At 47.9% G+C, this 257945-nt stretch overlaps 2 protein-coding genes and 1 long non-coding RNA gene across 9 annotated transcripts; 2 read left to right on the top strand and 1 right to left on the bottom strand.

The window, feature by feature from the left end:
- Positions 1–10133: 10133 nt before the first annotated feature.
- Positions 10134–21518, top strand: pym1 (PYM homolog 1, exon junction complex associated factor). Of its 5 annotated transcripts, none has more exons than XM_087985595.1 (4): positions 10220–10238; positions 12013–12106; positions 16230–16269; positions 20361–21518. In XM_087985595.1, the coding sequence occupies exons 2-4, from the start codon at positions 12082–12084 to the stop codon at positions 20830–20832; spliced, it is 537 nt and encodes a 178-aa protein (XP_087841721.1). In that variant the 5' UTR covers positions 10220–10238; positions 12013–12081; the 3' UTR covers positions 20833–21518. The 5 variants fall into 5 exon arrangements, with proteins under 5 accessions (XP_043537745.1, XP_087841721.1, XP_043537746.1 ...); XM_043681811.2 differs by lacking the exon at positions 10220–10238 and adding an exon at positions 10269–10460; XM_043681812.2 differs by lacking the exon at positions 10220–10238 and adding an exon at positions 10269–10466.
- A 36195-nt stretch (positions 21519–57713) lies between these two features.
- LOC122543304 (uncharacterized) lies at positions 57714–147060 on the top strand. Of its 2 annotated transcripts, XR_006309992.2 has the most exons (6): positions 57714–58294; positions 135927–136416; positions 139655–141434; positions 142987–143680; positions 144501–144638; positions 145625–147060. It is a non-coding gene; the product is annotated as an uncharacterized LOC122543304 (long non-coding RNA). The 2 variants fall into 2 exon arrangements; XR_006309991.2 differs by lacking the exon at positions 145625–147060 and having other exon boundaries at positions 144501–145280.
- Positions 147061–148694: 1634 nt separating this feature from the next.
- LOC122543259 (transmembrane protein 198-like) lies at positions 148695–230669 on the bottom strand. 2 transcript variants are annotated; one of them, XM_087985608.1, is made up of 5 exons: positions 230564–230669; positions 161266–161498; positions 153254–153829; positions 152287–152435; positions 148695–150161 (listed from the first exon to the last, which is right to left on the bottom strand). In XM_087985608.1, exons 2-5 carry the CDS (start codon positions 161420–161422, stop codon positions 150018–150020), a joined length of 1026 nt encoding a protein of 341 aa, XP_087841734.1. In that variant the 5' UTR covers positions 161423–161498; positions 230564–230669; the 3' UTR covers positions 148695–150017. The 2 variants fall into 2 exon arrangements, with proteins under 2 accessions (XP_087841734.1, XP_043537666.2); XM_043681731.2 differs by lacking the exon at positions 230564–230669 and adding an exon at positions 226215–226309.
- Positions 230670–257945: the final 27276 nt, after the last annotated feature.

Below are 257945 nucleotides of genomic sequence, written 5' to 3'. Positions count from 1 at the left end.
GTGCTGCCATAATCCCTATGACCAGAAAGCTTTTGTTATCTGTAGCACATTATAGCCTCTATTTTTGGCCACACCTGAATACTTTTTGGTAACAGGCAACCTGTTGAACTTCACAAACTTGAATTATTTATAGAAATTAACAATTGTGAAAAGGATGAAGAATCTGGGAATTTAGTGCCAAATCTCTTCAAGCTATTGGCATGATGGTGGTGTAAAATACATGTAAGAGCTTGGGGTGTGGAGACCAAAATGTGAAAGTTCTGAGAGTTCAAAGGGCTTGTAACGTATCTTGTCTCGATCAATAGAGCCAGTTTGTTTTGGTTTATGTAGCGTCTTCTGCAAATGGAATGCCCCATGCTGCTTTGAATAAATCATTAAGTAACACTTTTTTTTTTGTGGTGGCACCATTTCTACAAATATTTTGGTACCTGCTCCTCGACTGGTTTTGATACGATAATTAAACCAAAGTCTCTCCCCCTAACTATATCAGTACTGTTTCAGGTTGAGATATACTTGTATGTCATGTATTACAAGGTTAAACAGTCAAAGCAGCTCGATGAGATTCTTAAAACCTGGGCTTACCCAAAGAGAACGTAGTCTGATTACTTAGCAACCTATCAAATCCTTACAATCTTAAGTGCCTCAATCCATCCCTCCATCTGAGCCAGAGCAACAACACTGCCAACATGTGGAAAGTGCTGGGTGTGTACATTAGTTTTGTATGTTGATCCAGATGACCTATGTAATCCTTGAGGCTGCCCACCAACTAATCATAAAAGCCTGACTATGGCAGTTAATGTTTTAATGAGAATTGTATACACCCTGTTTCAACCATTAATTCATTCCAGTAGAACTGGCAACCTAATACCATGATTGGATTGCTGTGAGTACACATAAATGTGATCACCATATCTGGGGAACTGGTCTTCTGGTACCAAGCAAGTGGCTTTCCTGATTCTGATTGATGTCCTCTGGTGCAGGCACGCTCACTGATGCCACATGAAAAAGTTAGCATATTTTAAAATACATCGTTTTTTACTATAACACTCCAGTTGAGCCAACAAACTTGTTGAATGAATAATCCTTTTTTGTGTGGAATTTCTTTTTAAAAAAATCTATTCGATACTGGAGAAAACAGTTACTGTTAGGCTACTAGATTGTTGTAAAAACCCATATGATTTATTAATGGCCTTTAGGAAAGGGAATCTGCTGTCCTCACTTGGTCTGGCCTACTTGTGACGCTAAACCCACTGCAATGTAGCTAACTTGTAACTACGCACCAATCAGTTATATAAAACTGATATAGAAAAGTATGACAAGAATAAACATGCAGCCATCACCTGGCATTACAAAGGCACTGTATTTGAACTAAATAAAGGCACATTCAGCCCTACAGATTTCTTCTCATTAACATCATTACTAAAAAATGTGTATACTATAGTAAACTGTTGTGGTTCTGTTCGCCGAGCTGGAAGTTTTTGTTGCAAACATTTTGTCCCCTGGCTAGGTGACATCATCAGTGCTTGGGAGCCTCCTGCGAAGTGCTTCTTTGATGTTTCCTCCGGTGTTTATAGTGGTCTGTCCCTGCCGCTTCCGGTTGTCAGTTTCAGCTGTCCGCTGTAGTGGTTGGTATATTGGGTCCAGGTCGATGTGTTTGTTGATGGAGTTTGTGGATGAATGCCATGCCTCTAGGAATTCCCTGGCTGTTCTGTCTGGCTTGCCCTATGATAGTAGTGTTGTCCCAGTCGAATTCATGTTGCTTGTTGTCTGCGTGTGTGGCTACTAAGGATAGCTGGTCGTGTCGTTTCGTGACTAGTTGATGTTCATGTATGCGGATTGTTAGCTGTCTTCCTGTTTGTCCTATATAGTGTTTTGTGCAGTCCTTGCATGGTATTTTGTACACTACATTCGTCTTGCTCATGTTGGGTATCGGGTCCTTCGTTCTGGTGAGTTGTTGTCTGAGCGTGGCTGTTGGTTTGTGTGCCGTCAGGACACTATTCAAAAGGGCCACAACACACTGCAGTACACCAGAACTGCAAAAAGAAGAGGAGGAACACATATACAAGGTATTCGCCAAAAACGGATACCCGCGCAACTTCTTCAACAGATGCCTAAGAGAAAGACCACGGAACGAGGACATACCACAACCAAAAAGACTAGCCACACTTACCATACATCAGGAGCATCTCAGAACTGACAGCCAGACTACTGCGACCCCTAGGACTCATAACGGCAAAACTAATGTAGTGTACAAAATACCATGCAAGGACTGCACAAAACACTATATAGGACAAACAGGAAGACAGCTAACAATCCGCATACATGAACATCAACTAGTCACGAAACGACACGACCAGCTATCCTTAGTATCCACACACGCAGACAACAAGCAACATGAATTCGACTGGGACAACACTACTATCATAGGGCAAGCCAGACAGAGAACAGCCAGGGAATTCCTAGAGGCATGGCATTCATCCACAAACTCCATCAACAAACACATCGACCTGGACCCAATATACCAACCACTACAGCGGACAGCTGAAACTGACAACCGGAAGCGGCAGGGACAGATCACTATAAACACCGGAGGAAACATCAAAGAAGGGCTTCGCAGGAGGCTTCCCAAGCACTAATGATGTCACCTAGCCAGGGGACGAAACGTTTGCAACAAAAACTTCTAGCTCGGCGAACAGAACCACAACAACGAGCACCCGAGCTACAAATCTTCGCACAAACTTTGAACTATAGTAAACTTCCTATTAACCTATAGGACTAGGAATATGCTGGTTGATCAAATATTCTGGATAATCAAGAAGTCCACATAATTAATGAAAAAATACACACTAATAGAAATATAATGTAGGTAGTATACATAATGTTCTACCATATTTACATCACAACTCTTGCCTTTCCAAATATATGTAAATCCTGTCTCTCAGAATCCCCTCCAACAACTTACCCACCAAAGACGTCCGGCTTACTGGTCGATAGTTCCCTGGCATTTCCTTATCATTTTTCTTAAATAATGGCACCACTTTGGTCAACTCTCTAGTCTATTGGTACCTCACCTGTGGCAATTGATGATACACATATTTCAATAAGGGGCCCAGCAATCTTTTCCCTTGCTTCCCACAAAGTTCTGAGATACACCCTGATCAGGTCATTGGGATTTATCTACCTTGATCTGTTTTATGATATCCAGCACCTCCTCTATAATATGGACACTTGTCAAGATATCTATTTATTTTCCCAAGTTCTCTGGCTTCCATATCGTTGTCCACAGTAATTAGATGCAAAATATTTGTTTAGCATCTTAACCACCATCTATGGGTGAGTTCCCTGATTGAACCAGATTAACAGTCCCAACCAGGAACCCCTGCTGACAGATAAAAAGGGAGATTGTCAGAGATAGCTGACATTGACGAAGTCAGTACTAAAGTCATGGACAGTTCACGTATAAATCAAGGGTGACTTGGTGACAGGATACCAGCCTCTTTACTGTCATCACCACCGAGTTAATTCTAAAGCATGCTCCTGTAGAAACCTGCTCATAACAGCCCTCTTTGAGTTGGGATCAGCATTTCTACCATCATGCAGTTATTTGTGAAGTTTGACTTGTTCAATCCTGCTGTAGAAGAGTGGGCCCAGTATGTGGAAAATATGCGGGTTTTTTTAGCAAATGACATTGGACCAAATGAAAAGCAATGAGTAACTCTCCTGACAGCCTGCGGACCTGCAGCTTGTTCGGTTATTGGGAGCTTAACTTTCTCTGAGACGCATACTAAAATCTTTCAAGAATTGATGGATAAAGTTAAAGAATATTATGATCCAAGCTCCCTCTAATTCTGGAACGCTATTGTTTTTACTCAGCAATTTGAGAATCGGGAATCAGCAGTGGGATTTTTGATTAGGTTAAGATGACTGGCAGAAGCCTGTGACTTTGATTTCAACATTAATGAGATGCTGAGAGACCGTTTGGTATGTGGGATTAATTATGTAACCATGCAAAAGTGCCTACTAGATGAAACTAGACTTCAAACAGGCACTACAACTGTCTTTGTCATTAGAAAATGCAGCAAGTGGAGTATATGAGTTATAGGCTATTCCGATGGAAGTGGGCACCCTCGCCACACTGACTGAACTTGGGGAACACCACTTGAGTGAAGGCAATTGTGCAGCCTCACTCAGGATATATCCTGAACAGAGGGACTCTAGGCCAGCCCACAGCAAAGCCCCAAAATAAAGCCAAGCCTCGGCCAAACGGTGAAAATTTTATTCAGGATCCAGGCCGACAAGCCATTGTAGTTACTGTCAGAATGCTGACTCAAAACAGCAAGAGAGTCCCACTGAATTGAGTAAGAGACCTCATAGGCCAGTATCCAGGAGAGTGCACACCCTGGAAAGCCCACCTACATCTGGTCTGGAACAGTTAAATTGCTTAGCAACATCCAAACCAGAACCAATCAAAATAAACATCTGGTTAAATGGTCACCCAGTTCTAGTGATACCGGCACGGCTGTATCAGTGATCATAGAACCAGGCTTTAACAAAATTCGCTCTGAACCCCAACCCTTAGCTAGACTGAGAATGTATACTGGGGATCCTTTACAGATTACGGGGACAACTTTGGTTCCAGTCTTGAATGAAAAGCAGCAGATTTAGCGACAAGTAATTGTCTAAAAGGTTCAGGCTCAAGCCTGATGGGGCATAACTGGTTAAGAGAGATTCACCTTGATTGGCTCAACATTTTTCGATCAATCCCTCGCATAGAGGATTTATACACAAAACTGGCGGGGATGGAGTGGGGGGCTGTCCTTCACGAAGCTGGACATGAGCGATGCGTATTTGCAATTGCATTTAGATGAGAATTCTCAGAAGTGCTCTCCAAGAGAAAGGATTGGCCTATGTCCTCGGACTCAGAGGGAGAAGAAAGTATTGATTGTAACAAGGTTAGCCAGGTGGACCTCATAGAAAGAGTTCCCTGATTGGGGCTGTTAATCTGATGAAATCAGGGAGCCCTGGCTGACAGATAAAGAGGAGTGTCAGAAATTCTGACACTCTGAGAGCTGCCTCTGACAAGGCTGTGCCAGAGTCAAGGACTTATCAAATGTAGATAAAGGGTGACGGGATACCGGCCTCTCTCAAGTTCTTTGAGACATGACGGATGTAGACGCCTCAACGCCTTTGCCGCCAGAAGAAATTCTACCAAGGTGTTCTTGGCACAAAAGGCAAGCTCCCGTGTGTTACACACCACCCATATCAGACACCTAATCAGATTAATCTGACCTGGTGCTAAAACGTCCCAGGAGGCTCTCCTCGAAAAAGGATCGGCATATGTGTGCGGACTCTGAGGGAAAGTGTTGTAGTGATTGTAAAAAAGGTCAGCTGGCTGGACCTCATAGAATATTATTTTCCTGAATGGGGTGGGTAAACAGGAAGCCCTGGCTGATAGATAAAAAGGGGAATATCAGCGATATTGCCACTCTGATAGTTGGCTCCGAATGGAGCAGTACTGAGTCAAGGACTGTTCATATGTAAATAAAGGGTGATTTGCTGACCGGATACTGGTGTCTGTGGAGTTACTTCATTTTGCACTTCCTGTAAAGTTCTAAATTGAATTGGTTTCACCCTCAGGCCGTATAAATGACGATAGTTTGAATATAGTTTGTAAATATTAATGTTATTATAAGCATATTGAGTGGACTATGCTGTATGAAGACATATTGAATAATTTTGCAAATGCTATAAAATTCAAGTCAAACTGTTTTTGTAATCTTTTTATGAATAAAACATATTTTTGTAGCAAAAACTGTCAGTTTTGTCAAGTGGTGGACAAGAGGACCCTGTGTGAAGGGTGACATAGCAGAAAGGCTGTAAGGTGATTGGCTTGTAAATAACTGCTCTTAGGGAAGATACGTAAATTGGGACATCATATGTTTTTTAAAATTTTAAGTGGAAACGTCTATTCTATTACTAGTACTCTAAGTGGTGGTAAGGTGAATGCCTAAATAAAATGTCAAAAAAGATAATCATTACTTTGAGAGAGGAGGAGGCAGAGGTAGACCAAGGGAAAATATACAGATTGGGAAGGAGTTCAGTTATGCTGGGCATTAAAACAAAATCAAATAATGATTTCACAGGGAAGTTATGAGTTGATTGCTTGGTGAGTAACTGCTGTTAGGGAGTGTGTGAAGTACTCAAATGGAGAAAAACTATTTTTTTGAACAACCTGTAATTACCTAGCTTATAATTACTTAAGCAACTCCAACAGAAGAAAAGTAAGAAACTAGTGATTTGATAATATTCTTATTCTTGAATGGTGAAGTTATTGCATTCTAAAGTGTAAGTTAATACACAAACTGGTAGTGAGAAGAAGTGTTCATTTATATAATAATTAATTAATTACTTAATTAATATACAATACAAATGGCAGGGCAGGTGATGCGTTGCAGTTGCAGAATGTGGGTGCACCTGGATCCAGCCTGATCAGCTTCAGACTGCAAAAAACCAGAAGAACTGCAGATGCTGGAAATCTGAAACAAAAACAGAAATTGCTGGAATTGAAGAAGGGTCACTGGACCCGAAATGTTAACTCTGATTTCTCTCCACAGATGCTGCCAGACTTGTTGAGACTTCCCAGCAATTTCTGTTTTTGTTACAGCTTCAGACAGTGATAGGAAGGCGTGTGAGTATTAATCTAAGAGTAAATCAACAAATAAAGCTAGAAGTTACAAAATTAATAAAAGGCTAAAACGAAAGGCTCTTTATCTGAATGCATGTGGCATTCAAAACAAAACAGATGACTGACAGGGCAAATAGTAATATATAAGCAAGAACTAACAACTGTAGGATGACAGGTCATGACCTGAATATTGGGGGGTACCCATGGCATTTAGAAGGACAGGAAGCTAGGAAAAGCTAGGATTGCTCTGTTAATTAATTGAACAACAAAGGAGGATGACCTAAATTCAGGAAACCAGAATGTAGAAGCATTCTGGTTAGAGATGAGAAATTATGAAGGCAAGATGTCACTTAATGGAGTGGTGTACTAGCTCCTAACAGTAATTACAGGGTGGGATGGAGTTTAAGGGAACGGATGATGGGAGTTTATCAGAAAAGTACAGCGATAATCTTGGGCGATTTTAATCTACAAACAGATGAGAAAAATCAGATAGGCAAAAGTAGCTTAGATGAGGAGTTCACAGTCAATTTTTGGAGTCGTTTAAGAGAACAACACATTCTGAAGCCAACCAGACAGCAGGCTATACTGGACTTGCTATTACGCAATGAGATTGGATTAACGAGTTTTGAGAAGATTTGTAGCTCAGGTTGAGGTTCTGGATGTCGGTTTGCTCGCTGAGCTGGAAATGAACCTTCCAGCTAATTAGCAAAGAATGACAAAATCAAAATGAAGAAAAAAAATTAATGTACAAAGAAAGCTAGCTAGAAATATTTCTATAGATATAAGGAGTTAACAAAGTGCTAGTCATCTAGAAAGTATTGTCTTGCCAATTAATAATAGAAAATAAACAGATGGCAAAAGAATTGAATAGGTATTTTCCATCAGTTTCATTATAGAGGATACAAGTAACATCCCCGAAATAGATGTAGATCTGGAAAAAGGAGGAAGGAACTCAAGCAAAATTACAATGACCGGGCAAGTGGTATTGAGGTTCTTTTAGCTACATCCTTGATTAGATTAGAAGATAGCAAATGTAACTCCTTTCTTCAAAACGTGAGGGACACAGACAGCAGAAAACTACAGGCCAGTTAGCTTAATGTCTATCATCCAGAAAATGCTAGAAGTGATTATTAAAGGTAAAGCAAGTCACTTAGCAAGGTTCAAGGTAATCAGGCAGAGTCAACATGACTTATGAATGTGAAATTCTGTTTAACCAACTAATTGGAGTTCTTTGACGAAATAACATGCTGTGATAAAGGGGAACCAGTAAGTGTACGAAACAGGTACTTAGATCTCTAGAAGGCATTTGATAAGATGCCATATCAAAGTTTACTACAGAAAATAAGATCTCATGGGATGGAGGGTAACACTTTAGCATGGGTAAAACACTGACCAGCTAACTGAAAACATAGCATAGGCATAAATAGAAATTTTCTCATTGGCAATAGGTAACAAGTGGTATGCCACAGGGATCAGTGCTGGGGCCTCAGCTGTTTACAATGTGTGTAAATAACTTGGATGAAGGGACAAAAGTTATGATTGCTAAATTTGCTGATAACACAAAGAGATGTAGGAAAAACATGTTGTGAAGAGCCCATAAAGAGGCTACAAAGGGATATAAATGGGTTATGTGAGTGGGTAAAGTTCTGGAAAATAGAGGATAATCTGGGGAAGGTGAAATTATCTATTTTGGCAAGAAGAATAAAAAATAAGCATATTATCTAAATGGTGAAAGATTGCAGAACTTTGGGAAGCAAACAGGTAGGTCCCCTACTGCATAATTCACACAAGGTTAGTATGCAAGTACAGAAAGAATTAGTAATGCTAATAGAATGTTATTGTTTATTACGTACAGAATGTAATGTAAAAGTATGGAGGTTATGCTTCAGCTATACAGGACAAAGATGACATCACATCTGAGTTCTGTATACAGCATTGGTCACCTTATTGAAGGAACAATGTAAATACATTGGAAGCAGTTCAGAGAAGGTTTACTAGACTGATACCTAGAAATAGTGGATTATCTTATGAGGAAAAATTGGACAGGCCAGACTTGTATTGATTGGAGTTTCAAAGAGTAAGAGACAACTTGCTTAAAATACAAAGGTCCCAAGGGTGAATGTAGGAAAGTTATTTCCTCTTGTGGGAAAATTTAGAACTAAGGGTCACTGTTTAAAAGTAAGGGGTGGTCCATTTAAGACAGAAATAATGAAATTTCTTTTTCCCACAAATGGTCATGAATGTTTCAAATTTTCTTCCTCAAACAGTGGTGGAAGCACAGTCTTTACATAGTTTTAAGGCAAAGTAGATGGATTCTTAATTAGCAAGGAGTTAAATGTTATTGGGGAGGCAATCGGATCAGCATGATCTCATTGAATGGCAGAGCAAACTTGAATTTGCCGACTCCTGCTCTAATTCATATGTTTGGTTGTAATATTGCTTGTCTCTGCCTGTTTCAACTTACCGGCGACTAAAACCCTTAAAGTTATCTCCTGAAACCTTCTACCTTGTTCTTGTTACCTTCAGATACAACTATTCCTATGCTCTCCTGGCTGACCTTCAATTATCTTGCATAAACACATGTAAAACTTTGCTGTCATATCCTAACATGCATCAAGTCCATGTGATGGCTGACATACATAGCTTAACTTTATTATTTTTATCCTGATGTTCAAACTCCTCTCGGGCATCAGTCCTCCTTTATTTCTGAGAACTCCTCAGTCTTTGAACCTCCAAGAAAACTATATTTCTCTTATTCAGATCTCTTGTGCATCCCCACTCCCTTTACTCCACTATTGGTGGCCAAGACTTAAGCCCTGAAATTTCTTCAGAAATCTCTCCACATTCTTTAAGATACCCATGAAACGAGGCAAAGGTCATCAGAAGTCTTTTCTCCAGGGGAGTTAGCAATGCTCACTGCTGATTGAAGAGGACAATTATTTATAGGCTCTTGGGGCTCAGAAACCCTCCAGACAAAATTTAATAGGCATCTGGATGAGCATATGAATAGGAAGCGTTTAGATGGATATGGGCCAAATGCTGGCAAACGGGACTAGATTAATTTAGGATATCTGGTCTGCATGGATGAGTTGGACCAAAGGGTCTGTTTCCAGGCCTGTACATCTCTATATCTCTAAACCCCTGGTTTCCACAAGTTCAGAAGGAGACTTCCTTCGTTATCTGTGGAGAGAACTTGCTGAGTTTCTTCAGCAATTTTTGTTTTTGTTTCAGATTTCTAGTACGCGCAGTTCTTTGTTTTAGTCCTTCATTATCTGGGCCTTGTTGTTGGATCCTGCAGGAGTAGAATGTCTTCATTACGATGAACGTTTTAAAAAAAACAATTTCCTGATTTAAGGATGTGTGTTAACAGTTCATGCAGGTTTCAGTTTGCTGACAGATTAGTGTTTTATGAAGGGGACCCGCCTCTGAAGAAGGATATTCAGTTGGCTCTTGTTCTGATGACACTGAGCCACACCCAGTCTCACCCTAGTGGCGTGATTCAAATCGTCTTTTTCCAGGGCTGCTATGGAGGCTGTTCCTGCTGCCGAATCTGGTAGGAAATCCCCTCCCCCAGTTTTTTTTTAAATGTGAAAGGTGGTATAAGCGACAAAGGCAATTTGAACGTAGGGGGTGGGAGAATTTATGATCGAAGAGTAAGATGGAGTGAAGTAGGTCACTTATTGAGCTTCAAAATTGAGCGAGACTGCGCGGGCTGAAGCCTGTGGCCTGCGGAAACAGCGACACAATCAGGGCAAACGTTGAAGGAGAGAGCGAGGTGGGGGTGAGAATATATGGACAAAATAGAGTATTCGCGTTTTCTTCTTCCGCCTCTAATCTTTCAGAACTCGATATTTTTAAGAAAACAAAGCTAGATTTTCCTCATGATTTTCTCGGCGCAGTGATTCACTGCCCGCCATGGTAGGGGAGACGGGCGCAATTTCCGGCTGGTCTATCATGGCGGCCTATGTGACGGACGAGACGGGTGAGTGCGCTTTTTTCCCCCTGTTCCTAGGCGCCAAAGGCAGCGAAATCTTTACCCCGATCCCGGTCGGCGGCACTCCCGAAGGCAGTCACCGTTTCAAATATTCACCGTTGATTCCTTTGTTTTTTGCTTAAATCGCTAAAGTCCTGCGGCCGCATTCGTTATGAGCTTTACCAGAGCGCCTGCCGCCCTAAATAGTCGGGAAAATCCGAGGCAGCATTTGTGGCCTAGAGCAAAAACAATACCAAATCACACTCGTAAACTCGAGTTGATGAATCTTGTTCTCTTGAAATGATGAATTGAAATGTTCTGATGCTCACAAGGTTTCTTGGCGCGTTCAACAAATTCGCTTCATAAAATTCCAAAACTGATTTTTAAAGTTTTTTTTTGTTAAACGAATTTTAAGCCTTAAATTCACTGATTTCATCTTGTACTTGATAAGTGATGGCCTCAAAAGTACATTATTTCTGGAGTCTTTATGAAGTGTCAGAAGACTTGAATGATACTGTAAGTTCACTTTCCAATAGCCAATAAACTTTTTATTTTGAAATAAAAACAACTGTGGAGACTGGAAATCTGAAACAAAAATTGTTGGAGAAGCAATATACTGATTGTGGATGAGCTGAAGTACTGTCCCTGTTTAACCATTTTAAATTTATTTTTCTCAAATTAAACACTTTGATTTAAGTAAAATGGAATGTGTAACCACTCGTTTGAGATGAGCTTTTGCTGCTATTTCCCCCACTTGGTAGCTCAAGATGGTGGACATTGTAAAAAGGTTTTTTTAAAAAAAAACTAGGAGCTGCCTCGAAAGGAAAAATTGGTGACTGGACATCAAGCTGTGCTTATGGACACTGAGAGGTGCTGGTCAGTGCAGGTTTGCAGTTCTTTTGGAATTTTTAACCTGTTGTTACATTTGAGAAATGTTGAGGTATTATCATCAATTTGTGCATGAAAGATAGCTGATTAGATATTGGATAGCTACTGTATTCCTGCACTAGTTCTTCATTTGCCAAAGTTTGGCTGGTGTCTAACCTAGAGTTTTGCATTTTTCTAATTGCTGAAACCTGACTTTTCCAATATTTTTTTCCCCTACTTCTCACGTAGGGAAGGGTGAGAACTGAGGATATGAAGAACTGTTTAAGATCTCTTAATGTTCTGTGGTTACCAAACATTTAGTTTTACAATAAGATTAACAGTGCTATATTTTTTTCCCACCGGTCATTTGGAGCATAAAACTTAAGATTTAGCTTTGATAGGACTGATTTCAGTAACTGTTTCTATGCTTCTTACTACATAGAATTCCCTATTCAGTATTTAAAATGTTCTTTCTCAATATTTGCAGGCAAATATATTCCTGCCTCTCAGCGCCCTGATGGGACCTGGCGGAAACCAAGACGAGTAAGGGAAGGATATGTACCTCAGGAAGAGGTGCCAGTGTAAGTAACTTTTTTTTTAAGAAACTAAGTCTTTGAAAGGCAAAATTATTTCCAACTTTCTGTTCTAAGAAGTGATGAGCAGTCTATTTACATTATCTGGTCTACTAACTGCCATTCATAATGCCCCATAGTAGCTGTTGCTTCCTTGAATGGTATGTCACTTGCTGACTACTAAATGTACAAGGGTTACCTGGGGGTGGGTTTAATTTTTTTTTGAGGACAAAAGCCTTCTTTTCCACAAATCTGTGCATGTGATTTAAATTTTTAAATTGTAGCCAGCAATCAAATATCAGCTTTAGCCTGCGAAGTGACAGTTGAGTGAACTTGCCAGGTGGCTACTGTTACAGATCTGAAAGTGTTTTGTTGCTGTTTTGATTTCCCCTTTCCAGCCAAATGTTTTGGAGAAGACAGCTGTCTTATGCTTCAAAAGTGATAGTGATATGTAGTAGAAATGAGCCTGAGCTGTGCCTTAAATTGTGTAGTGGCGTATTCATAGAATGTAAAAGGATGATAAGAGTTTTTAAAGAAAGGAAAGTCTTTACATTGAAGTAATTTCCTAATTGTATTATTGACTAAGGTAACAAACTTTACATTTGAAAGAAGAGTAAGTGATGTGGAGTCCAAGAAAATTTCAGTTTTCTAAAACTGAAGCAAGTATGACTTTTTTCCCTTTATCCTCACAAGACTTTCCTTAAGATGAGGTAAAGAAATCTGTCTTCAATTTTGGATGAAGGAATTTAGGGTGTTTCCACCATTTATAGTTAGGGTAGAGAGTTATAACTAACAAAGATCTTTGCAGTGAGTTTCGGACAGCATGACAAGGTTTTGCTTTTCTTTCCTGATTAGTCAGGTTTCGATTTGATGGCATGAAAAGCACTTGGTTAATCTACCTTTTTAACTCCTTAATCCTGTTCATAAAATCATTGTAACAGCCCCAACACAATAGCTGAAGTACTGTCACATAATCCGATACAAGTCTGGCCATTAATACTGGCATATAGAACCATTACCTTGTATTACTGCTTCTTTAAAGTAAATGTCAACATGTAGATGCCGACTAATGCAGTGTTCACAATGCAACATTTGGGAATATTTTGAGCAGCTACTTATGGGGTTATGGCTTCCAGAGACTGGGTGAGCACAGTCATGTTACTGAGAATTAGACAACAGGTGATTCCAAAGAGGAAAATAAAATTACATTGAGCTGTTCCTCTTGACAAGCTGTGGGATACCGTTAAAGGCTTTTACAGCCTGATTACTCGCGTGGTATTTTAGCCACCGTTAAGATATAGAGAATGAAGGAAATTACCTTTTATTATTACTTGTGCAATTCCCCCGCCATCCACTCTTGAAAGTACTAGCTCTTGCTGAAGTTCTCCATTGCAAGTACCCATTCTTGATGTGAAAGTTAAGATAATTTGTCAGTAGACTGTTTGGCTGGGAGAATGCATCAAGAACTCAATGTCTGCAAATGAACTTGTTGATAGATGAAACCAGATAGTGATCGTGCCTTTTGTTTTTCCTTTCCCCATTCCAGTCAGTCAGATCCAGGGTTTGTCTATGTACCTTTTACCATGGATAAGCAGGGAACTTTGATTTTTTTGGTGATATACCAAATATGTCTCCAAATGGAAAACTTTTTTTCTAAGCAATGTGGATTTGGTTTTCATGTACACAGGATTTTTTGCCCTAAAAGTAATTAACACTCAAATTTGGACCAGAAGTAGGCCATTTAGTCCCTCCCGTCTACCCTGCCATTCAAGTACAGCTTATCTGTTTTGAATTCCATGTTTCCATCTACCCTGGAAATCCTTAAATTCTTGGGCAGGGGAACCAATCTACCTTCACCTTTAGAAATATTCAGTGCGCTGCCTTCTGAGGCAGTGTTCCAAGTTCACAACCCTCTTGGAGGGAAAAGAAAATCTCCTCATCTCTGCCCTAAACGTTGTTTAAAAATTAGGGGTCAATGTGCCCTAGTTCTGGGCTCCCTGATGAAAGGACGCATATTTACTTTCTGGGTCCACTTTGCTTTGTCTATTCAAAGCCTTTATGGATCTTTTTAAACAACCAGTTCAGGCATTTTATGGCACATCTCTGGAGCAGGTGGATCTTGAACCTAGCCCTTCTGGCTCAAAGGTAGAAACACCACCACTGTGCCACAAGAGCATTAAGATCTTCATATGCTTAATCAAGTCACCTCTCACACTTCTAAACTCCGTTGGAAGTAAGCCCAGTCTGTCCAGCCTTTCCTGAGCAGACACCCTGCTTTTCCACGGACCTATCTAGTGAACCTCCGATGCATTGACATCCTTCCTTAAGTAAGGAAAGTAAAACTGCACACGGTATTCAAAATGTGGTCTTACCAATCCCTATGTAACTAAAGCCAATGCTTCTTTCTTTTACGTTCAACCCCCCTCATAATAAAGGATAGCATTCCATTAGTCTTAATCACTTACTATACCTGTGTACTTTTTTGTGATGTGTATTGAACTAGATATCTCTACACCTTGGAATTCCAAGTCTTTGTCTACACATGTACTCTGTCTACTTTTCCTGCCCAAGTGAACAGCTTCACATTTTCTTACATTGTACGTCAATGCCAGATTTTTGCCTACTCACTCGACCTACCTGTGTGTACCCTATTTGTTTGCATCACAACACATCTTCCAATCTTTATTTATCTGCAAATTTTGTTACCATGCCTTCACTCCCCTAATCAATGTTATTGATACATGTTGTATAAAGCTGAAACCATGTTAGGCTATGCTTGTTGCAACCTACCAGTTGGAGAAAGTGTCATTTGTGCAGACTGTTTTCTGCCAACCACACTCTTAGCTATGCTATTATATTGTCTCTACACAATGAACTCCTCCATTGCACGACAACCACCTTTGTGGCACCTTGTCAAATACCTTCTGGAAATCCAATAATTTACATCTGCGGCCTCTCCCTTATCCATAGTATATCTTGACTTCAAAGAATTCCAGTAAATTAGTGATCTCCCTTTCACAAAAAAACTTCAAAAGTAATCAGGAAGAGTCAGTATAGTTTTAAATGCCCAGCTCTAATGACCTTAATTGCTTCTGATACTGTTCCCAAGGCTGCCATCAAGCTAACTGGCCTAAAGTTTCCTGGTCTTTTTTGCCTTCCTCCCTCTTTTTGAATGGTGGAGTTACATTGATACTTTTCCAGAATAAAACAAAGTTTTTAGAAAATTAACACTAATGCATCTACTCCTCATTAGCCTCCTCTTTAAGACCCAAACCTTCAATACATTAGCACTTGAAGATTTATCAGCCGCAGCTTGATCGGTTTGCTTGGTGTTGCTTTCTTGTTGATTTGTAATTTCATCAAGTTTCTCTTCCCCCTTCGTCCCAACCATTTCATTGTTTACTAATTCTGCATTCTTGCTTCTAGAGGGCCAATGCTAATTTTACACTCTCTCCCTTTTTAAAGACCTGCAGAAAATCTTGGCATTTGTTTTACATTTCTAGTTAGCATCCCCTCTCTTAATACAGTATTTCTTTCTCCGAATTAATCTTTTCATCATTCCCTGCCCTTGTTAATATTCTGCTGAATTACTGAACCTGCTACTCATGTTTTGTGCAAGTACATGCATTCTTAAGTTTGGTTTCCTTAATTTTTTTTAGTTAACTACAGATGGGTCCTCTCCTTAGAAATGCCCTTCATAGTAGGGGTGTACTTATTCCAAGTGTTCTGAAATATTTCCTTAACTGCCCATCAGTGACCTATTTCTTAGCCTAGAATCCCAGTTCATTTCAGCTTTCATGCCCACGTAGTTGTTCTCATTTAAGATTTTGAAATACTGGTCTTAGAACAACTTTCTCACCCTTTCAACTTGATGTAAAACCCAATCATATCATGGTTGCAGCTATGTAGGGGTACCTTAACTATTACAGGCACCAATTTTGAAAGTTCCACTCAGAAATGAATGGTTGGTTGTTAACCCCCCAAAATAAAAAGAAATTTGTCAGGATGAACTTTGAATAAACCTCTTAATGTTTCTTGGCCCTTTGGGCGACCTTTTGCTCAGTTCATGGCATGTGCAATTTTGTGCAAAATGGCAACTCAAAAATTGAAAGAATGTTATTTTACTCAACAGGCATTACATTTGCAGGGGCATATCTTCTACATCATGAAAGGTATCTGAACAGTCTTTATCGCTCTCTTGTGATGTGTATTGCACACCTTCTGATTCCCATGTTCGCTCACTGCGCAAAGCAGCTTTAATTATGGCTTATTCCAAAATGTCAATGTTAAGGTTTGCCTTTAAATAGGAAAAACATAATTTGGCATCAAGGAAAGTAAAGTTTTGAGTTTTGCTAGAAACTACTGCATTTTGTAGCAGATTGATGAAATACATTTGGCTTTTCAAAGTGGTGTGCAAAGGGCTATTTGTTTAAAACTATTTCAGCAGGTGGCTTTGAGTTAACACCCTCTATTGTCAAAACTTAAGCTAATTTGAATGTTAATAAACCAGTTAGCATGTTGGAAATTCTGAAGGTTGTCAAGAAAGACGGGAGTTTATCACAAGTTATTGCTTCGTCCCTAATAGTCTTCCAAAGTTTACATTCATAATTGGTCATGGTGCATCCAGTTTTCTCCTTGCCTTTCTCTGAATTTATCTGGTGTCTCTGGCATTGCAGCTGGTCAAGGCATAGTTACAATATTTTCAGATTGAGCTGTAATAGAGATGGGGTATACAGGAACTCTTTGGGGTGGGGTGGTACAGGTAAAAGGAGGTTGGGGAAATGGAGTTTGAGTCAGAGGGTGGTGAAGAAATGGTAGAGTGGAGGAGCATTTTAGAATGGATGATGACCACGAGAGTGGATCTATGCCTTTTGAAGTCTCAAATCAAAGCCTTAGGGTGACAATGATAATGGTTGGACACATCAGCCACTGGTTGGGCTGTGACGCTGAACAAGAGGAATTTTAGATCAGTTTTGAAATTGAGCCATCATTCATTAGTCACCCATCCAGATAAGGGGTTGGTGTAACTAGGAAACATTTTAAGGCATTTAATGTAAATAGGAAGATTGTGGGCTGAAAGAAACTTTTAAAAATTACTAGTGTTGGAGGTGGATTGGTAGCCAGTTTGGAACAGACTATGCAGTAAATGGGGAAGAGAAGGGAGGATTTGTCAGAGGGGAGTAGCATTTTGAGTACAAGTTGAGTTGCCATTTATAATTTAGGGAGGGGTATAGAGAAGAGGTTGGATATAAGTTAGGAGAGACCTTTGTATGAAGGGGCAGTGGTCCCAGCAGATTAGATCTAGTTTTGCATGCAGTACAGGCAGTGGGGGTGCAACTTTTGGCTGAAATCGTCCCAATTGTAACTGTTCACATCCTCCTGACCTTTATTAGGGAAAGCCAGCAGACTTCTGATGTTTCTGACCTACTTTCTGCGAGTTTAATTCACTTGAGGTATTGTTTGGTTGTGGTGTTGTTAAATGTAGATGGTTTCTTACTTGCCAGGTAACATGATATTGACAGTACCATCTACAAGTGCATCACTGCTTAGAATTCTGAGACTGTTTGTCACTTTTAATGTGAGCTTGTTATTTTAAATTTTCCATCTTTCTTTTTAGTTTCATAATATTTGCTCCCGTCACTCTATCTTCCATCCTTTTTATCAACCCTAATAAACAGCCTGAAATTTAGTGCTGTGAAACCTCGTGCTAGGCTCAAGAGTTCAGTTCACTTTTTGGAGCTTGACGAATCCACTTCATTCGTTTTCAACCGTGATCCACGGTTTCACCTCAGTTCTCCTAAGTGACAAGAGCAATAGGCTTTAATGTCCTTTTTTTCTCTCTTCAATACTGCCACCCCAACCCGTTTGTTCTGCTCGCAATATTGCACGCGCAAACGTAAGCGTAATTTGAAGATGTTTAATTTCATATTCTGTCAATGCCATACTAACCTCTCACCCCACCCATCTGCATTTAGTCATTTCTGTGACTGTTCAGCTGGTGCGCACATTGCCTGATTTAGTGTGAAATGCCCCCCCCCTTTTTTTTTTTGATGCTACATAGGTTCATCAATAATAAGCAAAAGTCTGCTTTGTTACACTAAAGTGCAAGATTGCTCAGGGCAGTGCTAAGCTCAGACAAGTAATCTATTTGTACTGGTTGATAGGCCAATTTACGTTATCTATTTTTTCATATGCCAAAGAGAACACTTAGCTAACTACAAAAGATTATTCAGTGGTGCAAAATGTGCTCAAAGAAATGAATTTTAAATTCTCCATAATCAGTCATTTGCAGTAGCTATTTGTTGTGTAGACATTTTGCTATGTGTGAACAAGTCATCTGACCTAGCCCCATTTTCCAACATTTGGCCCAATATCCCTCAACCTACCCATCCAAATACATTTTAAATGTTGTAATTGTATCCACCTCCACCACTTCCTCTAGTTTCTCGTTCCATGCACGCACTACCCTTTGTTGTGGACACTGTTGCCCCTCTGTCTTTTTTCAATCTTCCCCTTTCACCATACACCTATGCCCTCTAGTTTTGGACTGCCACACTGCAGGAAAAAGACTTTGGTTATTCACCTTATCCATGGCTCTCATTTTATAAGCCTTTATTAGGTCACTCCCTCAGCTTCTGACACGAAGGGGGGAGAAAGGGCCAGTGTTTTTGGTCTCTCCCTGTAACTCAAACCCTCTGGTCCTGGCAACATCCTTGTAAATCTTTTCTGCACCCTCTCAAGTTTAACAATATTCTTCCTATAGTAAGGAGATCACAATTGTATGCAGTATTTTAAAAGTGGCCTCACCAATGTCCTGTATAGCCCCAACATGGCATCCCAACTCCTATACTAAATATTCTGACCAATGAAGTTAAGATAGTAAAATCTTATGTTGTGCTATTTTGCTTTTTTTAACCTAAATACAAGTGTGTTTTAAGATACTGTCTCATGGTATTCTAGATTTTGGGATTTTCTGCAAACTGCCAAATAGCTGTTGCAAGAGAACATGTCAGATTGACTGATTTCAACTAATTTTCACTGCTTTAGGTGATGTGGTTCAAACAAGCAGCAGCAAAGTGGCTCATTTACACTTTACCATCTCCAGGCTGGGGCATAATCAGCTGCATTTTCTTTTGTAACTAACCTGCAATTTCTGAGGGATGTTAATGGATAATTCACACTCCTTTCACAAATGGCGGCTCAAAAAGGAGTTTATTTCCATATTCCTTGACAGTCATGGCCACACTTAAAACTGCCCAGTAAAAGGCCATTTTTTATACATAGATAGGAGAAATTATATTGGCTGTTAACATTAAATAGTACTGTGTTCCCAATAACCAGAGTCAAATTTGAGGGGTATCTCTGTCAGTTACTTTAGTTGCACCGTTATCCCAGATGATGTGCAGGAATTGAGATCTTTTTCCATGTGTAAGTGTGTTGTACACTGGCTGTTATATCTACTGAAGGCTGGCTGTGCCTGCTGCAGGTAAAACCCCTCTCCTCTGCTGCCCGTGTAAATTAGTTCTCCTTTTTCTTCTCTTTCCCCCAGATACCCTCTTTGCAGCCTCTAATTTGAATGGGATCTAGCTCATCAGGTGATTCTCAGCCTCCCATCCCAAGTGGCTATTCTTTGTCGTTTCTCAGTGTCAATAGCTGTTTAGCTGCCAGGGCATTACACCCGGGCCTGATTCTACATATTCATCAGTGTCACCACACTGCTGAAGGATAAAAGTATTCTCCGTCAAGGCAGGAGGACATGTTATCCAGAACATGCAGTATGTTTTATTATGGATCTTGAATGTAGACTTTGGCCCTGACAGTGCACTCTTTCTCGAGCATTTAGGGATGGGGAATAAATGTTAAACTTGCAAGCGACCCACATATTATGAAAGCATTAGAAGCATTATACCAATGGGTCAGTCACTTTCAAGCATGACTGCTTCAACAAATTTGAATGAGAAAAATGGTGTTGGGGGAGGAGGAGGTCTTGAAATTGATATGGCAGTAATATACTTGAACGTCAGATGAGGATGACAGGCTCGGGTTTGTCTCTTAATTCCCTGTATGGTTGGCACACTTAGTTCAGGCACAGAGCAGTCACTTGAGTGAGAGATACCAGAAGGTGACTAATGTACATGAAGTAGTATCTCAGCAAGAATCAGGAAAAGAGAAAATCAAAAAAATAAACTTGTTTGTGATAACGTGGTCTGATTGTGTATCCCACTTCGCATGGCCTGTTATTATCTGTATTTGTTGTGTGCAGGTACGAAAACAAGTATGTGAAGTTTTTCAAAAGCAAACCCGACCTGCCACCTGGCCTTAACCCAGACGAAACCGCCAAAAGCAAGCAGCAACAGTCAAAGCACGACGGAGAGCTGGCTGGGTTATCCAAGTCAGCTAAACGCAACCTCAAGCGCAAAGAGAAGCGCAAACAGCAGCAGGAAAGTGACGGCACCGCCGAGGCCGATGAGCTGAGTCAAACATTGCAGAAAACCACCATTGGCGGCGGTGGTAGCAGTCCGAACTCTCAGGCTGTTGCGTTGCAAGGTGATCACGATGGAGTAGAGAAGGCAAAGAAGGTAAAAAATCTTAAAAAGAAACTGCGCCAAATTGATGAACTGCAGCAAAAACTAGACTCTGGTGAGATTAAACAGGCGACCAAAGAGCAGCTGGACAAGCTGAGCCGCCGAAAACTGCTGGAGGAGGAGCTGGAGGGTTTGGAATTGGGTTTATAGGAATAACTGTTGTATGCTACCAAGAATACTGGGAGAGTCATTGTTCCATACCGACACAAGATATCCACACCAAATAACTACCAGATAATACAGGCTCGCATCTTAAAGAGACTAAGGGTCATACAATAAGACAACATCGCCCATGCTGGTGCTCATGCTGCCTTTCACACTGTTAGTTTTATTAGAAATGGAGGGAATATTTTCCAAAAATATCATTCCTAAATCTTGATACTGAGGTATGGAATAAATGTACTGTTCAGTGGACTGTATTGGGTATTCACTGTCAGACTACGTGACTTCAGAATATTGTCTAAGCACTGCATCTGTCGTTGCGTGCTTAGTCTGGACTAGGGGATTCGCTGTGTCAAAAGGCCTGATCGTCTCGTTCTTTCATTAGGGGGAGAACATCCAGTGTTCACTGCAGCAAACGTGTTCAAAGCAACTCCCACCCCTCTTTGTTTTGTATTCAGACTGTGAAACACTTGATGAGGGGAGTAAGATGCATTTTTGATTGGGAACATTATAGTAGAAGTAATCCTTTCTGGGATACTGCTGCACTTTTGATTTTTGTTCTTAAATTGTGCTTGCTCCCATTGATGAGATGGGAATAATTGCTACTTGTATGTCTCCCATGTGGTGAGCACTTGTCCAAAGGCTTTAATAAAATCATTTTTGTCATTCAAAAAGTGCTGAAAGAAAATGATCAAAAAGCATTTTCCTCATGAAGTGCTGACTTTGCTTTCACTGATATAAAGTTAATGATGCAATACTGGTTTGAACTCAGACTTGAATGGTGCCGTTAACGTCTGTTCATCTTTGATTTGTTCACTATCTTGTTGCCATAAGTATAATTTCAGAGTTGTGCAGCATTTGCTGTACGTGGACAGCAAGCATCGCTATGAATTATCGAGAATTTACCTACAAACCAGCCATTGTGCTTCAACGTAATTCAGTCTACACTGCATTCTTTGGGACGTTTCAGAAATGAGGCGCAGTATGAGTGCAATTCTTAAGCTGCCTATCTATATTGAATGCAAATGTATACAGTATAGGACTGCACACTTGCCTGGTGGCACTCAAATGGGCATGTGTATTGGAGGAAGAGATACCTTGACCACTGAAATCTTTGGGCATGTAAGAAACATGGCAATGTCTATTGTAAAGTTTCTCTATTCAGGTAATGGAGATAAATTCAAGGGTGAATTTGCAGTATTTCACATTCACAACCTAATATAAAATTTCCAGTCAATATCAAGCATTAGCTATAGCTGGGTTTGAAATGGGCTCTGGCATTGATGGTCTTGCTGCCAAATGGCAATATTTTGATGTTGGCAGGAGAAACCTTTTAAAAGCTGTACAGATTCTCTGCACCGGCAATATATGCAGGTAATGTTTCTGCCCTTCTACTGACAGCCATCTCAAACTTCCTCGTGTCAGAGAGGTAAATGTCTACAGTCAACTAAATTCAGTGCTTGTAGTGAGGTTGCCAGTTAATGTATTGGCTAAGGGTTAAAGCCATATTTTATATACTTTTAAATAATTGCCCATTGTAGAAGAACAACAAAATCAACTTGCCCAGTTTTTTAATTACTAGACAATTTATTTTTATGACCCAATTAAGGATTGAAAATTATTAAAAGCTGCCAATACTATATTGTTTAGGACTTTCCACGCTTTTAGTCCTTGTGTCATTGCCATTTTAAATTTTTTTACTATACTGTATATATTTTAGATGTACATTTTAGGAAAGCAATCTGGAATGATATACACAGAATGTAGAGTTAACAAACTTCTTAGATGTGGGTTTAAAATGGCAGCTGGCAATCAGTGTAAATTTCAGTTTTGTTTTTTGACTGGCGTTCTGTTTGAATCTATTTCACACAATATATATCACCCTTTTAAACATTTTTAAGTGGTCTCTGGCTAAATGTCGGAAGGTGGTACACATAGGTGTGTTGCATATAGGTCTGATGTGAGCGATGAATTCAGTTTGTTTTGAATCACTTAGTGGTTGTAAATCAGCAGTAAGGAGCTCCTTTGTAGAGTGCTCAAGAATGGCGGTTGGGCTGTCTTGTCATTCCGGCCTGCCAGATTTAGTTTTGCATGGTTGTTACCTGGTTTCTGAAGCACTGTCATTGCTACAGGTTCTGAGAGTTCAGGGTGTGTGTACTTTCCCATCTGCATGCATAACAATGGAGTACTTGCCTCAACCTGATACTTAAACTCTCTTTATTAGCTAATTTGTACTGAAGCTTGTTTCATCACTGCTTTCAATAAGAAAACTTGCTGTAAACTTGGGACCAATCCAGTCTTAAAATGGGTGAAACTTATTGCTGCAAGCATGTGGCATTAGATTAAAGACTGCTGACTGACCCAGAGGGCCAATGGAAGATGGGTTTAGTTCTCCAAGGAAAGATAGGAATTCTGGAGGATCAGGTTCCCTGACCTGACCTGGGAAAAGTTACACTGGCAGAAGCCTGTTGTACAAGCTTCAGTTAAGACCAAGTTAGATTTTGATGTAGGGGAACAATACTTTTATAAATCCAGTTGGTTTGTAGTATTTAAAGGTGCTGGCGTATGATTACCAAAGTGTTGGCAGCCTCTGGTACTGGAGATGAGCCAAGATGATTTTGCTAGGAATCTTGTGCTCCTATTACATCCACATGTGGCCTCCTTTCAAGAGTCACTCATTCCCTAGCCTAGCAGCACTGGTTAATTGTAGTTCGCCTCCTGCTGTCCCATCCTAGATGGGTTAACACAGATTGCAAGGGAATGAACATTGGGTCTAGGACTTAAGAACTCTGTACCACATTTGGATATTTGCCTATTAAGGCACTGGAGAGTTTTGGAGAAAATCGCCAGAAATAATTGTCAAGATAATTAACCAGCGTTAACAGATGTGCAGTTTTCTTTCAAATATTTGTCCATTTATCTAGATACTTGGAAAAAAGAGGGGTAGAAAACGAAAGTGTTGAATGTGTAGTAACAGTTTACCACAATATAACTAAGACCATATTCTGTAGATTATACTTTTGTAGTTGTTTAGCTTCAGAACCTTTTCCATTACCGATCTTCCTATGCCACTTCCTGTTGCCCCAGCCTAGCCTGCTAGCATTTTGGTAATTCCACAAACCAGGAATATACCCCGTGCTTGCTGTGCAGAAATAGGTAAAATGTGAAAAAACACTGACTTTGGAAGTTGTATTGTAAATATGACTTTGAAATTTTGAGCAGTATTGATCATCTTGGTGTGAGTTAAGCAAACCTAAGACACTAATCAGTGTTAGTTTTCTTTGTATGCTTTCTCCAAATCTTTCTGAAAAATTAATCCGTTATTGGAAGTGGGGGTCAAGGTTGACTTTCCTGTCTTAACTTTGGGAGGGTGACCCATTTGTAATATCCCTGCAGAGACTGGCTAATAACTCCAAGTGTTAAACTTAACACTTCCTGGTTTATATTATACCTTGAAGTGCTGCATTTAGCAACCAAGTAATTTAGGAAACTTTCTTTCGGAAGCATTCAATAGAAATTTGCATCTAGCAGGTGGTTACCACAGTTTGCAGTGCTACATAGACCTGTTGGGTTTTCGTCCTGCAAAGAATTCAAGTTCTATTTATTGATATCAGGCCACTATGAAATTTCGATACATGGGATTTGGAGAGATCCAGTATTCACCCCCCCCCCCCCCCCCCCCCCCCCCCCCCCCAATCTCCCAGTTCTTGGTATTGGAACATTTGAAACAGGACTGAAACTTTAGAAAAGTGGAAATTTTAAAATGTTTTATTCTAAGTAACTATAACAAATGTGTTGCTTGCTGTGTTGTGGATTCAGTGATGTGGTACAAAGCTTTTCCAGATCTAGTGAATAAAGTTGAAATATGTTATCAACAATGCCTGTTCTTGTTTGCTTTTCGCTAACTGTTCACCCAACATTTGGATGAATAATGGTAAATTGTGGTATCTCATTTGATTTGCTCTTAGCCCAAGTTCCAATTTGTAGCTTGTTAAACCAGTTGCAATGGAACTAATCTCTTACACCAAACATTAGACATCCGAAGTGTTGTATAACTGTGTATAATAAAAGGGCTTTTAAAAATAAAATCTCTGCAGTATGATCAATATCAGTGAGCCTCAGCATTTGGTGTTGAACTCGATTTCTACGCTACAGTAACATATACAAAATGATAGTGCACCTGCCTTTTAAACCTGTAGACTGTGGGACAAAGTTCACCTCAAGTCTTGGATCAAAGCTGTACGTGCTCTCATGCAGTTCTGGTGGAATGCTGAACTGTCAATGGTTTGTTCTTTCAGCCAAGCAAGTAATCCAATGCTCCATCTGCCTTTTGGATGAGTGCAAAATATTCATTGGTACTATTTGGAAGGAGAGATCCTGTTGGTGTCCTGACTACATTTTATCAATATCACATACCAATCTAATTATTATACACTTGGTGTAGAATGTTACTCTATGCACTCTGCTGCATTTCCAATGGATGCAACTGAACACACCACTTGGATAAAATATGCTTTGGACTATATTGAGGCTCTGCAAACCTTTGAAGGCGCAATTACCTTCCAGCTTCAGATTGCCATCTATTTGATAAATGAAGGGGTTGAGTTGGTCACAAGTCAAAATCGTTGTTTTAAGAAACTTTCTGATCATTGAATATGCAGCCCAGATAGGCTTAGCTGCCATATCTGCTTGGACTGAGTTAATCTCAACCAGGAAGGCAATGTGAGACGCTGCAATTGTCTCCCATATGCTTGGCTAATGGCAATAACCTGATTTCCCCATGCTCATCGCAATCTATTTCCCATCTGGCTGCTTTCGCTGGTTGAAAACTAGGCCAGCATTGTTAATGATGGCACCTATTAAGATACTCTTCAAATCCGGATGACAGAAGTAATGAAAGAGCTGTACCTCCACAAACAATTGTGACTAGAAAGAAAAATTAGAAACAATTAACTAGGTAATCCTTAGTTGATGCAGTTTAAAATGTTAACTTTGTTATACAACTCTTGGCTGCAGCAATTTTTGTCTTTTTAAACAGACTTTCTGCAGGTTGGTTTTGCAATGTCTTGGAAAATCTGTCTGACTCCTTTCTTCTGACTGCAGGTCTTGGTGTCCTGCAGGCTGTGCTTAGTCTTTTAGTTGATTTTGTGACACAAAGTTCACATTTAAAACAGTGTAGTGTGTGGGGAACCAGAAGAAAAAGCTGGTAAATCAAGCTTGAATGTGGTTTAGTTGTAGTGCTCACCTGAGTCAGAAGGTTGTGGGCCTGGATCCGATTCTAACGTACAATCTATGCTGACAACTGCAGTCTGAGGGAGTACGACAGTGTTTAATCTCCTGGGCCAATGTTTAGCCATAAAGCAATGTAAAATTAGATTATCTGATGATCATGCTGCTGTTTGTGGGAGCTGGCTGCCTTGTTTCTTGTGTTGCATTGAAGTAAATGCACTTCAAATATATTTAATTGGCTGTAAAGCACTGTGTGGCCCTGAAATTGAGAAGTGCAAAATAAATGTTTTGAGGGTGTTATAAGAATTATTTTCCTTGCCATGCAATCTTCTTTCAGTTGAGAATATGAAGTTGGTGACTGAAGGCTGGGGGGAAGGGGATGGTGGTTGAGGGATGGTATTGGAGATGCCAGAAGTTGTGGGGTTGAGGCAACTTTTTCACACAGAGGGTGGTATGGGTATGGAATGAGCTGCCAGAGGAAGTGGTGGAGGCTGGTGCAATTGCAAAATTGAAAAGGCATTTGGATGGGTACATAAATAGGAAGGGTTTAGAGGTTATGGGCCAGGTGCTGACAGGTGGGACTAGATTGGGTTGGGATATCTGGTCGGCATGGACAGGTTGGACTGAAGGGTCTGTTTCCATGATGTGCATCTCTGATTCTAAATCATGGATTGCGTTGAGGTGAAAATGTAGTTTTGGGTTCATTTTAAGGTGAATTCAAGGTGATTACTTTGTTTATGCTCACAAACATTGCTTGAACCTTGGACCCAACGTGAGGCTTCTAGAAGCAAGAAAGCCCTGAGATTGTTATGCCCTGAGCAGAAACTGTTCTGGTTTTTAACAAGTCAGCAAGCAGAGGAAGGGTAGACCTGGTGGTTGCTGAAAAGTTTGCTCTGGCTAACCAAAAAAACTCAGCTCAACTCAGTAAGAATGTGAGAGAATTGGGCCAAGTAGTTCAGGAAAGAAAATTTCAATGAGGCAGTCAATGCCAAGGGTGTGTCTGGTGGGTTATAGCATGTGACTATCTGTAAGCAACTATACTTGGACCTGGAGCATGAATATTCATCCTAGACCTGAGGAGCCTTGACCCAGAATGAAAAGAAACTCCTTCAGATGATGCATGTGATTAACAAATCTATTGGAATGGAAGCCATACTGTATTTTTTTTTTAAAAAGTACTAACATGGGTTATTTGAGTTTATGGTGGAAGTTTACAGTAAATTGTTTAGAATGCTGCCTAAGTCAAGATGTGGTTCATTCATGTCAAAAGGTTTCACCTAAAGTAATTTAATATGTATAACAGAGATTTAATTTGATTTCTAATTTTGTCCAACTAAAAAATGAAGTCGCCACAGTTTTATCAGACCATAGGGATGCTCTTATTAGATTTGACCGGAGGGTTACCACACCTCTCAGGTGAGAGGTTGAGAAGGGAGGTCCTTCATGGTAGGAATTGAAGCCAACTATTGGCATCACTTTGCTTCACAAACTGATTGTCTGGCCAACTGAGCTAACTGACTCAGTTGGAAAAACTCTTGTCAATATAAAAGTAATTATTATGGCAGATGGTAACTGTCTCCCAAATGTTAACTATTCTTACAACAATTCCCCCGAAGGACATCTGGTTTCTAAGTTTCACACTTGTTGGTCAACAGCATTGATAGTTCAAATTCACTCTCCCTCCATATTCCATCCTTTTCTAATGGTCTTGCTTGATATTTCAGGTCAACACTTGGAAAAGCTGTTTAGATTTCAGTCGCGCAAATTTGTATCATGCTGTTGCTTTATCCCATCTTGAATGACAAGCTCATTGTGCCTCTAACTGCCTGGTTATGCCAAGATTCTGGAAGCACTCTTTGATACATTTTCTTTGTTCACTTTTTTTTTCCCCCAGGCAAAAAAAAACCCTTGTCTTTATTCTTAAATTAGTGCAAGTCCCAAGGCACAATTGGATGCAAAAAACCCAATCTTCAGTAACTTGCCTGGGAGACCATACGTTGGGCGTACTAGTGCAATGAACACATTTTGCAACTTGCCATCCACAAATGTTATGCAGAACACAGATGCCACTACAAAATCCAGGGGTTGCTGCTTTTGTTATAGTGCCCCTACTAACAGACATCAGCTCATAGCCTGAGGAATGAACCTGGGATATTGTCCGTATGACTATTCTGGGAGGTAAGCTAGTGGTAAGAAAATGTACTTGTGGGTTCTTTATATGCGAATAAATGCCTGGATGCTCAAGGCCAGCAATTTGAGATTCATTTTGAGAATTTTCTTATTCTTCAGCTAACCTGTTTCAGTTACAGCCTACATCATACACCCTCGTGTTAGCTGCTGCTTAATCAGCAAATTCAAGCTGGTTTTAATCTGGATTCTGGTTTTTGAGATTTGTCGTCATTTTCCTATTTGCATACTTCTATCCACTAACATGGACGTGTTGTTTTTTGTGCACATTATCAGGCTATGTGCCAGCAAACACTTGTGTTACCAGACTGAATCTAGTTAATCATTCTATTCAAAGTTTGTGAGAAGATTTGTAGCTCGGGTGCTCGTTGTTGTGGTTCTGTTCGCCGAGCTAGGAATTTGTGTTGCAGATGTTTCATCCCCTGTCTAGGTGACATCCTCAGTGGTTGGGAGCCTCCTGTGAAGCGCTTCTGTGGTGTTTCCTCCGGCATTTATAGTAGTTTGTCTCTGCCGCTTCCGGTTGTCAGTTCCAGCTGTCTGCTGCAGTGGTTGGTATATTGGGTCCAGGTCAAAAAGAGTAAGAACACCTCTACAATGTAGTCGCCAAAAACGGATACCCCTGCAATTTCATCAACAGATGCCTAAGGGAAAGACAACGGAATGAGGACGTGCAACAACCCAAAGGACTAGCCATGTTACCATACATCGACAACATTTCTGAACTGACAGCCAGACTACTGTGACCACTAGGACTCAACAGCACACAAACCAACAGCCACTCTCAGACAACAACTCACCAGGACAAAGGACCCAATATCCAGCATGAGCAAAACCAATGTAGTGTACAAAGTCCCATGCAAGGACTGCACAAAACACTACATAGGACAAACAGGAAGACGGCTAACTATCCATGAACACCAACTAGCCACGAAACGACATGACCAGCTATCCTTGGTAGCCACACACACAGATGACAAGCAATAGGAGTTCAACTGGGGCAACACTACTATTATAGGACAAGTCAAATGGAGAACAGCCAGGGAATTCCTAGAGGCATGGCACTCATCCACCGATTCAATCAATAAGCACATCGACCTGGACCCAATATACCGACCACTGCGGCGGACAGCTGGAACTGACAACCGGAAGCGGCAGAGACAAACCCCTATATAAATGCTGGAGGAAACAACACAGAAGCGCTTCACAGGAGGTTCCCAAGCACTGAGGATGTCACCCAGACAGGGGATGAAACATCTGCAACACAAATTCCCAGCCTAATCATTCTATGTATAACTTACAATTGCTGTTAGCTGCTGACATGCAGTTGGAATGGACAAGCTTAGTACACCAACTAAACTTTGGTTTCAGAGTTTATTAAACTTTTCCTCCTAGGTTACATGCGTGTTGGTCCTGCTTCTTCTATCCCTTCAGTGTCATGGATGGTAACAATACTTCAACCAACATCACGAAAAACACAAGCTGGTTGTGGTTATTATAGATGTTGTATGATCTGCCTGTCACAAAATATCTGTCCTTTTTTAATATATCCAAAACAGTACTTGGTATCCCAAAGCAATTTACTGTCCTTTAGTCTAGCAGTACATCAATCTCTCTTTAAGATTGTGTTTCAACTAAGCAGGAGTCAAGCATTGCAGATATAGCTTTCCCTGGCCCAAGATTGAACTGCTTTTAATGTAATATTGATTGTGTATCTGCCTCACTATCAATTACCTTAAACGTCAAGCTGTTTCACAACTTCATGATGGAAATGTGGAATTTGCTTCTTCCTTTTGTGGCTTGGTGAGTAGCCCAATTGTGTCTGATTTGGAAAGTTGAGGTCACTGGTCACACAAATCTAGACCGGCAATCTGATGTGGCATTGAGGGCGTGCTATCTTGCCAGAGGTACCATCTTTCTGCTCCTAATGTATATGCTTGTATGAATGTGTCCCTTGAGCCTGTTTTGCTATTCAATGAGATGATTGTTGACTTGATTACGACCCTGATAACGTTTCACCCACTTGGTTAACAAAAATCTATCTAGACTCCACTGGATGTTATCTTTCAGTCAAGCGGACTCTTTGAAACTCAAGTGGATACAAGTCCAGTCTGTTCAACCTTTCCTCAAAGGACAACCCACTCTTCTAGGTGTTAGTCTAGTAAATCCCCTCAATGGATTTTAACACATTTCCATGCTATTTTAAATGAGATCAGTACACTACACACTGCTCCAGATTTGGTTTCACTAATGCCCTGTATAGCTGAAGGAGAACCTTCTAATTTTGGATTCCGTTTCCCTCATGTTATCACTTGTTAACTTGCCTAATTACTTGCTGTACCTACATGCTAGCTTCCTGCAATTCATACAGTAAGTTGCTCAGATTCCTCTGCGTGTTTAGGCTTTGCATCAGTGCCAACTTATTTGTCAATGAGGCTGACCCCTGGTACCTATCCAGTGACCTGCTGACAAGACTATATGTGAACTTAAGGTGTGGGCAGATCCAGGTTTGACTATAACAAGCTCTGGTGTTTACGCTGACATGTGACAAATGGCCACTTGAATGACACATAATTTTCTTGGCATCTTGACTATTGCAGCAATATTCTACAGTAGAATAAATAGAATCTTGAGTTTGAATGTAGTATTTAATACACGTGATAGCACTGTATTCCCCAATTTTAAAAAAAGTCTAATGTACTTGCTGCATTTGACTGTGCGGTGCTTATTGTATCGTTTGGGAGTGTTTGGCCCAGACTGTTGTAATTCTGAATCCTGATTTCAAACCTGTCTTAAATTTGTTTTTGTATGTATCTTTACAGTCTCAGGAAGAATAGTTACTGTGACTGTACGGAATCATAAGTCACACTGTTCTGGATGAATCATCGTTTTTGGCAATGACCATGTGTTGCTAAGTTTCTTCAATGCCAAAATTGAAGCGTTTCTTGGCCCATCCAATCCTTGAAACAAGTCTGGCACTTCCAAATAGTCTAAAGAGGTTGTATTAGGGTGCTTTTGAAGTCTTTTTTAAAAAAAAGACAACAAGCACACCAACATGAGTAGGGGACAACATTGAATGTATGGAGCACTGTAGTGAAGTTTATGATAGCCATCATGTAAGCAGCTCTCTGGTTAAAATATGATGTATGTATTTACAGGACAGTAGTGCAATATGAATGTAATCTAGAAGCTTAGTGTGGTATAATGGGCATTGCAATATAATGTAGATTGTGTTGGAATATAGTTTAGGGTCAGTGCCAGGATAGTGTATGTGTTGCACTATAGGGTCAGTAACAAATTCACAATGCTGGAGGAACTCAGCAGGTCTGGCAGCATCTGTGGCGAAGAAGAGAATTAATGCTTCCAGTTTGGTATGATTCCAGTTCAGAACTGAAGAAGCTACAGGAAACGTGTTGTGAATCTTGAAAGGGTTCAGAAAAGACTTACAAGAATGTTGCCAGGGTTGGAGGGTTTGAGCTATAGGGAGAGGCTGAATAGGCTTGTGCTATTTTCCCTGGTGCATTGGAGGTGGAGAGGTGACCTTAGAGATTTACAAGCACGGTGGCTCAGGGGTTAGCATGGGTTTCCTCCGGGTGCTCCGGTTTCCACCCACAGCCACAAAGATGTGCAGGTCAGGTGAATTGGCCATGCTAAATCCCCCTGTTAGGTGCATTAGTCAGAGGGAAATTTGGTCTGGGTGGGTTACTCTTTGGAGGATTGGTGTGGACTGGTTGAGCCAAAGGGCCTGATTCCACATTGTAGGGAATCATCATGATGGGCAAGGATAGAGTAAATAGCCAAGGTTTTTTCCCCCAGGGTAGGGGAGTCAAAGACTAGTAGGCACAGGTTTAAAGTGAGGGGAAAGATATAAAAGGGGCCTAAGAACGAACTTGTTTTTTTTTTATGTCGAGGGTGGTGTGTGTATGGAACGAGCTGTCAGAGGGACTGGTGGAGACTGGTACAATTACAGCATTTGAAAGACATGTGGATGTGTACATGAATAGGAATAGTTTAGAAGGGTGTTGGCCAAATGCTGACAAATGGGACTAGATCTGTTTCGGATATCTGGTTGGTATGGATGAGTTGGACCAAAAGGTTGGTTTCCATGCTCTATGACTCTAAATCTATAACTACTGCCAAATCTAAGGAGTATGACCACCTTCTGGAGCAAAGTGTCCAGGGCATTTTCCCGTTCCCTGATGTGGCGCAATGTCTGCAGCTCTGACCCCAGCACCTCGACTCGAATCTGAATTTGTTCAAGCTGCAAGCATTTAGAGTCCAAGAGGTGTACAGTGCAGAAACAGACCCTTCAGTCCAGCTCATCCAGGCCAACCACATATCCCAACCCAATAAAGTCCAACCTGCCCCATATCCCTCCAAACCCTTCCTATTCATATACCCATCCAGATGCCTTTTAAATGTTGCAATTGTACCAGCCTCCACCACTTCCTCTGGCATCTCATTCCATACAAGTACCACCCTTTGCGTGCAAAGATTGCCCTTGGGTCCCTTTTTATATCTATCCCCTCTCCCCTAAACCTATGCCCGCTAGTTCTGGACTCTCCCACCCCAGGGAAATGACTTTGTCTGTTTATTTTATCCATGCCCCTCATTATTTTATAAACCTCTATAAGGTCACCCCTCCAGCTGTGACGCTGCAGAGAAAACCACCCCAGCCTGTTCAGCCTCTCCCTATAACTCAAATCCTCCAACCCTGGCAACATCCTTGGAGACCTTTTCTGAACGTTTCCAAGTTTCATAAGGAGACCAGAATTGCACGCAATATTCTAAAAGTGGCCTAACCAATGTCCTGTGCAGCCGCAACATGACCTCCCAACTCCTGTACTCAGTACTCTGACCAATAAAGGAAAGCATACTAAACACCACCTTCACTATCCTATCTACCTGCGACTCCACTTTCAAGGAGCTATGAACCTGCACTTCAAGGTCTCTTTGTTTGGCAACACTCTCTAGGACCTTACCATTAAGTGTATAAGTCCTGCTAAGATTTGCTTTCCCAAAATGCAGTATCTCGCATTTATCTAAATTAAGCTCCATCTGCTACTCCTCAACCCATTGGCCCATTTGATCAAGATCCCGTTGTAATCTGCGGTAACCGCCTTCACTGTCCACTACACCTCCAATTTTTGTGTCATTTGCAAACTTACTAACTGTATCTCTTATGCTCACATTCCAAATCATTTGTATAAATGACGAAAAGTAGTGGACCCAGCGCCGACCCTTGTGGCACTCCACTGGTCACAGGCCTCCAGTCTGAAAAACAACCCTTCACCACCACCCTCTGTCTTCTACCTTTGAGCCAGTTCTGTATCCAAATGGCTAGTTCTCCCTGTATTCCATGAAATCTAACCTTGCTAATCAGTCTCCCATGGGGAACCTTGTTAAATGCCTGACTGAAGTCCATATAGATCACATCTACTGCTCTGCCCTTATCAATTCTCTTTCTTCTTTCTTCAAAAAACTCAATCAAGTTTGTGAGACATGATTTCTCATGCATAAAGCCATCCTGACTATTCCTAATTGGTCCTTGCCTTTCCGAATACATGTACATCCTGTCCCTCAGGATTCCCTCCAACAACTTGCCCACCACCGACATCAGGCTCACTGGTCTATAGTTCCTTGGCTTGTCTTACCACCTTTCTTAAACAGTGGCACCATGTTAGCCAACTTCCAGTCTTCGGCACCTCACCTGTGACAACCAATGATACAAATATCTCAGCAAGAGGCCCAGCAATCACTTCCCTAGCTTCCCACAGAGTTCTCGGGTACACCTGATCAGGTCCTGGGGATTTATCCACTTTTATGTATTTCAAGACATCCAGCACTTCCTCCTCTAATGTGGACATTTTCAAGATGTCACTATTGCCCGACATTCTATATCTTCCATGTCCTTTTCCACAGTAAATACTGATGCAAAATACTCATTTAGTATCTCCCCCATCTCCTGCGGCTCCACACAAAGGCCTCCTTGCTGATCTTTGAGGGGCCCTATTCTCTCCCTCGTTACCCTTTTGTCCCTTTGGACAAAACCCTTTGGATTCTCCTTAACTCTATCTGCCAAAGCTATCTCATGTCCCCTTTTTGCCCTCCTGATTTCTCTCTCAAGTGTACTCCTACTGTCTTTATACTAAACTCTTCTAAGGATTCACTCGATCTATCCTGTCTATACCTGACATATGCTTCCTTCTTTTTCTTAACCAAACCCTCAATTTCTTTAGTCATCCAGCATTCTCTATACCTACCAGTGTTTCCTTTCACCCGAACAGGAATATACTGTCTCTGGACTCTCTATCTCATTTCTGAAGGCTTCCCATTTTCCAATCATCCTTTTACCTGTGAACGTCTGCCCCCAATCAGCTTTTGAAAGTTCTTGCCTAATACTGTCAAAATTGGCTTTCCTCCAATTTAGAACTTCAACTTTTAGATTTGGTCTATCCTTTTCCAGCACTATTTTAAATCTAATAGAATTATGGTCGCTGGCCCCAAATTGCTCCTGCACTGACACCTCAGTCACCTGTCCTACCTTATTTCCCAAGAGTAGGTCAGGTTTTGCACCTTCTCTAGTAGGTACATCCACAACCTGAAAAATGTTCTTGTACACACTTAACAAATTCCTCTCCATCTGAACTCTTAACACTATGGCAGTCCCAGTCTATGTTTGGAAAGTTAAAATCCCCTCCCATAACCACCCTATTATTCTTACAGATAACTGAGATCTCCTTCTCAATTTCCCTCTGACTATTAGGGGGTCTATAATACAATCCCAATAAGGTGATCATCCCTTTCTTATTTCTCAGTTCCACCCAAATAACTTTCCTGGATGTATTTCAGGGAATATCCTCCCTCAGTACAGCTGTAATGCTATCCCTTATCAAAAACGCCACTCCCCCTTCTCTCTTGTCTCCTTTTCTATCTTTCCTGTAGCATTTGTATCCTGGAACATTAAGCTGCCAGCCCTGTCCATCCCTGAGCCATGATTTTGTCACTGATATCCCAGTCCCATGTTCCTAACCATGCCCTGAGTTCATCTGTTTTCCCTATTAGGCCCCTTCCATTGAAATAAATGCAGTCTAATTTATCAGTCCTACTTTGTTCTCTATTCTCTGCTTTGTCCCTGCCTGCCCTGGCTGTTTGACTTGCTTCTGTTCTCAACTGTACTGGTCTCAGCTTGATCTCTTTCCTCACTATCTCTCTGGGTCCTGCTCCCACCATGTAGTTTAATCCCTCCCAAGTAGCTCTAGCAAATCTCCCTGCCAGTATATTAGCCCCCTTCCAATTCAGGTGCAATCTGTCCTTCTTGTACAGGTCACTTCTAGCCCAGAAGAGACTCCAATGATCCAAAAATGTGAACCTTCTCCCATACTCCAGCTCCTCAGCCACATCTTCATCTGCTCTATCCTCCTATTCCTACCCTCTCAAGCTCTCAGCACCGAGGGCAACCCAGACATTACTACTCTCGAGGACCTCCTTTTATAAATTCCTGTCTGACACTCTCTATATTCTCCCTTCAGAATCTCATCCTTTTCCCTTCCTATGTTGTTGGTTCCCATGTGTACAATGACCTCTTGCTGGTCCCTCTCCCCTTTGAGAACATTCTGCACCCTCTCTGAGACATCCTTGACCCTAGCACCAGGGAAGCAACACACCATTCTGATTTTTCGCTGCTGGCCACAGAAACATCAGTTTGTGTCTCTGACTAGAGTGTCCCCTAACACAATCAATCTCTTGGAACCCGACGTAGCCCTCATTGCATTAGAGCCTGTCTCGATACCTGTAGATCATGCTTGTGTTCAACTACAACACAGCAACTGACCTGTCGTTTCGATCATATTTTACTTGTTAATTAAGTCATTTTAGTTCCCCTCCTCCTTTTACACTTTTGTATTTTTCATCTTTTTTTCAAATCAACAGTATCAATCTTATACCGAGCAAGCAATTTGTAGAGAAAAGAGATTAGGCACAAACTGAAAACCTTCCCTTTTCTTTGAATATTCCTGGACTTCAATTCGCTGCATTGTTTAGACAAAAGTAACCAAAACACTACCTATCTGCCCTGAACACTTTGAGACACTTACTCTGTCAAATTCAAGTGCTAAGTCACACGAAGTTGGCTACGTGTATGTGCATCCCAACACTGGGATTAGGAGAGTCAGTTAATAAGGATCCAGTTTCAGTCGATTCTTAATTCGGCTGTGATTTCAATGGAAATAGTATAGAGAATACATTATAGAGTCAGTGCCAGGATCGGCTAGATGTTGGAATACACCACAGCATCAGTGCCATGAACTATTGTAAAAATAGGTGGAAATCCTGGTACCACTCTGACGTGTTTAGTTACTGGACCGTCAGCAGCCCAACAACAGTTTGCATTTATAAAACGTTATTTTATGTTGTAAACTGTTTCAAGGCACTTCATAGCAATGTTGTTAGATAATTTGATTGTCAAATGCTGTTTCTTTGAGCTGTTGTTCTCTGGCTCTGGCTGTACATCTGACTGTGGAGATTTGAATCGGAAGAAGGGAAGGATCCTTTGTTTGAGGAAGGAATACACAATGGTAGGATCCTGAGAGGTGTAGAGGAAGTGAGAGGCTTGAAGTTAGCAGGACAGGTTGATGAGGTGGTCAAGAAAACATATGCATTCTTGTCTTTATTAGCCAAGGAATAGCCTATAAAAGCTGGGAGATTATTTTAGGAGTCAGTGTGGCACTGGAAAAGCACAGCAGGTCAGGCAGCATCCGAGGAGCTGGAGAATCGACGTTTTGGGCATAAACCATTCAGGCATTCCTGATGAAGGGCTTATGCCCAAAACGTCGATTTTCCTGCTCCTCAGATGCTGCCTGATGTGCTGTGCTTTTCCAGCATCTCACGCTTTGACTCTGATCTCCAGTGTCTACAGTCCTCACTGTCTCCTTTGTAGATTATGCTAGCACCACAGTTGGATTATAGCATGGCATTCTGTCGTCACATTTGTAGAAAGGGTATGGTTGCACGAGAGAATGCAGAGTAGATTGACAAAGATGTTGTGTGAACTGGGAAATTGTTTTTGTGAGGAAGAATTCAATAAGTTAGACTGATGAAGCTGAGGGTAGACTTAATTGAAATGAATAAAATTATGATGGGTCTACTTAGTGTAGTAGAAGGACCTATTCTCCTTGTCTGTGCCCATAGCTGGGGTGATTTAAGGTGAGAGGTAAGTTTAACGGAGATTCAAGGGGACATTTTTTCACAGAGGGTGGTAGGGGGAATGTTTCCGATTTCCTGCATCTGCAGTTCTTTGTTTTGGATTTATTTTATTCCGTCGTCTTCACGTTTGTTTAGCTCAGGTGGTGCTGACTCTGTGCAGTGAGGATCAATGAGTGAGTCTCTGAAAGCTGTTGGTAGAAGTGGCTCTGATCAGTGTGTCAGTTCATGAGAATGATAGTCAAGTCCAAAGTTCTACCGACAGCCTGCACTTAGTTGGGGAAGCTCCACAACTGTCCTTTTGAACAAGAAAGGTCAGCCAGCCAGGATTCTTACCTCCTACTTAAGAATGGGTTGGGCTTGCATAAAATGCCTCTTGTAGTTGAATAGTTTACCATCATTTACTGGGTTCCAGATGTTCTCCAATACCTTTAATCTGCTCACTTTAACCATTTTTTCCTTCACACTACTACCTTCAAATCGAAATGAGGCGTGTAGTATTTCATCCTCCGACTTCTGTAATGTACCGTATTTCTGCAGGATCGAGATCGGTATGAATACCGACAATCGGTTTAACGCCAGGCCGCACCCAAGTTAAGATGGTGTCATTCAAGGTATATGATTTTTGTACAGTTTAAAGTAATTTGGATTTTCTAAATTTGGAACAAGTGGCATATGGATTTTCTGTGTGCCCGATAAGGAGTTCAATTATTAATTTGTAAGTATTTCTGCAGCCATGGTGATTTGTTTTTAAAACACTCGACTAGAGAGAGATTTGCTGGGGATTCATGGGGCTTTGTTCATTTTGGAGGGTTTATGAGCAAACAAAGTAAACAGTGCAGTGCGTCAGGTTTTCTGTAATTTTGGGGGGTACTTAGGGGAAACCCCCACAGCTTGAAAAACGTTTTTTTTTCCATTTCCGTTTGGGGAGTTTGCAGAAGTCTTGGCTGAAGGTGGATGTGTGAAACAGTTGCTCCCAAGAAAGAGAGGTAGTTTAGGACTGTTGTGTTTTTTTTTTAAAAAAAGGTTACCTCCATGTATAGAGTTTAGATTCAAGTTTCCAGACCCGAAGTGTTTGTTTAAAAATCTGAAGAAGTTATGTGAAGCTGAGAAAGTCTAAGCTTAGCTATTTTATGAAAGGCCATCAGAATCTCAACTGGGAAATGAAACCATAACCAAGTCAAAATTTATGTGGGGCGAGAGAATGTATTTGTTTGGGTTTTTAAATTCACATGTTGAACATGTCCATCACTGGCTACACTAGTAATTATTGCTCATCTCTAGTTGTCCTTCAGAAGGTGGTGGTGACCTGCCTTCTTGAACCACTGCAATCCATTTGGTGTAGTTGACCCACAATGCCTTTGGGGCGGAAATTCCAGGATTTTGACCCAGTGACATGGAAGGAATGCGATCTACTTCCAAGTAAGGGTGGTAAGTGGCTTCAAGGGGAACTTGCAGAGGGTAGTGTTCCCACGTATCTGTCGCCTATGTCCTTCCAGATGGAAGTGGTCGTGGGTTTGGAAGGTGCTGCCTGAGGAGCCTTGCTGAATTTCTTCAATGCATCTTGTAGGCTTGCACTGCTACTATGAGTGTTTGTGAATGTGGTGCCAATCAAGTAGGCTGTTTTATCCTGTTTGGTGTTGACCACCTTCAGAGTTGTTGGAGCTGCACTCCATTTGGCAAGTGGGGAGTATTCTATCACATCCTGACTTGTGCCTTGAAAATGGTAGACCAGGCTTTGAGGAGTCAAGAGGTGAGTCACTAACTGCAGTATTCCTAGTCTTTGACCTGCTCTTACAGTTAGAGATATACAGCATGGAAACAGACCCTTTGGTCCAACTCGTCCATGCTGACCAGATATCCTAAGTTGATCTAGTCCCATTTGCCAGCACTTGGCCCATATCCCTCTGAGCCCTTCCTATTCATGTACCAAACTTCACCACTTCCTCTGGCAGCTCATTCCATACATTCACCACTCTGCGTGAAAAGTTGCCCTTCAGGTCCCTTTTATATCTTTCCCCTCTCATCTTAACCCAATGCCTTCTAATTTTGGATTCCCCGCCCCAGAGAAAAGACCTTGCCTATTTATTCTATCCATGCCCCTCATGATTTTATAAACCTCTGTAAGGTCACCCCTCAGCCTCTGACACTCCAAGGAAAACAGTTCCAGCCTGCTCAGCCTCTCCCGAGAGCTCAAATCCTCCAACCCTGGCAACATCCTTGTAAATCGTTTCTGAACCCTTTCAAGTTTCACAACATCCTTCCTATAGCAGGGAGACCAGAATTGAATGTAGTATTCCATTACTACTTGACCAGAAGAAGTTTCTGTCTGCAGGTTACTGGTCTGACCCTGCTGAAGGTATTTCTGGGATCTCTGAGCACACACAAAAAATACAATCTCCTCTAAATATTTATATAATTGTCTTTGGTTTTGCTTTGTATCATTTAACCCACACGTGGTTGGTTTGGTTTCAGGTTTGCAGTTGGTTTTGCAGCTAAGTAATTTTCACAGGCAACAGCCAGCAGCGATAACAAGAAGCTGGAAAAGCAAGCACCATTAACCAGCCCATTCCCTGAATGCTTTCATGAACTCCTATCATTTGGGCCACTGGTTTGCAGCCTAGTGTTAATTGCAGCCATCTGTAATTCCTTGGGAAACACCACCAGGGTCTGATTTCAGAATCAATCTGCTTTGACCTCATTTTCTTTCCATCCCATGCCCCCCCTCCTCTTTCACCTCCTCTGTTGACAGGAAAGCAGCTGCATAACTGTACCCCAGAAAAAGTCAGCAGAGAAAAGAGATACATACTCTTGCGGGGGTGGGGGAGCTGTACATTAAAATACACTATTTTGTGTTCTCTTCCCCAACCCTGGGTTACAGTGTGGCCAGCCTGCTCTAGTCTCATCAATAATCTCTGAGCTGTGAGGAAGTGTGAAAAAGTTGTGCAGGAATGACTCACCCTCTGATTTTTTTCCTCTTTGATATCCATCTAGAATAATATCCCAAAGAGAGGGAACTCAGCAATGCTGGTCAGTGTCACTAGCCTGTAATTTAAAGCAAAGGAAGTTCCATAACAACCATGCTGACACACAATTGCCAAAGACATATTTAGTATTTATGGAAACATGTTGTAGAGTCATACAGCACAGAAACAGACTCTTCAGTCCAACCAGTCCATGCCGACCATAATCCCAAACTAACCTCGTCCCACCTGCCTGCTCCTGGCCCATATCCTCCAAACCTTTCCTGTTCATGTACTTATCCAAATATCTTTTAAATGTTGTAATTGTACCTGCATCCGCCACTTTCTCTGGCAGTTCATTCCACACGAACCACTCAAAATTGCCCCTCATGTCTTTTTTAAGTCTTTCAGCTCTCACCTTAAAAATATGCCCCCTGTCTTGAAATATCCCCACCCCAAGGAAAAGATACCAGCCATTCACCTTATCTATACCCTCCATGATTTTGTAAACTTCTGTAAGGTCACTTCTCAACCTCCTTTTGTTCAGTGAAAAAAAGTCCCAGCCTGTCCCCCTATCTCTGTGGGCGGCACAGTAGTTAGCACTCCTGCCTCACAGCGCCAGAGACCCGGGTTCAATTCCCGCCTCAGGTGACTCTGTGCGGAGTTTGCACATGCTCCCCATGTCTACGTGGGTTTCCTCCGGGTGCTCCGGTTTCCTCCCACAATCCAAAAATGTGCAGGTTAGGTTAATTGGCCATGCTAAATTGCCCGTAGTGTTAAGTGAAGGGGTAAATGTAGGAGAATGGGTCTGGGTGGGTTACGCTTCGGCGGGTCGGTGTGGACTTGTTGGGCCGAAGGGCCTGTTTCCACACTAAGTAATCTAATCTAACCTCACACCGTTATTCCAGGCAGCATTCTGGTAAATCTATTGAACCCTCTCCAGGTTAATACTATCCTTCCTATAACCGGGTGACCAGAACTGGACACAGTACTGCAGAAGAGGCCTCACCAACATCCTGTACAACCCCAACATGACGTCCCAACTCCTCCACTCAAAGGACTGAGCAACAAAGGAGTGTGCTAAATGCCGCCTTTAACCACCGTGTGATGCAAATTTCAAAGAATTATGTACCTGAACCCCTATGTCTCTGTCTGACAACACTACCCAAGGCTATGCTTTTAATTGTAGAAGTCCTGTCCTTGTTTGTTTTACCAAAGTGTAATACTTCATTTATACAAATTAAACTGTCACTCCTCAGGCCATTGACCCGGTTGGTCAAGATCTTTTTGTAATCTTAGATTACCTTTCTCACTGTCCATTATACCACCAACCTTGGTGTCATCCACAAACTTACTAACTTACTATTTTCTCATCTAAATGACAAACAGAAGTGGACCCAGCACTGATTTTTGTGGAGCATCACCGGTCGTAGGTGTCCACTCTGAAAAGCAAATGTTTGAGAACAGTTGAAGTTTGTGGTTTTCACCATTCACTGTAAGGGAATAATTCAGTCTGTCTTTATGATGCTAGCTGATATTATTATCAGACATGTCGGATTCTAGACTGAAATCTGCCTTGATAGATTTTTTTTTAATGCTGCAGATTTGGTTTTAACAAAATCAAGTTTTTGTACACAAATGAAACAAAGGTAACATAGAATAAACTATGGAAAAGGATAGACCAGATCTAAAAGTTGAAGTTCTAAATTGGAGAAAGGCCAATTTTGACGGTATTAGGCAAGAACTTTCGAAAGCTGATTGGAGGCAGATGTTCGCAGGTAAAGGGACGGCTGGAAAATGGGAAGCCTTCAGAAATGAAATAACGAGAATCCAGAAAAAGTATATTCCTGTCAGGGTGAAAGGGAAGGGTGGTAGGTGTGGGGAATGCTGGATGACTAAAGAAATTGAGGGTTTGGTTAAGAAAAAGAAGGAAGCATATGTAAGGTATAGACAGGTTAGATTAAGTGAATCCTTAGAAGAGTTTAAAGGAAGTAGGAGCATACTTGAGGGAAATCAGGAGGGCAAAAAGGGAACATAACTTTGGATTCTCTTTAATTCTATTTGCCAAAGGGTTTTTACAAATACATTAAGGATAAAAGGGTAACTAGGGAGAAAATAGGGCCCCTCAAGGATCAGCAAAGCGGCCTTTGTGTGGAGCTGCAGAAAATGGGAGATACTAAAGGAGTATTTTGCATCAGTATTTACTGTGGAAAAGGATATGGAAGATATAGACTGTAGGGAAATAGATGGTGACGTCTTGCAAAATGTCCAGATTACAGAGGAGGAAGTGCTGGATGCCTTGAAATGGGTAAAGATGGATAAATCCTCAGGACCTGATCAGGTGTACCCGAGAACTCTGTGGACAACTAGGGCAGTGATTGCTGGGCCTCTTGCTGAGATATTTGTATCATCGATAGTCACAGGTGAGGTGCTGGAAGACTGGAGGTTGGCAAACGTGGTGCCACTATTTAAGGGTGGTAAGGACAAACCAGGGAACTATAGACCAGTGAGCCTGACGTCGGTGGTGGGCAAGTTGTTGGAGGGAATCCTGAGGGACAGGATGTACATGTATTTGGAAAGGCAAGGACTGATTCGGGATAGTCAACATGGCTTTGTGCGTGGGAAATCATGTCTCACAAACTTGATTGAGTTTTTTTTTGAAGAAGTAACAAAAAAGATTGAGGGCAGAGCAGTAGATGTGATCTATATGGACTTCAGTAAGGCATTCGACAAAGTTCCCCATGGGAGACTGATTAGCAAGGTTAGATCTCATGGAATACAGGGCGAACTAGCCATTTGGATACAGAACTGGCTCAAAGGTAGAAGACAGAGGGTGGTGGTGATGGAGGGTTGTTTTTCAGACTGGAGGCCTGTGGCCAGTGAAGTGCCACAAGGATCGGTGCTGGGTCCTCTACTTTTTGTCATTTACATAAATGATTTGGATGTGAGCATAAGAGGTACAGTTAGTAAGTTTGCAGATGACACCAAAATTGGAGGTGTAGTGGACAGCGAAGAGGGTTACCTCAGATTACAACAGGATCTTGACCAGATGGGCCAATGGGCTGAGAAGTGGCAGGTGGAGTTTAATTCTAATAAATGCGAGGTGCTGCATTTTGGGAAAGCAAATCTTAGCAGGACTTACACACTTAATGGTCAAGTCCTAGGGAGTATTGCTGACCGAAGAGACCTTGGAGTGCGGGTTCATAGCTCCTTGAAAGTGGAGTCACAGGTAGATAGGATAGTGAAGAAGGCTTTCCTTTATTGGTCAGAGTATTGAGTACAGGAGTTGGGAGGTCATGTTGCAGCTGTACGCAACATTGGTTAGGCCACTATTGTGTGCAATTCTGGTCTCCTTTCTATCGGAAAGATGTTGTAAATCTTTTCTGAACCCTTTCAAGTTTCACAAGGATGTTGCCAGGGTTGGAGGATTTGAGCTATAGGGAGAGGCTGAGCAGGCTGGGGTTGTTTTCTCTGGAGCGTCGGAGGCTGAGGGGTGACCTTAGAGGTTTACAAAATTATGAGGGGCATAGATAGGGTAAATAGGCAAAGTCTTTTCCCTGGGGTCGGGGAGTCCAGAACTAGAGGGCATAGGTTTAGGGTGAGAGGGGAAAGATATAAAAGAGACCCAAGGGGCAACTTTTTCACACAGACACTGGTACGTGTATGGAATGAGCTGCCAGAGGAAGTGGTGGAGGCTGGTACAATTGCAATATTTAAAAGGCATCTGGATGGGTACATGAATAGGAAGGGTTTGGAGAGATATGGGCCGGGTGCTGGCAGGTGGGACTAGATTGGGTTGGGATATCTGGTCAGCATGGACGGGTTGGACTGAAGGGTCTGTTTCCATGCTGTGCATCTCTATGACTATGACTCTAAATTATTTACACAAGAGGCCTTTCAAAAATTGTAAAACACACAAAAATGCAATTCCAACAGCATCCCATCACAGGCCCTAACCATCTTCCAGAGGTCCCCAGCATCACAGCTACCAGTCTTCAACCAATTCAATTCACTGTGTTATCAAGAAATCGTCAGAGGTACTAGAAACTGCAAAGGCTATGTCCCCTGCCAATGTTCCAGCAAGTGTACCATAGGCTTGTGCTCCAGAATGTGTCGCTCCCCCAGCCAAGCTGTTCCCATACAGTTACAACATTGGCATCTACCTGACAATGTGGAAAGTTGCCCAGGTATGATCTGTACATAAAAAACAGCACAAATCCAACCCAGCCAATTACTGTCCCATCAGTCTACACTCAATCATCAGTAAAGTGATGGAAGGTGTCATCGACAGTGCTATCGAGCAGCACCTGCTCAGTGATGCCCAGTTTGGGTACTGCCTGGGCCACTCAGTTCCTCATTACAGCCTTGGTTCAAACCTGGACAAAGGGGCTGAATTCCAGAGGGGAGGTGAGAGTGACAGCCCTTGACATGAAGGCTGCATTCGACCAAGTGTGGCATCAAGGAGCCCTAGCAAACCTGGAGTCAGCGGCAATAGAGGCAAACTCTCTGCTGGTTGGAGTCATACCTGACACATAGGAAGATGGTTGTGGTTGTTGGAGGTCATCTCAACTCCAGAACATCTCTGTAGGAGTTCCACAGGGTAGTGTCCTAGGTGCAACCGTCTTCAGTGCTTTCTCTCCATCTTGGGTCAGAAGTGGGGATGACTGCACAACCTTCAGCACTATTTGAGACTCCTCAAATACTGAAGCAGTTCATGTCTAAGACCTGGACAATAATCAGGCTTGGGCTGAAAAGTGACAAGTAACATTTGTCAGGAAATGAGCAGTTCCAATAAGGAACAATCTAACCATCATTCATTGACATTCAATGGCTTTACCATCACTGAATCCCCCACTGTCAACATCCTGGGAGTTACCATTGACCAGAAACTCAACTGGACTGGCCATGTAAATACAGTGGCTACAAATAGGTGCTAGTAAGCCTGTGCTATTTTCTGGATCTGTAGATGGTGCAAAGGTGGCCTTTAGTAGAGTGATGTGCTCTTCCTGTCAGATGTGGGAGTTTAGGGAGAGTTTCCATATTACTGATGATATGGCTGTAGGAAGTGTCTTTGGCTGTGCATCCTATCAGATCGCATGGATTGGTTGGAGCAGCAGTTAGATGCAATGAGGAATTTACAAGAGCTAGGGGGTGTGCTGGATGGCAGTTATAGGAAGAAAAAAACGCCACAGATAGTCAGGTAGGTGGGTTACCTCCAGGAAAGGTAGGGGGGTAGGCAGGTAGCGTAGGAGTCTTCTGTGGCTATCCCCATCTCAAACAAGCATGCTGTTTTGGAAAATGTAGGGAGTGATGGTACCAAGACTGGCTCTAGGGTGACGAGGGGTACGTCAGGTTCCAAGCGATCGATTGTGTTAGGGGACTCTCTAGTCAGAGGAGAAAATGAGGTCTGCAGATGCTGGAGATCAGAGCTAAAGATGTGTTGCTGGAAAAGCGCAGCAGGTCAGGCAGCATCCAGGGAACAGGAGAATTGAAGTTTCGGGCATAAGCCCTTCTTCAGGAATGAGGAAAGTTTGTCCAGCAGGCTAAGATAAAAGGTAGGGAGGAGGGACTTGGGGGAGGGGCGTTGGAAATGCGATAGGTGGAAAGAGGTCAAGGTGAGGGTGATAGGTCAGACTGGGGTGGGGGCGGAGAGGTCAGGAAGAAGATTGCAGGTTAGGAAGGCGGTTTCCTCATTTCCCCTCCCCCCACCTTGTCTCAGTCAAATCCATCGAACTCAGCACCGCCTTCCTAACCTGCAATCTTCTTCCTGACCTCTCCGCCCCCACCCCAGTCTGACCTATCACCCTCACCTTGACCTCTTTCCACCTATCGCATTTCTGACGTCCCTCCTCCCTACCTTTTATCTTAGCCTGCTGGACAAACTTTCCTCATTCCTGAAGAAGGGCTTATGCCCGAAACGTCGATTCTCTAGTCAGAGGCACAGACTGATGTTTCTATGGCCAGCAGTGAAAAATCAGCATGGTGTGTTGCCTCCCTGGTGCCAGGATCAAGAATATTTCTGAGAAAGTACAGAATATTCTCAAGGGGAACAGGGACCAGAAGGAGCTCATTGTGCACTTGAAACCAACGACATTGAAAGGGAAAAGGATAAGATTCTGAAGGGAGAATATAGAAAGTTAGGCAGGAATTTAAAAAGGAGGTCCTTATGAGTAGTAATATCTGGATTACTCCCAGTGCTACGAGTTAGTGAGGGTAGGAATAGGAGAATAGAGCAGATGAATGTGTGGCTGAGGAGCTGGTGTATGGGAGAAGGATTCACATTTTTGAATCATTGGAATCTCTCCTGGGGTAGAAGTGACCTGTACAAAAGGGATGGATTGCACCTAAACTGGAAGGGGACTAATGTACTGGCAGGGAGATTTGCTAGAGCTGCTCGGGAGGATTTAAACTAGTAAGGTGGGAGGAAAGAGATCAGTCTGACACTGACTTGCTCCTTTTCCCAACTGTACCAAACAAATAGTTAGGGCAGGCAGGAACAAAGCAGTGAACGATATAAATTAGACTGCATTTATTTCAATGTAAGAGGCCTAACAGGGAAGGCAGATGAACTCAGGGCATGGTTACAAACATGAGACTGGGATATCATAGCAATTACAGAAACATGGCTCAGGGATGGACAGGACTGGCAGTTTAATGTTCCAGGATAGAAAGGGAGGCAAGTGAGGAGGGGGAGTGGTGTTTTTGATAAAGGATTGCATTACAGCTGTGCTGAGGGAGGATATTCCCAGAAAGACATCCAGGGAGGTTATTTGGGTGGAACTGAGAAATAAGAAAGGGATGATCACCTTATTGGGATGGTATTGCAGACCCCCTAATAGTCAGAGGGAAATTGAGAAACAAATTTGTAAGGAGAGGTGTCTTCTTGAAAAATGTCTGTATTACAGAGGAGGAAGTGCTGGATATCTTGAAACACATAAAGGTGGATAAATCCCCAGGACCTGATCAGGTGTACCCAGAACTCTTTGGGAAGCTAGGGAAGTGATTTCTGGGCCTCTTGCAGAGATATTTGTATCATTGATAGTTACAGGTGAGGTGCCGGAAGACTGTAGGTTGGCTAATGTGGTGCCACCAATTAAGAAAGGTAGTAAGGAAAAGCCAGGGAACTACAAATCAGTGAGCCTGACGTCGGTGGTGGGCAAGTTGTTGGAGGGAATCCTGAGGGACAGGATGTACATGTATTTGGAAAGGCAAGGACTGATTAGGAATAGTCAACATGGCTTTGTGCGTGGGAAATCATGTCTCACAAACTTGATTGTTACTTCTTCAAAAAACTCAGAGGATTGATGAGGGCAGAGTGGTTGATGTGATCTATATGAACTTCAGTAAGGCATTCAACAAAGTTCCCCATGGGAGATTGGTTAGCAAGGTTAGATCACATGGAATACAGGGCGAACTAGCCATTTGGATAAAGAACTGGCTCAAATGTAGAAGACAGAGGGTGATGGTGGAGGGTTGTTTTTCAGACAGGAGGCCCGTGACCAGTGGAGTGCCACAAGGATCGATGCTGGGTCCTCTACTTTTTGTCATTTATATAAATGATTTGGATGTGAGCATAAGAGGTACAGTTAGTAAGTTTGCAGATGACACCAAAATTGGAGGTGTAGTGGACAACGAAGAAGGTTATCTCAGATTACAACGGGATCTTGATCAGATGGCCAGTTTTTCTATTGTTGTGCCTGTGTTTGACAAATGATCTCTATGAATATCCAACCACTTTGAGTGGTGTCTACAATGACTAAGAAGTTGGAATCCATAAAAGAGTAATCGACATGTAACCGAGTTCGGGGTTTACCCAGCCACTCCCATGAATGTGGGGGAACGTAAGGCACTAATCTTTGTCCTCATTGGCAATTTGGGATCTGCCCCACCAATATGGGTATGTCTGCATCCAATCCTGGTCATGTAACTTCTCACCAACATCTTCATTTTGGAAACCCCTGGATGACCCTGGTAGAGTGGCGAACTTTACTCTGGACAGTCACTCTTGCTCTCCATAATAAGATGCCTTTCTCTATGGTGCTCTGGTCTCGCCGTGTCCAGAAAGGTTTCAGGCCTGGCTGTGATGGCCTTCTGTTTTTTCTCAATCACCACCCAGCTGTTTTAGTTTTGCCAAGACCACATACTTTTATGTCCACATTCGGATATTGTCAGCAGTGACTAGAAGGGTGTCCTGAAAGTTTAAAATCAGAATGGACTCTTACAGTGGCAGTGACACCAGTGAAGTATCTGACAATGGGAGGCCACTCAATGCATGCCCATTTACTCCTTGTCCTCCTGGATGGAGTTCCAATGTGTAATTGTATGTGCACAGAATGAGAGCCCACTGCTGAATTCAACCTGAAGCTATGGGCAGCATGACCTTGTCCTCTTTGAGTCACCCTAGCGCGTTTTTGGATTGTTACTGTTACAAATTTATATCTGTAAGGGTATTGGTGGAACTTTCTCACATCAAAGATGAACATCAAACCTTCCCTTTCTATCAGGGAATGTTTGTGTTCTGCATCAGCTAAAGTCTGGGAGCCAGAAGCTATTGGGCGTTTCTCTCCATTGGGCCATCAGTGAGCCAATACCACCCTGATACCGTATGAGGATTCATTGCATGTCAGCATCAGATCCTGGGATCATAGTGTGCTCACACCTTTGATGACAATAGCTGCTGCTTCACCTCCCTAAAGGCTACGTCTTGGCTATGAAACCATTTCTAAGGTTGACCCTTTTTTTCAAGGGTGCAGGACTGAAGTCAGAGGTGATGTATGAGTTTTCTATAATAATTCACCAATCCAAGGAAAGACCTAAGGTCTGGTATGGACATGAAGCATCTTTGAACATCCTCACTTTATCTTCCAACAGGTGTAAGCCAGTCGTGTCAACCAGGCCCCCCCCAAGTGACTTATGTGGGCTATAGGGAACACACATTTTTCCCTTCTAAGGCATATGCCTGCCTTGGATAAACATCTAAGCACTGTGTTTCAAGTTCTCTAAGTGCTCTTTATTGGTCTTCCCTGTTATTAACATGTCATCTGGATAAATGGCAACCTGAGGTAGACCTTGTAAAATGTTCTCCATTGTCCACTGAAAGATTGCACAGGCTGATGATACCCCAAATGGCAGTCTCATATATTGATACAAACCCTTATGAGTATTAATTGTAGTATAGTTCTGGGAATCCTCATCTTACTGCAATTGCAGGGTACGCATGGCTCATGTCCAGCTTTGTGAAGGACACCCTCCCCCTGACCAGCTTTGCGTATAAACCCTCTATGTGAGGGATTGGGTATTTATCCAGGTGTGAGAAGTGGTTTACTGTTTGTTTAAAATCCCCACAAAGGTGAACGAACCTATCGGGCTTCACAATCAGTACGACCGGTGCTGCCCATTCCACAAACTGGACTGGTTTGGCGATTCCTTTACTTTCCAGCCTCCTGATTTCTGCTTCTATTTTGGCCAATAAGACAAATAGTACTACGTGGGCCTTACTGAATCATGGAACTGTGTCCTGGTCAACATGCAAAATGGCCTTGGGTCCTTTAACAGTCCCTCGAAGTGTTTAATCAGGCAGCCATTTTCTAATTCAAAAATGTTGAGTCAATCAAGATTAATCTTTTTCAACCAATTCCACCCCATCAAGCTTGGGTCCAAGCCTCTTACTACAATCACTGAACCAGCTGCTTCTCACAGGAGACTAAAACCAAAGTTGTACCATTAATCTATAATGGTTCTCCGGTCCAGGTTCACAGTCTAGCCGAGGTCTTGCGCAAATTTAAGGATTGGAGTCCAGAGCAGATTTTGTTAAAGACTGGTTCTGCAATTCCTGAAACAGCCGCACCAGTATCGACGTTTATTAGAACAGGGTGACTGTTTCACCAGACATTTATTTTGATTGGTTCTGATTTGGATGTTGCTAAGCAATTTAACTGTTCCAAACCAGGTGTAGGAGAACTTTCCAGGGTGTGGAATTCTCCTGGATTCCAGCCTCGTGCGTTCTCTCAGGGGAAAATGAGGACTGCAGATGCCGGAGATCAGAGTTGAAGAGTGTGGTACTGGAAAAGCACAGCTGGTCAGGCAGCTTCCGAGGAACAGGAGAATCGATGTTTGAGCATAAGCCCTTTGTCAGGAATGCCTGATGAAGGGCTTACACCCAAAATGTTGATTCTCCTGCTCGTCGGATGCTGCCTGACCTGCTGTGCTTTTCCAGCACTACACTCTTCGACTCTGAGTTCTTTTACTCCATTTTGGATCTAGTGGGACTCTCTTGCTGTCTTGAGTTCACATACCGGCAGTAACTACAATGACTTGCTAGCCAAGATCCTGAAGAAAATTTTAACCATTTTGTCGAGGCTTGTTTTTGTTTTGGGGTTTTGCTGTGAGCTGGCCTAGAGTCCCTCTGTTCAGGATATGCCCTGAGTGAGGCTATGCAATTGCCTTCACTCGAATGGTCTTTCCCAAACTCAGTCGGCCTGGTATCGATGTTCACTTCCATCGGAATACCATGTAACTCATATACTCCACTTGCTACATTTTCTAATGACAAAGCCAGTTGAAGTGCCTGTTTGAATTCCAGTTGGGCTTCAGCTAGTAGGCTTTTGCATGGTTACATCATTAATCCCACTCTCATCGCCACTGAAGTACATAGTCCTTGACACTGGTCCAGCTTCCTCAGAGCCAGTTCTGAGTGAACAGAACCTCAACACTGGTTTTCTATCTGTCAGGGGCCGTTAATCTGATCTAATCAGGCAACTCATATTCTATGAGGTCCACCTGGTTGATCTTGTTACAATCACTATACAGTTAAAATGTTACTTTTATGGTTCATCGGTTTTGAAAGATAGACCGCCCCTGGGCAGGAGGTAGACAGTGTGATAATCCTTATCAGATTGGCAAGGTTACATCATAGTCTGTCCAGCAAGTCTAGGTCAATGATCCTTCACCAACCGTTATAACCACCAGACAATCAATTGCTCATCAACTTGGCTGCTTGCATGACATTGCTGAGGCTGATTGGATACTGCATAACAATAATCACTTAAGGGCTCACATGACATACTTGAGATGAAAAAAGATAATGGAATGTGTTCCCGTTGGTACTCCCAAAAAGCACAAAACTATTTGCAGGGCAGAAGAAGAAAATGTACCCTTTTATAATTACAATTGCTATTGCAGTATTGCAGATATTAGAAGATATTCGAACTATTTTTAAGACTTAATGAGACTGCCATCTATAGGTCACTCCTGACTATCCAGAATTGTCTTCTTAAACAGTCATGTTTTTGAACAAATTCGAAAGCACAATCTATTTCCTGTTTTCAATAGAAATATATCTTGCTTTGGAAGATCCCTTTTATCGATATGCGTTGCTTCTTAATCTGAGACCTCTGATGATCTACTAACTCTGAACTTTTAAGAAATAAATTCTCACATAAGGCTGCAGAATGAGGTGGCTATCTCTTTAACCTGTGACTTAATTGGCAAGCCCCAGCTGTAACATGTGCAAGCAATCAATGGACTTCAGACTTTTTATTATTTCTACTTCCCCAGTGCTGAGTAACTGTGGTATACTCCAGCTGGCAGCTCTTGCAAAATATTGCTGACATTCCCGAGTGAGTTAATGCATTCTTAAGGAGCATAATCATGAAAGATGTTAACCAGGCTTTCAACTAGTTTGCTCAGCTTTAAGAGATGAAGGATTGGTTACACTCACTGTTTTCATTTCTGTGCAGAAGTGCAGATTTACAGGGTTAAAATGTATGCTTGCCCAGCAGCCTGGTGGCACACAATAGCAAATCTGCAGCCTGTTTTACACTATGCATGGAAAATCATGTCTCTCAAACTTGATTGATTGAGTTTTTTGAAGAAATAACAAAGAGGATTGATGAGGGCAGAGTCATAGACGTGATCTATATAGACTTCTGGACGGTGTTTGACAAGGTTCCCCAAAAGAGACTGGTTAGATTACTTACAGTGTGGAAACAGGCCCTTCGGCCCAACGAGTCCACACCGCCCCGCCGAAGCGCAACCCACCCATTCCCCTACATTTACCCCTTTACCTAACACTACGGGCAATTTAGCATGGCCAATTCACCTGACCTGCACATCTTTGGACTGTGGGAGGAAACCGGAGCACCCGGAGGAAACCCACGCAGACACGGGGAGAACGTGCAAACTCCACACAGTCAGTCGCCTGAGTCGGGAATTGAACCCGGGTCTCTGGCGCTGTGAGGCAGCAGTGCTAGCCACTGTGTCACCGTGCCGCCGTTAGCAAGGTTAGATCTCACAGAATACAGAGAGAACTAGCCATTTGGATGCAGAACTGGCTCAAAGGTACAAGACAGAGGGTGATGGTGGAGGGTTGTTTTTCAGACTGGAGGCCCGTGACCACAAGGATCAGTGCTGGGTCCACTACTTTTCGTCATTTATATAAATGATTTGGATGTGAGCATAACAGGTATAGTTAGTAAGTTTACAGATGACACCAAAATTGGAGGTATGGTGGACAGCAAAGAAGGTTACCTCAGAACACAATGGGATCTTGATCAGATGGGCCAATGGGCTAAGGGTGGCAGATGGAATTTAATTCAGATAAATGCGAGGTGCTGCATTTTGGGAAAGCAAATCTTAGCAGGACTTATACATTTAATGGTAAGGTCCTAGGGAGTGTTGCTGAACGAAGAGACCTTGGAGTGCAGGTTCATAGTTCCTTGAAAGTAGAGTCGCAGGTAGATAGGATAGTGAAGAAGGCGTTTGGTATGCTTTCCTTTATCGGTCATAGTATTGAGTACAGGAGTTGGGATGTCATGTTGCGGCTGTACAGGATATTGGTTAGGCCACTGTTGGAATATTGCATGCAATTCTGGTCTCCTTCCTATCGGAAAGATGTTGTGAAACTTGAAAGGGTTCAGAAAAGATTTACAAAGACGTTGCCAGGATTGGAGGGTTTGAGCTATAGGGAAAGGTTGAATAGGCTGGGGCTGTTTTCCCTGGAGCATTGGAGGCTGAGGGGTGACCTTATAGAGGCTTATATAATCATGAGGGGCATGGATAGGATGAATAGACAAAGTCTTTTCCCTGGGGTGGGGGAGTCCAGAACTAGAGGGCATAGGTTTAGGGTGAGACGGGAAAGATATAAAAGAGACCTAAGGGGCAACTTTTTCACACAGAGGGTGGTACGTGTATGGAATAAGCTGCCAGAGGAAGTGGTGCAGGCTGGTACAATTGCAACATTTAAGGGGCATCCTATATCAATAGGAAGGGTTTGGAGGGATATGGGCCGGGTGCTGGCAGGTGGGACTAGATTGGGGTGGGATATCTGGTCGGCATGGACAGGTTGGACCGAAGGGTCTGCTTCTGTGCTGTACAGCTCTAGGACTCGATTCCCGGATTTCCATCCTCATGATTTTCATGCGCAGCTAAATTGGATCGTGACTTCAAGATGGCTCATTTTTGCACTACTGGCAGACACCAATTTCACTCCCAATGTCTTCACCATATGTAATTATTTATGGATGTACGTAGGTAAGCAACCATCCGTCTGAGGGAGCATAAAAAGCCTTTCTTAAAGAGTGTCAGTGTATCAGGCGGGACCAGACTGGATTTGAAATATGATGCCTTCTGCTGTTGAATAGCACACTGGTAATCGCTGTTTCGACTCTCACATGAAGTCTACCAGAGGGGAGAGAAATATCTGTAGGACTCTGACCCAACAGGGATCGTACTCTTGTGGAGAGGAGAGTGGGGGGAATACAAAGAAATCAATTACTTAGCAAACTAAAATGAGCTTCACCCAAAGTTCCATTGCAGCTAATTTGAGAACAGTCAAAAAGTTGTTGCATTGGAGGTTTATTTCCTCTTCTTGCTGTCATTTCTCTCTATGCCTGGTATCCTCCTGTGTCACCTTCATTCTTATATTGCCTTTCGATGTCTCCAGGTCCTTGCCTCCCCGTCTCTGGACGTTTCAGCAGAAACACTCTGATAATAAGAAAAATTCAGCCCTAACTACCTATGGGTATATTATCCTGGTGCTGTTGAGAATAAGGAGTTTGATATGTGCAGGAACACTATCAATTGTTTGTAAAATGCAAGTTCAAATAAAGCGAGATCACTTAACTGCTTTTGCTTTAATATAAGCCAGTTACTGCGGATGCTAGAAATGTGAAACAAGCCCAGAAAGCTGGAAAACGTCAGCAGCTGTGGCAGAGAAACCAAGTTAATTTGTTGAGTCTGACATATCTCTTCTTCAGAAGCTTTCACTGTATATTTCAAAAATAATTTTAATAGTTGATTAGATAAATTATGAGCAACATTTTATTTCAAGTTTTCTCCTGTAGTCATAGGCATCTTGTTGGGGTGAGCACCATATATACCAAACAGCCATAACTGTTTACAAACTGCACAGGGCAATTTATGTCGGCAAGCAACTCAGATGAAGGTAATGAAAATTGTGACAAATGTATGCTGTTTCACAGACACAGTCCCGACAGGTGAAGCCTGGTAGCCACCTGGAACTGGAAGCTTGAGTGATTTAACCCCTCCCTGCAACATCCAGTCAGGATTATTCCAACTAATATTCAGGGCAAGTGTTGCACCACTAGCACTGCTCCTAGCTGAGATCCGCTGACTTAGCACAGAGTGTTAATCTGGGATCTTTTCAATTGGCACAATCCATCTAATGGATTCATTCACTGAATTTATAATAGGTCTCTGTAACTGAAGTTATGGTAATTGTCAGCCTTCAATTTGCATGAAAAATTAGGAACAAAAGTAGTGGTTCTATGAAAGTTGCACTTCGTTCAAATTGTTCCACTTCTGATATAAAATGAGAAAATGCGGAATTGCCAAATCTTTGTTCTGCCTCCTACCCAGACGCTGCCTTCCAATGGAAGAGCAACAGAAAGATTGTCAATTTTAAGCTTTGATCTTTCCAATGCTCCAGCACAACAGTGCAGTACAAGGCGCAAAATGCAATGGCAGTGAAATTAAATATTTCTTGATTTACTTTTGGGGTGTGAACCTCACTGGCCAAGCTGTTATTTATTGCTCATCCCCACTTCCCCAGAGTATGGGTACTTAAATCGCTGCAGCCTCTGTGATAATGGGTCCAAGCACACTAACATAAGACAGTCAAACACATGGTCATAGTTAGATACCTTACATCGATTCCAAACAGAATAATACAAGCGACTGCTTCAGAATTGCACCCAGCAAATTGGAGGTTGTGTTCTCAGAGTTTCTCCAATAGTAGAATCGGAGAGTGTTTATGGCACAGAAAGTGCTTCTGTACTAGCCAAAAAATGATCCTCTCAGCCTGATCCCACTTTCCACCATTTGGTTTGTAGCCCTGCAGGTTACAGTACCTGTATTACAACCTCTAGATACTCTTTTAAATGATTTGAGCATTTCTGTCTGTACTATTCTTTCAGGCAGTGAGTTTCAGACCCCTACTACCTTCTGGGTGAAAAAATACTTGCAATTCCCATAACTGTCTTACGTAGCTGATCTGCTGACTCCAGGGGGTCCCATACTTGTGTGGCACCTATCCATTTGACTCCTTGATCAATCTGATCCACCTATCTGCAACTCCAGGGAACTGTCCACCCCCACACCTTAGAATCAAATCACCAGAAATATCAGGACAGGCAATACAATAATTGAGGAAATAAAGCTTGCTCTCAGTTAAGTTGACAAAAGTGAGGACTGCAGATGCTGAAAACCAGAATTTAGATTAGAGTGGTGCTGCCTGACCTGCTGTGCTCTTCCAGCACCATTCTGATCTAAAATCCGGTGAGTCAGGATCTATTTGTATCCATTTGTATACAAATGAGGAGAGGTGATATAAAGTAATTGTATAGTTTTAAAGGGGACGAAGTAAGAAAAAGACCAGAAGGTTCATGCACTTAAATTTTTGAAGGTGAAGGACAATTGATGAGGACGTTTAAAAAAAAATGTATATAGGATCTTGGCTCATAAACAGTGGTGGTTCTGATCCCAGCTGATGTTACCACTGGACAAGTCAGATCCCAGACTGAAATCTGGCTTGGTAGAGCATATTTTGTATACTTTCAATTTAACATGGCAGGCTTTCACTGAAACATAAAACCAAATCCACAGCCTTGTGTGCTTAATAATCAAACAGAAGTTATTATACAAAATAAATCAGAATAAAAGAAAAGAAACAAAGCTATCTAAATATAACCGTTGGAAAGATTTCAAGACACACAGCAAACAAAATTGCATCTATTCCCCAACACCATTACTTTACAGTTAATGAAAATCCTGAGAAATGTTCTTACTCTGTAACATCTTGATCTAACTGCCTCTTCTTAGTTTTTGTCCTGTGAGTTATGAAGCCTATTCCTTGATTACTCACACAACTGATGTATTTATCAACTCTGAATAACCGATGCAGATTTCTAACCAGACTCTCCTGGACTGGAAGTTTCACAACTACACGCTTTCACAAAGGTAATTTATTTCCTTAACTGCTCTGAACAATCTCCATTTTGAGGAGACAGTGTAGCTCCATTTGACTTGTCAGGCGTCCTTTGAACTGATCACAAACGTTTTTGAACTAAATTGAAAAAAAAAACCCTGTTCATTCTAGATGCTGGTACAGCTAATGGCTGAATGTTTTCTCTCTCCTGTCATAAACCTCCACAGTAGAAACAAATTTCCATTCACACTGTGAGACACCTTGCAGCCAGTTACTTTCTGACACATATGGATTTTAAGTCATGGTTCCAGAAACATCGACCTTGTTAATTTTTACCCCCTTTCACAAATTTTACCCATCTCCCATATACCACCAGTTTGAAATCCAAACAAATAAAACATTAATAAAAATAATGCACACATCTTTCATCAGAAGGTAAAGAGTAGAATATGTTATGCTAATGAAGGATGTCAAATTGCAGAGATTCATCAAAACAGTACCAGGGATGTGGGACTTCAGTTAATGTATGAAGGTTGGAGAAACTGGGAATATTCTCCTTAGAATAGAGAAGCTTAATGGGAAATTTATTAGAGGCATTCAAAATCATGAGGGGTTTAGGTAGAGTAAACAAGGAGGAACTATTTCTAATAACAAGAGAGTCAGTAACCAGAGCAACACGGGTTGGAGACTATCAGCAGAACCAGAGGGAATGTTGAGGAAATTTCTTTGGCTTTGATGTCATCTGGAATGCACTGCCTGAAAAGGTGTTGGAAGCAGTTTCAATAGGAACTTGCAAAAGGGAATCAGATACAATAATTAAATAGGTCATTTGTTTTCTGTAGGGTGATGGTTACTGGCAATGGGATGGAAACCACTGCAACAGCCTCTGTTTTCCAAAGACCCTCTTCACTAGATCTCCACCAAAACTTCAATGCTGCAATCACTTGGAAAAACTACAAGATTTATTTGTTCACGGGAGATAAATACTGGTGTGTCGACAATCAATTAATTTCTGAAACAAGGATATCCAAAGAGCAAGTGCAAGATTTGGATGTGGTTTTGTAACAGGGCGACCTGTGCCTGTTGATTGGTTCAATGTTGAATATGTATCAGTCATCTGGGGGGATACACAAAGGGGTTTCTGATGGATGTGATTTCTGGGATGGTACCTTTGCTGGATACAGACATTGTAAAGTTGTATTCTTGTGGAGAAGACCACAACACAGCTGAGAATCTCCCAACATGTTCAATCTCCAAATTGTAACAAGCATCAGCAGGAGACACCTTTCATCATGTAGACCTCGGGTGGATACAGTGCTGGTATCATAGAGCAAGGAGGTTCAATCAACACACTTCAAGATCACAAAGGATTCTGTTTCTCCTTGATATGTAAAGGCATCATTTTGCTGATCATTTTAAAGAAATGCTGGTAAGTGGTATGAAGACTGATCTTGTGACTACCTCCTAACTGGCAGTCACTGATATGTATTTGTGACAGGCCTCGCCATGAGCCTCAAAACCAATCCAGTTGTGTGATTCTACTGCTCACCCTCTGCTAACATCAGTCTTGCTTCACCCTTTCTTGTTTGACACCCTGTAATGTAAACACATCCTTAATGGACATAATCGCTGTCTGAGCAACAGAGGTTTTCGCTTCTCTTATGCTATAATTTGCCAAACCCCATCATTTCCAGTTCATATAAGTGTCAACCTGCCATTAGTTGGCATCACTCGAACTTCAGAATCAGGGATTGTGGATTTAAGCCCAATACCACAATTTCTAGGCTGAAATTTCAATCTAGTACAAAGTTATTATGACACTCTCAAAGTTGCTGCCATTTGAGACGTAAAACCATCCCTGACCTTTGTTATGGACTTGGCCAGACCACTCCAAACGTCCTTAAGCAGGCAGCCCAGACCATAACTTTGCAATTTGTATCAGTAAGTGTACAGTGAAAATTACCCGGAGTAAGTTAGTGAGTTTGACTACCAGGTTTAAAACAGACAAACAACTTTATTCACAAAATTACACAATGAAACACAAAGAACAGAATAAAGAACCCCGACAGAACTCAGTCTATCCAAACTAGACTTAAGTGTGCAGTTCCAAATACATACAACAGTCCCAATGAGCAAACTCCCTTTAAAAACCAGTATAAATGGGACACATGTTTACAGGTTGAAGTTAGAAGGAGAGAGAGAGCTTCCACACAGCTCACTTTTGAACTCCCAACTAGTTCTGGACTGAACTGAACTGCTCAGCTAGAGAGCTGACCGCTCCCCTTTCATTCTACAGGTCACTTCTAAGCCATGACCACTTTGGCCTGAAGTCTCATCTTCGTCCCTTAACCTCTCCCATAAAAGCCAGCTGTCTGACCACTTTTCACACTATTGTTTGTGCAGATTTGCTGTGACAGTTGCCAAAATAACAATCTTCCAAAAGGTACTAACTGGCTATAAAGAGGTCGACAATGTCCTGACAATCTGATGACACACTTCCCAAAGTAAGCTTTTCATTCAAGTGAGGGGAAGGTTTTCCATGAGATCAGGAGCATTGTTTCAGGGTTTATTCCAGAGATACAACTATGTACTCTTGAGCTGCAATCAGTCTATGCCACGTTCTTCAAAAGAAAGTTGCAATGCCATAATTCTCACGTTTTTAAAAATTGCCTTTAAATTCTGCTCTCTGCTTCTTACATTTCATTCGGTAAATTGCTTTACCTCAGAAATTGGCCACAATTTAGTGACAAGTGTTAAATTTGAAAATGGACAGAGAAAAATAAAATTGTAAGGCATCCAGAGAAAGAAAGCATTCCCACTCATCTTGAGAGAAGAGATGCGAATTCACCCAGGCAGAGAAAGGAAAACAGTCCTTATTTCTTAACACAGAGCAAGAGAGATACAAAGAGATTCCCTTACACATCACATGGAGGAAAGAGAGGGAAACATGAGAGGAAGCAGATGCCTGTTCACTCACCGAGACATTACCACAAATCAGCCACAGAGGGCCAAGAAAGGAGGGGAAAACAGTTCCATCTTCACCCAGAGACAGACAGACAAAAACAGAAACACTTCCCCATTCACACAGTGAGATACAGACAGAAACACTTCCCCATTCACCCACTGAGATATAGACAGAAACACTTCCCCATTCACCAAGAGAGAGTTAGACAGAAACACTTCCCCATTCACCCAAGAGAGAGTGAGACAGAAACACTTCCCCATTCACCCAGTGAGATATAGACAGAAACACTTCCCCATTCACCCAGAGGGGGAGAGAGAGACAGAAATACTTCCCCATTCACCCTGAGAGAGAGAGACAGAGTCAGAAATACTTCCCCATTCACCCAGAGATACAGAGAGAGACACAAACACTTCCCCATTCACCCAGAGAGAGAGAGAGAGACACTTCCCCATTGACCCAGAGAGAGAAAGACAGAAACACTTCCCCATTGACCCAGAGGGAGAGAGAAACACTTCCCCATTCACGCAGAGAGAGAGACAGAAACATTTCCCCATTCACGCAGAGAAAGAGAGAGAGAGAGACACAAACAATCACTTCCCCATTCATCCAGAGACAGACACAGAAACACTTCCGCATTCACCCAGACAGACAGACAGAGAGAGAGAGAGAGAGAGAGAAACACTTACCCATTCACCCAGAGATAGAGAGAGAAAGAAACACTTCCCCATTCACCCAGAGAGAGAGACAGAAACACTTCCCCATTCACCCAGAGAGAGACACACACAACCACTTCCCCATTCACTCAGAGAGAGACAAACACTTCCCCATTCATCCAGAGAGAGAGACAGAAACACTTCCCCATTCACACCGAGAGAGAAAGACAAAAATACTTCCGCAATCATCCAGACAGAGAGAGAGAAACACTTCCCCATTCACCCAGAGAGAGAGAGAGAGAGAGAGACACAAACACTTCCCCATTCACCCAGAGAAAAACAGAAACACTTCGCCATTCACCCAGAGATAGAGAAAGAGAGACAGAAACACTTACCCATTCACCGAGAGAGAGAGAGACACACAACCACTTCCCCATTCACCCAGAGAGAGAGAGAGAGAAAAACAGAAACAATTCCCCATTCACCCAGAGAGAGAGAGAGAGACAAAAACACTTCCCCATTCACCCAGAGAGAGAGAGAGAGAGAGACAGAAACACTTCCCCATTCACCCAGAGATAGAGCGAGACAGAAACACTTCCCCATTCACCCAGTGAGATATAGACAGAAACACTTCCCCATTCACTCAGAGAGAGAGAGAGAGACAGAAACACTTCCCCATTCACCCAGAGAGTGAGACAGAAACACTTCCCATTCACCCAGAGAGAGAGAGACAGAAACATTTCCCCATTCACCCAGTGAGATATAGACAGAAACACTTCCCCATTCACTCAGACAGAGACAGAAATACTTCCCCATTCACCCAGAGGTACAGAGAGAGACACAAACGCTTTCGCCTTTAACCCAGAGAGGGAGAGACACACGCAACCACTTTCCCATTCACCCAGAGAGAGAGAGAGACACTTCCCCATTGACCCAGAGAGAGTGAGACAGAAACACGTTCCCATTCACCCAGAGAGAGACAGAAACACTTCCCCATTCACCCAGAGACAGAGAGAGATAGACAGAAACACTTCCCCATTCACTCAGAGAGAGAGAGACAGAAACATTTCTCCCTTCACACAGAGAGAAAAAAAAACATTTCCCCATTCACCCAGAGACAGTGAAAGAAAGACAGAAACACTTCCCCATTCACCCAGAGAGAGACAGAAACACTTCCCCATTCACCCAGAGGTAGAGAGAAAAACAGAAACACTTCACCTTTTACCCAGAGATAGAGAGAGACAGAAATACTTCCCCATTCACCCAGAGAGAGACAGAAACACTTCCGCATTCACCCAGAGAGAGAGAGACAGAAACACTTCCCCATTCACCCAGAGAGAGAGAGAGACAGAAACACTTCCCCATTCACCCAGAGACAGAGAGAGACAGAAACACTTCCCATTCACCCAGAGAGAGACAGAAACACTTCCCCATTCACCCAGAGAGAGTGAGACAGAAACACTTCCCCATTCACCCAGAGAGAGACAGAAACACTTCCCCATTCACCCTGAGAGAGAGAGAGACAGAAACACTTCCCCATTCAACCAGAGAGAGAGAGAGAGACAGAAACACTTCCACATTCACCCAGAGAGAGTGAGACAGAAACATTTCCCCATTCACACAGAGAGAGAGAGACACAACCACTTCCCCATTGACCCAGAGAGAGAAAGACAGAAACACTTCCCCATTCACCCAGAGAGAGAGAGACAGAAACACTTCCCCATTCACCCAGAGAGAGAGAGAAAAACAGAAACACTTCCCCATTCACCCAGAGAGAGAGAGAGAAAAACAGAAACACTTCCCCATTCACCGAGACAGAGAGAGAGAGAGAGAGAGACAGAAACACTTCCCCATTCACCCAGAGAGAGAGAGAGAGAAAAACAGAAACACTTCGCCATTCACCCAGAGAGAGAGAGAGACAGAAACATTACCCCATTCACCCAGAGAGAGAAAGAGACAGAAACACTTCCCATTCACCCAGAGAGAGAAAGAGACAGAAACACTTGCCCATTCACCCAGAGAGAGAGAGAAAAACAGAAACCCTTCGCCATTCACCCAGAGATAGAGACAGAAATACTTCCCCATTCACCCAAAAAGAGACAGAAACTCTTCCCCATTCATCCAGAGAGACAAAGAGACACAAACACTTCCCCATTCACCCAGAGAAAAACAGAAACACTTCGCCATTCACCCAGAGATAGAGAAAGAGAGACAGAAACACTTACCCATTCACCGAGAGAGAGAGAGAGACACACAACCACTTCCCCATTCACCCAGAGAGAGAGAGAGAGAAAAACAGAAACAATTCCCCATTCACCCAGAGAGAGAGACAAAAACACTTCCCCATTCACCCAGAGAGAGAGAGAGAGAGAGACAGAAACACTTCCCCATTCACCCAGAGATAGAGAGAGACAGAAACACTTCCCCATTCACCCAGAGAGTGAGACAGAAACACTTCCCATTCACCCAGAGAGAGAGAGACAGAAACATTTCCCCATTCACCCAGTGAGATATAGACAGAAACACTTCCCCATTCACTCAGACAGAGACAGAAATACTTCCCCATTCACCCAGAGGTACAGAGATAGACACAAACGCTTTCGCCTTTAACCCAGAGAGGGAGAGACACACGCAACCACTTTCCCATTCACCCAGAGAGAGAGAGAGAGAGAGAGAGACACTTCCCCATTGACCCAGAGAGAGTGAGACAGAAACACGTTCCCATTCACCCAGAGAGAGACAGAAACACTTCCCCATTCACCCAGAGGTAGAGAGAAAAACAGAAACACTTCACCTTTTACCCAGAGATAGAGAGAGACAGAAATACTTCCCCATTCACCCAGAGAGAGACAGAAACACTTCCGCATTCACCCAGAGAGAGAGACAGAAACACTTCCCCATTCACCCAGAGAGAGAGAGAGACAGAAACACTTCCCCATTCACCCAGAGACAGAGACAGAGAGAGACAGAAACACTTCCCATTCACCCAGAGAGAGAGAGACAGAAACACTTCCCCATTCACCCAGAGAGAGTGAGACAGAAACACTTCCCCATTCACCCAGAGAGAGACAGAAACACTTCCCCATTCACCCAGAGACAGAGAGAGATAGACAGAAACACTTCCCATTCACCCAGAGAGAGGGAGAGAAAAACAGAAACACTTCGCCATTCACCCAGAGAGAGAGACAGAAATACTTCCCCATTCACCCAGAGAGAGAGAGAGAAAAACAGAAACACTTCCCCATTCACCCAGAGAGAGAGAGAGAGAAAAACAGAAACACTTCGCCATTCACCCAGAGAGGGGGAGAGAAACACTTCCCCATTCACCCAGAGAGAGAGAGAAAAACAGAAACACTTCCCCATTCACCCAGAGAGAGAGAGAGAAAAACAGAAACACTTCCCCATTCACCCAGAGAGAGAGAGAGAGAAACAGAAACACTTCGCCATTCACCCAGAGAGGGGGAGAGAAAAACAGAAACACTTCCTCATTCACCCAGAGAGAGAGAGAGAAAAACAGAAACACTTCGCCATTCACCGAGAGAGAGAGAGAGACAGAAACACTTCCCCATTCACCCAGAGAGAGAGAGAGAGAGACAGAAACACTACCCCATTCACCCAGAGGGAGAGAAAAAGACAGAAACACTTCCCATTCACCCAGAGAGAGAGAGAAAAACAGAAACACTTCGCCATTCACCCAGAGATAGAGACAGAAATACTTCCCCATTCACCCAGAGAGAGACAGAAACACTTCCCCATTCACCCAGAGACAGAAAAACTTCCCCATTCACCCAGAGAGAGAGAAAGAGACACAAACACTTCCCCATTCACCCAGAGAGAGAGACAGAAACACTTCCCCATTCACCCAGAGAGGGAGAGAGAGACAGACAGACAGACAGAAATACTTCCCCATTCACCCAGAGAGAGAGAGAAAGACAGAAACACTTCCGCATTCACCCAGAGAGAGAGAGACAGAAACACTTCCCCATTCACCCAGAGAGAGAGAGACAGTAACACTTCCCCATTCACCCAGTGAGATATAGACAGAAACACTTCGCCATTCACCCAGAGAGAGAGACAGAAACACTTCCCCATTCCCCAGAGAGAGAGAGAGAGGGAGAGACAGAATCATTTCCCCATTCACACAGAGAAAAAAAAACATTTCCCCATTCACCCAGAGACAGAGAGAGAAAGACAGAAACACTTCCCCATTCACCCAGAGACAGAGAGAGACAGAAACACTTCCCCATTCACCCAGAGAGAGACAGAAACACTTCCCCATTCACCCAGAGAGAGAAAGACCGAAACACTTCCCCATTCACCCAGAGAGAGAGTGAGAAACACTTCCCCATTCACCCAGAGAGAGAGAGAGAAAAACAGAAACACTTCACCATTCACCCAGAGAGAGAGAGAGAGAGACAGAAACATTTCCCCATTCACCCAGAGAGAGACAGAAACACTTCCCCATTCACCCAGAGAGAGACAGAAACACTTCCCCATTCACCCAGAGAGAGAGAGGCAGAAACACTTCCCCATTCACCCAGAGAGAGACAGAAACACTTCCCCATTCACCCAGAGACAGAGAGAGATAGACAGAAACACTTCACCATTCACCGAGAGAGAGAGAGAGAGAGAGACAGAAACACTACCCCATTCACCCAGAGGGAGAGAACGAGACAGAAACACTTCCCATTCACCCAGAGAGAGAGAGAGAGACAGAAACACTTCCCCATTCACCCAGAGAGAAAGAGAGAGACAGAAACACTTCCCCATTCACCCAGAGAGACAGAAACAGAAACACTTCCCCATTCACCCAGAGAGAGAGAAAGAGACAGAAACACTTCCCCATTCACCCAGAGACAGAAACACTTCCCCATTCACCCAGAGAGAGAGAAAGAGACACAAACACTTCCCCATTCACCCAGAGAGAGAGGGAGAAAAACAGAAACACTTCCCCATTCACCCAGAGAGGGAGAGAGAGAGAGACAGACAGACAGAAATACTTCCCCATTCACCCAGAGATAGAGACAGAAATACTTCCCCATTCACCCAGAGACAGACAGAAACACTTCCCCATTCACCCAGAGACAGAAAAACTTCCCCATTCACCCAGAGAGAGAGAAAGAGACACAAACACTTCCCCATTCACCCAGAGAGAGAGACAGAAACACTTCCCCATTCATCCAGAGAGGGAGAGAGAGAGAGACAGACAGACAGAAATACTTCCCCATTCACCGAGAGAGAGAGACAGAAACACTTCCCCATTGACCCAGAGACAGAGAGAGAGAGAGACAGAAACACTTCCCCATTCACCCAGAGGGAGAGAAAGAGACAGAAACACTTCCCATTCACCCAGAGAGAGAGAAAGGGACAGAAACACTTCCCCATTCACCCAGAGAGAGAGAGAAAAACAGAAACACTTCGCCATTCACCCAGAGATAGAAACAGAAATACTTCCCCATTCACCCAGAGAGAGACAGAAACACTTCCCCATTCACCCAGAGACACAAACACTTCCCCATTCACCCAGAGAGAGAGAAAGAGACACAAACACTTCCCCATTCACCCAGAGAGAGAGAAAGAGACACAAACACTTTGCCATTCACCCAGAGAGAGAGAGAGAGACAGAAACACTTCCCCATTCACCCAGAGAGAGAGAGACAGGAACATCTCCCCATTCACCCAGAGAGAGAGAGAGACAGAAACACTTCCCCATTCACCCAGTGAGATATAGACAGAAACACTTCGCCATTCACCCCGAGAGAGAGACAGAAACACTTCCCCATTCCCCAGAGAGAGAGAGAGGGAGAGACAGAATCATTTCCCCATTCACACAGAGAAAGAAACACATTTCCCCATTCACCCAGAGACAGAGAGAGAAAGACAGAAACACTTCCCGATTCACCCAGAGAGAGAGAGACAGAAACACTTCCCCATTCACCCAGAGAGAGACAGAAACACTTCCCCATTCACCCAGAGAGAGAGAGACAGTAACACTTCCCCATTCACCCAGTGAGATATAGACAGAAACACTTCGCCATTCACCCAGAGAGAGAGAAAGAAACACTTCCCCATTCACCCGGAGAGAGACAGAAACACTTCCCCATTCACCCAGAGAGAGAAAGACCGAAACACTTCCCCATTCACCCAGAGAGAGAGTGAGAAACACTTCCCCATTCACCCAGAGAGAGAGAGAGAGAAAAACAGAAACACTTCGCCATTCACCCAGAGAGAGAGAGAGAGAGACAGAAACACTTCCCCATTCACCCAGAGAGAGAGAGAGAGAGAAAGACAGAAACACTTCCCCATTCACCCAGAGAGAGAGAGACAGAAACACTTCCCCATTCACCCAGAGAGAGACAGAAACACTTCCCCATTCACCCAGAGAGAGAGAGACAGTAACACTTCCCCATTCACCCAGTGAGATATAGACAGAAACACTTCGCCATTCACCCAGAGAGAGAGACAGAAACACTTCCCCATTCCCCAGAGAGAGAGAGAGGGAGAGACAGAATCATTTCCCCATTCACACAGAGAAAAAAAAACATTTCCCCATTCACCCAGAGACAGAGAGAGAAAGACAGAAACACTTCCCCATTCACCTAGAGAGAGAGAGAGACAGAAACACTTCCCCATTCACCCGGAGAGAGACAGAAACACTTCCCCATTCACCCAGAGAGAGAAAGACCGAAACACTTCCCCATTCACCCAGAGAGAGGGTGAGAAACACTTCCCCATTCACCCAGAGAGAGAGAGAGAAAAACAGAAACACTTCGCCATTCACCCAGAGAGAGAGAGAGAGAGACAGAAACACTTCCCCATTCACCCAGAGAGAGAGAGACAGAAACACTTCCCCATTCACCCAGAGAGAGTGAGACAGAAACATTTCCCCATTCACCCAGAGAGAGACAGAAACACTTCCCCATTCACCCAGAGACAGAGAGAGATCGACAGAAACACTTCCCATTCACCCAGAGAGAGGGAGAGAAAAACAGAAACACTTCGCCATTCACCCAGAGAGACAGAAATACTTCCCCATTCACCCAGAGAGAGAGAGAGAAAAACAGAAACACTTCCCCATTCACCCAGAGAGGGAGAGAGAAACACTTCCCCATTCACCCAGAGAGAGAGAGAGAAAAACAGAAACACATCGCCATTCACCCAGAGAGAGAGAGAGAGACAGAAACACTACCCCATTCACCCAGAGGGAGAGAAAGAGACAGAAACACTTCCCATTCACCCAGAGAGAGAGAAAGGGACAGAAACACTTCCCCATTCACCCAGAGAGAGAGAGAAAAACAGAAACACTTCGCCATTCACCCAGAGAGAGAGAGAGAAAATCAGAAATACTTCCCCATTCACCCAGAGAGAGACAGAAACACTTCCCCATTCACCCAGAGACAGAAACACTTCCCCATTCACCCAGAGAGAGAGAGAAAGAGACACAAACACTTCCCCATTCACCCAGAGAGAGAGAGAGAAAAACAGAAACACTTTGCCATTCACCCAGAGAGGGAGAGAGAGAGAGACAGACAGACAGAAACATTTCCCCATTCACCCAGAGAGAGAGAGAGAGAGAAACACTTCCCCATTCACCCAGAGAGAGAGAGACAGGAACATCTCCCCATTCACCCAGAGAGAGTGAGACAGAAACATTTCCTCATTCACCCAGAGCGGGAGAGAGAAACACTTCCCCATTCACCCAGAGAGGGAGAGACAGAAACACTTCACCATTCACCCAGTGAGATATAGACAGAAACACTTCGCCATTCACCCCGAGAGAGAGACAGAAACACTTCCCCATTCCCCAGAGAGAGAGAGAGGGAGAGACAGAATCATTTCCCCATTCACACAGAGAAAAAAAAATTCCCCATTCACCCAGACACAGAGAGAGAAAGACAGAAACACTTCCCCATTCACCCAGAGAGAGAGAGACAGAAACACTTCCCCATTCACCCAGAGAGCGAAAGACCGAAACACTTCCCCATTCACCCAGAGAGGGAGTGAGAAACACTTCCCCATTCACCCAGAGAGAGAGAGAGAAAAACAGAAACACTTCGCCATTCACCCAGACAGAGAGAGAGAGAGAGAGACAGAAACACTTCCCCATTCACCCAGAGAGAGACAGAAACGCTTCCCATTCACCCAGAGAGAGAGAAAGAGACAGAAACACTTCCCCATTCACCCAGAGAGAGTGAGACAGAAACACTTCCCCATTCACCCAGAGAGAGACAGAAACACTTCCCCATTCACCCACAGGTAGAGAGAAAAACAGAAACACTTCACCATTCACCCAGAGATAGAGAGAGACAGAAATACTTCCCCATTAACCCAGAGATAGACAGAAACACTTCCACATTCACAGAGAGAGAGAGAGAAACAATTCCCCATACACCCAGAGAGAGAGAGAGAGAGAGACAGAAACACTTCCCATTCACCCAGAGACAGAGAGAGATAGACAGAAACACTTCCCATTCACCCAGAGAGAGGGAGAGAAAAACAGAAACACTTCGCCATTCACCCAGAGAGAGAGACTGAAATACTTCCCCATTCACCCAGAGAGAGACAGAAACACTTCCCCATTCACCCAGAGAGAGACAGAAACACTTCCCCATTCACCCAGAGAGACAGTGACAGGAACATTTCCCCATTCACCCAGAGAGAGAGAGACCGAAACACTTCCCCATTCACCCAGAGAGGGAGAGAGAAACACTTCGCCATTCACCCAGAGAGAGCGAAAAACAGAAACACTTCGCCATTCACCGAGAGAGAGAGAGAGACAGAAACACTTCCCCATTCACCCAGAGAGAGAGAGATAAACAGAAACACTTCGCCATTCACCCAGAGAGAGAGAGAGAGACAGAAACACTACCCCATTCACCCAGAGAGAGAGAGAGAGACATAAACACTTCCCCATTCACCCAGAGAGGGAGAGAGAGAGACAGACAGAAAGAAATAATTCCCCATTCACCCAGAGAGTGAGAGAGAGAAACACTTCCCCATTCACCCAGAGAGAGAGAGACAGGGACATCTCCCCATTCACCCAGAGAGAGAGAGACACAACCACTTCCTCATTCACCCAGAGAGAGAGATAGAGACAGAAACACTTCCCCATTGACCCAGAGAGAGAAAGACAGAAACACTTCCTCATTCACCCAGAGAGAGAGAGACAGAAACTCTTCCCTATTCTCCCAGAGAGAGAGAGAAACACCCAACCACTTCCCCATTCACCCAGAGAGAGAGAGAGAGACAGAAACACTTCCCCATTCATCCAGAGAGAGCGAGACAGAAACACTTGCCCATTCATCCAGAGAGAGCGAGACAGAAACATTTCGCCATTCACCCAGAGAGAGTGAGACAGAAACATTTCGCCAATCACCCAGAGAGAGAGAGAGAGACAGAAACACTTCCCCAATCTCCCAGAGAGAGTGAAACAGAAACACTTCCCCATTCACCCAGAGAGAGAGAGACACAACCATTTTCTCATTCACCCAGACAGAGAGAGAATCAGAAACACTTCCCCATTGACCCAGAGAGAGAAAGACAGAACACTTCCCTACTCACCCAGAGAGAAAGAGAGAGACAGAAACACTTCCCCATTCAACCAGAGAGAGAGAGAGAGAGACAGAAACACTTCCACATTCACCCAGAGAGAGTGAGACAGAAACATTTCCCCATTCACACAGAGAGAGAGAGCCAGGAACATTTCCCCATTCACCCAGAGAGAGAGAGACAGAAACACTTCCCCATTCACCCAGAGAGAGACAGTAACACTTCCCCATTTACCCAGAGAGAAAGAGACAGAAACACTTCCCCTTTCACCCAGAGAGACAGAAACACTTCCCCATTCACCCAGAGAGAGAGACACAACCACTTTCCCATTCACCCAGAGAGAGAGAGAGAGGGAGAGACAGAAACACTTCCCCATTGACCCAGAGAGAGAGAGAGAGACAGAAACACTTCCCCATTCACCCAGAGAGTGTGAGACAGAAACACATCCCCATTCACCCAGAGAGGGAGTGAGAATCAATTGGCCATTCACCCAGAGAGAGACAGAAACATTTCCCCATTCACCCAGAGAGAGAGGGAGATAGAAACACTTCCCCATTCACACAGAGAGAGTGAGACAAAAACACGTCCCCATTCCCCAGAGAGAGAGACACACAACCACTTTCTCATTCACCCAGAGAGAGAGAGAGACAGAAACACTTCCCCATTGACCCAGAGAGAGAAAGAAAGAAACACTTCCTCATTCACCCAGAGAGAGAGAGAGAGACAGAAACACTTCCCCATTCACCCAGAGAGAGTGAGACAGAAACACTTCGCCATTCACCCAGAGAGAGAGAGAGACAGAAACACTTCCCCATTTATCCAGAGAGAGACAGAAACACTTCCCCATTCACCCAGAGAGAGACACAACCACTTCCCCATTCACTGAGAGAGAGACACACACAAACACGTCCCCATTCACCCAGAGAGAGAGAGACACAACCACTTCCCCAGTCACCCAGAGAGAGAGAGAGACAGAAACACTTCCCCATTCACCCAGAGAGAGACAGAAACACTTCCCCATTCACCCAGAGAGAGAGAAAGAGACAGAAACACTTCCCATTCACCCAGAGAGAGAGAGAGAGAGAGAGACAGAAACACTTCCCCATTCACCCAGAGAGAGTGAGACAGAAACATTTCCCCATTCACACAGAGAGAGAAAGGCAGAAATACTTCCGCATTCACCCAGAGATAGAGAGTCACAGAAACACTTCCCCATTCACCCAGAGAAAGACAGAAACACTTCGCCATTCACCAAGAGAGAGAGACAGAAACACTTCCCCATTGACCCAGAGACAGAGAGAGAGAGAGACAGAAACACTTCCCCATTCACCCAGAGGGAGAGAAAGAGACAGAAACACTTCCCATTCACCCAGAGAGAGAGAAAGGGACAGAAACACTTCCCCATTCACCCAGAGAGAGAGAGAAAAACAGAAACACTTCGCCATTCACCCAGAGATAGAAACAGAAATACTTCCCCATTCACCCAGAGAGAGACAGAAACACTTCCCCATTCACCCAGAGACAGAAACACTTCCCCATTCACCCAGAGAGAGAGAAAGAGACACAAACACTTCCCCATTCACCCAGAGAGAGCGAAAGAGACACAAACACTTTGCCATTCACCCAGAGAGAGAGAGAGAGACAGAAACACTTCCCCATTCACCCAGAGAGAGAGAGACAGGAACATCTCCCCATTCACCCAGAGAGAGTGAGACAGAAACATTTCCTCATTCACCCAGAGAGGGAGAGAGAAACACTTCCCCATTCACCCAGAGAGAGAGAGAGACAGAAACACTTCCCCATTCACCCAGTGAGATATAGACAGAAACACTTCGCCATTCACCCCGAGAGAGAGACAGAAACACTTCCCCATTCCCCTGAGAGAGAGAGAGGGAGAGACAGAATCATTTCCCCATTCACACAGAGAAAAAAACACATTTCCCCATTCACCCAGAGACAGAGAGAGAAAGACAGAAACACTTCCCCATTCACCCAGAGAGAGAGACAGAAACACTTCCCCATTCACCCAGAGAGAGACAGAAACACTTCCCCATTCACCCAGAGAGAGAGAGACAGTAACACTTCCCCATTCACCCAGTGAGATATAGACAGAAACACTTCGCCATTCACCCAGAGAGAGAGACAGAAACACTTCCCCATTCCCCAGAGAGAGAGAGAGGGAGAGACAGAATCATTTCCCCATTCACACAGAGAAAAAAAAACATTTCCCCATTCACCCAGAGACAGAGAGAGAAAGACAGAAACACTTCCCCATTCACCTAGAGAGAGAGAGAGACAGAAACACTTCCCCATTCACCCGGAGAGAGACAGAAACACTTCCCCATTCACCCAGAGAGAGAAAGACCGAAACACTTCCCCATTCACCCAGAGAGAGAGTGAGAAACACTTCCCCATTCACCCAGAGAGAGAGAGAGAAAAACAGAAACACTTCGCCATTCACCCAGAGAGAGAGAGAGAGAGAGACAGAAACACTTCCCCATTCACCCAGAGAGAGAGAGACAGAAACACTTCCCCATTCACCCAGAGAGAGTGAGACAGAAACATTTCCCCATTCACCCAGAGAGAGACAGAAACACTTCCCCATTCACCCAGAGACAGAGAGAGATCGACAGAAACACTTCCCATTCACCCAGAGAGAGGGAGAGAAAAACAGAAACACTTCGCCATTCACCCAGAGAGACAGAAATACTTCCCCATTCACCCAGAGAGAGAGAGAGAAAAACAGAAACACTTCCCCATTCACCCAGAGAGAGAGAGAGAGAAAAACAGAAACACTTCCCCATTCACCCAGAGAGGGAGAGAGAAACACTTCCCCATTCACCCAGAGAGAGAGAGAGAAAAACAGAAACACATCGCCATTCACCCAGAGAGAGAGAGAGAGACAGAAACACTACCCCATTCACCCAGAGGGAGAGAAAGAGACAGAAACACTTCCCATTCACCCAGAGAGAGAGAAAGGGACAGAAACACTTCCCCATTCACCCAGAGAGAGAGAAAAACAGAAACACTTCGCCATTCACCCAGAGAGAGAGAGAAAATCAGAAATACTTCCCCATTCACCCAGAGAGAGACAGAAACACTTCCCCATTCACCCAGAGAGAGAGACACAACCACTTTCCCATTCACCCAGAGAGAGAGAGAGAGGGAGAGACAGAAACACTTCCCCATTGACCCAGAGAGAGAGAGAGAGACAGAAACACTTCCCCATTCACCCAGAGAGTGTGAGACAGAAACACATCCCCATTCACCCAGAGAGGGAGTGAGAATCAATTGGCCATTCACCCAGAGAGAGACAGAAACATTTCCCCATTCACCCAGAGAGAGAGGGAGATAGAAACACTTCCCCATTCACACAGAGAGAGTGAGACAAAAACATGTCCCCATTCCCCAGAGAGAGAGACACACAACCACTTTCTCATTCACCCAGAGAGAGAGAGAGACAGAAACACTTCCCCATTGACCCAGAGAGAGAAAGAAAGAAACACTTCCTCATTCACCCAGAGAGAGAGAGAGAGACAGAAACACTTCCCCATTCACCCAGAGAGAGTGAGACAGAAACACTTCGCCATTCACCCAGAGAGAGAGAGAGACAGAAACACTTCCCCATTTATCCAGAGAGAGACAGAAACACTTCCCCATTCACCCAGAGAGAGACACAACCACTTCCCCATTCACTGAGAGAGAGACACACACAAACACGTCCCCATTCACCCAGAGAGAGAGAGACACAACCACTTCCCCAGTCACCCAGAGAGAGAGAGAGACAGAAACACTTCCCCATTCACCCAGAGAGAGACAGAAACACTTCCCCATTCACCCAGAGAGAGAGAAAGAGACAGAAACACTTCCCATTCACCCAGAGAGAGAGAGAGAGAGAGAGACAGAAACACTTCCCCATTCACCCAGAGAGAGTGAGACAGAAACATTTCCCCATTCACACAGAGAGAGAAAGGCAGAAATACTTCCGCATTCACCCAGAGATAGAGAGTCACAGAAACACTTCCCCATTCACCCAGAGAAAGACAGAAACACTTCGCCATTCACCAAGAGAGAGAGACAGAAACACTTCCCCATTGACCCAGAGACAGAGAGAGAGAGAGACAGAAACACTTCCCCATTCACCCAGAGGGAGAGAAAGAGACAGAAACACTTCCCATTCACCCAGAGAGAGAGAAAGGGACAGAAACACTTCCCCATTCACCCAGAGAGAGAGAGAAAAACAGAAACACTTCGCCATTCACCCAGAGATAGAAACAGAAATACTTCCCCATTCACCCAGAGAGAGACAGAAACACTTCCCCATTCACCCAGAGACAGAAACACTTCCCCATTCACCCAGAGAGAGAGAAAGAGACACAAACACTTCCCCATTCACCCAGAGAGAGCGAAAGAGACACAAACACTTTGCCATTCACCCAGAGAGAGAGAGAGAGACAGAAACACTTCCCCATTCACCCAGAGAGAGAGAGACAGGAACATCTCCCCATTCACCCAGAGAGAGTGAGACAGAAACATTTCCTCATTCACCCAGAGAGGGAGAGAGAAACACTTCCCCATTCACCCAGAGAGACAGAAACACTTCCCCATTCACCCAGAGAGAGAGAGACAGTAACACTTCCCCATTCACCCAGTGAGATATAGACAGAAACACTTCGCCATTCACCCAGAGAGAGAGACAGAAACACTTCCCCATTCCCCAGAGAGAGAGAGAGGGAGAGACAGAATCATTTCCCCATTCACACAGAGAAAAAAAAACATTTCCCCATTCACCCAGAGACAGAGAGAGAAAGACAGAAACACTTCCCCATTCACCTAGAGAGAGAGAGAGACAGAAACACTTCCCCATTCACCCGGAGAGAGACAGAAACACTTCCCCATTCACCCAGAGAGAGAAAGACCGAAACACTTCCCCATTCACCCAGAGAGAGAGTGAGAAACACTTCCCCATTCACCCAGAGAGAGAGAGAGAAAAACAGAAACACTTCGCCATTCACCCAGAGAGAGAGAGAGAGAGAGACAGAAACACTTCCCCATTCACCCAGAGAGAGAGAGACAGAAACACTTCCCCATTCACCCAGAGAGAGTGAGACAGAAACATTTCCCCATTCACCCAGAGAGAGACAGAAACACTTCCCCATTCACCCAGAGACAGAGAGAGATCGACAGAAACACTTCCCATTCACCCAGAGAGAGGGAGAGAAAAACAGAAACACTTCGCCATTCACCCAGAGAGACAGAAATACTTCCCCATTCACCCAGAGAGAGAGAGAGAAAAACAGAAACACTTCCCCATTCACCCAGAGAGAGAGAGAGAGAAAAACAGAAACACTTCCCCATTCACCCAGAGAGGGAGAGAGAAACACTTCCCCATTCACCCAGAGAGAGAGAGAGAAAAACAGAAACACATCGCCATTCACCCAGAGAGAGAGAGAGAGACAGAAACACTACCCCATTCACCCAGAGGGAGAGAAAGAGACAGAAACACTTCCCATTCACCCAGAGAGAGAGAAAGGGACAGAAACACTTCCCCATTCACCCAGAGAGAGAGAAAAACAGAAACACTTCGCCATTCACCCAGAGAGAGAGAGAAAATCAGAAATACTTCCCCATTCACCCAGAGAGAGACAGAAACACTTCCCCATTCACCCAGAGACAGAAACACTTCCCCATTCACCCAGAGAGAGAAAGACAGAAACACTTCCTCATTCACCCAGAGAGAGAGACAGAAACTCTTCCCTATTCTCCCAGAGAGAGAGAGAAACACCCAACCACTTCCCCATTCACCCAGAGAGAGAGAGAGAGAGAGACAGAAACACTTCCCCATTCATCCAGAGAGAGAGAGAGAGAAAAACAGAAACACTTCCCCATTCACCCAGAGAGGGAGAGAGAAACACTTCCCCATTCACCCAGAGAGAGAGAGAGAAAAACAGAAACACATCGCCATTCACCCAGAGAGAGAGAGAGAGACAGAAACACTACCCCATTCACCCAGAGGGAGAGAAAGAGACAGAAACACTTCCCATTCACCCAGAGAGAGAGAAAGGGACAGAAACACTTCCCCATTCACCCAGAGAGAGAGAAAAACAGAAACACTTCGCCATTCACCCAGAGAGAGAGAGAAAATCAGAAATACTTCCCCATTCACCCAGAGAGAGACAGAAACACTTCCCCATTCACCCAGAGACAGAAACACTTCCCCATTCACCCAGAGAGAGAGAGAAAGAGACACAAACACTTCCCCATTCACCCAGAGAGAGAGAGAGAAAAACAGAAATACTTCCCCATTCACCCAGAGAGAGAGAGAGAGAGAAACACTTCCCCATTCACCCAGAGAGAGAGAGAGACAGGAACATCTTCCCATTCACCCAGAGAGAGTGAGACAGAAACATTTCCTCATTCACCCAGAGCGGGAGAGAGAAACACTTCCCCATTCACCCAGAGAGATATAGACAGAAACACTTCGCCATTCACCCAGAGAGAGAGACAGAAACACTTCCCCATTCCCCAGAGAGAGAGAGAGGGAGAGACAGAATCATTTCCCCATTCACACAGAGAAAAAAAAAATTCCCCATTCACCCAGACACAGAGAGAGAAAGACAGAAACACTTCCCCATTCACCCAGAGAGAGAGAGAGACAGAAACACTTCCCCATTCACCCAGAGAGCGAAAGACCGAAACACTTCCCCATTCACCCAGAGAGGGAGTGAGAAACACTTCCCCATTCACCCAGAGAGAGAGAGAGAAAAACAGAAACACTTCGCCATTCACCCAGACAGAGAGAGAGAGAGAGAGAGACAGAAACACTTCCCCATTCACCCAGAGAGAGACAGAAACGCTTCCCATTCACCCAGAGAGAGAGAAAGAGACAGAAACACTTCCCCATTCACCCAGAGAGAGTGAGACAGAAACACTTCCCCATTCACCCAGAGAGAGACAGAAACACTTCCCCATTCACCCACAGGTAGAGAGAAAAACAGAAACACTTCCCCATTCACCCAGAGATAGAGAGAGACAGAAATACTTCCCCATTAACCCAGAGATAGACAGAAACACTTCCACATTCACACAGAGAGAGAGAGAGAAACAATTCCCCATACACCCAGAGAGAGACAGAGAGAGATAGACAGAAACACTTCGCCATTCACCCAGAGAGAGAGACTGAAATACTTCCCCATTCACCCAGAGAGAGACAGAAACACTTCCCCATTCACCCAGAGAGAGACAGAAACACTTCCCCATTCACCCAGAGAGACAGTGACAGGAACATTTCCCCATTCACCCAGAGAGGGAGAGACACAACCACTTTCTCATTCACCCAGAGAGAGAGAGAGACAGAAACACTTCCCCATTGACCCAGAGAGAGAAAGACAGAAACACTTCCTCATTCACCCAGTGAGAGAGAGAGAGACAGAAACACTTCCCCATTCACCCAGAGAGAGTGAGACAGAAACACTTCGCCATTCACCCAGAGAGAGAGAGACAGAAACACTTCCCCATTTATCCAGAGAGAGACAGAAACACTTCCCCATTCACCCAGAGAGAGACACAACCACTTCCCCATTCACTGAGAGAGACACACACACAAACACGTCCCCATTCACCCAGAGAGAGAGAGACACAACCACTTCCCCAGTCACCCAGAGAGAGAGAGAGACAGAAACACTTCCCCATTCACCCAGAGAGAGACAGAAACACTTCCCCATTCACCCAGAGAGAGAGAAAGAGACAGAAACACTTCCCATTCACCCAGAGAGAGAGAGAGAGAGAGAGAGAGACAGAAACACTTCCCCATTCACCCAGAGAGAGTGAGACAGAAACATTTCCCCATTCACACAGAGAGAGAAAGGCAGAAATACTTCCGCATTCACCCAGAGATAGAGAGTCACAGAAACACTTCCCCATTCACCCAGAGAAAGACAGAAACACTTCACCATTCACCCAGAGAGAGAGAGACACAACCACTTCCTCATTCACCCAGAGAGAGAGATAGCGACAGAAACACTTCCCCATTGACCCAGAGAGAGAAAGACAGAAACACTTCCTCATTCACCCAGAGAGAGAGAGAGAGACAGAAACACTTCCCCATTCACCCAGAGAGAGTGAGACAGAAACACTTCGCCATTCACCCAGAGAGAGAGAGAGACAGAAACACTTCCCCATTTATCCAGAGAGAGACAGAAACACTTCCCCATTCACCCAGAGAGAGACACAACCACTTCCCCATTCACTGAGAGAGAGACACACACAAACACGTCCCCATTCACCCAGAGAGAGAGAGACACAACCACTTCCCCAGTCACCCAGAGAGAGACAGAGACAGAAACACTTCCCCATTCACCCAGAGAGAGACAGAAACGCTTCAACATTCACCCAGAGAGAGAGAAAGAGACAGAAACACTTCCCATTCACCCAGAGAGAGAGAGGGAGAGACAGAAACACTTCCCCATTCACCCAGAGAGAATGAGACAGAAACATTTCCCCATTCACACAGAGAGAGAAAGGCAGAAATACTTCCGCATTCACCCAGAGATAGAGAGTCACAGAAACACTTCCCCATTCACCCAGAGAAAGACAGAAACACTTCACCATTCACCCAGAGAGAGAAAGACAGAAACACTTCCTCATTCACCCAGAGAGAGAGACAGAAACTCTTCCCTATTCTCCCAGAGAGAGAGAGAAACACCCAACCACTTCCCCATTCACCCAGAGAGAGAGAGAGAGAGAGACAGAAACACTTCCCCATTCATCCAGAGAGAGCGAGACAGAAACACTTGCCCATTCATCCAGAGAGAGCGAGACAGAAACACTTCGCCATTCACCCAGAGAGAGTGAGACAGAAACACTTCGCCAATCACCCAGAGAGAGAGAGAGAGACAGAAACACTTCCCCATTCACCCAGAGAGAGTGAGACAGAAACACTTCCCCATTCACCCAGAGAGACAGAGACACAACCATTTTCTCATTCACCCCGACAGAGAGAGAGACAGAAACACTTCCCCATTGACCCAGAGAGAGAAAGACAGAACACTTCCCTACTCACCCAGAGAGAAAGAGAGAGACAGAAACACTACCCCATTCACCCAGAGAGGGAGAGATAGAGAGAGAGACAGGCAGACAGAAATACTTCCCCATTCACCCAGAGTGCGAGAGACAGAAACACTTCCCCATTCACCCAGAGAGAGACAGAACCACTTCCCCATTCACCCAGAGAGAGTGAGACAGAAACACTTCCCCATTCACCCAGTGAGATATAGACAGAAACACTTCGCCATTCACCCAGAGAGAGAGATAGAGACAGAAACACTTCCCCATTGACCCAGAGAGAGAAAGACAGAAACACTTCCTCATTCACCCAGAGAGAGAGACAGAAACTCTTCCCTATTCTCCCAGAGAGAGAGAGAAACACCCAACCACTTCCCCATTCACCCAGAGAGAGAGAGAGAGAGACAGAAACACTACCCCATTCACCCAGAGGGAGAGAAAGAGACAGAAACACTTCCCATTCACCCAGAGAGAGAGAAAGGGACAGAAACACTTCCCCATTCACCCAGAGAGGGAGAGAGAAACACTTCCCCATTCACCCAGAGAGAGAGAGAGAAAAACAGAAACACATCGCCATTCACCCAGAGAGTGAGAGAGAGACAGAAACACTACCCCATTCACCCAGAGGGAGAGAAAGAGACAGAAACACTTCCCCATTCACCCAGAGAGAGACAGAAACACTTCCCCATTCACCCAGAGACAGAAACACTTCCCCATTCACCCAGAGAGAGAAAGACAGAAACACTTCCTCATTCACCCAGAGAGAGAGACAGAAACTCTTCCCTATTCTCCCAGAGAGAGAGAGAAACACCCAACCACTTCCCCATTCACCCAGAGAGAGAGAGAGAGAGAGACAGAAACACTTCCCCATTCATCCAGAGAGAGAGAGAGAGAAAAACAGAAACACTTCCCCATTCACCCAGAGAGGGAGAGAGAAACACTTCCCCATTCACCCAGAGAGAGAGAGAGAAAAACAGAAACACATCGCCATTCACCCAGAGAGAGAGAGAGAGACAGAAACACTACCCCATTCACCCAGAGGGAGAGAAAGAGACAGAAACACTTCCCATTCACCCAGAGAGAGAGAAAGGGACAGAAACACTTCCCCATTCACCCAGAGAGAGAGAAAAACAGAAACACTTCGCCATTCACCCAGAGAGAGAGAGAAAATCAGAAATACTTCCCCATTCACCCAGAGAGAGACAGAAACACTTCCCCATTCACCCAGAGACAGAAACACTTCCCCATTCACCCAGAGAGAGAGAGAAAGAGACACAAACACTTCCCCATTCACCCAGAGAGAGAGAGAGAAAAACAGAAATACTTCCCCATTCACCCAGAGAGAGAGAGAGAGAGAAACACTTCCCCATTCACCCAGAGAGAGAGAGAGACAGGAACATCTTCCCATTCACCCAGAGAGAGTGAGACAGAAACATTTCCTCATTCACCCAGAGCGGGAGAGAGAAACACTTCCCCATTCACCCAGAGAGATATAGACAGAAACACTTCGCCATTCACCCAGAGAGAGAGACAGAAACACTTCCCCATTCCCCAGAGAGAGAGAGAGGGAGAGACAGAATCATTTCCCCATTCACACAGAGAAAAAAAAAATTCCCCATTCACCCAGACACAGAGAGAGAAAGACAGAAACACTTCCCCATTCACCCAGAGAGAGAGAGAGACAGAAACACTTCCCCATTCACCCAGAGAGCGAAAGACCGAAACACTTCCCCATTCACCCAGAGAGGGAGTGAGAAACACTTCCCCATTCACCCAGAGAGAGAGAGAGAAAAACAGAAACACTTCGCCATTCACCCAGACAGAGAGAGAGAGAGAGAGAGACAGAAACACTTCCCCATTCACCCAGAGAGAGACAGAAACGCTTCCCATTCACCCAGAGAGAGAGAAAGAGACAGAAACACTTCCCCATTCACCCAGAGAGAGTGAGACAGAAACACTTCCCCATTCACCCAGAGAGAGACAGAAACACTTCCCCATTCACCCACAGGTAGAGAGAAAAACAGAAACACTTCCCCATTCACCCAGAGATAGAGAGAGACAGAAATACTTCCCCATTAACCCAGAGATAGACAGAAACACTTCCACATTCACACAGAGAGAGAGAGAGAAACAATTCCCCATACACCCAGAGAGAGACAGAGAGAGATAGACAGAAACACTTCGCCATTCACCCAGAGAGAGAGACTGAAATACTTCCCCATTCACCCAGAGAGAGACAGAAACACTTCCCCATTCACCCAGAGAGAGACAGAAACACTTCCCCATTCACCCAGAGAGACAGTGACAGGAACATTTCCCCATTCACCCAGAGAGGGAGAGACACAACCACTTTCTCATTCACCCAGAGAGAGAGAGAGACAGAAACACTTCCCCATTGACCCAGAGAGAGAAAGACAGAAACACTTCCTCATTCACCCAGTGAGAGAGAGAGAGACAGAAACACTTCCCCATTCACCCAGAGAGAGTGAGACAGAAACACTTCGCCATTCACCCAGAGAGAGAGAGACAGAAACACTTCCCCATTTATCCAGAGAGAGACAGAAACACTTCCCCATTCACCCAGAGAGAGACACAACCACTTCCCCATTCACTGAGAGAGACACACACACAAACACGTCCCCATTCACCCAGAGAGAGAGAGACACAACCACTTCCCCAGTCACCCAGAGAGAGAGAGAGACAGAAACACTTCCCCATTCACCCAGAGAGAGACAGAAACACTTCCCCATTCACCCAGAGAGAGAGAAAGAGACAGAAACACTTCCCATTCACCCAGAGAGAGAGAGAGAGAGAGAGAGAGACAGAAACACTTCCCCATTCACCCAGAGAGAGTGAGACAGAAACATTTCCCCATTCACACAGAGAGAGAAAGGCAGAAATACTTCCGCATTCACCCAGAGATAGAGAGTCACAGAAACACTTCCCCATTCACCCAGAGAAAGACAGAAACACTTCACCATTCACCCAGAGAGAGAGAGACACAACCACTTCCTCATTCACCCAGAGAGAGAGATAGCGACAGAAACACTTCCCCATTGACCCAGAGAGAGAAAGACAGAAACACTTCCTCATTCACCCAGAGAGAGAGAGAGAGACAGAAACACTTCCCCATTCACCCAGAGAGAGTGAGACAGAAACACTTCGCCATTCACCCAGAGAGAGAGAGAGACAGAAACACTTCCCCATTTATCCAGAGAGAGACAGAAACACTTCCCCATTCACCCAGAGAGAGACACAACCACTTCCCCATTCACTGAGAGAGAGACACACACAAACACGTCCCCATTCACCCAGAGAGAGAGAGACACAACCACTTCCCCAGTCACCCAGAGAGAGACAGAGACAGAAACACTTCCCCATTCACCCAGAGAGAGACAGAAACGCTTCAACATTCACCCAGAGAGAGAGAAAGAGACAGAAACACTTCCCATTCACCCAGAGAGAGAGAGGGAGAGACAGAAACACTTCCCCATTCACCCAGAGAGAATGAGACAGAAACATTTCCCCATTCACACAGAGAGAGAAAGGCAGAAATACTTCCGCATTCACCCAGAGATAGAGAGTCACAGAAACACTTCCCCATTCACCCAGAGAAAGACAGAAACACTTCACCATTCACCCAGAGAGAGAAAGACAGAAACACTTCCTCATTCACCCAGAGAGAGAGACAGAAACTCTTCCCTATTCTCCCAGAGAGAGAGAGAAACACCCAACCACTTCCCCATTCACCCAGAGAGAGAGAGAGAGAGAGACAGAAACACTTCCCCATTCATCCAGAGAGAGCGAGACAGAAACACTTGCCCATTCATCCAGAGAGAGCGAGACAGAAACACTTCGCCATTCACCCAGAGAGAGTGAGACAGAAACACTTCGCCAATCACCCAGAGAGAGAGAGAGAGACAGAAACACTTCCCCATTCACCCAGAGAGAGTGAGACAGAAACACTTCCCCATTCACCCAGAGAGACAGAGACACAACCATTTTCTCATTCACCCCGACAGAGAGAGAGACAGAAACACTTCCCCATTGACCCAGAGAGAGAAAGACAGAACACTTCCCTACTCACCCAGAGAGAAAGAGAGAGACAGAAACACTACCCCATTCACCCAGAGAGGGAGAGATAGAGAGAGAGACAGGCAGACAGAAATACTTCCCCATTCACCCAGAGTGCGAGAGACAGAAACACTTCCCCATTCACCCAGAGAGAGACAGAACCACTTCCCCATTCACCCAGAGAGAGTGAGACAGAAACACTTCCCCATTCACCCAGTGAGATATAGACAGAAACACTTCGCCATTCACCCAGAGAGAGAGATAGAGACAGAAACACTTCCCCATTGACCCAGAGAGAGAAAGACAGAAACACTTCCTCATTCACCCAGAGAGAGAGACAGAAACTCTTCCCTATTCTCCCAGAGAGAGAGAGAAACACCCAACCACTTCCCCATTCACCCAGAGAGAGAGAGAGAGAGACAGAAACACTACCCCATTCACCCAGAGGGAGAGAAAGAGACAGAAACACTTCCCATTCACCCAGAGAGAGAGAAAGGGACAGAAACACTTCCCCATTCACCCAGAGAGGGAGAGAGAAACACTTCCCCATTCACCCAGAGAGAGAGAGAGAAAAACAGAAACACATCGCCATTCACCCAGAGAGTGAGAGAGAGACAGAAACACTACCCCATTCACCCAGAGGGAGAGAAAGAGACAGAAACACTTCCCATTCACCCAGAGAGAGAGAAAGGGACAGAAACACTTCCCCATTCACCCAGAGAGAGAGAAAAACAGAAACACTTCGCCATTCACCCAGAGAGAGAGAGAAAATCAGAAATACTTCCCCATTCACCCAGAGAGAGACAGAAACACTTCCCCATTCACCCAGAGACAGAAACACTTCCCCATTCACCCAGAGAGAGAAAGACAGAAACACTTCCTCATTCACCCAGAGAGAGAGACAGAAACTCTTCCCTATTCTCCCAGAGAGAGAGAGAAACACCCAACCACTTCCCCATTCACCCAGAGAGAGAGAGAGAGAGAGACAGAAACACTTCCCCATTCATCCAGAGAGAGAGAGAGAGAAAAACAGAAACACTTCCCCATTCACCCAGAGAGGGAGAGAGAAACACTTCCCCATTCACCCAGAGAGAGAGAGAGAAAAACAGAAACACATCGCCATTCACCCAGAGAGAGAGAGAGAGACAGAAACACTACCCCATTCACCCAGAGGGAGAGAAAGAGACAGAAACACTTCCCATTCACCCAGAGAGAGAGAAAGGGACAGAAACACTTCCCCATTCACCCAGAGAGAGAGAAAAACAGAAACACTTCGCCATTCACCCAGAGAGAGAGAGAAAATCAGAAATACTTCCCCATTCACCCAGAGAGAGACAGAAACACTTCCCCATTCACCCAGAGACAGAAACACTTCCCCATTCACCCAGAGAGAGAGAGAAAGAGACACAAACACTTCCCCATTCACCCAGAGAGAGAGAGAGAAAAACAGAAATACTTCCCCATTCACCCAGAGAGAGAGAGAGAGAGAAACACTTCCCCATTCACCCAGAGAGAGAGAGAGACAGGAACATCTCCCCATTCACCCAGAGAGAGTGAGACAGAAACATTTCCTCATTCACCCAGAGCGGGAGAGAGAAACACTTCCCCATTCACCCAGAGAGATATAGACAGAAACACTTCGCCATTCACCCAGAGAGAGAGACAGAAACACTTCCCCATTCCCCAGAGAGAGAGAGAGGGAGAGACAGAATCATTTCCCCATTCACACAGAGAAAAAAAAAATTCCCCATTCACCCAGACACAGAGAGAGAAAGACAGAAACACTTCCCCATTCACCCAGAGAGAGAGAGAGACAGAAACACTTCCCCATTCACCCAGAGAGCGAAAGACCGAAACACTTCCCCATTCACCCAGAGAGGGAGTGAGAAACACTTCCCCATTCACCCAGAGAGAGAGAGAGAAAAACAGAAACACTTCGCCATTCACCCAGACAGAGAGAGAGAGAGAGAGAGACAGAAACACTTCCCCATTCACCCAGAGAGAGACAGAAACGCTTCCCATTCACCCAGAGAGAGAGAAAGAGACAGAAACACTTCCCCATTCACCCAGAGAGAGTGAGACAGAAACACTTCCCCATTCACCCAGAGAGAGACAGAAACACTTCCCCATTCACCCACAGGTAGAGAGAAAAACAGAAACACTTCCCCATTCACCCAGAGATAGAGAGAGACAGAAATACTTCCCCATTAACCCAGAGATAGACAGAAACACTTCCACATTCACACAGAGAGAGAGAGAGAAACAATTCCCCATACACCCAGAGAGAGACAGAGAGAGATAGACAGAAACACTTCGCCATTCACCCAGAGAGAGAGACTGAAATACTTCCCCATTCACCCAGAGAGAGACAGAAACACTTCCCCATTCACCCAGAGAGAGACAGAAACACTTCCCCATTCACCCAGAGAGACAGTGACAGGAACATTTCCCCATTCACCCAGAGAGGGAGAGACACAACCACTTTCTCATTCACCCAGAGAGAGAGAGAGACAGAAACACTTCCCCATTGACCCAGAGAGAGAAAGACAGAAACACTTCCTCATTCACCCAGTGAGAGAGAGAGAGACAGAAACACTTCCCCATTCACCCAGAGAGAGTGAGACAGAAACACTTCGCCATTCACCCAGAGAGAGAGAGACAGAAACACTTCCCCATTTATCCAGAGAGAGACAGAAACACTTCCCCATTCACACAGAGAGAGACACAACCACTTCCCCATTCACTGAGAGAGACACACACACAAACACGTCCCCATTCACCCAGAGAGAGAGAGACACAACCACTTCCCCAGTCACCCAGAGAGAGAGAGAGACAGAAACACTTCCCCATTCACCCAGAGAGAGACAGAAACACTTCCCCATTCACCCAGAGAGAGAGAAAGAGACAGAAACACTTCCCATTCACCCAGAGAGAGAGAGACAGAAACACTTCCCCATTCACCCAGAGAGAGTGAGACAGAAACATTTCCCCATTCACACAGAGAGAGAAAGGCAGAAATACTTCCGCATTCACCCAGAGATAGAGAGTCACAGAAACACTTCCCCATTCACCCAGAGAAAGACAGAAACACTTCACCATTCACCCAGAGAGAGAGAGACACAACCACTTCCTCATTCACCCAGAGAGAGAGATAGCGACAGAAACACTTCCCCATTGACCCAGAGAGAGAAAGACAGAAACACTTCCTCATTCACCCAGAGAGAGAGAGAGAGACAGAAACACTTCCCCATTCACCCAGAGAGAGTGAGACAGAAACACTTCGCCATTCACCCAGAGAGAGAGAGAGACAGAAACACTTCCCCATTTATCCAGAGAGAGACAGAAACACTTCCCCATTCACCCAGAGAGAGACACAACCACTTCCCCATTCACTGAGAGAGAGACACACACAAACACGTCCCCATTCACCCAGAGAGAGAGAGACACAACCACTTCCCCAGTCACCCAGAGAGAGACAGAGACAGAAACACTTCCCCATTCACCCAGAGAGAGACAGAAACGCTTCAACATTCACCCAGAGAGAGAGAAAGAGACAGAAACACTTCCCATTCACCCAGAGAGAGAGAGGGAGAGACAGAAACACTTCCCCATTCACCCAGAGAGAATGAGACAGAAACATTTCCCCATTCACACAGAGAGAGAAAGGCAGAAATACTTCCGCATTCACCCAGAGATAGAGAGTCACAGAAACACTTCCCCATTCACCCAGAGAAAGACAGAAACACTTCACCATTCACCCAGAGAGAGAAAGACAGAAACACTTCCTCATTCACCCAGAGAGAGAGACAGAAACTCTTCCCTATTCTCCCAGAGAGAGAGAGAAACACCCAACCACTTCCCCATTCACCCAGAGAGAGAGAGAGAGAGAGACAGAAACACTTCCCCATTCATCCAGAGAGAGCGAGACAGAAACACTTGCCCATTCATCCAGAGAGAGCGAGACAGAAACACTTCGCCATTCACCCAGAGAGAGTGAGACAGAAACACTTCGCCAATCACCCAGAGAGAGAGAGAGAGACAGAAACACTTCCCCATTCACCCAGAGAGAGTGAGACAGAAACACTTCCCCATTCACCCAGAGAGAGAGAGACACAACCATTTTCTCATTCACCCCGACAGAGAGAGAGACAGAAACACTTCCCCATTGACCCAGAGAGAGAAAGACAGAACACTTCCCTACTCACCCAGAGAGAAAGAGAGAGACAGAAACACTACCCCATTCACCCAGAGAGGGAGAGATAGAGAGAGAGACAGGCAGACAGAAATACTTCCCCATTCACCCAGAGTGCGAGAGACAGAAACACTTCCCCATTCACCCAGAGAGAGACAGAACCACTTCCCCATTCACCCAGAGAGAGTGAGACAGAAACACTTCCCCATTCACCCAGTGAGATATAGACAGAAACACTTCGCCATTCACCCAGAGAGAGAGATAGAGACAGAAACACTTCCCCATTGACCCAGAGAGAGAAAGACAGAAACACTTCCTCATTCACCCAGAGAGAGAGACAGAAACTCTTCCCTATTCTCCCAGAGAGAGAGAGAAACACCCAACCACTTCCCCATTCACCCAGAGAGAGAGAGAGAGAGACAGAAACACTTCCCCATTCATCCAGAGAGAGCGAGACAGAAACACTTGCCCATTCATCCAGAGAGAGCGAGACAGAAACACTTCGCCATTCACCCAGAGAGAGTGAGACAGAAACACTTCGCCAATCACTCAGAGAGAGAGAGAGAGACAGAAACACTTCCCCATTCACCCAGAGAGAGTGAGACAGAAACACTTCCCCATTCACCCAGAGAGAGAGAGACACAAACATTTTCTCATTCACCCAGACAGAGAGAGAGACAGAAACACTTCCCCATTGACCCAGAGAGAGAAAGACAGAACACTTCCCTACTCACCCAGAGAGAAAGAGAGAGACAGAAACACTACCCCATTCACCCAGAGAGGGAGAGAGAGAGAGAGAGACAGGCAGACAGAAATACTTCCCCATTCACCCAGAGTGCGAGAGACAGAAACACTTCCCCATTCACCCAGAGAGAGACACAACCACTTCCCCATTCACCCAGAGAGAGTGAGACAGAAACACTGCCCCATTCACCCAGAGAGAGAGGGAGAAAAACAGAAACACTTCACCATTCACCCAGAGATAGAGAGGGACAGAAATACTTCCCCATTCACCCAGAGAGAGACAGAAACACTTCCCCATTCACCCTGAGAGAGAGAGAGACAGAAACACTTCCCCATTCAACCAGAGAGAGAGAGAGAGAGAGAGACAGAAACACTTCCACATTCACCCAGAGTGAGACAGAAACATTTCCCCATTCACACAGAGAGAGAGAGACACAACCACATCCCCATTGACCCAGAGAGAGAAAGACAGAAACACTTCCCCATTCACCCAGAGAGAGTGAGACAGAAACACTTCAGCATTCACCCAGAGAGAGAGAGCCAGGAACATTTCCCCATTCAGAGAGAGAGAGAGACGGAAACACTTCCCCATTCACCCAGAGAGAGACAGTAACACTTCCCTATTTACCCAGAGAGAAAAAGACAGAAACACTTCCCCTTTCACCCAGAGATAGAGAGAAAGACAGTAACACTTCCCCATTTACCCAGAGAGAAAGAGACAGAAACACTTCCCCTTTCACCCAGAGAGAGACAGAAACACTTCCCCATTCACCCAGAGAGAGAGAGAGACACAACCACTTTCCCATTCACCCAGAGAGAGAGAGAGAGAGAGGGAGAGACAGAAACACTTCCCCATTGACCCAGAGAGAAAGAGAGAGACAGAAACACTTCCCCATTCACCCAGAGAGAGAGAGACAGAAACACTTCCCCTTTCACCCAGAGAGAGACAGAAACACTTCCCCATTCACCCAGAGAGAGAGAGAGACACAACCACTTTCCCATTCACCCAGAGAGAGAGAGAGAGAGGGAGAGACAGAAACACTTCCCCATTGACCCAGAGAGAGAGAGAGAGACAGAAACACTTCCCCATTCACCCAGAGAGAGTGAGACAGAAACACTTCCCCATTCACCCAGAGAGGGAGAGAGACAGAAACACTTCCCCATTGACCCAGAGAGAGAGAGACAGAAACACTTTCCCATTCATCCAGAGAGAGCGAGACAGAAACACTTCCCCATTCACCCAGAGAGAGTGAGACAGAAACACTTCCCCATTCACCCAGAGAGAGTGAGACAGAAACACTTCGCCAATCACCCAGAGAGAGTGAGACAGAAACACTTCGCCAATCACCCAGAGAGAGAGAGAGACAGAAACACTTCCCCATTCACCCAGAGAGAGTGAGACAGAAACACTTCCCCATTCACCCAGAGAGAGAGACAGAACACTTCCCTACTCACCCAGAGAGAGAGAGAGAGACAGAAACACTTCCCCATTCACCCAGAGAGAAAGAGAGAGACAGAAACACTTCCTCATTCATCCAGAGAGACAGAAACAGAAACACTTCCCCATTCACCCAGAGAGAGAGAGAGAGACAGAAACACTTCCTCATTCATCCAGAGAGACAGAAACAGAAACACTTCCCCATTCACCCAGAGAGAGAGAGAAAGAGACAGAAACACTTCCCCATTCACCCAGAGAGAGACAGAAACACTTCCCCATTCACCCAGAGAGAGAGAGAGAGAGAGAGACAGAAACACTTTCCCATTCACGCATAGAGAGAGAGAGACAGAAACACTTCCCCATTCACCCAGAGAGAGTGAGACAGAAACACTTCCCCATTCACCCTGAGAGAGAGAGAGAGAGACAGAAACACTTCCACATTCACCCAGAGATAGAGAACGACAGAAACATTTCCACATTCACCCAGAGATACAGAGAGACAGAAACATTTCCCCATTCACACAGAGAGAGAAAGGCAGAAATACTTCCGCATTCATCCAGACAGAGAGGGAGAGAGAAACACTTCCCCATTCACCCAGAGAAAGACAGAAACACTTCCCCATTCACTGAGAGAGAGAGACACAACCACTTCCGCATTCACCCAGAGAGAGATAGAGACAGAAACACTTCCCCATTGACCCAGAGAGAGAGTGAGACAGAAACACTTCCCCATTCACCCAGAGAGAGACACAACCACTTCCCCATTCACCCAGAGAGAGTGAGACAGAAACACTGCCCCATTCACCCAGAGAGAGAGGGAGAAAAACAGAAACACTTCACCATTCACCCAGAGATAGAGAGGGACAGAAATACTTCCCCATTCACCCAGAGAGAGACAGAAACACTTCCCCATTCACCCTGAGAGAGAGAGAGAGACAGAAACACTTCCCCATTCACCCAGAGAGAGAGAGAGAGAGAGACAGAAACACTTCCACATTCACCCAGAGAGAGTGAGACAGAAACATTTCCCCATTCACACAGAGAGAGAGAGACACAACCACATCCCCATTGACACAGAGAGAGAAAGACAGAAACACTTCCCCATTCACCCAGAGAGAGTGAGACAGAAACACTTCAGCATTCACCCAGAGAGAGAGAGCCAGGAACATTTCCCCATTCAGAGAGAGAGAGAGAGACGGAAACACTTCCCCATTCACCCAGAGAGAGACAGTAACACTTCCCTATTTACCCAGAGAGAAAAAGACAGAAACACTTCCCCTTTCACCCAGAGATAGAGAGAAAGACAGTAACACTTCCCCATTTACCCAGAGAGAAAGAGACAGAAACACTTCCCCTTTCACCCAGAGAGAGACAGAAACACTTCCCCATTCACCCAGAGAGAGAGAGAGACACAACCACTTTCCCATTCACCCAGAGAGAGAGAGAGAGAGAGGGAGAGACAGAAACACTTCCCCATTGACCCAGAGAGAAAGAGAGAGACAGAAACACTTCCCCATTCACCCAGAGAGAGACAGAAACACTTCCCCTTTCACCCAGAGAGAGACAGAAACACTTCCCCATTCACCCAGAGAGAGAGAGAGACACAACCACTTTCCCATTCACGCAGAGAGAGAGAGAGAGAGGGAGAGACAGAAACACTTCCCCATTGACCCAGAGAGAGAGAGAGAGACAGAAACACTTCCCCATTCACCCAGAGAGAGTGAGACAGAAACACTTCCCCATTCACCCAGAGAGGGAGAGAGACAGAAACACTTCCCCATTGACCCAGAGAGAGAGAGACAGAAACACTTTCCCATTCATCCAGAGAGAGCGAGACAGAAACACTTCCCCATTCACCCAGAGAGAGTGAGACAGAAACACTTCCCCATTCACCCAGAGAGAGTGAGACAGAAACACTTCGCCAATCACCCAGAGAGAGTGAGACAGAAACACTTCGCCAATCACCCAGAGAGAGAGAGAGACAGAAACACTTCCCCATTCACCCAGAGAGAGTGAGACAGAAACACTTCCCCATTCACCCAGAGAGAGAGAGACAGAACACTTCCCTACTCACCCAGAGAGAGAGAGAGAGACAGAAACACTTCCCCATTCACCCAGAGAGAAAGAGAGAGACAGAAACACTTCCTCATTCATCCAGAGAGACAGAAACAGAAACACTTCCCCATTCACCCAGAGAGAGAGAGAGAGACAGAAACACTTCCTCATTCATCCAGAGAGACAGAAACAGAAACACTTCCCCATTCACCCAGAGAGAGAGAGAAAGAGACAGAAACACTTCCCCATTCACCCAGAGAGAGTGAGACAGAAACACTTCGCCAATCACCCAGAGAGAGTGAGACAGAAACACTTCGCCAATCACCCAGAGAGAGAGAGAGACAGAAACACTTCCCCATTCACCCAGAGAGAGTGAGACAGAAACACTTCCCCATTCACCCAGAGAGAGAGAGACAGAACACTTCCCTACTCACCCAGAGAGAGAGAGAGAGACAGAAACACTTCCCCATTCACCCAGAGAGAAAGAGAGAGACAGAAACACTTCCTCATTCATCCAGAGAGACAGAAACAGAAACACTTCCCCATTCACCCAGAGAGAGAGAGAGAGACAGAAACACTTCCTCATTCATCCAGAGAGACAGAAACAGAAACACTTCCCCATTCACCCAGAGAGAGAGAAAGAGACAGAAACACTTCCCCATTCACCCAGAGAGAGACAGAAACACTTCCCCATTCACCCAGAGAGAGAGAGAGAGACAGAAACACTTTCCCATTCACGCATAGAGAGAGAGAGACAGAAACACTTCCCCATTCACCCAGAGAGAGTGAGACAGAAACACTTCCCCATTCACCCTGAGAGAGAGAGAGAGAGAGAGAGAGAGAGACAGAAACACTTCCACATTCACCCAGAGATAGAGAACGACAGAAACATTTCCACATTCACCCAGAGATACAGAGAGACAGAAACATTTCCCCATTCACACAGAGAGAGAAAGGCAGAAATACTTCCGCATTCATCCAGACAGAGAGGGAGAGAGAAACACTTCCCCATTCACCCAGAGAAAGACAGAAACACTTCCCCATTCACTGAGAGAGAGAGACACAACCACTTCCGCATTCACCCAGAGAGAGATAGAGACAGAAACACTTCCCCATTGACCCAGAGAGAGAGTGAGACAGAAACACTTCCCCATTCACCCAGAGAGAGACAGAAACACTTCCCCATTCACCCAGAGAGAGACAGAAATACTTCCCATTCACCCAGAGAGAGAGAGAGAGACAGAAACACTTCCCCATTCACCCAGAGAGAGAAAGACAGAAACACTTCGCCATTCACCCAGAGAGAGAGACAGAAACACTTCCCCATTCACCCAGAGAGACACACAACCACTTCCCCATTCACCCAAAGAGAGAGAGAGAGAGAAAAACACTTCCCCATTGACCCAGAGAGAGAGAGACAGAAACACCTCGTCATTCACCCAGAGAGAGAGAGACAGAAACACTTCCCCATTCACCTAGAGAGAGACAGAAACACTTCCCCATTCACCCAGAGAGAGACACAACCACTTCCCCATTCACTGAGAGAGAGAGAGAGACACAAACACTTCCCCTTTCACCCAGAGAGAGATACACACACAACCACTTCCCCATTCACCCAAAGAGAGAGAGAGACAGAAACACTTCCCCATTGACCCAGCGAGAGAGACACAGAAACACTTTCCCATTCATCCAGAGAGAGAGAGAGAGAAACACTTCCCCATTCACCCAGAGAGAGAGAGAGAGAGACAGAAACACTTCCCCATTGACCCAGAGAGAGAGACAGAAACACTTCCCCATTCATCCAGAGAGAGAGAGAGACAGGAACATTTCCCCATTCATCCAGAGAGAGTGAGACAGAAACACTTCCCCATTCACCCAGAGAGAGAGAGACAGAAACACTTCCCCATTCACCCAGAGAGAGTGAGACAGAAACACTTCGCCAATCACCCAGAGAGAGTGAGACAGAAACACTTCGCCAATCACCCAGAGAGAGAGAGAGACACAACCACTTTCCCATTCACCCAGAGAGAGAGAGAGAGAGGGACAGACAGAAACACTTCCCCATTGACCCAGAGAGAGTGAGACAGAAACACTTCCCCATTCACCCAGAGAGGGAGAGAGAATCACTTGCCCATTCACCCAGAGAGAGACAGAAACACTTCCCCATTCACCCAGAGAGAGAGAGGGAGATAGAAACACTTCCCCATTCACAGAGAGAGTGAGACAGAAACACGTCCCCATTCCCCAGAGAGAGAGACACACAACCACTTTCTCATTCACCCAGAGAGAGAGAGAGACAGAAACACTTCCCCATTGACCCAGAGAGAGAAAGAAAGAAACACTTCCTCATTCACCCAGAGAGAGAGAGAGAGAGACAGAAACACTTCCCCATTCACCCAGAGAGAGTGAGACAGAAACACTTCGCCATTCACCCAGAGAGAGAGAGAGACAGAAACACTTCCCCATTTATCCAGAGAGAGACAGAAACACTTCCCCATTCACCCAGAGAGAGACACAACCACTTCCCCATTCACTGAGAGAGAGACACACACAAACACGTCCCCATTCACCCAGAGAGAGAGAGACACAACCACTTCCCCAGTCACCCAGAGAGAGAGAGAGACAGAAACACTTCCCCATTCACCCAGAGAGAGACAGAAACACTTCCCCATTCACCCAGAGAGAGAGAAAGAGACAGAAACACTTCCCATTCACCCAGAGAGAGAGAGAGAGAGAGACAGAAACACTTCCCCATTCACCCAGAGAGAGTGAGACAGAAACATTTCCCCATTCACACAGAGAGAGAAAGGCAGAAATACTTCCGCATTCACCCAGAGATAGAGAGTCACAGAAACACTTCCCCATTCACCCAGAGAAAGACAGAAACACTTCGCCATTCACCAAGAGAGAGAGACAGAAACACTTCCCCATTGACCCAGAGACAGAGAGAGAGAGAGACAGAAACACTTCCCCATTCACCCAGAGGGAGAGAAAGAGACAGAAACACTTCCCATTCACCCAGAGAGAGAGAAAGGGACAGAAACACTTCCCCATTCACCCAGAGAGAGAGAGAAAAACAGAAACACTTCGCCATTCACCCAGAGATAGAAACAGAAATACTTCCCCATTCACCCAGAGAGAGACAGAAACACTTCCCCATTCACCCAGAGAGAGAGAAAGAGACAGAAACACTTCCCATTCACCCAGAGAGAGAGAGAGAGAGAGAGAGACAGAAACACTTCCCCATTCACCCAGAGAGAGTGAGACAGAAACATTTCCCCATTCACACAGAGAGAGAAAGGCAGAAATACTTCCGCATTCACCCAGAGATAGAGAGTCACAGAAACACTTCCCCATTCACCCAGAGAAAGACAGAAACACTTCACCATTCACCCAGAGAGAGAGAGACACAACCACTTCCTCATTCACCCAGAGAGAGAGATAGCGACAGAAACACTTCCCCATTGACCCAGAGAGAGAAAGACAGAAACACTTCCTCATTCACCCAGAGAGAGAGAGAGAGACAGAAACACTTCCCCATTCACCCAGAGAGAGTGAGACAGAAACACTTCGCCATTCACCCAGAGAGAGAGAGAGACAGAAACACTTCCCCATTTATCCAGAGAGAGACAGAAACACTTCCCCATTCACCCAGAGAGAGACACAACCACTTCCCCATTCACTGAGAGAGAGACACACACAAACACGTCCCCATTCACCCAGAGAGAGAGAGACACAACCACTTCCCCAGTCACCCAGAGAGAGACAGAGACAGAAACACTTCCCCATTCACCCAGAGAGAGACAGAAACGCTTCAACATTCACCCAGAGAGAGAGAAAGAGACAGAAACACTTCCCATTCACCCAGAGAGAGAGAGGGAGAGACAGAAACACTTCCCCATTCACCCAGAGAGAATGAGACAGAAACATTTCCCCATTCACACAGAGAGAGAAAGGCAGAAATACTTCCGCATTCACCCAGAGATAGAGAGTCACAGAAACACTTCCCCATTCACCCAGAGAAAGACAGAAACACTTCACCATTCACCCAGAGAGAGAGAGACACAACCACTTCCTCATTCACCCAGAGAGAGAGACAGAAACTCTTCCCTATTCTCCCAGAGAGAGAGAGAAACACCCAACCACTTCCCCATTCACCCAGAGAGAGAGAGAGAGAGAGACAGAAACACTTCCCCATTCATCCAGAGAGAGCGAGACAGAAACACTTGCCCATTCATCCAGAGAGAGCGAGACAGAAACACTTCGCCATTCACCCAGAGAGAGTGAGACAGAAACACTTCGCCAATCACCCAGAGAGAGAGAGAGAGACAGAAACACTTCCCCATTCACCCAGAGAGAGTGAGACAGAAACACTTCCCCATTCACCCAGAGAGAGAGAGACACAACCATTTTCTCATTCACCCCGACAGAGAGAGAGACAGAAACACTTCCCCATTGACCCAGAGAGAGAAAGACAGAACACTTCCCTACTCACCCAGAGAGAAAGAGAGAGACAGAAACACTACCCCATTCACCCAGAGAGGGAGAGATAGAGAGAGAGACAGGCAGACAGAAATACTTCCCCATTCACCCAGAGTGCGAGAGACAGAAACACTTCCCCATTCACCCAGAGAGAGACAGAACCACTTCCCCATTCACCCAGAGAGAGTGAGACAGAAACACTTCCCCATTCACCCAGTGAGATATAGACAGAAACACTTCGCCATTCACCCAGAGAGAGAGATAGAGACAGAAACACTTCCCCATTGACCCAGAGAGAGAAAGACAGAAACACTTCCTCATTCACCCAGAGAGAGAGAGACAGAAACTCTTCCCTATTCTCCCAGAGAGAGAGAGAAACACCCAACCACTTCCCCATTCACCCAGAGAGAGAGAGAGAGAGACAGAAACACTTCCCCATTCATCCAGAGAGAGCGAGACAGAAACACTTGCCCATTCATCCAGAGAGAGCGAGACAGAAACACTTCGCCATTCACCCAGAGAGAGTGAGACAGAAACACTTCGCCAATCACTCAGAGAGAGAGAGAGAGACAGAAACACTTCCCCATTCACCCAGAGAGAGTGAGACAGAAACACTTCCCCATTCACCCAGAGAGAGAGAGACACAAACATTTTCTCATTCACCCAGACAGAGAGAGAGACAGAAACACTTCCCCATTGACCCAGAGAGAGAAAGACAGAACACTTCCCTACTCACCCAGAGAGAAAGAGAGAGACAGAAACACTACCCCATTCACCCAGAGAGGGAGAGAGAGAGAGAGAGACAGGCAGACAGAAATACTTCCCCATTCACCCAGAGTGCGAGAGACAGAAACACTTCCCCATTCACCCAGAGAGAGACACAACCACTTCCCCATTCACCCAGAGAGAGTGAGACAGAAACACTGCCCCATTCACCCAGAGAGAGAGGGAGAAAAACAGAAACACTTCACCATTCACCCAGAGATAGAGAGGGACAGAAATACTTCCCCATTCACCCAGAGAGAGACAGAAACACTTCCCCATTCACCCTGAGAGAGAGAGAGACAGAAACACTTCCCCATTCAACCAGAGAGAGAGAGAGAGAGAGAGACAGAAACACTTCCACATTCACCCAGAGTGAGACAGAAACATTTCCCCATTCACACAGAGAGAGAGAGACACAACCACATCCCCATTGACCCAGAGAGAGAAAGACAGAAACACTTCCCCATTCACCCAGAGAGAGTGAGACAGAAACACTTCAGCATTCACCCAGAGAGAGAGAGCCAGGAACATTTCCCCATTCAGAGAGAGAGAGAGAGACGGAAACACTTCCCCATTCACCCAGAGAGAGACAGTAACACTTCCCTATTTACCCAGAGAGAAAAAGACAGAAACACTTCCCCTTTCACCCAGAGATAGAGAGAAAGACAGTAACACTTCCCCATTTACCCAGAGAGAAAGAGACAGAAACACTTCCCCTTTCACCCAGAGAGAGACAGAAACACTTCCCCATTCACCCAGAGAGAGAGAGAGACACAACCACTTTCCCATTCACCCAGAGAGAGAGAGAGAGAGAGGGAGAGACAGAAACACTTCCCCATTGACCCAGAGAGAAAGAGAGAGACAGAAACACTTCCCCATTCACCCAGAGAGAGAGAGACAGAAACACTTCCCCTTTCACCCAGAGAGAGACAGAAACACTTCCCCATTCACCCAGAGAGAGAGAGAGACACAACCACTTTCCCATTCACCCAGAGAGAGAGAGAGAGAGGGAGAGACAGAAACACTTCCCCATTGACCCAGAGAGAGAGAGAGAGACAGAAACACTTCCCCATTCACCCAGAGAGAGTGAGACAGAAACACTTCCCCATTCACCCAGAGAGGGAGAGAGACAGAAACACTTCCCCATTGACCCAGAGAGAGAGAGACAGAAACACTTTCCCATTCATCCAGAGAGAGCGAGACAGAAACACTTCCCCATTCACCCAGAGAGAGTGAGACAGAAACACTTCCCCATTCACCCAGAGAGAGTGAGACAGAAACACTTCGCCAATCACCCAGAGAGAGTGAGACAGAAACACTTCGCCAATCACCCAGAGAGAGAGAGAGACAGAAACACTTCCCCATTCACCCAGAGAGAGTGAGACAGAAACACTTCCCCATTCACCCAGAGAGAGAGAGACAGAACACTTCCCTACTCACCCAGAGAGAGAGAGAGAGACAGAAACACTTCCCCATTCACCCAGAGAGAAAGAGAGAGACAGAAACACTTCCTCATTCATCCAGAGAGACAGAAACAGAAACACTTCCCCATTCACCCAGAGAGAGAGAGAGAGACAGAAACACTTCCTCATTCATCCAGAGAGACAGAAACAGAAACACTTCCCCATTCACCCAGAGAGAGAGAGAAAGAGACAGAAACACTTCCCCATTCACCCAGAGAGAGACAGAAACACTTCCCCATTCACCCAGAGAGAGAGAGAGAGAGAGAGACAGAAACACTTTCCCATTCACGCATAGAGAGAGAGAGACAGAAACACTTCCCCATTCACCCAGAGAGAGTGAGACAGAAACACTTCCCCATTCACCCTGAGAGAGAGAGAGAGAGACAGAAACACTTCCACATTCACCCAGAGATAGAGAACGACAGAAACATTTCCACATTCACCCAGAGATACAGAGAGACAGAAACATTTCCCCATTCACACAGAGAGAGAAAGGCAGAAATACTTCCGCATTCATCCAGACAGAGAGGGAGAGAGAAACACTTCCCCATTCACCCAGAGAAAGACAGAAACACTTCCCCATTCACTGAGAGAGAGAGACACAACCACTTCCGCATTCACCCAGAGAGAGATAGAGACAGAAACACTTCCCCATTGACCCAGAGAGAGAGTGAGACAGAAACACTTCCCCATTCACCCAGAGAGAGACACAACCACTTCCCCATTCACCCAGAGAGAGTGAGACAGAAACACTGCCCCATTCACCCAGAGAGAGAGGGAGAAAAACAGAAACACTTCACCATTCACCCAGAGATAGAGAGGGACAGAAATACTTCCCCATTCACCCAGAGAGAGACAGAAACACTTCCCCATTCACCCTGAGAGAGAGAGAGACAGAAACACTTCCCCATTCAACCAGAGAGAGAGAGAGAGAGAGACAGAAACACTTCCACATTCACCCAGAGAGAGTGAGACAGAAACATTTCCCCATTCACACAGAGAGAGAGAGACACAACCACATCCCCATTGACCCAGAGAGAGAAAGACAGAAACACTTCCCCATTCACCCAGAGAGAGTGAGACAGAAACACTTCAGCATTCACCCAGAGAGAGAGAGCCAGGAACATTTCCCCATTCAGAGAGAGAGAGAGAGACGGAAACACTTCCCCATTCACCCAGAGAGAGACAGTAACACTTCCCTATTTACCCAGAGAGAAAAAGACAGAAACACTTCCCCTTTCACCCAGAGATAGAGAGAAAGACAGTAACACTTCCCCATTTACCCAGAGAGAAAGAGACAGAAACACTTCCCCTTTCACCCAGAGAGAGACAGAAACACTTCCCCATTCACCCAGAGAGAGAGAGAGACACAACCACTTTCCCATTCACCCAGAGAGAGAGAGAGAGAGAGGGAGAGACAGAAACACTTCCCCATTGACCCAGAGAGAAAGAGAGAGACAGAAACACTTCCCCATTCACCCAGAGAGAGAGAGAGACAGAAACACTTCCCCTTTCACCCAGAGAGAGACAGAAACACTTCCCCATTCACCCAGAGAGAGAGAGAGACACAACCACTTTCCCATTCACGCAGAGAGAGAGAGAGAGAGGGAGAGACAGAAACACTTCCCCATTGACCCAGAGAGAGAGAGAGAGACAGAAACACTTCCCCATTCACCCAGAGAGAGTGAGACAGAAACACTTCCCCATTCACCCAGAGAGGGAGAGAGACAGAAACACTTCCCCATTGACCCAGAGAGAGAGAGACAGAAACACTTTCCCATTCATCCAGAGAGAGCGAGACAGAAACACTTCCCCATTCACCCAGAGAGAGTGAGACAGAAACACTTCCCCATTCACCCAGAGAGAGTGAGACAGAAACACTTCGCCAATCACCCAGAGAGAGTGAGACAGAAACACTTCGCCAATCACCCAGAGAGAGAGAGAGACAGAAACACTTCCCCATTCACCCAGAGAGAGTGAGACAGAAACACTTCCCCATTCACCCAGAGAGAGAGAGACAGAACACTTCCCTACTCACCCAGAGAGAGAGAGAGACAGAAACACTTCCCCATTCACCCAGAGAGAAAGAGAGAGACAGAAACACTTCCTCATTCATCCAGAGAGACAGAAACAGAAACACTTCCCCATTCACCCAGAGAGAGAGAGAGAGACAGAAACACTTCCTCATTCATCCAGAGAGAGAGAGAAAGAGACAGAAACACTTCCCCATTCACCCAGAGAGAGACAGAAACACTTCCCCATTCACCCAGAGAGAGAGAGAGAGAGAGAGACAGAAACACTTTCCCATTCACGCATAGAGAGAGAGAGACAGAAACACTTCCCCATTCACCCAGAGAGAGTGAGACAGAAACACTTCCCCATTCACCCTGAGAGAGAGAGAGAGAGAGAGAGAGAGACAGAAACACTTCCACATTCACCCAGAGATAGAGAACGACAGAAACATTTCCACATTCACCCAGAGATACAGAGAGACAGAAACATTTCCCCATTCACACAGAGAGAGAAAGGCAGAAATACTTCCGCATTCATCCAGACAGAGAGGGAGAGAGAAACACTTCCCCATTCACCCAGAGAAAGACAGAAACACTTCCCCATTCACTGAGAGAGAGAGACACAACCACTTCCGCATTCACCCAGAGAGAGATAGAGACAGAAACACTTCCCCATTGACCCAGAGAGAGAGTGAGACAGAAACACTTCCCCATTCACCCAGAGAGAGACAGAAACACTTCCCCATTCACCCAGAGAGAGACAGAAATACTTCCCATTCACCCAGAGAGAGAGAGAGAGACAGAAACACTTCCCCATTCACCCAGAGAGAGAAAGACAGAAACACTTCGCCATTCACCCAGAGAGAGAGACAGAAACACTTCCCCATTCACCCAGAGAGACACACAACCACTTCCCCATTCACCCAAAGAGAGAGAGAGAGAGAAAAACACTTCCCCATTGACCCAGAGAGAGAGAGACAGAAACACCTCGTCATTCACCCAGAGAGAGAGACAGAAACACTTCCCCATTCACCTAGAGAGAGACAGAAACACTTCCCCATTCACCCAGAGAGAGACACAACCACTTCCCCATTCACTGAGAGAGAGAGAGAGACACAAACACTTCCCCTTTCACCCAGAGAGAGAGACACACACAACCACTTCCCCATTCACCCAAAGAGAGAGAGAGAGACAGAAACACTTCCCCATTGACCCAGCGAGAGAGACACAGAAACACTTTCCCATTCATCCAGAGAGAGAGAGAGAGAGAAACACTTCCCCATTCACCCAGAGAGAGAGAGAGAGAGACAGAAACACTTCCCCATTGACCCAGAGAGAGAGACAGAAACACTTCCCCATTCATCCAGAGAGAGAGAGAGACAGGAACATTTCCCCATTCATCCAGAGAGAGTGAGACAGAAACACTTCCCCATTCACCCAGAGAGAGAGAGACAGAAACACTTCCCCATTCACCCAGAGAGAGTGAGACAGAAACACTTCGCCAATCACCCAGAGAGAGTGAGACAGAAACACTTCGCCAATCACCCAGAGAGAGAGAGAGACACAACCACTTTCCCATTCACCCAGAGAGAGAGAGAGAGAGGGACAGACAGAAACACTTCCCCATTGACCCAGAGAGAGTGAGACAGAAACACTTCCCCATTCACCCAGAGAGGGAGAGAGAATCACTTGCCCATTCACCCAGAGAGAGACAGAAACACTTCCCCATTCACCCAGAGAGAGAGAGGGAGATAGAAACACTTCCCCATTCACACAGAGAGAGTGAGACAGAAACACGTCCCCATTCCCCAGAGAGAGAGACACACAACCACTTTCTCATTCACCCAGAGAGAGAGAGAGACAGAAACACTTCCCCATTGACCCAGAGAGAGAAAGAAAGAAACACTTCCTCATTCACCCAGAGAGAGAGAGAGAGAGACAGAAACACTTCCCCATTCACCCAGAGAGAGTGAGACAGAAACACTTCGCCATTCACCCAGAGAGAGAGAGAGACAGAAACACTTCCCCATTTATCCAGAGAGAGACAGAAACACTTCCCCATTCACCCAGAGAGAGACACAACCACTTCCCCATTCACTGAGAGAGAGACACACACAAACACGTCCCCATTCACCCAGAGAGAGAGAGACACAACCACTTCCCCAGTCACCCAGAGAGAGAGAGAGACAGAAACACTTCCCCATTCACCCAGAGAGAGACAGAAACACTTCCCCATTCACCCAGAGAGAGAGAAAGAGACAGAAACACTTCCCATTCACCCAGAGAGAGAGAGAGAGAGAGACAGAAACACTTCCCCATTCACCCAGAGAGAGTGAGACAGAAACATTTCCCCATTCACACAGAGAGAGAAAGGCAGAAATACTTCCGCATTCACCCAGAGATAGAGAGTCACAGAAACACTTCCCCATTCACCCAGAGAAAGACAGAAACACTTCGCCATTCACCAAGAGAGAGAGACAGAAACACTTCCCCATTGACCCAGAGACAGAGAGAGAGAGAGAGACAGAAACACTTCCCCATTCACCCAGAGGGAGAGAAAGAGACAGAAACACTTCCCATTCACCCAGAGAGAGAGAAAGGGACAGAAACACTTCCCCATTCACCCAGAGAGAGAGAGAAAAACAGAAACACTTCGCCATTCACCGAGAGATAGAAACAGAAATACTTCCCCATTCACCCAGAGAGAGACAGAAACACTTCCCCATTCACCCAGAGACAGAAACACTTCCCCATTCACCCAGAGAGAGAGAAAGAGACACAAACACTTCCCCATTCACCCAGAGAGAGCGAAAGAGACACAAACACTTTGCCATTCACCCAGAGAGAGAGAGAGAGAGACAGAAACACTTCCCCATTCACCCAGAGAGAGAGAGACAGGAACATCTCCCCATTCACCCAGAGAGAGTGAGACAGAAACATTTCCTCATTCACCCAGAGAGGGAGAGAGAAACACTTCCCCATTCACCCAGAGAGAGAGAGAGACAGAAACACTTCCCCATTCACCCAGTGAGATATAGACAGAAACACTTCGCCATTCACCCCGAGAGAGAGACAGAAACACTTCCCCATTCCCCTGAGAGAGAGAGAGGGAGAGACAGAATCATTTCCCCATTCACACAGAGAAAAAAACACATTTCCCCATTCACCCAGAGACAGAGAGAGAAAGACAGAAACACTTCCCCATTCACCCAGAGAGAGAGACAGAAACACTTCCCCATTCACCCAGAGAGAGACAGAAACACTTCCCCATTCACCCAGAGAGAGAGAGACAGTAACACTTCCCCATTCACCCAGTGAGATATAGACAGAAACACTTCGCCATTCACCCAGAGAGAGAGACAGAAACACTTCCCCATTCCCCAGAGAGAGAGAGAGGGAGAGACAGAATCATTTCCCCATTCACACAGAGAAAAAAAAACATTTCCCCATTCACCCAGAGACAGAGAGAGAAAGACAGAAACACTTCCCCATTCACCTAGAGAGAGAGAGAGACAGAAACACTTCCCCATTCACCCGGAGAGAGACAGAAACACTTCCCCATTCACCCAGAGCGAGAAAGACCGAAACACTTCCCCATTCACCCAGAGAGAGAGTGAGAAACACTTCCCCATTCACCCAGAGAGAGAGAGAGAAAAACAGAAACACTTCGCCATTCACCCAGAGAGAGAGAGAGAGAGAGACAGAAACACTTCCCCATTCACCCAGAGAGAGAGAGACAGAAACACTTCCCCATTCACCCAGAGAGAGTGAGACAGAAACATTTCCCCATTCACCCAGAGAGAGACAGAAACACTTCCCCATTCACCCAGAGACAGAGAGAGATCGACAGAAACACTTCCCATTCACCCAGAGAGAGGGAGAGAAAAACAGAAACACTTCGCCATTCACCCAGAGAGACAGAAATACTTCCCCATTCACCCAGAGAGAGAGAGAGAAAAACAGAAACACTTCCCCATTCACCCAGAGAGAGAGAGAGAGAAAAACAGAAACACTTCCCCATTCACCCAGAGAGGGAGAGAGAAACACTTCCCCATTCACCCAGAGAGAGAGAGAGAAAAACAGAAACACATCGCCATTCACCCAGAGAGTGAGAGAGAGACAGAAACACTACCCCATTCACCCAGAGGGAGAGAAAGAGACAGAAACACTTCCCATTCACCCAGAGAGAGAGAAAGGGACAGAAACACTTCCCCATTCACCCAGAGAGAGAGAAAAACAGAAACACTTCGCCATTCACCCAGAGAGAGAGAGAAAATCAGAAATACTTCCCCATTCACCCAGAGAGAGACAGAAACACTTCCCCATTCACCCAGAGACAGAAACACTTCCCCATTCACCCAGAGAGAGAGAGAAAGAGACACAAACACTTCCCCATTCACCCAGAGAGAGAGAGAGAAAAACAGAAATACTTCCCCATTCACCCAGAGAGAGAGAGAGAGAGAAACACTTCCCCATTCACCCAGAGAGAGAGAGAGACAGGAACATCTCCCCATTCACCCAGAGAGAGTGAGACAGAAACATTTCCTCATTCACCCAGAGCGGGAGAGAGAAACACTTCCCCATTCACCCAGAGAGAGAGAGACAGAAACACTTCCCCATTCACCCAGAGAGAGAGAGACAGAAACACTTCCCCATTCACCCAGTGAGATATAGACAGAAACACTTCGCCATTCACCCAGAGAGAGAGACAGAAACACTTCCCCATTCCCCAGAGAGAGAGAGAGGGAGAGACAGAATCATTTCCCCATTCACACAGAGAAAAAAAAAATTCCCCATTCACCCAGACACAGAGAGAGAAAGACAGAAACACTTCCCCATTCACCCAGAGAGAGAGAGACAGAAACACTTCCCCATTCACCCAGAGAGCGAAAGACCGAAACACTTCCCCATTCACCCAGAGAGGGAGTGAGAAACACTTCCCCATTCACCCAGAGAGAGAGAGAGAAAAACAGAAACACTTCGCCATTCACCCAGACAGAGAGAGAGAGAGAGAGACAGAAACACTTCCCCATTCACCCAGAGAGAGACAGAAACGCTTCCCATTCACCCAGAGAGAGAGAAAGAGACAGAAACACTTCCCCATTCACCCAGAGAGAGTGAGACAGAAACACTTCCCCATTCACCCAGAGAGAGACAGAAACACTTCCCCATTCACCCACAGGTAGAGAGAAAAACAGAAACACTTCCCCATTCACCCAGAGATAGAGAGAGACAGAAATACTTCCCCATTAACCCAGAGATAGACAGAAACACTTCCACATTCACACAGAGAGAGAGAGAGAAACAATTCCCCATACACCCAGAGAGAGACAGAGAGAGATAGACAGAAACATTTCGCCATTCACCCAGAGAGAGAGACTGAAATACTTCCCCATTCACCCAGAGAGAGACAGAAACAGTTCCCCATTCACCCAGAGAGAGACAGAAACACTTCCCCATTTACCCAGAGAGACAGTGACAGGAACATTTCCCCATTCACCCAGAGAGGGAGAGACACAACCACTTTCTCATTCACCCAGAGAGAGAGAGAGACAGAAACACTTCCCCATTGACCCAGAGAGAGAAAGACAGAAACACTTCCTCATTCACCCAGTGAGAGAGAGAGAGACAGAAACACTTCCCCATTCACCCAGAGAGAGTGAGACAGAAACACTTCGCCATTCACCCAGAGAGAGAGAGACAGAAACACTTCCCCATTTATCCAGAGAGAGACAGAAACACTTCCCCATTCACCCAGAGAGAGACACAACCACTTCCCCATTCACTGAGAGAGACACACACACAAACACGTCCCCATTCACCCAGAGAGAGAGAGACAAAACCACTTCCCCAGTCACTCAGAGAGAGAGAGAGACAGAAACACTTCCCCATTCACCCAGAGAGAGACAGAAACACTTCCCCATTCACCCAGAGAGAGAGAAAGAGACAGAAACACTTCCCATTCACCCAGAGAGAGAGAGAGAGAGAGAGACAGAAACACTTCCCCATTCACCCAGAGAGAGTGAGACAGAAACATTTCCCCATTCACACAGAGAGAGAAAGGCAGAAATACTTCCGCATTCACCCAGAGATAGAGAGTCACAGAAACACTTCCCCATTCACCCAGAGAAAGACAGAAACACTTCACCATTCACCCAGAGAGAGAGAGACACAACCACTTCCTCATTCACCCAGAGAGAGAGATAGCGACAGAAACACTTCCCCATTGACCCAGAGAGAGAAAGACAGAAACACTTCCTCATTCACCCAGAGAGAGAGAGAGAGACAGAAACACTTCCCCATTCACCCAGAGAGAGTGAGACAGAAACACTTCGCCATTCACCCAGAGAGAGAGAGAGACAGAAACACTTCCCCATTTATCCAGAGAGAGACAGAAACACTTCCCCATTCACCCAGAGAGAGACACAACCACTTCCCCATTCACTGAGAGAGAGACACACACAAACACGTCCCCATTCACCCAGAGAGAGAGAGACACAACCACTTCCCCAGTCACCCAGAGAGAGACAGAGACAGAAACACTTCCCCATTCACCCAGAGAGAGACAGAAACGCTTCAACATTCACCCAGAGAGAGAGAAAGAGACAGAAACACTTCCCATTCACCCAGAGACAGAGAGAGAAAGACAGAAACACTTCCCCATTCACCTAGAGAGAGAGAGAGACAGAAACACTTCCCCATTCACCCGGAGAGAGACAGAAACACTTCCCCATTCACCCAGAGCGAGAAAGACCGAAACACTTCCCCATTCACCCAGAGAGAGAGTGAGAAACACTTCCCCATTCACCCAGAGAGAGAGAGAGAAAAACAGAAACACTTCGCCATTCACCCAGAGAGAGAGAGAGAGAGAGACAGAAACACTTCCCCATTCACCCAGAGAGAGAGAGACAGAAACACTTCCCCATTCACCCAGAGAGAGTGAGACAGAAACATTTCCCCATTCACCCAGAGAGAGACAGAAACACTTCCCCATTCACCCAGAGACAGAGAGAGATCGACAGAAACACTTCCCATTCACCCAGAGAGAGGGAGAGAAAAACAGAAACACTTCGCCATTCACCCAGAGAGACAGAAATACTTCCCCATTCACCCAGAGAGAGAGAGAGAAAAACAGAAACACTTCCCCATTCACCCAGAGAGAGAGAGAGAGAAAAACAGAAACACTTCCCCATTCACCCAGAGAGGGAGAGAGAAACACTTCCCCATTCACCCAGAGAGAGAGAGAGAAAAACAGAAACACATCGCCATTCACCCAGAGAGTGAGAGAGAGACAGAAACACTACCCCATTCACCCAGAGGGAGAGAAAGAGACAGAAACACTTCCCATTCACCCAGAGAGAGAGAAAGGGACAGAAACACTTCCCCATTCACCCAGAGAGAGAGAAAAACAGAAACACTTCGCCATTCACCCAGAGAGAGAGAGAAAATCAGAAATACTTCCCCATTCACCCAGAGAGAGACAGAAACACTTCCCCATTCACCCAGAGACAGAAACACTTCCCCATTCACCCAGAGAGAGAGAGAAAGAGACACAAACACTTCCCCATTCACCCAGAGAGAGAGAGAGAAAAACAGAAATACTTCCCCATTCACCCAGAGAGAGAGAGAGAGAGAAACACTTCCCCATTCACCCAGAGAGAGAGAGAGACAGGAACATCTCCCCATTCACCCAGAGAGAGTGAGACAGAAACATTTCCTCATTCACCCAGAGCGGGAGAGAGAAACACTTCCCCATTCACCCAGAGAGAGAGAGACAGAAACACTTCCCCATTCACCCAGAGAGAGAGAGACAGAAACACTTCCCCATTCACCCAGTGAGATATAGACAGAAACACTTCGCCATTCACCCAGAGAGAGAGACAGAAACACTTCCCCATTCCCCAGAGAGAGAGAGAGGGAGAGACAGAATCATTTCCCCATTCACACAGAGAAAAAAAAAATTCCCCATTCACCCAGACACAGAGAGAGAAAGACAGAAACACTTCCCCATTCACCCAGAGAGAGAGAGACAGAAACACTTCCCCATTCACCCAGAGAGCGAAAGACCGAAACACTTCCCCATTCACCCAGAGAGGGAGTGAGAAACACTTCCCCATTCACCCAGAGAGAGAGAGAGAAAAACAGAAACACTTCGCCATTCACCCAGACAGAGAGAGAGAGAGAGAGACAGAAACACTTCCCCATTCACCCAGAGAGAGACAGAAACGCTTCCCATTCACCCAGAGAGAGAGAAAGAGACAGAAACACTTCCCCATTCACCCAGAGAGAGTGAGACAGAAACACTTCCCCATTCACCCAGAGAGAGACAGAAACACTTCCCCATTCACCCACAGGTAGAGAGAAAAACAGAAACACTTCCCCATTCACCCAGAGATAGAGAGAGACAGAAATACTTCCCCATTAACCCAGAGATAGACAGAAACACTTCCACATTCACACAGAGAGAGAGAGAGAAACAATTCCCCATACACCCAGAGAGAGACAGAGAGAGATAGACAGAAACATTTCGCCATTCACCCAGAGAGAGAGACTGAAATACTTCCCCATTCACCCAGAGAGAGACAGAAACAGTTCCCCATTCACCCAGAGAGAGACAGAAACACTTCCCCATTTACCCAGAGAGACAGTGACAGGAACATTTCCCCATTCACCCAGAGAGGGAGAGACACAACCACTTTCTCATTCACCCAGAGAGAGAGAGAGACAGAAACACTTCCCCATTGACCCAGAGAGAGAAAGACAGAAACACTTCCTCATTCACCCAGTGAGAGAGAGAGAGACAGAAACACTTCCCCATTCACCCAGAGAGAGTGAGACAGAAACACTTCGCCATTCACCCAGAGAGAGAGAGACAGAAACACTTCCCCATTTATCCAGAGAGAGACAGAAACACTTCCCCATTCACCCAGAGAGAGACACAACCACTTCCCCATTCACTGAGAGAGACACACACACAAACACGTCCCCATTCACCCAGAGAGAGAGAGACAGAAACACTTCCCCAGTCACCCAGAGAGAGACAGAAACACTTCCCCATTCACCCAGAGAGAGAGAAAGAGACAGAAACACTTCCCATTCACCCAGAGAGAGAGAGAGAGAGAGAGACAGAAACACTTCCCCATTCACCCAGAGAGAGTGAGACAGAAACATTTCCCCATTCACACAGAGAGAGAAAGGCAGAAATACTTCCGCATTCACCCAGAGATAGAGAGTCACAGAAACACTTCCCCATTCACCCAGAGAAAGACAGAAACACTTCACCATTCACCCAGAGAGAGAGAGACACAACCACTTCCTCATTCACCCAGAGAGAGAGATAGCGACAGAAACACTTCCCCATTGACCCAGAGAGAGAAAGACAGAAACACTTCCTCATTCACCCAGAGAGAGAGAGAGAGACAGAAACACTTCCCCATTCACCCAGAGAGAGTGAGACAGAAACACTTCGCCATTCACCCAGAGAGAGAGAGAGACAGAAACACTTCCCCATTTATCCAGAGAGAGACAGAAACACTTCCCCATTCACCCAGAGAGAGACACAACCACTTCCCCATTCACTGAGAGAGAGACACACACAAACACGTCCCCATTCACCCAGAGAGAGAGAGACACAACCACTTCCCCAGTCACCCAGAGAGAGACAGAGACAGAAACACTTCCCCATTCACCCAGAGAGAGACAGAAACGCTTCAACATTCACCCAGAGAGAGAGAAAGAGACAGAAACACTTCCCATTCACCCAGAGAGAGAGAGGGAGAGACAGAAACACTTCCCCATTCACCCAGAGAGAATGAGACAGAAACATTTCCCCATTCACACAGAGAGAGAAAGGCAGAAATACTTCCGCATTCACCCAGAGATAGAGAGTCACAGAAACACTTCCCCATTCACCCAGAGAAAGACAGAAACACTTCCTCATTCACCCAGAGAGAGAGACAGAAACTCTTCCCTATTCTCCCAGAGAGAGAGAGAAACACCCAACCACTTCCCCATTCACCCAGAGAGAGAGAGAGAGAGAGACAGAAACACTTCCCCATTCATCCAGAGAGAGCGAGACAGAAACACTTGCCCATTCATCCAGAGAGAGCGAGACAGAAACACTTCGCCATTCACCCAGAGAGAGATCGACAGAAACACTTCGCCAATCACCCAGAGAGAGAGAGAGAGACAGAAACACTTCCCCATTCACCCAGAGAGAGTGAGACAGAAACACTTCCCCATTCACCCAGAGAGAGAGAGACACAACCATTTTCTCATTCACCCCGACAGAGAAAGAGACAGAAACACTTCCCCATTGACCCAGAGAGAGAAAGACAGAACACTTCCCTACTCACCCAGAGAGAAAGAGAGAGACAGAAACACTACCCCATTCACCCAGAGAGGGAGAGATAGAGAGAGAGACAGGCAGACAGAAATACTTCCCCATTCACCCAGAGTGCGAGAGACAGAAACACTTCCCCATTCACCCAGAGAGAGACAGAACCACTTCCCCATTCACCCAGAGAGAGTGAGACAGAAACACTTCCCCATTCACCCAGTGAGATATAGACAGAAACACTTCGCCATTCACCCAGAGAGAGAGATAGAGACAGAAACACTTCCCCATTGACCCAGAGAGAGAAAGACAGAAACACTTCCTCATTCACCCAGAGAGAGAGAGACAGAAACTCTTCCCTATTCTCCCAGAGAGAGAGAGAAACACCCAACCACTTCCCCATTCACCCAGAGAGAGAGAGAGAGACAGAAACACTTCCCCATTCATCCAGAGAGAGCGAGACAGAAACACTTGCCCATTCATCCAGAGAGAGCGAGACAGAAACACTTCGCCATTCACCCAGAGAGAGTGAGACAGAAACACTTCGCCAATCACTCAGAGAGAGAGAGAGAGACAGAAACACTTCCCCATTCACCCAGAGAGAGTGAGACAGAAACACTTCCCCATTAACCCAGAGAGAGAGAGACACAAACATTTTCTCATTCACCCAGACAGAGAGAGAGACAGAAACACTTCCCCATTGACCCAGAGAGAGAAAGACAGAACACTTCCCTACTCACCCAGAGAGAAAGAGAGAGACAGAAACACTACCCCATTCACCCAGAGAGGGAGAGAGAGAGAGAGAGACAGGCAGACAGAAATACTTCCCCATTCACCCAGAGTGCGAGAGACAGAAACACTTCCCCATTCACCCAGAGAGAGACACAACCACTTCCCCATTCACCCAGAGAGAGTGAGACAGAAACACTGCCCCATTCACCCAGAGAGAGAGGGAGAAAAACAGAAACACTTCACCATTCACCCAGAGATAGAGAGGGACAGAAATACTTCCCCATTCACCCAGAGAGAGACAGAAACACTTCCCCATTCACCCTGAGAGAGAGAGACAGAAACACTTCCCCATTCAACCAGAGAGAGAGAGAGAGAGAGACAGAAACACTTCCACATTCACCCAGAGAGAGTGAGACAGAAACATTTCCCCATTCACACAGAGAGAGAGAGACACAACCACATCCCCATTGACCCAGAGAGAGAAAGACAGAAACACTTCCCCATTCACCCAGAGAGAGTGAGACAGAAACACTTCAGCATTCACCCAGAGAGAGAGAGCCAGGAACATTTCCCCATTCAGAGAGAGAGAGAGAGACGGAAACACTTCCCCATTCACCCAGAGAGAGACAGTAACACTTCCCTATTTACCCAGAGAGAAAAAGACAGAAACACTTCCCCTTTCACCCAGAGATAGAGAGAAAGACAGTAACACTTCCCCATTTACCCAGAGAGAAAGAGACAGAAACACTTCCCCTTTCACCCAGAGAGAGACAGAAACACTTCCCCATTCACCCAGAGAGAGAGAGAGACACAACCACTTTCCCATTCACCCAGAGAGAGAGAGAGAGAGAGGGAGAGACAGAAACACTTCCCCATTGACCCAGAGAGAAAGAGAGAGACAGAAACACTTCCCCATTCACCCAGAGAGAGAGAGACAGAAACACTTCCCCTTTCACCCAGAGAGAGACAGAAACACTTCCCCATTCACCCAGAGAGAGAGAGAGACACAACCACTTTCCCATTCACCCAGAGAGAGAGAGAGAGAGGGAGAGACAGAAACACTTCCCCATTGACCCAGAGAGAGAGAGAGAGACAGAAACACTTCCCCATTCACCCAGAGAGAGTGAGACAGAAACACTTCCCCATTCACCCAGAGAGGGAGAGAGACAGAAACACTTCCCCATTCACCCAGAGAGAGAGAGACAGAAACACTTCCCCTTTCACCCAGAGAGAGACAGAAACACTTCCCCATTCACCCAGAGAGAGAGAGAGACACAACCACTTTCCCATTCACCCAGAGAGAGAGAGAGGGAGAGACAGAAACACTTCCCCATTGACCCAGAGAGAGAGAGAGAGACAGAAACACTTCCCCATTCACCCAGAGAGAGTGAGACAGAAACACTTCCCCATTCACCCAGAGAGAGAGAGACAGAAACACTTTCCCATTCACCCAGAGAGAGAGAGACAGAAACACTTCCCCATTCACCCAGAGAGAGTGAGACAGAAACACTTCGCCAATCACCCAGAGAGAGTGAGACAGAAACACTTCGCCAATCACCCAGAGAGAGAGAGAGACAGAAACACTTCCCCATTCACCCAGAGAGAGTGAGACAGAAACACTTCCCCATTCACCCAGAGAGAGAGAGACAGAACACTTCCCTACTCACCCAGAGAGAGAGAGAGAGACAGAAACACTTCCCCATTCACCCAGAGAGAAAGAGAGAGACAGAAACACTTCCTCATTCATCCAGAGAGACAGAAACAGAAACACTTCCCCATTCACCCAGAGAGAGAGAGAAAGAGACAGAAACACTTCCCCATTCACCCAGAGAGAGACAGAAACACTTCCCCATTCACCCAGAGAGAGAGAGAGAGAGAGACAGAAACACTTTCCCATTCACGCATAGAGAGAGAGAGACAGAAACACTTCCCCATTCACCCAGAGAGAGTGAGACAGAAACACTTCCCCATTCACCCTGAGAGAGAGAGAGAGACAGAAACACTTCCACATTCACCCAGAGATACAGAGAGACAGAAACATTTCCCCATTCACACAGAGAGAGAAAGGCAGAAATACTTCCGCATTCATCCAGACAGAGAGGGAGAGAGAAACACTTCCCCATTCACCCAGAGAAAGACAGAAACACTTCCCCATTCACTGAGAGAGAGAGACACAACCACTTCCGCATTCACCCAGAGAGAGATAGAGACAGAAACACTTCCCCATTGACCCAGAGAGAGAGTGAGACAGAAACACTTCCCCATTCACCCAGAGAGAGACAGAAACACTTCCCCATTCACCCAGAGAGAGACAGAAATACTTCCCATTCACCCAGAGAGAGAGAGACACAAACATTTTCTCATTCACCCAGACAGAGAGAGAGACAGAAACACTTCCCCATTGACCCAGAGAGAGAAAGACAGAACACTTCCCTACTCACCCAGAGAGAAAGAGAGAGACAGAAACACTACCCCATTCACCCAGAGAGGGAGAGAGAGAGAGAGAGACAGGCAGACAGAAATACTTCCCCATTCACCCAGAGTGCGAGAGACAGAAACACTTCCCCATTCACCCAGAGAGAGACACAACCACTTCCCCATTCACCCAGAGAGAGTGAGACAGAAACACTGCCCCATTCACCCAGAGAGAGAGGGAGAAAAACAGAAACACTTCACCATTCACCCAGAGATAGAGAGGGACAGAAATACTTCCCCATTCACCCAGAGAGAGACAGAAACACTTCCCCATTCACCCTGAGAGAGAGAGACAGAAACACTTCCCCATTCAACCAGAGAGAGAGAGAGAGAGAGACAGAAACACTTCCACATTCACCCAGAGAGAGTGAGACAGAAACATTTCCCCATTCACACAGAGAGAGAGAGACACAACCACATCCCCATTGACCCAGAGAGAGAAAGACAGAAACACTTCCCCATTCACCCAGAGAGAGTGAGACAGAAACACTTCAGCATTCACCCAGAGAGAGAGAGCCAGGAACATTTCCCCATTCAGAGAGAGAGAGAGAGACGGAAACACTTCCCCATTCACCCAGAGAGAGACAGTAACACTTCCCTATTTACCCAGAGAGAAAAAGACAGAAACACTTCCCCTTTCACCCAGAGATAGAGAGAAAGACAGTAACACTTCCCCATTTACCCAGAGAGAAAGAGACAGAAACACTTCCCCTTTCACCCAGAGAGAGACAGAAACACTTCCCCATTCACCCAGAGAGAGAGAGAGACACAACCACTTTCCCATTCACCCAGAGAGAGAGAGAGAGAGAGGGAGAGACAGAAACACTTCCCCATTGACCCAGAGAGAAAGAGAGAGACAGAAACACTTCCCCATTCACCCAGAGAGAGAGAGACAGAAACACTTCCCCTTTCACCCAGAGAGAGACAGAAACACTTCCCCATTCACCCAGAGAGAGAGAGAGACACAACCACTTTCCCATTCACCCAGAGAGAGAGAGAGAGAGGGAGAGACAGAAACACTTCCCCATTGACCCAGAGAGAGAGAGAGAGACAGAAACACTTCCCCATTCACCCAGAGAGAGTGAGACAGAAACACTTCCCCATTCACCCAGAGAGGGAGAGAGACAGAAACACTTCCCCATTCACCCAGAGAGAGAGAGACAGAAACACTTCCCCTTTCACCCAGAGAGAGACAGAAACACTTCCCCATTCACCCAGAGAGAGAGAGAGACACAACCACTTTCCCATTCACCCAGAGAGAGAGAGAGGGAGAGACAGAAACACTTCCCCATTGACCCAGAGAGAGAGAGAGAGACAGAAACACTTCCCCATTCACCCAGAGAGAGTGAGACAGAAACACTTCCCCATTCACCCAGAGAGAGAGAGACAGAAACACTTTCCCATTCACCCAGAGAGAGAGAGACAGAAACACTTCCCCATTCACCCAGAGAGAGTGAGACAGAAACACTTCGCCAATCACCCAGAGAGAGTGAGACAGAAACACTTCGCCAATCACCCAGAGAGAGAGAGAGACAGAAACACTTCCCCATTCACCCAGAGAGAGTGAGACAGAAACACTTCCCCATTCACCCAGAGAGAGAGAGACAGAACACTTCCCTACTCACCCAGAGAGAGAGAGAGAGACAGAAACACTTCCCCATTCACCCAGAGAGAAAGAGAGAGACAGAAACACTTCCTCATTCATCCAGAGAGACAGAAACAGAAACACTTCCCCATTCACCCAGAGAGAGAGAGAAAGAGACAGAAACACTTCCCCATTCACCCAGAGAGAGACAGAAACACTTCCCCATTCACCCAGAGAGAGAGAGAGAGAGAGACAGAAACACTTTCCCATTCACGCATAGAGAGAGAGAGACAGAAACACTTCCCCATTCACCCAGAGAGAGTGAGACAGAAACACTTCCCCATTCACCCTGAGAGAGAGAGAGAGACAGAAACACTTCCACATTCACCCAGAGATACAGAGAGACAGAAACATTTCCCCATTCACACAGAGAGAGAAAGGCAGAAATACTTCCGCATTCATCCAGACAGAGAGGGAGAGAGAAACACTTCCCCATTCACCCAGAGAAAGACAGAAACACTTCCCCATTCACTGAGAGAGAGAGACACAACCACTTCCGCATTCACCCAGAGAGAGATAGAGACAGAAACACTTCCCCATTGACCCAGAGAGAGAGTGAGACAGAAACACTTCCCCATTCACCCAGAGAGAGACAGAAACACTTCCCCATTCACCCAGAGAGAGACAGAAATACTTCCCATTCACCCAGAGAGAGAGAGAGAGACAGAAACACTTCCCCATTCACCCAGAGAGAGAAAGACAGAAACACTTCCCCATTCACCCAGAGAGAGAGACACACACAACCACTTCCCCATTCACCCAAAGAGAGAGAGAGACAGAAACACTTCCCCATTGACCCAGCGAGAGAGACACAGAAACACTTTCCCATTCATCCAGAGAGAGAGAGACAGAAACACTTCCCCATTCACCCAGAGAGAGAGAGAGAGAGACAGAAACACTTCCCCATTGACCCAGAGAGAGAGACAGAAACACTTCCCCATTCATCCAGAGAGAGAGAGAGACAGGAACATTTCCCCATTCATCCAGAGAGAGTGAGACAGAAACACTTCCCCATTCACCCAGAGAGAGAGAGACAGAAACACTTCCCCATTCACCCAGAGAGAGTGAGACAGAAACACTTCGCCAATCACCCAGAGAGAGAGAGAGACACAACCACTTTCCCATTCACCCAGAGAGAGAGAGAGAGAGGGACAGACAGAAACACTTCCCCATTGACCCAGAGAGAGTGAGACAGAAACACTTCCCCATTCACCCAGAGAGGGAGAGAGAATCACTTGCCCATTCACCCAGAGAGAGACAGAAACACTTCCCCATTCACCCAGAGAGAGAGAGGGAGATAGAAACACTTCCCCATTCACACAGAGAGAGTGAGACAGAAACACGTCCCCATTCACCCAGAGAGAGAGAGAGACAACCACTTTCTCATTCACCCAGAGAGAGAGGGAGACAGAAACACTTCCCCATTGACCCAGAGTGAGAAAGACAGAAACACTTCCTCATTCACCGAGAGAGAGAGAGAGACAGAAACACTTCCCCATTCACCCAGAGAGAGTGAGACAGAAACACTTCCCCATTCACCCAGAGAGAGAGAGAGACAGAAACACTTCCACATTCACCCAGAGAGAGTGAGACAGAAACATTTCCCCATTCACACAGAGAGAGAGAGACACAACCACTTCCCCATTGACCCAGAGAGAGAAAGACAGAAACACTTCCCCATTCACCCAGAGAGAGTGAGACAGAAACACTTCGGCATTCACCCAGAGAGAGAGAGCCAGGAACATTTCCCCATTCACCCAGAGAGAGAGAGAGACAGAAACACTTCCCCATTCACCCAGAGAGAGACAGTAACACTTCCCTATTTACCCAGAGAGAAAAAGACAGAAACACTTCCCCTTTCACCCAGAGATAGAGAGAAAGACAGTAACACTTCCCCATTTACCCAGAGAGAAAGAGACAGAAACACTTCCTCATTCACCCAGAGAGAGAGAGAGAGACAGAAACACTTCCCCATTTATCCAGAGAGAGTCAGAAACACTTCCCCATTCACCCAGAGAGAGACAGTAACACTTCCCTATTTACCCAGAGAGAAAAAGACAGAAACACTTCCCCTTTCACCCAGAGATAGAGAGAAAGACAGTAACACTTCCCCATTTACCCAGAGAGAAAGAGACAGAAACACTTCCTCATTCACCCAGAGAGAGAGAGAGACAGAAACACTTCCCCATTTATCCAGAGAGAGTCAGAAACACTTCCCCATTCACCCAGAGAGAGACACAACCACTTCCCCATTCACTGAGAGAGAGACACACACAAACACGTCCCCATTCACCCAGAGAGAGAGAGACACAACCACTTCCCCAGTCACCCAGAGAGAGACAGAAACGCTTCAACATTCACCCAGAGAGAGAGAAAGAGACAGAAACACTTCCCCATTCACCCAGAGAGAGAGAGAGACAGAAACACTTCCACATTCACCCAGAGAGAGTGAGACAGAAACATTTCCCCATTCACACAGAGAGAGAGAGACACAACCACTTCCCCATTGACCCAGAGAGAGAAAGACAGAAACACTTCCCCATTCACCCAGAGAGAGTGAGACAGAAACACTTCGGCATTCACCCAGAGAGAGAGAGCCAGGAACATTTCCCCATTCACCCAAAGAGAGAGAGAGACAGAAACACTTCCCCATTGACCCAGCGAGAGAGACACAGAAACACTTTCCCATTCATCCAGAGAGAGAGAGACGGAAACACTTCCCCATTCATCCAGAGAGAGAGAGAGACAGGAACATTTCCCCATTCATCCAGAGAGAGTGAGACAGAAACACTTCCCCATTCACCCAGAGAGAGAGAGACAGAAACACTTCCCCATTCACCCAGAGAGAGTGAGACAGAAACACTTCGCCAATCACCCAGAGAGAGTGAGACAGAAACACTTCGCCAATCACCCAGAGAGAGAGAGAGACACAACCACTTTCCCATTCACCCAGAGAGAGAGAGAGAGAGGGACAGACAGAAACACTTCCCCATTGACCCAGAGAGAGTGAGACAGAAACACTTCCCCATTCACCCAGAGAGGGAGAGAGAATCACTTGCCCATTCACCCAGAGAGAGACAGAAACACTTCCCCATTCACCCAGAGAGAGAGAGGGAGATAGAAACACTTCCCCATTCACACAGAGAGAGTGAGACAGAAACACGTCCCCATTCACCCAGAGAGAGAGAGAGACAACCACTTTCTCATTCACCCAGAGAGAGAGTGAGACAGAAACACTTCCCCATTCACCCAGAGAGAGAGAGAGACAGAAACACTTCCTCATTCACCCAGAGAGAGTGAGACAGAAACATTTCCCCATTCACACAGAGAGAGAGACACAACCACTTCCCCATTGACCCAGAGAGAGAAAGACAGAAACACTTCCCCATTCACCCAGAGAGAGTGAGACACAACCACTTCCCCATTGACCCAGAGAGAGAAAGACAGAAACACTTCCCCATTCACCCAGAGAGAGTGAGACAGAAACACTTCGGCATTCACCCAGAGAGAGAGAGCCAGGAACATTTCCCCATTCACCCAGAGAGAGAGAGAGACAGAAACACTTCCCCATTCACCCAGAGAGAGACAGTAACACTTCCCTATTTACCCAGAGAGAAAAAGACAGAAACACTTCCCCTTTCACCCAGAGATAGAGAGAAAGACAGTAACACTTCCCCATTTACCCAGAGAGGAAGAGACAGAAACACTTCCTCATTCACCCAGAGAGAGAGAGAGAGACAGAAACACTTCCCCATTTATCCAGAGAGAGTCAGAAACACTTCCCCATTCACCCAGAGAGAGACAGTAACACTTCCCTATTTACCCAGAGAGAAAAAGACAGAAACACTTCCCCTTTCACCCAGAGATAGAGAGAAAGACAGTAACACTTCCCCATTTACCCAGAGAGAAAGAGACAGAAACACTTCCTCATTCACCCAGAGAGAGAGAGAGACAGAAACACTTCCCCATTTATCCAGAGAGAGTCAGAAACACTTCCCCATTCACCCAGAGAGAGACACAACCACTTCCCCATTCACTGAGAGAGAGACACACACAAACACGTCCCCATTCACCCAGAGAGAGAGAGACACAACCACTTCCCCAGTCACCCAGAGAGAGACAGAAACGCTTCAACATTCACCCAGAGAGAGAGAAAGAGACAGAAACACTTCCCCATTCACCCAGAGAGAGAGAGAGACAGAAACACTTCCACATTCACCCAGAGAGAGTGAGACAGAAACATTTCCCCATTCACACAGAGAGAGAGAGACACAACCACTTCCCCATTGACCCAGAGAGAGAAAGACAGAAACACTTCCCCATTCACCCAGAGAGAGTGAGACAGAAACACTTCGGCATTCACCCAGAGAGAGAGAGCCAGGAACATTTCCCCATTCACCCAAAGAGAGAGAGAGACAGAAACACTTCCCCATTGACCCAGCGAGAGAGACACAGAAACACTTTCCCATTCATCCAGAGAGAGAGAGACGGAAACACTTCCCCATTCATCCAGAGAGAGAGAGAGACAGGAACATTTCCCCATTCATCCAGAGAGAGTGAGACAGAAACACTTCCCCATTCACCCAGAGAGAGAGAGACAGAAACACTTCCCCATTCACCCAGAGAGAGTGAGACAGAAACACTTTGCCAATCACCCAGAGAGAGTGAGACAGAAACACTTCGCCAATCACCCAGAGAGAGAGAGAGACACAACCACTTTCCCATTCACCCAGAGAGAGAGAGAGAGAAGGACAGACAGAAACACTTCCCCATTGACCCAGAGAGAGTGAGACAGAAACACTTCCCCATTCACCCAGAGAGGGAGAGAGAATCACTTGCCCATTCACCCAGAGAGAGACAGAAACACTTCCCCATTCACCCAGAGAGAGAGAGGGAGATAGAAACACTTCCCCATTCACACAGAGAGAGTGAGACAGAAACACGTCCCCATTCACCCAGAGAGAGAGAGAGACAACCACTTTCTCATTCACCCAGAGAGAGAGTGAGACAGAAACACTTCCCCATTCACCCAGAGAGAGAGAGAGACAGAAACACTTCCACATTCACCCAGAGAGAGTGAGACAGAAACATTTCCCCATTCACACAGAGAGAGAGACACAACCACTTCCCCATTGACCCAGAGAGAGAAAGACAGAAACACTTCCCCATTCACCCAGAGAGAGTGAGACAGAAACACTTCGGCATTCACCCAGAGAGAGAGAGCCAGGAACATTTCCCCATTCACCCAGAGAGAGAGAGAGAGACAGAAACACTTCCCCATTCACCCAGAGAGAGACAGTAACACTTCCCTATTTACCCAGAGAGAAAAAGACAGAAACACTTCCCCTTTCACCCAGAGATAGAGAGAAAGACAGTAACACTTCCCCATTTACCCAGAGAGAAAGAGACAGAAACACTTCCTCATTCACCCAGAGAGAGAGAGAGAGACAGAAACACTTCCCCATTTATCCAGAGAGAGACAGAAACACTTCCCCATTCACCCAGAGAGAGACACAACCACTTCCCCATTCACTGAGAGAGAGAGACACACAAACACGTCCCCATTCACCCAGAGAGAGAGAGACACAACCACTTCCCCAGTCACCCAGAGAGAGAGAGACAGAAACACTTCCCATTCACCCAGAGAGAGAGAGAGAGAGACAGAAACACTTCCCCATTCACCCAGAGAGAGAGAGACAGAAACATTTCCCCATTCACACAGAGAGAGAAAGGCAGAAATACTTCCGCATTCACCCAGAGATAGAGAGTCACAGAAACACTTCCCCATTCACCCAGAGAGAGTGGGACAGAAACACTTCACCATTCACCCAGAGAGAGAGAGACACAACCACTTCCTCATTCACCCAGACAGAGAGAGAGACAGAAACACTTCCCCATTGACCCAGAGAGAGAAAGACAGAACACTTCCCTACTCACCCAGAGAGAGAGAGAGACAGAAACACTACTCCATTCACCCAGAGAGGGAGAGAGAGAGAGAGAGACAGGCAGACAGAAATACTTCCCCATTCACCCAGAGTGCGAGAGACAGAAACACTTCCCCATTCACCCAGAGAGAGACACAACCACTTCCCCATTCACCCAGAGAGAGTGAGACAGAAACACTTCCCCATTCACCCAGAGAGAGACAGAAACACTGCCCCATTCACCCAGAGAGAGAGGGAGAAAAACAGAAACACTTGACCATTCACCCAGAGATAGAGAGGGACAGAAATACTTCCCAATTCACCCAGAGAGAGACAGAAACACTTCCCCATTCACCCTGAGAGAGAGAGAGACAGAAACACTTCCCCATTCAACCAGAGAGAGAGAGAGAGACAGAAACACTTCCACATTCACCCAGAGAGAGTGATACAGAAACATTTCCCCATTCACACAGAGAGAGAGAGACACAACCACTTCCCCATTGACCCAGAGAGAGAAAGACAGAAACACTTCCCCATTCACCCAGAGAGAGTGAGACAGAAACACTTCGGCATTCACCCAGAGAGAGAGAGCCAGGAACATTTCCCCATTCACCCAGAGAGAGAGAGACAGAAACACTTCCCCATTCACCCAGAGAGAGACAGTAACATTTCCCTATTTACCCAGAGAGAAAAAGACAGAAACACTTCCCCTTTCACCCAGAGATAGAGAGAAAGACAGTAACACTTCCCCATTTACCCAGAGAGAAAGAGACAGAAACACTTCCCCTTTCACCCAGAGAGAGACAGAAACACTTCCTCATTTATCCAGAGAGAGACAGAAACACTTCCCCATTCACCCAGAGAGAGAGACACAACCACTTCCCCATTCACTGAGAGAGAGAGACACACAAACACGACCCCATTCACCCAGAGAGAGAGAGACACAACCACTTCCCCAGTCACCCAGAGAGAGAGAGAGACAGAAATACTTCCCCATTCACCCAGAGAGAGAGAAAGAGACAGAAATACTTCCCATTCACCCAGAGAGAGAGAGAGAGACACAGAAACACTTCCCCATTCACCCAGAGAGAGTGAGACAGAAATATTTCCCCATTCACACAGAGAGAGAAAGGCAGAAATACTTCGCCATTCACCCAGAGAAAGACAGAAACACTTCACCATTCACCCAGAGAGAGAGAGAGACAGAAACACTTCCCCATTGACCCAGAGAGAGAGAGACAGAAACACTTTCCCATTCATCCAGAGAGAGCGAGACAGAAACACTTCCCCATTCACCCAGAGAGAGTGAGACAGAAACACTTCGCCAATCACCCAGAGAGAGTGAGACAGAAACACTTCGCCAATCACCCAGAGAGAGAGAGAGACAGAAACACTTCCCCATTCACCCAGAGAGAGTGAGACAGAAACACTTCCCCATTCACCCAGAGAGAGAGAGACAGAACACTTCCCTACTCACCCAGAGAGAGAGAGAGAGACAGAAACACTTCCCCATTCACCCAGAGAGAAAGAGAGAGACAGAAACACTTCCTCATTCATCCAGAGAGACAGAAACAGAAACACTTCCCCATTCACCCAGAGAGAGAGAGAAAGAGACAGAAACACTTCCCCATTCACCCAGAGAGAGACAGAAACACTTCCCCATTCACCCAGAGAGAGAGAGAGAGAGAGACAGAAACACTTTCCCATTCACGCATAGAGAGAGAGAGACAGAAACACTTCCCCATTCACCCAGAGAGAGTGAGACAGAAACACTTCCCCATTCACCCTGAGAGAGAGAGAGAGAGAGAGAGACAGAAACACTTCCACATTCACCCAGAGATAGAGAACGACAGAAACATTTCCACATTCACCCAGAGATACAGAGAGACAGAAACATTTCCCCATTCACACAGAGAGAGAAAGGCAGAAATACTTCCGCATTCATCCAGACAGAGAGGGAGAGAGAAACACTTCCCCATTCACCCAGAGAAAGACAGAAACACTTCCCCATTCACTGAGAGAGAGAGACACAACCACTTCCGCATTCACCCAGAGAGAGATAGAGACAGAAACACTTCCCCATTGACCCAGAGAGAGAGTGAGACAGAAACACTTCCCCATTGACCCAGAGAGAGAGTGAGACAGAAACACTTCCCCATTCACCCAGAGAGAGACAGAAACACTTCCCCATTCACCCAGAGAGAGAAAGAAATACTTCCCATTCACCCAGAGAGAGAGAGAGAGACAGAAACACTTCCCCATTCACCCAGAGAGAGAAAGACAGAAACACTTCGCCATTCACCCAGAGAGAGAGACAGAAACACTTCCCCATTCACCCAGAGAGACACACAACCACTTCCCCATTCACCCAAAGAGAGAGAGAGAGAGAAAAACACTTCCCCATTGACCCAGAGAGAGAGAGATAGAAACACCTCGTCATTCACCCAGAGAGAGAGAGACACAACCACTTCCCCATTCACTGAGAGAGAGAGAGAGACACAAACACTTCCCCTTTCACCCAGAGAGAGAGACACACACAACCACTTCCCCATTCACCCAAAGAGAGAGAGAGACAGAAACACTTCCCCATTGACCCAGCGAGAGAGACACAGAAACACTTTCCCATTCATCCAGAGAGAGAGACAGAAACACTTCCCCATTCACCCAGAGAGAGAGAGAGAGAGACAGAAACACTTCCCCATTGACCCAGAGAGAGAGACAGAAACACTTCCCCATTCATCCAGAGAGAGAGAGAGACAGGAACATTTCCCCATTCATCCAGAGAGAGTGAGACAGAAACACTTCCCCATTCACCCAGAGAGAGAGAGACAGAAACACTTCCCCATTCACCCAGAGAGAGTGAGACAGAAACACTTCGCCAATCACCCAGAGAGAGTGAGACAGAAACACTTTGCCAATCACCCAGAGAGAGAGAGAGACAGAAACACTTCCCCATTCACCCAGAGAGAGTGAGACAGAAACACTTCCCCATTCACCCAGAGAGAGAGAGACAGAACACTTCCCTACTCACCCAGAGAGAGAGAGAGAGACAGAAACACTTCCCCATTCACCCAGAGAGAAAGAGAGAGACAGAAACACTTCCTCATTCATCCAGAGAGACAGAAACAGAAACACTTCCCCATTCACCCAGAGAGAGAGAAAGAGACAGAAACACATCCCCATTCACCCAGAGAGAGACAGAAACACTTCCCCATTCACCCAGAGAGAGAGAGAGAGAGAGACAGAAACACTTTCCCATTCACCCAAAGAGAGAGAGAGACAGAAACACTTCCCCATTGACCCAGCGAGAGAGACACAGAAACACTTTCCCATTCATCCAGAGAGAGAGACAGAAACACTTCCCCATTCACCCAGAGAGAGAGAGAGAGACAGAAACACTTCCCCATTGACCCAGAGAGAGAGACAGAAACACTTCCCCATTCATCCAGAGAGAGAGAGAGACAGGAACATTTCCCCATTCATCCAGAGAGAGTGAGACAGAAACACTTCCCCATTCACCCAGAGAGAGAGAGACAGAAACACTTCCCCATTCACCCAGAGAGAGTGAGACAGAAACACTTCGCCAATCACCCAGAGAGAGTGAGACAGAAACACTTCGCCAATCACCCAGAGAGAGAGAGAGACAGAAACACTTCCCCATTCACCCAGAGAGAGTGAGACAGAAACACTTCCCCATTCACCCAGAGAGAGAGAGACAGAACACTTCCCTACTCACCCAGAGAGAGAGAGAGACAGAAACACTTCCCCATTCACCCAGAATGAAAGAGAGAGACAGAAACACTTCCTCATTCATCCAGAGAGACAGAAACAGAAACACTTCCCCATTCACCCAGAGAGATAGAAAGAGACAGAAACACTTCCCCATTCACCCAGAGAGAGACAGAAACACTTCCCCATTCACCCAGAGAGAGAGAGAGAGACAGAAACACTTTCCCATTCACGCATAGAGAGAGAGAGACAGAAACACTTCCCCATTCACCCAGAGAGAGTGAGACAGAAACACTTCCCCATTCACCCTGAGAGAGAGAGAGAGAGAGAGACAGAAACACTTCCACATTCACCCAGAGATAGAGAACGACAGAAACATTTCCACATTCACCCAGAGATACAGAGAGACAGAAACATTTTCCCATTCACACAGAGAGAGAAAGGCAGAAACACTTCCCCATTCATCCAGACAGAGAGGGAGAGAGAAACACTTCCCCATTCACCCAGAGATAGAGAGTCACAGAAACACTTCCCCATTCACCCAGAGAAAGACAGAAACACTTCCCCATTCACTGAGAGAGAGAGACACAACCACTTCCGCATTCACCCAGAGAGAGAGACAGAAACACTTCCCCATTCACCCAGAGAGACACACAACCACTTCCCCATTCACCCAAAGAGAGAGAGAGAGAGAGAAAAACACTTCCCCATTGACCCAGAGAGAGAGAGACAGAAACACCTCGTCATTCACCCAGAGAGAGAGAGACAGAAACACTTCCCCATTCACCTAGAGAGAGACAGAAACACTTCCCCATTCACCCAGAGAGAGACACAACCACTTCCCCATTCACTGAGAGAGAGAGAGACACACAAACACTTCCCCTTTCACCCAGAGAGAGAGACACACACAACCACTTCCCCATTCACCCAAAGAGAGAGAGAGACAGAAACACTTCCCCATTGACCCAGCGAGAGAGACACAGAAACACTTTCCCATTCATCCAGAGAGAGCGAGACAGAAACACTTCCCCATTCACCCAGAGAGAGAGAGAGAGACAGAAACACTTCCCCATTGACCCAGAGAGAGAGACAGAAACACTTCCCCATTCATCCAGAGAGAGAGAGAGACAGGAACATTTCCCCATTCATCCAGAGAGAGTGAGACAGAAACACTTCCCCATTCACCCAGAGAGAGAGAGACAGAAACACTTCCCCATTCACCCAGAGAGAGTGAGACAGAAACACTTCGCCAATCACCCAGAGAGAGTGAGACAGAAACACTTCGCCAATCACCCAGAGAGAGAGAGAGACAGAAACACTTCCCCATTCACCCAGAGAGAGTGAGACAGAAACACTTCCCCATTCACCCAGAGAGAGAGAGACAGAACACTTCCCTACTCACCCAGAGAGAGAGAGACAGAAACACTTCCCCATTCACCCAGAGAGAAAGAGAGAGACAGAAACACTTCCTCATTCATCCAGAGAGACAGAAACAGAAACACTTCCCCATTCACCCAGAGAGAGAGAAAGAGACAGAAACACTTCCCCATTCACCCAGAGAGAGACAGAAACACTTCCCCATTCACCCAGAGAGAGAGAGAGAGAGAGACAGAAACACTTTCCCATTCACGCATAGAGAGAGAGAGACAGAAACACTTCCCCATTCACCCAGAGAGAGTGAAACAGAAACACTTCCCCATTCACCCTGAGAGAGAGAGAGAGAGAGAGAGACAGAAACACTTCCACATTCACCCAGAGATAGAGAACGACAGAAACATTTCCACATTCACCCAGAGATACAGAGAGACAGAAACATTTCCCCATTCACACAGAGAGAGAAAGGCAGAAATACTTCCGCATTCATCCAGACAGAGAGGGAGAGAGAAACACTTCCCCATTCACCCAGAGATAGAGAGTCACAGAAACACTTCCCCATTCACCCAGAGAAAGACAGAAACACTTCCCCATTCACCCAGAGAGAGAAAGACAGAAACACTTCGCCATTCACCCAGAGAGAGAGACAGAAACACTTCCCCATTCACCCAGAGAGACACACAACCACTTCCCCATTCACCCAAAGAGAGAGAGAGAGAGAAAAACACTTCCCCATTGACCCAGAGAGAGACAGAAACACCTCGTCATTCACCCAGAGAGAGAGAGACAGAAACACTTCCCCATTCACCTAGAGAGAGACAGAAACACTTCCCCATTCACCCAGAGAGAGACACAACCACTTCCCCATTCACTGAGAGAGAGAGAGAGACACAAACACTTCCCCTTTCACCCAGAGAGAGAGACACACACAACCACTTCCCCATTCACTCAAAGAGAGAGAGAGACAGAAACACTTCCCCATTGACCCAGCGAGAGAGACACAGAAACACTTTCCCATTCATCCAGAGAGAGAGAGACAGAAACACTTCCCCATTCACGCAGAGAGAGAGAGAGAGACAGAAACACTTCCCCATTGACCCAGAGAGAGAGACAGAAACACTTCCCCATTCATCCAGAGAGAGAGAGAAACACTTCCCCATTCACCCAGAGGGAGAGAAAGAGACAGAAACACTTCCCATTCACCCAGAGAGAGACAGAAACACTTCCCCATTCACCCAGAGAGAGAGAAAGAGACAGAAACACTTCCCATTCACCCAGAGAGAGAGAGAGAGAGACAGAAACACTTCCCCATTCATCCAGAGAGAGAGAAAGAGACAGAAACACTTCCCATTCACCCAGAGAGAGAGAGAGAGTGAGACAGAAACACTTCCCCATTCACCCAGAGAGAGAGAAAGAGACAGAAACACTTCCCATTCACCCAGAGAGAGAGAGAGAGAGAGACAGAAACACTTCCCCATTCACCCAGAGAGAGTGAGAGACAGAAACATTTGCCCATTCACACAGAGAGAGAAAGGCAGAAATACTTCCGCATTCACCCAGAGATAGAGAGTCACAGAAACACTTCCCCATTCACCCAGAGAGAGAGAGACACAACCACTTCCTCATTCACCCAGAGAGGGAGAGAGAAAGACAGAAACACTTCCCCATTCACCCAGAGAGAGAGAAAGACAGAAACACTTCCCCATTCACCCAGAGAGAAAGGGACAGAAACACTTCCCCATTCACCCAGAGAGAGAGAGACAGAAACACTTCCCCATTCACCCAGAGAGAGTGAGACAGAAACACTTCGCCAATCACCCAGAGAGAGTGAGACAGAAACACTTCGCCAATCACCCAGAGAGAGAGAGAGACAGAAACACTTCCCCATTCACCCAGAGAGAGTGAGACAGAAACACTTCCCCATTCACCCAGAGAGAGAGAGACAGAACACTTCCCTACTCACCCAGAGAGAGAGAGAGACAGAAACACTTCCCCATTCACCCAGAGAGAGAGAGAGACAGAAACACATCCCCATTCACCCAGAGAGAGAGAGAGACAGAAACACTTCCCCATTCACCCATAGAGAGTGAAATAGAAACACTTCGCCATTCACCCATAGAGAGTGAGATAGAAACACTTCCCCATTCACCCAGAGAGAGACACAGCCACTTCCCCATTCACTGAGAGAGAGAGAGACACACAAACACTTCCCCATTCACCCAGAGAGAGACACACACAAACACTTCCCCATTCACCCAGAGAGAGAGAGACAGAAACACTTCCCCATTGACCCAGAGAGAGAGAGACAGAAACACTTCCTCATTCATCCAGAGAGACAGAGACAGAAGCACTTCCCCATTCACCCAGAGAGAGAGAAAGAGACAGAAACACTTCCCCATTCACCCAGAGAGAGAGAAAGAGACAGAAACACTTCCCCATTCACCCAGAGAGAGACAGAAACACTTCCCCATTCACCCAGAGAGTGAGAGAGAGAAAGAAACACTTCTGCATTCACACAGAGAGACAGTGAGACAGAAACACTTCCCCATTCACCCAGAGAGAGAGAGAGAGAGACAGAAACACTTCCACATTCACCCAGCGATAGAGAGAGACAGAAACACTTCCCCATTCACCCAGACAGAGAGAGAGACAGGAACATTTCCCCATTCATCCAGAGAGAGTGAGACAGAAACACTTCCCCATTCACCCAGAGAGAGAGACAGAAACACTTCCCCATTCACCCAGAGAGAGAGAGACAGAAACACTTCCCCATTCACCCAGAGAGCGAGAGAGACACAACCACTTCCCCATTCATCCAGAGAGACAGAGACAGAAACACTTCCCCATTCACCCAGAGAGAGTGAGACAGAAACACTTCCCCATTCACCCAGAGAGAGTGAGACAGAAACACTTCCCCATTCACCCAGAGAGAGAGAGAGAGAGAGAAAGAAACACTTCCACATTCACCCAGAGATAGAGAGAGACAGAGACACTTCCCCATTCACCCAGAGAGAGAGAGAGACAGAAACACTTCCCCATTCACCCAGAGAGGGAGAGAGAAACACTTCCCCATTCACCCAGAGAGAGAGAGAGAGAGAGAGACAGACAGAAACACTTCCCCATTCACCCAGAGAGAGAGAGACAGAAACCCTTCCCCATTCACCCAGAGAGAGAGAGAGAGGAACATTTCTCCATTCACCCAGAGAGAGTGAGACAGAAACACTTCCCCATTCACCCAGAGAGAGAGACAGAAACACTTCCCCATTCACCCAGAGAGAGTGAGACAGAAACACTTCCCCACTCACCCAGAGAGAGAGAGAGAGAGAGAAAGAAACACTTCCACATTCACCCAGAGATAGAGAGAGACAGAGACACTTCCCCATTCACCCAGAGAGAGAGAGAGACAGAAACACTTCCCCATTCACCCAGAGAGGGAGAGAGAAACACTTCCCCATTCACCCAGAGAGAGAGAGAGAGAGAGAGACAGACAGAAGCACTTCCCCATTCACCCAGAGAGAGAGAGACAGAAACCTTTCCCCATTCACCCAGAGAGAGAGAGAGAGGAACATTTCTCCATTCACCCAGAGAGAGTGAGACAGAAACACTTCCAATTCACCCAGAGAGGGAGAGAGAAACACTTCCCCATTCACGCAGAGAGAGAGCGAGACAGAAACACTTCCCCATTCACTCAGAAAGAGAGAGAGAGACACACAATCACTTCCCCATTCACCCAGAGAGAGACCCAGAAACACTTCTGCATTCACCCAGACAGAGTTAGAGAGAGAGAGAAACACTTCCCCATTCACCCAGAGAGAGACACAACCACTTCCCCATTCACCGAGAGAGAGAAAGAGAGACAGAAACACTTCCCCATTGACCCAGAGAGAGAGAGACAGTAACACTTCCCCATTTACCCAGAGAGAAAGAGACAGAAACACTTCCCCATTGACCCAGAGAGAGAGAAAGACAGAAACACTTCCCCATTCACACAGAGAGAGAGAGAGAGAATAATTTGTTTGCTTCTGGTGATCCTATCCATTCTCCCAATCGCAGTATCTGCTGCGTCCCAGTGTTTTGGATCCCCACAGATAGGTTTTATGGAAAGCTGGAATTTCCATGGTGGTGCTCATGTTGTTAGAAGTGAGGGTGGCATTCTCTTGGGTGCCCATCCTCTCCCTGACATCAAGTCCCTGAACTGGGACCTGATTGACTATGTGTCATAATTGGAGAGGTAACAGGGAGAGCAGGAACTGGACCTGAAATAACTGCACAAAGGCCAGTATCTCATCACCAAATCACTGTTTGTTTACATGTGGACTAGGCATGGGCTGTGACCAGCCAGCTCAAAGTGAGCCACTGGACTGAGGAGCCCGACTGAATCTCCTGTTTCTATCTGTCAGCCAGGACTCCCTCATTGACCCAGATTAACAGCCCCAATCAGGGAACTCATAGTCAATGTGATCCACCTGGCCAATCTCATTCCAATCACTACATCCCTGCCCAACTCAGTCCAGGGATGTTGGCCTGTTCTCTTTCTTGTAGCTTCCCTTGGGTCATTTTCATCCCCGATCTGGTTCCTCTGACTGACTCTGATACAGGCAGCATGTACTGGACCGTAGTCCATCTCTTGCATCTGGAAGATCTCGATCGAGTTTCGTCCTCTTCTTCCAGTGGTAACGATATCAAGGCTGCATGCATCTCGGACTTTGAGGTTTCTTTGACGCTGGACAGAGGAGTAGAACCCATGGTTTCTGACAGGCCTTCTGGCTATTCTGAGGGGCTGGGTATGTTTTGCTTTTGCCCCGTTTGCGTGGTTGAACATGTTTGTTCAGGACCGCCTACCCTACCCGAACTTTGTACAGCACAGGACCTGACCTCGCACTCATACCGGGCCATTCCTGTGGTTTCGACACCAGACTTCGTCCCCTGAGGTAAACTGTCTCTGTCACTTCGAGGAAGCATGTGACTGACATTGGTGTTCCTGCTGCCGTTTCACCCTCCCCCCCAGGTCTAGGAATATCGGGTTTAACCTGGTGGGGAGTCTCCTCCCCATTAGCAACTCTGCTGGAGCTCTCCTTGCGGTTGCATGAGGGATGATCCTATCATCGAACAGGAACCAGGACACTTTGGTATCGAGTGAAGCTGTAGGCTGTTTCTTTAAACCTGCCTTCAACGTTAGGACTGCTCTTTCCGCCAGACTGTTGGATGACAGGTGGTATGGAGCTATCCTTATGTGCTAAATGCCACTTGACTTTAGCAAATACGCAGATTCCCTGCTGGTCAATGACATCTCATTGTCTGTGACCAATCCTGCCAGGAGTCCGTGTATTGTGAACGATGCTAGCAGCTTTTCATTCGTCTCCTCGAGGTTGACGGATGAACTCCATGCACGTCCGATCACTTTGAATGGTCATCCACAATGGCCAAGAACATTGAACCCATGAAATGACCAGCATAGTCGATGTGTAACTGAGCACAGGATTTATCTGGCCATCCCCACAAATGTGGGTGAGCTGCTGTTATCGTTGGCACTCTGGGCCTTGCCCCACCAATGCGGCTATGTCTGCATCCAATCCTGGCGACCAGACATAACATTTTGCCAACATCTTTATTCTGGACACCCCTGGTGAGGCTCAGCCAGTATCTGGTGGTGAAATTTACTTCGGACAATCGCTCTGGCTCCTCCATTGTAATGTTGTGATCTGGTCTCTCTGGGTCCAGAAAAGCTTCAGTTCTGGTTGTTTTGGCCCTTCTGTTTCCCCCATCAGCACCAGCTGTTTTAGTTTTGCCAGGACTGGATCTTTTTGTGTCCACAGTCTGATATTGTCAGCGGTGACAAGAAGGGTGTCCAGAAAGTTTAAAACCAGAATGGATTCTTCTGGGTATTAATTGTAACATAGTTCTGGGAATCCTCATCTAACTGTAATTGCAGGTAGGCGTGGCTCATGTTCAGCTTCACACTGCCAGTGTTATGTATAAATCCTCTGTGCGAGGGAGTGGGTATTTATCCAGCTGCAAGAAATGCTTTACCATTTTAAAATCCTCACAAAGACAAACTGACCTGTCTGGCTTCACAATCGGTATGGCTGGCGCTGCCCATCCCACAAACTGCATTGCTTTGATGCTTTTCAGCCTCCTGATCTCTGCCTGTAGAGTCATAGAGTCATACAGCATGGGAACAGACCCTTCAATCCAACCAGTCCATGCCAACCATAATCCCAAACTAAACGAGTCCCACCAGCCTGTGTTCAGCCCATATCCCTCCAATAATTTCTTATTCATGTACTTATCACAATGTCTTTGAAACATTGTAACTGTACCCACATTCACCATTTCTTCTGGACGTTCATTTCAAACATGAACAATGCTTTGTTTAAAAAAATTGCCCCCATGGAATCTCACCTTAAAAATGTTCCTGCCAGGCAAATGGCACTGGGTGGCTTTGCAAAATTGCGGAATTCCTGGTCAACATGTAAAGTGGCCTTGGCGCCTCTGATAGTCCCTAGACCTTCCTGAAAAGCCTTCGGATATTTAATTAGTTGTTCACTCAGGCAGCCATTTTCTATTTGGAAAATGTTGAGCCAATCACGGTGAATCAGTTTCACCCACCAAGCTTGGGCCTGAGCCTTTTACTACACTCAGTGGGAACTGAACCAACTGCTTCTCATAAGAGACTGGAACAGAAACTGTACCGTTAATGTGTAAAGGTTCCCCGGTATAGGTTCTCAGTCTGGCTGAGGTCATGCACAAACTTAGTGGTTGGGGTTCAGAGCAACGTTTGTTAAAGACTGGTTCCACAATCCCTGATACAGCCGTGCCGGTATCAACCTCCATTAGAACTGGGTGACCATTTAACCAGACATTTATTTTGATTGTTTAGCAACATCCAAATCAGAACCAATGTAGCTGTTCCAAGCCAGATGTAGGTGGGCTTTCCAAGGTGTGCACTCTCCTGGATACCGGCCTCTGAGTTCTCTTACTCAATTCAGGCTCCGTAGGATTCCTTTGCTGTCTCAAGCCTGGATACCAGCAATAACTACAATGGCTTGCCGGCCCAGATCCTGAAGAACTTTTTAGCCACTTGGCCAAGGCTCAGCTTTGCTGTGGGCTGGCCTAGTGGCCCTCTGCTCAGGATATGCCCAGCATGAGGCTCTGCAATCCAGAGACAGGTTTCCCCTGGTTCTCGAACTACCGATGGTGTCTCAGAATTAGAGAAGGTTTGGGGTTGTAAGATTGCTGAACCAAATCCATCAATTGTTGAAACGTTTTAGTATCTGGTGCCTCAGGGAAAGTTAAGCTCCTATTAACAGAAGAAGCTGCGGGTCCACAAGCTGTCAGAAGAATTACTCATTTCTTTTCATCTGCCCCAAAGTCATTTGCCCGGAAAAAATAACACATTCTTTCCACATACTGTGCCCAGTCTTCAACGGCAAGATCAAATGAGTCAAGCTTCCCAAATAACGACATGATGCCATAAATGCTTACCCCAACTCAAAGACGACTGTTGTGAGCAAATTCTCTTCCAGCATGTGCTGTTTTCTCTTGTCGCCATGAAATAATTGCACAGACGCTGGTATCCCATCATTAAGTCACCGTTTGTTTACATGTGCACTGTATATGAACTGTCACCAGCCAGCTCCAAGCCAGTTCCTCGAGTGAGGAGCCCTTCTGAGCCTCCTGTTTATTTATTTTTTCCTGTTTATAATATTTTATTAAACAAATTACAAAACAATTTACAAAAAACAGTTAACATTTACGGCCGTATACAACAGCAATTTTACAAGGGAGAGGAGCAGCAAAGCCAGGCCCCAAACCCGACCGTTCAGCCAGCTTCCAGGGAATTGAGGACAAACCTCAAATCCCAGTTTCAAATATAAAAAGACAGCAACAATGACCTTTATACATAAGACAATCCAGTTACATAAAAAACAGTGCATACAATACAGACCCAGCAAGCCCCCGCCCCTCCCACCTTCCGGCCACTCTAAGGCAGCCTGCCCCTATGCACCTTCCGGCTCTCGGTCCACCCCATGCCCCTTCCAGTTCTCGGTCCGCCCTGACACACCTTCCAGCCACCTCTAGGACAGCCCGTCCCCTTTCCCAGGGACGACAGCGTGCAGGGTAACCCACAAGCCTTCCGGATCTCAGCCCGCCCCTACACACCTTCTGGCTCTCGGCTGCTCCGACACCTTTCGACCACCTCTAGGACAGCCCGTCCCGATTACCCCTTCTCGGGACAACAGTGTTCAGAACGGCCTACCCACCATCTGGCTCTCGGGGCGACTGGCATCAGGGTGGCCTACCCACCCTCTGGCTTTCAGGACAGCCTACCAACCTTCAGGTTCACAGGATGGCCTACCCACCCTCCAGCTAGCCTTCTGTTTATTTTTTTTTCTCTTTTTTTTTCAAATTTAACCCCCACACTACCACCTAAGTGCGGTAGTGCTTATTTTATCCCCAGCACCCATGGTGTGTGTGTGCAGGTGTGAGACACAGTGAAAGACACAAAGTGCACCAATCTTTATTCAATTTCCACCACCAGGAAGATAGGAAAACACCCGGGTGGCCAGTGACAAACACTGCCCTTAGCCTTCTGTTTATTTTTTTTTTTATTTTATTAAACAAATTACAAAACAGTTTACAAAAAACATTAACAGCTGTACACAAAAGACAGCAGTTTTACAAGGGAGAGGAGCAGCAAAGCTAGGCCCCAAACCCTACCGTTCAACCATTTTACAGGGAGAGGAGGACAAACCTCAAATCCCCCTTCTGTTTATATTATTTTATTAAACAAATTACTAACCAGTTTACAAAAAACATTGACAGCTGTACACAAAAGACAGCAATTTTACAAGGGAGAGGAGCAGCAAAGCTAGGCCCCGAACCCTACCGTTCAACCATTTTACAGGGAGAGGAGGACAAACCTCAAATCCCCCTTCTGTTTATAGCTGTCAGCCAGGGCTCCCTGATTGGCCCAGGTTCACAGCCCCAATCAGGGATCTTATAGTCAATCAGATCCACCTAGCCATGGTTCCAATCACTACAGGACAATGAGTATTTCCCCCTTCACCCAGGAGGAACTCAATGGGGAAATCTGTGCATGTTTTTGTTTCAATGAACAGTTCAATCAATAACGATTCACGGATTTTCACGCAAGTGGCAATTTTCTTCCCCCACTCCCCTGCTGATGTTGTTGTAACTGGTTGGCCCTGTTCTTGTCCCCTCCTGAAGTCCACACATGAGCACTGTCCAGTGGGTAGTAAACCGTTATGGGAATCCTGTCCACTGCCACCAAGTCCAATGATCAGATTGCTGCCCTTTGGCCTGGATGATATCAGATCAGCCCAGTCTGAACTGGAAATGCTGAAATTGTGTTTTTCTCTTTCATTAGGGAGATGGACACTAGCGGTGAGTCCCCTAAAGATGAATGGGAGCCTCTTCACCCGATCTCCATTAAACCTCGCTGTTGAAAACACTTGGAAAAATGGTGGAATTTGTATGTTCGCGAGAGATAAATGTTGGTGTGTCAACAATCACTTATTCGCTGGAACAGAATATCTGAAGAGCAAAGCCAAGATTTGGATGTGATTTTATAACAGGGCGACCTGTGCCCGTTGATTGGTTCAATGTTGAATATGTATCAGTCATCTGGGGGGGATACACAAAGGGGTTTCTGATGGATGTGATTTCTGGGATGATACCTTTACTGGATACATACGTTGGAAAGTTGTATTCTTGTGGAGAAGACCACACACAGCTGAGAATCTCCCAACATGTTCGATTTCTGAATTGCATCAGCAGGAGACACCTTTCATCATGTAGACCTCGGATGGCTACAGCGTCAGAGGGAGATGACCCAAACAGCAAGCTTCTACATTTAGGTAGGAATAGATTTCTTTTATAATACAAGAGGCTGACCAGTGTGTACAAGTGTGAACGTATGAGGGCTCTTAACTAGGTGTCCCTGATGTGTATTTCAAACAGCTGTCACCCTGGGCCTCAAACCCTGAATGCTGATAATCTGGTTAACCCTTGAGCTCCAGGAGATTTCTATTTAGTTGTCGACCAGAAATACAACTGGACTCCCAACATAATCACAGTGTCTGCAAGAGCAGGTCAGAGACTAGGGATCCTGCATTGAGGAACTCACCTCCTGACTCCCCAAAACCTGTCCACCATTTACAAGGCGCTTCACTGTCACAGGGTCAAAATCCTGGAATTTCCACACTGCACCCCAACCCCCAACAGGACACTGTGGGTCAACCCACAGTAGGTGGACTGCACAGTTCAGGAAGGCAGCTCACCCCCCCCCCACCTTCTCAAGGGGGCAACTATGGACAGGGCAATAAACGCTGGGCCCAGCCAGTGACACCCATGTCCCATAAGTGAATAAGAATAAAGAGTCTCCAACCCGGGTGATGATCATTACTTCTTCCTTCTAGGGAATACATCACGTTCATTAATTTGAAACTAATTACAAACTATGTAACAGGGGAGTGGATAGGTGAGTGCCTGATCTTTACATGATCAGTGGAAACACAAGACAATTGTCAGGTTCAAGGAATACACAGCCACTCAGAGAGAATAAAGGTCTGATTTGGAGAATTCTCCTATACGTAAACATGGGAGGATTTTGAGTTTTCGGTCTGATTTGGATGGGTGTAAGAGTTAAGGACAGGAAGAGCCACTTTCAAAGGGCCTGTAACATCCCTGAACCTGATACAGTCACTGCAGGAAATCCATTGGACATGCCACTTGAGCTTCCGGGTTCATGGACTGAATTGTTAACTGTGTTTTTCAGAACGTGTCTTTTCAATGTCTGCTCAGGAACTGTGCCTGATTGCTCTCCAGTGACCCCTGGTGGAAAGCTTATGCATCTATGAATATAATGCTGCTCAATTTGCATAATTTACAGTTTCACATCCTTTAGGCTTATTGTCATTCACACTTAAATGATGGCAATTAGTGTGAGGTAGTGAGAGAGGGGATGCCAGAATCTGTGGAGTTGTATTGTGGCTAAACTTAGGTGTCAAAAACTTCAATTACAATTTAAGCTCCAATCCCAATATTAGCTTGTGCAGTAACTGAGGAAACTTTACTAAAACTGTAAATAATACCCGTTAACGCTGGGCTGTGACTTTAGGGATGGATTATAACTCTCGCTTTTTGGTTTAGCTTATAAAATGGGTCAACATTCAGTCTCTGGTCTCTCCAAAACCTCATAGTTCTTCTGCTTCCACTTGGACAGCAGGATTACTTCACGTTCAAACTAGATGTGCACTTTGGTCACTGAAAGTGGCTGCTCATAAGCAACTGAACTCTTTCTGAGCCGCAGCATGATCTATTACATTATTACATGCTGATTGGCCTAGGGTAGGTGAGCCTTGTTGTAAAGCAGCATAAGATCAATCTCTAATGGGCTTTTACGGTTGAGGGATATTGACTGATGGCACCTCTCGTTATATCCTTACTACTTCCTTAAAGTGGCAATTATCCATAAGCCTATCTTCTTGATTAAAGTTTGCTCCTGTTATTGAATTACTTTTTCCTAAGATAAGACAATAGTTTGGATTGTTCTTTCCCTGTTGTTTTTGAGGAAGCCTATGCAGTCAGGACCCAATAACTGATATTCAGGTCTCAGTTGTCATGAAATCAAACACTTGTTCATTACTGATCATTTGCTGCTCTTGGAGCTATTTGGTAATTTACTTTTCTCTGTGTGGTTTTTGAATGTCTGGAAAGAGTCTTATTACCCCTTTTTTGAAGACAAAAGATATAGTGTAAAGGTTGCTTACAACTTTAAAGCTATAAAAATCTAATACAGCAACTTTTTACACAGATTATGTAAAAAAGACTGAAGTAATGAAATATTGTTCCAGCCTTGAGTGACTGTCTGTGTGGAGTTTGCACATTCTCCCCGTGTCCACATGGGTTTCCTCCGGGTGCTCCAGTTTCCTCCCACAGTCCAAAGATGTACAGGTTAAGTGAATTGGCCATGCTAAATTGCCCATAGTGTTCAGGGATGTGCAGATTAGGTGCATTAGTCTGGGGTAAATGTAGGGTAATAGGGTAGGGGAATGGGTCTAGGTGTGTTGCTCTTCGGAGGGTCAATGTGGACTTGTTGGGCCAAATGGCCTGTTTCCACACTGTAAGGATTCGATGGTGCTATGTAGTCTGGAGGGTTATACCATTACAAACTTTACAAAGTTCACTGTAATACAAAAGCCCTGGCTTTTGCCCGAAACATCGGTGTTTCCTGCGCCTTGGATGCTGCCTGACCTGCTGTGCTGTTCCAGCACCACTCTCATCTCGACTGCATAAGAGTGCTAGTGATTGCTTTCCAATCATGCTCTGTGAGAGAAAGTTGTCTACAGTTGTCCAACAATAGACAGAAGAGCCAGTTTCAGTTACCAAACTTGTATAGCACTGTGTCATATCACTTCATTTTGTCAATCAATCTGATGCACCCATCTGAATTCTAGAGTCCTCTCCACGCAGTGTGCCCTTTGCCTGACAGCCTGAGCACCAATGAAACAAATCCATCAAAGCCACGTTAGAGCAATTGTAAAGGAAAAATTGGCTCTCACAAGAGCAGAGTACTCAGGTCTATTTGCCAAGTTTGCATTGAATTCGGGGTAAATTGCAAGGTGGGGTCCTTGAGGCAAAGTTCAAAACTCAGGAGCATATTGCAGTCAGTGTTGAAGTGGGGAGTCCATCGTGTCAAAGAGGAATTGATCAGGACTTTATTGAAAGTAATTTGTTATTCCATAAATTCAGTGATAGATGACATGAGCTAGCTATTTCAAGTATTTTAAACTGAAAAGCTTCCCAGGAAATTAATTGCAAATTCTATTACATTCAAAAAGAGTCCATATCCTAAAAATGAGAAAGAAACAATTTCATTTCCCCTGCTGATGTTGTTGTAACTGGTTGGCCCTGTTCTTGTCCCCTCCTGAAGTCCACACATGAGCACTGTCCAGTGGGTAGTAAACCGTTATGGGAATCCTGTCCACTGCCACCAAGTCCAATGAACAGATTGCTGCCCCTTGGCCTGGCTGATATCAGATCAACCCAGTCTGAACTGGAAATGCTGAAATTGTGTTTTTTTCTTTTTGTCAGGAAGTGGACACGAGCAGTGGGACATGAACTGCTCAAACAGCCTCGTCAGTTCCCCCGAAGAGGAAAGGGAACCTCTTCACCTAATCTCCATTAAACCTCGATTCTGCAATCACTTGGAAACTGATGGATGTCGTTCTTCACGGGAGATAAATACTGGTGTGTCAGCAATCATTTATTTGCTGGAACAGGATATCCGAAGAGCAAAGCCAAGATTGGGATGTGGTTTTGTAACAGGGCGACCTGTGCCTATTGATTGGTTCAATGTTGAATATGTATCAGTCATCTGGGGGGATACACAAAGGGGTTTCTGATGGATGTGATTTCTGGGATGATACCTTTACTGGATACATACGTTGGAAAGTTGTATTCTTGTGGAGAAGACCACAACACAGCTGAGAATCTCCCAACACGTTCGATCTCCGAAAGCATCAGCAGGAGACACCTTTCATCATGTAGACCTCGGGTGGATACAGTGCTGGTACTGCAGAGCAAGGAGGTTCAATCAACACACTTCAAGATCACAAAGGATTCTGTTTCTCCTTGATATGTAAAGGCACCTTCTGGTCATAAAGCAGTAAGGTAGTAAGTGGTAAGAAGTGGGATTTTGTGAGAGTCAGGATGCGGTGTTTGAGACAGTCCTGACACTGAGCATCAAATCCAACACAGTTTGGAAATTAAATTAGTTCACCCTCTGGTAACATTGCTCTCCCTTTATTCTTGCTCGTTGATGTGCAATGATATAAAATTATTCTTAATGGGTCACACTACCATCTAATCAGCTGATGGTGTTTTTAATATATCATTATTCCGTGTGGTTCAGGGACTATATTTAGATTCACCAGGATGACATTGTGCCTCACATAACCAGTTGGTCTCGACAAAACAGTGACATTTTTCTCTGCCCTGCTCCCCTGCTGATGTTGTTGTAACTAAGACACGGACCTTCTCAGGCAGCTGGCCCTGTTCTTGTCCCCTCCTGAAGTCCACACATGAGCACTGTCCAGTGGGTAGTAAACCGTTATGGGAATCCTGTCCACTGCCACCAAGTCCAATGATCAGATTGCTGCCCCTTGGCCTGGCTGATATCAGATCAACCCAGTCTGAACTGGAAATGCTGAAATTGTGTTTTTTCTCTTTCTGTAGGGAAATGGATACCAGCAGTGGGACATGAACTGCTCAAACAGCATCATCAGTTCCCCCAAAGAGGAAAGGGAACCTCTTCACCCGATCTCCGTTAAATCTCGATTCTGCAATCATTTGAAAAATGGTGAGGATTACTTCTGACAAAAAGTCACAGACCTGAAATATAAACTCTGTTTCTATCTCTCCACAGATGCTCCTGGCCTGTGAAATGCTTCTAGCAAGTTCTCTCTTCATGAAACATCTTTTCTTTGTTCATGGGAAATAAATACTGGTGTGTCAACAATCATTTGTTTGCTGGAACAGGATATCCGAAGAGCAAAGCCAAGATTGGGATGTGGTTTTGTAACAGGGTGATCTGTACCCATTGATTGGTTCAATGTTGAATATGTATCAGTCATCTGGGGGGATACACAAAGGGGTTTCTGATGGATGTGATTTCTGGGATGATACCTTTACTGGATACATACGTTGGAAAGTTGTATTCTTGTGGAGAAGACCATGCACAGCTGAGAATCTCCCAACACGTTCAATCTCCGAATTGTAACAAGCATCAGCAGGAGACACCTTTCATCATGTAGACCTCGGATGGATACAGTGTCAGAGGGAGATGACCCAAACAGCAAGCTTCTACATTGAGGTAGGAATAGATTTCTTTTTAAAACAAGAGGCTGACCAGTGTGTACAAGTGTGATTGTATGAGGGCTCTTAACGAGGTGTTCCTGATGTGTATTTCAGACAGCTATCACCCTGGGCCTCAAACCCAGCTCAGCCTACGTGGCTGAGACTCAGCCAGCTCACTCTCCGGTGACATCAGTTTCCTTTCATACTTTCGCACATTTTACACCCAGTGATATAAAGACATTCTTGATCAACAGTACTGCTGTCTGATTGTGAACTTTTTTATCGATGTACCTGAATTTTGCGTGGCAGTGAGTGTTTCCTTTATCATACAACCCATGTCATCCTTGCGGTTTATGGCCAAAGATCAGTCAGTGGAATGAGAGGTCGGAAGGGATTTTGCCACACAACCTTTAATTTCATTGATCTATAACTGTATATTAAAAAGGACGTCTGAGAGACTGACATTATCATTTGTTGGGAGACAGGTCAATTTGGCCAGCTTTTCCTTGAGTATGTTTCAGTGCAGACTTTTCACTATATGTATGAGGGGGCCAGGCACTATAAACACCGCACTTGTGGGTGTCCACCTACCGAGAGACATGATCCACCTCATGATGAATAAGAGTGGTTCAAAATTGCTAATACTTAACATGAGTGACTGCAGACAGGAAGATGTGATTGATTATCCACAACCACTTGTTATCTGCAACGAGAGAAAGTTGAGCGATCCACATCCATCGCCTTGTGCATTGTCTCAATTCTCCAACACAGCCTCCTGCTAAAGCAAAGTACTGTGGACACTGGAAATTTGAAACAAAGACAGAAAATACTGAAGTAACTCGGCAGGTCTGGCAGCATCCGTGCAGAAAGAGTCTATGTAGAAATCAGCCTGGGAAAAGTTAGAGATGCAATAAGGCTTAAACAAGCACAGATGCAGGTGTGGTGTAGAGGGCAGGAGTAAGTTACTGGGAAGGTCTGTGAAAAGGTAGAAAGCAGGAGAGATTAAATGACAAAAAGGATGATGGTGCAAGGCAAACGTGGATGGTCATGGAAATGTCCTTAATTTCTTAAATGCTACAACACTTTAAAAAGTGCTTCATTAACTGGAAAGCACTTTGGGACAGCTGAAGGTTTTAGAAATGCAAGTTCATTCTTTCTGGTAACATGAGGCAACTGCTCTCCATTTCATTAATGCTGTGAGTTGTTCTCCTGTCCAGTTGTATCACATGTGTGAGCCCTGGCTAGCTTGTTTCTGAGTAAGAGATCATGGACTCAAGACCAGATCCTGCACATATTCTGTTTCTTTCTTCTGCGCAGTACTGAGAGACTATTGCATTGTCAGAACTGCCACTTTCAAATGCGATGTTAAACAAAACTCTGCAATGTAAAAGAGCCCATGGTACTATTTGTAGAAGGGAGCTTTCCTGGAATCCTGGCTTGCGTTCCCCCCTTGACTACTACCATCAAAGCAGTATCTAAATTGGTTTTGTGGGATCATGCTGTGTACAGGTTTAGTAATTATCACAGAGCTGGAAAGATTGAAATTGTGTTTTTTTCTCTTTCTGTAGGGAGATGGATACCAGCAGTGGGACATGAACTGCTCAAACAGCCTCATCAGTTCCCCCAAAGTGGAAAGGGAACCTCTTCACCTGATCTCCATTAAACCTCGATTCTGCAATCACTTGGAAAACTGGTGAGGATTACTTCTGACAGAACGTCACAGACCTGAAATATAAACTCTGTTTTTCTCTCTCTCCGCAGATGCTGCCTGGCCTGTGGAATGATTCCAGTACATTCTCTCTTCATGAAACGTCATTTCTTTGTCATGAATGTGTCGACGGTCAGTTACTTGCTGGAACAGGATATCCGAAGAGCAAAGCCAAGATTGGGATGTGGTTTTGTAACAGGGCGACCTGTGCCTGTTGATTGGTTCAATGTTGAATATGTATCAGTCATCTGGGGGGATACACAAAGGGGTTTCTGATGGATGTGATTTCTGGGATGATACCTTTACTGGATACATACGTTGGAAAGTTGTATTCTTGTGGAGAAGACCACAACACAGCTGAGAATCTCCCAACACGTTCGATCTCTGAATTGTAACAAGCATCAGCAGGAGACACCTTTCATCATGTAGACCTCGGGTGGATACAGTGCTGGTACCGTAGAGCAAGGAGGTTCAATCAACACACTTCAAGATCACAAAGGATTCTGTTTCTCCTTGATATGTAAAAGCACCTTTGGTCATAAAGCAGAAAGGTGGTAAGTGGTAAGAAGTGGGATTTTGTGAAGGCTTCAGAATCTCCCTGTTGACGGGCTGACACTGACTGGGTCTCCCACTCAGCCCAATGTAGAGTCTGGGGGTTTGGCTCGGTCACCCTTGGGTTACAGCATAGCCTTATACAGGTCGTGGTTTGTGAGTTCTGCATCTGCCGAATCTCACTGCGATTTTCAGTGTCATCATGCATGTGCTCCATAAGGTTACTGTTAATTCAATGGCCCTGAGGTTTGGATGTATAAAACATATGGGTGGAGCAAATATAAATATCCCACCTAGAGATTCACATAGAGAGAGAAATAAAGAAAACGCTACCTCATTCACTGAGAGGGTAACAGAAAGATGAAATAAAACACTTCCCTATTCACCCAGTGCAATGAACACAGTACAGGAAGACACATATTTACAGGCAGTTAGAGCAAAAGAGGATACTCGATGATCAAAGAGGTACGATACATCATAAAGAACATCATCTCTGGGCAGGCTGCTGATGTGCCCTCATGCCTTCCAGCAAATAGGCCACAATTATTAACTTCAAACCTGATGGCACCAACAAGTGAATGGCAGACAGGTCAATGCCTGTGCGTAACCAAAGCATAACATAACAACAAGAGGGAAAGAGAGGGAAAACCTGGAGTAGCAGAGTTTTAATATTTCATTCCAAATGGTTGAATGACTCAAATTCTGACTGGTCAGATTTCACAGCAGCAAATGTTAAAGTTTCACACTGACTGTCTTAGCCAAAAATGTGCCTTTGAATGAGGAGTAGATTTCTAATTTGCAAAGATGTCATTTTTCTTACAGGACACAGAGTGGTGTATGGTGCAGAATGACCACACGGGCTGTACATGGAGCACTGGAGGTATACAGTCATACAAGACACTGGAGCGGAGCATTGCCTAAGCACTGCTGGGCCTGAATGATCGAAGGCAATGGTATTGAGTACGCAGCCCACTCATTGTCCATCTCTGACTCACCAGCTCGCACTATGAACCTCCCTTGCTTGCCTCCTTCCCCTCACCAACCCTCTCTCAAGCTCTCTCTTTGGCTTCAGGAAAGGAAGGGATAAGTGAGACGGAGATCAGAGGGCAGCAGTGAGCACGAGAGCGAGGCAGTGAGTGAGAGGGTCTGAGCAGAGATGGATGTGACTGAACCTTGTGCAGGCTAAGAAGTCTTGGCTCTGGGCTAGACAGGTGGCAAGGACCCTATATTGCCTCTATTTGAAAAGGCTCACCACACTTTATGCTCTTCAGGCACCCAACAGGCCAGCCCCACCAGTAACAGAATGAGACTTATGACTGAGTCACTGTGTGAGAGTCAGCGTGCAGGACTCAGTCACAAGCATAAGAGATTCAGCGAGCAGGAGAAGAGCGCTGAGTGAAAGTGAGCCAGACAGAGGCATCAAGAGGGGGCAAGTGCGCTTTATCCTGGGTGGTGTTAAGTTGTTGGAGCTGCCCCCATCCAGGCAAGTGGGGAATATTCCATCACACTCCTGACTTGTGCCTTGTGAATGGTGGACAGGCTTTGTGGAGTCAGGAGGGAAGTTACTCACCACAGTATTCCCAACCTCTGACCCTGCTCTTGCAGCTACAGTTATTGATTAATGGTGATGCACATTAAGGGGTGAGATATGGTGAACAGGGAGGGGCTGGCAAATAGGGAATGGGCGGGATGAGGGGAATGCTGTGACTAGAGAGAGTGCATTGAGCAGGGAACAGGAGAGATGGTGAGCGAGGAGAGGATGTGAGATGCTGGGTGGGTAGAGAGGGGATGGTGAGTGTGGAGGCCTCAGGGGGTGGAAAGCAAGTGGGATGTGTTAGTAAGTGGGTAACACTTAGTTAGTTATGAAATAGATTGGGAATTATAATTGGTGTACTGTGGACAGTTTCTAATGTTTCCATCTTTTATGTTTTTTTTGTACCTACCAGATTTTGAAGAAATCACAATGCATCATTAAGCTTCTTCTTAATTGGACTGCAAGTAGAATTTAAATGTTCCAGTATCCTAATTGTGCCTTACTATTTTTCCAGTAAATATGATTGATCTCAGGTGATCAAAGAAATCCATGTGATAGTCAATGATACGGAAATGGTAAATTCAAAGAAGCATAAATTGAATTGAAAGTGTAGGTCAAGCAGGTTTAAACTAGGAAAACTGAGGTCAGGAACCTTCACTTCACAGAGAGCAATCAACAGTTGGACTGCTTTCCCAAATTTAGGTAGATGCAAAGAACCTAGAAATCATTAAAGAAACAATTATATGCTGTGATGAAGGACTCTTGATTCCTCCTCGCTGCAAGGACTCTTAACCTTCCTCATATTATCTGATGAGTTCAAATTGCATCTTTGAGGCCTGCGATCCACATTGTGTCCTCTGAATGAGTGGTTCAGGAAGTTCATGTGCATCACCAGAAAGAGTGGCTACAAGAGCAGGGTCAGAGGTTGGGAATCCTGCAGTGAATAACTCACCAAAGCCTGTCCACATCTACAAGGCACAACTCAGGAGTGTGATGGAATACTCCCCACTTGCCTGAATGGGAGCAGCTCCAACAACACTCGAGAAGCTCGACACCACTCAGGACAAAGCAGCCTTGCTTGACCGACAACATTGACTCTCCTCACCACCGATGCACAATGGCAGCAGTGCAAACTGTCTACAAGATGCACTGCAATAACTCACCAAGGCACATTAGACAGCATCTTCCAAACCCACAATCACTTCCATCTTGAAGGACAAGGGCAGCAGATACATGGGAACACCGTCCCTTGCATGTTTCCCTCCGAGCCCCTCACCATCCTGACTTGGAAATATATCGCCATTCCTTCAGTGTCGCTGGGTCAAAATCCTGGAATTCTCACCCTAAGGGCATTGTGGGTCCATCTACATCACTGGACTGCAGCGGTTCAAGAAGGCAGCTCAACACCATCTCCTCAAGGGGCAACTTGTGATGCTAACATGTCATGAATGAGTAACAATGAAAATCAAATTTTAATATCAAATATCAATATTACTTCCCCCAGAGTTGTTACTACTCCAACATTCTCCCAGAATCTCCAGGAATAAATTTTCAGTCCCTGGTCACTGCTTTGAACAATGTGGGAGGTAAAATCAAAGGTACCTAGCAATAATTGCATTGCTTGTGTTTCCTTTGGATCTTCTGCTCATTCACCATAAGGAAGTATCGGGGCTTGGAGTTCATGTGATTTAAACTTCAGGAATACAGTCAACCTGAGTTATAAACCTATCCTTTTAATTCTGTCATTCCTGACATCTAGGTATTAATTATGAAAGTAGTTAATGAACTGTTGCATTTGCCACAAACCCAACGACCTTGAGTTTGAGCTCTACCTGCCTTGATTCTATTCTTCTCTCCCCCCCCCGTCTCCCCCCCCCTCCCCCCCCCCCCACACCACACACACACACACACACACACACACACATCTTGCCTCAGATAATCCTTAAACCCAACCTCATTCTATTTCAGGTTCACCGACAAGACATGAAAATAATACTCGCAGGCACTTCCTCATGTAAAAATCATCTTTATAATTCACACAGAAACATTACAGAAAAGAATCTCCACATTGAATAAATGGAACAATTGTTTATCAAAAGGATTCAAACAAAATAAGTGAATTAATTCAGGGAAATAGTGTGTAATGTTAGCTCATAATCAACATCAATATTGACGCAATATAAAAATGGAACCACATACTGCAAGAAGTCACTGATGATATTTAACATCTGTTATGAACACAAACATGTACGTTTCCTGATGGCATAGTGCAATACTGATTAACGTAGAGAAGGAGAACCCATGGTTTCAATCCCCAATCTGTGTCAAGTTTAACTTGATTTCACCTGGGACAGTCATAGGATCACATAAGACTGGTGTTTATGTTCCACTCGAGCCATTCCCAACTTATCCCATCTAAATCCATCATTATAAAACTCTCTACCCCTTCTTCCTCATATGCTTGTCCAGGTTCCACTTAAATGCATTTATACAATTCCGTTTAACCACTCCCTGTGGGAGTGAGTTCCACTTTCAACACAGGAGCACACTGATCACCTTAAGTGCCGCTGCACCAGGCAGGGGAAGATAAAAAAAAACAACTAGGAATGCCCATTCCTCACAGTCCTCAGTATTCTCGGTGTGAGTGTGTGTCGCTCAAGTGATGATGGGACTGGGTTCAGATGGGAAGTTCCTACAGTTCTTGTGTACGGTCAGAAAGGATGGCTTCTAGGGCCAGGCATCAGAGAACATCTAGCACCCACAGAACAGTCCTCCAACAAGACTGGCAGTCCAAAGAATTGAAGGAACCTGAAGAGAGTGAAAACTCAGTCAAGTGCCAAGTGCCTGCACTGCAAACACATTCACCTAAAGAAGCTCCCCCAGATGTTTCAGGCTGTTAAAATGCAATTTGAAAGGAGACATTTCAAGAAACAGATTCAAATACTTTAAAATTCTCTCCCTTCTTCCTGCTGAAAGTTGGCAGATTCAAAGCCTAAAAAATGTTTGACCCTCTCTGATCTGGCTGGTTAAACTGAAAACCCAAGACCTTCAAGAGCTGCAATGGCAACTGGTCAGGACTGACAATGGAACCCAACTGTCACAAGACACTGAAGTCCACAGGGGAACTGCAGACTGCTCTGTGCTAAGCACTGACACTTAACTGTCACTGGCAAACTTCTGGTAATGCTGAAATGCTTCCCCAAAGCAAATACTACATGATACAGTACTTTTCACCAGCACAGAAAGTCCTTGCATTTTACGCTTCTCTTTCAATAACTATCAAGATTAACCTAAGGAATTATTGAATATTCCAACACTGAAGCATTGTGTAGTCTGTTTCTCCCCACATCAGTCTTCTAAGTTGAATGCACTCTCCTGCTCATTCTTTATGCCCATTCACATATGTCCTTCAAGCTGAACTGCGTAAAGATGTTTTTCTGTCTTTTCATTTCACTTACCTTCATTGCAAATAAGAGCTGCATTTTTAAAAAAATGACCTAAGAGGTACATGCAGTCTATGTGGATGGAGTCACGCAGGAGTGTATAGAACATCGACAGGGTATAGGTCAGGCTGTAATACTGTCAATTAGAATCGAGAGCTTATTACTCATCATGCAAATACGTTTTGTCTTTTCACCATAGAGATGTGCACCTTCTGCCTTTATCCACCTTCGACCTCGTACATTTCTGTTTTGAATTGTATACAGATAAACAATGCCATCAGTCTATCTCCAACAGATTCCCATCCAGAGTTCATTTCATTACAGAACAATGTGACTGTCCTTCATCAACTGAGAGCTGTTGTCCCGGGTGCGAAGACCATTTGAATAGATAGAGGTACTGGAGATATTTACATTCATCTAAGAATGAAGGGAAAGACCTGGCCCTTCCAGTGGTATTTGAATCTTGAATTGATTCATGCAGATCTGGAATTTGAAAAGGTGGGAAAGCAGGAAATAACAGGTACTCATCGCAAACAATGATTTTAAATCTCTGATCAGTATTAGGAGGAACACAGGCAGAGAAAACCAGAGGACAAAATCAAGGAAGTGGTTGTGTTTTATATTTAACATTTGGCCATTTACTCTGCTGGATTATACTTGTTAGAGGCAGGTTTAGAGGAACAGTATTAAAGGGAGATAGTTCACTGCTTAAAGGTCAATTGTGCTTGCCACTGAACAATGACATGTTTTAAACTACTAGACAAGGGCATGAAATAATTTGGGCTTGAGAAACAAGTGGTTGAATAGGTTACATGTTAAATGGCTGCTTAGAAAGAAATTCAATGTGAATTGTGGCTGCATAAAATGCCAGACTGGTGGCCCAAAGATGACAACCTGTTGAGAGTGGATGATAAGCACATTGGAAAATATGTCGTCTGCAACAGGCAGAATCCAAGGTCACAAGTGAGCTGCATACTTGTCCTGATTATTCTTTTGGACACGGGGCACGTAACTTTCTCTGCTGGGTCACAAAGATACACACTTCCTTAACTGGTGATGTGCCACTCCCATGCCAAGCACCCTTTCATTAGCAGAGTGTGAGGTGCCTGTTCAACTCCTTTCAGTCAGATTGCTGAAAACATACTCAGGCAGGTAACAAATGAACAGACTCAAAGATTTCTTCATACTTGCAGGAACTGTGATTCCTAGAGAGAGAGAGAGACACACACCCACAGACCATGGTGTGTGGAGACTTATGGCTAGAGTGTCAACATGTTATCTACTTGTCACCAGCTGGGAGCTAAATAAACTGGTTGTTCACTAATAACCTTGACCAGTACTTGCTGTGCGATGGTGACTAGCTCATGCTGTGACTACAGGGGTTGTGGCTGTGAGTGGGACAGTAGAACCACAGTCGTAATCCAGATCCACAACGGTGTGAATGTTTGTGTTCAGACTGCTCATGGATGTCGCTGTCTGCCGATCTCGGATACTCTGAATGTAGCTCTAAAGAAACATGGAGAAAAATTAATTACTCTAAAAAAGTATAGGGCAGCAAAAGGCTGTTCCACGCATCATGTCCCTGCTGGTTCTTTGAAGAAGCTAGCCAATTCATCCCATTCCCTTTGTCTTTATTTCCAATTTTTCCCCGTTAGGTATTTATCAAATTCTGTATTTAAGACAATGATTGCATCATACAATGCATTCCAGATCCCAGCAACTCACTGTCTGATATTTGTTTTTCCCTCATATGTTCTTCCTTCAGTGGAAATTGCAGCAGTCACCATGTTACTGAAGGAATCTGAAGAATTTCCACCAGTGTTTCTGAGGTTTTCATGTCTGACACCCACTTCCATTAGAAAGCGAAACCTGGAGCCAACATCCTGAACCACACTGTCCCATGCCCAAGCCCCTACACATTCCTGAAAATACCATACAACCATCGGAACAGAAGTAGGCCATTCAGCCCATCGAGTCAGCTCTGCCATTCAATGTGATCACAGCTGATTTGATCATCCTCAACTCCACTTTCCTGCCTTTTCCCCATACACCCTCGATTCCCTTCCTGATTAAAAATCTGTCTGTCTCAGCCTTGAATACACTCAATGACCCAGCCTTGACAGCTCTCTGCAATAAAGAATGCCACAGATTCACTACCGTCTGAGAGAAGGAATGCCTCCTCATCTCTGTCTTAAATGTGGGAGCCCTTATTCTGAGATTATGCCCTCTGGTCTCAGATTCTCCCCCAACGGGAAACAAGCTTTCCGCATCTAGCCTTAGTCTGCTAAGAATCTTGTATGTTTCATTAAGGTCACCTCTCATTCTTCTAAACTCCAATGAGGACAGGCCCAATCTACTCACCCTCTCCTCATTAGACAGTCCCTCCATACCTGGGATCAGCCGAATGAACCTTCTCTGGATTGCCTCCCATGTCAGTCTATCTTTCCTTAGATAAGGGACACAAACCTGTTCACAGTATTTCAGCTGTGATCTGATTGGTGTCTTGTATAGTTTTAGCAAAACCTCCCTTTTTTTTACTACGTTCCCTTTGAAATAAAGGTCAACATTCTATTTACCTTCCCTTTTACCCACTGAACTCGGATACCAGCTTTTAGTGATTCATGGTTGAGAACTCCCAACTTCCTCCACTCCATAGTATCCTGCAGTCTTCCTCCAGTTAAGTAATGTTCCTGCTCCTCCAAGCAGGCTGCACAATTAAGTAGGAATACCAATAGAACATCAGTTGGGAACAGAATGGTAGAACTCTTATTCCACTGGCACTTCACTGAGATTATGCCAAGCAGAAAATCCCAGCCTCACTGCCTTGGCTCACACCTGAAGGACGGCACATGGATAGTTGACGTTCATGGAATCACACCTTGCAAGGATTCACCACTGTCAGGGAGAGGAACAACACTAGCTGGATGTGGAGTGGATGTCCTGGTCCTATATTGCATCGCACTGTCAGATTCCTTTTCCATAATTCGCTCACGTGAACACACCAACATCTACCTTTAATCATAGCACTGGGGATATTTTTGGATTCACTATCTGACTTTAAAAAAGGGGTTCGTAGCAAAGTTGGCTAAATAGAGAGTGTATGGTTTGGAATAATGCAAACAGCATGGGATCGATTCCTGTTCTAGCCAAGGTAGATTTAGGCCTGCCCCTGAGAATGGAAGGCAATGGCAAACCAACACTGACACATACTGCCAAGAAATCAACTTAGGATGAAGCATCAGTAGGTCATGAGCCCAGGAAAGCTTCAGGCAGAGCATGCATGGACTGGAATGGAATGTGACTCAATTCCTGTGTTCAAATTGGTTTGATTTATTTGGATGGAGAAGTTGAGGTAAATCACATAGATACCTTTGAATGGAAGATAAGGCCATGAGGGAAAAGGGTTATGCTGATGGGTTCAATGAGGAAGGGTGAGAAGAAGGTCATGTGGACCATAAATTGATCTTTTGGGCCGAATGGCCTGTTTAGGAGCCATGTATCCTGTGTAATTCTACATAACAACATAGCATTTTTATTCTTCTGCTCCCTGTTAAGCTAAGATCAGAGGTTTTCTGTTCTCCCTTATCATTCTAATATCCCAAGGACAAGAGTTTGACTTTGAATACTTTACCGGTGAAAGGATGTCTCCGGTGTACCGTTTGACTGGGTATGGCTTCCTGCGATATGTGCCCTCCGCCTGAGACGCCCTTTGTCGTTTCTTTGCTTCTTGCTGTCGTATTCTCATCAACTGCACTCGTTTTTGTCGTTTACTGATAATGACTACAGGAAGAAGAAAGCATTAGTGGCAATAGAATTTATTTTAATAGCTCTAATTCCCTCTCCTTGTCTTGACCTACCCTCTACAAGATGGCTCCATCTTTACTCAAGAATAGGACAATTGAGCCAAGTCATACTTCTGTCATTCTCATTTGCTTTTCTCAGTGGAGTCAACAGTAAATCAGCATGGCCAGAAGAAGATTGGACCCAACAATGTGCTTTGGCAAGAACCTGGTCATCAAACAACGAGTAGAACAATTGAACCCAGAGCAACACCAGTCAGCTCTCTCTACCTGGTCCCAAAAGGTTTTCCCAGTCAAAATACTCATGATCAGCATCAATGTAACATGAACTGGAGAGGACAATTTAATGAGTCCTTTGAATCCCATAATATATCTACGCTGAAGCACTGATTGTGAGAATCAGTTGCTAAAATCATCATCCAGTGTGTTCCATATCACACAAACTAGCAATGTACCATGCTTGATCCCAGGTCTGGCTTGAATTAAGTAGAGGAGCGCTGGGAACAATAGAATTGGTCTCAGACCACCCTACCCTGATCACAGGAAGGGACATGTGGTGGTGGGGAGGGGTGAGTGGGATAATCATTAAGGTTTCTAACCCAATCACTGCCCAGTGACCTTTGCCATAAAGTGTATGCGTGCATGCACTAAATGACAGCAAGCTCAGGCTGTGTTAGACAATAATTATCCATCGACACTCACTGTCACATCACTCCAACAGTATCCTCATGGCAGTCTATTTGGTTAGAGGGTAGAGAAGTAGAAAATCCTTTCCTACCAGTTTTGAGCTGGCCTTACCTTCAGTGTGTGAATAGCCTTCAGCTGTCAGCTTCCATTGGACCAGAATGCCCAGTATACTCAGCACTGGCCAGATGGCAAGGATCACCCAACTGTACCAACAAATGGGCAATGAAGGAGCAATCTTGAGCCTCTCATAGACATATATTGCCAACGAAAACAGCTCGATGAAGTAGTCCACAGTCAGTGTAATGATGGCGCCACCAAAAACTGCAGTGGAGATAATGGTGAAGAGCTTTTGCCACTGTAAAGTTAAGACAGCAAACAGCATGCCGACACCAATGAGAAGGCCCACTGGCACCCAGATGGTATGCGGGTGGTAGAACTGCTCCATCACAATGAGGGTGACAGTTGCTACTAGCAGGCCAAGGACGAGGCCAATCATGAAGAGCCCAACACTACGGACAAGCATGGTGACCAGTCCGCACAGGATTCCGATGCCAAGACCAATACCAGCACTGGCCTCCACACTCAGCTGAATGTCCAGAACCCGCTCCTTGTAACACAGTAGGAAAATGATGATGGAGCCAAACATCAGCCCACAGAGGAACATGACAGCCTTGAAACAGCGATAACCTGCAACAAAGTTTGAAAAGGTAACATTAATCACTTTTACCACACTAAAGCAATGACAGTCAGGCAACCTGATGTTAAATTACAGGTTCATGCCACTCTTAGTAATGAACAGACAACAGGAATCCCTATCCCTAAACAACATTATGAAGCAGAGAAATTGCTGCTAAAACCAATTCTGAGCTCCACACAATGATGGAGATTTTGTTAATTATTTAATCACTACCCTGAGGCACGTTAAATCATGGAGTCATACAGCATGGAAACAGATCCTATGGTCCAACTAGTCCATGTCGACCATGTTCCCAAACCAAACTGGTCACACTTGCCTGCATTTGACCCATACCTTTCCAATTCATGTCCTTATCCAAATGTCTTTTAAATGATGTAACTGTACTCACATCCACCACTTCCTCTGGAAGTGCATTCCACACACGAACCATACGGCGTAAAAAAAAAGGTTGCCCCTCGTGTCCTTTTTAAATCTTTCTCCTCACACCTTAAAAATATGCCCCCTACTTTTGAAATCCCCCACCCTCGAGTAAAGACCCTAGCTATTCATCTTATCTATACCTCTCATGATTTTATAAACCCTTATAAGGTCACCCTCAACCTCCTATGTTCCACGAGAAACGCCTCAGCCGATCCAGCCTATTTTAATAACTCAAAACCTCCGTTCGAGGCAACATCCTGGTAAATCTTTTCTGAACCCTCTCCAGGTTAATAATATCCTTCCTATAACAGGGCGACCAGAACTGGACACAGTATTCCAGAAGAAGCCTCACCAATGTCCTGTACAACCTCAACAACACGTCCCAACTCCTTCACTCAAAATGAGCAATGAAGGCGTCCGTGCTAAACACCTTCTTGACCACGCCGTCTACCTGTGACTCAAGCTTCAAAGAATTATATACCTGAATCCCTAGGTCTCTTTGTTCTGCAACACTACCCAGGGGCCTAACTTTAATGATATAAGTCCTGCCCTTTTTTTGTTTTACCATAATGCAATACCTCGCATTTATCCAAATTAAACTCCACCTGCCACTTCTCAGCCCAGTGATCCAATTGATCAAGATCTCTTTGTAACCTTAAATAACCTTCACTGTCCACCATACCGCCAATCTTGGTGTCATCCACAAAATTACTTACCATGCCTCCTAAATTCTCATCCAAATCATTTATATAAGTGACAAACAAACGTTGATAAACAGGTCTTTTAAAGATGTCACTTTGCCCAACAGAAGCTCTGAGGATAGTCACCGAACTGAACCATTATTCTATTTCTTTCCCCACAGACGATGACTGACCTGCTGAAGTGTTCCAATGGTTTTTTTGTTTTCTTTCAGATTGACCAACTGTGGTTCAGTTTGGGGCAACAACTCATCGCTGGCCTGCAAGGTTTCTTTGATAGTTTGGAATCTTTCGAGATTTAAGACAAATTGATCTGTAACAACTTGCACTTACATAAGACCTCGAACACACAGACTAACTGGATGCACTTTACAGTTAAGTGTACAGAAATCAGATAGGAAAGGAAAATTGGGAGAGACGATCAGAAACTTGTCAGAGTGATAAGAATTTCTTGCCTTTCCCCCATAATCCTTGATTTCTTTCCTGATTAAAAATCTGTCTGTCTCAGCCTTGAATATACTGAATGAGCCAGCTTCGACAGCCCTCTGTGGGAAAGCATTCCACAGATTCACTCCCCTCAGAAAACATCCTTTCTCACCTCTGTCTTAAATGGGTGACCCCTTATTCTGAGGTGATGCCCTTTGGTCAGAGGCACTCCCACACATGGGGAAACAACCTCTCCACATCTCCCCTGTCGAGTCCCCTAATATGATGGGGGAATGCTCAAGAGGCCAGAATTAAGTGACCATAGATATCTCAAAGGTTTGTAGGAGATGACAGAGGTAAGGAGTCTTTGGCTAAGATGGGAGAGATAAGAATGGAACCAGGAGAGAGCAGATCCCACCAACAGCTGGACAACAATGGAGAGTTGTTGGAGGAGGATGGTATAGTCACCATGACAACAGTTGCAGATAGATCAAGGAGGGAAAGTTTACCTTTGTCCCAAGCACACACAATGTGGACCAACAAAGGAGAGATCAGGACACATTCTTGATGGTATGAAGTTAAATACAGTGGCTGTCCAAAGAGTCTTGGGGGTCAGATGCGTAACTCTTTGAAATGCCACAAACAAGTACAGAAAATAATCCAGAAAGCTAATGGAATGCTGGCCTTTATATCAAGAGGTCTGGAGTACATTATGCAGCAGATATACAAAACCCTGGTTAGAGCCCACTTAGACTACTGAGAGCAGATCCAGGCACCACACCTTAGGAAGGCTTTATTGGCCTCGGAGGGAGTACAACATAGGTTTACAAGAATGATACCTGGATTTCAAAGGTTATGTAATGAGGACAGATAATACAAATTAGGGCTGTTTTCTCTCGAGTTTAGAAGGTTAAGGGGTGATCTGATCGAAGTCTTTAAGATATTGACAGGGTAAATTAAGATAAACTATTTCCACTGGTTGGGTTTCTAGAACCATGGGGTATAGTCTGAGAATTAGGGCCAGACAGTTCAGGAGAGATATTAAGAAGTACTTCTATACACATGGTGGTAGATATTTGGAAAGCTCTTCCACAAATGGCAGTGAACCTGGATCATTTGTTAATTTTAAATCTGAGTTAGATAAATATTTGTTAAGCAAAGGTATCAAGGGATATGGGCCAAAGGCAGGTATATGGAGTTAGGCCACAGATCAGCCATGATCTCAGTGAACGATGGCACAGACTCAAGGGGCTGAATGGCCTACTCCTGTTCCTATGTCACTGGGGACTGTGATAATAACTGTTTCAGTACTGTCACAGGGGCAGAGGTCTGGTTGGATGGGTTCAAACATCGAGTTCTGGAATAAATGATGGGAACAGATTTTGGACACAGCAACACTTTCAAAGACAGAAACAGATGCCTCTTTCAACACTCCATTGGACCTGCTGTCTAACCGACTGGGATAGTGCTTTAAGAGAACAGATATTTTATTGACCACATATTTCCAAAGTAATCTCTAACTTCACAATCACAGCATTCTCCTTTAAGAATAAGACGCACTGTTACAAAGACTTTGCTGCAAATTGACTTTAGTAACGAAGCCTATTGGCAGGGGGTACCACTGTGCATTTGTAGGTAACTGAGCAGGTGAACCACAAGACAGCAGCACAGAGGCAATAGAGGAATCACACCGGACAAACAAAACCCATAATCCAGTAACGTGGAAATCATTTTACCTTTTCTTTAAAATGGTCCCTCATTTCCATATTAATTGGTCATATGGCAGAATATTTAAAGCAGGGTCGTGGTAAAGGGTCGAGAGCCATGGTGTGTTTGTTGACTGCATCACCAGAATGTTTTTTTTTTAACTTGGGCAGCAGCCTTAAGCCACATTTGGCTTCAAACTCTGACTTAATTTACTCCAGCTTCACATCTGCATTGTTCAACCATGGTGATATCACAAAGTAAGCTGCAACCTTTCACCTAGTTTCCTCAGTTAAAATCTGACAGTGTCTCACATTGACTGCATGTCATAAAATTCTCCAGTCACTACACTAGCTTGTGTAATGAATCACTGGCACATCTATAATAATCACTGACAGGCAGCCTGGAATATACAGTAAACAACTCAGAGACACACGCAGAAGTCGTGTAAAGAGCCAAGAGCAGAATGAAGCTCGCAGCTTTTCCTCCAAAATGGCAAAAGGAAAATGGGTCCAACATTTTTGTTTGTCGATAATGCTGGCACATCAGATTGCTCTGCAGCTGTGTATGTTGAAGTGGTTGAAAATTATCCACGTTTAGGTTCCGCATTCTTTTTCTTTTCTCAATTGCATTCGTATTAACTGGCAGCAATAGCACCTGTTACTAATCCCAACAGATTTGATCCAGATCTGTACACATCAGGCACTTAACAAACAGGGCTGTGCAGCCTTAAGCTTGGTCCGGAATCTGAGAAGACTATATGAACTCCCTCTATTTGGATGGGAAGGATCCAATTAAGTTGGCTTACGCCAGCTCATTCTTTTGCTGCCTTCTCAGTTTCATTAAGTAATCTGAATGTTTAATCCATCACAGACCTGGCCAGTTCAATAAATTCCAGCATCAAAGGTTCCTGCAAGAGGTTTAACCCGACAGCCATTTTGTAATTTTCAAAATGGAGGCTATCAGATGATTTGTTATATCATTAAATTTCTCTCCCGAAAGTTGCTTAAAAATAGTGGAATAGAAAATTCCCTTTCAGATATGCAAGTGCTTATTGAGTAAGCCTGTGATTGTCCTAATTTAGAGGCAAATGCTTGAGGATTTAACATCAGGTTTTCTCACTGTAAATGTCAACAACCCGATTAACTGCAATTGAAGCCCATTTCTGTGTCAGATATCACAAGGTGATATGAAAAGGCACATATTGAAGAGATCCACACTGACAGCATTCTAGCCTCTCAAGCATCCCTGGGCTAAAGTTATGTTATGCTTCCCCATTAAAGCACAGTAAAGGCACTAATAATAAAGAAACAAAACAGAAATTTCTGGAAAAACTCAGAATGTTTGTTTGCATCTGTGGAGAGAAAGCTAAGTTAACATTTCAGGTCCAGTGACCCTTCAGAATTAATAATAAATGAATTTATATAGTGTTTTTGATGACATAAGGACATCCCAAAGCTCTCTATAGCAAACAAAGTGCATTTGAAAAGCTGCCATTATTATAGTTCCAGGAACCTGACAGCCAAGATCCCATAAATAGCAATGACCAGATAATCTGGTTTTAGATGATGCCAGCATTAGTTTCAGTACTCTTATGGTTTCCCATCAATGCCCAGAGTTTTAGTATTTTTATAGTCAATTGCCAGTGACTGGAGTCTAGCATTTTTATAGCTACTCTCAGTGCCCAATGTTTAGTGTTTCTATGCTGCTCCTCCCAGTGCCCAGTGTCTCCTGTTTTTCTATTGTTGCTGCATGCGTATCAGGAGTATGCCCTGAGATTGTTGGAACTCAGTTTGGAACACAGATTGTGAATGTGTTATACCGTCAGTCAGATTCACACAAATGCACTTGCTGTAAGCAGTGAGAGTTTAGTGTCAGCCTAAGTTTTGTGCTCAATATGAGCAGCATTCTAAGATGAGGCTGATTAACTCAAGAAAGATCAAGAGTACAGGTAAGCAGAGAGCAACTGACTGAATGGAATAAAAGAAGGAGAAACACATCTGCAATACCTTTGACATTCCTTTTTAGCTCCATGGAACTTCAAACAAAATCAAAAGGCAGATTATAATGACCAGATAAAACTTCAAACATTCTTTTTTTTTGAAGTAGAAATGGGTGGAATATAATCCAATAAAACCTTTCATTGTGATCACCAGTTAGTATAACTGGTGCCTTTATAGAGCAAATGAGGTTGACATACTGAAACCAAGGAATGCCAGTGATATAGAGAGATAGAACTGAGTGTAGAGTTCAGACAGCACTCTAAACAAAGAATTTAGGAAAATTTTCCAGCTTTCTGTACTTATAAATCTTAATTACTTACCAGATACTCACCAAATAGAATCCGTACAGTGTGGAAGCCGGCCATTCAGTCCATCAACTCTGCACCTTCCAAAGAGCATCCCACATGGACCCAGACTCCCACTCCATACCTGCAACCTCACATTTCCCATGGCTAATGCACCTAGTCTACACATCCCCAGATATTACGGGGAGTTTTAGCATGGCCAATCCACCTTAACCTGCATATCTTTGGACTGTGGGAGGAAACCGGAGCAGCCGGAGGAAACCCACACAGACACGGGGAGAATGTGCAAACTCCACACAGTGACCCCGAAGGTGGAATTGAATCCAGGTCCCTGGTGCTGTGAGACAGCAATGCTGACCACTGAGCCGCCATGCTACCTGACTAGCTTCTTCTCTTGTAGCAGAACAAGAGTCAAGTCCTCGAGGCTGAAAACAGTCGACAAAGCAAAGGCAATGGAGCACCTTTTTCCCTTCCCTTCCTAACTCCCTTATCCAACCACCTCCAGCATTTGCTGGAGGCAACAGCTCATTCTTAAAAACAAGCAACTTGGGGGGGGCCAGTGAGATTAGACAAAACCTCAGGCAATTGAAAAGTCAAATCATAACAATGGGCAAAATGAGTGCAAATAAAAATGAGCTTGGGCTGGGGCAGTGAGAGAGGGAAGGGGAAAATTCATCAAAGCATGTTTTCAGGTGTGTCCATGCATGGTTCCATTGAGGAAGACAGAATGTAAATTTTGTATTCCTCGTCTAAATTGTGTCAATGTGCAGCTCATTGCAAAGTACGCTGGTGACTTCATGCTGAAGGGGAGCTCCAGCCACTTGAATGGCAACTAGCCTGCATCTCTGAAAGGGAGTTTCTTAAAGGGGAGCTCCACTCATTCATGCTTACGTTGCTACAGACTGTGGAAGGCTTGAAGAGAAGAAGCAAAAGCACAGAAGATGGAGTGACAGGTAAGAGAGAGGACTCCTAGATGTGGCGCTGTAGGGATTTGTCAAGGAGGAGAGATGCAGTGTTTCCATAGAAAGGTATTACTTTCCATTTCACTTTTAATAGGACTACATGACATGAAGTAAGCTGCAGATGGTGTGACTGCGGCTCTCTTATCCTCACCTTTTTAGCTTTCAGATACCCAACAATTGTTGCCTGGCCCAGGTAGAACAGACCCAGCAATAGACTTTGGACAGCAATAGAAACACAAGAACTATGCTGTAAGTGGACAAATCTACTTTCAAATGTGCCATTACCTCCCCCCACACTCATCCACCCACTTTTACAGTCAGAGTTGTACAGCATGGAAACAAACCCTCATCCATGCTGACTAGATATCCTAAATTAATCTAGTCTCATCTACTAGCATTTGGCCATATCCCTCTAAACCCTTCCTATTCATATACCCATCCAGATGCCTTTTAAATGTTGTAATAATACCCACCTCCACCACTTCTTCTGGCAGCTCATTCCATACACATACCACCCTCTGTGAAAAAATTGCCCCTTAGGTCCCTTTTATATTTTTCCCCTCTCACCCTAAACCTATGCCTTCTAATTCTGGACTCCCCACCCCAGGGAAAATAGCCCTGGTCTATTCAGCCTATCCTTATAGTTCAAACCCTGGCAATATCTTTGTAAGTCTTTTCTGAACCCTTTCAAGTTTCACAACATTTTTCCTATAACGAAGAGACCAGAATCGAACGCAGTATTCCAAAAGTGGCCTAACCAATGTCCTGTACGGCCACAACATGACATCCCAACTCCTATACTCAATGCACTGAACTATAAAGGCAAGCATATCAAACGTCTTATTCACTATCCTGGATTCCACTTTCAAGTTTGGTGTTTCACACACATTGGTCAATACCTCACTCACCAAAGAAGCAGTAGATGACTCCAAAAAGGCAACACATGGCATAGATAATAGATGGAATGAGTTGATATTTTCCTTTCACGTCCAGGTCACAGCGGTTCACAATAATGTCCTCCTGGCCTGTGTCCATGAGGTTAAAGTCCAACAGTGTAGAGGTCATAGCTGTCTGAGGTCGACAAGGGAAGGAGTAGGGAATGTTAAGTGGGTCTGGCCATCTAATCAAGGCGCTGCGAATTCTGCAAGAGAAAGACTCAAAATAAACGAAATGAGACAAAAAAAAAACTGCAGAAGCATGTAAAACTGAAATTAAACAGGATTAATTTTTTATTAAACTATGGGCCATTCCATTTTTCCATGGAGAGTCAGAATGGAGCCAAATGAACTTTGTTCAGTGCTTTCACAACATTGGACAGCAATAGAAACACAATGGAGCATATGAAGTATATCTAACCACAGGGAAAATCCACAGACCCAACTGAATTATCTCATGTTGATTACTGCATTACACAAATGTAACCTAATTTGGATTTGAATGATTGGTTCTTTATAATTGTATCACTATGGTTTTGGAGATCAGTTAGCTCAGTTGGTTGAACAGCTGGTTTGTGAAGCAGAGTGATGCCAACAGTGTGGGTAAAATTCCTGCACTGGCTAAGGTTACCACAAAGGACTGTCCTTCTCAACGTCTCCCTTTGCATAAGGCATGGTGACCCTCAGGTTAAACTGCCACCAGTCATCTCCATCTAATGAGAGAACAGAAGCTTCTCCGGGACTAGGGCATCTTTACCTTTAATACAGGAACAAAATATCTATCTGCTAACGGATGACCTGTAAAAGGTTTTGCAATAATGTAAAAAAAAACTCCCTGGCATCACAGATGGAATCTTTCATTCTGCAGTCTTAATTCAAGTGTGGAAATTGGAGTCACTTGTCTCAGGGGTGGGCCATGTTTTCCCATGTGATTTTGAGGTGTTCAGCTCATCACATCAACGTTTGCATTTTTTGTACGAGTGGAACAAGAAATATAATGGGGTACGCAGAGGACAGAAGGTTTTTCCAAGGTCCAGGCATCATATTTAAAGGCTACACTACAAGCCAGAAAGTTCACTCACCATCGTGTTGGTCAATCCCTTCAAGATGTCTCAGACAAGACAGAACGTGGCCTTATTGTTCAGCAATGCCTCACTACCAATTCTCTGCCAAGCCATCCAAGATAAATAAGAGATTGCTCAGGGGTGAGAAACTGTCAAAGCAAAGCAGCGATCACAGGTTGGTGCCAGTGGCTGACTTATGCCTGAAACGTTCATCATCCTGCTCCTTTTCCAGCACCACCCTCTCAATTCTGACCTCCAGCAACTGCAGTCCTCACTTTCTCCCCACTACAAAAGAAGCTGGCTGCAATACTGAAAGGATGTGTGCAAGGGGAAATGGCACCATCTATTCACTGCAAAGTAGCATTACAGGGTCATCAGTCTAATTGTGCCAGTGTGGAGGGATGCCACACAGACTGATCACCTGTTAGTGTTGGCAAGTGTTGTTCTGAATAGGTGCATGGGAATGGCTTGCAACCACCTCTTGCTGCCAACGTTCTACCAGTTCCAAGACAGTGCTTCTCCTTCCAATGATCTTCCATCCCTTGTGCCACCTTTACTTCATTTGAAGCACTGACACCATCACAAATATCGCTGTAAAAACATTTCACTAGAAGGTCAAAGCAACAGGCACTTACTTTGAAGTCCAGGAAAGAAGTGTGCCTCATCAGGTGCATGCCTCTTGTATACAATTGGGTTTTGAACACAAGTATTTCTAAGCAGAAAGTGAGGAGTGCAGATGCTGGAGATCAGAGTCGAGAGTGTGGTGCTGGAAAAGCACAGGAGGTCAGGCAGCATCCAAGGAGCAGGAGAATCGACGTTTCGGGCATAAGTCTTGTTTCCTGATGAAGGGTTTATGCCAAAACGTCGATTCTCCTGCTCCTCGGATGCTGCTTGACCTGCTGTGCTTTTCCAGCACCACACTCTCGACATGTATTTCTCAATTGAGAAGAACTCAATTGGGAAGGGGAACTTAGTTCCAACGAGCTGGCCTTTTGCAAAATGCGAAAGCATGCAAATAGATTCCTGACTCTTGCAATTGGGAAGGTCAATGTGCTTTCAGTACTCAGAGAACTTAATTGCAAGGGTTCATCCGGCTGTCAGGATTCTGAATTTTCACCCAATTAGATTCCCCCACCTGTCCTTCTTCTCACCTCCTATAAGACAAGAAGATTTCTCTCTCTGTGTCTTAAGAATTTCCAAATGTTATGGTGTTCAAAGCAATGCAAACAGGCATCACATCTTGCCGAAAATCTCAGATAGCTCCTGTATAGAGTCAGAGTTGCATAGCACAGAAACAGATCCTTCGGTCCGACTCGTCCATGCTGACCAGATATCTCAACTTAATCTAGTCCCATTTGCCAGTATTTGGCCCATATCCCTCAAAACCCCTTGCTATTCATATACCCATCCAGATGCCTTTTAAATGTTGTAATTGTACCAGCCTCCACCACTTCTTCTGGCAGCTCATTCCATACATGCACCACCTTCTGCATGAAAAAGTTGCCCCTTAGGTCCCTTTAAAATTTTTCTCCTCTCAGCCTAAACCTATGCCCTCTAGTTCTGGGCTCCCGCACCCAGGGAAAAGACTTTGTCTATTTATCCTATCCATGCCCCTCATGATTTTATAAACCTCTATAAGGTCAATTCCCCCCACTCCTCCGACAGTCCAGGGATAACAGCCCCAGCCTGTTCAGCCTCTCCCTATAGCTCAAATCCTCCAACCCTGGCAACATCCTTGTAAATCTTTTCTGAACCCTTTCAGGTTTCACCACATCCTATAGCAGGGAGACCAGAACTGCACACAATATTCTAAAAGTCGCCTCACCGATGTCCTATAACAGTAGAAATATACTAAGATGTACTTTTTAAATTACATAACTAAAGAATTGGCTACATTTTTAAGGTAACGCTTGTAAAGGTCTTTGGCAGCCTGGAATTAGGTTAAGGTGCAATATAAATGCAAGCCTATTCTACTCTTCCAACAACCCCTATCTGACCCCAATTCAGAAAATTTTAATATATTTGTCAACAGTAAATATCGACCGAGTCATGTGAAAAAAACAAGTTTACACACAGAAGGGAAACTTAATTGCATAGGGATTTTTTTCTGTGACAGTGACTGTACCAAATAGGGATAATGTTCCTTCTGGCGCTCACATGTTGACATAATTTACTTTATTTAAATTAATAGCTTAATATTCTTATCTATAAACATGCTGGATTCAACTTCAATCTAGGTCCTACTCAAATACCATGTGCTCAAAATCAGCACTTTCTGAAGCAAAGCTTAATTTGAAATTAGTTTTTAATAGGGAACTTCATTCCACTGTCCTTCGTGTTGTAAAAGATAGTACTGCCTCTCTGACAGTTCTTGTTGTCTGTTTGATACCAATGAACTGCTTGTTCAGAGACAGTCTACTAATTGCACTGTACCATAGATGAAACCTGTCCACAACCTACCGCACTCATTCACAACTTCATGGGGTTGAAATTTCATCATGATGTTGCAGTGAAGCAATCAGCCTTGACTCACTGCTTAGTAAGAGGTATGTGGCATCATGCTCCACTCCAGGGGCATGAGCATAGAATCCAGACTGACTCTTCAGTTCAGCATTGAGGAAGTGCTGCACTGTTGGAGGTGCTGTCTTTCAAACAAAATAATAAACCAAGATGGAGCATAAGGCCCTGCAACACATTGAGCAGAATCGTAGTCATACAGCACAGAAACAGACCCTTCGGCCCAACCAGTCCATGCCAACCATAATCTCAAACTAAACTAGTCCCACTTGCCTGCTCCTGACCCATATCCTTCCAAACATTTCTTATTCTTGTATGGATCTAAGTGTCTTTTAAACATTGTAACTATACCCAATTCCACCACTTTCTCTGGAAGGTCTACGTGTGAAAAAACTGCCCCTCGTGTCTTTTTTAAATCTTTCTCCTCTCACCTTAAAATTATGCACCCTTGTCTTGAAATCTACCACCCCAGGAAAAAGACATCTGAAATTCACCTTATCTATACCCCTCATGATTTTATAAACCTCTATAAGGTCACCTCTCAACCTCCTACCCTCCAATGAAAAAAGTCCCAGCCTATCCAGCTCCTCCTTATAACCCAAACACTCCAGTCCTAGCAACATCCTGGTAAATCTCTTGTGAACCCTCTCCAGGTTAATAATATCCTTCCTATAACAGGGCGACCAGAACTGGACACAATATTCCAGAAGAGGCCTCACTAATATCCTGTACAATGTCAACATAACATCCCAATTCCTGTACTCAAAGGTCTGAGCAATGAATGCAAATGTGCTAAACACCTTCTTAACCACCCTGTCTATATACAATGCAAACTTCAAAGAATTATGTAACTGAACCCTAGACCTCTCTATTGTGCAACACTACCCAGGGCCCTACCATTAATTGTATAAGTCCTGCCATTGTTTGTTTTACCAAAATGCAATACCTTGCATTTATCCAAATTAAACTCCATCTGCCACCCCTCAGCCCTTTGACCCAATTGATCAAGATCTGTTTGTAATCTTAGATAACCTTCTTCACTGTCCACTATGCCACCAATTTTGGTGCCATCTACAAACTTACTAACCATGCCTCCTATATTCTCATCTAAATCGTTTATATAAATGACAAATAAAAATGAACCTAGTACCCATCCCTGTGGTCACAGGCCTCCAGTCTGAAAGACAACCCTCCACCACTACCCTCTGTCTCTTGTTGTGAAGTCAATTTTGTATCCAATTGGCAAGCTCACCCTGAATCCCATGGGATCTAACTTTACAAATTAGTCTAGCATGTGGAACCTTGTCAAAGGCTTTACTAAAGTCCAAGTAAACAATGTCTACCGCTCTGCCCTCATCAATCTCTTGGTTACTTCCTCAAAAAACTTAATCAAGTTTGTGAGACACGGTTTCCCTCACACAAAACCATGCTGACCAACCCTAATCATTCCTTGCCTCTCCAATTGCATATAATTCCTCTCTTTCAGAATCGCTTCCAACAGCTTACCCACCACTGAGGTCAGAGTCACAGGTCTACAGTTCCCAGGCTTCTCCTTCCATCCCTTCTTAAGCAAAGGTACATGAGCCTCTCTCCAGTCAGCCAGCACCTCACCTGTGGTTATAGATGATACAAATATTTCTGCAAGAGGCCCAGCAATTTCTCCTAACTTCCCACAATGACCTGGAATACACTAGGTCAGCTCCTGGAGATGTGTCCACCTTTATATTTTCTAAGACCTCTGGCACTTCTGTTTTCAAAACATCTATATTTATTTCCCTGCGTTGGAAATGGAAAACCTCCATTTTTTTCTCCACAGTAAAAACTGACACAAAATATTCATTTAATACCTCTCCCATCTCCTGAGGTTCAACACAGAGATAACCTCTTTGATCTTTAAAGGGCCCTACTCTCTCTCTCTGTTGTCACTCTTTTGTTTTTAATATACTTGTAGGAGCTCTTTGGATTATGCTTAACCTTCTTTTGCCAAGGCTCCCTCCTATCCTCTCTTTGCCTTCCTCATCTCCCTCTTAAGAATGCCCCTGCACTCTTTATACTGTTCAAGAGATTCATTTGAACCCAGTTGTCTCTATCTAGATTTTTTTTTTATTCTTGACTAGAACCTCAATATCTTTATTCATCCACTGTTCTCTAATCCTACCAGCCTTACCCTTCACTCTAAATGGAACATAATTCATAATGCATTTTTAACATAATTCTACGAAATGGAATTCTCCTGGCCAATATTTACCTCTTAGGTGGCATTTTTAAATCAGCTAGCATCCAGACAAATGTGAGGTGATGCATTTTGGAAGATCAAGTACAGATAGAAATTATACAGTGATTAGTAGAACCCTTAGGAGTACTGATATGCAGAGAGATCTGGGTGTGCAGGTCCACAGATCACTGAAGGTGGCAGTGCAGATAGATAAGGGAGTAAAAAAGGCCTATGGCACACTTGCCTTCATTGGAAGGGGCATTGAGTGTAAGGATAAACAAGTTATAGGTAAGTCGGGCCTCCATTTTTTACAGAGTGGCGAGGAGAGAGGGCGGAGAGAAGCAAGGGCTGCTGAGAAGGGTAAGTGATTGTTTTTTAAGTGGGCGAATCTCTGGCACTGAGCCTGCCAGTGTGGCTCAGAAGGGAAGGGGGGAGAATGGAAAAGCGCTAGTGGTAGGGGACTCAATAGTGAGACGGATTGACAGGACATTTTATGGTCAGGAACGGGACTCTTGGAAGGTATGTTGTCTCCCCAGTGCCAGGGTCCGGGATGTCACCGATCGGGTTTACAAGATTCTGAAGGGGGAGGGTGAGCAGCCAGAAATTGTGGTACATATTGGCACCAATGATATAGCCAGGAAAGAGATTGAGGATCTGAAAAGTGACTACAGAGAGTTAGGTTGGAAGCTGAAGAGCAGGACGAGTAGAGTAGTGATCTCGGGTTTGCTACCAGTGCCGCGAGATAGTGAGATGAGGAACAGGCAGCTAGTGCAGCTTAACATGTGGCTGCGAGGCTGGTGCAGGAGGAAGGGCTTCAGATACCTAGACCATTGGGATACCTTCTGGGGAAGGTGGGACCTGTACATGAAGGACGGGTTGCACCTGAACTGGAGGGGCACAAATGTCCTGGGTGGGAGATTTGCTCGTGTGGTTCAGGAGAGTTTAAACTAGTTTGGCAGGGGAGTGGGAACCAGAGCTATAAATCTGAGGGGGGGGGGGGGGGGGTTAGTTGTAGATGGGGCAGTGACAGGATGTAGTGAATCTATCAGGGAGGTTTTTCATGTGATGGAACGAAGGGATCAATTAAATTGTGTCTGCTTTAATGCAATCCTGAAGAAGGGCTTATGCCCGAAACGTCGATTCTCCTGTTCCTTGGATGCTGCCTGACCTGCTGCGCTTTTCCAGCAACACATTTTCAGCTCTGATCTCCAGCATCTGCAGCCCTCACTTTCTCCTCCTTAATGCAACAAGTGTCAGAAATAAGAGTGATGAACTTAGAGCATGGATCAGTACTTGGGACTATGATGTTGTGGCCATAACGGAGACGGTTTCACAGGGGCAGGAATGGTTGCTTGATGTTCCAGAGTTTAGGACATTTAAAAAGAACAGGGAGGGTGAATAAAGAGGAAGGGTGTAGCATTGCTAATCAGAGAGTGCATCACAGCTACAGAAATGGAGGGTGTTGAGGAAGGTTTGTCTACTGAGTCAGTATGAGTGGAAGTTAGGAACAGCAAGGGAGCAGCCACCTCATTGGGGGTTTTCTACAGACCGCCTAATAGCAGTAGAGAGTTTGAAGAACTCATAGGCGGGCAGATTTTGGAAAAGTGCAGATGGAGCAGGGTTATTGCTATGTGGTGACAGTGACCACAACTGCCGCACATTTACCATAGCCATGGAGAGGGAGAGGAGCAGTATGGGAAAATATTTAATTAAGGAAAAGGAAATTATGACACTATCAGACAGGAGTTGGGAAGTACGGATTGGGAGCAATTGTCCCACAGTAAGGGCACAGCAGACATGTGGAGACTATTTAAGGAGCAGTTGTTGCAAATGATGCATGAATTTGTTCCTCTGAGACAGGCAAGAAGGGGTAAGATTAAGGAGCCTTGGATGACGAGAACAGAGGAGCTTCTCATAAAAAGGAAGAAAGCAGCTTACGGAAGGTGGAGGAAGCAAGGATCTAGCACAGCTTTAGAGGATTACAGGCTTGCTAGAAAGGAGCTCAGAAATGGACTGAGGAGAGCCAGGAGGGGACACAATAAAGGTTTGGCAGGAAGGATTAGGGAGAACTCAAAGGCATTTTACTCATGCGTGAGGAATAAGAGAATGATCAGGGAGAAGGTGGGACCGATCAGGGATAGCGGAGGGAACTTGGGCGTCCGGTCTGAGCAGATAGGAGAAGCCCTAAAGGAGTCTTTTGCTTCGGTTTTCACCAAGGAAAGGGGCTTTGTTGTAAATGAAAACTTAGAGAAGCGGGGATACAGGCTTGAACAGATTGAAATTGAGGAAATTGATGTGCTGAAAATTTTGGAAAACATTAAGATTGATAAGTCCCCAGGGCCAGAGCAGATTTACCCTAGGCTGCTCTGGGAAGCGAGAAAGGAGATTGCTAAGCCTCTGGCAAAGATCTTTGCTTCCTCAATCTCCACGGGAGTCGTACCAGAGGATTAGAGGGAGGCGAATGTTGTTCCTCTGTTCAAAAAGGGGAATAGGGAAATCCCTGGCAATCCCAGTCAGTCTTACGTCTGTGGTCAGCAAGGTTTTGGAAAGAATTCTGAGGGATAAGATTTATGACTTTTTGGAAAAGTATAGCATGATTAAAAGCAGTCAGCATGGCTTTGTGAGGGGCAGGTCATGCCTCACAAATCTTATTGAGTTCTTTGAGGAGGTGATGAGACAGGTTGATGAAGGTCAAGCAGTGGATGTGGTATATATGGACTTAAGCAAGGCATTTGATAAGGTTCCATGGTAGGCTTATTCATAAAGTCAGGAGGTGTGGGATTCAAGGAGATTTGACTATCTGGATTCAGAATTGGTTAGCTGACAGAAGGCAGAGAGTGGTTGTAGATGGAAAGTATTCTGCCTGGAGGTCAGTGTTGACTGGGGTCCCGCAGAGATCTGTTCTTAGGCCTCTGCTCTTTGTAGTTTTTATAAATGACTTGATTGAGGGGTGGGTTAGTAAATTTGCAGATGACACAAAGGTTGGAGGTGCCGTTGATAGTATCAAGGGCCATTGCAGGCTGCAGCACAACATAGGCAGGATGCAGAGCTGGGCTGAGAAATGGCAGGTGGAGTTCAACCTGGGTAAATGAGAGGTGATGCATTTTGGAAGGTCGAACACGAATGCTGAATATAGGATTAAAGACAGGATTCTTGGCAGTGTGGAGGAACAGAGGTATCTGGGTGTTCAAGTACATAGATCCCTCAAAGTTGCCACCCAAGTGGATAGGGTTGTTAAGAAAGCATGTGGTGCTTTGGCTTTCATTAACAGGGGGGGTTGAGTTTAAGAGCCGCGAGGTTTTGCTGCAGCTCTACAAGACCCTAGTGAGACCACACTTGGAATATTGTGTCCAGTTCTGGTCACCCTATTGTAGGAAAGATGCGGAGGCTTTGGAAAGGGTGCAAAGAAGGTTTAACTGCCCGGACTGGAGGGTTTGTCTTACGAAGAGAGGTTGACTAAGCTTGGACTTTTCTCTCTGGAGAGAAGGACGAAGAGAGGAGACCTAATCGAGGTCTACAAGATAATGAGAGGCATGGATAGAGTCGATAGCCAGAGACTTTTCCCCAGGGCAGGACTGATTGGCACGAGGGGTGTTAGGAGGAAGGTATGGAGGAGTTGTCAGAGGAAGGTTCTTTATGCAGAGAGTTGTGAATGCATGGAATGTGTTGCCAGCGGTGGTAGTGAAAGCAGAGTCAATGGGGACATTTAAGTGACTGCTGGACATGCACATGGATAGCAGTGAATTGAGGGACACGTAAGTTAGGTTATTTTATTTTAGATTAGGCTTAATCCTCGGCACAACATCGTGGGCTGAAGGGCCTGTTCTGTGCTGTACTTTTCTATGTTCTATAGCAGCTTTATAGAACTTTAGTTAGGACACACTTGGAATATCATGTACAGTTCTGGTCACCGCACTACCAGGAGGATGTGGAGGCTTTGGGAGAGGGGACAGAAAAGGTTTACCAGGATGTTGCCTGGTATGGGGGGGGATTTTAGCGATGAAGAAAGGTTGGATAGACTGGGTTTGTTTTCACTGGAACGCAGGAGGTTGAGGGGCGACCTGATAGAAGTTTATAAGATTGTGAAAGGTGTGGATAGAGTGGGAAGTATGAGGCTTTGTCCCCAGGGTGGAGGGGTCAGTTACTAGGGGACACAGGTTCAAGATGGTTAGGCCACTGTTGGAATATTGCATGCAATTCTGGTCTCCTTCCTATCGGAAAGATGTTGTGAAACTTGAAAGGGTTCAGAAAAGATTTACAAGGAGGTTGCCAGGGTTGGAGGATCTGAGCTATAGGGAGAGGCTGAACAGGCTGGGGCTGTTTTCCCTGGAGGTCAGATGCTGAGGGGTGACCTTATAGAGGTTTACAAAATTATGAGGGGCATGGATAGGATAAATAGACAAAGTCTTTTCCCTGGGGTCGGGGAGTCCAGAACTAGAGGGCATAGGTTTAGGGTGAGAGGGGAAAGATATAAAAGAGACCTAAGGGGCAACTTTTTCACGCAGAGGGTGGTGTGTGTATGGAATGAGCTGCCAGAGGAAGTGGTGGAGGCTGGTACAATGACAACATTTAAGAGGCATTTGGATGGGTACATGAATAGGAAGTGCTTCGAGGGATATGGGCCAGGTGCTGGCAGGTGGGACTTGATCTGGTCGGCATGGACAGGTTGGACCGAAGGGTCTGTTTCCATGCTGTACATCTCTATGACTCTATTCTGAGGGGGGTGGGGGGGGATGCAGGCTAGGAGGGTCGAAGGGCCTGTTCCTGTGCTGTATTGTTCTTTGTTCTGGTTTCAGGATATGGCCGTATGTAAATTGACCGCCATATTCCCTATATTACAACAGCGGCTGCTCTTCAAACAGTACCTCACTGGTTCAAATGCAGTTTGAGATGTCCAGTAGTCATTAAAAAAAAACCCTCTTGGTCTTCATACAGTAACACATACTCTAAACAACATGTGATTGACAGAATCTACATCAAAAATAGCGACAGTTTAGTCGGGTAGATGCTGGGAGTATAAATCAAACTGGGGGAATCCAAAATATAAGATAGTTACAAATTAATCCAGGAAATACACTTCTCTGGGAATTAAGGATTTAGAACCAGCCATACTGCCCCATGAGGCCCCTCCGCCATTCGGTAAGATTATGGCGAACTTGGTTGTGATCCCAACTCCACTTTCTTGTCATTTTGTCTGACCTCCCCCACCCCCACCCCCACAACCCTCGACTCCCTTGTCCTTCAAAAATCAAACTAACTCTGCCTTGAATAAACTCAGTCTCCACTCTGTTCGGCTTAAACCAGATGGTTATAAGAATGTGGAACTTGCAACCGTAAAGGTGCAATGGAAGGGAGTCACTGAGTCATAGTTCAGGGAAGAGAACAGAAAACTGGTGGACTTGGCTGAAGCAGGTTGTGAGCATGTGTGTGTGAGCCACAGGAAACAGTGTGTTGTAAATGCTCTGCACCAGTTCATCAACACGCATCCTTCCTTCCAGTTCTGAAAAGCATAAGACAGATATGGACTCCAATCAGGGCTGAAGGAGTTGGTTTAAGCCAAGGTGATGAGGACCTGTTTCGAGGCACTGTGTGGGTGGCACAGTGGCTCAGTGGTTAGCACTGCTGCCTCACAGCACCAGGGACCCGGGTTCAATTCCAGCCTCGGGCGACTGTCTATGTGGAGTTTGTACATTCTGCGTGGGTTTCCTCCCACAGTCCAAAGATGTGTGGATTGGCCATACTAAATTGCCCATCGTGCCCAGGGATGTGTAGGTTAGGGTGGATTGGCTATGCTAAATTGTCCCCATAGTGTGCAGGTTAGGGTGGATTGGCCACCCTAAATTGCCCATCGTGTTCAGGGATGTGTAGGTTAGGTGCATTAGGCAGGTCTAAGTGGGATACTCTCCGAAGGGTCGGTGTGGAGTTGTTGGGCCAAAGGGCATGTTTCCACACTGTAGGGATTCAGTGGAGCAAGAACAGAATGGGACTGCTCCACCACACAACTGACCCTCGGAGGAAGTGAAAGACTGTGGAACAAGACAGAAAATTAAAAACAGGCAGCAGAAGGTGATAGACATACGTGTCCAATTGCTGCTTGTAGATCTGTGGGGAACCAGTTCGAAGCTCTCAGCTGCTTTCAGTGTGTGTCTCAGATCCTGCAGCAGAAGCCTAAATTTTATTAACATTACTTTGGAACGTTTAAAGTGCTGGAGGTGAAACATGGGTCACGGTCATGGTCAAATCAATAAATCTTGCAACTAATTCTCCAACCAACAGCCCACGTTCAAAGCCTTAATTCCCGCGATTATAAATGGGATTAGGAGCTTCAATGGCTTGTTAAACAACAAATACATTGTTCGGGGGTCAGAAGGACCACCCTCTTGCCTCAGAAACTGGCCAGCACAGTGAGAAACGAATAGTTGTGTTGTATAAATGAGTCTTAGTGCTGGATGAAATTAGCAGCTTTTCCTACTGCTCAACAATCAGCTCTTTTGTCTAACTGATCTGCTTAACACACTGTGAGCCATCTTATTATCACTAGAGCTGTTACACTAAGCCTTACTGCTCAGGGCCAAGTCAACAGGTTTGGTCCTCAATTGACTCTTTGTGTTCTCCAATAGTCAGACATTGTCCCAGTCAGAAAGCACCATCCCCTCCACAAATAGAGTCAATAGGTTCCAAGTTCCACTCCACACACTTGAGCGAGTCTTCCACACCACGTGAAGCACTAAGAGGGCATTGCACTTTCAGAAATGCTGCCCTTTGAATGAGTCGTTCAAAGTATGACCATATCTTGCTAATTAAGTGGACATTGACAGATCCCAATAGCAGTATTCAAGGAACAGCAAAGGAGATCTACCCTGTGTCTTGGCTGACAGACCCCCTTCCACCAACAGTTGAAGAAAACGTAGATTAACTGGTCTTTCAGCTTGTTGCTGATTGTGGGATCCTGCTGTGTGCAAAGTGGTTGTTGCATTCACCTACACAACTGCACACTGAAGCAGTTTATGGGAAGCATGCTGAGGTACAAGGGTAATTCAAGGCAAGAAAGATTCCTCCTGTATAAGATGACACAGAGGAGGTGGAGGGATGACCTAGGAGAAAGTGAGGACTGCAGATACTGGAGATCAGAGTCGAGATTAGAGTGGTGCTGGAAAAGCACAGCAGGTCAGGCAGCATCCGAGGAGCAGGAGAATCGACGTTTCAGGCATAAGCCCTTCATCAGGAATGAGGGGGGACCTTGTAACAATAACAATAACCGTGACAACATAGAGTCAGCAAAACAAAAAACAACAAATGTTTGGACTGGATTGAATGACCACCCAAAGTTTAAGAAAAAAAACATGGCAGTGGGTAGCACTGGTCCAATGAACTCTTCAGGTTCCAAATGATTAGGAGCGTTATCTCCAGTGAAATCATTATTACACAATCAATGGAGAGGCCAAGGAGTATGTTAGAATAAAATTCCTGCAATGGGTTTCTCCTGCAGCTCTTTGAGTCTGTCCAATGAGTACCTGGGAGCCCCAAAGTAGCAGTTGGGCACTACAACTGCCCTCAGTGCCCATGGCTTCTTTGACTGCACCCCTGCCCCCTGGTGGCAGAGTTCACCTACAATCCTGTATTTGGCCACTGGGTGGCATCAGAGACAAACACTTCAGCAGATACCGCTATCAAGCCACTATCTCAATTATCCAAATTCTAAAGGTTAAGGCTGATTGGAAATGACTACTTTAGACTGTGAAGAAGTGATTGGATGCATTGGTGATATCGGATCTATAGGTGACTATAGTTCATCGTTAGACAAGATGGACTTCAGTAAGGCATTCAACAAAGTTCCCCATGGGAGACTGGTTAGCAAGGTTAGATCTCATGGAATACAGGGAGAACTAGCCATTTGGATACAGAACTGGCTCAAAGGTAGAAGACAGAGGGTGGTGGAGGGTTGTTTTTCAGACTGGAGGCCTGTGACCAGTGGAGTGCCACAAAGATCTGTGCTGGCTCCTCTACTTTTGGTCATTTATATAAATGTTTTGGATGTGAGCGTAAGAGGTACAGTTAGTAAGTTTGCAGATGACACCAAAATTGGAGGTGTAGTGGACAGCAAAGAGGGTTACCTCAGATTACAACAGGATCTGGACCAGATGGGCCAATGGGCTGAGGAATAGCAGATAGGGTTTAATTTAGATAAATGTGAGGTGCTGCATTTTGGGAAAGCAAATCTTAGCAGGACTTATACACTTAATGGTAAGATCCTAGGGAGCGTTGCTGACCAAAGAGACCTTGGAGTGCGGGTACATAGCTCCTTGAAAGTGGAGTCACAGGTAGATAGGATAGTGAAGAAGGCGTTTGGTATGCTTTCCTTTATTGGTCAGAGTACTGAATGCAGGAGTTGGGAGGTCATGTTGCAGCTGTACAGGACATTGGTTAGGCCGCTGTTGGAATATTGCATGCAATTCTGGTCTTCCTATCGGAAAGATGTTGTGAAACTTGAAAGGATCCAGAAAAGATTTACAAGGATGTTGCCAGGGTTGGAGGATTTGAGCTACAGGGAGAGGCTGAACAGGCTGGGGCTGTTTTCCCTGGAGGTCGGAGGCTGAGGGGTGACCTTATAGAGGTTTATAAAATCATGAGGGGCACGGATAGGGTAAATAGACAAAGTCTTTTCTCTGGGGTTGGGGAGTCCAGAACTAGAAGGCATAGGTTTAGGGTGAGAGGGGAAAAATATAAAAGAGACCTAAGGGCCAACCTTTTCACACAGAGGGTGGTACGTGTATAGAATGAGCTGCCAGAGGAAGTGGTGGAGGCTGGTTTAATTGCAGCACTTAAGAGGCATTTGGATGGGTATATGAATAGGAAGGGTTTGGAGGGATATGGGCCAGGTGCTGGCAGGTGGGACAAGATTGGGTTGGGATATCTGGTCGGTGTGGATGGGTTGGACCGAAGGGTCTGTTTCCATGCTGTACATCTATGACTCTAAGATCAGATGCCAGAGGAAACCAATTGATTCCTTTGAACCTGCTCCATCAGTCAACAAGATCCTGGCTGATTGTCCTCAGCAACACCTTCCTGTACCATTCCCATATTTGTCAGTTCCCTCAGGGCAATTAATCTCACAGTCTTCAATATGTTCAATAATGCAGCATCCACAGCCTTCAAAGGGTCTGAATTCTAAAAACTGCACCCAAATATTTGCCAAGATGCAGTTGGTCGTGTCGCTTGTGTTTCTCCATTAAGCCAGGTGCAGTAAAAAGCGAGGGCACACACGGTGAAATATGTGAACATAGGGTCGTGTATGTGAACGGAAAGTGCATTCTGAAGAATATGTAACTCAAATCAATTACCCCAAATGTTTTCCAGGTTGTGGAGCGGAAGGAGATTTGCCAGAAGGATCAGAGTCGAGGCCATGGAGGCATTTGATCACAAGGGTGAGAATTTTAAAATTAAAATCGGCTCCAGATGGTTATCGCAGCAGAGTGCTTCAAACTCTGGGCTCAGGGAAACAAAACCGCATTAAAATAATGGAAACACTATCGCAGGGGAAGAGTTCTGTGCCAAAGCTCTCAGTGAATGCCAAGAGTCGTCGGAGAGAGGGAAGTCTGTGAGATACGTAATCCCTCCCTCACTCTGAATGGAGTCAATCTGCTCACACACCCCCCTCCCCCCCAACATCTGCAAGACGACCCAGGAGATCGACTCAGTTGGAGAATATTCCCTGTATCCAGAGGATAATAGGATATAGTGCATCCAGATCGTTTGGGCCCACCCTGCCCATTATTAGTTTGACATATGTTGGGTTGAGTTTGTTCCTCTGTTAGTAACGAGGATTTTTCTTCTTTTTAAACACACATACCGCATGTTGGGCAGCTCAAGACACACTTAAATAAGGGCTCCGTTAATGATGTGGAATGGTATCAGGATTGCATCTGAAATCCAAGTGCCCCTTCCACTTCCTCACGCTGCATCATTAGTTTGTAATGCATCGAAGGAAAACTCATTAATGAGTGGGGTCAGGGTGGCTGTTAACAGCCTGACTGAGCTGATCTCTCATTGAGCTGGGACACGACATGCACATTTTAGGGGTTATGATTGCAGGTGATGGAACGTGAAGGACTTGGACTATGTTCTGTTCCTGGCACAGTAGTGACCACCAGAACAGCTCACTCAGTTCTCTGTCTATGCTGCTCCCTTTCTGTTGAGTGCTTTGGAGTTAAGCCCACCACCCCCTTGCAGCGGAGCATCTGAAGAAACCTTTGAGTCCATGATGCCCCATTCATTAACTTTTGGAGATGCAAAAATGACAGGAGGAAAACAAGCTTCTCAGAGCAAACAGCCCCAGGAACAGAACTGGGTTTCTTTGTGTTGAAGTCATTTTCCGGATCCTGCCGTTTTCTTTTTCGCTGGAACGTACACTTACATTCACAAGAATGTTGGACAATTTGGAATTGGACTACTTTTAATGAAACAAATCCTGCTAGAACAGACACTCTCTCAACAACAGTACCGTCGCAGGATTACTGAGCCACAGAATGAGGCCACTCAGCCCATCGTGTCTGTGTTGGCTCCATCCCCTTGTGCCAATCTCCCATTAACCATCCAATGCCCCTGTCGAATGCCTCAATGGAACCTGCCTCCCCCAACATTCCCAGGCAGTCCTTTTCCAGACCCCTGTTCTCTCACACACCACCCTTCCTCAGTTGTCACTTCAAACATTTGTCCGCAGTTCAAGAAACTGAATGCGAAGCTGGCATAATCTTGCAAGGGGTTAACAAGGGATTTCCTGGCTCTCCAATAAATCAGGCGGTCTTCTACGTTCACTGCACATTCTGCAGCAAGACACACAAATCCGTCTCTCTCTCTCTCTCTCTCTGCCAAGACAATAAAGGATTCCTTGAGCGACTGTGCTGTCCCACCTCAAGAGGCCCTGTGTGTGACATTTCACATGACCTGCAAAATCCTCACTGAGTGAGTCAGTGCAGAAACATTTCCGCCGTCTCCACATCTGCTTCACAGCGTCCAAACTGTGGCTGCAACCGACTGGGGAGAGAGAGAGAGAGAGCTGGAAAACCTGGCAGAGGTGCACACCCACATGTGGAGAGCTGAGGAGTTTCCACAACGACTGTCAGCGCAGATCTCGCCCCAGACACAGGCTGTTTCTCCATTTCCCACTTCAGGCTCTGCCATTTCTAGGAGGGAGGACAGAAAGGGAAACCAGCTGCTTCGCTTTAAGGGGCGGCCCCTTGCTCCGTTGGTAATAAAGCCTCTCCACCCCATCCCAATGGCACCTTCCTGACGAGTATCATGTCTGGCAGACTTTTTCCGAACCAGGCCAACATCAAACCACAGCTTAACACATTAAGACACTTGCGGCATTTTCAATGCTTCTTTATAAGAAAAAAAAAGAAAAGAATTTGCTGATTTAAGAACTGGCCACACCAGCCGAATAGGCGCGATTCCAGTTCGCAACGAAACACAGCAAATGACAGTCATCGAATCCCTGCAGAGTGGGAGCAGGCCATTCGGCCCATTGACCCTCCCCACCCAGACCTACACCTTATCCCGGTATAGAGTCACAGAGATGTTTAGATTAGATTCCCCTACAGTGTGGAAACAGGCCCATCGGGCCAACAAATCCACGCCGACCCTCCAAAGAGTAACCCACCCCAGACCCATTTCCCTACAATTTCCCTCTGACTAATGCGGGGTAATTTAGCATGGCCAATCCACCCTAACCTGCACTGCTTTGGGCTGTGGAAGGAAACCGGAGCACCCGGAGGGAACCCACACAGACACGGGGAGAATGTGCAAACTCCACACAGTCAGTCGCCCGAGGCTGGGATCGAACCCAGGTCCCTGGCGCTGTGAGACAGCACTGCTAACCACTGGGCCACCCCCTTCCTATTCATATACTCATCCAGATACCTTTTGAATGCTGTAATTGTCCCAGCCTCCACCACTTCCTCCGGTGCCTGCATTTCCCATGGCGAACCCACCTAGCTGATACACACACACACACTATGCGACAATTTAGCAAGGCTAACCTTTGGACAGTGGGAGATTCTGTGGCTGCCAACGAGACTCCTGGATGGTGTGTTGCCTCCTGGGTGCCAGGGCCAGACAAGTCTTGGATCGAGTCTACAGGATTCTTAAAGGGGAGGGACAGCAGCCAATACACATCGGTACCAATGACATGGGTATGGAAAGGGAGGGGGACCCGAAAAGAGAATATAGGGAGTTAGGTTAGAAGCTAAAAGGCAGGACGAGCAGAGTAGTAATCTCAGGGTTGTTACCGGTGCCATGGGCTAGTGAGGTTAGGAATAGAGAGCGAGTGCAGACGAACACGTGGCTGCAGGGCTGTTGTAGGAGGGAGGGCTTCAGATATGTGGATCATTGGGATACCTTCTGGGAAAGGTGGGAGCTGTACAAGAAGGATGGGTTGTACCTGAACCAGAGGGGCACCAATATCCTGGGCAGGAGGTTTGCTCAAGCTCTTTGGGAAGGTTTAAACTAGGTTGGCAGGGGGGATGGGAACCGAACCTACGGATCAGAGGATGGGGTAGCTGGTGAACAGGCAGATAAAGCGTGCAGACAATCTGTGAGGAAGGATAGACAGTTGATAGGGCAAAGCTACAGTCAGTGTAGTGGGTTGAAGTGTGTCTATTTTAATGCAAGAAGTGTCAGGAATAAGGGTGATGAACATAGAACACAGATCAGTACTGGAAGCTACGATGTTGTGGACATTACAGAGACTTAGATATATCAGGGACAGGAATGGTTGTTGGAACTTCCAGGGTTTAGATGTTTGAAAAGGAATAGAGGGGGAGTTAAAAGAGGTGGGGGTGTGGCCTTGCTAACCAGGGATAGTGTCACAGCTACAGAAAGGTAGGGGGTTGAGGAAGGTTTGTCTACAGAGTCAGGATGGGTGGCAGTCAGAAACAGGAAAGGAGCAGTCACTTTATTGGGAGTTTTCTACAGGCCCCGCAACAACAACAGAGACAGAGAGCAGCAAATCAGGAGGAAAGGTTTGGAAAGGTGCAGAAGTATTAGGGTTGTTGTCATGGATGACTTTAACTTTCCAAATATTGATTGGAACCTACTTAGTTTGGCTGGAGCAGTTTTTGTCAGGTGTGTCCAGGAAGGATTCCTAACTCAATATGTAGATAGGCTGACTGGAGGGGAGGCCATATTGGATTTGGTGCTTGGCAACAAACCAGGCCAAGTGTCAGGTCTCTTGGTGGGAGAGCATTTTGGTGATAGTGATCACACTTCCCTGACCTTTACTATAGTCATGGAGAGGGATAGGAGCAGACGGTATGGGAAAGTATTTAATTGGTGGAGCGGGAATTACGATGTTATTAGGCAGGAACTGGGCACCTGAATTGGGAACAAATTGTTCTCAGGGAAATGTACGACAGAAATGTGGAGATTAATTAGGAAGCACTTGCTAATAGTGCTGGATAGGTTTGTCCCACTGAGGCAAGGAAGGGATGGTAGGGTGAAGGAACCTTGGGTGACAAGGGATGTGGAACATCCAGTCAAGAGGAAGAAGGAAGGTTACTTAAGGTTGAGGAGGCAAGGATCAGATCGGGCTCTAGAAGGTTACAAGATAGCCAGGAAGGAACTGAAGAAGGGACTTAGGACAGCTAGAAGGGGGCATGAAAAAGCTTTAGTGGGTAGGATTAAGGAAAACCCAAAGGCATTCTACACTTATGTGAGGAACAAGAGGATGGTCAGAGTCAGGATAGGGCTGATCAGGAGGGAACTTGTACCTGGAGTCAGAGGAGGTAGGGGCTGTCCTTAATGAATACTTTGCCTCAGTATTCACTACTGAGAGGGATCTTGACGTTTGTGAGGACAGTGTAAAATAGACTGATATGCTCAAACAGGTTGATTAGATTTAGATTACATTACAGTGTGGAAACAGGCCCTTCGGCCCAACAAGTCCACACCGACCCGCTGAAGCGCAACCCACCCATACCCCTACATTTACCCCTTACCTAACACTACGGGCAATTTAGCATGGCCAATTCACCTGACCTGCACATCTTTGGATTGGGGGAGGAAACCGGAGCACCCGGAGGAAACCCACGCAGACACGGGGAGAATGTGCAAACTCCACACAGTCAATCACCTGAGGCGGGAATTGAACCCGGGTCTCCGGGGCTGTGAGGCAGCAGTGCTAACCACTGAGCCACCATACAGCCATTTGTAAGCAAGCACGAAAAGATACTCATCTACTCACATTTACTGTTCGTTATCATTTAAATCAAAGATTCAGGCCTCAGGGAGAAAAAGAAAAGTTTCCTCTTCTCTGTCTTAAATAGGCACCCCCTTATTTTTAAACAGTGACTCCCCCCCTCCACCCTAGTTTTCGATTCACCCACAAGAGGAAACAACCTTTCCACATCCAGCCAGTCCAGTCCCCTCAGGACTTTATATGTTTCAATTAAGTCAACTCTTGTCTCTTCTAAACTCCAGAGGACACAGGGCCTAGCCTGTCCAGGCTTTCCTCAGGAGGCAATCCACTCATTCCAGGGATTAGTCTCGTAAACCTTCCAATGCCTTACAATCCTTCTGTAAATACGGTGACCAGTACTGTACACAGTACTCCTGATGTAGTCCCATCAATACCCTGCATAAGTGTATTGAGTACAGGAGCTGGGAGGACATGTTGCGGCTGTACAGGACACTGATTAGGCCACTGTTGGAATACGGTGTGCAATTCTGGTCTCCCTGCTGCAGGAAGGATGTTGTGAAAAGATTTACAAGGATGTTGCCAGGGTGGGAGGATTTGAGCTGTAGGGAGAGACTGAACAGGCTGAGGCTGTTTTCCCTGGAGCGTCGGAGGCTGAGGGGTGACCATATAGAGGTTTACAAAATCATGAAGGGCTTGGATAGGGTAAATAGACAAGGTCTTTTCCTTGGGGTCGGGGAGTCCAGAACTAGAGGGGCATAGGTTTAGGGTGAGAGGGGAAAGATTAAAAAAGGACCTAAGGGGCAACCTTTTCACACAGAGGGTGGTACGTGTATGGAATGAGCTGCCAGAGGATGTGGTGGAGGCTGGTACAATGACAATATTTAAAAGGCATTTGGATGGGTATATGAATAGGAAGGGTTTGGAGGGATATGGGTCGGGTGCTGGCAGGTGGGACTAGATTAGGTTGGGATATCTGGTCGGCATGGACGGGTTGGACCGAAGGGTCTGTTTCTGCGCTGTATATCCCTATGACCGAAGCATCAACTCCCTACTTTTGCGTCCAGTTCCCCTCAGGATAAAGCATCACATCCTGTTTGTGTTCCTGCCTACTGGCCACATCTGCAGACTAACCTCCTGTGATTCCCCCAGATCCCTCCGCGCCTCAGAACTCTGCAGCCTCTCTCCTTTTTGATCATGTGCTTTCATTTTCACTCTTTCCATCAAAATGGACAACATCGCACGTCCCTGCACCTTGCCACATCTTCACCTGCTCAGCCTGCCTCTCGCTCTCCCCTTTGTCAGCTCCTAATGTCCTCTCTTCACAACTCCCTTTCCCACCTTCCAGCTGGTCAGAAATCGGGGCACATCCAGCGTGGGCACAGGCTGCACCCACTCCTCTCAAAGGTTGGCACCATGTCACAAGCAAACACCAGTCCACGGGGGCATTTACCTGCGAGGGGCCTGCAGAAAGGGCTCCTCCTTCAGATACCAAGTGAGAAAGGACCAAAGGAAGCCAGCAGGTGCGGTGCTGGGACACTGGGACGAGGTGCAGAAAAGGCAGGTTGGAGGTTGGACAATCTCTCTAGGACCCAGCGGGAGGGGAGGGGAGGGGTCAGGATTGAGGAGTGGGTGTATTGTTGGCACTCCCACACATTCTTCTCTCATCCACTTCCAGAAAGAAGTTGACCCACACCGCTCCCCTGTCATGGTGAAGGAGCCAATGAAACTGGCAGCATCCAGCCATTTCAGGAGACACTGACCCACGAGGTACAGGACCAACGGGGAGGTGCATTCCAGACTGAATGCTCTCAGGGGCACCCAATGCTGTCACAGGCAGACGGGATTAGATGTTACTAAAAGGGACTGGTGTCACACCGGGCAACACACAACTCTTGATGCAGGTTTCAGTTACCCCTTCCTCCCCTGCTCAGTTACCCCCCCACTTGCTCAGTTACCTCCCCCTGCTCAGTTACCCCCTCCTGCTCAGTTACCCTGCTCCCCCTCCCCCTCCGTTACCCCCTCCTGCTCAGTTACCCTGCTCCCCTTCCCCCTCCGTTACCCCCTCCTGCTCAGTTACCCCCGTGTCCTCCTGCTCAGCATTTTAGCAGCAGACTGGAGGAACAGAACATGGGATAAATGAACCCAAACCATCCCCCACGTTAAGGGTGCACACACCCCAGCATTAGGAGTGGGAAGTTCGGAAGCTGAGAACTGCCCATCTCAGAGCAGCAGAGCACAGCAACAGCCATTTGTATCTAGTTACAGGAAGGGCCAGGTGGTGTAATGGATAATGTGTTTAACTGTGAATCAGAGAATTACCCCAGTTGAACCCCTACCTGCCGTGACTGTGCAGTGCTCTCTTCACCACCAGCACAGAAAACAGGTTTCGGCTGAATTGGCCACACTCAATTGCCCTTTGTGTTCAGAGATGTGTCGGTTGGGTGCGTTAGTCAGGGGTAAATGCAGAGTAATAGGGGGAATGGGTCTGGGTGAGTTTCCCTGTGGAGGGTTGGTGTGGACCTGGTGGGCCGAAGGGCCTGTTGCCACACTGTAGGGATTCTATGAGTCTGTAAAGCCGACCTTGTGCCAATGAGATTACAGTTTGCAACTGCTGAAAACCAAGTTGTTCAAAAGGGGGACCCAACATGGCGTTTGCCGTGTGACTGGGCCTAGTGAAGGAGTGAAAAAGTGTCGTCTTTCTTGGGCTGGAAAATCTACTCCTTCACTAGGCCGAGCCCAACTGTGTCCCGTAGGAACCGTTCCTGTTGTTTGCATGCCTTCTGCAAACGGGTCACGCTCGCTGACATGTTCATTCCTTTGCAGGGCAGTGGTAGTGTCCACACCTGGCAGGCAGGAGGTTCAAGTCCCATCTGCCCCATGGGTGTGTCGCAGCATCTCTAAATAGGAACGGGTCTGCGTCCTGACAGCAATAACATTTCCAAAGGCACTTTGTGGGAGCATTCGGAAACAGTGCACCAGGAGGAGGTGAGGAGCCAACAAACTGCAGGCGACTTGGGGCTGAGGCTTTGTTAGCCTGAAGGTGCATGGAAAGCAGGGGTATAGTACAGGGGGGGGGCAGCAGCAGCAGCCTGGACTTGTTCCAGAACTGGGAGTCCGAGATTGCTGCCCCTCCCCAGCCCGGCTCGGGCTGCGTTTCTTTCTCAGTAATCTGCTCGCCTCGCAGTGGGAAGGCTATGGGTTCACGCCCCACGATTTAAAAGGACAGAGTGGGGGGGGGCAACCTCTCCAAGATTAGAGTGGTGCTGGAAAAGCACAGCAAGTCAGGCAGCATCCGAGAAGCAGGAAAATCGCCGTTTCAGGGCAAAAACCCTTCAATATTCCTGATGAAGGGCTTTTGCCTGAAACGTTGATTTTTCCTGCTCCTCGGATGCTGCCTGACCTGCTGTGCTTTTCCAGCACCGCTCTAATCTTGACTCTAACCTCCAGCATCTGCAGTACCCACCTCCGCCTAGGGAACCTTTCCAAGGTGTATTGATCCCTTTAATCAACACCACAAACATCAGATTAACTGGCCATTATTGTTGATGGGAAACTGTCCTGTTTTCTCCACTGTAACAGGGAGCACACTTCACAAAAAAAACACTTCAAGCGGTTGTAAAATCCTGTGGGATGTGGGGAAGACCTTAATTCAACATAAACAGCTCCCGCCGACCTGCATTTTAACCCTGAAAGCACACTCACCACATTCAGCCATTTCCTCCCACAACCTTTGGCAAGTTCTTCTGAAAGGGAGCGAGTACATTCGCACAATTACCTTCAGGTCCATTTAGCTCGGCACAGCCCTGTATAATCATCGTAGTAGTCTTACCAGAGTATAGGGGCTGCTCTCTCATTAGATTAGATACGGGGAGAAGGTGCAAACTCTACATGGACAGTCACCCGAGGCTGGAATCGAACCTGGGTCCCTGGCGCTGAGAGGCAGCAGTACTGACCCCTGAGCCACTGTGCTGCCCCGTGCCAGGAATCATTCCTGACGAAGGGCTTATGCCCGAAACGACGATTCTCCTGCTCCTCGGATACTGCCTGACCTACTGTGCTTTTCCAGCACCACATTCCCAACACTTCTCCCTCTCCATTCCTGGTTTTTGCCCCACTCTGATTCCGTTTATTTGCGGTCTGATCCTGGATTTTTGTCTCTCTCTGATCCTAGTTTTCTTGTCTGATCCCATTTTTTTGTTTCTGTCTAATCCCAGTTTTCCTCTCTGATCCCTGCTTTTGTCCCTCTCCGATCCTGGTTTCCCTGTCTTTGTCTCTCTCTGATCCTGGTTTTTTCCTTTCTCTCTGATCCTAGACAGGGAAGTAATTTAACCTGAGGGTCACCTGACCTCAGGCGAGGGAAGAGGTTGAGGACAGTCCTTCATGGTAACCTCAAGCCGGTGATGGGAATTGAACCCACGCTGTTGGCTTCACGCTGCTCTTTAAACCAACAATCCAGCCAACTGAGCTAAACCAATTCTCCCACAGGGAGAACTGTCCAAGCGAAGCAGCAAAAATGACTCACTTACGTCCGGCGCAAATTCTTCTCACGTCAAATCAGGGCATTGCTCGGGATTAATTTGAGATGACAGAACAACGTTACAATTCTTGTAGAGCATGGGATTCTGTTCTTCAGAAACAAAAAAAAACCCAACTTGACCTGAGCATGAAGGCAGATATGTGTGCCTACATATTTCACACAGGGCCAGTAGAAAATGGCAACACATTCGTGGGTTCCATTAAGGCATGGCTTTTACCCTCAGGGTTACATAGCTGTGAATAAATTCAACCTTATTTGCTACTCATTCATGCTAGATCGTCTTTTTGCTGACCCCCTCTTTCCTCTCAAAGTATATCTTCAACTTCCTAATTCTCCAAATGGAGTCAGGGCTTGCCAGATACTTGGTACAGGATGTTGGTGAGGCCACTTTTGGAATACTACGTTCAATTCTGGTCTCCCTGCTATGTTGTGAAACTTGAAAGGGCTCAGAAAAGGATGTTGCCAGGGTTGGAGGGTTTGAACTACAGGGAGAGGCTGAATAGGCCGGGGCTGTTTTCCCTGGAGTGTCGGAGGAGTGGGGGGGGGGGTTGACCTTATAGATAGAGGTTTATAAAATCATGAGGGGCATGGATAAGATAAATAGACAAAGTCTTTTCCCTGGGGTGAGGGAGTCCAGAACTAGAGGGCATAGGTTTAGGGTGAGAGGGGAAAAATATAAAAGAGACCTAAGGGGCAACAAGTTCACACAGAGGGTGGGATGTGTATTGAATGAGCTGCCAGAGGAAGTGGTGGAGGCTGTACAATTACAGCGTTTAAAAGGCATTTGGATGGGTATATGAATAGGAAGGGTTTAGAGGGATATGGGCCAAGTGCTGGCAGGTGGGACTAGATTAGGTTGGGATATCTGGTCGGCATGGACGGGTTGGACCGAAGGGTCTGTTTCTAAGCTGTACGTCTCTATGACTCTCCTGAACAGTTGGAGCGATGAAAACCTTTCCTTTTCGAAACAGCAGAAAGCTCCCTTTCTTGTCAAAGTGGCAGATTGTTGGATGGTTGGTTGGGTCTTCCTCAGCCGGCCATTATTCAACACCAGTGTCCGTGTGTTAGAAATCCACATTTGGCCCACATTCCCCAGCGGAAGGGGACGTCCTCCCGGGATTTCTCGTCACATTTGCTTGTGCCAGTACGTACAACTGCGAGCTCAACAAACAGGATCAGCCCTGAGCTTCCACCTGTTTGTGTAACAGTTAGAGTGCAGGGAGGCTGCAGACTCCTTGTGAGGCCTCTGTTAGCTTGTATGTGAACAAGAAAACTTATCGAGCTTTGGGAAGATTTGTAGCTCAGGTTGAGGTTCTGGGTGTAGGTTTGCTCGCTGAGCTGGAAGGCCCATTGAAGATGTTACCTAGGAGGGTGACGAAACGTCTGGAAATGAACCTTCCAGCTCAGTGAGCAAACCTACATCCAAAAGAAAACTTATATTCCTGGACTGTGAATGGGCAGTCGCAGGAGGAGCAAGCCCCACACGTCTGGTTGGAAATCAGTTCTTGAGAATGGACTCTGAAAAACATGAAGATCTAATGCGACCACAGACGCCAGCCAAACGGAACGAAAGAAATGAAATATATCGGGCTCTGTCTGTAATTAGTACACCACTTGCTGCTGCAACTCTGTGTTACTTCAGAGGTCTATAATAAACTCAGTCCCTCCAGAGCAGATGCAGGGCTGTTGAAAAGGGGATCGGAGTTCAGGGGACTCAGAGGATCCCAGTTCCAGACATACGGCCTTCCAGGACTGCAGTTGCTTAGAGCACTGCTGGTCTCACAATGCAAGTATGTCACTGCTTCATTCCAAAACAAAAAAGGTGATGGAAGACATTAAAACCTCGAAACTAGGAGCAGGAGGAGGCGGCCTTTCGGCCCTTTGAGTCTGCTCCACCATTCAATAGGAGCACAGCTGATCATCCAACTCAGTCCCCTGTTCCTGCTTTTGTCCCCCTTACCATTTGATGTCTGTAGCCTTAGGAACTATATCCAACACCTTCCTGAAAACATTCGGTGTTCCGGCTATCCATTGGCAGCTTTTCTCCCTGGGCTGTAGATTATCGGTTAGCCCACCACCATTTCCCTGCTAATGCTGACTATCTCTCTCTCTCTCTCTCTCTCTCACACCAGACCCTCTGTTCCCTGACATTTTTTGGGATATTATCGATGTTCTCCCTGGTGAAGACAGAGCCAAAACATGTATTGACTTGGTCAGCGTTTTTTTTTTGGTTCCTCATTCTAACTTGCCCAGCTTCAGGGCAGCTCGGGAGGTAGAACCCCTGGTTGAAAATTGCCAGCTGGATGCCCATGCCAGCAGGATTAGGTGGGTAAATGGCGAGTTGTGCCCCCTGAGCAGATGGTGCTGTTCTTCTTTGGGCACTGTCAGCACAGCATGTAACTCTCCGGGTGAGTCTCAGAGACATACAACGTGGAAACTAATCCATGCCGACCACAATCCCAAACTAACCTCCTCCCACCTGCCTGCTCCCGGCCCATATCCCTCCAAACCTTTCCTCTTCATGTCCTTATCCAAATGTCTTTTAAACATTATAACTGTCCCCACATCCACCTCAGGAAATTCATTCCACACTCGAACCACCCTGCATGTACCAACTTTGTCCCTCCTGTCTTTTTAAGTCTCCCTCCTCTCACCTTAACAATGTGCCCCCTAGTCTTGAAATCCCCCACCCTAGAGAAATGACACCGACCATTAACTCTATCTATACCCCTCATGATTTTATAAACGTCCGTCCTCAACCTCCTCCGGCTCCAGTGAAAAATGTCCCAGCCTCTCTCTATAACTCAAACCTTCCAGACCCGACAACATCCTGGTAAATCTCTTCTGAACCCTCTTCAGCTGAGTAATATCTTTCCTATAACAGGGCGACCAGAACTGGGCAATTACAACTGCCAGGATGCGGACAAGAAAGATTTCTTAGCAGCATTAGAAACGACACTAAAAGACAACCAACTCACCGAAGATACCCAGTAAACCATCAGACAGGTAGTTGCACCAACATTAAGCAGAAAAAAGAAGGAAACACAAGAAAGGAAAGCACTGAAAAGACTAAAAAAAGATTAAAACATTGTTATCCTACCCACAGACAAAGGACGCTTGACAGTCATTCTAAATCGCAGAGACTTCATTGAAAAAGCAAACACACTACTTACAGATATCAACACTGACCAACAAGTGGTGATAGACCCAACCCCACAACTAGAGAACTGAATCACAGCCCTACTCAAAAAAACTTCAGAAATCTGGACAGATAAATAAGACGGACTTCCAAAAAATGAAACCAGACGGATCCAACACACCACGTTTCTACGGATTACCCAAAATTCACAAACCAGGAGCCCCCCCCCCCCGCCCCTCAGACCCATAGTCTCGCTACCTGGAACACCAACTTACAGACTGGCCAAGCTGCTCCACCAAAGACTAAAACACTGAGTAGAAGACTCACACCACTCCATCCACTCCCCCCAAGAATTCCTGAGGACCAAAGACACTAAGATAGAGGAGGATGAAATAATGGTCTCCTTTGATGTAACAGCCCTGTTTACATCAATCAACATTAACCTGGCCAAGGAAACACTGACTACACTATTAGAAGACCCAAAGACACATACACCACATACACCACATACACCAACTTCATCAGCAAGGACAGTATCATCAAGCTAGTGGGCCTATTCCTTACCATCCACTTCACCTTCAACAACAAATCCTACAGACACACCAAAGGAACACCCATGGGATCTCCGATATCAGGGTTCTGAGCAGAGGCAGGAATGCAGAGACTCGAACAAACAGCTCTGCCAACCATCCAACCCAAACTTTGGATCTGCTACGTGGATGATACCTTTGTCATCACTAAACAAAACAAATTAGAGGAAGCCTTCAAGAGCATCAATAATACCCTTACTGGCATAAAATTCACTAAAGAGGAGGGAAACAACAACAAACTGCCATTCCTAGATGTCGCAGTAGAGCAAACAGCCAATGGGCAACTTCAAACCAGCGTCTACAGGAATACAACACATACGGACCAAATACTGAACTACAGAAGCAATCATCCCAACATCCACAAACGAAGCTGCATCAGAACATTATTTTAACGAGCCAACACACACTGCAGCACAGAGGAACTACGCAGAGCAGAGGAAAATCACCTATACCGTGTATTCAAAAAGAATGGGTACCCAATGAACACAGTCTGCCAACTTCTCAGCAACAATGACTGCCAGACTAGTCAGACTCCATGGCGTCATGGTAGCCCATAAACCCACCAACACACTAAAACAGCAGCTAATGAACTTGAAAGACCCTATACAGACAATGAGCAAAACTAACGTCATTTACAAAGTACCATACAAGGACTGTAACAAACACTACATTGGACAAACAGGCAGAAAACTAGCCACCAGGATACATGAACACCAAGTAGCCACAAAAGGACATGACCCTCTCTCACTAGTATCCTTACATACGGATGAGGAAGGACACCACTTCGACTGCGACAACACATCCATCCGAAGACAAACCAAACAGAGACATGCACAAGAATTCCTAGAAGCATGGCATTCCAACCGTAACTCTATCAACAAACACGTCGAGTTAGACCCCATCCCTGGATGGAGGAGAGATCAGAGAGAGTCCCAGACAGGGCGGGGATCAGAGAGAGTCCCACACGGAGCGGGGATCAGAGAGAGTCCCACACGGAGCGGGGATCAGAGAGAGTCCCAGACAGGGTGGGGATCAGAGAGAGTCACAGACAGGGCGGGGATCAGAGAGAGTCCCAGACAGGGTGGGGATCAGAGAGAGTCCCAGACAGGGCGGGGAACAGAGAGAGTCCCAGACAGGGCGAGGATCAGAGAGAGTCCCAGACAGGGCGGGGATCAGAGAGAGTCCCAGACAGGGCGGGGATCAGAGAGAGTCCCAGACAGGGTGGGGATCAGAGAGAGTCCCAGACAGGGCGGGGAACAGAGAGAGTCCCAGACAGGGCGAGGATCAGAGAGAGTCCCAGACAGGGCGGGGATCAGAGAGAGTCCCAGACAGGGCGGGGATCAGAGAGAGTCCCAGACAGGGCGGGGATCAGAGAGAGTCCCAGACAGGGCGGGGATCAGAGAGAGTCCCAGATATGGCTGGGATCAGAGAGAGTCCCAGACAGGGCGGGGATCAGAGAGAGTCCCAGACGGAGCGGGGATCAGAGAGAGTCCCAGACAGGGCGAGGATCAGAGAGAGTCCCAGACAGGGCGGGGATCAGAGAGAGTCCCAGACAGGGCGGGGATCAGAGAGAGTCCCAGACAGGGCGGGGATCAGAGAGAGTCCCAGACAGGGCGGGGATCAGAGAGAGTCCCAGACAGGGCGGGGATCAGAGAGAGTCCCAGACAGGGCGGGGATCAGAGAGAGTCCCAGACGGAGCGGGGATCAGAGAGAGTCCCAGACAGGGCGAGGATCAGAGAGAGTCCCAGACAGGGCGGGGATCAGAGAGAGTCCCAGACAGGGCGGGGATCAGAGAGAGGATCAGAGAGAGTCCCAGACAGGGCGGGGATCAGAGAGAGTCCCAGACAGGGCGAGTATCAGAGAGAGTCCCAGACAGGGCGGGGATCAGAGAGAGTCCCAGACAGGGCGGGGATCAGAGAGAGTCCCAGACAGGGCGGGGATCAGAGAGAGTCCCAGACAGGGCGAGAATCAGAGAGAGTCCCAGACAGGGCGGGGATCAGAGAGAGTCCCAGACAGGGCGGGGATCAGAGAGAGTCCCAGACAGGGCGGGGATCAGAGAGAGTCCCAGACGGGGCGAGGATCAGAGAGAGTCCCAGACAGGGCGGGATTCAGAGAGAGTCCCAGACAGGGCGGGGATCAGAGAGAGTCCCAGACAGGGCGAGGATCAGAGAGAGTCCCAGACAGGGCGAGGATCAGACAGAGTCCCAGACAGGGCGAGGATCAGAGAGAATCACAGACAGGGCGGGGATCAGAGAGAGTCCCAGACAGGGCGGGGATCAGAGAGAGTCCCAGACAGGGCGAGGATCAGAGACAGTCCCAGACAGGGTGAGGATCAGAGAGAGTCCCAGACAGGGCGGGGATCAGAGAGAGTCCCAGACAGGGCGGGGATCAGAGAGAGTCCCAGACAGGGCGGGGATCAGAGAGAGTCCCAGACAGGGCGAGGATCAGAGAGAGTCCCAGACAGGGCAAGGATCAGAGAGAATCACAGACAGGGCAGGGATCAGAGAGAGTCCCAGACGGAGCGGGGATCAGGGAGAGTCCCAGACAGGGCGGGGATCAGACAGAGTCCCAGACAGGGCGGGGATCAGAGAGAGTCCCAGACAGGGCGAGGATCAGAGAGAGTCCCAGACAGGGCGAGGATCAGAGAGAGTCCCAGACAGGGCGAGGATCAGAGAGAATCACAGACAGGGCGGGGATCAGAGAGAGTCCCAGACGGAGCGGGGATCAGGGAGAGTCCCAGACAGGGCGAGGATCAGAGAGAGTCCCAGACAGGGCGGGGATCAGAGAGAGTCCCAGACAGGGCGGGGATCAGAGAGAGTCCCAGACAGGGCGAGGATCAGAGAGAGTCCCAGACAGGGCGGGGATCAGAGAGAGTCCCAGACAGGGCGGGGATCAGAGAGAGTCCCAGACAGGGCGGGGATCAGAGAGAGTCCCAGACAGGGCGGGGATCAGAGAGAGTCCCAGACGGAGCGGGGATCAGAGAGAGTCCCAGACAGGGCGAGGATCAGAGAGAGTCCCAGACAGGGCGGGGATCAGAGAGAGTCCCAGACAGGGCGGGGATCAGAGAGAGGATCAGAGAGAGTCCCAGACAGGGCGGGGATCAGAGAGAGTCCCAGACAGGGCGAGTATCAGAGAGAGTCCCAGACAGGGCGGGGATCAGAGAGAGTCCCAGACAGGGCGGGGATCAGAGAGAGTCCCAGACAGGGCTAGGATCAGAGAGAGTCCCAGACAGGGCTAGGATCAGAGAGAGTCCCAGACAGGGCGGGGATCAGAGAGAGTCCCAGACAGGGCGGGGATCAGAGAGAGTCCCAGACAGGGCGGGGATCAGAGAGAGTCCCAGACAGGGCGGGGATCAGAGAGAGTCCCAGACAGGGCGGGGATCAGAGAGAGTCCCATACAGGGCGGGGATCAGAGAGAGTCCCAGACAGGGTGAGGATCAGAGAGAGTCCCAGACAGGGCGAGAATCAGAGAGAGTCCCAGACAGGGCGGGGATCAGAGAGAGTCCCAGACAGGGCGGGGATCAGAGAGAGTCCCAGACGGAGCGGGGATCAGAGAGAGTCCCAGACAGGGCGGGGATCAGAGAGAGTCCCAGACAGGGCGGGGATCAGAGAGAGTCCCAGACAGGGCGAGAATCAGAGAGAGTCCCAGACAGGGCGGGGATCAGAGAGAGTCCCAGACAGGGCGGGGATCAGAGAGAGTCCCAGACAGGGCGGGGATCAGAGAGAGTCCCAGACAGGGCGGGGATCAGAGAGAGTCCCAGACAGGGCGGGGATCAGAGAGAGTCCCATACAGGGTGGGGATCAGAGAGAGTCCCAGACAGGGCGGGGATCAGAGAGAGTCCCAGACAGGGTGGGGATCAGAGAGAGTCCCAGACAGGGCGGGGATCAGAGAGAGTCCCAGACAGGGCGGGGATCAGAGAGAGTCCCAGACAGGGTGGGGATCAGAGAGAGTCCCAGACAGGGCGGGGATCAGAGAGAATCCCAGACAGGGCGGGGATCAGAGAGAGTCCCAGACAGGGCGGGGATCAGAGAGAGTCCCATACAGGGTGAGGATCAGAGAGAGTCCCAGACAGGGCGGGGATCAGAGAGAGTCCCAGACAGGGCGGGGATCAGAGAGAGTCCCAGACAGGGCGGGGATCAGAGAGAGTCCCAGACAGGGCGAGAATCAGAGAGAGTCCCAGACAGGGCGGGGATCAGAGAGAGTCCCAGACAGGGCGGGGATCAGAGAGAGTCCCAGACAGGGCGGGGATCAGACAGAGTCCCAGACAGGGCGGGGATCAGAGAGAGTCCCAGACGGGGCGAGGATCAGAGAGAGTCCCAGACAGGGCGGGATTCAGAGAGAGTCCCAGACAGGGCGGGGATCAGAGAGAGTCCCAGACAGGGCGGGGATCAGAGAGAGTCCCAGACGGGGCGAGGATCAGAGAGAGTCCCAGACAGGGCGGGATTCAGAGAGAGTCCCAGACAGGGCGGGGATCAGAGAGAGTCCCAGACAGGGCGAGGATCAGAGAGAGTCCCAGACAGGGCGAGGATCAGACAGAGTCCCAGACAGGGCGAGGATCAGAGAGAGTCCCAGACAGGGCGGGGATCAGAGAGAGTCCCAGACAGGGCGAGGATCAGAGACAGTCCCAGACAGGGTGAGGATCAGAGAGAGTCCCAGACAGGGCGGGGATCAGAGAGAGTCCCAGACAGGGCGGGGATCAGAGAGAGTCCCAGACAGGGCGGGGATCAGAGAGAGTCCCAGACAGGGCGAGGATCAGAGAGAGTCCCAGACAGGGCAAGGATCAGAGAGAATCACAGACAGGGCGGGGATCAGAGAGAGTCCCAGACGGAGCGGGGATCAGGGAGAGTCCCAGACAGGGCGGGGATCAGACAGAGTCCCAGACAGGGCGGGGATCAGAGAGAGTCCCAGACAGGGCGAGGATCAGAGAGAGTCCCAGACAGGGCGAGGATCAGAGAGAGTCCCAGACAGGGCGAGGATCAGAGAGAATCACAGACAGGGCGGGGATCAGAGAGAGTCCCAGACGGAGCGGGGATCAGGGAGAGTCCCAGACAGGGCGAGGATCAGAGAGAGTCCCAGACAGGGCGGGGATAAGAGAGAGTCCCAGACAGGGCGGGGATCAGAGAGAGTCCCAGACAGGGCGGGGATCAGAGAGAGTCCCAGACGGAGCGGGGATCAGGGAGAGTCCCAGACAGGGCGGGGATCAGACAGAGTCCCAGACAGGGCGGGGATCAGACAGAGTCCCAGACAGGGCGAGGATCAGAGAGAGTCGCAGACAGGGCGGGGATCAGAGAGAGTCCCAGACAGGGTGAGGATCAGAGAGAGTCCCAGACAGGGCGGGGATCAAACAGAGTCCCAGACAGGGCGGGGATCAGAGAGAGGATCAGAGAGAGTCCCAGACAGGGCGAGGATCAGAGAGAGTCGCAGACAGGGCGGGGATCAGAGAGAGGATCAGAGAGAGTCGCAGACAGGGCGAGGATCAGAGAGAGTCGCAGACAGGGCGAGGATCAGAGAGAGTCGCAGACAGGGCGGGGATCAGAGAGAGTCCCAGACAGGGCGGGGATCAGAGAGAGGATCAGAGAGAGTCCCAGACAGGGCGGGGATCAGAGAGAGTCCCAGACAGGGCGGGGATCAGAGAGAGTCCCAGACAGGGCGGGGATCAGAGAGAGTCCCAGACAGGGCGGGGATCAGAGAGAGTCCCAGACAGGGCGGGGATCAGAGAGAGTCCCAGACAGGGCGGGGATCAGAGAGAGTCCCAGACGGAGCGGGGATCAGAGAGAGTCCCAGACGGAGCGGGGATCAGAGAGAGTCCCAGACAGGGCGAGGATCAGAGAGAGTCCCAGACAGAGCGGGGATCAGAGAGAGTCCCAGACAGGGCGGGGATCAGAGAGAGTCCCACACGGACGGGGATCAGAGAGAGTCCCAGACAGGGCGGGGATCAGAGAGAGTCCCAGACAGGGCGGGGATCAGAGAGAGTCCCAGACAGGGCGGGGATCAGAGAGAGTCCCAGACAGGGCGAGGATCAGAGAGAGTCCCAGACAGGGCGAGGATCAGAGAGAGTCCCAGACAGGGCGAGGATCAGAGAGAGTCCCAGACAGGGCGGGGATCAGGGAGAGTCCCAGACAGGGCGGGGATCAGAGAGAGTCCCAGACAGGGCGGGGATCAGAGAGAGTCCCAGACAGGGCGGGGATCAGAGAGAGTCCCAGACAGGGCGGGGATCAGAGAGAGTCCCAGACAGGGCGGGGATCAGAGAGAGTCCCAGACAGGGCGAGGATCAGAGAGAGTCCCATACAGGGCGGGGATCAGAGAGAGTCCCAGACAGGGCGGGGATCAGAGAGAGTCCCAGACAGGGCGAGGATCAGACAGAGTCCCAGACAGGGCGAGGATCAGAGAGAATCCCAGACAGGGCGGGGATCAGAGAGAGTCCCAGACAGGGCGGGGATCAGAGAGAATCACAGACAGGGCGGGGATCAGAGAGAGTCGCAGACGGAGCGGGGATCAGAGAGAGTCCCAGACAGGGCGGGGATCAGAGAGAGTCCCAGACAGGGCGGGGATCAGAGAGAGTCCAAGACAGGGCGGGGATCAGAGAGAGTCCCAGACAGGGCAGGGATCAGAGAGAGTCCCAGACAGGGCGGGGATCAGAGAGAGTCCCAGACAGGGCGGGGATCAGAGAGAGTCCCAGACAGGGCGGGGATCAGAGAGAGTCCCAGACAGGGCGGGGATCAGAGAGAGTCCCAGACAGGGCGAGGATCAGACAGAGTCCCAGACAGGGCGAGGATCAGAGAGAATCCCAGACAGGGCGGGGATCAGACAGAGTCCCAGACAGGGCGGGGATCAGACAGAGTCCCAGACAGGGTGAGGATCAGAGAGAGTCCCAGACAGGGCGGGGATCAGAGAGAGTCCCAGACAGGGTGAGGATCAGAGAGAGTCCCAGACAGGGCGGGGATCAGAGAGAGTCCCAGACAGGGCGGGGATCAGAGAGAGTCCCAGACAGGGCGGGGAGCAGAGAGAGTCCCAGACAGGGCGGGGATCAGAGAGAGTCACAGACAGGCGGGGATCAGAGAGAGTCCCAGACAGGGCGGGGATCAGAGAGAGTCCCAGACAGGGCGAGGATCAGACAGAGTCCCAGACAGGGCGAGGATCAGAGAGAGTCCCAGACAGGGCGGGGATCAGAGAGAGTCCCAGACAGGGTGAGGATCAGAGAGAGTCCCAGACAGGGCGAGGATCAGAGAGAGTCACAGACAGGGCGGGGATCAGAGAGAGTCCCAGACAGGGCGGGGATCAGAGAGAGTCCCAGACAGGGCGAGTATCAGAGAGAGTCCCAGACAGGGTGAGGATCAGAGAGAGTCCCAGACAGGGCGGGGATCAGAGAGAGTCCCAGACAGGGCGGGGATCAGAGAGAGTCCCAGACAGGGCGGGGAGCAGAGAGAGTCCCAGACAGGGAGGGGAGCAGAGAGAGTCCCAGACAGGGCGGGGATCAGAGAGAGTCCCAGACAGGGCGGGGATCAGAGAGAGTCCCAGACAGGGCGGGATTCAGAGAGAGTCCCAGACAGGGCGGGATTCAGAGAGAGTCCCAGACAGGGCGGGGATCAGAGAGAGTCCCAGACAGGGCGGGGATCAGAGAGAGTCCCAGACAGGGCGGGGATCAGAGAGAGTCCCAGACAGGGCGAGGATCAGAGAGAGTCCCAGACAGGGCGAGGATCAGAGAAAATCACAGACAGGGCGGGGATCAGAGAGAGTCCCAGACAGGGCGGGGATCAGAGAGAGTCCCAGAGAGGGCGGGGATCAGAGAGAGTCCCAGACAGGGCGGGGATCAGAGAGAGTCCCAGAGAGGGCGGGGATCAGAGAGAGTCCCAGACAGGGCGGGGATCAGAGAGAGTCCCAGACAGGGCGGGGATCAGACAGTGTCCCAGACAGGGCGGGGATCAGAGAGAGTCCCAGACAGGGCGGGGATCAGAGAGAGTCCCAGACAGGGCGGGGATCAGAGAGAGTCGCAGACGGAGCGGGGATCAGAGAGAGTCCCAGACAGGGCGGGGATCAGAGAGAGTCCCAGACAGGGCGGGGATCAGACAGTGTCCCAGACAGGGCGGGGATCAGACAGTGTCCCAGACAGGGCGGGGATCAGAGAGAGTCCCAGACAGGGCGGGGATCAGAGAGAGTCGCAGACGGAGCGGGGATCAGAGAGAGTCCCAGACAGGGCGGGGATCAGAGAGAGTCCCAGACAGGGCGGGGATCAGACAGAGTCCCAGACAGGGCGGGGATCAGAGAGAGTCCCAGACAGGGCGAGGATCAGAGAGAGTCCCAGACAGGGCGAGGATCAGAGAGAATCACAGACAGGGCGGGGATCAGAGAGAGTCCCAGACGGAGCGGGGATCAGGGAGAGTCCCAGACAGGGCGGGGATCAGACAGAGTCCCAGACAGGGCGAGGATCAGAGAGAGTCCCAGACAGGGCGAGGATCAGAGAGAGTCCCAGACAGGGCGAGGATCAGAGAGAATCACAGACAGGGCGGGGATCAGAGAGAGTCCCAGACGGAGCGGGGATCAGAGAGAGTCCCAGACAGGGCGAGGATCAGAGAGAGTCCCAGACAGGGCGGGGATAAGAGAGAGTCCCAGACAGGGCGGGGATAAGAGAGAGTCCCAGACAGGGCGGGGATCAGAGAGAGTCCCAGACAGGGCGGGGATCAGAGAGAGTCCCAGACAGGGCGGGGATAAGAGAGAGTCCCAGACAGGGCGGGGATCAGAGAGAGTCCCAGACAGGGCGGGGATCAGAGAGAGTCCCAGACGGAGCGGGGATCAGGGAGAGTCCCAGACAGGGCGAGGATCAGAGAGAGTCGCAGACAGGGCGGGGATCAGAGAGAGTCCCAGACAGGGCGGGGATCAGAGAGAGGATCAGAGAGAGTCCCAGACAGGGCGGGGATCAGACAGAGTCCCAGACGGAGCGGGGATCAGAAAAAGTCCCAGACAGGGCGGGGATCAGAGAGAGTCCCAGACAGGGCGGGGATCAGAGAGAGTCCCAGACAGGGCGGGGATCAGAGAGAGTCCCAGACAGGGCGGGGATCAGAGAGAGTCCCAGACAGGGCGGGGATCAGAGAGAGTCCCAGACAGGGCGGGGATCAGAGAAAGTCCCAGACAGGGCGGGGATCAGAGAGAGTCCCAGACGGAGCGGGGATCAGAGAGAGTCCCAGACAGGGCGAGGATCAGAGAGAGTCCCAGACAGGGCGGGGATCAGAAAGAGTCCCAGACAGGGCGAGGATCAGAGAGAGTCCCAGACAGGGCGAGGATCAGAGAGAGGCCCAGACAGGGCGGGGATCAGAGAGAGTCCCAGACAGGGCGGGGATCAGAGAGAGTCCCAGACGGAGCGGGGATCAGAGAGAGTCCCAGACAGAGCGGGGATCAGGAGAGTCCCAGACAGGGCGGGGATCAGAGAGAGTCCCAGACAGGGCGGGGATCAGAGAGAGTCCCACACGGACGGGGATCAGAGAGAGTCCCAGACAGGGCGAGGATCAGAGAGAATCACAGACAGGGCGGGGATCAGAGAGAGTCCCAGACGGAGCGGGGATCAGGGAGAGTCCCAGACAGGGCGAGGATCAGAGAGAGTCGCAGACAGGGCGGGGATCAGAGAGAGTCCCAGACAGGGCGGGGATCAGAGAGAGGATCAGAGAGAGTCCCAGACAGGGCGGGGATCAGACAGAGTCCCAGACGGAGCGGGGATCAGAGAAAGTCCCAGACAGGGCGGGAATCAGAGAGAGTCCCAGACAGGGCGGGGATCAGAGAGAGTCCCAGACAGGGCGGGGATCAGAGAGAGTCCCAGACAGGGCGGGGATCAGAGAGAGTCCCAGACAGGGTGAGGATCAGAGAGAGTCCCAGACAGGGCGGGGATCAGAGAGAGTCCCAGACAGGGCGGGGATCAGAGAGAGTCCCAGACAGGGCAGGGATCAGAGAGAGTCCCAGACAGGGCGGGGATCAGAGAGAGTCCCAGACGGAGCGGGGATCAGGGAGAGTCCCAGACAGGGCTAGGATCAGAGAGAGTCCCAGACAGGCGGGGATCAGAGAGAGTCCCAGACAGGGCGGGGATCAGAGAGAGTCCCAGACAGGGCGGGGATCAGAGAGAGTCCCAGACAGGGCGGGGATCAGAGAGAGTCCCAGACAGGGCGGGGATCAGAGAGAATCCCAGACAGGGCGAGGATCAGAGAGAGTCCCAGACAGGGCGAGGATCAGAGAGAGTCCCAGACAGGGCCGGGATCAGAGAGAGTCCCAGACAGGGCGGGGATCAGAGAGAGTCCCAGACAGGGCGGGGATCAGAGAGAGTCCCAGACGGAGCGGGGATCAGAGAGAGTCCCAGACAGGGCGAGGATCAGAGAGAGTCCCAGACAGGCGGGGATCAGAGAGAGTCCCAGACAGGGCGGGGATCAGAGAGAGTCCCAGACAGGGCGGGGATCAGAGAGAGTCCCAGACAGGGCGGGGATCAGAGAGAGTCCCACACGGACGGGGATCAGAGAGAGTCCCAGACAGGGCGAGGATCAGAGAGAATCACAGACAGGGCGGGGATCAGAGAGAGTCCCAGACGGAGCGGGGATCAGGGAGAGTCCCAGACAGGGCGAGGATCAGAGAGAGTCGCAGACAGGGCGGGGATCAGAGAGAGTCCCAGACAGGGCGGGGATCAGAGAGAGGATCAGACAGGCGGGGATCAGAGAGAGTCCCAGACAGGGCGGGGATCAGAGAGAGTCCCAGACAGGGCGGGGAACAGACAGAGTCCCAGACAGGGCCGGGATCAGAGAGAGTCCCAGACAGGGCGGGGAACAGACAGAGTCCCAGACAGGGCCGGGATCAGAGAGAGTCCCAGACAGGGCGGGGATCAGAGAGAGTCCCAGACAGGGCGGGGATCAGAGAGAGTCCCAGACGGAGCGGGGATCAGGGAGAGTCCCAGACAGGGCTAGGATCAGAGAGAGTCCCAGACAGAGCGGGGATCAGAGAGAGTCCCAGACAGGGCGGGGATCAGAGAGAGTCCCAGACAGGGCGGGGATCAGAGAGAGTCCCAGACAGGGCGGGGATCAGAGAGAGTCCCAGACAGGGCGGGGATCAGAGAGAATCCCAGACAGGGCGAGGATCAGAGAGAGTCCCAGACAGGGCGAGGATCAGAGAGAGTCCCAGACAGGGCGGGGATCAGAGAGAGTCCCAGACAGGGCGAGGATCAGAGAGAGTCCCAGACAGGGCGGGGATCAGAGAGAATCCCAGACAGGGCCAGGATCAGAGAGAGTCGCAGACGGAGCGGGGATCAGAGAGAGTCCCAGACAGGGCGGGGATCAGAGAGAGTCCCAGACAGGGCGGGGATCAGAGAGAGTCCCAGACAGGGTGGGGATCAGAGAGAGTCCCAGACAGGGCGGGGATCAGAGAGAGTCCCAGACAGGGCGGGGATCAGAGAGAGTCCCAGACAGGGCAGGGATCAGAGAGAGTCCCAGATATGGCTGGGATCAGAGAGAGTCCCAGACAGGGCGGGGATCAGAGAGAGTCCCAGACAGGGCGGGGATCAGAGAGAGTCCCAGACAGGGCGGGGATAAGAGAGAGTCCCAGACAGGGCGGGGATCAGAGAGAGTCCCAGACAGGGTGGGGATCAGAGAGAGTCCCAGACGGAGCGGGGATCAGAGAGAGTCCCAGACGGAGCGGGGATCAGGGAGAGTCCCAGACAGGGCGAGGATCAGAGAGAGTCGCAGACAGGGCGGGGATCAGAGAGAGTCCCAGACAGGGCGGGGATCAGAGAGAGGATCAGAGAGAGTCCCAGACAGGGCGGGGATCAGACAGAGTCACAGACGGAGCGGGGATCAGAGAAAGTCCCAGACAGGGCGGGGATCAGAGAGAGTCCCAGACAGGGCGGGGATCAGAGAGAGTCCCAGACAGGGCGGGGATCAGAGAGAGTCCCAGACAGGGCGGGGATCAGAGAGAGTCCCAGACAGGGTGGGGATCAGAGAGAGTCCCAGACGGAGCGGGGATCAGAGAGAGTCCCAGACAGGGCGAGGATCAGAGAGAGTCCCAGACAGAGCGGGGATCAGAGAGAGTCCCAGACAGGGCGGGGATCAGAGAGAGTCCCAGACAGGGCGGGGATCAGAGAGAGTCCCAGACAGGGCGGGGATCAGAGAGAGTCCCAGACAGGGCGGGGATCAGAGAGAGTCCCAGACAGGGTGAGGATCAGAGAGAGTCCCAGACAGGGCGGGGATCAGAGAGAGTCCCAGACAGGGCAGGGATCAGAGAGAGTCCCAGACAGGGCGGGGAGCAGAGAGAGTCCCAGACAGGGCGGGGATCAGAGAGAGTCCCAGACAGGCGGGGATCAGAGAGAGTCCCAGACAGGGCGGGGAACAGACAGAGTCCCAGACAGGGCCGGGATCAGAGAGAGTCCCAGACAGGGCGGGGATCAGAGAGAGTCCCAGACAGGGCGGGGATCAGAGAGAGTCCCAGACGGAGCGGGGATCAGGGAGAGTCCCAGACAGGGCTAGGATCAGAGAGAGTCCCAGACAGGCGGGGATCAGAGAGAGTCCCAGACAGGGCGGGGATCAGAGAGAGTCCCAGACAGGGCGGGGATCAGAGAGAGTCCCAGACAGGGCGGGGATCAGAGAGAGTCCCAGACAGGGCGGGGATCAGAGAGAATCCCAGACAGGGCGAGGATCAGAGAGAGTCCCAGACAGGGCGAGGATCAGAGAGAGTCCCAGACAGGGCGGGGATCAGAGAGAGTCCCAGACAGGGCGAGGATCAGAGAGAGTCCCAGACAGGGCGGGGATCAGAGAGAATCCCAGACAGGGCCAGGATCAGAGAGAGTCGCAGACGGAGCGGGGATCAGAGAGAGTCCCAGACAGGGCGGGGATCAGAGAGAGTCCCAGACAGGGCGGGGATCAGAGAGAGTCCCAGACAGGGTGGGGATCAGAGAGAGTCCCAGACAGGGCGGGGATCAGAGAGAGTCCCAGACAGGGCGGGGATCAGAGAGAGTCCCAGACAGGGCAGGGATCAGAGAGAGTCCCAGATATGGCTGGGATCAGAGAGAGTCCCAGACAGGGCGGGGATCAGAGAGAGTCCCAGACAGGGCGGGGATCAGAGAGAGTCCCAGACAGGGCGGGGATAAGAGAGAGTCCCAGACAGGGCGGGGATCAGAGAGAGTCCCAGACAGGGCGGGGATCAGACAGAGTCCCAGACGGAGCGGGGATCAGGGAGAGTCCCAGACAGGGCGAGGATCAGAGAGAGTCGCAGACAGGGCGGGGATCAGAGAGAGTCCCAGACAGGGCGGGGATCAGAGAGAGGATCAGAGAGAGTCCCAGACAGGGCGGGGATCAGACAGAGTCACAGACGGAGCGGGGATCAGAGAAAGTCCCAGACAGGGCGGGGATCAGAGAGAGTCCCAGACAGGGCGGGGATCAGAGAGAGTCCCAGACAGGGCGGGGATCAGAGAGAGTCCCAGACAGGGCGGGGATCAGAGAGAGTCCCAGACAGGGCGTGGATCAGAGAAAGTCCCAGACAGGGCGGGGATCAGAGAGAGTCCCAGACAGGGTGGGGATCAGAGAGAGTCCCAGACGGAGCGGGGATCAGAGAGAGTCCCAGATAGGGCGAGGATCAGAGAGAGTCCCAGACAGAGCGGGGATCAGAGAGAGTCCCAGACAGGGCGGGGATCAGAGAGAGTCCCAGACAGGGCGGGGATCAGAGAGAGTCCCAGACAGGGCGGGGATCAGAGAGAGTCCCAGACAGGGCGGGGATCAGAGAGAGTCCCAGACAGGGCGAGGATCAGAGAGAGTCCCATACAGGGCGGGGATCAGAGAGAGTCCCAGACAGGGCGGGGATCAGAGAGAGTCCCAGACAGGGCGAGGATCAGAGAGAATCACAGACAGGGCGGGGATCAGAGAGAGTCCCAGACAGGGTGAGGATCAGAGAGAGTCCCAGACAGGGCGGGGATCAGAGAGAGTCCCAGACAGGTGGGGATCAGAGAGAGTCCCAGACAGGGCGGGGAACAGACAGAGTCCCAGACAGGGCCGGGATCAGAGAGAGTCCCAGACAGGGCGGGGATCAGAGAGAGTCCCAGACAGGGCGGGGATCAGAGAGAGGATCAGAGAGAGTCCCAGACAGGGCGGAGATCAGAGAGAGTCCCAGACAGGGCGGGGATCAGAGAGAGTCCCAGACGGAGCGGGGATCAGGGAGAGTCCCAGACAGGGCGAGGATCAGAGAGAGTCCCAGACAGGGCGGGGATCAGAGAGAGTCCCAGACAGGGCGGGGATCAGAGAGAGTCCCAGACAGGGCGGAGATCAGAGAGAGTCCCAGACAGGGCGGGGATCAGAGAGAGTCCCAGACAGGGCGGGGATCAGAGAGAGTCCCAGACAGGGCGGGGATCAGAGAGAGTCCCACACGGAGCGAGGATCAGAGAGAGTCCCAGACAGGGCGGGGATCAGAGAGAGTCCCACACGGAGCGGGGATCAGAGAGAGTCCCAGACAGGGCGGGGATCAGAGAGAGTCCCAGACAGGGTGAGGATCAGAGAGAGTCCCAGACAGGGCAGGGATCAGAGAGAGTCCCAGACAGGGCAGGGATCAGAGAGAGTCCCAGACAGGGCCGGGATCAGAGAGAGTCCCAGACAGGGCAGGGATCAGAGAGAGTCCCAGACAGGGCGGGGATCAGAGAGAGTCCCAGACAGGGCGGGGATCAGAGAGAGTCCCAGACAGGGCGGGGATCAGAGAGAGTCCCAGACAGGGCGGGGATCAGAGAGAGTCCCAGACAGGGCCGGGATCAGAGAGAGTCCCAGACAGGGCAGGGATCAGAGAGAGTCCCAGACAGGGTGGGGATCAGAGAGAGTCCCAGACAGGGCGGGGATCAGAGAGAGTCCCAGACAGGGCGGGGATCAGAGAGAGTCCCAGACAGGGCGAGGATCAGAGAGAGTCCCAGACAGGGCGGGGATCAGAGAGAATCCCAGACAGGGCGGGGATCAGAGAGAGTCCCAGACAGGGCAGGGATCAGAGAGAGTCCCAGACAGGGCAGGGATCAGAGAGAGTCCCAGACAGGGCGGGGATCAGAGAGAGTCCCAGACAGGGCGGGGATCAGAGAGAGTCCCAGACAGGGCAGGGATCAGAGAGAGTCCCAGACAGGGCCGGGATCAGAGAGAGTCCCAGACAGGGCGGGGATCAGAGAGAGTCCCAGACAGGGTGGGGATCAGAGAGAGTCCCAGACAGGCGGGGATCAGAGAGAGTCCCAGACAGGGCGGGGATCAGAGAGAGTCCCAGACAGGGCGGGGATCAGAGAGAGTCCCAGACAGGGCGAGGATCAGAGAGAGTCCCAGATATGGCTGGGATCAGAGAGAGTCCCAGACAGGGCGGGGATCAGAGAGAGTCCCAGACAGGCGGGGATCAGAGAGAGTCCCAGACAGGGCGGGGATCAGAGAGAGTCCCAGACAGGGCGGGGATCAGAGAGAGTCCCAGACAGGGCGGGGATCAGAGAGAGTCCCAGATATGGCTGGGATCAGAGAGAGTCCCGCACAGAGCGAGGATCAGAGAGAGGCCGAGACAGGGCTGGGATCAGAGAGAGTCCCAGACAGGGCGGGGATCAGAGAGAGTCCCAGATATGGCTGGGATCAGAGAGAGTCCCGCACAGAGCGAGGATCAGAGAGAGGCCCAGACAGGGCTGGGATCAGAGAGAGTCCCAGATATGGCTGGGATCAGAGAGAGTCCCGCACAGAGCGAGGATCAGAGAGAGTCCCAGACAGGGCGGGGATCAGAGAGAGTCCCACACGGAGCGGGGATCAGAGAGAGTCCCAGACAGGGCGAGGATCAGAGAGAGTCCCAGACAGGGCGGGGATCAGAGAGAGTCCCAGACAGGGCGGGGATCAGAGAGAGTCCCAGACAGGGCGGGGATCAGAGAGAGTCCCAGACAGGGCGGGGATCAGAGAGAGTCCCAGACAGGGCAGGGATCAGAGAGAGTCCCAGACAGGGCGGGGATCAGAGAGAGTCCCAGACAGGGCGGGGATCAGAGAGAGTCCCAGACAGGGCGGGGATCAGAGAGAGTCCCAGACGGAGCGAGGATCAGAGAGAGTCCCAGACAGGGCGGGGATCAGAGAGAGTCCCAGACAGGGCGGGGATCAGAGAGAGTCCCAGACAGGGTGAGGATCAGAGAGAGTCCCAGACAGGGCAGGGATCAGAGAGAGTCCCAGACAGAGCGGGGATCAGAGAGAGTCCCAGACAGGGCGGGGATCAGAGAGAGTCGCAGACAGGGTGAGGATCAGAGAGAGTCTCAGACAGGGCGGGGATCAGAGAGAGTCCCAGACGGAGCGAGGATCAGAGAGAATCCCAGACAGGGCGGGGATCAGAGAGAGTCCCAGACAGGGTGAGGATCAGAGAGAGTTCCAGACAGGGCGGGGATCAGAGAGAGTCCCAGACAGGGTGAGGATCAGAGAGAGTCCCAGACAGGGCGGGGATCAGAGAGAGGCGCAGACAGGGTGAGGATCAGAGAGAGTCCCAGACAGGGCGGGGATCAGAGGGAGTCCCAGACAGGGCGGGGATCAGAGAGAGTCCCAGACAGGGCGGGGATCAGAGAGAGTCCCAGACGGAGTGAGGATCAGAGAGAGTCCCAGACAGGGCGGGGATCAGAGAGAGTCCCAGACAGAGCGGGGATCAGAGAGAGTCCCAGACAGGGCGGGGATCAGAGAGAGTCCCAGACAGGGTGAGGATCAGAGAGAGTCCCAGACAGGGCGGGGATCAGAGAGAGTCCCAGACAGGGTGAGGATCAGAGAGAGTCCCAGACAGGGCGGGGATCAGAGAGAGTCCCAGACGGAGCGAGGATCAGAGAGAGTCCCAGACAGGGCGGGGATCAGAGAGAGTCCCAGACGGAGTGAGGAATGGGGATCAGAGAGAGTCCCAGATAAGGCGGGGTGCGGGGATCAGAGAGAGTCCCAGACAGGGCGGGGATCAGAGAGAGTCCCAGACGGAGCGAGGAGTGGGGATCGGAGAGAGTCCCAGACGGAGTGAGGAATGGGGATCAGAGAGAGTCCCAGATAAGGCGGGGTGCGGGGATCAGAGAGAGTCCCAGATATGGCGGGGATCAGAGAGAGTCCCAGATATGGCGGGGTGTGGGGATCAGAGAATGTCCTGGATGGAGCAGGGTCAAAGAGAGTCCTGAACGGAATGGGGATCAAAGATATTCCTGGATGGAGGGAATCAGAGAGATTCCCAGACGGAGCGGGGAGCAGGCGTGCAGTATGGTCTAGTGTGTTCTGAAGGCCACTAGGCACAGACTCACGTTGGAAAAGGACTTGAGCTCGAGGACTTCAAAGTCCCTTTTTATTCTCATTCTGGCCTTATCACCTCACCAAGCTAACGCCAATCTAAATGTTTTTCTAGTTCACTTTTGTAACAACACTGAACCTGTCCCTCAGTATTCTGTACCTGAGGTGGCCCCGAGAGGAGACCTTCCAAACTTTGCACAGCACAGGAAAGGCCATTCTATTGTATTGTGAGCTCAGGCAATCTGAACACCTCACTCAAACAGCAGTCTTCATCAGAAACTGGTGTAGGTACCAAACCCAGAGACTTCATCAGCAGCAGCACTCAGGACAATGGGGAAATAACTAGGCATCATTGGCTCGAGCTTCCAACTGTCTAGTCCAATCACAGTGGGTTGAATGGCCTCCTGCTGTTGTGTATACCTTTCAAATAGAAATCGCTTGGATGAAAAAGGTTGTGTTTCCCCTTTCGCCCACAGTGACCCTGACCTCCACGTCTCTCCCGCGTAATGAGATCATCTCATGTTGGAGTTGGAGAAGGGCACTGTTGTTGGGTGCCTAAGAAGACGATGTAATCCTGACCCCCACACACTTCGGACTCTGTCACTGAAGCCTTTGTTAAAGGAACTGTATCCCTTTTGTCCACTAAACGCTGGCTCCAAACTAAAGCTAACCATTCAATTCTGAAGATCCCTTACAAATTTCATTTTATTAACAGCCTTTGAAAGGCTGTCTTCAATGAAGCAGTGTTTACTGAAAAAAACTGTCACATTCTGTGTGAATTCAGGCTATATTTGAAGTTTGCCCATTAATATTTATTGAAAACAGAATACTTCAAAACACATAAATGGGTTTACAAGCTGATAGTGCTAAGTTACACACACTGTCACTGATAAATGCTGCTCTCCAGCACCAGTCTCCTTGTTTTGAATGCAGAGGGCTTGCAAGGAGCAATCAGGATCTGATTTCAGTGTTTGGCACTTGCTGTTCGTGCCAACAGCAGGACCTGGATCCAAGCTGTGGGATTTGCAGGATGCACCACATTAACTAGGCCTGCCTAACATCCAAACAAAAAAAAAAATTCAAAGCAGATTTTCACTGAAGGGCCTCGGGGACTGAAGAACACAGCGCACTGGACCATTGACAGAACGCAATCAGAATCGGATGGCCGAGGGCAAAGGAGCAGAGATTCCAGTGTGCGGCAACAGGACGAGACAGAGTCTGTGCCCTTCAGTGGCACCGGGCCTGCCCTGGGAGGTGAAGCCTCCTAACGCCAAAGAGCTTCTGTCATGGCGGGTCATTAACTCGGGCTTTCGAGTGGCTCCAAATCCTTCTCATTTGCATTTACACAAGGGACCACTTGTGAGGGAGACAATAAATAAATCGCTGTGACTCACGGACAAATTGATTGGACTGCACGTGGGAGCCAGTTTAAAAGTGGGTCATTGTACTGTGCCAAGGCAAGCCATGCACTTGCTCAGGACTCCAACTTCCTGCTTTCAATTACTTGCTTTTCAATGTTGATTTGGCCTGTGCTGAGAAAATGGATTAATCCCACACTTAGCAACAGTCTTCCAGGCGCCGTTCACCCTCCATCTTCTCTCCCAAAATGGTTAGCACAGTGATTTGTGCCACGGGCACCAAGTGCCAACAAGCTTCACCATGTGCAGTGGCATTAATCGCCAAGTCCAGTGCCACCTTGACCCAACAGGGTGCATGTTCCAGTGTGGGATGTTGGAAAGCCTCAGAAAGGAGATACCTTCTTGACCCGAAACTAATTACAACCCCCCAGCCCTTTATCCAAACCCCAGCCCCGTCCTCTCACCCTGTCTGAGTTCAGGTAACTGGGAGCTCCCTAATCCAGTGAAAAACCACTCACTGGAGGAACATGCAGGACTGTCGTCATTTATATAAATGATTTGGATGTGAGCATAAGAGGTACAGTTAGTAAGTTTGCAGATGACACCAAAATTGGAGGTGTAGTGGACAGCGAAGAGGGTTACCTCAGATTACAACAGGATCTTGACCAGATGGGCCAATGGGCTGAGAAGTGGCAGATGGAGTTTAATTCAGATAAATGCAAGGTGCTGCATTTTGGGAAAGCAAATCTTAGCAGGACTTATACACTTAATGGTAAGGTCCTAGGGAGTGTTGCTGAACAAAGAGACCTTGGAGTGCAGGTTCATAGCTTCTTGAAAGTGGAGTCGCAGGTAGATAGGATAGTGAAGAAGGCATTTGGTATGCTTTCCTTTATTGGTCAGAGTATTGGGTACAGGAGTTGGGAGGTCATGTTGCGGCTGTACAGGACATTGGTTAGACCACTTGTTGGAATATTGCATGCAATTCTGGTCTCCTTCCTTTCGGAAAGATGTTGTGAAACTTGAAAGGGTTCAGAAAAGATTTACAAGGATGTTGCCAGAGTTGGAGGATCTGAGCTTAGGGAGAGGCTGAACAGGCTGGGGCTGTTTTCCCTGGAGCGTCGGAGGCTGAGGGGCGACCTTATAGAGGTTTATAAAATCATGAAGGGCTTGGATAGGGTAAATAGACAAAGTCTTTTTCCCAGAGTGGGGGAGTCTTGAACTCGAGGGCATAGGTTTAGGGAGAGAGGGGAAAGATATAAAAGAGACCTAAGGAGCAATGTTTTCATGCAGAAGGTGATGTGTGTATGGAATGAGCTGCCAGAGGAAGTGGTGGAGGCTGGTACAATTACAGCATTTAAAAGGCATCTGGATGGGTATATGAATAGGAAGGGTTTGGAGGGACTAACACAGATAACTTCTCCCAATCTACCCTCTCTGTTTCCCTACTTTCTCATGTTGTGTTCGCTCTGGCCCAGTCCCCCGGGCTTTCAGCACGAATTCACACAGGCAAAAAAGAAACTCAATGTTCGGAGCTCACAACCATCCAAGAGGGAGGGGTGGGGAAGGTGAAAATCAGTTAAACTTGCAAACTGACCCATACAGGTCTGACTCATCTGGTATACTCCACAACAGAGCCCCAGAAGGACCAGTAAGTTCATTTGCTCACCACCATTCAGTTCAACCCTGAACTTTGACCTCCCGAGCTATACAGGGTTCAACAGCTTTGCACAGCTCCATCTTGCTTCCAACACTTGCTCGAGAGACTGAGCAGTAAAATTGACAGCAAGGGCCAGGAGAGAAAGGAACGTTCAAACCAAAACCGGGAGAGTTGGGTGGGGGGGGGGGGTGTCAATAGCAGAGTGTTGAAATAACAGGGAATAATTAGATCAACTTGTTAAATTCACAGCTATGGATTAATTAGGGACTTCTGGATCTCACAACGGGAGTGTGTTTAAAACAATGGTAAGCATTAGCTTTTCTTTAAAAACAGCACATGCTTTTAATTTAAACTCCAATTTGTATTTTTTAAGGTTTGTGGGGCGGGGGGGGGAACTATGAGTAAGTGAATGGATTAATTCGGCCTGAGACATATTTGTGATACAGTTTCAAGCGAATTGTTAAAGTTATTGCAATGTAAATTCTGTCATCAATCTCCTGCACAAAAGCGGGTCTGGATGGCCAGGAGCAATGACCAGGTCACAGTGGCATGATTCAGTCTCTGTTCAAAAGAAATCAAGAGTACATATCCTTTTTCAGACCTTTCAGCCCATCGAGCTTACTCGGCATGATTCGGCTCCCCCATTCAACAGGATCATGGCTGATCATCCAACTCAATCCCTTGTTCCTGCTTTCTCCCCCATAGCCTTTAATCGTTTCAGCCCGGTATCTAACTCCTTCTCAAAAACATTCAATGCTTTGGCCTCAACCACTTTCTGTGACAGAGAATTCCACAGGGTTCCCACTCTCTGGGTGAAGACATTTCTCCTGCTCAGGGGTTAGCACTGTTGCCTCACAGCGCCAGGGACCCGGGTTCGACTGTCTGTGTGGAGTTTGCACGTTCTCCCCGTGTCTGCGTGGGTTTCCTCCTACAATCCAAAGATGCGCAGGTCAGGGTGGATTCGCCATAGTGTTAGGTGCATTAGGTGGGGGTAAATATAGGGTAGGGAAATGGGTCTGGGTGGGTTACTCTTCGGAGGGTCGGTGTGGACTTGTTGGGCTGAAGGGCCTGTTTCCACACTGTAGGGAGTCTAATCTCAGTCCGAATTGGCCTATCCTGTATCCCTAGACTGTGACCCCCCTGATCATCAGGAACATCCTTCCTGCGTTTACCCCGGCTAGTCCTGTTCAGATTTGAGAGGTCTCTGTGAGATTTCCCCCCTCATTCTTCTAAACTCCAGTGAATATAATCTTAATGTCTTCATAGGTCAGTCCTGCCATCCCATAAGTCTTTCTGGCAAATATTCGATGTGGAAAAGACGCATAAACATAAAACTCTAATGCTCCCTCGGTATCGCTTTGTGGACCAAGCCTACATTTGAGTTGCTTTCGGACTGGCACTGCAAGTTTGACTTCAAACTCTTTCAGAAACATGAGTGAGGGGCGACTCAGAGCTGTATTCGGATCCACTTGATTCCAGGATCCCACGCTGATGTGACTCCCATCCTCCTGCAAAGACTAGTCACCAGGACTGGGGTCTGCAGCCAAGAGGACGGATTGGCTCCTGCGCAATGCTTTATGGCACATGGGGTTTGCCATCAAGTCGTGCCATAATTCTGGGGTTGGTGGAGGGGGAGGGGGGGGGGGGGGGGATGTTCTTCTATTCACTGCCACCTCACGTGGCTCAGTGCAGCTCTGCAGACACGGTCACCCCCTCCCTGAGGGGGGACTCGGCCTGCAGCAAGGTTGTTGGTGAAAAGCAACTATTTTTGGTTAGGAAGCTTGGAGTTGCTTTATCCACAGGGAACCCCTCTGCTTTGTGAAATAGCCAAGTGAACGCTTCAGCAGCCTGCTTGAACGATGCCCCCAGGTAACTACACACACACAAAAAAAGCTTATTTAAAAACAACACAAAAAAGGTCAATTACCAAGGCGCCCAGAGCTTCTCTGTTAAAGAGTTTGGAAACCTGTGCCACAAAATGACCTTAAAACGCCCATTGTATATCAATCAGTGGCATGGTCTTTCCTCGCTGTTGCCTGTGGCGCGATTTGTTTCTAACGGTATGTCGAAAAGGAGTGCAGCACAGAAACAGACCCTTCGGTCCAAAGCATCCATGCCGACCCAGATATCCCCAACCTAATCCAGTCCCATTTGTCAGCACCTGGCCCATATCCCTCCAAACCCTTCCTATTCATATACCCACCCACATGCCTTTTAAATGCTGTAATTGTACCAGCCTCCACCATTTCTTCTGGCAGCTCATTCCATACACGCAACACCCTGTGTGTGAAAAAGTTGCCCCTCAGGTCCCTTTTATATCTTTCCCCTCCCGCCGGACTCACTGCCTAGTCATACACCTCCCCTCCGAGCCACTCATCAACCAGACTTGGAAATACATTGTCGCTCCCCCAGTGTCGCTGGGTCAAAAATCCTGGATCTCCCCCTCGAACAGGTCTCCATACAAAAGGTCAGAAGTCACATGACACCAGGTTATAGTCAGACAGGTTTATCTGAACGCTTGGGATTTCAAAGTGAACCTGTCGGATTATAACCTGGTATCATGTGACTTCTGACCTTGTCCACCCCCAATCCAGCACTGGCACCTCCACATCAGGGTCTACCTACAGCACAGCTCAAGGTGGTAGCTCACCACCACCTTCTCAAGGGGTACTTAGGGATGGGTAATAAATGCTGCCCCTACCCAGCAATGCTCTCGGCCTCCAAATTTACTTCAAAAGGTACCTCGGTTTGTCCAGCTTTGTCCTTTCGAAGCCTGCACTGTAACTATTGGCCATCCAGCCACATGGGGAGCAAGCAGACCCAGTGCACTACCTCCAAACGCGAAACAAAAACCCCAAACAGCTCGAGTAAAAGCAGGGGTGCACCGGAATTGGAAAGATGGCAATGCCCTTTTGCCAGTGCCCAGTGTGGCACACAGAAGGAATCTCTCATCCTGCTGAATAAACAGCTGCTCTGCTTCCAGCTGACCAGCTCTGAAGTGAACGAAGGGTTCTGAGCGGGTTAGACAGCCACCTGCCAAACACAGTCAGTCAGAGTCACTGCTGGAGAAAGCAGTGCTCCCAGAATCTGTAATGTGAGCCAATCTTTCACACACATGCTTAACATTTCGGAGTCTCTTTTCTCCCTCAGTCAATAAGCACCTGCCCAACACAGTCTTGCTCTGCAGGTCTGTACAAATCCCTCCAGGGTGTCTTACACCAAGTCTCAATTTGGACAAAACTGATCTCTATTCCCTGGAGCCTTCATTGTTTCATGGGATGTCAACAACAGGATACAGTACTTAGCAGCTGCTTTGTCTACCGTAACTTAAAGCCACCCAGCACTGGTTTTAAAATACTTCGTTAAAAGTGTCATGCAGAAAGCAGAGACTCCTGGATCTTAGTTTCGTTGTGTCCAACGTGCCAAGTTGTGTTTCAATCCCTCTCCACCCTCACACTCGACTGCATTAAAACACAACCAAGGGCCCCCCTGCCCCCGCACTCCGGAAACACTGCCCCCTTCAGGCTTTGCTCTCTCCTTGTCTGTTCCTCCACTTCCCTCTCCTTAAAACTCACCTCTTTGACCAAGGTTGTGAGCAGCCTGACCCCCCAATAGCTCCTTAATGCTTCAGTGTCCATATTCCCAACCTTTGGGAAGAAAGACTCGGTAGAAATGCATTCAGTTCTTGGTGGGCTGTTGTCTCAAACTGAAGCAGACTACAGATGGAAACGGCTCTGTAGACCAGTCCTTTCCCCAATGTTTCTTTCCAATTTGCTCTTCGTTGTTTAACGCTTCTCCTTCTCCACGGAGATCAAATTAACTCAATGCTCACCTCACAGATCAATGGCACAGGTTCCATTTGGAACAAAGCTCTTGTGATCCCTGCATGGCCATGAAGGGGTAAGATTAGGCCCTTCAGCCCCACACACCTGCCTCACCACTCACCACCGTGTCCAAGATGGCGGCAGAGTAGGACGCCTCAGCCAGAGCTGGTCTGCTCCAGCCGTTTCATTTCCTTTTCTCTTCTGTGTTCTTTTGTTGCTCTCTTCTTTCTTCTCGGTGACATCCCGAGCTCCCAGCCTCAGCGTAGACTTGGCAAGGCATCCTCTCAGCCCAGCGTGGGAGTCTCTCTCAGCCCGGCCCGGGAGTCTGTCTTGGCCTGGCATGGGAGTCTTTCTTGGCCCAGCTGGGTGCCAATGTGGACTTGGCCCGAAGGTCTGTTATACTTAAATTTTTGTTTCTCTATTTTCTCATTTATTCCTACGACATCTGAAGTTGGACTTTTTATGTTTTTATTCTTCTTAGTATGTTTGCCTAAGCACTTGGCCTGAGGATTCGGTACCTGGGTACCTTGTACCTAAGATGGCGCTGTAAGTGGTGACTGGTAAACATTTCACTGCACTGACAGGAGTCCATGTGACCATAAAGCTCATTCAATATGGCTGACTATCTCAACTCGACCTTTCACCTGCTCCTCATATTTCTTCACACCAAAAACCTCTCTCTCGAATACACTTGACAAGGACAGCTCTCCAGGCGATGATGATCCCAAATGTTCACAACACTGAAGAAATTTCTTCTCTCAATCCTGCGTGGCCAAACTCTTCATTCTCAAACCCTGACCCTGACCTCTTGACACTCCAGCATTTTGGAGTTGGAGGAGGGGGTGTTATGGAGAGCAGCCTCCAGGCCTCAACCCTCTCAAAATCAGTATGAACTTTAGGTTTAATGTATATCACTTCTCATCTTGCTCGACTCACGGGAATATAGACCTGGCAGACTCAATCAGTCTTCGTAAAACAATCCTCTTGTCCCAGGAACCAGTTGAGTTGATCTTTGTTGCATTCCTTCCAGAGTAAAGTATGCCTTTGCTTCAACCACAACATGACTCCAGCTGTGAGCTCACCGAAGCCCCTCTATAATTGCAGCAAGTGTTCCTCAACTCATATTCCAAACACCTTTACTATGAAGACCAACGTAACATTGCCCTTGATGGAATTTGAATTCAGTTTAAGAGTCTAATGATGACCATGAATTCATTGTTGATTGTTGGAAAACCCCAATGTTCTTTTGGGAAGGAAACTACCCAATCTGGGCCGACATGTGACTCCAGACCCACAGCAATGTAGCTGACTCTTAACTGCCCACTGGGCAATTAGGGATGGGTAATAAATGTTGGCCCAGCCAGGGACACTCATCCTGTGAATGAATTTTAAAAAAGCCCTGTACTTGCGTGTTAACTCTCTAATGAAATGCATATGGCTTGGTACAGTAACACCATGCTATATACAGTGGTATACACAGACAGACACACACACACACACGTGGAGAGAGACACACAAGAGACAGAGACACAGACACTCAAACAGCCCCACACAAGCTGCCTGAGCAGTACGGATCAGGAAAAAGCAATCAATCAATCAGTAAACCACTGGGGACGAGGTGAAAAGGAAACAGGCATTCCTCAAACGCAGGCTGGCAAAGTACTCACCACCAGAACCCCTTACACCGTAGCCATGCCCAAGGATGCCAATCTCCTCAATCCTGGCCAATGCCTGAGCTTGCTACCCTGTCATGAATGAGCAGCTGCTTAGCTCCAGCTACAGGAGAACTGTGGAGAATCGGTTGCAAATGTAGCATCCCACAGAGCGCAGAACATGACTGTTGACAAATGGTTCCCACTTCTTATATTTAAAAAAAAAAGAGACAAGGGCTTAATTTAAGAAAGACCCTTTATTCGTCAGTGCGAATTTTTTTTTCCCACCTCTTCCCAAGCTGAGTACTGGTAGCAGAGAGAGAGAGAGATCTCTACACTCGAGTGAATGAACTCCCCAGACACTCCTCCCCAACAGCCGTCCAAACTATCGAAGAAACGCTGATGCCGAGCCACAGGAGAGATTTTGACTGAAACCTCCATCAAAGAAGAGGTTTCTCTGCGTTTTGGAAGGGAGAGGGAAGCGGAGAGGTTAAGGGAGAGAGAATGCCAGAACTCAGGGCCCAAGCAGTTAATGGTACAGCCATCAATGGCAGAATGATGGAAGTCGGAGGTTGGGGTACAAGAGACTGGAACTGGAGGAACACATATACCAGCCGGTTGCAGGGCAAGAAGAGATTTTATTTGACTGTTCTTTGGCAGTTGCTGGATGGGTCAGCATTTCGTATCCAATTCTAATGCCCCCTAAGGTGGTGAGCTGCCTTCTTGAACCACTGCGCTCCTTAGGTTGTAGGGGGACCCACAACACTGAAGGAGGCAAGGCCAGGATGTTCACCCAGTAACAGCGATATATTTCCACAGGGAGTGGGTTGGAGGGGAAGGTGCAGGGGTGTGGTGTTCCCATGTATCTGCTGCCCTTGGAGGTGGAAGTGGGGTTGGAAGGGATGGTCTAAGGAGTTATGTTGCGATGCTATAGTGCACCTTGTAGGTGGTAGATGACAGTGCGGTAGGAGATGCTGGATGGCACACCAATCCAGCAGACTGCTTTGGCCGGGATGGTGTCAAGTCGCTCGAGTCTTGTTGGAAGCAAGTGGAGGATATTCCAGCACACTCCTGACTTGTGCCTTGTAGACGATGGACAGGCTTTGAGGAGTCAGGAGGGGAGCAACTCACTGCAGGATTCCCAGCCTCTGACCTGCTCCTGTAGCCACGACGGCTCAGTGGTTAGCACTGCTGCCTCACAGCGCCAGGGACCCAGGTTCGATTCCACCCTTGGGCGACGGTCCGTGTGGAGTTTGCACGTTCTCCCCGTGTCAGCGTGGGTTCACTCTGGTTTCGTCCCACGGTCCAAAGATGTGCAGGTTAGAATGGATTGGCCATGGGAAATTGCACAGTGTGGTGGGTTAGCCATAGGAAAAGTGGAGTTAAGGGCATAGGGTAGGGGGGCTGGCTTTGGGTGGGATGCTCAGAGGGTTGGTACGGACTCGAATGGCCTCGTTCCACACGGTTGGGGTTTGGTTTTGAATGGCAGAGCTGGGCTGAATGGCCTGCTCCTATTTTTCGGTGTGTCCATGATTGGTGGTGTGGCGTGGCAGGCAGCGCACAGTGGATTAGCAGGCCATAGACTTCAACCTGTTGATCAGAAGGGGCCGCGACCAACTCTAGCATTCAGAGCTCATTTTCCAGCACTGACTGAATTGGGAAGAGGTAAAAGAGTGAGTGAGTTACCACACACTGTCGGGAAAGGGGCTAGTGACAGCAGGTTATTGTTACCTGTGACAAACAAACAGACATCCTGTCAGCGTCCTTCCGCCTGACGGTCAAAAATCAACTGGATCACTTGGCAGTCTGAACTCTGACCCTTGACCCCTCCACCCCACAAGCCAGTTCCCAGCAACCACTGCAGGTCAATGGAGTCGCTGCCAACAGGAAGGAGCTTGGGACAGATTTGTGCAGAGCCATTCCCCATCCGTCACCCTTCCGATCGGGGGAAGAGAAAGAAATGGACAGCAGAGAGGTTTCTGAGCAAGTTGTGGAGGTTGAAGCCTCTTGTTTCAATGTCAAACGGAAAATTTACGTCAGAGGCCGTTAATATTTCATTTTGTTTCCTTCCCAACATCACAAACGAGGTCCATTTCACAAATCTGCACCCCCAAAGGAGAACTCGCAAGGTGGCTTAATGTCGACAGCATTGACTTGCACTTGGAAATGATGCAGCCTCGTGTGGCGTGTCAGCCAATGAGAGGGAGCGTCGGCCAGCTATTTGCTTTGCAGAGGCATCACGACAGTGAACGATCTGTCTTCGCTCCCCTCGTGCCCCCTCACATGGCCGGTGCCCATCTCCTCGCCATCAGCAGTGGGTGCCCTGGCTCCGGGGAGGCTGACAGGTTTGAATGCTATGCCAGAACACCTATAGAATCTTACAGCACGGAAACTCGCCTTTCGTTCCAACTAGTCCATGGTGACCAGGTTTCCCAAACCAAACTAGCCCTGCCTGTCTGCGGTTGGCACAAATCCCCAAACTGTTAACCTGTAACGTCAACACCGAATCATAGAGCCTTCAGAACAACCGGTCAATGCCAACCAGGTAAAAACAACACACACACTGACACAGACACACACAAGACAGACAAAGTTACACACTTACACACTCTTATACACACAGAAACCTCAGTGTTGGACTGAGGGAGGTGTCATCTTTGGATGAAATGTTCAAACTGATGTCTGATCCCATGACACTGTCGCTAAGAGAGAAGGGAGTTCTCCTCACTCTTCCAGATTTATCCTTCAATCATAAGCACTCCAACAGATTCGCACAAAAACACCCTCATTGTGGGAGCAGGCAGTGTGCAAATTGGCTGTATATTGCTCACATTATCAGAGTAACCTCACTTCAAAAATCCTCAATGAGTTAGCATTTGGTGGGGGGGGGGGGGGGCTCGACCTTCTCGGAGAAAGGAGAAAACAAAAGTTGAATTCGAAGTTTGCAATCTGAGAGGTCAAACTGAATCCATCGGATAAATACTGCCGCGACAGACAGCAGGGAAACAGCAGCGCAAATTGCCAAGAGGAAATGCTGACTTTCTGCTTTGCAAGGCAGTGGGATTCCTACAGGATCGGTTTGGGACAAACTCCAGAAACTGCTTTCTCTCACTCGAATGAAATGTTGCGTGAGAGTGCAGCTGTTTCATGGAAACCTTGCACCACAGGATCACATGCAGTCTGCAGTACAGAAAGAGGCCAGTCAGCTCACACACACACACTCCACCTCGCAGTCACTTCAACCTTCAGCTCCAGTGTGGGCAGACAAATTGACAAGGACTCAGAAACCAAGCAGCTACACCACCCCCCCCGTCTCCTGACACCCATTGTCAGCTCTCGGTGGCAAATTCAGCCCCACTATTCCCAGAGTGACAATGGAACTTTCCTTGCTTTTGACACACCAGGTTTTTTTTATGATCCAGCTAGGAACACACTCGCTCAAGGGAATACCTGTATTCAGTCATAACTTTCAAGAGGAAATCGGATAGCTACCTCAAACAGAGAGAATCACTGAGCAACGGGGAGACAGAGTGCGGGAGTGGGACCAATGGCACAGCTGTGTTAACAGGAGAGCCAGAAGGGACGATGGGCTGAATGTCCCCCTCTCCTTCTGGAAGATTCCATATTTGACCCTGCATCAGGGCTACTGTGACCCTTCCCAGCTGAAGCCAGTTCTTCAACGTTTAAGCAGTTTTTAAGAATCGCGAGAATGGTGGTGTGGGATCTGAAGGGGGGGTTGGGAAAGAGAAATTTATGCCCAGGCTCCTGCCTGGCAGTTACTACTTTGTGAAACGTAAGCAAGAGAAAAAGGGATGGTGAGCCTGTGATGCACACCAGCACACTGTCTGGGTGGACACAGGCCAGGAGGTACTGGAAGGCACAAGGCAGCATCAGGAAAGGAGACACAAATTAAAACAAGTGAGTGAAGGGCAGTGTGCTCCGAGACACACCGAGCTGGTTAGACGTGAACTATGAACCCTCTGATGTCACCTCTTTCCAGCAAGTCTCTGTCTTATGTTACAGCATCTGTAGCTGCTTCCTCTGTCTTTCACTGTCCCTTCCGATAAAAGATTTTGCGACAAGGTAAGAAAGTCTGGTTTCAAAAGGAAATCAAAGACAATCATATCCTGGCAGGGCTGTGCCTCCCTCACTATCTCCAATGCTCCTGTTCAAGGCTCCAGACAGCAGGGATCCTATGTCCTTTGGATCAATCCCAAGCAGATTTGTTACACGGGTCAGCCAATCGAGTTTCTCAACACGTCCGCGAGAGTTATGCGTGGGTGCCACTGTTTGGCATTGAAGCCAAGGCTGGAGGTGAGGGAGCAGTTACAAAAGACCCACAGTAAGGCAGCAGGGAGTATGGTGCAAGGCTTCAGTTCAAATCCCATCAAGGCAAGTCAATCAGTTTGTTTCCTGGCACCAGAGAAACTGAGCTGCCCAATTACTGTCAATAACCTAACCGAAAAGTATCATAAAAAGGATAATTATCCCAACAGACATTCTCACTGTCAAGGGTACGGATAGGGTTCATGGTCGGGGTCTTTTCCCTAGGATGGGGGATTTCAAGACTAGGGGGCACATTGTTAAAAGGTGAGAGGAGAGAGATTTTTAAAAAGATATGAGGGGCAACTTTTTGTACACAAAAAAAAGGGTGGTTTGTGTGTGGAATGAACTTCCAGAGGAAGTGGTGGATGTGGGTACAGTTACAATGTTTAAAAGACATCTGGATAAGGACATGAACAGGAAAGGTTTGGAGAGATATGGGCCAGGAGCAGGCAGGTGGGACTAGGCTAGTTTGGGATTATGTCTGGTTGGGCTGAAGGGGCGGTTTCCATGCTGTATGGCTCCAAGTCAGATCCCATGACTGAAGTCTGGTTTGATAGATCACATTTTGTTGTTAAATTTAATTCAGTGATATTTCACTGAAATACGAGCACACAATGCTGCAGATTTGGTTTAACAATAAAATAGAAGCTTCTTACAGAAAATAAATAATGCTGAAACAGAATAAACCAAGCTATTTTCACATAACAATTTGAAACATTTCAAAACACACATTAAAAATACAGTATTACATCTATCCCAACATCATCTTTAACAGAAGTCAAAGATCTGACTGTTTCTTTCAATCCAAGTTTTAAGAGATTGATAATCTCTTCTTTGATTATTCGCACAATTTGAGCAGAGACTTTCTCAGCTTCAAAATAAACACTTCTGATCAAACACCTCTGGTCTGGAGATTTGGACCAAAACCTTCACTATGAGGTAACCTATTCGTTAACTACCTTGAACTAACTCCTTCCTCGGAGGAGAAACGGTTTCTTATATCTAACTTCCACCAGGATTTCTACAAACTGCAAACCAAAACTGAAAGCAAGCTAATAGTTTTCAAATGTTTGCTCTGTCCAATCATAAAGCACTCAAATGCAAACAAATATTTGCATCACATTATGGCACCATAAGTAGTGACAAGTTAATCATTAAATCCCCCATGCTACTAGTTCACAAAGTCCGAGGAACTTCAACTACGTTAGATTGGAAAACAAGATTGATAGAAGTCATCGAGATGTACAGCACAAAAACAGACCCTTCAGTCCAACTCATCCATGCCAACCAGAGATCCTAAATTAATCTAGCCCCATTTGCCAGCACTTTGCCCATATCCCTCTAAACCTTTTCTATTCATGTACCCATCCAGCTGCCTTTTAAATGTTGTAATTATACCAGCCTCCACCACTCCCTCTGGCAGCTCATTCCATACACGTGCCACCCTGTGTGTGAAAACGTAGCCCCTCAGGTCCCTTTTATTTCGTTCCCCTCTCACCTTAAACCTATGCCCCCTAGTTCTGGACTCCCGCACCCTGGGGAAATGGACCCCTATCCGTGCCCCTCCTGGTTTTAGGAAAAAGGTGCTGAAAAATCATGACGAAACCTAACAGTGTAGATTGGAGAAGTCGCTCTCATTGGTGGAAGGGTCGGAAATGAAAGGACACAGATCCAGGGAAGAAAAGCTAAGGCACCGTGCGGATGAATTGTTTTCCGCACGGAGTGGTTCACATCTGGAACGCCATGGAGACAGACACAATCAGGGTCTTCCAAAGAAAACTGCAGCATCATTTGGAAATGAAGCATTTGCAGGGCAAGTAGGGAAAGGCAGGGGAGTGGGGGGGAAAATGGGTGACTACCCTTGCAGAGAGTTAGCATGGGTGCAATAGACCGAATGGCCTCCTGCAACGCCCCCATTCTAGTTCACAATTCTCCCATTTCCTCTGCCCTATCTGGTCTGTGCCAACACACAGTGCCAGTCTCATACAATGGGCCTCATTATTAGTCAGTTCAACTGAGGCTGGTTAGGATAGTGCTGGTTGCCAACATCCCAAGAACAAATCGTTTAACAGCCCTGCCTCTGAGTAACATACATCTAGGAAAGGGTAAATCTGTCAAAACAGACAGAGCAGCAGAAGAGGATTTATTACAGTCTTGGCAGGAGAATGGTGTGGAGACGCTGAGCATGGGATAAATTCCCTGCTCCTCCACCATAATTACACCAGATTTGCTCGAGTTAGCTTCCAGCAGCTGTTTTCATTCAGCGACAGTCACGTTGGGAGTTTTTCACCTCATTTCAAACTTTCCATTGCTACAGGAGGGAAAGGTAGAACAGCAGACTCTGCCAGCATATCTTCACAACAGATTCAGGTCCTGCCCACGGATGGGCACTTGAACAAAGCACAGAGTTGCGACAGTGCTCGCCCCAGTTCTAGTCACTGGCATAAATCTTCTACCTTTGCCCCATATCCTTGCACACCATTTCTATCCATGCCACCTTAAGTGCCCACCTGGCTGTGTTGGTACACAAAGTTGCCAAGTCTCTTTGAACATGCTCTGGAGATTTAAACACATGATGTACCACGTCCAATCATGCCAGCCTCTTTCTCTCACTACTTTAACACTGCAAAGCAAATTCACAAAAGCACACGAAAAATATATTTTAATAAAACAGTCACACCCTCATGAATATTTGGGGCAGTGCCTACCCAGGATACAGATCTTTAATTCCTGGTGAGATGGAACCCTCTAATCACACTGTGCCTCTGCCAACTATGCCAGTTATCATCCAAGGCCAATGCCCACACTGAACTGAGCAATCCCGCCTAGGTTGGCACCCACTTTGGTGCCAAGGAGCTGCTACCACTGCCTCAGGGAATGACAAGACCTGGCTGAAGAGATGGATCTTGTTCAGCAGGGCTCGAGGGCCGGTTGCCATGGACTCTTGAGGAACTAAAGACGGTTGATAGGATACAGTTTCCAGCAACTCTGGCCAGAAAGAAAAACTGGCCATTTACGAAGCTTACTTTTCCAATTTATTTTGTGTCCTGTTCTTTATTGTACGCTCATGGCTTATCTTCTCCATGTTACAAGGGCATTGGAGATGGCAGCAAGAGATGGGCGAGGTGGGCTGTTTGATTGGCAGTCAGGAATCATCCAATCGGGTAACAGAGTAAGCCCTTGTTCGAATTGGCTGAGGGAAGGAGCGACAGGAACATGATGGGTGGCCAATGAGATTAGCCAGGGCCTGGCATAGGTCAGAGGTCATTAGGTAGCATCTCCAGGAACAAGCGGTCCTGTGGCATAATGGCAGTGTGCCTACCTCTGAGCCTGGAGGCCTGGCTTGGTCCCACCTGCTTGACAATGACATCTCTGAACACACGAATTATCAAAAGTACTGACATACCTCCAGGAAAAATGCCCAACCTGGGATGGCAACCCAACTTGAAGGCAGCTACTCCAATTCATCAAGTTATCGGTATGGCACAGGAGGAGGCCATTTGGCCTATTCAATTCCTGCTAGAGGCAGCTACATGTTTTTGTTTAGTGACCTGAACAGGCCATTGAAATCTTTTTCTTTTCTCTTCCAAATTGCTCAAAAAAGGTACAACACTGACCTAAACCACCCGGGCAAGAAATTTAACTTTCCGCAATCTTGCTGGGAGGACGGTTCTGGAGCACAAAGGCCTCGAACGTGGATCGGAGCTTCTCAAGACGAGCCACTTGGCAGTGGGGAACCCAAAAATGACACTTTCGCCCATCGAGGGACACATCAAGTGAGAAGCCAGGCACGTGCTCCCAGAGAGGCCCTCCTTATATTCAGGAGCAAAAACAGGCAATGGTGGAGAAACCGGAGACACTGACAGATGCCTGACAAAGCACACGCAGCTTGCTCGCATTCCTGCAGCTTAAAGACGACCCAAAATCGATAAATAAAAGCTCCTTTCTGAGATCATGCCGCACTGCGAGAGAAGCAGAGAGCCAACTGCCTTCTGCTTGCTCACCCAATACCAGCTGCCAAGATGTTGCCAGGGTTGGAGCTATCGGGAGAGGCTGAATAGGCTGGGGCTGTTTTCCCTGGAGCGTCGGAGGCTGAGGGGTGACCTTAGAGGTTTTATAAAATCATGAGGGGCATGGATAGGGTAAATAGGCAAAGTCTTTAGTTCTGGACTCTCCCAGCCCAGGGAAGAGGGCATCTTTTTTGCCCACCGAGAACACAAGCAGAAGCTTTTGAAAAGCAAACCAATCAAAATGCTCCAAAATAGATACCAAAACATGTGCAAACAGCACAGGGACATCAAAAACCAACCAGCTGTGGATGTCAAGCTGCAACAGAGCTCCTTGGCAAATGGGTGGACATGAAAGCGGAGGCTCAGCTCTTCAAAGCACCAGCAAACACAACTTGCATTTATATAGCCACTTTAATGTGGTAAACATCTCAAGGCATTAGCAAACCACATTTTGACATCAGTGCTTCGAGGAAGACGACATTTCTGGTGGGGTTTTTTTTTTATATATATGATGGAAAAAAGCTGCATCGATGGACCATCTGTGACTGCTGGTCATGGAGGGAAATGGCCTCCTGACCACCAACTGGAGCTTGTTAACACTTGGATGTGAGGCCTCCAATTTGTAACAAACAGGAATGAAAACAAATCCGGAGGGAAAAAGTAAACCTTTTCTTTTTCCCCGTGCTTGCAATAATACTTTCCTGCATGTTCCGGTCTCTGGAATGCTGTTTGTCACAGTTGATAAATTTTGACAGCTGCTCCAGTGCAAAGCTGGAGTTTGGGATGGGGTGCAGAGGGGGAGGCGAACAGAGACACATTACTTGCTCCTCCACGCAGCAGCACCTTTGAGATTTCTTTCGGAGAACAGCATGGAGTTTCAGAGTTAGCCCGCCGTCCTTGCTGATTGCCAGTGTGAAGATGGTCACTTCATAAACCACAAGGAGTCTTAGCTTTAAGTGGTGTGGCTGCAGACACAAAACACATGGAAACCTGGATCTCTGACCCTGAAGGCCAGTGGCACTGTGGGAGAGCCAGAGCTTATGACAGTGACTGCTTCTTGTTGGGCATGGAGAGATATGGAACAAACTTGGGCAAATAAAGTGGAGGTGTGTGTCACCCATGATTCAACTGAAAGGCAGAACATTCCCAAAGGGCTGAACGACCACCTCCTGTTGCTAAAGATGTCCTTTATACAACAGGTACAAGCCCAGGAGACCATTCAGCCAGGATTACCATGCACTGGGGTAATGTGCAGCAATTGAAGCCTCACTCTTCCCAGAGTGTGTTTAAAGTTCCCCAATGTAACGGATTCCTGAAGAAGGGCTAATGCCAGAAACGTCGATTTTCCTGCTCCTCGGATGCTGCCTGACCTGCTGCACTTTTCCAGCACCACGCTTTTCGACTCTGGTCTCCAGCATCTGCAGTCCTCACGGATTGTCACGGATTGTCCACGTGAGTGTGACAATAAGCACAGACCAGGTTTCTCACACGCTCTCACGCGCGCACAAACACACACGGAAAACAGATTATTGGCGGGGGTAAGAATACAGTCCTTCCTGGTTCCCGTGTGGAGATAATCCATTTCCCTGTGGCCAGTCCCCTTGCAGTTCAAGAAAGGCCTCCCTGGAACCTTCCCCAGGTTTGTAACAGCGGCCATTCCCTTTTTGACTGCGAAGAACAAAGCGTCTGGTCCGGGGGAGGATCTGCGTCCCTCTCTCTCTCTCTGTAAGTTGTTGCCAGTTCCAAACTGCTCAGCCAGCCGCGAACCAACCACACGGCTGTTGGCGAGCAGAAAGTCTCCGTCATTGATAATGGACCAATCGGCTCCTTGCGACCAACAGGAGCTGCGTCAGTCCAATCTGAAAGACAACTCCTGCGTGTTCACACTGCTCTTCCCAGTGCCTGTCCCAGAACGTTTCTGGTGCGGTGGTAGTATCCCTGCCTCTCAGTCAGGAGGCACAGGGTGAAGTCCCACCTGCCCCAGAGGTGCGTCATAACGCATCTGAGCTGTTTAATTAAAAAGAAGTCCAACCCTTCATATCTCCTCTCAACCTGCTCTTCTCCATGGAAAACAGCTGGAGTTTCTCTCGTCTCCCTGGAACCCCTCATGCCTGAAAACTTCTCATCAATCTTTGATGCACCTTTCCTGATGCTTTCACATCCTCCCCTCTGTGTGCTGCCCAGAGCCATCGCTTCTGATGTGGTTCCGCCAAACCTCTTCAAAACAAAGATGAAAACGGATCGCTTTTCCAGTCGATCCACAAACAAAACAGTCACAGTGCAAGAGAAGGCCATCCCGCCCATTGGACTCAAAGGGACCTGCCCTGCTGGCAGCTTGCTCTCCTCCTCCAATGAGGTTCAACCCTCCAATCCACCCACCTCATCCCTGGAACGATTCCCATCAATAGGAAGGCGATGGCCGAGTGGGATTATTGCTGGACTGTTAATCCAGAGACCCGGGTCACATTCTGGGAATCCACGTTCAAATGCCACCACGACAGATGGTGGAATTTGAATGCAATAACTTCCAGAAATTAACAGAATAATGATAACCATGAATCCATTGTCAGGAAAACCCCATCTGGAAGGAAACTGCCATCCTTACCTGGTCAGGTCTCCATGTGACTCCAGACCCACAGCGATGGGGTTGGCTCTTAACCACCCTCTGGGCAATAAATACTGCCTGCCCAGCGACGGCCTCGTCCCTTGAATGAATAATGAAAAGAAAAAAAAAAGTTTCTACCCCAGAGTTTCAGCTGTGGTCCTCAGGATCGTGCATTACTGTGATGCACACCGCAGCCGAATAACCCGCCTACAGATATATTAGCAACACAATTGGAGATTTCCGAGTTGTTGGGGGCAGGGGAGTGGCGATGGATTGACGTTTCCCACACACACCCCCAACACCCCCCTCCCCCTCCCCCTCCCCCCCCCCCCCCCACCACCACCACCACATTCCTCCCCAAGCATTCATCACACTCCGACACCAAGACCCCACCCCGCCCCCCCACCTCCTCGGGGAGTGAAAACTAACCCGAAATGAAGCAAGTAGCCAACGTGTTAACTGGAGCAAAATAATGGTTGGCAGAACTGCGACCTGCAAACCACAACGGAAAGCTGCATTTGCATAGCGCCGTTTAACGCCCAGGGTCTCTCCACAGGGCGAAGGGAGCAAATGGCGAGAGCTCCCACCATTGGCTGCTTGCTGTACTTTCCTGTGGGAAGCGGGGCTGAGATTAGGGAGAGGCTCTGTAGGCCTCCATCCCGGCATCAGTCAGTATGCTCAGGACAGGAGGCGAAGATTGGCCAAAACCGAAAGGGTGGGTAGTTGCGGAGACGCGGGGAGGACTCCACTCAGACCGAGTCACACAAGTGCCTGGCAATAAAGCTACAGACCACAGGAGGGCAATTGCAGTTTGAACTGTTGCCCCCCCCCCCAACCACAAACATCACAAAGAAATGACACGAATCCTCAAGAGCTGCAACATGCGAAGAATGAACTGCCGCAGGAAGTGGTGGATGTGGGGACAGTTATAACATTTAAAAGACATTTGGATAAGGACATGAAGAGGAGAGGTTTGGAGGGATATGGGCCGGGAGCAGGCAGGTGGGACTAGGTTAGTTTGGGATTATGGACTGGTTGGGCCGAAGGGTCTGTTTCCCTGCTGTATGAGTCCCACAAAGTAAATCCCAGGCAGGAATCCCAATGATATGACACAGATCCTGAGGTACCGTTCCGCTGTTTTCTCAATCAGTATTCTGTTTCGCTTGCCATCAATCTCTTCCCTTTCTGGACAGAAGTTTTATTTCAATGCTCCTACTGAATGTTATGGCTCTACAAAAAAGAGCCACTTTCCGAAACCAGGGAATTTTCTAACCCGTACCAAAGCAGACCTGTTTTCCCCAATACACAGTTATCATGCCAGGTATTGGTTCGGTCTGTAGTGGTGAACTGGCAGAACGAAACATGGGCACAGGGGGCATCATTCTTGGCCACTCACTTAGCAACCTCAGCACAAAGGTTGGGGCGGGCATGGCAGGAGGGGGTGGGGGGGTTAAAGTTGAAAGTACAGAAACTAAAAATCAAAATCCGAGTACTGAAAGTCGGCCCACAGTAAGCAAAAATTTTCATTCATGTTGTGCCTTCATGTAGTTAGGTGTCCCAAGTTGATTGACAGGAGGAATACTAAATGCGACATCAGGGCAGCTGGGGCTGTTTTCCCTGGAGCATCGGAGGCTGAGGGGTGACCTTATCGAGGTTTATAAAATCATGAGGGGCATAGATAGGGTAAATAGACAAGGGCTTTTCCCTGGGGCGGGGGAGTCCAGAACTAGAGGGGCATAGGTTTAGGGTGAGAGGGGAAAGATATAAAAGAGACCTACGGGGCAACTTTTTCACGCAGAGGGTGGTACATGTATGGAATGAGCAGCCAGAGGATGTGGTGGAGGCTGGTACAATTGCAACATTTAAGAGGCATCTGGATGGGTACATGGATAGGAAGGGTTTGGAGGGATATGGGCCGGGTGCTGGCAGGTGGGACTAGATTGGGTTGGGATATCTAGACGAGTTGGGCCAAAAAGGGTCTGTTTCCGAGCTGTACATCTCTGTGACTCCATGGCTGCAGTCAGCAATTGATAATCCTCACTCGTTGCACAGATTGCTTCCAATCTAGTCGCTTTGTAAAAATGAAAGGAAAAAGGTTCCAGGGATCAAGTTTCCATGAGCACTAGGTACCTCCTCTGTGCTTTCCAAGGAACAGCTCAGCTTCCTATCGAAGCCTAGGTTCACTGCTGCTTCCTTTGTCTTGTTAAAGCACTTGGTCCACTCGAAGCTTTTCAAAAAACAAGTCCCAGTTAACAAACAAAAACACTGTCAAGGCTGAATTGACACTGTCAACACTGGCTCCAGAACCACGTTGTGTTAGTTCAGTTCCCTAAAAGTCATGCCCACTAACAATTTCACTCAGTGCAGACTGACTGAACAAAGTGTTCCTCTCCGATGACTAACATAGATCCACAGAATGAACTGTTCATCAGGACTCCGAGTTTAGCTCCTGATAGAGCCGTTTAAATATAGACAAGTCAGGGTTTGTGGTTGCGTGAACGTATCTGACCATCACTGCCAATGCAGTCACCACTAGCAACAGAATCGCCGGTTCCGATGCAATCACCACTGCCGCTACCAAAAGCATCACCAGTGCCAACACCAGTACCAGCCCCACTGTCACAGCTATCGCCAGTGCCAACACCACATTGTGTACAAGAAACTGTAGGGAATTGAAAAGATTGATTCCTGAGCCCCAGTTCACGTTAGGCCACAAGACACATGTACACCTGACAAATGCAGCATAAACAGCTCAATACCCAGACTGTAGCCTGGGGCAAGGTTGGGTTTTTAAAAAGAAGGTATTGAGCTGGAAGTTATGGTTTGGAATCGAAAGATGGGTAGATGGCCTGAATGGTTGCGGTCCCCTCAAAATCTGGGGTCACATTTGTGAATTGGATAGGAAATCACATCAGACTGAATTATCGCTGCCAATGGGTCTCTTGAACAAGAGGAAAGATACTTTCGCAGCAACATCAAGACTCCATCCAGCACGTGGATACAATTGGTGAAGTGAAGGGATGTGGTTTAATCAGACCAGAAGGTGTAGAAGCAGAGGTAGGCCGTTCAGTCCATCCAGTATGTTCTGTCATTCAATCATGGTCAATGTGGTCATCAACGCCACTTTCTTATGTTTTCCCTTACGGGTAGTTCTCATAACAAGATGGCGACCCCACATTCTAACGAAACATCGCTTAAAGTGTTGGTGATGTAATCCCATTACAGCCAATCCACGTTTCAAAAGTTCGCACTGTACATTTACATTACATTACATTACAGTGTGGAAACAGGCCCTTCGGCCCAACAAGTCCACACCGACCCGCCGAAGCGCAACCCACCCATACCCCTACATTTACCCCTTACCTAACACTACGGGCAATTTAGCACGGCCAATTCATCTTTGGATTGTGGGAGGAAACCGGAGCACCCGGAGGAAACCCACGCAGACACGGGGAGAATGTGCAAACTCCACACAGACAGTCGCCTGAGGCAGGAATTGAACCCGGGTCTCTGGCGCTGTGAGGCAGTGGTCCTGATTTGCCAATCGCGTTACAGTGATTTGACGCTAATGAAATGTGTGTTATAGCAGAATGATCTGTAATTCCCTGACTGATTAAAATCTGTCCGTGTCAGTCTCAAATATACTGAATGACCCAGCCTCCACAGCCCTCTGTGGTAAAGAATTCCACGGGTTCTCTCCCCTCAGAGAGGAAATTCCTCCTCCTGGTCCTAAATGGGTGCAACCTTATTCTGAGATGCTGCTGCCTGGTGCGAGACTCTCCCCTGAGGGGAAACAAACTCTCCCCATCTCCCCCCCCCCCCGTCAAGTCTCCCAAAGGCCCTTGTATGTCTCAATAAGATCACCTTAATCTTCTGAACCCCAGTGAGTACAGGCACTCCAGCACAATACTTAGTGTAAACCACTTTTCTGGGATTTCCAAAACATTCCTTTGAAAGCCAAACTTGTGGTCATGCCCTGGCACTACCTTGGGCACAGTGCCACACACAGAGAGACGCTTGACTGGATAAGGGGGTGGCGAATTGTGTATCACCTTGCTGTTCCCATAGGTTCAGACTGACCCAGCGACTAGAAGTCGCCAGTCGCAAAAAACAACAATGTCAAGTCGCTTTCCTTCCAGCCTCTCGGAGTCCTGGGGAAACAGGATCTGCAGCCGGAATGAGCATTCCCCACAGCGACCCCACCCCCCCCGGACTCCCCAGAGCCAGGGTTTTTCCCTGTGCTGAGGAGACGGAGGAGAGGAAAGCAGTTCAGAGCTTTCATCCTGTCAGCTCCTGCACCCCACCCCCACTCCCGGGAACGAAGGCAGAGCCGCCGGTCTCTTACTCACCCCCTGCACAGCAACAGCTCATCGGCACCCGTGGCCTGGAAACAACTCCCCCCACCCCCCAACTCTTCCTGAACTTGTAGATCCCACACACTGAGAGCTGTGGTCTTCAGAGAAGAGGCTTGCCGAGTGAGGCGCAGACCTGCCCCGCTCACTGCCCCTGCTGCATTTAACTGTTTCCTTACTCACCCTCTTCCTCTGGCAGGCCCTCACTCCCAGGGCTGACTCTCCCAGCTTCCGCTTCAGTCCTCATGGCCTTCAGCAACTGCCCTCCTCCCCCCCCCCCCCCCCTCTCTGTCCCCCCCCCCCCCCCCCTCTCTGTCCCCCCCCCCCCCCCCCTCTCTGTCCCTCCCTCCCCCCCCTCTGTCCCTCCCTCACCCCCCTCTGTCCCTCCCTCACTCTCCTTCACCCACTCCCTCAATCCCCTTCACTCCTCACTGCCCTTCTCCCTCCCTCACTCCCTCCCTCACTGCCCTTCTCTCTCCTTCACTCCCTCCCTCACTGCCCTTCTCTCTCCTTCACTCCCTCCCTCACTGCCCTTCTCTCTCTGTCCCTCCCTCACTGCCCTTCTCCCTCCCTCACTGCCCTTCTCCCTCCCTCACTCCCTCCCTCACTGCCCTTCTCTCTCCTTCACTCCCTCCCTCACTGCCCTTCTCTCTCTGTCCCTCCCTCACTGCCCTTCTCCCTCCCTCACTGCCCTTCTCCCTCCCTCACTCCCTCCCTCACTGCCCTTCTCTCTCTGTCCCTCCCTCACTGCCCTTCTCCCTCCCTCACTGCCCTTCTCTCTCCCTCACTGCCCTTCTCTCTCCTTCACTCCCTCCCTCCCTCTTTCACTCCCTCCCTCCCTCTTTCACTCCCTCCCTCGCTCACTCCCTCCGTCACTCCCTCCCTCGCTGCCCTTCTCCCTCCCTCACTGCCCTTCTCCCTCCCTCACTGCCCTTCTCCCTCTTTCACTCCCTTCCTCACTGCCCTTCTCTCCTTCACTCCCTTCCTCACTGCCCTTCTCCCTCCTTCACTCTCTCCCTCCTTCCCTCACAGCTCTTCTGTCTCACTGTCCTTCTCTCTCCTTCACTCATTCCCTCACTTACTCCATTCTCTCTCCTTCACTCCCTCCCTCCTCCCACCCTCACTCAATCCCTCCCCCTCCCTCCATCCCTGCTCTTCTCTCTCCTTCCCTCCCTCCCCTTCTCTCTCCTTTCCTCTCTCCCCTTCTCTCTCCTTTCCTCTCTCCCTGCCCTTCTCTCTCCTTCCTTCACTGCCCTTCTCTTTCTTCACTCCCTCCCTTACTCTCTCCCTCCCTCCATCCCTCACTCACACTCTCCCTCTCTACCTCCCTCACTTACTCTCCCTCACTTCCTCCTCTCTCCCTGCCTCACTCTCCCTCCCTCCCTCACCCTCACTCCCTCCCACCCCTTCCCTCACTCCCTCCCACCCTTTCCCTCACTCCCTCCCACCCCCTTCCTTACCCTCACTCCGTCCCTCCCTCATCCCCTTCCAGCCCTCACCCCCACCCTCACTCCCTCCCTCACCCCCACCCTCACTCCCTCCCTCACCCCCACCCTCACTCCCTCCCTCACCCCCACCCTCACTCCTTCCCTCACCCTCTCTCTCACCCTCACTCCCTCCCTCACCCTCACTCCCTCTCCTTCCAGACCCTCCCTCACTTCATCCTTTATCCTACCTCACTCCCCTTCACTACCTCCCTCATGCCCTCCCTCACTTACCCTCACTCCCTCAACCACCTTCATTAACTCCCTCATTCCCTCTTCCATTCACCTTCACTTCCTCCTCTCACTCTCCCTTCCTACCTCTCCTCCCCCTCCCTACCTCACTCCATGCCACACTCCCTCCCTCAGTCTCCCTTACCCCCTCCTTTACGCTTGTTCGCTCCCTCTCTCACTCTCCCTCACTCACTCCCTCACTCTCCCTCACTCCCTCCTCTCACTCTCCCTCACTCCCTCCCTCACTCTCTCCTCTCACTCTCCCTCCCTCCCCTTCACTCTCCTTCAGACCCTCCCTCACTCCATCCCTTATCCTACCTCACTCCCCTTCACTACCTCCCTCATGCTCTCCCTCACTTACCCTCACTCCCTCAACCACCTTCATTACCTCCCACTCACCCTCCCTCATTCCCTTCTTCACTCACCCTCACTCCCTCCTCACACTCTCCCTCCCTACCTCCCCATCCCCACCTCCCCCTCCCTACCTCACTCCCTCCCACACTCTCCCTTACCCCGTCCTTTACTCTTGTTCACTCCCTCCATCACTCTCCTTCACTACCTCCCTCACTCTCCCTTCGTCCCTTCCTCCCTCCCTCACTCTCCCTCACTCACTCCTTTGCTCACTCCCTCCCTCACTCCATCCTCTCACTCTCCCTCCCTACCTCGCTCACTCCCTCCCTCACTCCTGCTCACTCCTTCTCTCACTCTCCCTCACTCCCCCTCACGCCCTCCTCACATTCCCCCTCACTCTCCCTCACTCCCTCCTCACATTCCCCCTCACTCTCTCCCTCACACTCTCCCTCATTCCCTTCCTCACTCTCTCCCCTCACTCCCTCCTCTCTCACTCTCTCTCCTTCACTCCCTCCCTCTTCTTCACTCCCTCCCTCACTCCACTCTATCCCTCACTCCCTCCCTCACTTCACTCCAACTCTCACTCCCTCCCTCACTTCACTCCATCCCTCACTCCCTCCCTCCCCTTCACTCTCCCTCAGACCATCCCTCACTCCATCCCTTATCCTACCTCGCTCTCCTTCATTTCCTCCCTCATGCCCTCCCTCACTTACCCTCACTCCCTCAACCACCTTCCTTACCTCCCTCACGCCCTCCCTCATTCCCTTCTTCACTCACCCTCACTCCCTCCTCTCACTCTCCCTCCCTACCTCCCCCTCACCACCTCCCCCTCCCTACCTCACTCCCTCCCACACTCTCCCTTAACCCCTCCTTTACTCTTGTTCACTCCCTCCCACACTCTCACTCCTTCGCTCCCTCCCTCACTCACTCACTCACTCCATCCTCTCACTCTCCCTCCCTACCTCATCTTACTCTCCCTCCCTACCTCCGCTCACTCTCCCTCACACCTGCTCACTCTCCCTCACACCTGCTCACTCCTTCTCTCACTCCCTCACTCCCCCTCGCTCTCCCTCCCTCACTCCCTCCTCACACTCTCCCTCACTCCCTCCCTCACTGCCTCCTCTCACTCTCCCTCCCTACCATCCTCCCTCCCTCTCCCTTACTCCTTCCCTCACTTCCTCCCTCTCCCTCACTACCTTCTCTCACTCTCCCTCACTAGCTCCTCTCACTCCCTCCTTTCACTCTCCCTCAACTTCACTCGCTCCGCTCCCTCACCTTCCCTAACTCCTCTCACTCTCCTCACTACCTCCTCTCACTGTCCCTCATTCCCTACCTTACTCTCCCTCCCTACCTCCTCTTACTCTCCCTCACCTTCACTCCCTCCCTCACTCCACTCCATCCCTCACTCCCCTTCACTACCTCCCTCATGCCCTCCCTCACTTACCCTCCCTCCCCCAACCACCTTCATTACCTTCCTCACGCCCTCCCTCATTCCCTTCTTCACTCACCCTCACTCCCTCCTCTCACTCTCCCTCCCTACCTCACTCCCTCTCACACTCTCCCTTACCCCCTCCTTTACTCTTGTTCACTCCCTCCATTACTCTCCTTCACTCCCTCACTCACTCTCCCTCACTCACTCGCTCCGTCACTCACTCTCCTTCACTCCCCCCTCACTCCATCTTCTCACTCTACCTCCCTACCTCATCTTCCTCTGCCTCCCTACTTCCTCTCACTCTCCCTCACTCCCTCCCTCCTCTCACTCCTCCCTCACTCTTGCTCACTCCTTCCCTCAATCTCCCTCACTCCTTCAGTCTTGCTCACTCCTTCCCTCACTCTCCCTCACTCCCCCTCATTCTGCTTCACTCCCTCCTCACATTCCCCCTCACTCTTGCTCATTCCCTCCCTCCCTCCTCTCACTCTCCCTCACTCCCTCCTCTCACTCTCCCTCAATCCCTCCTCTCATTCTCCCTCACTCCTCCTCTCATTCTCCCTCACTCCATCTCTCACTCCCTCCTCTCACTGTCCCTCACTATCTCCTCTCACTCTCCATCACTCCCTCCCTCAATCCCTCCCTCACTCCATCCCTCACTCCCTCCTCTCACTCTCCCTCCCTACCCCCCTCACTCTCCCTCACACCCTCCTCTCACTCTCCCTCACTCACTCACTCCCTCCTCACTCTCCCTCAATACCTCCTCTCACTCTCCCTCACTCCATTCCTCACTCTCCCTCACCTTCTCTACCTCCTCACTGTCCTTTAACTTCACTCACTCCGCTCCCTCACCTTCACTAACTCCTCTCCCTCACTCCCTCCCTCACTCCCTCCTCACTCCCTCCCTCACTCTCCCTCAATACCTCCTCTCACTCTCCCTCACTCCATTCCTCACTCTCCCTCACTCCCTCCTCTCACACTCCCTCCCTCCTCTCACTCTCCCTCACTCCCTCCTCTCTCTCTCCCTCACTCCCTCCTCTCTCTCCCTCCCTCCTTCCCTCCTTCACTCTCCCTCACTCCCCCTCCCTCCTCTCACACTCCCTCACTCCTCTCACTCTCCCTCACTCCCTCCCTCACTCTCTCCTCTCACTCTCCCCCACTCCCTCTCACTCTCCCTCACTCCCTCCTCTCTCTCCCTCCCTACCTCACTCCTCTCACTCTCCCTCCTCTCCCTCCCCACCTCCCTCCTCTGACTCTCTCTCCCTACCTCCCTCCTCTCACTCTCTTTCCCGACCTCTCTCCTCTCACTCTCCCTCACCTTCACTCCCTCCCTCACTCTCCCTCAATACCTCCTATCCCTCTCCCTTACTCCCTCCTCTCCCTCTCCCTCACTCCCTCCTCTCCCTCACTCCCTCGTCTCACTCTCCATCACTACTTCCTCTCACTCTCCCTCACTCCCTCCTCACTCTCCCTCACTCCCTCCTCTCACACTCCCTCCCTCCTCTCACTCTCCCTCACTCCCTCCTCTCTCTCTCCCTCCCTCCTTCCCTCCTTCACTCTCCCTCACTCCCCTCCCTCCTCTCACACTCCTCACTCCTCTCACTCTCCCTCACTCCCTCCCTCACTCTCTCCTCTCACTCTCCCCCCACTCCCTCTCACTCTCCCTCACTCCCTCCTCTCTCTCCCTCCCTACCTCACTCCTCTCACTCTCCCTCCTCTCCCTCCCCACCTCCCTCCTCTGACTCTCTCTCCCTACCTCCCTCCTCTCACTCTCTTTCCCGACCTCTCTCCTCTCACTCTCCCTCACCTTCACTCCTCCCTCACTCTCCCTCAATACCTCCTATCCCTCTCCCTTACTCCCTCCTCTCCCTCTCCCTCACTCCCTCCTCTCCCTCACTCCCTCGTCTCACTCTCCATCACTACTTCCTCTCACTCTCCCTCACTCCCTCCTCACTCTCCCTCACTCCCTCCTCTCACACTCCCTCCCTCCTCTCACTCTCCCTCACTCCCTCCCACCTCTCACTCTCCCTCACTCCTCCTCCTCCTCTCACTCTCCCTCAGTCCCTCCTCTCACTCTCCCTCACTCCCTCCTCTCACTCCCTCCACTCACTCTCCCTCACTCCCTCCTCTCACTCTCCCTCACTTCCTCCTCTCATTCTCCCTCCCTACCTCCCTCCTCTCACTCCCCCTCCCTACCTCCCTCCTTCACTCTCACTCCCTTCCTCCCTCCTTCACTCTCCCTCCTCTCACACTCCCTCACTCCCTCCCTCACTCTCCCCCACTCCCTCCTCTCACTCTCCCTCACTCCCTCCTCTCTCTTCCTCCCTACCTCCCTCCTCTCACTTTCCCTCACTCCCTCCCTACCTCTCTCCTCTCACTCTCCCTCCCTCCCTCCCTACCTCCTCTCACTTTCCCTCCCTACCTCCTCTCACTCTCCCTCACTCCCTCCCTCTCCCTCACTCCCTCTCCCTCACTCCCTCTCCCTCACTCTCCCTTCCTCACTCCCCCTCACTCTCATCACTCTCCCTCCCTACCTCCTCTCCCTCACTCCCTCCTCTCTCACTCCCTCCTCTCACACTCCCTCAGTCCCTCCCTCCTCTCATACTCCCTCACTCCCTCCATCCTCTCACTCTCCCTCACTCCGACCTCTCACTCTCCCTACCTCCCTCCTCTCACTCTCCCTCCCTACCTCCTCTCACACTCCCTCACTCCCTCCCTTCCTCCTTCACTCTCTCTCCCTCCTCGCTCACTCCCTCCTCTCACACTCCCTCACTCCCTCCATCCTCTCACTCTCCCTCACTCCCTCCTCTCTCTCTCCCTACCTCCCTCCTCTCACTCTCTCTCCCGACCTCTCTCCTCTCACTCACCCTCCCTCCCTACCTCCTCTCACTCACCCTCCCTACCTCCTATCACACTCCCTCGCTCCCTCCTCTCTCACTCCCTCCTCTCACACTCCCTCACTCCCTCCTCTCACACTCCCTCACTCCCTCCTCTCACACTCCCTCACTCCCTCCATCCTCTCACTCTCCCTCATTCCCTCCTCTCACTCTCCCTCACTCCCTCCTCTCACTCACCCTCCCTCACTCCCTCCTCTCACTCTCCCTCCCTATCTCCTCTCACACTCCCTCCCTTCCTCCTTCACTCTCTCTCCCTCACTCCCTCCTCCCTCACTCCCTCCATCCTCTCCCTCTCCCTCACTCCCTCCTCTCACTCTCCCTACCTCCCTCCTCTCACTCACCCTCCCTATCTCCCTCCTTTCACTCTCCCTCCCTACCTCCTCTCACTCTCCCTCACTCCCTCCCTCACACTCCCTCACTCCCTCCCTTCCTCCTTCACTCTCTCTCCCTCACTCCCTCCTCTCTCACTCCCTCCTCTCACACTCCCTCACTCCCTCCCTCCTCTCACTCTCTCCCTCCTCTCACTCTCCCCCCTCTCACTTTCCCCCCTCTCACTTTCCCCCACTCCCTCCTCTCACTCTCCCTCCCTCCCTTACTCCCTCCCTCACTTCCTCCCATCCTCCCTCTCCCTCACTCTCCCTCACTACCTTCTCTCCCTCCTCTCACTCTCCCTCACCTTCTCTACCTCCTCACTCTCCCTCAACTTCACTCGCTCATATCCCTCACTTTCACTAACTCCTCTCACTCCCTCCCTCACTCCATCCCTCTCTACCTCCTCTCACTCTCCCTCACCTTCACTCCCTCCCTCACTCTCCCTCACTACCTCCTTTCACTCTCCTTCACCTTCACGATCTCCTCTCACTCTCCTCACTAACCCCTCTCACTCTCCCTCACTACCTCCTCTCACTGTCCCTCATTCCATACCTTACTCTCCCTCACCTTCACTTCCTCCTTCACTCCACTCCATCCCTCACTTCACTCCATCCCTCACTCCCTCCCTCCCCTTCACTCTCCTTCATACCCTCCCTCACTCCATCCCTTATCCTACCTCATTCCCCATCACTACCTCCCTCATGCCCTCCTTCACTTACCTTCACTCCCTCAACCACCTTCATTACCTCCCTCACGCCCTCCCTCATTCCCTTCTTCACTCACCCTCCCTCCTCTCACTCTCCCTCCTTACCTCCCCCTCCCCCCTCACTCCCTCCCACATTCCCTTCTTCACTCACCCTCACTCCCTCCTCTCACTCTCCCTCCCCACCTTCCCTTCCCCCTTACTCCTTCCCACACTCTCCCTTACCCCCTCCTTTACTTTCCTTCACTACCTCCCTCACTCTCCTTCTCTCCCTCCCTCACTCTCCCTCACTCCCTCCCTCATTCCCTCCCTCATTCCCTCCCTCTCTCCCTCCCTCATTCCCTCCCTCTCCTTCACTGCCTCCCTCACTCTGTCCTCTCACTCTCCCTCCCTACCTCATCTTACTCTCCCTCCCTACCTCATCTTACTCTCCCTCCCTATCTCCTCTCACTCTCCCTCCCTACATCCTCTCACTCTCCCTCACTCCCTCCTCACTCTCCCTCCCCACCTCCTCTCTCTCCTTCCCTACCTCCTCTCACTCCCTCCTCTCTCTCCCTCCCTACCTCCTCTCACTCTCCCCCCCTACCTCCTCTCACTCTCCCTCTCCCTCATTCCCTCTCCCTCACTCTCCCTCCCTCACTCCCTCCCTCACTCATTCTCCCTCACTCCCTCCATCACTCCCTCCTGTCACTCTCCCTCACTCCCCCCTCTCACTCTCCCTCACCTCACCCTCCTCTCACTCTCCCTCATTATCTCCTCATACTCTCCATCACTCCCTCCCACTCACTCCCTCCCCCACTCTCCCTCCCAGTCACCCTCACTCCCTCCCCTCACTCCCTCCCCAGTCATCCTCACTCCTTCCCCCTCACTCCCTCCCCCACTCTCCCTCCCCCACTCACCATCACTCTCTCCCCCACTCTCCCCCACTCTCACCCCTCACTCTCCCTCCCTACCTCCTCTCACTCTCCCTCCCTACCTCCTCTCACTCCCCCTCACTCCCTCCTCACTCTCCCTCCCTACCTCCTCTCTCTCCCTCCCTACCTCCTCTCTCTCCCTCCCTACCTCCTCTCACTCCCTCCCTACCTCCTCTCACTCCCTCCTCTCTCTCTCTCCCTCCTCTCTCTCCCTCCCTACCTCCTCACTCTCCCTCCCTCCCTACCTCCTTTCACTCTCCCTCACTCCCTCCTCTCACTCCCTCCTCTCACCCTCCTCTCACTCTCCCTCACTATCTCCTCACACTCTCCATCACTCCCTCCCACTCACTCCCTCCCCCACTCTCCCTCACTCTCCCCCTCACTCCCTCCCCCAGTCACCCTCCCTCCCCCTCACTCCCTCCCCCACTCACCCTCCCTCCCTCCCCCTCACTCCCTCCCCCACTCACCCTCCCTCCCTCCCCCTCACTCCCTCCCCCACTCACCCTCCCTCCCTCCCCCTCACTCCCTCCCCCACTCACCCTCCCTCCCTCCCCCTCACTCCCTCCCCCACTCACCCTCCCTCCCTCCCCCACTCACCCTCACTCCCTCCCCCTCACTCCCTCCCCCACTCACCCTCACTCCCTCCCCCACTCACCCTCACTCCCTCCCCCTCACTCCCTCCCCCACTCTCCCTCACTCCCTCCTCACTCTCCCTCCCCACCTCCTCTCTCTCCTTCCCTACCTCCTCTCACTCCCTCCTCTCTCTCCCTCCCTACCTCCTCTCACTCTCCCCCCCTACCTCCTCTCACTCTCCCTCTCCCTCATTCCCTCTCCCTCACTCTCCCCCTCACTCCCTCCCCCAGTCACCCTCCCTCCCCCTCACTCCCTCCCCCACTCACCCTCCCTCCCTCCCCCTCACTCCCTCCCCCACTCACCCTCCCTCCCTCCCCCTCACTCCCTCCCCCACTCACCCTCCCTCCCTCCCCCTCACTCCCTCCCCCACTCACCCTCCCTCCCTCCCCCTCACTCCCTCCCCCACTCACCCTCCCTCCCTCCCCCACTCACCCTCACTCCCTCCCCCACTCACCCTCACTCCCTCCCCCACTCACCCTCACTCCCTCCCCCACTCACCCTCACACCCTCCCTCTCTCCCTCCCCCTCACTCTCCCTCCCTAACTCCTCTCACTCTTCCTCACTCCCTCCCCACTCTCCCTCCCTACCTCCTCTCACTCTCCCTCCTCACTCTCCCTACCTTCTCTCACTCCCTCCTCTCACTCTCCCTCCTCTCACTCTCCCTCACTCCCTCCTCTCACTCTCCCTCCCTCATTCCCTCCTCTTACTCCCTCCTCACTCTCCCTCCCTACCTCCTCTCACTCTCCCTCCTCACTCTCCCTACCTCCTCTCACTCTCCCTCCCTACCTTCTCTCACTCCCTCCTCTCACTCCCTCCTCTCACTCTCCCTCACTCCCTCCTCACACTCCCTCACTCCCTCCTCACACTCTCCCTCACTCCCTCCTCTCACTCTCCCTCCCTCATTCCCTCCTCTTACTCCTTCCTCTCCCTCCCTCCCTACCTCCTCTCTCTCCCTCCCTCACCCTCACTCCCTCCCTCCCTTATCCTCACTCCCTCCCTCACCCACCCTCACTCTCTTCCTCCCTCCCTCACCCTCACTCCCTCCCTCACCCTCACTCCCTGCCTCACCCTCACTCTCTCCCTTCCTCCCTCTCTCTCTCTCCCTCCCTCACTCACTCACTCACTCACTCTCCCTCCCTCTCCCTCACTCACTCACTCCAGCTCACTCTCACTCCCTCCCTCTCACTCTCCCTCACTCCCCCTCACTCCCTCCTCCCTTACTCCCTCCTCCCTCACTCACTCCACCCTCACTCACTCTCTCTCCCTCCCTCCCTCCTCTCACTCTCCCTCACTTCCTCCCTAACTCTCCCTCACTACCCCTATCTCCCTCCCTCATTCCCCCGCTCTCCCTCCCTCACTCCCCCTCTCTCCCTCCCTCACTCCCCCCTCTCCCTCACTCCCTCCCTCCCTCACCCTCACTCCCTCCCTCCCTCACCCTCCCTCCCCCTCCCTACCCCCCTCCTCACCCTCAACTTCACTCGCTCCTCTCCCTCACCTTCACTTACTCCTCTCACTGTCCCTCACTCTTCCTCATTCCCTCCCTCACTCTCCCTCACTACCTCCTTTCACTCTCCTTCACCTTCACGATCTCCTCTCACTCTCCCTCACTACCTCCTCTCACTGCCCCTCATTCCCTACCTTACTCTCCCTCCCTACCTCCTCTCACTCTCCCTCACCTTCACTCCCTCCCTCACTCTCCCTCACTACCTCCTTTCACTCTCCCTCAATACCTCCTCACTCTTTTCACATCCTTCCAATAGCAGGGAGACCAGAATTGCACGCAATATTCCAACAGTGGCCTAACCAATGTCCTGTACAGTCGCAACATGACCTCCCAACTCCTGTACTCAATACTCTGACCAATAAAGGAAAGCATACCAAACGCCTTCTTCACTATCCTATCTACCTGCGACTCCACTTTCAAGGAGCTATGAACCTGCACTCCAAGGTCTCTTTGTTCAGCAACACTCCCGAGGACCTTACCATTAAGTGTATAAGTCCTGCTAAGATTTGCTTTCCCAAAATGCAGCACCTCGCATTTATCTGAATTAAACTCCATCTGCCACTTCTCAGCCCATTGGCCCATCTGGTCCAGATCCTGTTGTAACCTGATGTAACCCTCTTTGTTGTCCACTACACCTCCAATTTTGGTGTCATCTGCAAACTTACTAACTATATCTCTTATGCTCGCATCGAAATAATTTATGTAAATGACAAAAAGCAGAGGGCCCAGCACCGATCCTTGTGGCACTCCACTGGTCACAGGCCTCCAGTCTGAAAAACAACCCTCCACCACCACCACCACCCTCTGTCTTCTACCTTTGAGCCAGTTCTGTATCCAAATGGCTAGTTCTCCCTGTATTCCATGAGATCCAATCTTGCTAATCAGTGTCCCATGGGGAAACTTGTCAAACACCTTACTGAGGTTCATATAGATCACATCTACTGCTCTGCCCTCATCTTTGTGACTTCTTCAAAAGCCTCCAATCACGATTTCCCACACACAAAGCCTTGTTGACTATCCCTGATCAGTCCTTGCCTTTCCAAATGAGTCCCATTCACCCAGCACCTCTCCCCCTCCCCCCCACCCCCACCACCACTGTCTCTGGCCCCGAAAACCTTCCCAAAGAATCTTTGTGCTCCTTCAGTTCTGACCTTTAAACTCCCTCTTCGATCAAAGTTTTGGCCAAATCCCATGTGGCTTGATTTCTGCTAAGGTTCCCCTTACACACTTTGGGAGATTTTGGTTTCTTAAAGGTGTCTTAGAAATTTAAATCCTTGTTGCCTGTTGGCTTTCACTGGAGAAATTGGTGTCTTTTTCAACGTGACACACGCGTGTATAAAGGTTACTCTGCTGGCAGCAGCCATCAAGGCCAGTTCTTTTTGTGACAATCAGCTAGAGATATCTCCCCCTTGCCTTAGCAGTTTAGTACTTCCCTGGAGCAGAGACACTACACCATGTCCTTCGCAGCCTTCAATACGTCAAGAATGACAACGAACATCTCGCCATGATCATCTCTACGCCTCCACCTTTCGCCTTCAAACAACCATCGAACCTTAAACAGACCATCGTTTCCAGCAAACTACCCAGCCTTCAGGACAGCATCGACCACAATTCTGCCACGGCAATCTTTGCAAGACATGCAGATCATGGACATTGACACTCATCACCTATGGGAACACCACCCATACGTACAGTGCAGATGTTCATGTGACTCGGCCAATGCTGTCACTACAGGCCAGGATGCCCTGAGGCCCGGTTTATTGACAAGACCATGCAGGCGTTACTACAATGGATAAATGGGCGCCGCACAACAATCGCCTGTCAAGAATGCTCCCTCCCAGTCGGGGAACACCTCAGCAGTCAAGGGTATTCGGCCTCCTATCTTCGGGTAAGCACCCTCGAAGGCAGCCTTAGAGACACACAACAATGCAGAATTGCCGAGCAAAACTGATAGCCAAGTTCCGTACCCATGAAGATGGCCTCAACTGTGATCTTGGGTCCATGTCGCACTAGGGGTAACCAGACTGTACTCTCTATTGTAAAATCTTTCTTACTGTCCTATTTTGACGATACCACATTGATAAATTATCATGATCTCTCTACCTTAATTAGTTTGTAGTTTTGGATTACCTGTGACTTTGGTGCAACCTTCGCCACGTGACTCTTATACCTATCATCTTATTCCAGTCAAATAAAAACCGAAAGGACAGCGGATGCTGTAAATCAGGAGCAGGGGCAAGGGTTCCTGGCCAGGGGGGGGTGGGGAAGATGCTCCGTGGGTCTGGCAGCGTCTGTGAAGAAAACCTCTGAGTTAACGTTCCGGATCCGGTGACCCTTCCACCCGTTTTCTTTCCAGATGCTGGGGTTTTTCTAGCAGCGTCTGTGTGTGTTCCGCGTTATTCCAGTCAGTTGGTTGTCTCTAGCACCACCTTAGTTTTAATAGTTTGTAATGATCTCTTTCCCTCATTTAATCAGTCATCCCTTCGCTTGTTATTCAGCTGTTGACACCCTTGGTCACTTGCAGAGACTTTAGATTCGATTCCCTCCAGCCCAACCAGTCCACAGCAACCCTCCGGACCCATCTCCCCCTGCCTAATGCACCTAACACTACAGGCGATTTAGCATGGCCAATTCACCCTGACCTACACATCTCTGGACTGTGGGAGGAAACCCACACAGACACAGAGAGAACATGCAAACTCCACACAGACAGTCTCCCGAGGCTGGAATCGAACCTGGGACCCTGGTGCTGTGAGGCAGCAGTGCTAACCACCGAGCCACCCATGCCACCCACAGATGTTTTGTTTCTATACTCCACTCGCACCAGCTGTATGATCCTTTGGCCTCTCTGTCCTTGATCTCTCTGCCTATAAACTCCATGTCTGTGTGCTTCCCTCTCACTGCACCTGGCGGAGGGGCAGCGCTCCGAAAGCTTGTGATTTCAAAATAAACCCGTTGGACTGTAACCTGTGTGACTTCTGACTTTGCCCACCTCCCCAGTCCGACAGTGGCACCTCCCCATCGTGCGTTAACATCACAAACGTCTGGCTGTTCTTTCAGGCCGCGGAAACAATTGCCATTCAGTTTGCTGCTTATCTCCCCAATCTGTGAAGAGCCAACAGAGCAGGCCACGTTGGAGTCCACCCCTCCGCTGCCTTCTGTCCAAAGCGACAGCCAACGTTCCCCAGGTCAGCTCCATCCTGTCTGATTCCTGCAGTTCCCTGCAGGGAACCGGGAAAGCTAAGGGCTCCACACTGTTCAGGGAGAAATCTGACCCCATTAAAGCTTCCAATTCTCCTTCTGGGAGGTCCTGGAAGCTCTTCAAAGTGAACGCCAAGGTTGTAGGCCTGTGTTGCACCAATGCTGTGTATCGTTATGGTGTGCCTGTTGAATGGACCGTTTGGCCTGCACCTCTCCCCTCCGCCCCCCGCCCCTCCCCATTGAAAGCACTCAGGGCTGGATGTGGGACAAATGAACACTTATCCCATCAGCAGACTCCCTGGCCTGATTGACATGTTAGTTTTCACATCTTGGACGGACATCAGGAACAAATTTACCCTGGTCATGTTAACCTTAAACTGCTAAATGAATCACAAGGAGAGGGACAGTGTCCGTCTTGAGGCCCTTTCCTCTTTCACAGTCCTCTTCAGTTTTCCTTTCTCGTCAACTGGCCTCCGATCAACGTTTTTCACTCCTTTTCCCATTTTTGGAAGCTGATTTTCTTTTTTTTTTTAACTTTGGAAGAGAAGGTTTGGAACCAACTTTAAAAGTGACTTTTCCAGTTGATGGGAATCCTACATTCAGAAGGTTGCTAGCCTTGGCTGAGGTAGCTGGGTCAGCCATTGAACAGGTCATCTGGCTTCAGAGTCCCAGCACAGTGCTGCACTGTCGGAGCTGCTGCTTCTGTTAAGACATTAGACTGAGTCTCTGGCTCCCCTCACAGTCGGACAGAAGATTGAGGCTGTCTCATTCCAGCACCCTGTTTATCCCTCTGTTTCAAGGAAACAGATTATCTGCTTTTGGCCACATTCCTGTTTGTGGGATCTTGCTGTGCCCAGCTTTTCCGGCTGCGTTCCCCTCATCGCCACGGCGACTGCTTTTCGAGAGCGGCCGGCGCTCACTCCAGCGCATCTTGAATGGCGCGATGCGAGGCCGCACTGTTCCTTTCCCTCTCTCCATGAGGCTGGCATAGTTACTGCAGCGCCCATGGCAACCACCACTCAGAGGCAGTTCCTCAGCGACCCCCGTACCCGCCCCAGATACAAGACGCTGGGCACACAGTGAAATTTTGATTTTTCTTTCCAAGTCGACAAGTTATGCCACAAGCTGCATCTCGAACAAAGGTGGTAAGAACGCCTCCGAAAATGCAAGTTACTCTGGATGGTGCCTTCCTTGGCGATCACTCTGCTCACAGTATCAGAAGCATTTCAATATCATTTAGGTATCGGGGAGGGGATGGTGTAGTGGGTGACATCATTGGGGTGGTAACTCAGAGGCCCAGGCTAATGTGCTGAGGAAGTGGATTCGCATTCAGTGAAAATCTGAATTTAAATGCTCGCTTAACTGTCAACTGTCATTTAAAAAAACCCATCTGGTTCACTAATGTTCTTCAGGGAAGGAAATCTGCCATCCTCAGCTGGTCTGGCCGACATGTGACTCCAGACCCACAGCAACGTGGTTGACTCTCAACTGCCCTCTGGGTAATTAGCGATGGGTAATAAATGCTGACCTAGGACATCCCATGAACAAATTTTGGAAAAAAAATTCATCCTTCCCTCCCTCTTATACAATAATTACATCAAGAGGACGCATGGTGGCTCAGTGGTTAGCACTGCTGCCTCACAGCGCCAGGGACCCAGGTTCGATTCCAGCCTTGGGCGATTATCAGTGTGGAGTTTGCATATTCTCCCCGTGTCTGCGTGGGTTTCTTCCTACAATCCAAAAATGTGCAGGTTAGGGTGGATTGGCCACGCTAAGCTGCCCCATAGTGTTCAGGGGCATGTAGGTTAGGGTGGATTGTCCATGCTGAAATTGCCCCATAGTGTTCAGGGATGTGTACGTTAGGTGCATTAGTCAGTGGAAATGTAGAGTAATAGGGTAGGGGAATGGATCTGGGTGGGTTACTTTTCAGAGGGTCGGTGTGGACTTGTTGGGCTGAAGGGCCTGTTTCCACACTGCAGGATTTCAATGAATATAGTTTTATATAAACCTCTGGAGCAGACAGGACTTGAAGCCAGGCTTCCTGGTCCACAGGAAGGGACAGCACTACAACTGAGTCACATTCACTTGTGTAGAGAAGATTGAGGGATGATCTCATTGAGATGTTTCAGGCAATTAAGGAGCCTTACAATGAAGGGAAACAGAGAGAAACAATCTCTTCTGGTGTGTGTGTGGGGGGCAGCCGGAGAGGAAGAACGGGAACTCCAGAACTCCGGGGAAAGCCACACGGTTAGAACCAGACCATTTGGGAACGCTGTCAGGAGGTGACCCTTCACCTGGAAGGGGCTGAGAATCTGGAACTCTCCGCTCACACCAAGATAGCTGTTGAGGCCGGGGAATGGGGTGGGGATGGGAGGGTGTTGATGTGGCAGGGGTCATGGTGAAAGTTTGGGGTTCCGTTGGAAATTTGATCATTTTTTTGTTTGTTCGTTTGGAGCCAAGGCAGGTGCGTGGAGCTCCAGCCGTCATGGGCAGGATCAGATCAAGTTGGGGGGGAGCTGAATGGTCTCCCTTTATTCCTGCCATCTCGTTTCAAGTAACCGCAGGGGCTGGATTGAACATCAGGGCGCTCTACGATATAAGAACGTCACGAGGGATTTATCCTTCAAACTTACTTCATCAACCGTTCCACCTCGGGAGAAGAAATGAGGACAGGAAGATGCTGCCGTAGTAATGTCCCCCGGAACCTCCTTTAAATGATCTTGTCAGTCAGGTTAAACAGTAACAACAAGCAGAAGATTGGCCCCATCTTGAGCAGAAAGAGTCAGGTTTTCAAAACAAATATCTGGATCTAGCATCGAGTTACTTCCAACAGCAACATGTGAGATTTTCCAACAAATGGAGCTCCCTGTGGGCAGGACCACCGGCTCTGAGGAATAAAAACAAGCCTTGGCCTAGCCCTGGGATGGGATGGGATGGGGAGGCCTGAGTTGCAGCTCTCCAGTACAGTATCAGTTGCTTCTTTAAACCCTGTTAGCTCAGGAAGCATCCCAAGCAGCAGGAAGGGCAACACATCGAGGGAGACAGCACAGAAACAGACCCTTTGGCCCACACAATCCGTGCCCACCATAATCCCAAACTAAATTAGTCCCTGGGTCATATCCCTCCAAACATTTCTTATTCACGTACTTATCCAAATGTCTTTTAAATGTTGTAACTGCACGCACATCCACTGAACTGAACCCAAGCACTTGGCATCGCTCTGTGTCACAAACCAGCCGTCCAGCCAACTGAGCGAACTGACCCCCAAAGTAAAGCAACTTGAAATTTATTTTGAGAGGATTTGGGGTGGCATGGTGGCTCAGTGGTTAGCACTCCTGCCTCACAGCACCAGAGACCCGGGTTCGATCCCAGCCTCAGGCGACTGTCTGTGTGGAGTTTGCACATTCTCCCCGTGTCTGCGTGGGTTTCCTCCAGGTGCTCCGGTTTCCTCCCACAGTCCAAAGATGTCCAGGTTCGGTGAATTGGCCAGGTTGAGTTGCCCATACTGCTCAGGGATATATAGGTTGGGTGCATTAGTCAGGGATAAATGTAGGGTAGGGGAATGGATCTGGGTGGGTTACTCTTCGGAGGGTCAGTGTGGACTTGTTGGGCCGAAGGGCCTGTTTCCACACTGGAGGGATTCTGTGATAAAAGCAGGCATGGATTTCTGAGGCTCTATAAGGCTCTGGCCAGACCACATTTGGAGTGTTGTGCACAGTTTTGGGCCCCATATCTCTGGAAGGATGTACAGGCCCTGGAGCGTGTTCAGAGGAGGTTCACGAGAATGGTCCCAGGAATGAAATGCTCAACGTATGAGGAATGTTTGAGGACTCTGGGACTATACTTGATGGAGTTTAGAAGGATGAGGGGGGATCTAATTAAAACTGACAGAATACTGAATACTGGACAGAGTGGATGCTGGGAAGATGTTTCCATTGGCGGGAGAGACTAGGACCCCAGGGCACAGCCTGAGAGTAAAGGGAAGACCTTTTAGAATGGAGATAAGGAGAAATGTCTTCAGCCAGAGAGTGGGGAATCTGGGGAATCTGGGGAATTCATTACCACAGAAGGCTGTGGAGGCCCAGTCATTGAAGATATTTAAGACTGAGATAGATAGGTTCTTGATTGCCAAAGGGATCAAGGGTTACAGGAAGAGAGCGGGAGAATGGGGATGAGAAACCTATCAGCGTCGAGAGTGCATTGCTGGAAAAGCACAGCAGGTCAGGCAGCAGGAGAGTTGAAGTTTTGGGCAAAAGGCTCCCTAATGAAGGGCCGAGCCTGAAATGTCAATTCTCCTGCTGCTCGGAAGCTTCCTGACCTGCTGTGCTTTTCCAGCACCACACTCTCGACTCTGATCTCCAGCATCTGCAGTCCTCACTTTCCCCTGAGAAACCTATCAGCTACGATTGAATGGCGGAGCAGACACGATGGGCTGAATGGCCTAATTTCTGCTCTGATGTCTTATGGCCTTATTAAAAAAGCCCTTTTAAAAGAAAATAATGGGGAGATTTGAGTTGTGAGTCTGCACAGCAATGTCGAGAAACAAGGGATAAAATTGTGTCAACAGGGGGCGAGAGTGAGGCTGCCTTCTGCCAGCCTATCACTCGGGTTGGCTGCGTGGCTGTTCCCGAGCACAGGATAGCCCTTAACTGGATAAATGGGGAGCCGGCATGCCATTGGTCCAGATAGTAAATGGACGTAGGCGCTATATCCAGGCAGTGCAGTTCAAACAAAAGCTCATTGTGGGATTTCCCCGTGAAATGTTCCATTTGCTACCACTCACTGAGCAGGCTCCTGAATGGCACAAGGTGCGGAGCTGGATTTGGACACACTATCAGAAACACGGGAACGATCAACTGACCAAGAGTTAACCCAACTCCATTTCCACAGCTGGACTGAGTGGCTAAATCTGCACAGAGTTACAGCTCTCTCTCCAGGTCACTGGCAAAAGACAAGCAGCCAGAGGGACACGGGCAGCCAAGCGTCTTGTAGGAGACTCTGGGTGAGGACAGAGTCCCCCAGTCACCAGTGACATGGTGAATCCAGTGAACTGCAAGGAGTATCCATCAAAGGATGTTGGTTAGGCTACTTCGAGAATACTGCGTTCAGTTCTGGTCTCCCTGCTATCGGAAGGATGTTGATAAACACGAAAGGGTCCAACACGTCCATGCTGACCAGATATCCTAACCTAATCTAGTCCCATTTGCCAGCACTTAGTCCATATCCCTGTCAACCCTTCCTATTCATATACCCATCCGGATGCCTTGTAAATGTTGCAATTGTATCAGCCTCCACCACATCCTCTCGCAGCTCATTCCATACACACACCACCCTCTGTGTGAAAAAGTTGACCCCTTTGGTCCCTTTTATATCTTTCCCCTCTCACCCTAAACCTCACCCTCTAGTTCTGGACTCCCCCACCCCAGGGAAAAGACTTTATCTATTTATCCTATCTATGCCCCTCATAGTTTTATAAACCTCTATAAGGTCACCCCTCAGCCTCCGATGCTCCAGGGAAAACAGCCCCAGCATGTTCAGCTTCTCCCTATAGCTCAGATCCTCCAACCCTGGCAACATCCTTGTAAATCTTTTCGGAACCCTTTCAAGTTTCACAACATCCTTCCCAATGTTCCATCAGACTCGGGGCTGCTGGTTATGTCTGAGTGACCGAGCCCAGTGCTCCATCAGACGTGGGGCTGCTGGTTATGTCTGAGTGACCGAGCCCAGTGCTCCATCAGACTCGAGGCTGCTGGTTATGTCTGAGTGACCGAGCCCAGTGCTCCATCAGACTGGGGGCTGCTGGTTATGTCTGAGTGACCGAGCCCAGTGCTCCATCAGACTGGGGGCTGCTGGTTATGTCTGAGTGACCGAGCCCAGTGCTCCATCAGACTGGGGGCTGCTGGTTATGTCTGAGTGACCGAGCCCAGTGCTCCATCAGACTGGGGGCTGCTGGTTATGTCTGAGTGACCGGGCCCAGTGCTCCATCAGACTGGGGGCTGCTGGTTATGTCAGGGTGACCGAGCACAGTGCTCCATCAGACTGGGGGCTGCTGGTTATGTCTGAGTGACCGAGCCCAGTGCTCCATCAGACGTGGGGCTGCTGGTTTTGTCTGAGTGACCGAACCCAGTGCTCCATCAGACTGGGGGCTGCTGGTTATGTCTGAGTGACCGAGCCCAGTGCACCATCAGACTGGGGGCTGCTGGTTATGTCTGATGACCGAGCCCAATGCTCCATCAGACTGGGGGCTGCTGGTTATGTCTGAGTGACCGAGCCCAGTGCTCCATCAGACGTGGGGCTGCTGGTTTTGTCTGAGTGACCGAACCCAGTGCACCATCAGACTGGGGGCTGCTGGTTATGTCTGAGTGACCGATCCCAGTGCTCCATCAGACGTGGGGCTGCTGGTTATGTCTGAGTGACCAAGCCCAGTGCACCAACAGACTGCGGGCTGCTGGTTATGTCTGAGTGACCGAGCCCAGTGCACCATCAGACTGGGGGCTGTTGGTTGTGACCGAGCCCAGTGCTCCATCAGACGTGGGGCTGCTGGTTATGTCTGAGTGACCGAGCCCAGTGCTCCATCAGACTGGGGGCTGCTAGTTATTTTCTGAGTGACCGTGCCCAGTGCACCATCAGACTGGGGGCTGCTGGTTATGTCTGAGTGACCGAGCCCAGTGCTCCATCAGACTCGGGGCTGCTGGTTATGTCTGAGTGACCGAGCCCAGTGCTCCATCAGACTGGGGGCTGCTGGCTGTGACTGAGCCCAGTGCACCATCAGTCTGGGGGGCTGCTGGTTATGTCTGAGTGACCGAACCCAGTGCACCATCAGACTGGGGGCTGCTGGTTGTGACCGAGCCCAGTTCTCCATCAGACTGGGGGCTGCTGGTTGTGACCGAGCCCAGTGCTCCATCAGACTTGGGGCTGCTGGTTATGTCTGAGTGACCGAGCCCAGTGCTCCATCAGACTGGAGCTGCTGGTTGTGACCGAGCCCAGTGCTCCATCAGACTGGGGGCTGCTGGTTATGTCTGAGTGACCGAACCCAGTGCTCCATCAGACTGGGGCTGCTGGTTGTGACCGAGCCCAGTGCTCCATCAGACTGGGGGCTGCTGGTTATGTCTGATTGATCGAACCCAGTGCACCATCAGACTGGGGCTGCTGGTTGTGACCGAGCCCAGTGCTCCATCAGACTGGGGGCTGCTGGTTATGTCTGAGTGACCGAGCCCAACGCTCCATCAGACTGGGGGCTGCTGGTTATGTCTGAGTGACCGAGCCCAACGCTCCATCAGACTGGGGGCTGCTGGTTATGTCTGAGTGACCGAGCCCAGTGCACCATCAGACTGGGGGCTGCTGGTTATGTCTGAGTGACCGAGCCTAGTGCTCCATCAGACTGGGGGCTGCTGGTTATGTCTGAGTGACCGAACCCAGTGCTCCATCAGACTGGGGGCTGCTGGTTGTGTCCGAGCCGAGTGCTCCATCAGACTGGGGGCTGCTGGTTATGTCTGATTGACCGAGCCCAGTGCACCATCAGACTGGGGGCTGCTGGTTGTGACCGAGCCCAGTGCTCCATCAGACGTGGGGCTGCTGGTTATGTCTGAGTGACCGAGCCCAGTGCTCCATCAGACTGGGGGCTGCTGGTTATGTCTGAGTGACCGAGCCCAGTGCTCAATCAGACTGGGGGCTGCTGGTTATGTCTGAGTGACCAAGCCCAGTGCTCCATCAGACTGGGGGCTGCTGGTTATGTCTGAGTGACCGAGCCCAGTGCTCCATCAGACTGGGGGCTGCTGGTTATGTCTGATTGACCGAGCCCAGTGCACCATCAGACTGGGGGCTGCTGGTTGTGACCGAGCCCAGTGCTCCATCAGACGTGGGGCTGCTGGTTATGTCTGAGTGACCGATACCGGTGCTCCATCAGACTGAGGGCTGCTGGTTATATCTGAGTGACCGAGCCCAGTGCTCCATCAGACTGGGGGCTGCTGGTTATGTCTGAGTGACCGAGCCCAATGCTCCATCAGACTGGGGGCTGCTGGGTATGTCTGAGTGACCGATCCCAGTGCTCCATCAGACTGGGGGCTGCTGGTTATGTCTGAGTGACCGGGCCCAGTGCTCCATCAGACTCGGGGCTGCTGGTTATGTCTGAGTGACCAAGCCCAGTGCACCAACAGACTGCGGGCTGCTGGTTATGTCTGAGTGACCGAGCCCAGTGCACCATCAGACTGGGGGCTGTTGGTTGTGACCGAGCCCAGTGCTCCATCAGACGTGGGGCTGCTGGTTATGTCTGAGTGACCGAGCCCAGTGCTCCATCAGACTGGGGGCTGCTGGTTGTGACCGAGCCCAGTGCTCCATCAGACTGGGGGCTGCTAGTTATTTTCTGAGTGACCGTGCCCAGTGCACCATCAGACTGGGGGCTGCTGGTTATGTCTGAGTGACCGAGCCCAGTGCTCCATCAGACTCGGGGCTGCTGGTTATGTCTGAGTGACCGAGCCCAGTGCTCCATCAGACTGGGGGCTGCTGGCTGTGACTGAGCCCAGTGCACCATCAGTCTGGGGGGCTGCTGGTTATGTCTGAGTGACCGAACCCAGTGCACCATCAGACTGGGGGCTGCTGGTTGTGACCGAGCCCAGTGCTCCATCAGACTGGGGGCTGCTGGTTGTGACCGAGCCCAGTGCTCCATCAGACTTGGGGCTGCTGGTTATGTCTGAGTGACCGAGCCCAGTGCTCCATCAGACTGGAGCTGCTGGTTGTGACCGAGCCCAGTGCTCCATCAGACTGGGGGCTGCTGGTTATGTCTGAGTGACCGAACCCAGTGCTCCATCAGACTGGGGCTGCTGGTTGTGACCGAGCCCAGTGCTCCATCAGACTGGGGGCTGCTGGTTATGTCTGATTGATCGAACCCAGTGCACCATCAGACTGGGGCTGCTGGTTGTGACCGAGCCCAGTGCTCCATCAGACTGGGGGCTGCTGGTTATGTCTGAGTGACCGAGCCCAACGCTCCATCAGACTGGGGGCTGCTGGTTATGTCTGAGTGACCGAGCCCAACGCTCCATCAGACTGGGGGCTGCTGGTTATGTCTGAGTGACCGAGCCCAGTGCACCATCAGACTGGGGGCTGCTGGTTATGTCTGAGTGACCGAGCCTAGTGCTCCATCAGACTGGGGGCTGCTGGTTATGTCTGAGTGACCGAACCCAGTGCTCCATCAGACTGGGGGCTGCTGGTTGTGTCCGAGCCGAGTGCTCCATCAGACTGGGGGCTGCTGGTTATGTCTGATTGACCGAGCCCAGTGCACCATCAGACTGGGGGCTGCTGGTTGTGACCGAGCCCAGTGCTCCATCAGACGTGGGGCTGCTGGTTATGTCTGAGTGACCGAGCCCAGTGCTCCATCAGACTGGGGGCTGCTGGTTATGTCTGAGTGACCGAGCCCAGTGCTCAATCAGACTGGGGGCTGCTGGTTATGTCTGAGTGACCAAGCCCAGTGCTCCATCAGACTGGGGGCTGCTGGTTATGTCTGAGTGACCGAGCCCAGTGCTCCATCAGACTGGGGGCTGCTGGTTATGTCTGATTGACCGAGCCCAGTGCACCATCAGACTGGGGGCTGCTGGTTGTGACCGAGCCCAGTGCTCCATCAGACGTGGGGCTGCTGGTTGTGACCGAGCCCAGTGCTCCATCAGACTGGGGGCTGCTGGTTATGTCTGAGTGACCGAACCCAGTGCTCCATCAGACTGGGGCTGCTGGTTGTGACCGAGCCCAGTGCTCCATCAGACTGGGGGCTGCTGGTTATGTCTGATTGATCGAACCCAGTGCACCATCAGACTGGGGCTGCTGGTTGTGACCGAGCCCAGTGCTCCATCAGACTGGGGGCTGCTGGTTATGTCTGAGTGACCGAGCCCAACGCTCCATCAGACTGGGGGCTGCTGGTTATGTCTGAGTGACCGAGCCCAACGCTCCATCAGACTGGGGGCTGCTGGTTATGTCTGAGTGACCGAGCCCAGTGCACCATCAGACTGGGGGCTGCTGGTTATGTCTGAGTGACCGAGCCCAGTGCTCCATCAGACTGGGGGCTGCTGGTTGTGTCCGAGCCGAGTGCTCCATCAGACTGGGGGCTGCTGGTTATGTCTGATTGACCGAGCCCAGTGCACCATCAGACTGGGGGCTGCTGGTTGTGACCGAGCCCAGTGCTCCATCAGACGTGGGGCTGCTGGTTATGTCTGAGTGACCGAGCCCAGTGCTCCATCAGACTGGGGGCTGCTGGTTATGTCTGAGTGACCGAGCCCAGTGCTCAATCAGACTGGGGGCTGCTGGTTATGTCTGAGTGACCAAGCCCAGTGCTCCATCAGACTGGGGGCTGCTGGTTATGTCTGAGTGACCGAGCCCAGTGCTCCATCAGACTGGGGGCTGCTGGTTATGTCTGATTGACCGAGCCCAGTGCACCATCAGACTGGGGGCTGCTGGTTGTGACTGAGCCCAGTGCTCCATCAGACGTGGGGCTGCTGGTTATGTCTGAGTGACCGATACCGGTGCTCCATCAGACTGAGGGCTGCTGGTTATATCTGAGTGACCGAGCCCAGTGCTCCATCAGACTGGGGGCTGCTGGTTATGTCTGAGTGACCGAGCCCAATGCTCCATCAGACTGGGGGCTGCTGGGTATGTCTGAGTGACCGATCCCAGTGCTCCATCAGACTGGGGGCTGCTGGTTATGTCTGAGTGACCGGGCCCAGTGCTCCATCAGACTCGGGGCTGCTGGTTATGTCTGAGTGACCAAGCCCAGTGCACCAACAGACTGCGGGCTGCTGGTTATGTCTGAGTGACCGAGCCCAGTGCTCCATCAGACTGCGGGCTGCTGGTTATGTCTGATTGACCGAGCCCAGTGCACCATCAGACTGGGGGCTGTTGGTTGTGACCGAGCCCAGTGCTCCATCAGACGTGGGGCTGCTGGTTGTGACCGAGCCCAGTGCTCCATCAGACTGGGGGCTGCTAGTTATTTTCTGAGTGACCGTGCCCAGTGCCCCATCAGACTGGGGGCTGCTGGTTGTGACCGAGCCCAGTGCTCCATCAGACTGGGGGCTGCTGGTTATGTCTGAGTGACCGAACCCAGTGCTCCATCAGACTGGGGCTGCTGGTTGTGACCGAGCCCAGTGCTCCATCAGACTGGGGGCTGCTAGTTATTTTCTGAGTGACCGTGCCCAGTGCACCATCAGACTGGGGGCTGCTGGTTATGTCTGAGTGACCGAGCCCAGTGCTCCATCAGACTCGGGGCTGCTGGTTATGTCTGAGTGACCGAGCCCAGTGCTCCATCAGACTGGGGGCTGCTGGCTGTGACTGAGCCCAGTGCACCATCAGTCTGGGGGGCTGCTGGTTATGTCTGAGTGACCGAACCCAGTGCACCATCAGACTGGGGGCTGCTGGTTGTGACCGAGCCCAGTGCTCCATCAGACTGGGGGCTGCTGGTTGTGACCGAGCCCAGTGCTCCATCAGACTTGGGGCTGCTGGTTATGTCTGAGTGACCGTGCCCAGTGCACCATCAGACTGGAGGCTGCTGGTTATGTCTGAGTGATCGAGCCCAGTGCTCCATCAGACTGGAGCTGCTGGTTGTGACCGAGCCCAGTGCTCCATCAGACTGGGGGCTGCTGGTTATGTCTGAGTGACCGAACCCAGTGCTCCATCAGACTGGGGCTGCTGGTTGTGACCAAGCCCAGTGCTCCATCAGACTGGGGGCTGCTGGTTATGTCTGATTGATCGAACCCAGTGCACCATCAGACTGGAGCTGCTGGTTGTGACCGAGCCCAGTGCTCCATCAGACTGGGGGCTGCTGGTTATGTCTGAGTGACCGAGCCCAGTGCTCCATCAGACTGGGGGCTGCTGGTTATGTCTGAGTGACCGAGCCCAACGCTCCATCAGACTGGGGGCTGCTGGTTATGTCTGAGTGACCGAGCCCAGTGCACCATCAGACTGGGGGCTGCTGGTTATGTCTGAGTGACCGAGCCCAGTGCTCCATCAGACTGGGGGCTGCTGGTTATGTCTGAGTGACCGAACCCAGTGCTCCATCAGACTGGGGGCTGCTGGTTGTGACCGAGCCCAGTGCTCCATCAGACGTGGGGTTGCTGGTTATGTCTGAGTGACCGATACCGGTGCTCCATCAGACTGAGTGCTGCTGGTTATATCTGAGTGACCGAGCCCAGTACTCCATCAGACTGGAGGCTGCTGGTTATGTCTGAGTGACCGAACCCAGTGCTCCATCAGACTGGGGGCTGCTGGTTATGTCTGAGTGACCGAGCCCAGTGCTCCATCAGACTGGGGGCTGCTGGTTATGTCTGAGTGACCAAGCCCAGTGCTCCATCAGACTGGGGGCTGCTGGTTATGTCTGAGTGACCGGGCCCAGTGCTCCATCAGACTGGGGGCTGCTGGTTATGTCTGAGTGACCGGGCCCAGTGCTCCATCAGACTGGGGGCTGCTGGTTATGTCTGAGTGACCGGGCCCAGTGCTCCATCAGTCTGGGGGCTGCTGGTTATGTCTGAGTGACCGAACCTAGTGCACCATCAGACTGGGGGCTGCTGGTTATGTCTGAGTGACCGGGCCCTGAAACTCTGTTGAGATTGGAAAGGTCTTTCTCCAGGACATTGATTCCATCTGAACGAATGGAGTCACTCACGACTCAAGCAAAGAGTAGCTACCGACATCTGTGTTTGGGGAGTCCTTTTTCACTTAAAAATGTGGTTGGTGATGTGATGTGATGTGCTGCTGCTCTGAAGGATATATTTTCAAACTTTACCTTCAGTCCCTGGGAGGGCACTGAGGGGGCAGCACGAACAGATGCACAGGGACCTCCAGCAGCAGGTGGCGATGGTGAGGGAGGGCTGCGAGCTGGAACAGTTGAATGGACCCTGTCTGGTGGAAAGCCATGGGGAGAAGAATCAGAGAAAGAATTTCCTGAACCAGATGTAAACCAAAGACCTAATTCCAGGTAAATAGTGTGAATTCCTAGTTTTACTTTAATTCCCCCTCACTTTTGCAAAACCTCCTGCAGTTGGAATAAAGAATCCCTCCTCCATGATCTTTGGACCATCCGTGTGTTCAAATCTCATCTGGCCCAACGTCCTCAGTGTCAGCATTGGGTTTGACGATCACTCCTTTGATTATTTCATGCTGTCAAAGGTATTGGATCAATGCAAGCTGTTGTTTTGTTGACAGCTTGCTGAAGGTGGGTGGCACAGTTGGTCGCCCTCTAGTGTCTTTTTTCAACAGCCGTTATTCACGGGTGTGCTCAGCATGGACTGTACCAGGCCATGCAGCTGATTCCGTCTATGACTGGCGTTTGTGCCCACAGCAGGCATTCCCCAAACGGTGATCAGTAAGGTCCCTTTGTCTCTGAAGCCCTATCCTGCCACCCCAGCTGCCCTCGACCAGGATTGGCAGCCAGGGCATCAGGTTGGCACTGGGGACTGAAGTACTTTTGCCCATGGATTCACAGCCCTGCTTGAGATGGTGGTCATTAACAAAAAAAAATGGCAAAATAGAGATGAAAATGTTGGGGGGGAATGTTAAGCAGGTTTGCAGATGACACCAAGATTGATAGAGTGGTTAATATCGAAGGAGATGGTGGTAGGTTACAGGAAGATATAGATGGGTTGGTCAGATGGTATTGAACCCTGATAAGAGCAAGGTGATGCACTTT

This window comes from Chiloscyllium plagiosum, unplaced genomic scaffold (genome assembly GCF_037043375.1).
Source record: "Chiloscyllium plagiosum isolate Xiang-an unplaced genomic scaffold, Cpla_swu_hap1 HiC_scaffold_53X, whole genome shotgun sequence".
Lineage (NCBI taxonomy): Eukaryota > Metazoa > Chordata > Chondrichthyes > Orectolobiformes > Hemiscylliidae > Chiloscyllium > Chiloscyllium plagiosum.
This window is presented reverse-complemented; position numbering and strand designations above follow the sequence as displayed.

Bases quoted from the DNA above. Each gene is read 5' to 3' on its own strand.
- LOC122543259 (XM_087985608.1), bottom strand. From the start codon at position 161,422: ATGACCTCTACACTGTTGGACTTTAACCTCATGGACACAGGCCAGGAG. The intron at 153,830-161,265 runs GTGAGTGAGGTA...ACTTTGTTGCAG, and splicing joins AGTCATCTACTGCTTCTTTG to GTTATCGCTGTTTCAAGGCT. The intron at 152,436-153,253 runs GTAAGGCCAGCT...TTCTTCCTGTAG, and splicing joins AGGCTATTCACACACTGAAG to TCATTATCAGTAAACGACAA.
- pym1 (XM_043681809.2), top strand. From the start codon at position 10,601: ATGGTAGGGGAGACGGGCGCAATTTCCGGCTGGTCTATCATGGCGGCC. The intron at 10,668-12,012 runs GTGAGTGCGCTT...CAATATTTGCAG, and splicing joins CTATGTGACGGACGAGACGG to GCAAATATATTCCTGCCTCT. The intron at 12,107-20,360 runs GTAAGTAACTTT...TGTTGTGTGCAG, and splicing joins CCTCAGGAAGAGGTGCCAGT to GTACGAAAACAAGTATGTGA.